Raw genomic sequence first — 288358 nt, forward strand, 5'->3', positions numbered from 1 at the left:
GGAACGTGACATCGGTTAATTCCTGCTGGTGACAAAGAGATGAAAAAGTAGATCACTGTTTATCTGGATGATATCAATAGAATCAATAGAGCTTTTAACGTAAACCTGAAAGCTGCACTGTAAACACTACATTGCATTTTAATGTGGAAAACCAGTGCCCCTTCAAAATAAACATCAAATCCCCACTTTGTTAAATATGAATACTTTTATGTCAAAATAGAAAGAAAGATACAGAAACTCCCGGAGAAGATCCTGATATAAATATACACACATGATATTTCCAACGTACCTCACCATGCAAATCACTGTAACATCAGTCATGAAAACACTCAGATTATGTTGTCATGGACGCAGGCCCCTGGTCCCTCTGAAGAACTGTTCAACACTCACAATACAAAAACATTTACATCGATGAGAAAGAGACAGTCTGATGCTTCACACACACACGCACACACACACACACACACACACACACACACACACACACACACACAGTTCTTACAATGACTACAGCTCTGTCTTTGCGCTCTTGTTCAGTCCATCTGAAGAAGCTTTCGACTTCAAGTCTTCCTTCAGCCATTTGTTAAAAACAGCAATGGGGTCAATGTTCCAGTGTTTATGAAAGGAGATGGGCACCTGGTGAGCCAGGAAGTCTCTGGCGTAGTCCTCTGGGCGTGCCTGAAAGGGAAGATTAAGGACAGTAATTTATATTTCAAAGCGGTCACAAGAGACTGAGCACAATATGCTGCAGAGAGCGAGCGAGTGTGTGAGAGCACCAGAGTGGAAGGTGGTGCAGGGATACGAGTGGTTATGGATGATTCTCAACCAATGGCTGTGTAAGGACTTTATAGAAGTGAAAGTTTGTCTGTTTAACTGGATGATGTTAGACGATAGATGTGCATACTGGTAAATAAATAAAGATTTAAATGAATTCAGGATTTCTACAAAGTCTGATATTTCACTCACACAAGACTTCAAGGGAACATTTTACACATTACATCATTTATCCTTCCTTTATTAAGTGAGAGTATTTATGTGTCAAACAAGCTGATTCTGCATCTGAAAAGGAAAAGATCTGAACTGCCTTGAAACTTTATTTATTATGTTTATGGTTTGGACAGGGCCTTAAAGGGACAATGATGTGTTCTCTCAGTGTGCACAGTAGTGATGCACCAAGAGAGAGTAACTAATAAATTACATACATATACAAACACAATCAAATAATAATAATAAAGTCATAAAGTAAAGTGTCAGTCGTATCAGAAAATTGAATCAAGGACATCGGAAGCCGATTACTTTTGCCAAGTTCAGCTGTGTGTGTGTGTGTGTGTGTGTGTGTGTGTGTGTGTGTGTGTGTGTGTGTTTGTATTTACTGGACCAATACGGACACCACCCACTAGTGCACTAACAGAGCAGAGAGACAGGAGGATGTGGAGTGGAAGAGTGCGATTCCAACCTGGTGGAAGAGAGGACTGTGTGTGACAGGAAGTCCGAGAGCGTTGAGGCACATCCCCAGCACCATGTCATCTGGGGCATCATTACTATAGCACTTACAGCCGCTATTCAGAAGCCGGAGCACAGCCTCCCTGCTGAACACCATCCTGCACCCACACACACACACACACAGACACACACATACACACACATATCACTCATTTTGGAAATACAACATAGAGGGCAGTGTAATTTTTCATTTTAGGAGCAGAAAGAGAGAACGGTCAGATAAACAGAAACATCTCTATATCCTCCATCTCCCCTCATTTCTATGCCGCGTCATGTTTTATTTATAACTACAGCGAAGCGGATGGCAAAGCAAAACTGGAGAATCAAGCTGAGGCGAATGCAGTGTGTGTGTGTGTGTGTGTGTGGTCTCTTTGGATCGGCTTTGGAGGCTCAGCACAACAATGATCTGACATGTTTCCAAAAAAGATGCAATTACACTGCACAGAAACAAATCTTAGTGTGCCAGTAAACGTCTCGCCTCTCAGAACCGCACTCAGAAGATACAGTAGCACTCCAGAGGTAGACTGGTAGAGGCGCTGCTGGAAGATGCCAGAGGAACTGAAATGTCCCTAAATAGTTTCTCCTTTTGAGTTTCAAAGCTTTTATTCTTATTTTATTACATGTAAAAAACATTTCTGCAATAACACGCAGGCTTTTTAGACTTCTTTACACGAAGCGACTATAAAGGGATCATCGTGCTGAGGGATGAGTCACATGACATCCAATCAAGATCACGCAAATATCATTTTATAGAATATTTTGCTCAATGAAGACATTTGTAGATAAATTGTAATTTTATTTGAGAAATGGCCGAGGGGTTGTAAAGCAGGAAATTGGCAGTTTGGGCATAAATGTCCTATATCATGTCAAAGATGACTTCAGACTTCAGGGGGTTAAGCAAAATATGGATAAGGAACAAATTTGTCCCCTTATGAACTTATAATCACTCTCTGTTGTTCCATTTGCTGCAGTTGCTGGTGTGTGTGTGTGTGGTGTCTTTGGGGCACTCAGCACGTTAGAATGTGAATCCTGATTCCTTGTCTGCTGTCACCTGCTGATGATCGGTGCTTTATATATGGCGGTGATTTATTTGGTGATTTTAATAGCATCTGTGCACATTTTCCCTGAAGGGGCAAAGCGGACTGAAACGTCTTATCTGTAAATTACAGAATACAGGTTTTTCATTACACATTTTATGGTCCCTGGGCAGCATCTGTATCTTTCATCATTATTCCCCCAGCATCTGAGCCATGAAACTCACCCTCCACCTCCAGTGATGTAGCTGTAGCCGCCTTGGCTCAGGCCGTAGCCGTATCGCTCCCCCAGACACACCGGTTCAAACGGGTCATAACAGCTCAGCAAGACCTTCAGTCTGGGGAGGCTGCGGGGGGAAGCACAGATCAAACTCATCACACACACATCATCTGACACCGCTGTCACAGGTGTGCGCGCTGACTCAAACATAAGACACTTCAGAAGCTCAATGAACTGATCTCCATACGGTGAGATCCAATCAACGCAAGCCATTAATGTGCTCAGAGACCAAATCCTGATGATGACATAAATACCTGATGAGAGTGTCATCATCCACAACAAGGAGCCACTTGGTTTGTGGGACGGCGTCGCTTAGAAATCTCTTCAGGATTGCAAAGGTTTTCCCGCAGTGGCCTGCAAACAGAGATGCGTTATCAGAACACCGGCCTGCACGACTTAATCACACACTGACCACGTGATGCAGAGTGTTTTGTAAAGATAAATGACCCCATTAGTGGACGAGGAATGCACTTGACATGAGAAGGTACTTACTTTACATGCAGACACACACACATACACACACACAAACACACCAATGCAGCTTCAAAGCAAAACTGCATTCATCATCATTCTAATGAAGCCGGTCGGCTTTAAAGAGGACATACTACGCTTATTATTATGTTCCCTCATTTGTGTAGTCCAATATAGTGTAGGAAGTTTATAATGTTCAGCACTAATGGACTTTTATAAACACAGGCAGTGATATAAACCCATAGGTGGCTGATCTGCCCCGGAAGCTTCATTTGTCATCAGTCCTCTGTGTTTTGGGAGGGAGGGCTCACAGAGAAAGTGCCGTCTTTATTCAGTGTGCACAGAGACGCGGGAGAGTTGAAGTGGATCGATGTGGGGTTCTACGTCAAGATAAGAACACGGAAACCGGTACAACACGTCTGCTCTCATAAAACAGGATGACAACAGTAAGCAGTGAAGGAAAAGTCACATTAGTATGAGAGACGTAGGGTTTCCTCCTTATAAGTAGGACTAACTCAAACATTGTCTCAACTACACTAATTGGTTGAATGTGCGTCTGTGGAATGGGAACATTCCCTCAGCAGAGATGGCACTGGTGGGATTTGAACCCAGGCGTTATTAATGACAAAGTGATGTTAATGTTTTGTTTGAATAACACAGAAACCAAATCTGCAGAGCATTTAACCACACAGAAGATAAGTGGGCAGCTTCTGTTCTGCATTTGCATCCCGCATTCATATTTCATGCGACTCTAACATGCGATTACGAGTCACAGCGAGCGAGCGAGCGAGCGAGCCGGCGGTCGCTTTTGCATTCTGCTCAAGGACGCTTCAAAAAGCAGGCGGACGGATGTCGGTGGACGCGTCGGCTTCTGCAGGGACCCGGCGGTTATCCAACTGTCTCTCAAAGTGACACCTTCTCAGACTGGCTACAGTAAAGCATTAAAAGTGAAACCTCTCCTGCGCCTTCGCCGGACTGTGGAAGATCGTGAGCTCAAAGTAAAAGTCAGACCCTGACACCTCAAAGAGATAATAAGTGGAGTTCGGCCCGATGCGACAGAAAGATCAAACTCCCACTCGGCTATGTTTGGCCTGGCCACCCCCGACTCAAAGTGCTCTGCCATCTCTTAAAAACAAACGTAGCAGGGTGGAAAAACAACACACTCTCATCGGAATCCAAATGTCTGCACGCCACCAGGACTCCGAGCTGAGACACGGAAATCCCTGGTGGCAAAGCATCGCAAAGAATGTTGAGGCCCTACTGTTTTATTTATAAGGCACCCAAGGTGTTTTTTTTTTTTCTTCCGCTCTCCAAGTATCTGACTATAGAATAAGAAAGGACACCTTGAACTGCTGACGGGAATATAAAAATTCAGAAATGCGCTTTTACAGGCAGATCTCCAGATGAAAGGCGGTGATCTCATTTCTAACTTGGAGAGGTTAGCGGGTGACATTCAAGGACGGAGACATCCATCATGAAGGATGATGGGGGGGTGGTTTGGCCTGACACACACTCCAGAACCTGACAGATTTAAGGTCATTATGTATAATTATCCATTGTTTTCCTCAATACGTGCATCGTTTGTTGATGTTAATTCACAATAACACTTATAATGATTCAATTTCATGTCATTTGCTGTTATTGTGCACATTTTCTCTGCCTCTCCCCCCCCCCTTCTCTCTCATGTCGTAGAGGCCAAATCCGACAGGCTTGATTTATCTGAAAGTTAAAAAAGGGGAAAAACAGGCTTCTGCATCCATCACAAGTTGATTAATTCAGTTTAGTTTGCTCATGTATAGTAAAGAAATGCTAATATCCATGCATATGTGTGAGCGCCTCTGGCTGACTGGTGAACCCAGGTCGCCGTGTTGTTGTGTTAATGTGTAACCGTTGGCTCCCGCTACTCGTCTTCCTTTAAATAATAAACTTAACCATTTGTTTAGTACGAGTGTAAAATCCTCTTAATAGCCGGTGCAGAAACAAAGAGGAGATCTCTCTGCTGCCTTCGCCCGCCTACACACTGAGGCCAAATCAGTCTGGAGGATGCGCAACCACACTGGAGGTTTCACCCTCGCGCCCGTTACCGTCTCCTTCAGATAATAGTGTTTGTATCTACAGCTGCACAACAATCCTTAATGACCTATTAAATAACCACACGGGCCTTTATAGTCACGGCGTGGAGATGTGTCGCCGCTGAGAGAAACGCTCCAATACAATCTCACAGAAATATATGATCATCGCTTCTCCAAAGTGACTTCTGCGTTTTTTACATTTAAGACTCTGCAGGTGCTGTAAGTACAAAACTCTGAGCATGAATACTTGATTCGCTGAATAAAATTTGAAGTCATGCACGTAGCAGAGAAGCTCTTAAAATGTAACCTTTGATGGTTGAATTTTTATTTATTTTACATTTTCAAAATAATACGTTTGCGTGTGTTCAATGGAGCGAGTGCTTCTTTGTGAGCGGCGCAGAGATGGGGGTCAACGCTTCGCTCCGAAAAGCTAACGGGCCACCTGGGTGTTTAAGGTGGATTCATGTTTATAATATAAGGCGTATGGATCCATTTCTTCAATTAATTGTACCTTTAATAGAGTCTGTATCGACCCATCTACCTTTTCTATCTACCATCTGTATCTCCCCGTCTATCTTATGTATATTTTATCGCCTCGCCGCCGTATCTATAATTGATTTGATAAGCTACAATCGTATGTACTTCACAGATACATAAATAATATGGTTCGGCTGTAAAAAGCAAAGGCAGGTGGAGGGAAAAAAAGGAAGATTAATAGCGGAGAGCAAAGATTCCTGACATATTGATGACTGTTCACTGTTGATGAAGTCCGCGGCTGCACTCAGCGGTCATTAGCATGAAACCCCCAGGCCTCAGAAACCCAGCAGAAACAAGTCAACAAAACACACCTAGCCGCATAAATTATTTATTATGTCCTGGCTTTAAATCCAATTTGCGTACTGTAACTGACTCGGGATATTGTTGCAATTTGGCACCGTTTGACAACCAAATTGCCTCGACCGTCCATCATTTTAGGAGACGTTTGTCAGCGGAGGAGCAGCAGCAGCAGCAGCAGAAGATCTACATCCTGTGAAGTCTCCTGGCTGTGTTCTTCAGGCTAAACGTTCAGGGCTGCAGTGATTAGAGCTCTTTCAGGTTTGGGGCCCCCATGGTGAACTTTGGCATTCTGTCTGCTCTGCCTCTGATCCCTCCATGGTCCCAAAGTCTTTGATTGTGAGTCTGTGTCACCCCCCCGCCGCCTGTGCTAACTGTTGACTCGTTACAGGAGACAGAATCAAACTGACACCTTCACTGCTATGATTGATTGACAGCTGTGACAGTTGGTATCTGATGGCTTCAACCTCTGGAGTCTGAAGACATTTTTGTTAATTAGACTTCTGAAAATCGAGCAATTTCTAGAATCAAAGAACATGAAGAACTTTCAGCAACCAATAAGTTATTATTTTTAAATAGTTTTTTCGTGCTCTAGGCAAGATTTTTTTATTTTTTTTAATTAGGTCTTGTTGATAATTTTTCGATGCAGAAAATTGGCAGAAATTGTCTTCGGTCCCCAGAGGAATAAAACGTGGGAGTTGGACGGTGAATGAGTTCAGAAATCATCCAAAATCGTTTTGTTGCCAATATTAATTAAACCCTACTTTTGTGTGGGTGGCAGACTTGGACAGAAGGACTCAGTGGAACACTTTAACCTTCAGAAGGTCTACTGGAAGGGCGTCAGCTGCTGTTGCCAAAAGGCACTCGGGTTTATTTGTTGAAAGGAGCAATGCGGTGTCTTTTTATAGCTTTAAAAGATAAAAGGCAGGAGGTAAGTAACACCAACGCTCGCTGCTGCTGTGGGTTCGACAGATACACAAACGAGCGGATGTAAGAAGCCAGACAACCTGCACTCCAATCCTTAACAATATCAGAGGCGGGCGAGTGCTGCAGTACAGTATGCAAACTGTGTAGGAGGACACATCAAGAGCTCAGCGTGACGTTTGTTTCTTCTACAGAGAGATTTTCATGAAAAACTTTGTGTGATCTGGAATATCAAGCCAGGCACAGCAGTAACAGTAAATAAATAGACTGGATTAATTAATACGAGCACTTTTCAACTGGGATAAGACCCTCAGAGGCCCTCACACTCATATGGAAGGAGGTGGAGTTGCTAGGCATGTGCTTATTGACACACACACACACACACACACACACATGCACAAACATATATTTCAGGAAGGAAATATAGTTTGTCCTTTGATCTGATGCTGCTCGACATAACTGAGTGGTGCTAACTCAGCATGCTGATCAGCCAAACATCATAAACTGACCGACTCTGGCTCATCAACCAGACGAGGTCATCGGAGCAGGATAATCAAATTAGATGGACCATCAGAAAGAGAAACACAGGCGGCGGACTCGCGCTATAAAACTATAGCACTTCCTACTTAAAGTCTGTTATTGCGTGAAAATGCAACCCTAATCAGTTAAATGGTAACGCTTTAAAATGCCATCCATTCCAGGGCCATTAGTTGGCTTGGTTACAACGGGATGAGCGCCACACGATCAATAAATCAATATGAGGCTCACATAGGCAAACAGAAAAGCAATCGCGGTATTTAAATAAAAAGGCTTTCCAACTGCAATTAATCCTCGTTTGCAAGTATCGTCCGAACAAGGTTTTTTGGAATCAATAGGTTTTCATAAATAGGCCTATTTAAGGATCTTATAGTGGAGCTGCTTCAAGTCAAACGCGGCCAAACTCCGGATAATGACATTAAGCTGATCCTTTCAGTCTGAGCATTAGCCTGAATGCCGTTCTACTTCCACTCGCCGCACGCTGGACCGCCAATTAAACCCTTTCCTTCCGCCTCGCCGGCTTCTCAGGTGAGGTCAAGCATGCCTGGAGCTGCGGATGGTAATGATTTTAACCGCGTATGCGCATGAACTGCTGATGCATTTTTTCCAGGACAATATGAAGGTGAAGGGCGTCGTATTCTTCCACTCGCTCCTCGTGTGAAAGGATTCCTGCGTGCGTCGGTGCTTTGTGCCGCAGCTGTGCACAGGTAACAAGGCCGCCACTCAAGATGCTGCAAACTGGACCAGGCTGCCAGTCTGAGTGCTGCAGAGAGATGTGTGTGTGTGTGTGTGTGTATGTGTGTATACAGAAAGGGAAATAATTGCACTCGAGCAACTGCAAAATAAACAAAACTGGTCCTAGCTTCTTAAATGTTAAACTTTGCTCTGATTCTGTTCTGCCTCATTGTAATCTGAATACTTTTGCAGGCTAGAGAGGAGCACTTTTTTTTACATTAATCATCAGCAACCAGCAGCGGATCAACGTGCACTGATAACACGGAATGGCTTCATGAGTATCGGCTGCTTCTTGTTCTTCACAAAGCTCGCAGCCGTCTTTGTACTGCCTGTCATGTTTGAGGCCAGCGGTTCCCAAGCTGTGTTACGTGCCGCCTCTGAAGCGACTCCCGCTGGTCTGCACACGGTTGGAAATTCCTGCAGTTCCATAAAGAAACCGTGACCGTAGCGCTCTAAGGTTTCGTCTTCCCTCAGACCTGCTTTGAGTTATGAGGCTTTAAAGTTTTGCCACTCCATCTGGCCGAACTTTTTACAACACATTACTTATTTCTGTAATTTGGTGGCTTGTTGGCGAGGTGACACCGTGTTTTGTTTGCTCACGGCTTCCAGTCTTCATGTTTGATCGAGCGTGCAGCAGTTGTGTTTCGCAGTTTGCAAGAGGGAGATGTATGAGTTACACACGCTGGTCTTGTTAAGGAGTATGCATGGATAGCCTGGAGACAGAAAGTGAAGGGAGACTGGGGACTAAACCAAACTTCCCTCCGACAACAACAACTCACACACTCGCACTCCATCTCCAATGAGCCGACGCTGCTAAGAAGCAGCTCCAGACAATGTATCATCCTATTAAAGTGGAATATAAGCGATATTAGGTGATCTTTGGTGCCGACAGCCATCAGAGTGTAAAATAAATGCCGCCCTGATGGCCCTGCTGCAGGCGGCCAGGAGGGCGCCCAAGCAGAGATCTTGTTCTCTCTTTACAAACTACCCTGGATTGCTTTTTAGCATTTATATGCTGTGGAATATTCCGTGCAACTCTTTATTGTACTCTTACATCATCCTTGTTGTGTTATTTGTGCTCTAAATATATTCAAAGTGTTTGTCAGGTTATCCGGTTTTCGGCAGATCCTTGTATAAATGATGGCCACGACTGAATCCTGAAATATGTGGAATGAATTTACAAGAAGTCTAAATGGAATGTCCTAAATATGGGAGAGCAGCGTGATGTTCAGAGCTTTCACCACCGAGGCCACAGCAGCAGAGTCTCAATGCCTCTGCCTTCCATATATAAACGCGTTCATAAAGGATTCAACTCTTGCCAGAGGCTTCCTGCACCAGGGGCCAGATGCAACTTCTATGAAGGGACTATGAGCGACAAACAGGTGACTATGCCACACCGTGTCGTATTTCACCTCTGGGCACCGTTAATCAGTAATGATGGGAGCCAAAATATCCATATCCTCCCTTCCATCTGTTCCTTATCTGGAAGGAGGCAGCCAGGCATCCTTTAACCCAACAACACCCTCCAGCTTCTGGCACTGCTGAGACAGAGGCCCTCCAGAGAGCTTCCGCTCCAGTCATCCATGCCTGGCTTTCTGCTTTCCCTACATAATCATTGCTGGAATTATCCTCCTGTAGCCATTGGCAGAGGAGCAGGAATATAGATTATATTGATCAGTGCATCCAATTTCTGTTAAATGAAAGGCTGATGCAGTGCTGAGCGTTCTGCCTTCATAAAGCGAATCCATACATTAGTGTGCATCATCGAAGAAAACGCTTTCCTCCACATCTGGGAGAAAAATGGTCTGTTATTTCCAGAAACCAATTTTGTTTTTGGGATTTGATTATCTTCTTACCTTGGGAAAACAGTAAAAAGATAATAATTCATGTCCTCTTTCAGCTTCCACACGCTCTTGCGCTCGGGGGCAACGATATAAATTTGTGATCCAATCAAAACGTGATTTGCATCAGGCAGCATTTCATACAAAACCACACGTCGGGTTTGGAAGTTTGTGGATGTCAGGCGAAAAACCTTCCATTTCCCAAAGTGAGGAGTGTAGCAGGGATGTAATTCAGTGTGTGTGTGTGTGTGTGTGTGTGTGTGGTGGGTGGTGTAAGTGAAGGCTCAAACAGTACGAGAGGCATTTCTCCACCCACTGCTTCACAAATGTCAGACGGTTTTGAAGCAGGTTACACATGGGATCGCTGCCAAAAGGAAAATGAGAGGAGACTGTGATGCCAGACTTATTAAATCACACCAACTCTCCAGCAATGGAGTGAAAACGCTGAACAATCGATTCAGATCTCACCCAAGGTCAGGGAACGTCAAATACGCCGCTTTACATCACCGACGCTAAACAGGCTTTAATTATGCAGAACTTAACGCATCGCCTCGACTGATTTGGACACTTTTAAAAGATTTTGTGCTCGACTTGAATCCAAAATTAAATTCTGTGGGCTTAATCGATGTTTGGCTGGATGAGTTTGTATTGACAAACCCGCAGGGAGGTTTGGCCGTTCAAGAGGTTAAAGCCTACAAAGATTGAAAATACACTACCAGCACCACAACTGCTATTGATGGAATGAACTCCTGTCTTTTTCTTTAGCACTTCTCTCACAAACAAATACCCTGAACAAACATCTCCGTTATTAAAAGCAACAGCCGCTCACTCTCTGGGAAATCACCAGAGGAGTCTGGCCACGTTTGAGTTTGAGTTTGTGGTAGATGTGCCATTTATGGATTTAAGTCAGAGAAAATGTGAAAATGGTAAGATGGTTTAATATGATTAACAAAAGTCCACAGAACACCAACAGGTTGAATTTAAAGTGTTTTTGGCATCAGCATCAGCATCAGTTTTGTAATTTTGACTCTCATTTAATTCGTCTTTCATTTGGGAATTATTTTTCCATTTTTTCTCGATGAAAACCATTTTGACATGCTTAAACAATTTTATTTGAATGTTTTTACACTTAATGACTTGTTTGAATATTTCAGAATTTTTAAATTAATTAATTTATTATTTGCTTACTAAAATTTCGTACCTCACACATTTTTTTTGGGGATTTTTGTTTTCCACAAAAAATCTTTTTCAGGACACCAGTTGGTCAAGCTCAAATTTATAATCCTGACTAAAAAATAACTTTTTTTTTTACTGGCTAGACTTTTGGATGACAAATCAAAACAAAATTCAGTGAAAGAACATCCAGCTCCAATTATCCTCAACAAGACATCAGAAATGTTGGGTGAAGCCAAAAGCCACACACACCGTCGCCCCCCAGCTGTCATTGCTGCTGACCCTGTGTGTGCAGACACAACGTGAGGCCGAGGGGTCACTTACCTCTCTCAGTGTTTGGTATTCCCAGATCGACGGTGGGTATGGAAGGGTCAGCGTGGTCACTGTAGTATTCTATAAACAAGGCGTCTTTCTCCCACGTCTTCTTTATCACTGGAACTGAGGCAGAGGGCAGAAAAAAACAATAAAACACACACTTCCTCCTCCATGTCTATTCCTGAAAATCACACTTATAAACTAAGTTATTAGAGCATTCCTAATGATCTTTCTTACAAAACATTGATTGCCACATTCCGACATCTTGTTTGTTTCTCTTTCTCTCTCCTTGTGGCTTTATTTGCCTGACCTGCTGCTAAATTTCACAATTGTCAGGCCATCCAAGTCAGAGCCAGGTCACTGACATCGGGTTTCAGTGTGTTGTTGCATTCTGGGGAAGTTTGCCGTTCACTTAGCAGGTCTGTATGCCTTTAAATGGACCGTTATTGATCCGTGACAGCACAATGACAGTAGCTGTGCGTGCAACATTGGAAACTAAACGTGAACTGAACTGATACATTATTATAATGGAAACAGTTTGTAAACATCTATTTTCTGCCCTGCATTTTTATCTCTGCAACATTCTCTCTGCTACTTCACGTTATGGAGCAACATCACAAGCTGCAAACTGAGGAGGAGGCACCCGGGAGTCACTATAGGACGGTGATCCAAGTAAAAATACAGACGCCTCGGGGTTAAACGTCTGTCAACGCAAACATATTCACATATAAATAAAGTCATGACTTCACCGAGAGCTTTCAGAGGCTTTTCCATGCCTTCAATGGATCCATACAGGCCCATTCAAAGGCTTATAGACCTCATGGGCCAACATCACACACTGAATCCCCACAATGCTGCAACTTACAATGGGAATCTCATGAGTGACTTAGACAGATATATCACCAAGATGATAAAACTGTGAATAAAGGGTTAATATGATGATAAAGAACATATCCCAGGGTCAAGTATCTTGTAAGTACATTTTGTTGTATATGAGTGCAGAGTTCTTAGGAGACAGAGCTGCAATATCCGGCATTACAAACTGAAAACTTTGCTTATTTCAGCTTTAATATTTAATTTTGTTGCTCCAGTTTGAACACAATGTGGTTTCTGAGAGTTCCTCACTTGCATTGTAATGCAAATCCTTTTCAGCGTTCAGTTTACAGCGTCTTTCACATCTTTGCTCTCTGTCACTTTGTGCTCTCTGCCCTGTAACTGACTACAGGGGAAGGAAGCGCATTATTCGGCAGGAGACAACACCCTGCCACAATTACTCAAAGCTGAAATTACAAAGAACACTTTGAACGTATGAGTAATAACACTTTCCTTAGAAGGTGCCAACTGAACATTCATCTTCAAAAGTTTAATAAGCTTTTTAAAAATATATCAAAAGGTTTCATGCTGCGTTAGAGCAGCGTGTCGCCGTGAAATAAAAAAAGAACTCCCTGAGCTGCCACAAAATGGTGCAGAAGAGAAAACCTTGCAGCCAGATGTGATTGTCCACCTTTCTTGTATTGTAACTTTAATCTCTCAGTAGTTGAAAAGAGAATTTAGCTCCATCTCTCTCTTTACTGCACACAGAAATCTAAAAGATCGAATTTGATGTCCTTGCATGTCTATCCTGACTGATCCAAGTTAACCTCTGATAGATAAATCTTAAATCCGTCGCCTTCATCGCTGGTAGATAAGAGCTTTGCAGAGGATATGGCAGTTAGGGTAATTAGTGCAATCAATATTGATCGGAAATCCTTGAATGGAGTGTGAAATCTGTCTGATCCATCAAAAATTAATCTGCAGTTTAATCTGCGGAATTTGTTACATTTCTCTGCAGTTTAAAAGAGAAGCTGATGTTAACTGGATAACATAACGTCAGGCGCAGCTTGCCAATAAATGATTGAACGTCAATAAATTACTACTTCAGATGAATTTTGGATGATCCTGCTGTATTTCCAATTTAAAAGCAAAGGGAAATTAGAACATGATGGGTTTTTCTTTTGCCACCAAATTAAATCCTTTCAAGGCGTGAAGTGATTTAGTGAATGCCGTTGTCTTGACAATGAGGAGGAAAAGCTCTTAAAATAGCCAAATGTCAAAGGTTAAACCATCTTTTAAATGAAAACAATGTCAATTAACAGGAAAAGTGTGTGACTCACCTCGTTCACTGTGGAACTTCCTACACGTTTTCACGGCGACAAATATGTCTTCTGTATTTACCGGCTCCCCCTTTAGAGAAGAGACGAGAGGATCGATGAAATGTCCACAACACACACACAGGACACATGAAGGAAAATTACAACAAAACATTCCACGGTTATGAAGCCATCTGGATGAAAACGGAGCTCAGAGAATTTCCAGAGATGTTTTTTTTTGCCTTCATCCATTTTAGTCTTTTTTTTTTTAAATTGGACCACATGATGATGCGACATGCGTTTGCGTCATTTACCGGAAAACAATCATGTGTGCGAGGATTTGTTCCTCAGAGACGTCCATGCTGTAAACAACTGATTTCCAAAATGGCTTTAATGTGCGCAAGAAGGATTACAGCACTTGTCACACTTTACACTCACATACATGGAATAATAAATTGTAAGAACGTTCCCTTTGTGATTGCAATTCGGCCTCAAATGCATCCTAGAATATCCGATGTCACACTGTAAACCCAGAGGCAACAGATAGACAACTTAAAAACAAACATTTAGGCTGAGTAAACTCCAAACTCCACACTTTCTCCCACTGTTGACATGTTCATGAGACAGATCTGATATGTGCCGCCTGCGTGCGAGCGAGCGAGCGAGCAGAATATCAGAATTGGGTCACTTGCAGCTGGCGGTGTGAACGTGGCACAAAAGGATGCGGAGCCTGGCGTGCTGATAACACTACAGCCTGCATCTGTAATTTCGCGGCACAAAAAAAACCTCCCAGAAAAATACAAAGACGGCGAACCCATGAGACTGCAGATGATGGTGCAAATAATGGAGAGAATCAGGATGGAATTAGAGCGGCGGTGCCTTTTGTTAGCGTACGCACAGCCTAGAATGAAGTCCATTAACGAGACCAACCCAGATGCGCGGGCGGTATTAACATGCACGCTGCATTAGAACCGTCATCTGCTTTTGCACAGACAAGCCATAAATTATCCCCGATCATTCATCAATACACAGGATGTGATGGAACAATCCTCGCCGCCTCGATCAAGACGGAGCAGTCGCACGAGAAGCCCAATTTGGACGTCAGGAAGAATGATGTATGAACCCGCAAATGGCGAAGCGTGTCTGGCCGCGCTGGCATTAATCAACAGGGCCGCCTGACAGACAGACAGACAGACAGACAGACAGACAGACAGACAGACAGACAGGCGGCATATTTAGTAACCACCACATCTTAATATCACGTGTGTGTGTCAGGGGCGTGTGTGTGAAGTCCAGGAGGCTGAAGTACAAGGCTGCTTTGGCACGACGGAGCCTCACGCTTCATTTGATCTCGTCCCTTTGCTTCTGTTTTTACTACCAACTAAAGAAGAGCTTGAGCTTGTTGGTCGCCTTGATTGTGCCTCAGGAGGAACGTGCTGGTTCTGTTGGCGCCTCGGCTCCGCTCGGCAACGGTTGCTTTGCGCGGACGGAGGTTTCTCCCTGCATGCTTATTAAACTCCTAACCTTGATGGTTCTCCACCGGCTGATCAAAACATTGTCCCGTATCATCCTGGTTAATTGGATGCAGATTTGTGATTCTCATGCGGTTAAAAACAAAACAAAACAGTTTTTAAAACAACCCCAAACAATTACAAATAGAGCTGCATCAGTGCGTCAGCTTCAGGTTGTTATTCAGGTTCATTCTTGTAAATTTAAAAATACACTCAAAGGATCATTACAAGAAACAAAAACACTTTTGGGTTCAGAAATATTTGATTGCTTATTTGTTTTCAGAAAAAGTTTCTTTGAGGGAGGAAATTCTGATTCAACCAAATGTTTGCCGGGGAAAAAAATCGGAAAATGTAAATAAATCTCTCCGAGTGATTCCAGGTTCTGAAATGAATGAAAGATTTATGGAAAGAAATTCTAGAATGTTGATTTTGTTTTGCTGGGCTGTTTAGAGCAGTTTAACCCCTTATTCTACCCAATTCAATTTGAATATTAAAATACATTTTAATAAACATTTAATCACTGACTCTGTGGAGTAGACATCGATCTTCATTTACTGTGGCTGTCATCGTTAATAATTTACTTTGTGCTGTCACGCATATACCTCAGTACTGCACTTCCTCCAAGTCTTTAATAAGCACGTCTGAGGGATCTTGGCCAAAAATCGTTTTTCTGTCAAAAGTGATAGATGGTTTTGCGTTTGTCACCCTGTCAAGTTCTGACAGAAAGGGACAGATTACAAAAAAAAGAGAGAAAAGTCAGAGTTTGAAAGCTTTGAATTGCTGCTGTTCTGGCACCTTCCTCATCTTCATCCCGCCTTCGGAAATATATGAATATAACGCAGCAGCCGGAGCCACGCCCACCCGGTGACACGCCCACTCATCTGGCCACGCCCACTCACCCTTATGCTTAAGTTTTACTTGCTAAAAAATGTGTTTCTATTGCACTTTCCCTCCTGAAATAAACAAATAAACTACCGGACACTGCAGCTGTCAATCCAGAATGATGGCTGCCATGATGTTTGACAGGAAGTTTCCACCGCTTCACCGGGACAGTTCGGGAATTGAATTGTCAAACACTGGAAGCCGTCACGACACAAAACAATGACTTCTGTCTTGGCGCTGGACCAAATGAAATTTATCAAAACAGGCAAGTAAACTTCTGTCTGCTCCCATTAAGGAAGAGACGTTGGATTAAATGCTTTATAAATGACTAATGGCTTTACAACGCTGGCACTGATGTCAGGACCAATATGTGTGTGTGTGTGTGTGATGAGAGAGGACACACTGAGGAGAGACACTCACACACAGCGGAGGCTCTGTGCTGACGGTGGTGACGCAGTGCTGCGCTCGGGCAGAATCCTCCGGCTCGGTGCAGAGCTCGGGGACGGCGGTGAGATGTGGACCTTTCCCGTTCTCCCAGATATACAGCGCCACCTGTGCTGACAAACAACGACGCTGCGTCAACTTTACACACAGACACACACCTTCCACTCTTCACTTTTATTACAACTGAGAAATTCCTGTGTGTGGAATGTTTCGTGCTTCATGTGCAAACAAACTCTGTGAGGGATTCTTTATGTCAGAGAGGGAGAGGAAGAGAGAGAGAGAAGATGAGAGAGAGTAAGAAAGGGAGAGATTGCGTGACGGAGTGTGTGTGATCACTGCTGTGAATATTGATCGTGTTAAACAACCCCAAAGTGCAGAAAGAGAACACTCTGATATTTAGCATATTTACCGCCTGGAGCTGTATTGACTCAGAAGATGTTGATCTGAGTTTTCCTCTTCAGGTTGTATTTCATTTTTTGCATGTAAAGAATAGAACGTGCAGTATTAAGCGGGATCTCAAGGTTCTGTTTGAACCTGAACTACACTTGATCCACCGTTTCCAGGCCGAGCTTTCTATATATGTATGTGTGTGTGTGTGTGTTTACTCAACAAAAACCCCTCGACGCGTCCCCGACTGAATTTTCAGGAGTTGGGAATAAGAACCTGAATGCCTCACCAAAACAATTATGGAAAGAAATGAGATTTCGTGTGAAGGTGAGATGGATTTCAAGGCTCCCTCTAGATGTGCACATAAATTATAATAGGCTGGTGTGAGAGAGTGTGAGAATAGAGAAAGGGATTGAAAGAGAGAGGGTGCAGGAGCAGGAAACCTCATCACGACTTCCTATACAAACCGGACAAACCGCACGTTATCTTACCTCGTGTTTCAGGTCGATGGTAAAGTCGGATTTGAGTGGCTCGTTCCTCACTTTGTTCGCCAGCCTGCGAGGAACAAATCAGAAGCTTTTCAGTGGGGAAGCCGGAGCAGGCGGTAAACCGTAATGTGGTCATCAACCCCCGGCAGGTGCTGCATGAACTCACCGGGCCACCAGGGGAGTGCTCAGGGCCCAAGCTGCAGCAAAGTCCGGGTACTTAAAGATGGAGGGATTCTCGGCAAAGGCGTAGTGGTGGATGATGGTGGACTCCTCGTCTTGGAGGGGTTTACCCAGGAACCACTCCTGAGAAGGGAACACATGTTAAGATGTTACAGCGCAGAGTTTCTATGGAGCTTTTCTGTGAGTTCCATTCTGACACATTTGTTTTCCAAACTGTATGTGCCAGAAAAATAGCTAAATTTCTTTTTGGTTAGTTGGATTTTACTTTAAAAAGCAACCGGATGGGGAAATAATGAGATTTGCGAAGAAAGTGTCAGTCGAAGGTTGTCAGAGATGCCACGGAATCTGTTTTCAGCCAAAGACAAAACATTTCTATTATGTTGAGGAGTTGTGTCTGCCAGTAAAACCCATCAGCTCATCTATCAAAGCCTGCATGTCTAATGTGCTGTCATGCACCCAGAGTGGGATTGTTTTCTTTCAGGGAGAAGAAGCTTCTCGCCATTAAAACATTGCAACGGAGGACAGAAATGTGATTTTCTTCATGGCGGCGTCGGGGATGGAAACACTCGAGCTGTGACGCAGATGAGACCAGAACTTTCTTGGCTTCAGGCTCTATGAATCAAAGAGGAAGACGTATGGTGTCCACCGTCCTTTCCTCTTTACAGGACGGTCACGCAGAGCCTCCCGGTGATGAATCCCATCTTTGTCCTGATCTTAAAAACAGGCTGCAGACTCCAAACCGCCCCAACACGATCATACACTGGTTTATATTAATCCTGCTGCAGGCTCAGATCAGCTCTGGGCCGAGTTCATATTTGGATCTAAAGTGGACATTGCACCTAACAATACAAATACCACCTACACACACACACAGACACACACAAATTAGAATTTCCTCGCCAATCCATTTACCAGGGCCTGAAGCGGGACACTCCTCCACTTGTCCAGATAAATGATGCTGCTGATCTAATCGCTCTTCTCTGCTTTAAAGCACAACAGCTTCTACACACAGTGTGTCCGCTTTAAGTGCATCGGTTGCAGCTCTTTGTTTACCTCTGACTCACAATCTAAACCCTCATTTACTCAAGCAGATTATTCCGGATCTTAACTGTGTCAACACACACAGACGATCAAAATAATTGGGAGAATAGGATGGAATGGAAGACAAGGAACACAGAAAACATTTGAGTTGGAGTTTTTCAGCACAACCGCCATTGTTTAATTATACCCAATTTTCAGATGGTGCCTACTTATCAAGACACACACACACACACACACACACACACACACACATGCACATCATCATTTCATGAGAGGGAAGAGAGTTTAAATTAGTTCTCCAGCAGCGACTGCAGTGAGCCGCCTGACATGTTTCACTGCGAGCTCAGCACAGCTCAGCAGCTCCGCTGAGCTCTCCAGCACAACCTGATATCTCTCTAATTGAACCAATGATCAACTGAGCTGCAGTCATACACACACACACACACACACACACACACACACACACACACACACTCACACACTCACAGAAAGCTTTGGTCTCCTCTGAGCATTGGGTTGTGTACTCACTTTATGCCGATCAAACCGCGCAAGGACCCGGAGAAGTTTAGTCATTTCTACATTCGTCTCCTCCTCCAGAAACACGATCCAGGAGGAATTTTTGCCAAAGGAGGAAGATAAACTGTGGAGACATGGAGACAAGGAGTTAATAAATTCCCCAAACGGCTGCATCCTGCTCAAAGTCACAATAGTAGGGAAATAACAAGTAGAGGGGAACTCGTGCAGAGACAGAAATCTACATTTCCAACCTCAATAACCACATAACTGCAGCTCCTGACCCACTCTGATGAAGGACGCCCCATGGGGGACTCCCCAGATACAGGCTCACACACACACACACACACACACACACACACATACACACTCCTTCCAGGGAACATGACTCCATAATGATATGGGGGCTGTCTTTGATGTTCTGGGGCCAAATCCTTAATCAAAGAGGGAAACATACTCACCTCATTCTAACACGCAACACATTTGGTTAGTAAGAAGGCCCAATCATGCAGCTCATCTAAAGTCATTATGGGGTTTGCTTAGGCCACTGCGTGACTGCACTCAACATTAATAAGCTTTTCGTGACAGTTGACAGTGAGAGAGACACACAAGAGAGGGGATTCATCCTCATGTGAACAAGGAGGAAACACAAATGCATCAGAAACTTACACAAAAACTCTTTGGCTTAATTAACTAAGCAGAGCGCTCAGTTATACTCACTGAGGCAGCAGAGGAAGGATGCTCCAGCCTCCCTCATTATCTGATAAACTGTGAAGAAGCAGCACGACAGGTGGAGCCTACAAGAGAGCAGACAGACCAGAGAAGATTTGTTTGTTCGGGACACAATAGAGACAAAGCTGAGAACAAACAATCTGCTGTGATGTGGCGCCCGTGTTTAATGGATGTCGCGTATTGAAAGATTGTTTCTGCGACTGACGGAAATGTTTCAACAACACAGGCTGGTGAAAGATGAAGCCACCTTCCAGAAGTGTTTCATCTTATACATTTTAGAAACTTAATCATTCTTTAAAAATGCAAAGAGAGATTTTTTGCAAAGCAACACACTTCTGCTGCAGCACTGCTGTGCACCTGTAATGAAAACAGACTGCTTGTGATACTGCCTCTTCGCTCTGCTCCGATTGAACAGCTGCCTCCCGTGCTTATCTGCATGTGTGTATCTAAAGGTGTGTGACGTTGATTAACTGGATGCATTACTGCGGATGTGAATCTTCCTCCTGTGTTAAACTGTGAAAACAAAGGGGAAATGACAAAACCCATAATACTGCATGTCTCTTTAAATCAAAAAGTGTAGTCCACTATGATTCATCAAGGTCAAAGGCAAAGATCTGATCCAAGCCACAGATAATGAGCCAGTTCAGGAGCCGACCGTGTCCTCGTCCCTTTGGTGAGGTATTTAAAACCCCCCTCACATGCCAGGGAGCCCAGGCTGCATACATCTGCACTCTGAGACAACAGAGGGGGAAAAGTACAGCGTGCACAGTAACTAAGAAGAATCTGCTTCTGTACTGAGCAAGAGGAATGGAGGAAGTGTGTGTTTGTGTGTTTGTGTGTGTGTGTGTGTGTGTGTGTGTGTGTGTGTGTGTGTGCGTGTGTGTGGATCGTGGATGTTTCCCGCTGCGAGGCAAACACAGCAACAGAGCTTCAGACCCGGTGGCTCATTACTGCATGGTCCACTCATCATGCAGGAGGTGAGGCGGGGGGGCATTCACCTCCGAGCCATTCTGTTTAACAGCAGCCTGTGTGTGTGTGTGTGTGTGTGTGCCTGTGTGTGCCTGTGTGTGTGTTAGCACTCACAATATAAGCTTTATTTTGATGCCAACAATGACACCAGGCATGTTTTATTAAAGCGCTGTGTATTTGTCATTCACACCACCTCTGCTGCAAAGAATAACAAGAATTAACCCATTCAAAGGTGGGAAAAACAGAACTTTCACACCCCAAAAATCCATGGATTCTTTTATGCCGATGCAGCCTCCTAATCAAGAGATAAGAGCTCGTCCTCCCGTGAGCACGACGCCAAAGAATAGGAAGCTGATTGCCTGTGACTTGGGAGATAATGGGGTCACTGAGACCTGTTTGTGACGGTGAGGGACAGAAAGCTACTGTATGATTTTAATCAGGATGGAGGGGAAACTGCAGATAGAACAGCCACCTGTCACAGCCGTCACGTAAAACCAACCAAAAAAGCCCATTTTCTATTTTCAAAAAGCCAATAAGGCGAGCCTGTAAAGGTTAAATCTGCAACAGAGCAGCGTTTCCTATTAGAACCTTTCCTTTACGTCGGGTCGGTGTTGAATGGCTTTAGTCATGCGGAATAAATTGCAAAGATAACACAAGCAAAGTGTATGGAGCAGTACAGTTAAATAGTATAGCTTAAGCATTAAATCACAATTACAAGCATTGTTATTGTGTGGGAGAGTGTAGAATATGCCTGGAAAACAGAGGAATTAAAGCAGATTAGGAGTTGGTAGTGCTTCATTTGAATTATTAAGACAATTAGACCTTTTTCTAAACTTTCGAAAGTTTAGAGAGAGTACTTTTGTCTGCGATCTTTGCGTGTGCATGTTTTCCATCCCAGTGGGTTGGATTCCTCTTTGCTGACCTCCCTCACACTGCAGCTTATCAGAGTCTAAAATAGCACTAAATTCAAATCTGACCACATTTCAGCCGCTTTCAACTGTCTCTGCTGATTTAACTTCAAACCGAGGGGGCTTTGCGTAAAGCTCCCAGTAGCTCCACATCTACTGTCTCAGATATAATTAACAGCTACTGAATGAAGCCATCAGTTCTGGCACCACGGTTTGGGTCCGGTTCCCTGGGTTGGAGGGCGGCGGCGGTGGCGGTGGCGGTGTGTGAGTGTGATGTGGGTGTAATTTAGGAGGCGCGGGGAGCAGGCGGCAGTAAATAGCTCAGACAGCTGACAGACTTGACATTGGTAATCAAATCTGAGTTCTTGGGTTTGGTGTTTTAAAGCATTTCAACTCTGCTGGGAATCCAGAACCTACAGTCTGCAGCTGAAGGTATTTTCAGGAGTGAGTTATAAGTCGTGGGCTCTTATATATTTCTGTGAAAAGCTGTCAAGCCTCTGCTGCAGCCTCTTTGAAAAGTTTGCGATTAGAATTCATCAACGGCTCTTTAAAGACTGCATGCAGCTGATAATAAATAAGCGAAACGAGATCAGGAATGCAAAGCACAACACGGTGGGGCTACTTTAGATCTGATCAATGTCCAAGACAAAGATCTGGAATCATTCTAACCAAACGACTGGGATCTGTTTGTTGCATCAGTGTCCTCTTATACCTTTAGTGTTCCAAATCCATAAACCACACACACACACTGAACACAAACCTGAGCTCACAGCCAGTCTTTGTTTTGTTCATTTAAATTCATTGTGCAACCAAATGGAAGTTACGGCTGCATCATGCTACATTACATATGGTGCTGAGGAGACTTGATGAAATAATTTTTTTTAGCTTTTCAACAGTTATTTTAAAGCTGGAATACTTCAATTAAAAGCATTAAAATATTCATGAAAACACATTTATCCAGGCTGCTCCTGGTCATTTGATGATAACCACTTTTATTAAACGTTTATCTGGAAATAGCCTGGAGAGAAACCAATGGACGGCTGATGTGAGTGGAGAAGCACAACAAATCCCTTCACCACCAAATGTCAGAATATATTCATGGGTGACAAAAACATGGAAGTGTAAACAAATTTGCTATTGCAGGGAGCTAAGAATGTCTATTTCAGTGGTTTAATAGAAAACATGAATAACTACTCACCCGACTGCATATTTAAGTGATAGAGGTGAATGGTATTGTTACAAATGATGTCTTTGTGTCCAGGAGGAAGAGTTGCGTACATCCTCCCATATTGATTTCCAATGGAAGTAATGAAAAGGAATAGGCTATTTTTCACCAACTGGCACCTGATGTTTGGTTTGTTTTGCTGCTTTTGCTCAGAATCTGATGAAGATGCTTCCACAGCTTCACTAGAAAGCCTATATGTGTGTGTGCTTGTGTTGTGTGTGTGTGTGTGTGTGTGTGCTTGGTTTGTGTGTAAAGTAAAAGGTCACGGGAATCTTACCTCTGTGAGACTTTGTGCCTGCTTGAATAAATCGTCTCTGCGTCTCTCCGCTTGCCTCACATGGAAGGAGTTGCTCTGACTCTGGATGATGAACACTATCTCCCGCAGGTCTGGACAAACACAAAGGACAGGAGATCTGAGACTGCTCACATTCTGTGAAAAGGGATCGTGGCAATCGATGACCCTCTGCGAGCGAGACAAGATAAGAGACACGCTCTGTATAACTGAGGTGACTTCTGCAATGAAGGGCAGCACTAACAGATTTCTTCAGCTAATCTCTTTTATTGGCTTGGTGATAATAACCACCACATCAAGAGCTTAATTGGCTCGTGGGGAGTATGTAAATGTCACAGCCCAGACTGTGTTACTTAATAAAAGATTAGCAGTCAGATGAGTCTTTCTGCGAGGTGTTCTACCGCCCAAAAGGTTGACACGGCCCAGCTGTCCACTCTTGGCTCAGACACAGAGCTGCATTGTCAATATTACTGAGCATCCTTACTGCTAAGACCAAGGTTAAGGATGCGGCGAGCTCCATAAGGTTCATTTAACTGCTGAATCCATGTTGGCCAAAAGTTTAAGAGCCGTCTTTGAGGTGCTGCTAGCTGCAAGAATCTAGCTTCATGTGAAATCCATTTACAGGGCAGTAATAGTGACAGAGCTCAGTGAAGAATGACATTGGCTGCACAAACAAGCCCACAAAAACCCTGTGGCTCTCACAGGCAATACAATCAAAACTACACCAAAGGAGCAGAGGGGAGTAAATAAAAATATCCTTCTTTTTGTCTCTTGCTCTGCACAATTACATTCGACAAGTCTTAAATCCTGCACGCCGACCTTCATGTCAGAATGAGTGACTGTGACAACAAAAAGCTTTTTCAAGCCTGGGATTTAGAGCCCAGACGCGGCACCCAATATCCAGGTGTGAGGCGAGGGGGAAATTGGATGAGATGTCAGTCTTGCTGCTATGACAGGCGAGTGAGAGGCTCCACAGGACGGAGACGTTCGGGCTTTTTAACGCAGCCTCTCCAATTAATCTGGCCTCAAACAAACATAAGGGGCTCGGCGCCAAACAATCCTCACTTTATCAAGACGTTTTAATTACCTACTTAAGGACCGGTACAGGGGGGGGAAAGGCCATAAAAGGATATACTGTGCCTTGTAAATTACGATTGCCACATAGAGTTTCCCAACGGCGCCTGGCAAAATTTGCTGACTCAGAGGATTTTGGGGTGTTTCCAAACATAGATAAGTAACAACCGCTGCTGACAGGTCCATAATCTTCCCTTTAGAGTAGTTGTGCAAAAGCAATACAAGGGGGAAAGAGGAAGGGGGGAGTGCTGACAATGGCAGGATTAGATGGATCGCCTCCTCTTCCATTACTCTTCTTGTACAGGTTCTGATATTAACACCCGGGTCGGGGTTAGACACCATGTCAGGGTACATTACAGTGTCAGCTCTTTAATTAAGTGTTGGTAGGTGTGTCTCGCCCCTTTGCTCCACTCATAACAAAGATCCCATTGATCGTCAAAACCCTGAGAAGGAGGAGGAAGAGGAGGAGGGAGGGGGGGCAGGGGGGGCGGAATTACTTACTAAAGCCCGGCATGTTCATCTCTCAACAGATCTAACCTCATCGTAGAGCCGAGCTTAGACAGAATAGCCCCACTCCACCTCTAAATGTCCTTCTGCTGAGTTTGCTAAATGAACGACGGTGTGCGACTGTGTGCGTGTGTGTGTGTGTGTGTGTGTGTGCCTGTGTGTGTACTTCTCCTCACATAAAGCGGAGCATTTTGAAGCCCCAGGTGTAGCTGCACCCTGTTGATGTTGCAAAGTAGAGCAATAACACCAGCTGCATGAGACGAGCGGGCGAAGAATCAGATAAGCAGTTTGCCAATCCCTCATTGTGCAGATAATGCGAGCCCTGTGTCAGACCAAAGGAGAGTGTGAGGGTAAAAAAAGAAACTAATTAAGAGTGAATTCACTAGCCTCCGTTCCGCACTAATGGGTTTCGATTAATCATCAAACGGCGGGAACCGCAGAGAAAGGCAAAAATCCTGTTACATTCGCCCTCTTTCATCTCTGTCATTTCATTGTCCTTCTCTCAGGTGACACACACACACACCTTTACGGACTCTCCTCTCCGGTCGTCACACAGACCTTCCCAGGCCGCATGCGCGCGATCGATACGTCTATTTAATTATTGGACAAAGCTTTGAAACGTCACCTCAGGGGTTCAAAGATGCAGCAAAGTTATTTTTGGGAGTTAAATCAGATTAACCAGACATGGGCCTCCACTCAGAAGAATGATGCCCTCAATGGAAAATTGTCCTTTCGTTGCTAGTCTAGGTGGTTGCTAAGGTATTGGAAGTGGAAGCCAATGCACTGGGAGGTGGTTGTTATGAAGAGCTAGATGATTCAGTCTCTTTACTTGTTTATCTGTTGGCAGGATCTTGATGGATTTCAATGAAACTTGTAGGAACATTACATTACGTTCATTTGGCAGATGCTTTTATCCAAAGCGACTTAAATTACGCAGAGGGGGGAGCAATTGAGGGTTCGGCACCTTGCTCAGGGGCACCTCGGCAGGGACTTGAACCGGCCACCCTCCAGTTCCCAAGTGGAAGCTCTACCCACTGAGCTACTGAGGAACAATTGAAATGATCCAGGGAAGAAATAACCCTCAGATAATTTCACCTAAAGAATGTCTGGACCTACCGGACCCAAGTTTTATCGTCATATTGCGCCACATTTTGATGTAATTGGCTGTTAAAGTTGAGTGGGCGTGACTCAATCTACAAAGGAACTCATGAATGAATTTGTCAACTGTAACCAGGCAGAACTGTAGTGGCTACTAGGGAGTTACAAGGTTACTGAGGTGTTATGTGTAGTTGCTGGGGTGTTGCTAGGTCGTTGCTAAGATGTCTGTGGCTGGTTGGTAGTGTGCACAGTGTGTGTGCAGTAGTGCTATCACAACTAATAGTAGGTGCTCAGCAGTAATTTGGGGTGAACGTGTGCGATCAATTATCTAATTACAGGGCAGAGAGCTGGAACAACCTTTGGTTCCAGAGATGCTGCAGAGCACAGCTCCCAGTCATTCAGGGAGATTGTATTTTCTGACAATATGATCATTTGAATGAAAAAAAAAAAAGTCTCGAGCTCGGCTGCCGGTCACCTTGGAATGGATGATTTATTTTGCCAGGCCACCGAAACTAGAATGTATGGGCCTAGTGTCCGTTTATCGCCCCTCACTTGTTCAGTATTCCGCAGAGGCCACTCTATAGATAAAACGAATGGATCAGCCTTGAAATATATTGGATGAAATGTGACTCGGGAGGTTTCTGTCTTTTGCTCTGATCTGATTCGTTTCTCAAAGAATGGAGTCGGCCTCAGTCTGTGTGCGTCTACGTCTGCACACAAACCAGTCGTATTTTTAGGTGCGTGCCCAGGAATGTTGTTTGGACATGAATGTAGTTTGGGGGTTCTTGTATGGCCGGGCCCTGCAGCGTTATCCCCTCATTGACACAAATCAATAGTGACACTTCCTTAGAGCAGGACAGTGGGCGATGCCAAGTGGCAGAGGAGCTGAGATCACACTGACCTCTAGGCTTTCCTGCAGCTGTGTCATCTCCATCAGTATCAGGGAGCAGGTGTGTGTGTGTGTGTGAAGTCACCAGGACCGTCACAGGAATGTTTCATTTTCGCCCGGAGTGTCCCCATCCCCACAGCTAAGCAAACACATTCCATGCCTGTGTAACCAACGGTGCCTACACAAACAATGAATGTGTTACAAACTCTAGGAGAGCAGCATTCTAAATCAATTGGAGAATTGTAAGTGGCACAGTATGAAAGGTTGATCAATAGCGCAATTTCAATGACAAAACTCCGAAAGTCTGAAGGGATGCGACTGTGTGAGCGGGCCATTAGGCTGTTGTGGTAACAATGAAACTGTCAGGACTGATCCAGAGCTCCTTATTGCCAGCACACACTCAGCGATGACACAGAATGTCAATAGCTCATTTCCATAGGCAGCCGGCCCGACTCCCCATCCAGCAACTGATTGTGCTGGTGTAAAACCTGCTACACTCCAATGACTCACATCATTGGACTGCCTGGGACAAGATGGCCTAGAATCATCTTCCTCCTGAAGGAAAAAATAAAAATCCTCTCCTCTACCTCCTCCTTCCTTGCACCTAAACTATGCATTCCAGAGACGGAGAGCTCCACCGAGAATTGGCCTGCAGTTTCCAGACCAAACTAACCATGACCGTCGCACTAGAAAGCATCAGAATTTAATAGCCAATCCACGGATATGCAGCTATATTCAATATGGAAGCCCAGAATTCAATATAACCAAAATGTGGTCTGCGGAGGGTTTGACTTAGCAATATATAAATCATTTTGTTTTACGGACAATCATCCAGCCTGGCACCCGGCTTTTTGCATCACGCAGCAAGTGAAAGGAGAGGATCAATAGAGAGCACGACGTATTTGACTTTAAGAATAGTGCTGAAAATACAAATATCACAAATACAGCTCAGTAAAAGAGCAGAGCAATATAGTAGACAGGAGGAGCAGGAGAGAGAGAGGGAAGCAAAATGAGTTTGCAAACCTCGAGCGATGGAGAGACACACGGAGAGAGTGAGAGAGGGAGGGAGAGGAAGAGGACAAATGCACGAGGGAGCGCCGCCACTGAGAAAAGCCAGTCTCTTGGTAAAAATTAGCTCATTGCAATTCTCTCCGAGCAGTAAAGCAAAAGCACACACATACAAATCAAATGTACACAGGAGATGGAACATCTAAAGCAGGAAAAACGGGTCTGCAAGCGGTGATGATCGCACTCAATAAAGGTTCTCTGGAGTTCACGACTCGACAGACAACTCTGCTCAAGACCAATGAGCGCTGAACTCGGCCTTAAACCTCACTTACAATCAATAATTCAGCACCTTCTGGCAATTAAATGTTAACTCGTTCCAAGTTTGGCTTACGGCTACGCGATTCAATTCCAGACTTTGTATTTGAAAGATGGGTGACACGATCAATCAAAAACAAATTTGCTTTTCATGATTACGGAGAAGCAGAATGTTTTCAGTCGGGGCAATTTACTGTTTCAATTCATTTCTGGCGCGTGGGGGTTGTTTTCATTTAGAAAAATAAAGTCATCTCATGCATGCGGCGGTAAACGATGAGACCGCGCACTTTTGGAATCGGCAGGCGGCCAAGCACTCTCGGCACACGTGTGAGAGGGAAGGAGACGGAAAACAGAAGAATAAAGGGGTTCAACACACAGGGAATGGTGGTCGTTAAGTGGGAAGAGTTCAGTCAACATCTTGTGAACATAGTACTTTCCTGGAGATTCGGCGCCTGAAGTATTTGGCTGCGAGCCACGACATGAATAAAGTATTGCAGCAGAGGGGATAGCAGCCCTGCTTTTCCTGAGCCTAATTATTATTATGGTGATAATCTGATTTAAATTCCAGAATGTTCTGAGGAGATAGCGTTTGCTTTTTGGGGTTCAGCTTTGCTCTACAACTTCAAACTACGCAAGGTGTATGTTTAAAAGGAACAATCACATCCACACCACTGTTTAAAATTGCTATTAGTTTAGTCTATCCTTCATCATGGCGCCAATTCTTTTGTTTGATCGAATGTTCCTTTCCTTTCTTTGTCGGATACATTGATGAACCTTGTTTGGGCTTCATTCCTTCAAAAAAGATCAAAGTGCTTCTTTTCTATTGTGCAGTTTCTATTTTTGCTCTAAGACACGCTGGCAGTGGTCACAAGCAAACTAGGAGAAACCACAGGGAGAGAGGGGGGGGCAGAGGGGGGACGAGAGAGAGAGAGACAGAGAGAGAGAGAGAGAGAGGGAAAAGAAAGAGAGGGGGAGTGCACATTCACAGATTGCAGACCCTCATCCCCACTGTTCTTCTTTTATTCAGTGAGACTCTTGCCCTTCTCATTCATCTGTCTCCCCTGCGTTCGGTGCTAATAAAATTAATGGAATTCACCACGTGACCTTAGCGCACCTGTATCGGGCACATTTACCAGAGCTGAGAAGTGCAGGTGCAGGTAGAAAACCAAGTCCTGATTGTGCAGACAGCAGTGAACAAACAGCCTCACTACAAGCGTGTTTATAAGAATTGCAACCGTGTCCAGATCTGAATCATCTCTGAGCCACAGATCATCTCTGGTTTATGGTTTAATGATCTGATTTCCCCCCCAAAAAATAATTACTACTACTACATTTAATTCATGTTCTGAAAATCAGTAGCGGGTCAATACATACAACAAGAGTCTGCACAATTCCAGGAGTGGAATATTGTGACTTCTAATGCAGTTAATACAGTACAGATATGTGATTTCATTTCCAGGTCTCACTTGGTCTCAGTGTAAAACCCTTGGGGCAGCAGTTCTAATATGAAATCTTGATAGAATTTGTCTCAGAGTTAATCCAGAGGCAGCCAACTGTAATATCTTACTGAGGCGGTACAATAAGAAATAAACCTGTATCAAATCTCTATACCTCTGAAACAACTGCTCTCCAGAAATGGGAAATAAGTGATAAAATGATTTAGATTTGTATCACTAGATACTGATTACATGCACAGCTAAGTGGAATTTACACTAAATGATTAATTATTATTATTTATGATCATTATTATCAAGAATTATGTAAATAGTGTGCTTGAAATATCTCCACCATCTGCTCAGTTATTATCATTTCAACGGGTATCAATAATTTTGTCCAAGCTATGTTCGTCGTTTATTATTTAAGATAATAAGTTAAACTGAAATCCAAAAGTAAAGTGTCAGTTCTATTAAATATGGAATAAAGAATGTTGGCCGCTTTCTTTAGGGGTGCCAACATTTTTAGCCACATCTGTTTGTGCTTTAAGTGCCACTGCACCGCATAGTGTCCATCTTTTCCTGCTCCACTCACAGCTGATCGGCCAAGTCGAGTGTGTTCACTTGATCAATCATTCGCGCCTCCCACCTATTGAACGGCTTGAACACACACTGATTGATCAGGTGGTGGGAAGAGATAGAAAGATTGAGAAGAAATGAGAATTGGTGTTGGTGGAATAGATTTGGTGGGAGTCCAGACCAAACAGGAAGATCAGTTATCTTGATCTACTCCTGCCAGATATTCAATATATTCAAGCAGGCACCATGGTTCTACTGATAAGGTTATACCACACAATAATGGCTCAGGTATAGAATTATGATGTTGCAGATTTTCCACAGTTCATAAACTTTTGCGTCCTTAATCTTGGCCTTCTTGTCCAACAACTAGACCGGTGAGTTAGAACTCTGAACATGGTTGGAAATGCTTTATCATCCAGACTTAAAAGGTTAGAGTAATTGATGTAGCACTTTACATTCATTATTATTCCTTACTGACTTACTGACTCATCTATGCTGACACCTTGCATATAAATCAACATTTTATCTAAACCCCAAGGGTGAGACAGCCAACAGCTTTGGATGATTTGTATTCCTGCGCTGCCCCCTGTGATGCAGCAGAAGTGTTGCTGTAATATAGAGTTTTATCTGAAGTGATTAATGAAATTAATTTGAGAACGGATCAAAAGAGGCTGCAGCATTCAACATATGCAAACTGAAATGTATTTTGTTATTGACTTTTGTTGCGATTGATTGATTGAATTGATGTTTGCGTCTAATAAGATGATGTTACATGCCTGCTGTGCACATTTATCATGCTATATTTCTATGAACCTTTCAGTTTCCATGTAGATTTTTGCCCTGGTTAGACGTGTCACCTATCCTCTTCAAAAGAAACATTGTTTAAGCTGCAGACAATGTGATTATCTCCACTGCTCCTCAAAGGTCACCACTTCCTTCAGCATAAACAACCCCGGTTTTTATTTCATTTCATTTCATGTTCCCTGTACTGTTAAAACAATGGAAGGACCTGTGCCGGTGTGCCGCTTTCATTTATTCATCTTTGAATTTCTGCCCACTAACAATTCTCACAGCGGGCTATCGGAGCTTTTCTGCTGTGACAAAGAGAATTCCAATGGCAGTGCCAGACAGCTCGCTCCATTTTTCAGATATCCGTCCGTTTGTATTTCCCCTCTGTGAATAGGTGCCAAATGAGATCATTATGAAGTTGCTTTTGTGCGCTTTTGCCTCTCTGATGACCCAGTTGAATGAACAGGCAGAGGTCCAGAATGTCTGTCTCCAAACTCCTCGCTCGCAGATGGAACACCCTGTGATTGTATGAGCCACCTGAAGCATGAAAAGCTGGCATATTTGCTCTGCTTATGAAATCAAATCAATGAAAACAAGGGACTGTGTCTGTGGAAACATCTAAAGAGCTCTGAAGATGAATATTAAAACAGGCATAAAAGAAAATGCCCTTTCACTCTTTCCCTATTCTCATTGCTTTTTTAATTTCACACTGTTTCATACTGGTCATCATCTTTCGCTTCGAGATTTCGTATTGATGACCACATTAAACGGTAATGCCTTCCATTCATCGGAGTGTTACAACAGAAAATACTTCGTGGCAGCTTGAACTTTTGAATGTCATCCAAGATTCCAGTCAGTAACTCTGATGCAAGATGATCCAAGTGTCGAGTAACAGACTCCAAAATATGACCCAAATACAGTATGAACAAATGGCACGGACAGAGATTGCAGGAATATTCATACAAATAAACATTTTAAGCAAGTTATTTGCTTGTTTTTATGGCCTTTTTGTGGAAAATAAGACTTACCAAGCTGATTGTTGTGGATGACTTGCATACCATCTTGGTTCTGTAAAGACAAAGAGACTTTTTTAGTATTTACAGCAACAGAAACTTTGCTCAGACATTTCTTTAAAAAAAATGACCTCAATACATATTTTGCTTTGTTTTGCTTAAACATTGACTTATGTAGAAATGGATAATTAAGATTATCTACAATATTTCCTCTTCCTAATCACACATTAAGATGTAATGATGCTAAATGTGGAAGGCCCGTAGGGTTGTTTGGAGAAATAATGGGTAATACTGCACGTCATTAGCCCTCGCTAATTGCGTGGGTTTTGTGCCTGCAGCATTTAAGCTCGGAGCATTCGGCTCAATTAAGGCACTCTGCACCGCTCTACCTCCAGAGCTGTCAGTGCACATAGCAGACCACGGAGGGAAGAAATCAATCACAACCCAAGCAAACTTTGAAGACTTGTCTTTTACCTCCGTCTTCCAGAGGAAATGTTTCGGTCTTGGGAGAGAACGCGCAGGTTCTGGATGTTTCCTGAGCTCTAGAGTACAAGCGGCAGAGTATTAATAGATAATGACAAAGCGAGGCCTGTTTTGATTTATGGCTTCCCCAAGACTAACAATCATTTCCCTGGCAAGCTGTTGTAGCCTTCACAGAGTGCAGCTGAACTAAGTCATAAATTTGCTCTCAGGCGGGTGCGGCACCGTTGGTTACAGGGGAGTTTGGTGGCAGGTTTAGGGGCTACCAATTTATATAATAAGGAAAAATCTCTTTGTTTACCCAATCGTTCTCCTGGACGGCTACCTAGCAACCGTCATGCCTACACATCATCTATTCTTTCTGGGGCGACGACCTGTCATCCCTCAGATATTTATCAAACCCTCAGTACAGCAATCTTGACAAGAGTCTAGTGATCAGGATGTAGGTCAAAACACTCCAAAGTTCTCAGGAGTAGAAGAAGGAGCAGTGATTATGAGCACTTGTCAAACTCTCTGCCTTTCCCTTTTTTAAGGTTATCAGAGGAAAGTCTACACACAGACAGACAAGGTTGCATTGGTGTGTTTTAATTCCGCGAGTAGGAGACGCCCGCTTAATTGCACTTGGTATCACTCTCCATGCCCACAAGGTTTCTGTCTCATCTTATCACACACAAACTACTCCTTTGAAGTCGCTTTGTCAGCTGCAGAGAGACGACACCTTAAGGAAAACAGCGTCTCACAAGTCCGGAGAAGAATACGACTGGTTATCAGATAATTACTCTTATGAAATATTTCCCATCTGAATAAATGGCTCTTCAATGTCACTGTAAAGCGGAAGAAGGGAGGGAGGAAATAGGTAGGAAAAAAAAGGATTCTTGAGATGAAGACGGGAGTTATGAATGACAGCGAACTGACAGCTGCAGCACTTATCAGCCGAGCTCAAGCAACAACACCAGCGTCTCCATTGTGTCTCAACTCCACTCGGAGGCAGAAGGGAAATGAATCACTGCACCCAAACTGCCACTCAGAGAGACTTCAGAGTCCAGCGTGATGAATGAAGTGCTTAGTGAAATGCTGCTAATTACATTGATTTTGGGTTTGTGCACATATTTCAATGCATGCTTTGATGTAACCCTACATTAACCCTACTGTGTTACAGTGGACCGTGACAGCCGGGCTCGGAATGAGAGACTTTCTGTTCTACTGTATGTTCAGGAGTGCTATAATTTAGGTACATGTAATGATTTCCTGTGATAGCCAGAATGACTGACAACTCTCTTAAAATTACATCATTGGTCCTAATTTTCATCACCTCTGTTTTCTAAAGCATATAGGAGAACTACTGTACAGATTTGCATGATGCGATTTCCATTTACGCGTCTACTCTGAAACATCTGCAATGATATAATGTGCCAAGAACACACAGTTGCAGCACTACTATGCACACCGAGTTAAAAAAACCCACCATGTTGGGTACTATGGCTTTAAACACTCCAGCATCGTTAAGTGGCAGATGAATTCACACGTTACTGTATTACAGAAGTCAAGGATTCAACAAAGAAGAAGCTTCCTGTTCCAGTTCTAAATCTTTGGCTTCATTTTACTGGGTGGATTTCTGTCAGTGTGAACCTCAAGTTCGACAACTCTGACAATGTTCGCCTCACACTTTCTACTTTAGCACTTTAAAAATGAAGTAAATGACTAAAAGCATAATATGTCCCCATGAAACTATATATATATATAATAGGACAGACTTTCTACCTCTCTCCATCTCTGGGGCGCCATTTAAAAAACTCCCACAGCTGGCCTACCAGTCCTTCTCTTTCAACTGATCTGATCGTGAGTGACAGGGCAGGTCTAACACCATTTTCTCCATCGCTGAGAGATGAGTGAGTTCTCATCAGAGCTCACTCTTTCTGACCCTACATTCACTAGATGTGCTCTCAGGAGATGCTCTGCTTAATCCCATTTGACAGCAGGCTGGCAGCTGTTTGGGTTCACACACACACACACGGGCACACACACACAGGTGTCCATATGAAAGGGTCACTCTCGCCATCACCCCGCACTTTGATCTCAGCACCAGTGATACCGATACGGACAGACAGACGGACAGATTGCATCCGTCAATACATTTGATCGTGTTCGCGGTGGAACGTCACAACAAACACCTGCTCGTACGGGATGTGATGTGAGCGAGTGTAAAAGCTTCCACTGTGGCGCCGCAGAGGCTTAATGCGTTTGGCGCATACTGAAGGACAGCGATGGAGACCAATCCTTTGATTCCCCGCCTTTGTTTTGGCAGCTCTTCACATGTACATATGAAAAAGCTGGCGCCCTGCCGCCCGTTACATCTCCCGCTCCCCGAGGATACAGATGCACCGCTGAAGTGACCGACCCATCATGTCACATTAGCTTTCTGTTCACTGATGGAAGGAATTATTCAAGGTTGCAGCCGGGCTTTTCTTTATTGTGACATGTGAGGGAAGCGTGTGACGCATACAGAGAGCGTATATGAGCTTTGAAGGCCCGGAGCAGCTAAGGAGCAGTAATGTAAGATTGTTTTACGCTGTAACGTTTACATTATGTAGGGAACAAAATGTTTTCAGGAAAGAGTAGTTCAACTGAAATCTGTCAGTTTCATTTCAAGGAATCTTGGGGATGTGGAGGGTGAGCAGTTGAAAATTAAAATCTTTTTTGGGCTGCTCCTCTATTTCAAGGAGCAAAAACGTATTGGAAAGATTAAAGTTTCCCCTCACAGGTCACTTTTCATACGCAAAGCTAAAGCTTCTGGTGTCAGCGTGATTTGAAAAGTCTCCTGCCTTTGAGAATCACAAAGATATTCTCTTCAGATTCTCTTCAAAGCCGCTTTGCATTTCTTCTGACTGCACTTGGAAATGAGGAAGAGGAAAGAAATGACATAGAAGCGAAGAGAACCTGACGTCTCAGATTGTTCACCTGTTCTCCGTGTTTTCAGCCATTTTCTCTGTGATGTGCAGAGCCAAACGTTTTCGAAGTGACAGGCAAGCCGGCAATCAGGTATCAGCTCCGGGTTCACCAACATCTAACACTTAGAAGCAATTAAACCATGGAAACCTCATTTATAGGATTATTGGATCAGGAGTCACTCTGTATGCTGCACAGGTTCCAATCCTTCAAATTATTACTCATGACACATCTGCAATACTTTCTTGTATAGATCGATCATACAGCAGAGAGATTATATAGATCCGTTTTGTAGACCTCTGCCTTTTATTCAGATTTCACTACAAGCATTAACATTCCTAAGTACACCCGAGAGTGTTACAGCATCTTATGGTGTTATGTTCTAATTCCACTCCCCAGTTGTCATATCAGAGCTCTTAGTGATCTGCAGAAGCACGGCGAGGCTGACAAATATACCGTAATTGAGAACCTGTTGAACAGCGTTTAACATTACAGAGTACCTGTTATTCTGCGCTCATGCACAAGCACAAGGTCCAATTTCTATTCCAGTTTCAGGTGCCGCTTTTCAAGTGTGTACAAAGTGAGCAGCTGCAGCTCCTGGTGGCGTAACTGCTCACTCTGGTCCATCAGCCCTGAGGATCTGAACGCTGCTGCTCAGGCTGTTCGGCGTTAGATCGACACGGTTTGTACATCGATGCTCTTCGTTGTTCACAAATGAAGCGTTTCTTTGCCTCCCGCACTTTAGTAAGGCTCAGGCTTCTCTTTGGTTCATGTTCAGCAGCGTCAGCAGCACCGACTCGTTACCATTTCTTTTCACAGTCAAGCATCGTTTCCCTGATTTGCCTGGATGATCAGGCTGAAAAAGCTCCTTTTATTGCACAGGAAAAAACGGGTCGACAAGAGAACCAACTAGACCGCATTAAAGCCTTGACAGTGGTCCAAATCTGGTTGCTTGGGGCAACAGGCAGCCATTACTGTCAGCCGGTGATGTGATATCAGGTCACAATATGCTCCCTGCTCCAGACATGAGATGATCAGAACAATATAAGGCTTAGAGGAAATGGATTTGTGTCCCGGTGTGGAGAAGCGGATCCTCACTTCCGCACGTCGTTTCTCTTAAAGCCGTTCTGAGCAATAACACACACGTGCAGTCCTGGTACTTTTCAGTTTTTCCATTTGGGAGACTATCAGAGGAAATACTGAATATATAGTGTATATTTTGCTTCCCTGCATTGATCTGACACAAGTAGCATTCGTATTGTACACTGATTGTTTGCAGTTAATCACTAAAATGTTTAAAATCAGGCACAATACTGACTTAAGCTGCAGAGTTTTTGTAGCCTGTGGTACACATTAATACATTCTCTGAAAAGGACGAAGAGTAATTTGACATTTGATACCCGAGCACATTTTACTGCCCAGACTTGTTTATATTTGCTAAAGTAAAAGCATGAATGCGAGAATGTAGTACTTTCCAAAGCACTACAGACATCAGCCTGTGATCTGCTCTAGACTTTGATTGGTCCTGACCAGTCTGAGAACAACAACAAGCTCTCCAAGGAAATGAGCTGCAGTGATTTAGGTTTGACAGCTTTTCACCGCAACAAACAAATCTTTGCAAAATGACGTTAAGCAGAAAACGAATACCACAAATAACAGCCCGCTTTATTGTTCATCCAAACACGATGAGTTGAATTTGTCAAGACGGGACGACTGAATCTGAATGAGGAAATGAGATTCAGTTAAAATCTGAACAGCTTAAAATAAATCTGTGGCGCTCCCGCTGCTGGGAGAAAAGCCTGAAGGTGAACCGACGGAAGGCTTTGGAATATCTACATACACTTAACCTGAAGGGTGAGAGTGTCTCTGTGAACTTTGGGAAGAGGATGGAGGCAGATTAACAAGAAAATGGTTGACTCTGCAGCGCCCCCTACAGGAGGACTTTAGACATGTTCCCATGGCGTGTTCGTGCTTCGCTCTCATTCCATTTCCATTTACACAGCGTTTACCTTTGGAAAAAGCAGGCGCACTCAAGCTGTCGGCTGCTTATGGAGCCCTGAAGCGGCGGATAATCACTGCACCTGTGCGAACTTTTCTAAGTCGTTCTCGGTTTAAAATAATCACAGTCATTAGAGGATTGCGGCGTCTTCAAACGAGAGGCAGAAAGTGAGAAATTACAAGCGATAAAAGAGAGAAAATTACAAAATGATGTCTCCATTTGCTACGATATCGAGTTCCAGGCATAATCTGTTCCAGTTTATCCACAAGTGGAAACAATTAAAATAATGATTTCAAATCTGAAACGTTCATGATGAATGTGTTAACTTTTGATAGCTTCTTTACACACACACAGACACACACAGACACACATCCAAGCTTCAGAACAAGCCTGCAGCGTGGCTGTGTGCTTCAGTGCGTGTGTGTGCATGTGTGAGTAAGGATCTCAGCTTGTGCTCGTCCATATTTTGAGGTTTTACTGACTACACTAGACGTAGAAGGAAGCACGCAGACGGACCGACATGACTGCGAGTGTGTAACTTTTAAAGCAAGACGTGACGCATTTTTGAAAGCCTTAAACTATATACTGTAATTGGACCTGGCTGGAGGGCGAGAAGCTGCAGCAGAAGCTTCAGCCGTGAGTTGTGCTGTGTAAAACATTGCCTCCTCCAGTGTGTGAACGTGAAGGAAATTCCGAGGGCTTTCATAAATCACATAGTTTTACCGCAGCCGCCCTTCCAATTATACGCGTATCTGAACTGTGGGAATTGTTTTGTCCCATCTCCCATCATCCCCACTCTCGTGTCCCCTTCTGCTGCACACTAACACTCTTTCACACTGATAGAATCTACTTGTGTTCATTAATACGTGCAGTTTTGTCATCAGCGAGAAGCTCTTTGGTCGTTGCTTGAGTCGTATAATCACTTACGCGCTGCCGCTGCATATTCAGCCTTATTTATCAGAATGAGATGGTCCTCAGAAGATTGCTGCAATGCTCCGTTATTCTCCCCCAAAAAGTCTCCAGTGATGTTAATGACTCAAAGAATCATAATGGTGGATCTAGTCTATTTATTGCAAATTACATAAACATAGGCCTTGAAACAACTGGCAGCTATTTTCAAAGGCAACCGCAGTAACTGATGTCTTATTCCTCCAAATACTGGATGAAAATCAACTTGCAGGGACTTTTGAATAAAACTTGAAGACGAGGCGGCGAGTTTAAAAAACAAACAACCATATCTGAATAAAACATGACCGATCTTTTCGCGACAAAGGCTCAATATTAATCCAGTGGAATTAATTGCCGTGTTCAGAGGGCACCCTGCCTTTGAGGTAATGCATCACGCCTGTGTTACTCTGACCGCCCGCACGCAATGTTCCACCACTTTCGATACAAAATGGAGCGCTTCCATGACCTCAAAATTAGTATTCCTTATTAATTTGTTCATGCTGTTTTCCAGGAGGGGATCTAAAAAGGAATTTTACACAATAGCTGCATTTGGTGTGAAGGAATTGCTGACTGTGACTAACGCCTGCTTGCAGGTGTCAAACCTTCGTCTCTATCTGCCTCCACTCTAAATATCCAGGGCTGTTCTAGAACGGTCCGTGTGCAGTGAGAACCCCTTGACTGCTGAGGCATTAAAGCCATGTGGCGTGAGGGAAAGGTGGAAGCAGACGAGCGACCACCATGGTCCCGTGGTAACTAGGCAACACCCCCCTGGGCGAGTGCTCGGCAGTGGCAGAGGCACGTCAGGGTCAAGAATAGAATAGAAGAGGAGAAGCAGAAATTTACTTGGAATTCAAATTCAAAATGCCCCTTATAGTCGAAATTCACATTCAAACCGCTATTTGCATGGAGCTAGTTTCACCTGGGGACCTTGTGGGATTCAGGAGTTCGACCCAATGTCCCAGTGTTTTAGTCACACTGGGTAAACAAAAGCCCTTTTACACATTAAGGTCAGTATCACCTGAGATCTAACGTGATTTGTCATAATTGTGGCCGTTTGTTTTGTCATTTTCCCCACCATGTACTGACCATGTGGGCATGAATCAGCTTCTTCTAAATCGGGGTCAAACTTGTCTCTGTTTCATTAATATGCACCTTTCTTTCTCTGCCCCTTCATCACACAAACACACACACACCTGCAGGTTTTCAGCTCGCCTCCAGCCAGAGTCTTCATCATTCTTTGCACGACCCTGAGACAGACGGATCGTGTTGAACACCGAGTTGACAACTGTTTACAATTTCTTTTCATTTTGTCTGTATTGAATCATGATCACGTCTCATATGCATCTTGCTCCCACTCCTTACACTGCTGACAACAAGACAAAGATGAATAATCTCAACAGTGTTTTCAGCTTTTATGATGATGTTCTTTCAGGAAATGTCCCCTTAATTACTGGTTTTCAGACATTCCCTCTAAATACTGCACATTCTGAATCGATATTTTCACTTTTTCCTCATTCTTCTTCTCCTAGATAGAATCAATTAAATCATTTTGGCAGACAGCTGTCCTTAATCCTTCATCCTTCTTTCACAAGAAAACAAAACAACTATTACGAGATGCTGCTTTGCCTGAGCATGTGTGCGTTCTTAAGACGGAACTAATGATCTTACTAATGGGCTTTTTAGAAGAAAACAGAAGTAAATACAGTTTCAAATCTTCTTCTGCAGTTCAAATTAACAGCCTTTCTTCATGAGTGTGTGCTCCTAAAAGTAGTTTCCCCTCTAAATCCTGACTGGAGGTTTGTTGATACCACATTATTTTCCAACGAGATATAATAAATGACAAAGTCACGAGGTGAACATGCCATTGGGGGGATGGAAACGGCTGACACTGGTGAAAAGCAGGACAGTAATTTGCTATTTCTGTGATGCTAAGCACCTCTGCCAGGAGGCTTACTGTCAAAATGATCTCACCAATGAGAAGCAGAATAACTGAATGTGTTAATTATTTACCGAGCAGCGACTTAGAAATAGAACAGCAAGAACATTATCTGGCACCGGGAAGAAAGTCGAGAGGGAGGGGGGGATTTGTTCTGCAGAGCAAATTAAATTGATCCGTTGATTATTCCATTAAAAAAGAATGGGGCGCTCATTTCAGTGGGCCAGGTAATGGATGGTTGGATAAAGGTAAGGAAGGTAATGATAAACAACAATTAAGCAGGGACGAGCGAGAGGGTTGGACTCAATTTATAGCCGCCACAACGAGGTGCGACGTCCTGTGCAATCTGTGCGGCTTGGAGACAGTTTGTGAGTTAAATTCCGCCCACATGTTGAAAAGGTTGGCAACGCTGCCTCATCTCGCCGCCTCATTTTATTTTAGACTGGGAGTTGTGATTGTGTCCATAAATGGGTACCTGCACCTGGAGCGAGAACAGAGAGCCATTAGGTATTTTTAAAGCTGCTTCATGGAGCAAAAGAGGGAGGGAAACAACTTACTAACACAGATGTAATCACAATGCAGGCAGAGCTCGGATCACGGGGACTATTTTTTAATGCAATTGGCTCTGTGTGACTGTTTTGTCCCTGAAAACAAAATGAGCTGAAACACCCGGTAATTACTGTTCATCATTACTTTATTAGAGCCCAGTGCAGAGTTCAAATACGTGCATGTTTGTCAAATGTAGCAGAAAACGGTCGTTCTGGCGACCGTAGAGGTGTGGACGGGATGTGGCTGATTTTAATCACCCCAGTGTGAATCGCCTGATATGGAGTTACGAGCCGACGCGTCGCCACTCATCTTATGCGTGACTTTCCCCGCGGCTCTTCTCACTTAAATGACCCCCACTTAAGTCAGTAACCATGAATGGGGCTCTGAGTTTCCTCACCCTGTCAGGCTTTTCAACACTTCCGGACACAGAAATCACATTTTAATGCCAGGTGTGAATGGGAGCATAATGTCCGAGTCGGTTCTTACCTGTGAGCCTTTTCCCGAGCTGCCGGTGGCAAAGTAGACGTGAACTGTAAGAAGAAAAGGAGAAAAGTCACCAAACAAGAAGATGAAACAAACGCATCTCTAAGCAGAGACCGTCTCCTTCAGACATCCATCTAACTAAAAGCTGCCACACAAAGGCCAGCATAAAAGAACTTCATGTTTTAATTTAGGAGGGAAAACATGGGAGGGGATAAGAGGACACCAAAGAGCCTAATTCCTTCATGCTGAGTCTGTGCTCCATTCCACCTTTCATCCATCCACATTAATAATTAGAGCCCAGAGAGCTTCTATCCAATTACATTGCCATTGATTCTGAGACGGGAAAGTCTTCGCAGAGAGATGACCGGGATTTTAAATCAATACATCAAAACAATAGTATCAATGGAAAAGAAATTATATGGCCGCCTCTATTAAATCAGGCAGCTTCAGTCAAACATCATTTGGCGTTAAATCTGACTTTGATTAGGTGACAGAGCTGTAGAGTTAAATTCCTTCCCTGCCTCTCCGCAGAAGCCATTAGAGAGCAACTGAGTGTGCTGATTAAAAACTAAAAGCAATAATAGACACATTTTATAATAATGAACCAACAGACTGCCAGATGACATCCACTATCTCATACATTAAGTATAAGGCAAAAGTCCGATATAAATGCAGATATTTCAGAGTGCCAAGACAACATTTCCATAACTATACTTTTATGACCCAATCTGCTGTAAACTGGTGAGAAATGAATGCAGGAATTAGGCGGAAACTCTCTTCTTAAATTATTTAAAGAGGGCTGTTAACTTCAAAACACTTGGGTGGGTGAAGCCTGGAGTAAAAGTGCCACTTCAAAACAAACAAATCATATAATGAGCCTTATTATATTAGCCATTAAGCATGCGGACTAAAGAATGCATGCCCCTTTTCGTACACAAAACTGAATTAAAAAACAAACTACTAAGTGTGACACACATTTCCCTTCGTCGACACATCTTAACTGCACCAGAAAATACTAAAATACGGAGTAAGCAGTTATGTTGGCCCCAACTATTCAAGTATACAAAAAGTAATTAGTTACGTTGAACTGTTTTCTTTTTCTCTTCAATTATGTAGACGTTACAAACGGTGCATTGTAGCCTCCATTAATGCACATGTTTCTGTCTGACGTCCACATAATGTACAATTAGTGCAGAGCTCACAGTCGACAACATGTTCAACAAATGAGAGGTGTGGCAGCACTTTGATTGGACGATTGTTTGAGGCTTGTATTTTTGAGACGACCGTTATTTGACGTATGTGTGTATTCTCATTAACTGAAACACCGTTCTGTAGAATCAGTTTGTGTCCCAAAAACAATTCAGAGACACCGATGATATTGTATTACAAGCCTGTAATCACACACACAGCATGTAGTTCATTTGTTCCATAGAGGCCAATGTTACTCTGCTGCTTGCTGGACATTCTACAGTATGAGTTGAGACATCGGTCAGACTCAGAAGCTGATCCACACAACGTTAAGACACTTGCAGACTCGAAAATGTGCTCTATCTCACAGAACAAGTGATTTACATTGACACTGTCTCACTTTTTAATTAACAATGAGAAGATACCAGGATTACACTGTGATGTATTGTGAGGGATTCCAGTTTCTACAAGTATGAAAAATGCAGCATCTGACATCAAACCAAGCATCCTATAGGAATACGTTTAATTTTACGACACATTCAGCTGCATCTGCTCAAACATCACATCCACTTCCCGTCTCCATGTGGCCCTGGAGAGGACAATACAAAGACACGGCGCAGGGAGCCAGGGACTTCACCCTCCATAATGTCACCAGTTCTGATGGGAGCGACTCCATCCTCAACTCGCATAATCAAGTTTGTTGTTTCCCACCATGTTTTCATTTGGGTCGCACTGAGGGAAATGTGCCCCCTTTGATTCGCCTAACTTTACATGATGAAAGCTCGGAAATCTACGCTGAATGCTTTTCAACAAGCTGCTCAATTTACAATGTCAATGTGCTGAAAGCACCAGTCCAATGCAGTTAGGGGAGAAATGCTGCTCTGAGAACAATGGAGGGGGAACAGGCTGCATAACAAGAGGGTGTAAAGAAGCCGTCATCATAAAAAATATGGATATGTGACAGTGAAATGGAATAAAGGAATGAGCTTCGAGCCTTTTCTGCAAAGTAGAACCACATCTATAATGTTACAAAAAGCTGACAAAAATACAAAAAGAAGTCTGTAGATATATATGAAGAGGTAACTGTCAGACGCATTGATACAATAAGGAGCCGTGACATGAGTATTTAAAGGACAGACACTGTCATCACATCACTCATCCTAATGACTCGACGGGTCGTTAAAATTTAACGATCACGTTAAAAAAAAAAAGATCATAAAATCAGTCTTGCTTCACACACAGAATGTCTGCAGAGATTTTATCTTATATCCCTGCATAGATTAACAAAGAGATGGGGTGGAGCTATCGACTACATTGATTGGTGGCAACGATGGCAACTTTACAGTTAACATGTTTGGGCAGGGAGTTAGGGAACATTGGGCCTCGATCAACCACGTGTGAATGAATTTGTTCTTATTCGTGGATCTTATAAGCGCTTTCATTGAGTCTTGCTCTCGGCTCAATGGTTTCCTTTGTGAATGAGAGACCAAATTGGGAGACAAGAGGATATTGTCGAAAGAATGATGAGACAGTGTGGGTGAGACACGGTCTGATCTTACTATAGACGAACAACTTCTGGTTCTGCTTCTCTCTTAAATTATGAATGTGGTTTCAATAAGTGAGTTGTGAGTTGAGGAATACTTATATTTATACATTTCTGTAATGGTTAGTTCTCCATTTGCAAAATGAATGGGGTAATGTTGAGTAGTAGTAATAGTATCTCCAGCCCGTATTTGAAATCCAAAAGCAGCAGCACACTTTCTTTGGTGCTCCGTTCCTTTTCAGACATGCATAAGATTTCCATAAACAGCCCAGCATCAGCTGAGCTCAAGACATCCGGGGATGCAAAACTTTGCAGTCCTGGTGTTAAGTTGTGCTGCATTGAGTAAATAACCCCCTTAGTGAGAACACAGATGGGCTTTGCTCCATCCTTGTAAAAATAGCTGCATGAAAGACTGGCACAGATCACAGATGGGGTGATGCTTGCACTGCACATACAGGTGTAATAATAGAATCGGATTTGTATTTTTGAAAACTCTTCTCCCAAACGTTCTCATGTGGAAGGCGCCGGCTTCATCCGGTGTTCTGATTCTAGCACCGCTAGCAGCCATTCAGACCCCATACTGGCAGCTCCTAACCCAGTTAACTGAGCGCTGGAGCTCTCCAGACGCCATATCCTCCTTTTTAAATACATTAAACATGAAATACATATCTCTTAAATCTATTCTCCTTTCTTTCACGCCTGCTGCTGAAGTGTACACTCTCATCAGGAGCTATAATATCACTATGACAACTATTACTACGAATCTCAATGCGCTTTGAGAATCGCACAATAAACTCTCGTCAAACATGAATATGCGTCACCTTCATAAAGACACCGATCGACCTACTCTGCTATTATGGCTGGAAACTCCATTAGCTGCTGTGTGATTATCCAGGAAACGGTCACAGGCAGCTGGGTGAGTAGAACAGTTTTCCCCTCAAAAGCTTGTTTCAGCTCAAGCACCCCCAGACCGTCAGGGAGATAAAAATCCCCCCAGCTTAGCCTGAGTCTGGCAGCAAACCCCTGGGGGAAATCTTAAAAGGGTACCAGGACCACTTCAACCTGAAGCCACAGCAGCTCCTGGACCCCGAGGTCATCTTAGAATCACAGACCTGATCTCGTCTACCACACGGAACAACCACTCTGCACCCGGGGGACAAAAGTAAACGTGGCTACTTCTTCCTCTTCCCCAAATTTGTAACCATAGGTGACGGTCAGAGAGTGAGAGAATGCCCGGTTAATCCTCAGCTTTGCTTTGAGGCTCAGCTCCCTCTTCACTATAATCACCCGCATCAATCTCACGACCCCGTTCACGGTCACAGCGGAGTTACAGCTGCTGCCCGTAACTTCTCACATGCAGGCAAAGATGACAAACTGTCTCGTTACGCCGTTGTTGGTATACTGTGAAAAGGTCACTGACCGACGAGGAAATATGAACAAGAATATGTCAGCTTATTTAATGAGGCCATAAATTTAGGAGGCGTTGGCAAGCAGACAGACGCCACTAAAGTCATACTCCAGCAATTTTACATCCAAACTACTTTGCTGACAGTTTACTTTGTAAACTGTGGCATAGTAGAGATGTTTGGTGTTCACTTACAAGGTCTTTAAGCCTTTGAGTGAAACCTTATGGATTGATCCTTGTGCTAAACACACAGAAAAGCCTCATTCTATGTGAAATAATAAGTTTAGTGTAATACAAATATGTTCATTACTGCCTCATAAAGTGTTTACCTATGACATTTCACCCTGAAATGTGTATGTCAAGCATGAAGAAGAGACTGAGAGAATGCTGCAGAGTAACACGTTCAGGGTATTGTATGGAAAATAACATCCAGAGAAAATTGATTTTACAAGGTGTTCTGGTCATTTTAGTTCTATTACTGTTCACACAGCTCTATTTGGAGACAGAAAGCGAATGCATTCAGCTTTTATTGAGGTGTGCATGGCCTCTATCCTTCAACTGTAGAAGTGGTAGTACAGGGATTCACTCAAAGACATAGAGATCTGGTGAATGAATGCCAAATAACTCAAGGATGCGTCAACAAAATAAACAATATCACTGATCTAGGACGGATCATGACATTTTGCTGGAGTATCATTCTGATATCTGAACAGTTTTTAGTGTTTCGCTGCGCTCAAAACATGTAAATGGCTATAGAAATTATGTATCGAGTTCAGAGTTCAGAATTTGGAATGTACAGAACACATCCCCCTCCAAATATCATATTGTGGTGAAGTTGGATTGGTTTTGAATGAAGAGCAGGCATCAGTGTGTGGGCAGCGGCTGAAATCGGGACCCTGACAGAAATGGTGCCTCAAACTAAGAGTGCACTGCGACACACTCCAGCGCACAGCAGAAATTAATGTCCGATTAAGCCACATGAAGGTTGCCCTAATGTCAACATACTGGACACCCTCCAGACCTCTGCTGCACAGCCATATTAGGCCATAAATATTACATACAGCCGAGTGGACAAAGTGCATCCCTGTCAGAATCTGAAGCTCACCGAAATGCACTCGACTTAAAGCCAAAAAGGACAAAGAGCTTTCGCTGTTGTCCAGGTAACGGATGGCTGACGGCTGTGACCGTCAGCTCAGCCCAAACTCCTGACTGAATGTGCTTTTTGAATTTTGAATGTGCTGCACTTCAACACATAATCAATACGTCCCTCATCAACCGTCGCTCCAGTGCATTAAAGGAATGCTTCTTTAAACGCGGCTCGACATATTGGCATCCTTGAATGTCGGCGCTGAGGCAAACATTTTATGTTCAGCGCACGTCATCAGTGTAATTTAGGTTATCTGAATTTCACCTACACTTAAGCAGACTATTCAACATGGGTTTGACAGTGACAAGGCTACAGAACACACATTTGTGAGTAGTATGTGAGAAACGTATTCCAACAATCCCACACATAACAAGTGAAGAGCGTTAGATAAATATAAAGAGGCAGGCAGAAGGGAATTTTACCCGGCTGCATTTTATTATTTTCCCACTCTTCTTAAGCAGGCTGAACACTGCCCATTTTTCATTAGAGCTTTTGCAAATCCCTGTGTACTTAGAATCCTTTACGTTCTGACAGTCTCCAGTCAGAGGGGAACACTCTCCTGCACTCTGCATTTACGTGACTCATCTCTTTTCTATTCAGGTGTGGACGTGTAGTGAGCCGTTGTAATTTTGGTCACTCGCTGCAATTTCCTCCATCCGCTGCCATCACGGCGCGCCACTGTGACACCAACCAATTCTGAGTACACTCACTGCATCCCGCGCATTACATATGCATGGTTATACACCGTTACCAATTTGTTTGGGGACACCTGCATAATCCAATCCAGCACGAGTCTCCTTCAATGGGATCACCCTTTGTGAAGGATGGAGCTTTTGTTGTGGTTTGTAATGCATTGTATTTTGTTGTGGTGTTGTACAGGACTGCATCATTTCATCATAGGGGCAGAGTGTTACAAATACCTTTAACTATGATGAAATCTGATACAAGGCTACAAAACATGATTACAAAAAGGCTATAAAGGTGCATCAACACAAAAAAACACAAAAACTGAGCATTAGAAGCTTCACAACAAAGATGTGATTGTATGCAGGGCTGTTGTATTGAGTTACACTGGGTTGTACAAGTATATCTACTTAACTAGTACATTGATATATGATAGATGTCATTACGTATGCATAGTCATACACTGAGCCACCAGATTAATTAGGTACACCAATGGGACGGGCATTGATTCAATTCTTTGTTCACGTTGGACACAGTGATGGTGTGCGGCGTACAGAGCATCTTCATATGATGCCACATGAAAAGCTGGACGAACAACACGCGGTCCCACCAACGCATTGTCAAAAATGTTTTGATCACAACAGTGTGAAACTGTTATTTTATGTGCAGCTGTGGGGTGTTCCCGAAAACAAGCGATTCCTCAGTTTGACGACTGTAAAAGGAAAGAAGAAGAACAAACGCGATTTCGTTCAGACAGATGGCAGACAGCTCGGCGGGCAGCCAAGTCCGGAACAGATATAAGCTGGATGATTCTGTTCTGGGTTGCTATAGCAGACTGACAGCTCTGGATGGAGTTGTTTGTTAATGTCTAATGAGCTGGATGGACAGCAGGATAGAGGAGACACTGAGAGGACACCTATTCCTCAGCTAACAGACGCAGGCACCTAGGAGGCCCAACGAGGGCCAACTGGGAACAGAGCTCCGACAGACGCTGCCGGAGACCCTCCTTGATTACAGAGACACTGTGAGTTTGGGAACACAGACACACAACTCAGGCTGTTGTTGGGGTCTCACTTCAAATTCTCTACTGGTTGAAAACATAGATCAATTGGTGACTAAGTAGAGGACTGTCCTCATTAACGGATCAAGAAAACAGCTGAGGACAAGCAACACTTTCATGTCGGTGTAGCAGAGAAACTAGCACACAGACTGCCAACACCACCTTCGTCATTTCCGCCACCTTCATCACTCTGTCTGGCTCGTGTTGAACTCTCAGCGTGCAGGTCCATTAATATGACGTCCTCTATTCAGAAAGCCAGAGGCTATAATGTATTGTGTGCATGTTGTTTCGGGATGCAATAGATAGTTGAAGTGTCCCCATTAAAATGGTAGCTGAGTTGACTGAAACACACACACACACACACACACACACACACACAGTACACTGACTCACTCCATTTCTCCCAGCGTGACACCCTGACATGACACATTTGCTGCACCGTGTGTATGTATATATACTGAATATAATGTTTTTCCCAGAGAGCAGTTCTATCTTTGGCAACTCCGAGTGGTGTTGTGCTTTTAATGCGCTGCTGTTCCTGAGGAAACAACTTGGATTCGCCATTGAAGCAATTAAATGCGCGTCGAAACATTACGCGTTTAAATACACTTATCTGTGTCGAACCATAACTTGTCATGGTGCTGCGAAAAACACTGTTGAGTATTATTTACAGGCGTTTCCTTGACTAGGAGCAAAAACAGGAGTGAACCTCTGTAAAATCCTATATTTTATCTGAAACTGTTCACATTTCGACACAAAATAACTGAAAAATAGCACTTTCTAACGCTTACAGTATCTGTTTGAGCCGTCGCTATGTCACCGGGAAGCGACTTGGAGCAGCTCGCGGACACAACACACATTCATTCCGCATAAAGTGTTTCTCTTTCTCAACGCTTCGCGTGTTTCGTTCGAACGCAAACTTCCCCAGTCGCTGGTCTCGGTGAACACACACACACAGACACACAGCAACCGGTATGTGCGGATCTCTTCTCTCTCTCAACTCCTCAGGAAGTTCAGGGCGAACCATGGCTGCACACACGCACGTACACACACACGCACTCACGCAGACTTCTGAAACAGTTATGGACACGCAGAGGGGGAGAGCTCGTTCCTTCTGTCGGCTGGAAACGGCGTCTCCAGCGCTCACACCGAGCTCACCTCTCAGTTAAAAACACTTTGCCCTCCCCCGTGAGTGTGTGTGTGTGTCGTTACGTCCCACCCAGCTGCCTCTGACACAAGGATTACAAAGTAAAGTAAGTACTTACAGAAGGAGAGAAGAATCAAACAGCCTGCTACTTTGTGCCCGAGTGGAGGCTTGTTGGAGATCATCCTGCGGAGGTGTGGGAGCAGGAGGCTCGCCGTGCATGAGCTCTCTGGCGGGGGTTTAAAGACAGACAACACTGGGCTTCCCCTTCACGCAGGCACAGGGAAAACGGGGAGTGGGTCTCTGGCTGCTGGTGGCATCCCCGCTTTCTGTGCGAGGCGCATGGACGCCCTCTACCGGCCACAGCGCCTCACTGAATCCGGTCAGCGGGAGAGCTCGAGGCGAAAAGTCACTCATCTTCTAAAATCAAATAAGATGAGATTGAATAAATAAATAATGTAAAGATTTAATTGGAATAGGTAATAACAATAAATCGGTGCAGGCATTTCATAGTGGATGTTATGGCTTGTCATAGCAACATAAGCAAAGCTGTAATCATACATGTAGAAATATGTTTAAAGGCTGTATATGTACAATCAACATTTTATTGTAACATATACTTGTACTTGTTTACTTTCTGCCCCTGTATCAAAGATCAAGTGCGATGGCTTCTTTCCAGGTGCCAATAAGCACCGTTTACTTACTGGAACACTGTCAGAAACATTCTCTCTTAAGTACAGTATGTAACTAAACAGGATTTATCTAGAATTTGCTGAACATCCTGATAGGAATCTATAAATTGCTCTGTTCCATGTAAGTGTGTGATTACGCCATGTCAGGAAGCGTGTACACATATAAATGGAATGCGGCCATTATTACCTGTCAAATGTCTGCACTGAAAGCCCTCTACAGCTGTGGAGACCAGAGGGGGATGGGCTCAGATAAGCTGCACTTCCTGCTTTCAAGCCAAGAACACATGCACTCAAACACACACACACACACACACACACACACACACACACACACACACACACACACACACATACACACACACACACACACACACACACACACCTCTTTCTATATAAGTAGGAGTTAGTGGTAGAGCATTTGTAAGGTAAATAAGCCTAAATATTTGGTTTTAGATTTGGACCCTTTGTCTGTTTTCTCTTACAGGTGAACTCATCTTTCTTGCTTGTCTGTTTGCCTCATTTCAAACAATACATGAAGGCAGCGTTTCTTCAGATCTGCCTCGACAGTTCAGTTCAGATTTGTGAGAATGAACAAATCTCTGCCAGAGCGAGAAACGAAAACCAAGGCAGCGCCGCGTCGGATTTTCCTCAGAGTGACAGTAAATGAAAGATCTCATTTGTGGATACGGTGACAGTTTGTTTGCTTTGTTACAAAGACAAAGTTTGCTTTTCTGGTTCATGCTTGTGGACAAACAACAAAGTCTGTCTCAAGTTCAGTGCCACGGCAGCAGCTTCTGTCTGATTCAAGCTTCAGCCTTGCAGGTTGTGATTTAATCATGCTCATTACTTCTGATGAACTATTTGAGAACAACACCTATATCACAATTACGACACATCTGGCCTTATTTGGTGGCACGTTGTTGCCCCCTTCTTGTGATGTCATCAAAACGTCTATACATTACTTAACCATACATTTAAGAACAATATGATTGATTTGATCCTCTAGTTCATCTCTGGCTCTTCCGTCCTTCGCTGAATTTTCACTTAAATACCACGTTTCTCCTCCACACTGGGTGGAACTCAAACGTGTGGCTTTGTGGATCGCTGTGACCTATAATTAAGATGTTTCCCATCCAGAAGCCACTCAGCCTTCCGTGTGTAAATTACCCTCCTATTTATCCATCTAAAGGTTGGTTTCCTTCGCTGAACTTAACTGAATAATTCATGCTTCCAACTGCTTTGAATGCATGTGGATATTTAGGTAATAGGGTATAAGGCCAACTGCTGTTAGTCAATGCAATTAAATATGAATGCATTGTTTACGCCCTTGCCTGAATTACTCCTCTAATTATTGTTTGGTAACATTTCATTATATGCCATCATGCCTGCCCAGTAACACTAAGGCCGCTGAAGAACGGATGATAATTGGCGAGTTTCGTATGAGTTCTATGAGGCCACATAGTGATCCACCAAAATGTAAACGTCATGTTGACAATGTAGTCGACGAGCTGCGCAAAATGCATTTGTATGCACGCGCAACACTCATCATTTATTCCCTCTGTCTGTCTGTCCTCTCTGGACGTTATACTTGAAATGCACAGCCGAGCCGCCTGTGTTCACAGCTGTCAAACGCAATAAACTGTTACTCCTCTGGTTATTTATATTAGTGGAAGGTGATCCGATCACGCACCGTGGCGGCGTCTGTCTTCCTTATGTTACCCTGGCCAGGCAGCATTTAAAGGCACAAACCCGCAGCGTCAGATGGACTTTAATTTGGTCACATCTTCAGAGCTGTAAAGCGGGGAGAGAGAAGAGTGGAGAAGTGGAGGAAGCTTAATATGATTCATCTGACAAACAATAGAGTTCAATATACTGGGAGAATTCTATTGGTGGTGTAGAATGTAAGAGAACACTTATATCCTATATTCAGGGATGCCACGGTGATGTTGTGGGTTTGTAGGTTAGGTTTTGTGAGTATCTGTGAAAGTAATGACCTCATAAATACCTCAGCTCTCAATTAAAGTGTAATGGTGTACAAACATCTTCCTTTTGCTTTACACCTTAGTCCAGTGTTTTTGTTAGAGCGTAGGTCTCAGGAACACTATGGAAAGCGAGCACCACCCCACTGTCTCGAGTCATAAATGTTAAAGTGATCACTGCAGCTCAGGTCCGCAGCCCCGTTTCCATCTCTCCTCCCTCCTCCATCTGTGAGACCCGAACAGTTTTGTGTGGCAAAAATGCAAATGGCAGCAGCCTGAAGTTTGTGTAACTGCACTCAGGGAAGCATTTAGTTCAGGTTGTTTGGCTCCTTCTCGTTTGAGGAGCTGTGCCTCCCGCAAACCTGCAAAACCCTCCAGGGGAACGCTTGTAATGGTTTATGTGAATTCATGGGGACATTGTGCTCATTGTCACATTTTCTGTTTCTATAGTACCTCCATCTGGAGCCTTTAATATGGTGGACAGCCAGCGATGTAAAATCTGCACCCACAGCTGCCAAATCATAGAGAAAGAGTTTTGTTGTAAAAATGTTCACATATCAAGACAAACTGGTTTTCTGCAGACGCGTTCATTTTAACACAGTACTTTTGCACATTTATAGTACAATAAATGTTAACTGGCAGCTGTTTAGTCTTGAGGATGTTCCGAGCTTGTTCCCACTCACATGAACCTTAGGTGACCCCAGGTGTGAACGACTCTCAGAGGAGTGATGAACAGCAAACAGCTCCAGTCCAGTTTCCATCAAGCGCTGCAAGATATCCAACAACCTTCATAAACACGACAGCTGTGAATTATATCTGTCAGGTCCGTTATGGAGCCGGACGGGGAGCACTGGACCGTTCTTATGTGTTCAATTTGCAAAGTGAATCCAGTTAAAATCATCACCTTATCGATTTCCATTTATATTCGAAAAAGAGGAGCTGCAGAAGGGATTTCAAAGCTCTCAGATAAATGAGATGAATGGGTCAAAGAGGCTGCACATAATTGCGTTGCTTCAGCAGTTGCAGTATATATTGCTCATAATGGGATGTTGTTTTTTCAGATTGTTCCTTTGGTGTAGCTCTTCAGTGGAGCTCTTATTGTCTTTTCTGCCAACTCCGTTTTCTCAGCGCTTCATACGAAAGGATCGATACCAGCAGGGGGTCCAGGTCATGAAGGGTGCATTGGTGGATCCCCATTATCAACGCTCTTCAGGCTGCAATGGTTCAATAGCTCGTTAGTCTGCTGGAAACTTTCACGACAGAATCTGAAACACAGAAGAAGGTATTCGTACTCTGTATATTCAATTCCTCACAGAGATAAATGTGCATCTTTATTTTTGCAAAGGTTCTAACTCACCCTTTCTTTCGTTCCTCACATTTCATTTTCCTCAACGTCTGTGTCCCTGATAGACGGCAGAGGAAGTCTTTGCTCGCCACGCGTCTCCTCTGACTGCAATTATGCCACAAAATGAACAGGGAAAGGTCAGTTTGGGTTCAACGTCTGGAGTGGGGAGCGAGAGAAGAACCCTGCTGAGCTCAGATAATCATTTATGGAGTAAAGCAAACATTCATTATTAACACCTAGTACTTACCTTAGCTCCACGCCTGTCAATCTCAGCCCCGTCAGGATCAGTGGAATCAGTAAGGCGTGATTTTGCATTCAGAAATTTGTGAACCGGCATACTGAGGGGATCAATCAAAACCTCATAGGGGACAGCGGGATGCATCCAGGAAGAGGAGATGTGAACATTCCATCTCTCAGATTGACCAAATGTTCCTGTGGAGAACAAACGTGCCACATTTATGTTTACCCAAATTGCACTGCAGGACACGGCCACTTCTTACAGACGTCTGGATTCATTTTGTGTCATTTCTCTCAGGTGTTCTGTCCTACTGTGCAAAACATCCCCTGCAGCCTGGAGAACAACTGAGACTGTTTTCAAAAGGTAAATCATTTTGAAACTTGAAACACAACCAAGACAAAACCTTCTGAGACAAAAAAACAACAACAACAAAAAGCTGCAATGACGCAAATGAGACGATGAAAGACAATGAAATATTTAAATATGGTATTGATATAACTGAATTGCTTTTTAAGGTTGCAGTGAACAAAAGATCAGAGCCTTTGTTGTTTCTGAAGAGGGCTGGAATTTATGAGATGTGTGTGGAATGTTAAGGAAATTCCAATCTGTGTGTTTAGATGACAAACATTCCATAAATTCAAAGACTTGAGAACATCCAAGTCCATGTGCTTTTGTATTACTGTGTTCATGTTAGCTACGTATATCCAGTATGTTCCAGATGTAAGGAAAATTCGTACCTGGAAGTGTAAATGTTAAGCACGAGAGAAAAGGCCTCAAACAAGAGCAAACAGCAGAGACAGACGTGAAACATAAAGGTCACAATTTTCACATACAGCAGTGCGGAAATCAGATCAATCATAGATTCTTTCCCTGGCACATGTAATGTGTGTTCTGTTCTGTTCTGGCAGACGGCTCGGTATGAGGTCAGACTCTCTTGTTATTCCTGAGAGTTCCACCTTCCAAACGCCGTAACGTGGTTGAGATTAATGTTGTTTGCTTGAACATTAATAATTTCAAAAACAAGAGAAGTGACAAATACTAAATGACACCCACCGACAAACTCTCCACAGGCACTCCAGAGGCGCACAGTGCCGTCTGTGGATGAGGTAAGAACCACTTGATCACTGTCAACAATCTGCAAGCTGGAGCCAGAGTAAAGAGACGTGAGACAAAATGGAAGAAGGCGTTTCTGACAGAACTCTCTACATCATCCGCTGTATTGTTGCGTTGGCTGGCAGACGCACCACAGGCGGCAGCTCACCTATTAATGATTTGGTTGTCTATTTAAGATAACACGCACACGGCTCACATGCGGTCTCTGCTAGGCTCTCTACTCTCTGAACTAATACCGCCCGAGCCTGAGAATGATCCATTCCACTGCATATACTGTATGTCCTTGGGTGGTTTAGAGTTTTCAATAAAAGTGACAACCACAACATATAGTCCTATTTTCCTACAGCTACTGGATAGTTCGATATCCCAGGAAGAGTTAGTTACAGAAATAACAAAAACCCCTGGTGTGGATGAATGCTGTGTATTTCACATACCCTGTTACTTTGTTGGTGTGGGCCCGCCACATGTATTCAGCTGTAAACAACAAAGGAAAGTACTCAATTTACATGTTTGATAGACTTAAGATTACAGTATAACATAGGTATGGTATCGTACCTCTTGGTTGTTTGGGCTGAGGCTTGAGAGTAAATTTCTCCGTGTTGTAAACGTGGATGTAACCGATGTGGTCGGCTGCATACAACAACGTGTCCCCACCTCCTTTAGCCATTTTTATTATCTTTTGTTGGAATCTGGACTGGTAATGTGAAATACATGGCAAACATTAGACCAAGCCCAAAAAAACACACATTTGTTATTTTTCCATAATAATAATAATAAAAAGGACAGAATCACAATTGCGGCGCAGTTACCTTCCTGCAGTGAGACATAATGGCTGGTATGTAATGCCCAGAATAAAGTAATCACATGATGTGTCCTCTGTATGTGGCTGTAGATGCGTTGCTAGGCTACAAGAGATTTTTCCATTTTCTTTATGTGTACTGCGTTTTATAGGTGGATGTTTCATTTCTGCTTGGAGGAGGACGCAACGCTGCTCCCGTCGACCCCAATTTCCCCCCATCGCCCGGTATTAAAGGGCCGTGCTTTGCCTGTGGCTGGGAGGAAGGTAACTGATCACCATCCAGAGCCCAGACACAGGCGCAGCATGAATTCTTTTACCGTTGAACAAGCTATTTGCTGGTGAGAGACGGAAAGTTAAAACGAGTTTCCTATCGCTCCATAAGTGAAAAGTTTTGTCTTGTTAAATATCTTACGGCTTTGAAGCTGCTCACAAACTTTCCTCCGGCGTGCACATTCCAGAGATTTACACAACCTTGGGAGAGAGAAAACAATCTGTTAGTACCGTTTTGTTAAACACTGTGCAGTCTTGCGTTCTCATTAATGCTGTTCATGACACTGACCCTTGACTCCAGATGACAGGAGAATTGTAGCTGATGGAAATTGCTGTAATTTGGGCTTCTTCAGGAAAACGATGCTTGGAATGCTTGTATCCAACCCTGGTTTACAGACAAATACAAGACAAATAAAGTAAGAGAAGCAACTCCTTTAGCAGCTGATTGCAGGATTTACTTCGAGTGTGTGAAGCCACCTTGGTGTTCAGGCAGAAGGGAGCTACCAAAGCGGCACTGTGTATGTCCAGAAACTGCATTCCACACGATAATCTCTCCATCATAGCTGCTGGTGGCCAGGAGTGTCGGGGGACACTGTGCTATGCAAAGTATGTCATCTTTGTGTCCATTTACCTGAGGACGGAAAACGTGCACGACTTAACAAGCACAGAATGCAAACTCGAGCTGAAACTCATTTGCAAATCAACAGCGATTTATTCCCATTTTTGTGATTTTGTGGGATATCCGAAATGGGTATTATTCATCGATCCATGACTGTTGTGTGTGTGTGTGTAGATATTGTGCAATGACTTGAGTGTTATTACTGTCTATCTACTAGCAGCAAGAGAACACACACAAGGTTCTCGTCTATGTCTTATTTAAAGCTAGATCACTTTGGAGAGGATAAAGCAGCTCTCACAGATGAAGTGGAATTGAAATTGAAGTTTTGAAAAAAAATCTTCATGGCTAGTTCCCCTTCAAGAGCCGTGAGCGACTCGGGCTGATAACTGCATCGACGCAGCCCATGCGTTGCGCAGAAATATCAATTTGTTTTCCCCCCCGAGAGCTGATTTTGTTCACAGAACTCACAGCAAAGTGTGTCGTACATTTTCGGATCAGCTCGATTTGACGTGGAGGCCCAGAGCGAGCTAGACTTTGCCAAACATTCGCGCTGCTGTATCGCTCACTGACACACTAAGTGATTTATCAAGTGCCTCTGTGCTTCTCCCTTGCTGAGCCCAACAGGAGTATCAGCTGGGCGAGACGCTGCCAACAAGACGCTGCACAGAAAGATGAAGCAAATCAGTCACAGCAGAAGGCTATTTTTTTTTTTACTTGGATGGCGATAAGAAAGCTTATATTGTGTTCAAAGCCAAATTTAAGTTAAAAATTTAATGAGACACCAATACCCGACTTCTGCACATCTGCAGTGTTAGAGAAATTCACGGATTACCATAAAGGCTTGTTGGCTACAAGACGTGGACCAATATATGTAAAACAAGCCATTGATCTTCCCTCTGCAGGCCATTAATGAAAAACAATTCCAGGCGAGGTCACTAACTATCTTCACTGGCCACTGAAATGCAATCTCTCTGCTCGGCTAATGGGCCTCTTTGGGTTGAGCGTAACCGTCGGTCTGTAATGAAAAGCATGGCGAAGGGCCGCACGCCGCCTCCCGCGATGGATCACACAGCGTTTGTGAGGATTGATTCTCCTTCCTGCGGCTAATGTGGAGAGAACTGTGTCTGGCTGTCACAGGGCAAATTCAAAGGGTTAAATCAGAGAAAAGGACGGCTGTGTGTGTAACTTGTGAGATGATTATGAAGACGATGATTTTAAGAGGTAAAAGATAAGAGAGTTTTCCTAAAGTGCCAATTTCTATAAAACAGAAATAGATGAGCTATTGTTTCTATGGGGACAGAAGTTTGCTTCAAAGCTCCAATTTGCTGTAACTTCAGGAATTTGGCAAACAAGGCTCCCCGGCTAAATATGAATAACAACTCTATTATATTGTATAAACGTTTAGATTGATAGCTTTGTATAGATATGGAAGATAGAGACAGGCTGGCACATTGTAAGTATCTATAGTATAACAGACAGTCACTGTAGTGCAAGTAGAAGCAGAATGGTGGAGACGTTTCGGTTCATTACAAAAAGAAGATGAGTTTTGTGGTACAGATATGTTACTCTGCTAAATTATTGGACAAATGGAAATGAATCTGTTTGATTTTGTCACCACAGATGCCTGATGAGTATTTCAGCCGGCGTGCAATCAGAATGGGCCATCCTGACAGTTCTTGAATGAAACTAAAAGTATTCATTACATTCTGTAGGGGTCAACAACCATAAGAAGAAAACAGAACTCAATCTTTTATATGGCCTGGAGCTTCAAAAGGGGGAACGAGATCCAAAGCATCTACAAAAAGGTAATAGAAATCTGAAAATAGAAAGAAAAGGAGCAGGAGGTGATGGAGAAAAAGGAGAGAAGGGTAGAGGGGCGGATGAATGTTCCTGCAGGCGGCAGGTCAGAGATCAGGGAGGCTTTTTTCCTCATCTCCATCGGAGCTTTACAGCCAGTCAGCAAAAACAAATCTTAGGACCAAAGCATATTTTGTCCTCCATCTGTCTGTGAAACACGAATGCACAGGCAGACGGGCTTGTGGGAGCAGCGACGTGAAGCCACAGACACAACGGGCCAACGATGTGTCAGTTTCCACACAGCCTGAGGTTATACATCCAAATGGAAAACGCGTCTGAAAGTTGTCTTCATCTAAACTAAAAACACTGAAGTCAATCAATAATCACCTACAGATATTTCATTAGAGGAGAATTAGCTGCCTCCGTTTTACCGTGTTGTCATTACGTTGAATGATTGGATGACATTACGCACAAATGGGTTTTGAATTGCACATTCGGTTCACGACAACAACAAAAAGAATCCATTTGTTATTTGGAAGCTTCACTTTTTGAAATGGAGCCATAATGATGGAATAATAATTGAATCCGACCACGTGGTGGATTCTGCTTCAAAGAAACGTCACAGTGGGGAATACAAACACTCAGTCAGAGCCTGTTTAAATGCTAATTGCTTTAGCCTGCGGAAACATCAACCAAAACGTATTGTCAAAACAGTTTGGTACTCATTAATCACCAGATCATCCTGCCATGAAGGTTGCGGCCTCTGGACATGGCGGTGGTCGGCGGGTGCGTCCTGACAAGAAGCCAAGTAGTAAACAAACATGAGCCATCACACATATCAAAACATGTGTCGTTGTCTGGGTTATGGTAGACTTAATGTGTTTGGGGATTTGGTATATAAAGACTATTAAAACACGATAAAGTGTGAAGTGCCGATAGATTTGAAGGGAATTCAAGGAATAGTGACAATTCAAAATGGAGCCAATAGATTGAAACATAAAACTGATATATGACACACGCAGACAACAGCCGTGTCTTTACTCACCAGGTAAACATCAATCTTCCGCTCCCAGCCGACACACATCACATATCTTCAGAAATGAATGACATCAAATTCAACAGGTATTGCAGATGATACGAAGCACAGACGTACACGTCGTCAAAACGAATACTCACGAATTCCTGTGAACTTCCACGTAGGCGCAGTCACAAACTTCCTGGCATTCACCGTCTACAGGGCAACATGTAAAAGGTTTTAACATATTTACTGGAGAACTCTGTCAAAAGTTTCCTTAATGAAGTGATGTCATTTTGATTTAGAGTACGTACCCCTCTTAAGCGTCTTCAGGCACTGACCATTGTTGAAGTTCCAGATCTTTAAACAACCATCTTGTCCCCCTGTGATGAGTCTGTGAACACAAGCACACAGTGTGACCAAGTACTTTGTGAAGGTAACATTTTAAAACTGTGCCTCATGTACATTACCTCCGACCTTTGGGGTCAAAAGTCATGCAGGTGATGGCAGACGAGCCGTGCGCCACCCCAAACTCAAAAACCGGAGAGCCGGTGTCAAAATCCCAGACTTTCACCACCTAATAACAGCAAAGTACACGCAGCCAGCATGACCGATTAAATTTGATGGTGCGAGACTGGAATCGTTTTAGAGAGTGGAGCTGGTCATCTGTGTCCGTAGCGTTGCACCCATGCTAATCTACTCACAGATCCCTCACTGCAGCTGACAACTTGACGAAACTCCTTACTGAAGCCGCAGCACATTACAGGCTCATTATGTGAAACAGTCAGGCGCCTGTGAAGCTGTTGTCTCCTAACAGAAAAAATGGAATGAAATGAACAACAAGTAGATGAATATTAAGGCGCTGCAGCCATCCATGAATCCAAAAAAGACTTTACAATGCTTATAGAATTCTTTCTTCTTGAATCAAGCCCGACCTTAAGCCCTTGACCTTAAGGGAGAGCACAGCCATTGAGTCTGCTGCGATGTAAAGGTTCTTTACGTCAGGAGAATACAGGCATGCAGATAAGTCCCCATGAATCCCACTTGCTTTGGGAGGGGCCGTGTACAGGCAGCACTCATCTTGAATATCCCAGATCTGGAAATAAAAAGCAATGAAAACGCTTCATGTACGTACAAAAGATTCTATTCCTTCTACGTTCCTTAAGCACAATTAGCACGGTATTAACAGCATGAATAAGCGTACCCTGTCCTCCAAATATACAACATATTGTATAGACGTCCATCCATTGAGCAAAGGCATAGAGAGGTGGCGTTCGTTGATTGTAATGCCAGAGTGATTCTATTCACAAATGCCTGGTCTAGGACTGAAGGTCAGTGGAAGCATACTCCAATTTATGCAGGTTTCAATATAATGAAGACATTTTTAGATAACCAGTCTATCTCCTTATCGAGTGTAGTGCAAGTCTTAATGTGCATGTAAACGTACTGAGTGACACATGATAAGATGAGACGTGACCTACTTTGACAGTGTTGTCCGTTGAGACAGAGAAGATCTGATTGTCATCTGAGGAGATGCAAAGGTAGAAGATGGGAGCAGCGTGGCCTTTCAAAATCCCTGTTGGTTTCCTAGCAAATTAAAATAGAACAAAGCGGATAGATGGTAAATTACCTCATCTAATAAGAGAACCCAGTACAAAAAACAGAAAACGTAGTTCCCTACCCTGGAAAATAAGGGTTCCACATGCGTATAAGTCTGTCCAAGCCACCGGTGACGAGCAGGCTGTGCTTTTCAGAAAGGTCAAAGGTCTTCACACCTTTATAGTTGCTGAAGACCGTCTGGTCACGGGATGCTCGGTGCTGTGGAGTCCAGCTCAGTTGGATCTTCTTCGTCTTGCCTTCGTAGCAGGCCTCCTTAATCTCCCTCAGCTGCTGATCAACGTTTGTCAGAGGCAGCAAACAGCCTTAAGATGCAGAGAGCATTTTAACTCAATGCCACCTGTACTCACATCCATCAAAACATGCTTTTGATTTATGGGCAAGTCATTATGAGAAGATACTGGACGCACAAAATATAGTGTTAGCAATTGCACATGCCCACACACACAGAGACACACAGAGACACACAGACACACACACACGGACACACACACGGACACAGGGGCTTTGATTGGTGAATCTGTGATAGATGAGTCATGATGAGTCATCGCTCACATCTCTCCCATCAGGCTGCCTCGTGTTCAGATGAGACTTTGCTGGACATTAGCGTAAAAGATCGTCAATCAATTTAATCACATTTCTGTCTCCATCTCCATGTAGTATTTCGTATTCTGGTTTTAAAATTAGACACGGCGAGGAAGATGTATGTATGTGGACTCATATTGTGTTTTTGTTATGATAATAAAGATATCAGCGCATCTATTTCTGTGCTCGTTCTTTACGGAACATTGCACACATTTATGGGGCACCAGGAGCAACACTGAGGACTTTGTGTGCAAAATGAGTTCTGTGCCTCAAAATGAATATTTTCATGACAAAACCAAGTAACACCTCCACACATTTTGTCCATGAAAAGACTTCATGGGTGTTATTTTTCATTTCGTCCACAACACAAAAGCGTTTGTATTTGGTCTTTGAGTTGAGGATGAAATTAGCTGTGCTGTTGTGTCGCTGCAGGAAATAAATGATCCCTTTTTCGTTTTTGTGCATGTGAACTCATTTTACGTATAGACAAAATCCTCTATGTTCCACCTGGCGCCGCATACACACAAGAAAAACATGCAAAAATTACCCATGACAAGTGAGGACGCGTCTTCATTAGAGGAGGAGACAACAGCTCGGAAACTGGGGAAATATTTGACCTAAAATTCAGAAAGAAGTATTAGTGGGGTGGTGAATCTGACAGTGACACATAGAAAAGAGATATCGGATGTGTATTGTCTCACCTGTGTCACCCAGTCTTGATGGATTTTCCATTGGACAAAAACAACATTTGGACAGACTACCGCACTGTCAATCGTTATGGTTGGCGTGTTTTCAATCTTTGGTGATTTATTCCACAATCTATGAAAAGAAGAGTGGTGATTAACAGTCACTCCTGTAATTGGTCAAAATTATTCAACCTCACATTCACTTCACACCATACAATTTCTCAGATTTGGCAGCAAAGTTTTTGGAAGCGAAAGGTGTAATTTTCCATTTTATCTTGAGAGTGGTCGTGTTAATGTGACTCTGCTCCCCTGCTGTATTTTCTTCATGCACTTTGTGCCGATAAGTTAATGATCTTAACTGTCATGCAGATTTTACCAATCAAACCCACTGAATACACTGAAATGTGTTCCATTTAACCAGTTTATCCATTAACAATATAATACCTTCCATTCTTACACATCACTACCCTAGAACAGCACTCACACAGTACTACATTCATCACACAGTGGTTGAGGAGGAAACCTTGGACATGTAAAACCTTCAAAAGGCTCTAAATAGATTCCAGTCAGAGCTTTCAGTCATTCTGATGCGGAATCAGATTGTGCAGAATCATCATTAGTCCAATTTATGAGGATCTCAAGTTTTTTCATTGTGACATATTACTAGAAGTGTTCTTTGGTTCAGAAATGAACTCAAGTCATTCAGAAACTTTCAGTATAATGTAACTAATTAATAGGAAATCATATTTTTCTCCTTGCACACTTATTCTTTTTTAATTAGGTGTGAAAATGAAAAAGAAAGCAGGATAATCTGCTTGCTGGTCAAGGTCAGGGTCTCTTTGGTACTCAGTTCAGTTTCCTTTGTCTGCTCGTTTATGTGGACAGACAAGAGTTCAATCAGTGACCCTGAATGGCCAGCACAATAAAGATTTGCTAAAAAAAGCTCTAAAGTCGCCTTTTTAAAGACGAAACTCATGTTCATATTATACTGAATCACAGCATGTATACCATTAAATCAAGAGGAATAAAAGAGCTTGTGTCAAGTTGGTCTTTAGAAAGATGAAAATTACCTCAGGGTCTCTCCAGCAGAGGAGATTAATATGATACACACACATCCCTGAATCACAAACACAAAAATTAACCTTTGGCAGTATTCATCAAGCTGGGCGTGATGGATTTTTCCTGATACTTGAATCTGTAGTCAGAGAAGAGAAACTACCTGAGCGTCTCCATACATAATCGAACATTCATCACGGCCCGTGTAGCTACGGGAAGCAAAACATACAATTCCATTCGTTAAGGATTTATTTGGAGCATTTGGAAGATTTTTACATTCAGTTATATTACTCACCAATAGTCTAATGTCAGAGGTACTGTCTCCAAGGCACTAATCTGGCAAAAAGGCTCCAGGGTGGAAAGCTCATACAGTTGAATCTCCCTGTCCCTGCAAGACCACAGCAACACAAATAAACAAACCTGCATTACACAAAAATAACAAATTCAATACAAATAATCCAGTCTGATGACACAGTTTCTCATGTTACCCTGTTGCGATCACCAGTTTGTTGTACTCTGTCATGACCTTAAAATCACTTGCCCACTTAGACTTCCTGTTTCCAGGCCCTTCATCCTGTCAGGAATGAGCGATGAAAGAAAAGAAATGAGTTTAATTAACATATCTCATATTTTAAAACAAAAACTGGGCATCATAAGTGCTACAAGTCTTAATTTACAACATATGGTTCATCTTATTGTGTCACAAACCCTAATGTTTATGGATTCAGGCAAATGTGAAGAAGTGGAAACATACAAACAAGCTCTTGGTCTTTTGTGGCTTCAGTTCCGGGCTCCAATAACAAACTGTCCCGTCTACCTGCACTGTTACAATGGTGTCCCCAAGGGAGGACTGGATGTTTTGGATGGGAACCCCGTGACATGAAGGCTTGATGGTGGCTGGCAGAGTGAAGGCCACCTGCTTACTGCGTCTAAGGCAATCCTCCTTCTCTCTGTGCTCCAGCAGAATGTACGTGCAGAACTCCTCCTGTGGTAAATAAGTTACAGTTGCATTCCCTGATTATAGAACGATTCTATTAAATTGTGATGTAGCACAGCGGTTCACAAATGTAATGACCTCCTCACCAACAACCCATTAAGTGTGTGATGCAGCAAAATTAATTATTTTACAATATGTGTGTGAAAAGGTACTGACACCTACATGAAATGGAAGTGCTGCATATGAGAGGAGTTGGCCTATTTTTCACTCAAAACTATCAAGCATATCTGAAACCCATTTTAATGAATATATCTGCTTGAGTGCACTTTAAGTACACTTAAAACAAAGGCACAAGTACAGGTACAGCACTGTGTGCACCTAAATGTCCATGGCAGGCTTTTATTTTGGAAAGCATGACCATATCGAGTCAGCACAAAACAAACATCCCATTACTACTGCTTAGTGTTCTGTCGAGTCGGTGCTAAAAAGGCTGATTTAACTTAAATTATTGTGTTTCAGTTACAGTTACACTAACCGGATTACTGCTGCAATGAAACAAGCCTGTCAATTTCATGGTGGCCTAACTTTGGTCTATTTTAGATTCCTGATGTTCGCATGTGTGGAAAAACACTTTGGCTGAGGCAGTTAAAGCCCAGTATGCTTCATAAGAAACAAATATGAATATCATCTCACCCATGAAATCCTTCCCCGGCCTGCGTAATCAATCTTCCGAAATAACGCTTGGATTTGTGCATTTCTCTGTGAAATTCAAATAACAATATTATACAGCACGAGTGTGAGACGATTATTTACTAAAGTCACAATTAATAGTGTCATTGAAAAGGTCTTGTGCCGAGTAATGAAGATGTCAGACACGAGAAAGCAGAGTGACAGAGTGTCTTACTGTGTTGGGTGTATTCAGACATTTCTTCACTATACGTCCAAAATTCCTCTCATCAACGGAGCTCAAGCCATCCTCTTCATATTCCTATATAGATAAACAAAATGCTGTTTAAATAGAGAAATTATCAATGCATGTGTGTTGCTGAAAGGTTTAAGCTTATACAATACTGTACCTCAAATGCTAGTTTGAGTTTCTGCAGGTCATCCACAGACACCTTCTCATCAATCTTAACACAGCCAGAGACAGATCAGTGTGATTATATGCATGAAACACACCATAACATGCCTAATTACTTGCATGCAGGTTGATTATAAATACTGAAGAAAGAAATTGAGTCTTCAACGTGAGTGTACAGCTTGAGCGACACAATTAAACCAGCAATTAAGAAGGAAACCAAAACGCTTCTTCTGCTTTTTCAGTCCACACAAGACAACTCACCAGGCAGTTCGTAATGTCTGAGGGCTAGAAATACAATAAATGGTTAGAGTAGATAATGTCCACCACATCATCATGGACATATGTGATTAAGGTTACACTGGAGAGTATTAATAATATTCTGTATGGCCACCAGAAGCATCCATCCTTCTGTGATGTGTGTGTGTGTGTCTGAGATGAGGGTAGATGACAGGCCACCCTCTCCTCCTTAATGGCCTCTCTTCAATTTGCCAAGGTTTCCTAGCAACGGCCCCTTCATCCATGACATTCTTTGATCTATCATTAATAAATAACAGGGATAAACAGACTAATTCCTCAAGGATGTAACTATAGTCAAGGTTTCCCAATGCTGTCTCCTGAATTGTGGAGATAATTGCTTAATCAATCAGTGTCAGAGCACTCAATGTCTTCAACAGCCTCGCAAATCCTTTCATTTGAACTGCATAACTTTGGACTATTGAGTCTGTTCCACCTAATCTGTTATTGCAAATTTCTCATTACATTAAGCAGGCGAGTGTGACTGATATCTGGGAGTGAACCCCACAATCTTCAGCTAATTCATTTGCACCTCCCTCCTGCGTCATTCCATCATTGCTGTCAATGTGAAAGCTTGGATTTGAATCCAGTGGGGGCCCTCAAAGTACATGGCTCAGCAAATGTGTTTGTTTTATTTTGGCTTGGCACATGCCATCCTGGGCACTGGGAGGGATTGTCAAGTTTGATGTGCAGTCAGGGCAGTGAGTAAAATTGACCATCAGCTTGATTTAAAATAGCATTTGAGGCATTACATCATATTCATTCTCCTTGTCAAGAGTACAAGTCTTTTGGAAAGACCCTGGATGCAGTACTCTAGTGACACCTTGAGGTTAAAAGCTAGAGCTTCATGAAATTTAGCTCACGGGGAGAGTAGCTTTTAAAACAGAGAAACTAGTTGGATGACATCTAAATGGGTCAAGTTTACATATCCGATTTTACACCTGATATATGTTCCTTAAGAACTGTACCTTGAGGCTGGGATTTGAGCCGGCACTGTGGTAGACTTTTGTTGCGAGTTCGGCCTCATCTCCAAATGTGACAGAATGTCTCAGTCTGTTCTGTTTCAGCAGCTCCTTCAACATCCAGTCGGGCTGCTCCTTACTATCTTGAGAGTCACCCAAGGACTCCTCTGCCAGTGGCTCACCCTGAAAACCTGCCCCGCTCCTCAGTTCAGAGAGGATGCTGGGGAGTTGGGTTTTATCAGTTATCTTCACTGAATACATGATTTGCTACTTCATTTGCATTCACTGTAAATGATTAGGGTTAAACATCAGCATGACAGGGTTTAGCTCCTCAATAGATTAAAAATCTCCATCTTATCACAACGTTTTGAGTGCTAAACGTCTTATTTTTCTAAATAGGAGCTTGTCAAGATGAGAACAAGGCTTACATGACCCGATGAGTCAGACTTTGCTTAACAAAACTTAAAACATAATTACGCATAAATCTTATTTATCTTGGAAGTATAATTATGAGTTCCAATGTATCAAGACTTCCAGTATTGCATGGTATCAACTCAGTGCTGCCACAGCTGGCAACTCAGGCACTATGACAACAGTAAACACTCCCTAAACAAGATCTCCCCCTGCAGAGAAGAATACGCGCTTCAATCTACAGTAACAGCTCAATGTGCGCTCTCTGCAAAGTAGAATTAACAGAGTGAAAAATGTGTAATTTGATTGGTGTTGTTATCAAATGGAATGACAACTGTAAATTATTTACAACAGCAGTGAGAGCAACAAAGCAGCAGATTACCTGGTGACTTGGGTGATTTCTAATCCTGCTGAAGTCGAGTATGAGCGAGTCTTTCTTCCCATTGGAATCTTTTTCATTTTACGTTGCTGTATCTGAAAGCTTGACGATGTATAAAGCAAAAAGTAATGCTGCAAATTTCCTCTGTCAGCCCTCCACACACACGTTATGCAGCCAGATCACTCTTTAGTCTACCTGACACTCACTCTAACATTACACCTGGGCATATGAGTCTGCTCTGGTAACCAAGAGACCCGGTGTGACAACTGAACCTATGAGACGACGAAAATCCAAGACCCTGAGAGAAAAACAACCAGGTTACCTTTCATGTTCATGCTCATTTACAATAGTGTCTAGTTCCAAAAATAACAAAACGGAAAAGTCAGACACTACAAAGACTAGATATGGTTTATAAATGTAGATGTTTAATAGAACTTATAATCAGATCTGACAATAAATCGATACTTATCACAGTTCAAACATGCTGTATATTGCAGGTAGCAGAATATATCAGTGATGCCCTGAACGATTGAAGTTTGAAGTGCTGAAAAATGTCGGAATGAGTTCTATACATGAAAGAAAGTGAGAAGTCGTTTGAGTGTTTAGAAAACAACAGGTGCTGCCAATTAAGCAGAGACACAGCGCCTAACAAGATGCAATACACACACACACACACACACAAAAGGAAGGCTGAAAAATGCTGGGAAGCAACTTTTCATCAGTCAGAGATGTAATTAGAACACATGTAAAGTACAATAACATGCTGTAAATCGATCTCCACACAAAAAGATTCCCAAGAGCAAAAAAAGGTGAACTTCACACAGGTCCTGGCCAGACTGATATCCTTTCAGGTGAAGAGGGAGTGAAAACAACACGTGGAAGTTTATTTACTTTCTCCCTGTTGGTTGGATGAGCGTTTCTACTCAGAACTGCAAAGTCAGAACACACATGCACAAATAATATCAATCACCTTAAAGGTTTCACGTGGAATGATTGAGTTTGATGAAAATCGAGAATGTTAAGAAGTACAGATGCTCCTCACCCTCTTCAGGTAGGACTTTATATAACTGCTGCAGCTCATGAGGCCGTAGATTCTTTATCACAGGTGTGGTACTCGTGACTCTCTTTCCACAGAATCGGTCGTACGTTGTCAAATCTGACCTTTTCTGTTGGGTGTGGATGTGCCTCTGAACAACAGTTGGAACTGCAACATACAGAGGACAACCGGCAATGGGCTTGTTGAAGTGGCTTCACAGGTTAATTAGGTTTACAGGCATTGTCAGTGTTTTTTGCACCTACCTATACCATGGCAAGCTACATGCCGACGAGCATTGCAGCTGTGGTACAAATGACTGTCCTGAAGGTCAGGTTTTTGCTTTGGCTGGCAGTAGTTGTCTCTCATTTCTGTTTCAACAGAGACAGTTGCCATTCGCCTGCTGTCTGGGGGTGCAATTCTTCCATCTGCATTATTAATGCATACACATCCTGCACTCGAATTCCATGTCAAAAAAGGAAATAAGCAGTACAGAGTTACTGTATATGAGTATATTTTGAAATGTTTGATTTGGTCAAGCAGGTGATTGAATGTCATTAGCTGAGCCATTCTGACAGGCTCTCAACAGGGTCCACTTACCTTGAGGTAGACCCATAAAGTCACGTCTGTAGATGGAGCGGTACTGTGCTGTCAAGGCCGCACACATATCCTCTTCAGATGGGAGACAATTACCAGGGAATCCCACATAGTCTGGGATTTGAATAGCACCCCTGGGCAGCCTACACATCATGAATGACTTGGAGAATAGAGCATCATTAAATATTTGCATGTACTGTGAGGAGTCATGCGTGGAAAGCAAATTTAGATAAGGGTAATACAGCTCATGCAAATACACACTTGACTTGGGTGTGGGTTGTTTCTCCTCTGTCTGGTTGCTGTTCCTGTGCGAATGCATTCAGGTTTAGAGGTTGGCTTCCAGCTAAATTCCTTTTTGTACACAGTTGGACCAAAAGGACAAGAATGTGAATGTGTGCCTGTAAATGAAGTTGATGCTGGGTACCTATATATGCATGGAGACATAGACAGACACATGATTACAAACACAGAAATATACAAAGGCAGCTAAAACAGTAAAAGTCCATTACTACAAGCCTAGAAGCCCAAGGGCAGCACTTACAGTAGGATTTCTCCAGCTGAATTTGGTCGATAAATGAATTCTCTTCTCTGGGTTGTTTCATATGGATCCCAGCACAGTTTCCTTTCTACAGAATTTTTGTTTTTAAAGGTTATCTTAAAATTACAAGTTAAAAAACTGTGTTAACAAATGAAATAATACAAAAAAAATAGGTGTCCATCCTACTCAGAACAAGAATGAGAGGATTGAATAACAATAATCATCATCATCATCTGAATTATCCAAAAATAAACTTTGAACAAGACTAATGGGTTATTTATCTATGTTGTTTTATATTATGTATTATGCTATAATCTTACCTTTAGTTGCCATGATGTAACTGTTACTCTTTGCCTTCCATTTCTCTGTGACGGTTCACTTCATTGATGACGGTCTTCCTGTAAATGCGAAATGTACCACGTGGATCCTTGTCTAAAATGCAAGAATACAAATATAACGTTTTTGCTATTGTTCTGTTTTGTCTCTATCAACCACTGATATGGAGGTAATCCCAGCTAGATGTTGCTAGGCGCTGTGGTTATGGAGACGCAACCTACAACAGTCTGACCTGCTCAGCAGGGGGGCTGTTGGATTAAACATTTAGCATTCACATATTACAATGCTTCATTTAGTAACACGCTCATAGTGCAATGTTTGAATAGTGGAAGGCACTGAATGAAATCTACAATGTCATATTTAAGGTTAAACTGATACATACATACATACATACATACATACATACATACATACAATATCATGAGATATTGTGTTAATTAATGCTCTTTGGCAAGTGGATCTGGCCAACATTAGCACGAGAATGGACTATGTAATGCCATGGCAACAACAAGCTAAACAAGCAAAGAGGCTTCTGTTTGACATCTTGCTCATTACTGATAATGTCCATCCATCCATCCATTTTCTACCACTTATCCAGGGTCGGGTCGCCGTAGCTGAATGAATAAGGAAGTGAGAAGGGCCTGAAGGGAATATGAATGTATTTTAATGGTGAATGGTTTTCAAATGGGAAGCATTTCAAAAACCATGAAATATGTGAAAATGCTGAAATAACCTGGACGAAGTGAATTGGTTCTGTACTTGAAAGGAAATCAGCAGACAGCTAAAGCTCAAATCCTTTGAAGCTGCACTTTGTTTGAAAACAACAGGTGCAGCCAATTAAGCAGAGAAGCAACTTGGTTCAACTCTAACAAGATAATACACACAGGGAAGGCTGAAAGTTTCAAGTATTTTAAACTTGGGATCTGAAAACGCTAAATGGGTGGCTGAAAGTGTGAAAGTATTAAGAAGTTAGCAGGGACTGAGGAAAATTTTAAAAGCTTTGAATGGGTTTTAGTGTTTTTTTAATGGGATTTGTCAGCTGAAAATGCTGAATATTTAGGAAAATATGAAAGATATGATTACCCAAACTAATAACAATAGTGTCCTGAATATTCTGTACACTTTGACGTTTGAATAATGTATGTAGGTTGATGTATGCATGGGAGGCAGTGGCTCAGTGGGTAGAGTGGGCAGAGCTTCCACTTGGGAACCGGAGGGTCGCCGGTTCGAGCCCCTGAGCAAAGCACCGAACCCTCAATTGCTCCCCCCTCTGCGCAAGGTGGCAATATAATGTAAGCGTCTAATAAAAGCGTCTGCCAAATGATCGTACTATGCTGAACTAGTTCGGAAGAAAACAGAAGAACAATACTGTGCAATTACAGCAACATGCAAACTGCGACGTTAGGAAACTATTCTTACTGTTAAGTCAGTTGACAAAACATTAACTTTGCGTCACTCTTCCTTTTTATCTTTCCTTTTAAGGATTAAAATCGCCCAACACAATCTTCGTCATTCAATTTGAGCGCCATCGCCTCGTCATCTTTGGAACAACCAAGCGCGCGGCCCGCAGGAGTGAGGTACCAAGCGTCCAATGGGAGCCTCCGCGGAGTTGGCGGCAGCCAATGTCCGTTAACCGGGACCATAGTCCGGGATAAACACGGCGTGCTGCTCCCTATAGTCCGCGCTGGTTCTCGTTCCCTATTGTCTGAGCCGCAGCATCTCACCGTTAGCCTCACATAGCTTCTCGGGTAAGTAACTGCACACTGATGAACCGGGTGGGTGGTCAGTGGGAGCGTGAATGGAGAAAACATGTCTGTGTAGTAATGTTTCCTCTGTACTCGCTGATGGCGCACATGTTTTAACGGAATGACTGAGGGCTCGGGAGTGCTAACGGAGTCACGCTCGCATCGTGACCAATGTTCATGCGCCGGTTGTTCAGTATAGTTTGTAACGGTAAAGAGATGAGCCGGAGTGAAGCGAGATACGCCGTGAGTGAGAAGGAACCTAATGACCAGAATAAAGTATCTTATCTTATCTCAAAAGCGGAGCTCACGGCCGTTTCTGTTTGCAGCGCAGCGCAGCACTCGAGCGACATGGCCGAGTCCTCCTTATCATGCTAGCTTGCAGCCCGAAGGTGAGCGTAGCTTCGCAAACAAAGCTGCCCGGTGCTGGGGGGCAATTTGGGTGCGGTGATGCAGGGGGATCAGCTTTCCACTTTCATTCAAACTTTCAAGCCAAACATCTGTCAACCCGGCGGTCAAGTTGAGCAGATATTGGGCCGTCGTGTTAAAAAAAAAAAAAAAATGCAAAATTTGCCATTGTTATCTAATCAGCCATTTTAATAACCAGCTCCGTGCAGCCGAGCCACGTCGCGAGCGTTAGCCACCTTAGCCGAATGGCTCGCTAACCACCACGGCCAATGCTAGGGACCAAGCTTAGCGGCGGGCTAATGCTAATATATGCACGCAGATGCTAAGCCGGTGTTCCGTCATTTTAACGGTATGCAGCTAAACAATGGCGCAGATTGCACCGTTATCCACCGACTCGAGATTGGAGCCGCTCTAATGGCTCCTGCGTCAGAAGTATCTGAGAAGTAAATGTAGTTGGGGTTTAGTGTTTTTAAGACGCATCATGTTGGCCTCCATATACAATGGATCATCAGTCACCCCCGCCCCCACTCCAGACACCCTCCATCTCCTCTCTCCCTCCCTCCCTCCCTCTAGCCGCTCTAAACAATGGATGGAACTAACAAAGGCAGACAGTTGAGCAGGGGAATATTTATACACTGGCACCGCAGCTTGGTGGTAGACTTGGATGTATTTCACCCAGAACCTGTTTTCCCCTCTACTTTAGTAACCCAGGATGGGGAAGGATCCAAGGAAGCCGAGGGGCAAAATGTCCTCTTATGCCTATTTTGTGCAAACGTGCCGGGAGGAGCACAAGAAGAAACATCCTGAGGCCTCTGTCAACTTTTCAGAGTTCTCCAAGAAATGCTCAGAGAGATGGAAGGTAATATGTAATCTTTGTGAATATGTGATTAATTTTTTTTTTATCAGCATTCAATATAAATATAAACAAAATGGTGTTCCCTTCCCCCAAAGATGATGTCAGCAAAGGAGAAGGGCAAGTTTGAAGATATGGCGAAACTAGACAAGGTGCGCTACGAGAGGGAAATGAAAAATTACGATCCACCCAAAGGGCAGAAGAAGAAGCGATTCAAGGACCCCAATGCCCCCAAGAGACCACCGTATGTACCTTACCCACTTTTTTATAATGATGTGAATGGGTTATGACAACTTAGACACACCTTTCTAAATCTGTATTCATTTTTTTTTTCTCCATAGGTCTGCATTCTTCTTGTTCTGCGCAGACTTTCGCCCCAAAGTCAAGATTGAGACTCCTGGTCTGTCCATTGGAGACACAGCAAAGAGATTGGGAGAGATGTGGAACAGCTCCTCTTCAGAGAACAAGCAGCCATATGAGAAGAAGGCTGCCAAGTTGAAGGAGAAATATGACAAGGTGAGCAGCAGCCATGACACCGGGATACATTGAGTTTCTGGCCATTCAAACTTGACATGTGTTTGGCTTCTGTGTGCAAACAAATTTAACAACAACAAACAACAAAATGTGCATTGCGCAGGATATCATCGCTTACCGCACAAAGGGCAAAGTGGATACAGCAGCGGCCGCTGCAGCGGACGATGATGACGAGGATGAGGAAGAAGGAGATGAGGAGGAGGAAGATGATGACGATGATGACGATGAGTAGTTTAAATGGGATGGAAGGATGGGACCTCAATTTTTGTGTTACGCCATATAACCTATTATACTCAATTCATCTTGAAACATAAGTCTGACTGAACAAGAACATGTGTATATTTAATGTTTTTAAGATGTACAGTGTTATTTTCCTTGTTTGTAAAGTTAACACTACATATCTTAAGTTTGAGGGTTTTCTAGTGGTAGTTCTTTATCCCTGCCATAATATGTAACGATTTAGGAGCACTAAAAATCAGTAAATTAGTCTTAATGTGTACAACTCAAAAATGAGATTTCTGAGTTGGTAGTGAATTTTTTTTTCTCTTTTTGTTTATTGAGAAATATTTTTTTAAGTGCCGTCCCAATGTCTTTTTTATTGTTCTTTGAATACCACTCTAATATCAAATGCAGCTGCCGATATTCAAGAATGTCTGAAATAAAAGTCTTTTTTTTAAATGCTTGTGTTTGTTCCTCCAACAATGTGTAGAGCAAAGAATCTTTCCACTAAAATGGTTAACTGCACCATGCATATGTTTGTGGTAACAAACAAGAGCGTAAGGAAATCTGCAAGACAAGTTATTTGATTGGTGTTTGCTCCTACAGTTTCTTTTGCATTGTAAAGGTCTACATGGCTATAAACTGCAGTTTCTATACTTAAGGAAAAAGGTGTCAACAGAATAATAATACTTTGGCAATAATACTTAAATAGTTCTTACAAATATTTTCAAAACATTCTTGTCACGATTCATATAGCGAAACCATCATGTATGTAGAAATACTGAATTATGTGATTACACAGTTCTTATACAGTTCAGCTTCTTGTTCCCAATTTAGTCCAGCGATTGAACCTGCCTACTTGGTTGTTGTGCTGTCAACACATTTGCCACAAGGTGGCACCAGGATGAAACAAAACCTCAAGCATTGAATTCAAAAGACCAATTCCACATCATAATTCCAAGAATCATGATGCAAATAAGACAACTGTCCATACAAAGGGGTTCACAATCACAGTTTTTGTTATATCCCATTTTCTCAAATGACCCAAATTGTGTTGTGCATCGGAGATGGTGTTCAGAGGAAGGTGCTTCCTGTGTCTTGTTTGCGTCCTCTCCCAGTGAGCCCACTTTAGGGACCTTTGTGAGATTCTACGCCGAGATTAAGTTGCCTCTGCCTGTAACGTGAGACAGTCCCACAGTCACGGTGGCCTCACAGGCACTTAAAGGGGGTTCACATGTCCATTTATCAGACTTTTCTCAGCAGCTTTGCCCTTTCCTGTACAAAGAACTGTCGTCCTTTCTGAAGTGTTTGCAAATATGAATGAATCCACAGTGGACACCTTTCAGAGGCACAGGTGGAGGTGGGCTCCACCACAGAATCTTCCTGCGTGTATTTAACGTGAAGGTTAGAATCAAGTTTTTATTTCTAAGTATTGTAGATGTGATTGTTTTGTACTGCAGCAGGTAATGCTGTATATATTGTAGTTGGTCACTAAATATTTCTAAAATATTGAGACTGGGATTCATTAGAATACTTAACACCTTAAATAGATTCTAATCAGATGTTTCAGTTTGCTTGAAGAAGTCGTGTTATTCATGTTAGGACACTAAAGCTGATTCAATTCGAATCATCTAACATGCAGAGCTACTATGTTGTTCCTCTCTGCTCCCTTTTGAAACGTCTGCTTTAGTCCAGCAAGGTTTTTTCTTTCCTCTCCTTTCAGCCACTGGATGAATGAATCTCTTGCAGCCGCTGAAAGAAGCCCCAATCTGACATGCAGCAAGAAAGGAACACTCTAGGCTACCTTTCAGGAAGCAACCATTGAAACAGTATGTTTCATTTCATTTCTAAAACTTTCTGCCGCTGAAGCCAAATGCATGGAGGGAATATAAAACAGACTAAAGGAAATGTAGTCTTCTATATTGCTGCTGTTTTCACACCCCAGAGCTCGGTTTCATTTTCTAAGTAAAGGAAGAATATTGGAACTAAATGGATTTCAAGAATATTTGGCTTTTCCTCATGGACGCTTCAGCACTGCAGAATGATGACAAACCTTTGAACTTTCAGTGTGCTGCAATGTGGAACCTCCAAGGAACTTCAACACAACAGTGATGTCAGTGGGGCGTGCCAGTCAGCATTACAAGTGGTGAAGATTGAGAAGATTGAGATTGAGTAATCACTATGGATACTGCGTTTATAGGTTTGTACTGGTTAGTCTTGTGTGGAGGTCATGCTATTCCGTTTTCCAGGACTTCAGTTTGATGCTTGGCTGTATTTATCATGCTCTCATTCTCATACTTGAGTGTGCAATTATGACTAAAGTAAAGTTTCTCATGGACTCAATCGGACAATGGAGAAAGTATACAATTTTACTGTTTCATTTCATGGTAAGTTGGCCCTGTTGGAAATCCATTTTTCATTGTACTTACAGATGTAACAGATCTATGTGTAAATCTATCAAGTGTTGCTTCCAATCAGAATCAAAAAACAAACAAAATGTTTAGTGTTTTTACTTTAATGTCTCAATTTTCAACAAATCGGTTGTGTTCAATGCATTTTTTTTATTATTCCTCAGATGTTTAATACCATATCCTCTCATGAATCTTCATCTGGTAATGTGGTAAATGTGAGCAGTAAGAAGCCGTTTGCTGATATTGTGCGACAGCAGCATATGTTGCCACCCTCGTATTATGTATCTGCTGATAGTTTGCCTCAGTATGGCACAGTCAGCTTACACTCTCATAACAGATGGCGAACACAGATGGCTTTCTCCAAATCTGTGTATTCATTTGAAGTGAAAGAAGACACATTACCAGGTTAGTCATCTGTGCTCTAAGGCCCTCCGCATTTATGTTAGACACTAATGGTTCGATTATCTAATATAAATTTGGGAAATAAAAAAATTATTTGTGATTGGTACTCTCCTGATTCCTGTTATTGAACATAGATAAGCCTGCTCTATTTTTGTTAAATGAGCAGTTAATGTGCATCATCCACTTTGTTGACAGGAACAGTCGTGGGTAAGGTGGAGACGATGCATGAGAGTCTCACGCCTATCACATACTCTGTGCTGGAGGATGATGGAGAAAACCTGTTTCTCCTCAGCCCACACTCAGGGGAGTTCCTATTATCCCGCAGCCTGGATTTTGAAACACAAAGATTCTACATTCTCACAGTGGTGCTGCAGCAGGGGGATTCACGTGGGTCCAGTGTCAGGGTGTACTTTAATGTGCTGAATGTTAATGACAACCCCCCTGTGTTCAGTCAGCAAGCCTTTTCTGCATCACTGCTGGAAGACACACGCGTTGGCACCTGCTTCCTTTCTTTGAATGTGTCAGATAAAGATGATGGTAAGAGCACAAACCACACTGGGAATGTTACGATATATTACAATACATACAGTCATTTGGTCATTATATAAAACCACTCCGCCAGTGGTGTATGGGAAAGGAAAATTACTGCATTACAGTATTTAAGTGTGTTTTGGGAGAATTTCTTGTATTTCAATTCTTGCAAAAAACTTTCATTTCAATACTTATCCAAAATTATTATAAATCCTTTCATTTATACAGTGGGTTTTTTTCAGGCAACCCGGAAGTCCCCTTAATCATCCAGGTTTTTTTTGTTGTTGTTTATTTTCTCCATTTTTTGTTTGTTTATGGTGATCATTTAAATTTTAGACCAATCAAAAAATACAAGAATATTTTGTCTCCTTTAATATTGTCATTCTCCATATACATATTACATTTTGTTTGTTTCTGTCAGGTCTAAATGGAGACTTGAACCTGAGAGTGTTCAGTGGAGATGAAGAACATATATTCGTCCTTAACCCCAATGGTGTTTTATGCCTGCACTCAAAGTTAGACAGAGAGAGAGCGTCTTCCTACGATCTGACGGTGACTGCCAATGACTGTGCCCAGCCTCCGGATTTACAGTTCACCAGCACAGCACGTGTTTTCATTATAGTTGATGATGTCAACGACAATGCTCCCTCGTTTGTGTCAGGCAGAAGTGTCGGCGTGCCAGAGGATGCAGTACTTCATTCAATTGTCATGCAAATAAAAGCTGAGGATGGAGACTTTGGACCCAATGGAGAGGTTTTATATTATTTAAATGACACTGCTGGCGGCATATTCAGCATTGATATTTACAATGGATTTGTGTACCTGGAGGAGACATTAGATAGGGAAGAGACAGATACAATGAGTATTACTGTAACAGCTATTGATAATGGCTCACCCCAGATGACAACCACAATGAATCTCACTGTGCTTATTGAGGATGTAAATGACCATGACCCTGAGTTCTCACAAAGCGCCTACAGTGTGACGGTGAGAGAAGACATCCCCAGAGGAACCAGCCTGATTCAGGTTCAGGCCCATGATCAAGACATCGGACCGAACGGACACGTGCTGTATGTGTTGCCCCAGACGAGCCCATTCGTGCTGGACATGGTTCGAGGTGTTGTCATCGTCATGGATCAACTGGACAGAGAGAGGGAGTCCAACTACAGCTTGATCATAACGGCCATGGATGAGGGAAACACACCAAGATCTGCCACTGTGGCTATCAGCATTACAGTCCTAGATATCAACGACTTTACACCTGTGTTTTCTCCTGAAAAGCTGACCATACACGTCATGGAGAATGATGAGGACCTCACTCAACTATCACAGCAGGTACTAACCAGCTCACTGGATGCATGTGCAGTAAGAGATGGAAAAAAGAACAATTGTGCTACAATCGAAATTCTTCTTTCTGTCCTTTTCACCAGATTTCAGCCTTGGATGAAGATTTAGATGTCAACAGTCAGCTAACCTATTTCATACAGAATGGAAATGGAGATGGTATGTTCTCTGTCACTCGCAATGGAACATTTCAAATTTTACAAAGCCTTGACAGAGAGAAGGAATCCATGTACACCATATCAATCGCTGCTGTTGATTCAGGTAATTCATGCTCTCTCTCTCTTTTAATCCTATAAAATCTGCATTGCCTCTGTGTGATAATCAATGTTACTTTGTCACTTTCAGGTATCCCACCTCTGACAGGTACTCTAACCATATGTGTCATAGTGGATGATGTCAATGACAACCATCCAGAATTTACTGAGGACATCTACACCACCATAGTATCTGAGGACAGCCCTAAAGGCACTGTGTTTGCTATGATAATGGCATCTGACATTGATGAGGGTGTCAACGGAGAACTAAGGTAAAGATGCCATCAAGATTAGTTAATTAATTCACATCTGAGAAATTATTGCTTGTGCTGTATTTAGGCTTTGATGATGTCAAAGTCTACCAATTAGGGTGGGTTGACATGAGCATGAAAGATTGCAAAATGCAAAGATTAGAATAAGCATTTTGACACACAGGATCTGTTTGCTGTACAACAATAAGGGATCACCTTACCTCACCTGTTACCTCATATTAGGATTTATTTGTTTTCCTGTAATTTATTCTACCACAATGTTGTGCCTTTCCGTTTATTTAGGTATTTCATGGAGACCCCTGATGTACCATTTTCCATTGAAGAAACATCTGGTGAGCTGTTTACAGCTGATATTCTGGACAGAGAGACAGTAGCTATTTACAGGTTGCAGGTAGTTGGCAGTGATAAACATCCTACACATCCTCTGTCAAGCTCAGTGCTCGTTACTGTACTCATTGGTGATATCAACGACCACTGGCCCCAGTTTCTGAATAGCCCTTATGTGGCCTATGTACCCACTGAGATGGCTCCAGGTGAGGGAACTTGCTGCTACTTGATGATCTCAAAAACCAGGATTGTGTTACGAGTGATGTTTTATGCTGTCTTTGGTTTATGTTTCTGTTCTCCCCCAGGTTCAGTTGTTTGTGCAGTTACAGCAACAGATGGAGACACAGAGATGAATGCAGAACTTCAGTATTCATTATATGGACAAACCTCAGATCTGTTTTCCATCAAACCATACAGCGGCACCATGTTTACTTCAAGTGGTCTCAGCAGAACTGAAGACATCATTGTCAATGTACATGTGGAAGATGCTGGAGAAAATCCGAAATTTGACACCACTACTATAAGTATCAGGTTTCACAATGTCTCAGACTTTCCAGTGATACACGTGGATGTTCAGAATTATTCCCTGTTCGAGGATGAGCCAGTGGGAACGTTAGTGGCTGTGGTCTCGGCAATAAGTCCAAGAGCTGATCCCGTCTCTTTTTATCTGGCCTCTGGAAACTTTGATGAGATATTTCATGTGCACCAAGTGAACGGAGAATTAACAGTTGAGAATCTTCTGGATTATGAAAACCAAAAGGAATTTACATTGTTGATTGAAGCCAGAGACTCAGGCTCTCCTCCTTTCTCATCATTTGCAGAAATTCACATTGACATTGGTGATGTAAATGATAACTACCCACAATTCACTCAAGTAGAGTACAGGTGCGAGGTTTTTGAGAACTCCCCACCAACTTGGGTTTGCGACGTTCTTGCCATTGACGCAGACTCTGGAATTTACGGCACCGTGCAGTACAACATTACAGAAGGAAACATTGATAATATTTTTATAATTGACTCTGAAAGTGGTATGCTGAGCACCACCTTAAGCTTAGATAGAGAGTATATTCCAGAATACAATTTAACAGTTGAATCAATGGAATTAGACAATCCCCTTCACAAAGACAAAGCAACAGTGATCATTGTGGTTTTAGACAGAAATGACCATGCGCCTCGTTTTCTGCAGATTTTTATCATAGAGTTACCTGAAGATACCCCAGTTGGACACACTATTATGCAAGTAATCTCAGCAGATGATGATATTGAAGCCGACGCAGTGATTAGTTATTTCATAATTGACGAAAGTGATGACATGCCATTCAGTATTGACGTCAGCACTGGCTACATGACTGTTGGAAGACAGCTGGACAGGGAGATGCAGGATCATTATGTTGTGAAAGTCAACGCAAATGATTCTGAATGGAGCATTAGCACAGATGTCGCTATAATTATTGTAGATGTCAACGACAATACACCAGTATTTTCTGATGATTTCTATATCACTGTCATCCCTGAAACTAAAGATAAAGAGATGTTTGTTACCCAGGTTTATGCTACAGATGAAGACATGGGAAAAAACAGTGAAATCTTATATGTTATTGAACCACCAAATGAGGCGTTTTGGGTGAATGCATCATCTGGAGACATCTATACAAAGCAGCCGATGACTTTACATAATTCTGCTTCCAAAATCTACCATTTAACAGTTGTGGCATTTGATTGTGGCAGCCCTCCCTTGTATAATAACACCACGGTCATAGTGAGATTAGAACCCTATAACCGCTACCCACCAATGTTTTTGCCTTTTGAGCCTATAGTTGCTGTCCCATATGACATAGCTGCAGGAAGTGAAGTGGCTCAGCTTTCAGCGCTAGATCAAGATTTCAGTAATAGTAGGAATGACACTGAGTATGTTTTGAGTGGAGGGAATGCATCTGATTTCTTTTGGATACAGCCAGACAATGGAAAAATAATGTTGATTCAAAGCTTGACAGAGAGCATAAATGTATTTTTCACATTGCTTGTTATAGCAAGAGATCAAGGCTATCCTCCTTTATCGTCGCAGACTGAAATTACTTTTGAAATTACTGAGAGGAATCAATTCTCCCCGACCTTTCAAGAGCTAGAAATCTCTTTCTCTGTCCCTGAGGACTTGCCAAGAGGTTCAGTAATTGGAAGAATCCAAGCAGAAGATAGGGATTTTGGTGCCAATGGTGTCATCACATACCGTATAAGTCTAGGAAATCAATATTTGCCGTTCTCTGTTGGCGAAAGCTCTGGGCTGCTAACATTGATTGGAGACCTTGATTTCGAAAGAGAGGACGTTTATCATCTCCAAATTCAAGCTGTTGACAGAGGTTGGTCCTCTGAAACAGGCACATTAAATGTGACAGTGATGGTTATGGATGTAAATGACAATCGTCCAGTCTTTTCAGCCTTAGAATATATCACTTCAGTGCCTGAAAACTCTGACATTGGAACAACTGTCCTCCATGTTAATGCCACTGATGGCGATTCAGGAGCAAACGCCCAAATAACCTATTCTCTCATTGCGGGATATGTGGATATGTTTGTAATTGACCCCAGAAATGGCACAATCACCACCTTGGAGGTCTTTGATTATGAGCAAGAGCAGCTCTTTGATATAACAATCAAAGCGTCCAATGTCGGTGTTCATCCAATATTTAGCTTGGCACACGTTATCATCCATATCTCAAATCTCAATGAGTTCATTCCTACATTCTGGAGAAAAGAATTTAACTTTTCGGTCTACAGAAATGTGCCAACTGGAACCAGGGTTGGAAAAGTAACAGCCACAGATGACGACCAAGGTTCAGAGGGCCAAGTGTTTTACTTGCTGTTTGGCCAAAACAAACACGTGGGCTTTGAAATTGACAGACAGTCTGGGGAATTATACACAACTGGCAGTTTGAGAAAGCAAGGCAACAGCCATGTAACATTAAAAGTTCTGGCAAAGAACTCTGGTGTTATTACTGGCATGGATGTAGATGAGGCCTTGATCCAGATCAGTGTGATAGACTTGAATAATGCACCCGTATTCACCCCTGCTCTTTATTTGGCAAATGTCACAGAGGACAGCGCAGTTGGGACTACTGTCATGACAGTGATTGCTGTGGACCAGGACTCTGCGTTGGACTGGAATCGTTTCTTTTTCAGCATTGAAAATGGAAACATGAACTCATCTTTTGCCATCAATCCATCGAGTGGTATTATCTCAATATACTCACCCCTTGACAGAGAAGTGTGGCCTCTTTATAATTTGGTTGTTACGGCAACTGATAATGGTTCTCCACCAGCCACTGGGACCACAAACGTAATTGTGACTATTGTTGACATAAATGACAACCCCCCAAAACTGACATTTGCTGAAGCCCAGGTTAAGGAGAATCAGCCTCAAGGCATCACTGTGGCCAGGTTAAATGCATCTGATTCTGATTTGCCACCAAACCAAGGACCTTTTACCTACTGGTTTGTGAATCCTTCAATGACAAGTCCCTTTTCATTGACGCCAGATGGAGTTTTATTTACCTCAAGGCCAGCAGATCGTGAGCAAACGTCTGAATACCATCTCCTGGTTGCTGTTAGGGATGCTGGGATCCCACCACTGTCATCAACAACAATGTTTCACATCAACATTTTGGACGAAAATGACAATCCTCCATTGCCTAGAATCGTCTTCATTGAGGTGAAATATTTTGGCAGCTCTTTCCAAGGCGGGATGATTGGAAATGTTCATCCTGAGGACCACGATGAGTCTGACACGTTTAACTGCTCGATCAAAAGCGGCCAACTCAGTATGTTCTCTATACCTAATGGTACATGTGAGTTATGGTCATCTCCTTTTCAAGGCGAGGCTACATACAACATAACCATTGAAGCAACAGACCAGGTTCACTTTCCTGTCAATATCAGTGTCTACGTAAACTACAAAGGCTTCACAAATGCTACAATGGACAGCTGTGTACTGTTCTATGTTGCATCATCCTCAATGGAAGACTTCCTGACTCGGAACTATTTAAAATTTGTGAAAGCTCTGGATAGTCTTTTTAACCTGCAGGCTTCTAAGACTCATGTATTCGGAATCAAACAAATAGGATCTGAAATCCTCCTGTTGGCTGCAGTCAAAAACTACAATGGTCAGTATCTAAGCAGAGAGGTAGCTAGTGGTATCTCTGTAGGCCATAAGAAACTGTTGGAGATTCAGGCCAATGTGACAATATCTCAAATCACCAGTGATCCATGTCTCACCCGCCCCTGTCAAAATGGAGCAACGTGCAGCAAAAACATTTACATCAGTCAGGATGTTGCAGTCCTAGAAAGTACAGCGGTCATCTTTGTGTCACCACACAAAGAGATTTTTAATTGTACCTGTTCAGCTGGCTTCACTGGAACACTCTGTGAGGCAGACATTGATGAATGCGAGTTCAATCCCTGTCAAAACCAAGGGACGTGTTTGAATACGCTAGGTGGTTTCTACTGTCACTGCACCAGTAGTTTCTCTGGCCTGGTGTGTTCTGCTGATGTCGATGAATGCCTGAAGGTGAAGTGCCAAAATGGAGGATCCTGTGCGTACACTTACGATGGATTTCACTGCCAATGTGTTATTGGATTTGAAGGTATACTTTGGTATATTTTAAGGGGCCATACCCATGTTTCTGAAATCTTAGATCCTTAACTACAACTGATGTAGAGCTTCAGATGCTTCCAGCCTTCCAGGCAGCCATTGGTTTCCATTACTGTCAGACCATTGTTGGTACCTGGTAAAGGTCCTAGTTTATTCTCAGGCCACACAGAAATTATTTGAAACTGGTGGCTGCCTCTGAAGGTGAAATACACAAAGAAAAGTGTAAAACCATCATTGTGACTCTTTTAATTACATTTTCAATTTGAATTTGATTTATGCTGTATTATAGACTAGAATCCTTTTGACTTCCAAAGTTGTGTGTGCTTTTCCAGGAGAACTCTGCGAGCATGTTACAGACCACTGTAAATCATCCCCATGTGTCCACGGCAGCTGCATCAGCTCACCTGCAGGATTCTCTTGTCATTGCCCCTTTGGTAAGACTACAGTGGCTACTGAATATAAGTGTTGTTTGAATTGAAATTATACTTAACTCTGTAATGTAACATATAAGTTAACCCATTGTGTTCATTAACTTTTTAGTAATATGTTTCTCTGCCTAGTTACTTTGGTTATATGTGCTTCTAAAACGTGAATTCTACTAATACTATTGCCAATGTATCTTTTTAGGAGTCAGTGGAGTCCACTGTCAGGAGCATAGTTATGGCTTTGAGGAGCTCTCCTTTATGGAGTTTCCCCCGTTAGATCGCATGGCTAATCTGATTGCTCTGGAACTTGCAACAGTGCAGAGAAACTCCCTGCTGCTGTACAACCCAGGTGGATCCAACAGGGAGTTCTTTGCTCTAGAAATTTTGGATGGAGCTGTCAAGCTTTCCTATGACCTTGGATCAGGGCCTGTGAGGCTGCGGACAAACAAACAAGTGGCAGATGGACATTTTCACAATATCTCCATCGGGAGGATTGGGAATGTGAGTTAATATGGCAGTTAATCAGACAACAATTATCAATGCAAGAGAAATTAAGTTAAAAAGATCTTTCTTTGCTTTTACCAGATGGGCTCTCTGCAAGTGGACAATTGCACGGATATTGAGAGTGATGGGTTTTGTTTTTCACAGAATGATGGCAGTAGCTCAGAAAGGTAGCAATGAACCATTGATGACAGCTGTCACATTATTCACATTATTCACATTTTCCATGTCTGTCATCACACATTGTATCTCTTGATTACCTCTCTCTGGGTCAGGACATTAGACGTTGGCAGCAGTAATATGACATTTGGAGGCCTGAGGACTATTGATTCTATTTTACTGCACCCGAATCACATACAAACCCATGATTTTGTTGGATGTATTAGAAACATTTATGTCAACGGCATCCTGTTGAGGCCCTCAATGTCGCTTGCATCATATAACATCCTGGATGGGTAAGCTTTTTCAATTATCAATATTATATAGAAAATAGATCAAATGCAGATGTTATGTGTAGGCCAACAGAAAAGATCCACATTTTAAGATCTAGTAGAATAAACTCATCAATAGGATCTTTTTGTTACTTTTTGGTAAGTACGTTTTTTCTGTCTATTATTTTAGATGTCCTCGAGCAACATCTTCACCATGTCACAGCAACCCATGCAAGAATGGCGGCGTTTGCCGTGACCTCTGGTCTCGTTATCTTTGTGAATGCAAAAGCCCGTTTACTGGAAACAACTGTGCCATGGGTAAAGTAGCTCTTAATAAAGGTTTTTGTGAGCACCATGACTTGGCTCTGTAACTTAAATGTGGCACTTTTTTAAACAGAAATATCAGAAGAGCTCGTATTGAGACTTAATGGGAGTGACTACATTGAGTTTGTCATTAAGGAGCGATATAAAAGAGATTACCTGCTGAGAGACCTGCCTGATGATGGAATTGATAAAGAAGGAAATGCCAAAGACTTTACAGTGATTCACGTCAAATTCAAGACCCAAAGTGATGGAGTGTTGATACAAATTGTTGGACAGAAAGGATATTCCACTTTGGAGGTGTGATTAAATACATTTTGACACTTTCATTTATTGAAAATGTACGAAAGTAACTATTTTGTATCCACAATCCAGATTGAGGACAAAAAGCCTGTGTATGTGTCCAAAGACTCAAAGACATCAGGACAGCAGTCTGAGTTTACCGTTGACACAGCTGTGGCTGATGGGGTCTGGCATGACCTCTCATTGTTCAACAATGGGCAGAACACTTTCCTTCTTCTGGATGGTAAATTGGCCATGAACACTACAGACAAACATCTTGATCTCAGTCCAGTTGGCATGGACAAGATTATTTTAGGAGCTGCTCCTGGAGATTCAAATCTCCAACAGTCAGGTGGGTCACAGATTTGATAGTGATTTAGTGATTTAGTGATCCTTTGACAAAGACTTTCCATACTTCTTTATTGCTTTCTGATCTACAGGGTTCACTGGGTGTGTGCAGTACTTCAATGTGAGCAGTTACACTCTGCCTCTCAGCGGACACAGTGAGATGGTGGAGGTTTGGCCCAGCTCGACTCTAGTCCAGCCCAGCTGCGGTTCTCCAGCTTCCTGCCTTCCCTCACCCTGCTCTGAGGAGGACACGTCCAGGGCGAATTGGAGGTGCAGACCTGTCATGCAGAGGGGATCCTGCGTCTGCCTACATAATGTCTCTCACCAGTTGTGCGATATCTGTGTCTCCAGGCCGGAGAAGTACGATCAGTGCTCTGAGGCACAGGCCAACACGTCTCTGTGGTTCATCGCTGTGATTCTTCCTGTTTTCTTTATCCTGATTATTGCAGCTTTGCTTTTTGTCATCATCAGAAAGAGACGACAGACTGCAAGGTGTCAAAGTGAACAGGCACCACAGAAAACACAGCAAGGATCTGACAATGTTATGTTTTGCTTTGATGATGGCAAAAGGCCCGCAGTTCTTGTTTCCCCTGTGGACCTAGGCCAAATAAGTAATGTGATGAGACCTGACCAGCAAAGGTCAAAGGTGGAATTTTACTCAGGTGCCAGTCTACCCAGTGTTCAGCCAGTACCAAAAAGTGACATGGAGTACTATGAGGTAGGAAGTAACTGTAGTGCCTTCCATTCAAACACAGCCTCTCTGAGGCTCAGCTGGCAGACACATCAGAACAGCACCAGGTGTATGAGAACTGATCCTAAAAGGTGGGCCGATTTACAGACGTTAGTGGGCCTAAAGACACAACGCTGCGGTGAAGATCAGACAAACTCTCCTACAAAGCCCCAGAATGTTACTTCCCTTCACGAGCAGTTGTTGATTGCGTTGACTGATTCTAAGCAGAGACAGAATAAGGAGACCAAGCAAACACACCCTTGTTACACTAAAATGTCCCTGAAACCAGAGCTCCTAGAACCTGTGCAGGGTCTCACTTTTGAAGAAATTAGGAAGCTGAATATTTCAGTAGAGCCACAAGTGTGCTCTCTGTCAAACAGAGCATCCCCAAGACTTGGAAAACTCAAGTCCACGGTGATGACCGATGTCTCATCTGAAAATGAAACAGACAGCACATTTACCTGCTCAGACTCTGAGTGCAGACAGAACTCGGTCACCGTCCTCAGGAAATTCATACCTGACCAATCTGTGTGTGGCTTCAGACAGCGAGGTGTCTGTCCGGTCCACTCAGGACTCACATGTTGTCCTGCTGACAGCCACGCTCTCTGTGCTACATTTGAGCTGTGGGAAAATGCTCTGAATATGCACCCAGATTTTTGCACCTTTGCTGGTGTGTTTGAGGATATTGCACGTCTGCCCATTGAAATGATTGTTAACCGTGATATGCAAAGTGAGATAGAAGAAATAATTTGACTGTCACTTTTGTATTGTAGTTAATAAATTGGGTCAAATGTGTCTGATTTCTGTCACAGCAAAACCTTTCACAGTTCTAATCTGATTTGAATCAAATTGGCTTGATAGAGGGCAGGGTCACAACCTTCTGTATTCTTTCTTCATTTAGCCTAATGGTTATTGCTCACTTTTCGAATCAGAGTCTAGATCATAGCACAATAGAGATGTTGTGGCCTGACCTGAAGGCTCATTCAACAATCCAGGTCCAGGAGATGTTGATGAATTTTATGTTGCTGAGCATAACAATGAGCACACCTGATTAGCAGCTATACAGGAAATATTTGCTGAAGGTTATTGTGCCTAAACGAGGTGTTTCCAGCATGTGGGCTGTGAATGATTAAACAATATGTTCAATAAAGAGATGAAAAGTACAGTTGTTGCTGTGTGAGAATGATTTACATGAGAATCTTACCCCATTTGGTGTAATGATAATGTCTTTATTCAAATCTTTATTTTCTGGCCTCTTTGTACCATAATGCATCTCTACGTTCAGGAAGATCTACTGCTTCCCACGGTTTAATTAGTTTTCAGATAGGATTTGCGTTTTTTGCATGAGAGCCAGTTGTTCCACATGTGGTATTCAGGCATCTTCTGGCTTCAGGCAACTCAGCTCTGTGTCTCTGCTTAATTGGCTGCACCTGTTGTTTATAAACATTTGGTGCCACTCAAACTGCTTTTAACTTCTTCATTCATTCAGGTACAGAAACCATTTGGATATTTTTCAGGTCTTCAGGCTTCCTTCAGGCTGTTTATTCCTTCGGGACCTTCAACCGCCATCATACTTTCAGGGAGGGAAACCATTCAAACACTTTTCCGGCCGTCATACTTCAATCTTTCAGGTACTACCTTTCTACCTTTCAGTATTTCCAATTACAGCACATTTTCTTTAGGAAATGCATATGTAGTTATTCTTTCTTTCTTTCCTTCTTTCTTACTCTCTTTTTTCTCTTCCACTTGAACCCACCTTACACTTTTCAAAGTACTTTACAGAAAGTAAAGAGAGAAATTAAGAAGAAATGCAAAAGAGTATATTGGCAGATTTGTGTATTCTTGTAATCTATAATATTATCATCATCAGTAATTGTCTTATTGGTAGTATTTCACATTCTGATCTCATTAGTGCCTCAGACTGTTGTTTGTAGCAAAATACTAGTGAATTATTTTACCCATTCATAACACCTGCTTGATAATTATGTCACCTTTTTGTCCAGAAATCAGGCCTTTCATGTTTATACAGTTGAAAGGTGAAACACATTTTTTTAAAAGATCTTGTGAGATCTTTGTCAGATAAAAGTACATTTAAATGTTTTGATCAGTATACAATTTTGACATATAAAGTAAATAAGTCATATTTTGCAGAGTCAAATTTCTTGCATGAGCTTTATCTCTATTGCAATTTTTGCGTTTTTCAGCCTCTTCATCAAAGTCTGTTTGATATCCTGAGTCTTGAAACAATATATGATTGGGTTGACCGTTGCAGGCAAAAGACTGTATGACAGTATCAATGCAATGAGAAAATCTAAACTATAAGAAAATCCCACAGTACTTGCCACATAAACAAAACATCTGGGCAGGTAAAAAATGCACGTGATCAATATTTGTGGGGTACAAGTCGATAAGGTTTTGCTCCGTCCAGCAGCATTTGATATTTTCAAAATAACTGTAATGATGGAAACATATGAAAACAGGATGAATGATAGAGGAACCAGGAGACAAAACATGGCTATACACAGAGTCGTGACTTCAGCTCTTTTTACGTCATCACCACATGCCTGTCTCCCTATTGAAATGTGGTCACAGTAGCACTGAACAATTACATTAGATTTACAGAAAGGTAAAGTGAGGGTCTGAAGTACAATACCTAACATCAAAGGCAACGGGATAAACCAAGCAGATCCACAGAGCACAGATATGATGTTGTTTGTAATAAGTGCAGGGTAACGCAATGGAATGCATATAGCAACAAATCGATCAAGAGCCATTATCAACAAGATAAAAGAATGCACTGCCCCTATATAATGAACAAAGAACATCTGTGCAAAGCAGCCATAAAATGAAATAAAGCTATCATCAAACCAGTATTTTGATATGACCTTCGGTAGAGTCACAGTGCCAAAGGTCAGGTCATTCAGAGCCAGGTGACAAAAGACAAGATATGTTGGCTTTTGAAGAGGCTTCTCATACATAACAATCACTAAAATTAAAACATTTCCTACAGCGATCATGAGATAGATAAAGAAGAGCAGGGCTGACACAGGTCCGTAATGCTGAGGTGACAGTCCGGGGAATCCAAGGATAAAGAAGCTTTTCATCTTTGTTGCATTGCTGTAGATCATTATCACAGCTTTCACAGTCAGAACCAACAATCCCTGAGTCATAAGTCATTACATGTGGACTGTTGACAGTATTTCTCTTAATATAATTACATACAAAATGTCATCAATTAATCACAAAATTTAAATTAATTCTCAGAAGTAAAATAGCACATATTCTTTAGTTATGACTTCTCTAAGATTGCTTTTGAGGAGTTTGGCTTTGGGTGAGAGAAACAATATCACCAATCAATTTAACACACAAATCAATGAAAGAAACCATGTAAATAGAAATAATTAAGGAAATGAAAGGAAAAGTTTTACTACCGACATAAGAGTTTATCCAACAGCACTGTCAAAAAACTCCTAGATGACAAATATGCAACATACAAAACTGGGCAAAGACAACTGTAGTGTATGTTTTCCATTCATAACCCAAGTACAGTTCTTACCGTAACCAGCATCTAGAAGCTGGTCCAAGTGTGTGGGAGCCAGTTAATATCTGCTGCTCACAGTGTCTGGCCAGGCATTACGTCACAGGAACATATTCTCAAAGGAATTTGAAAAGAGCCAAAATACAATTATGGCTCCAGTGTTACATTTTCATGTCATTGTACATTTGCATAAACAAATGTACATGAATACAGCGGTCAATCTGGTTGCTTAATCTTAAAGAAAAAAGATGTGTTCAGTCTATGTCTTTGAAGTTGTGATCATCATTTCACAAGATAATATTGTAGGAAAGGATGGATTTAAAGAATAGAGATTTTTTGATTGTTTGCTTCTTACCACGTGGGGTCAAGATATGTAAAGCTTAGCAGGGTGTGAGAGGAAAGGCCATGTTGTTACTATAAAATCTTTATTTATTCGGCTTGTCAGGCTCAGCTCTAGTGGGGATTCGTAGGGTAAATGATAAAGTGGACAAGTGTTTCAATGAATGATATTACACTGATCTCAGACAGCTAATCTTCTCTCGTTAAGAATCACAGATCAGACCTTTTTGCTGCTAATTTTGCTCCCATACAGACATAGCCTCATTCAGGTGATAGCTTCAAATAGCCTTGATAATTATTGTTGATTTTTATTTATTAATTTATAGCACATTTCAAAACAAAGTTCCAAAGCGATTTTATGAAAAAAAATAAAAATAAAAAACTGGACAAAGGGAATAATAAACAGGCAAAGGAATATAAAAAATAATAAGAAAAACAATTACAAACAGTTAGGAATAAGCCATGTGTATAAGTGAGAGATTTAAGAGGACACTGAGTTTGCCTGCCTGAGATCCTCAGCTGCCGAGGTGCCGCTCAGCAACAATTACAATTGTTTGTCAAAAGTGTGTGAGAAGGGTGATAAAATATTATATAAATTAATAATCCACATTGTTCTCTTAGCTCGCTAAAGAAGAAATAACTAACTAACTTTTTTTGTTATCTCATTTACAAGTAAAACTGAACCAACAGTTGTTATGAAGCATTTGCAGTGAGTCAGTTTATTCAGCTCACCTGTAAAGTGTCACATATCACTGAACAATATATACATTTATTTTGAGAATTCTGTAGAATGTTTTAGCTTTAATAGCTTCCAGCAGAAATACATTTGCTTTAGTAGCAGTAAACATACCGTATAACCAGTAGGATATTGAACATATAGCAGACGTTTTTAGATGTAAAGTAATCTATTGGCCCAGTTATTCAATGTCTCTAAACTGTTTAGTTGCATCACTTTGAGGCTGCTGTAATCCCAACCTGAACTCTTTTCAGTTTCCCTCTCAAAAAATCTTTGATATCCTTCATTTTGAAGCAGTATATAATTGGATTAACTATAGCAGGGAAAAGACTGTAAAACAAGATTATTATAATGCGTATGTTCAAACTAAAAGTATATCCTGCATTACCAGCAATATAAATAAAACATCTTGGTAGGTAATACAAACAAGTAATGAATATCTGTGGCGTACAGGTTGATAAGGCTTTAGAGCGCCCGTCTATGTTTCTCATTCTTAAGACAACCAAAAAGATTGAAATGTAGGAAAAAAGTATAAATATAACTGGAAGCAAGAGACTAAACATTGCAAAGCCCAAAGCCACATCTTTAACAAATTTCACACCATCACCACATCCCAACTTTGTAATTGAACTGTGATCACAATAGCATTGTACTATGATATTAGAATCACAATAAGGCAATGTAAGAGCATGAAACACAACTATCATCATCCTGAGAAATGTCCCAATCCACGACAACCCACAAGCAATGGAAATGCGTTTGTTTGTAATGAAAACAGGATATCTTAAAGGCAGACAGATTGCAGTAAAACGATCCAGAGCCATAATAAGTAGAATAAGAGAGTGAATCGCCCCTAAGGAATGAACAAAGTACATCTGAACAAAACAGGCACTGAACGATACAATCTTATTGTCCCACCAATATCTGGATATTATTCGCGGTAAAGTCACAGTGCCAAATAATAAGTCAGTCATTGCCAGATTCCAGTGGATCAGATATGTTGGCTTTTGAAAACGCCTCTCAAATCCAACAATAGTTATGACAAAAAGATTTCCAACGAGAATAAAGAGGTATGTGAAGAAAAGGAGAGCAGACACTGGTCCATAATATTTTCGCTCAAGTCCCGGGAATCCAATCATTACAAAGTTTGTAATAGTTGTTATGTTTGTGTCCCTCATTATAATTTATGTGTCAAGATGTTAAATGAACTGCTCACTGAAAAGAAACCTGGCAAAATAGCAACATTTGAAAGAAATAATCTACAGGCTTTAAATTCAGGCATTGTAACTGTTAAATCTCTGTGATCTGACTCATTGCATTGATGTCGCATGTTATATTCTATAAATGAAAGGTTTTAACCAAAAAAGATCCATTAACCTCCATCTAAAGAACAACCTAGACCATCTTGTAAATCGTCCTCTGTGCCTCCTTTTGGGTGTTACTTTATAAATGCTTGTCAGTGTGTAGCATCCATGAAGGGGAGGAGGAAACTTGAGAGGTGTGATAGGTTCTTTGTCTGACCTCATCTATGCAAGATGAGTCTCCGCCTCAATTTATTTTGTGTTTTGTCGGTGAAACTTTTCATTTGTCAACATGGTTGTATGTCCTCGTCAAGGGGTCGGTGAAGCTATTAGCCATCAGGACACAAGCAGGGGTCTGGTCGGCCCCAGCTCGGTTAAACACCAGTGAAGATGAGTCCTGAAACATCTCTAGATGTGTTTACACTGCCTGTGAATCAGTAAAGGAGACAGCTGACAGATTTACTTGATTACTAAGTGTGGCTGACCCTTCTGGCTTGTATCCCATTTTTTTATTCACTGGTTGATATATGAAGAATTTATCCTGATACACTTTGCTGGACTCAATCATTTATTGTTCGATCTTGTGAATGTGTTTTGAGTTATTCACATAATGAGGTTCTGGTAGTGACGATCAGGTTTCTGCTGAGCTGATTTTGTATTTGTGTTTTATAGGGTGAGTTTATTTAATAGTGGTATATTGACATGCAGCCGTCTTCTGATGAATATGTTGCGTTGTAAAATGGGAACATTTAATCCGTAGATTAGAAGTAAATAAAGGGGCTGATTCCAGGGGGCTGATGTTACATGGGGTCAGGCACAATCCATTTATTTCATGGATATCCACTGAAAGAGATCAATCACTGAGTAATTGTTGGAAGACTTTTTTATTATTAAAATGTAAAACAATCTAAACACTTGCAAAAACCTGAGGAAAAACATTTGATCACAAATAATTATATAAACAAAGAAATAATGTATTGTTGTTATTTATTATCATTATGCATCAGTTATTGTGAAAGTGATAATTCATCTCAGCCCACACTTCCAGGAAGCCTGTTTCAGCTTCACACTGCCAGGTGAAGTTAAACTGAATTGGGCACAAGAAGAATTCTGCAAAACGGATATATATATATATATACAGTATATTACATGTATTTTTAATTGAGAAACAGGACTGCACATTTGAAATATCATTAGACTTTCCTTACTATCCGTCTAATCTAATTTATCTATCTATCTAATTTCCGATATTCATTCGCGCTCTTCAAAATTCAACAGCGAACAAATTGCAGGCCCATGTTCTTGGTGCCCCAATAGAAGTCACATAGAATTGTATGTCTCCATTAAAGAGTCTCATGAGTGATGAATTCATGAACATTTTGTTTTGTTAATTTTCATGGACCAGATAGAGAAAAAAAAAATCTATATTTTTATTTTAAAAAGCTATATGTTTTCATAGAGTGAAGGCAAGTCATAAAGTAAGTGGCACAGTGACATATCATTTACAAATAGCAGATATCTTTGCTTTTCGTGGAAGAGTGGCCATCTTAAATCGCTTGACCAAGCTTTCTTTCATGTCTTTAGCTCTTAAACAGTATATAAGTGGATTAACCATAGGAGGGACAAGGCTATAAAGCATGATAGTTACTATTCGCATGTCAGCACTGAAAGTGATGCCAACATTGCTGGATAAATACACAAAACACCTGGGTAAATAATAAAGGGCTATGATTACAAGTTGAGCACTACAGGTGGACAGAGTTTTCAGACGACCTTCTACATCTGCAATCTTAAATACTGCTCTAACTATAGAGCAATAGGATACAATTATAAATGCCAGAGGTCCAAGTAGCACAAACATTGCTAAAATAAAAGCGGGGAAGCCATAAGGAGCCCTGTTAGTGCATGCAAGCATTGTTATACTAATATGATCACAGTAGCAGTGCTTGATTATGTTTGAGCCACAGTAAAGAAGGGGATAAGCCCTAATAACCATCATTAAAGATCCGGCGTTGGACAGAATCCAAGCAGTGATATTGTAAATAAGAATAGAGGAGTTTGTAATGACATGAGGATATCTGAAAGGGTGACAGATAGCCATATACCTATCCAAAGCCATTAAGAAGAGGATGCAGGAATTCATTGTGCCGAAATAGTGAACAAAGTACATTTGGATGAAGCAAGCAGTGAATGAAATAGTCTCTGATTGAAACCAATACTTACTTATGATCTTTGGTAAAGCGGTTGTGCTGAAGAGAAGATCACACGCACACAGATTTAGAATGATGTAATACATGGGTTTGTGAAGGCTTTGGTCGGTTGCAAATAACCAAAATATTAAACCATTTCCTGTCAAAGTCAAGACATAAACCAAGAATAATACAGCTGCGGCGAGGCTGTGGTACTCTCCGTGCAGGCCAGGAAATCCCAGAAGGATGAATTCGCTCACGGAGCTCTGGTTTCCCTTCACCATAATGGAGCAGATTGTTCCTACATCCAACACAAAGAAAACAGCAAATTCTGGGAAAAAACACACAAGCAATTCTTATAATTATGATCCTAAATCAGTGCTAGAGCATCTTATCTCTGGTGTTTCCTTAATGTGCCGTTATCCTGTGAGTGTGTAGGACATCTGTGCTTACCCTTCAGTTCAGGTGAGGTCCCTACAGTACCATAGAATGCTCTGCTTTGCCTCCTTTGATGACTTCTTATATATGATGACCCGGCCTTTTCTCATCCCCAGTGGATCTCTACATGTCCTAGTGGAAGACCCACTCTGGCTAGTGTCTTGAGGTGTTGCTTCAGTATTTTCAGATGTACTGTCATCTTCCTTCCTCATGATGTCATTTGTTTTCTGAACCCCACAACATGATGTTACTATCCACATGCTTCACAGTTGGGGTGGTGTTATTGGCATTTATCACCAAACCGTTCATTTTTTGTTTCTTCCTACCAGACAACACACCTCCATCCTCCTGGTGATCAACTGCAAACTTCAACTCTGGCCTTTTTATGCCGCTGTTGCATCATAGGCTTCTTTCTTTCAGGCAATGGCCTTGCAGGACTCTCTTAATGGTGGATGTTGTAGATACTTTGGGTGAGTGGCAGCATTTCACTACTAAATGGGACAACTGGCCAATCCAAAGCATCTAAAATTACTGTTGACTAGCATTAGCATGTCTCTGCACTATCATTTTGAAATATTCTCTCATGGAACTAAAGAAGATATCCTAATTAATCTAACACACGAAATGCATGGTGACATGAAATCTATGGAGTTTAAATATCTTTAGTCTCAACTATATATGAAAGAGATATTGAAACCTTTTACTTGTAGTATTGCTCAATTGCTAGTAGTATTGCTTTCAATTTATAATGAACACAAAATAAATTGCCCAGTAGGGAGCACTGATCTGAATGTAACCCCGTGATCGCTAACAGGAAGTCCCATTAATTTAATAAGGCTAATGGGTTATAAGTCTCACAGGGATAAACAAGTCTTGTGTTGAAATCCCCAAAGCGTACATGCATTAATAAAAAAGAAGGCATGTTAATATCCCCAGTGTTAAATAATGTTCTCTCAGGACCTACAGCAGCATGGCTACAGTATAATCACCGTGGGTTTCATTAGAATTGTAGGAAAATAATGAACCATATAGGCAAAGGCAAAGGAAAACAGCAAGAGGAAGAGACTACATAGTGGCTTCACAAGACTAAGACTAAGCCCAAACTCAACCTTGGCCGGCTCATCACTGCCCTACACTACAGAGACTGTTACAGTGGAGGTATAGTGATTTTTAAACAGGAATATGCCTCTTTGACGGTTGCAGTTGGAGGGGTGAGTAAAATTAAAAACATAGAGTTAGGAGCAAGGTAACACTTTGGATGGGGCTGATTCACTTACAAGACCGTCCGCTGTAAGATTTTGGAATTGTCCAGTAGGAACACTTCTAAAATTGTTTGGATTTTGTTCAGCTCATTTCTCGATAAGTTAATGAAAATGTTGGTAATTTATTGTTGTTTTAAATCACAATTGCTGATTATAGCATCTTTCACAGCAAGAAATAAAGCAATATTAAGAACTTTGAACATCAAAGCTGGTTTGTTTTCCCCTTTAAAGTCAGAGATAGTGGGTCAAAGGTCAACATCATAGGTGAACAACACAAACAAGGTTGCATAAGATTGTTTTGAGAGGAATGATTTGCTCAGGTGTAAACATCACACAGGCAAACACACACTTAACTCACACACCAGGGACCGTGTTTGATGAGACATTAATTAGCTTCCTCTTGGAGCTCATTTACCGTGTTGTTGTGTCTGAGTGTCGTAGCTTCAAAACAAATATGTAATTCAAACTTAAAGATAACTTTTGGAAGGTGGATTGTCATTGCAGTATGAATGCATTACTCATATATTGGTGAACATTGAATTTGCAAAAATTCCCTTCATAATCCTTTATTAGATCAACCTGGTGTGTAGCAGTATCTTGAAGACGGGTGTTTTCACTCATTATGGCTGGTTAGAGCTCTTAGTCTCATTCTTTCGTTGCTTTCACTGGCATGTTCCTAATTACAGTTGATCCCTACTAATATGAAAATGTTGGCAAAGTCCTAGTAGTCGGTCTGGTAAAGTAAACGTTGGAATATTCTGCCACTTTCACTCTACAGCTATTTCAATTCATGCAATTGTTTTACATTGAGTACATGGAGGAAAGATTTTGTTGCTTTCACCAACATGAATTTTTAACTGGAAACTCAACACATGCAATCAAAATGAAAAAGGAGAAATCAGCAGTTACCCTGAAGCTCACAAGAGACCTCTGTTGGACAGTCAGGGTAATTGACTTCTTAACTTCATAAACCCTTGTTTGGCAGATCTACATTGGGATCCTACATTGGGCTTATACTTTATGGTTAGAATTGATAAAAATATAATTTCAAACTACAGCTTTATTTAACGTCAACAATATTCTGCTTTTAAATTGCCATTCTCCTGATGAAGTCAAGTTTTTGTCCTAGTCAGAATATGTGACTGATCACTACCCCTCATCTATTTGGAGAGGGGTGTACTTATTGAACATACTGCTGAATATTGTATGTTCATATATTTTAGTTAATTATATATATTTTATTTTATTTCTTGATGTATATATGATTTTATCTATCTGTCTCTGTATTGTTGTGGAAAAGGAAAAAAGCACAAAACGAGACATTGGAAACCAAAGTCAAATTCCATGTATGTGTGGCCAATAAACTTGATTCTGATCCTGATTGTGATTTTCCACAATTGTTTCCCAACACTAGGGGGTGCCAGAGAGACCTTTATTTTATCAAAAAAGCATTCAGTTTATACAGATTCAGTTTATATTCCTGCCAGGATTGTGTGTGTGTGTGTTTGTGTGTGTGTGTGTGTGTGTGTGTGTGTGTGTGTGTGTGTGTGTGTGTGTGTGTGTGTGTGTGTGTGTATGTAACCTGCAAAACAAAAAAACATGTGATTGGACAATAGGTTTGTCCAATCAGACATGACTCTTCTGAGAAGCCTAAAGGTTGTGATGAAAGCCCTCTGAGGTCACGTTGGACTCACAGCTCTGACTGAATGTGACTGCAGCTGCTTGTGTCACGCAGACTGGAGGATCTATTGAATCAGTGACGACTTTTAGACTTTACTTTCCTCTTGTATGTGACTTCTTTCCCCTTCATTAATTATGCCGTTACAGAATGTTTCGATCCAAGTTACAGAATTTATTCTTGGTGATTTTAACACAAAAAGGCCTGTGGTAATTGGGGTAGTCATATTGATCATCTATGTTGTAATCATATTCGCCAACACGGTAAATATCCTGTTAATTGTTTATGATAAGCGATTGCACAAACCGATGTATCTCCTGATTTGCCACCTTGCTGTTGTTGACATCATGTACACCTCCAGTGTCAGTCCCACATTAATTGGGGCTTTATTGGCTGGGATTAAAACCATACCTTATCTCAGCTGCTTGATCCAAATGTATATTTTCACCATGGCAAACATACTGGTGATGTTTGCTTTGTCTATTATGGCGTTTGATCGGTTAGTTGCTATCAGTTATCCTTTGCGGTATCACTCCTTTTTGTCTAACACACGCCTGCTTGTGCTCACTTGTGTCCTCTGGGTCGTGGCCTTTGCTTTTGTGTTTGTCTTGCCTGCGACTGTGGTCCCCCTCCCTCACTGCCACTCCAAGCTGATCTACAGCTTCTGTGACTACGCTGCCATAATACGAACGACCTGCGTTGACCCCTCTTACTATTTCAATGTAGTTACCTTAATTACATTCTTTCTTATATTTTCTACATTAACATTTATTTCCCTATCATACTTGTTGATAGTACGTTTTGCTAAATTAGCATCCAGTAACGACAGAAAGAAAATGGGTCTGACTTGTGTGAGTCACTTAATTGTTGTCGTTTGTTTTTTTACTCCCATTTTTGTTCGCATTGTCTTGAGCCGTATCGGTGTGAATTTGACTGTAGAAGAACGTCAGGGTTTGATCGTCGGTGCTATTCTCGGTCCCTCTCTTGTCAATCCTTTTATTTACTGTCTCGGAACTAAAGAAATCAAAAATAAGATCGTCTGGATGTTTCGGAAACCTAAGATATGGGCATGAACCTTCTTGTGTGATGATAAGGAAGTGTTATGGTAAAGTCATGTGTATTTTGATCATATACATATATATTACAAAGTGCCTTTATCCAAAGCGCTTTACATTGACCACCCACTCATACACTGGCCCTTCATAAGCCTTTATTATAACGGACGCTTTACTTACCAACATACTGCATGTTTGATGATGTGTGAGTGAGAAGCAAACACACACACACACACACACACACACACACACACACACACACACACACACACACACACACACACACACACACACATACTTTTATGACAGTGAGCATGATCAAAAAGGGATGAATAACCATCTTTCTGCCTCAATATACTGTACAATATATTTTCTGGATTGGTGATTTTTATATTTTATATGACCATGAAAATCCTGACAAACCACATTGGCCTGAGCGAGACTGTGTGTTCATCACACCAGAGGGCAGGGGCTTTTCTCTCAAAGATAAAGCTGAGTTTCTTATATCGAAGGTTAGATTGTGATCTAGGTGTGATCTCATCCACACTTCATGCACCAGCCTCCACCTGATGACCTTTCATGTGACCTCTCTGCAAGCATCACTGGTTCAGCTTCTTGTTCAGTTATAAAGGCTTTAATCAGGAGAAACCATTTTATTTTCCGTAATAAAAAGTGGAAACTGATTGACAAGCAGACGTTCTACAGGCTTCAGCATCCAGATTGCTTTGCTGTAAAATATAACCAATATCAAATCTCACTGTTGACAGAATAAATTCCTTCTTTGATTTTGGAAAATTTAATTATCAATAATAATTATTCAATATTTTCCTTATCTTGGATGGAAGGTTTTAGCTGTTATGTCTCAAAAGACAAAGTGTTTAATTGTGGTTTGAAGTCCATAAGGATGTTGTATTTGGCTGTATGTTTCCCATCGCTGTACCATAAATAAATGAAAAACAAACAAACACAAACAAAGTCCAAACAAACAGACATTGCTAATTTTAATAAATTAATGATAAAAGAAATCATAACAGTTGAGAGCTGCTGTTTCATTTGCAAAGCCGTATTTAACCTAAACTCTACTTTAGTTAATTTAAGCAGATATTGTAGGAAAACAACATTGAAAAATAAAAATATTATTAATGATAATTACTTTATGAGTATGATATGTTAACTCTATATGTGGTGTTAGTAATGACTTTGTAGATATGTTTGATTGGAACCTTTGATAAATAAGGACGTCTACCTGAGTCAGATATTCTAACTCCTGATAAACAGTTCTATGTTTTGAAGTTTCTCTCAGTTTAAAGTGCAGTAGCTTTCATAAGGTCGCTGAAGTAACGCACAACAGCGTCTGTTTTTCTGCTTCACCTGTCACCAAACCCTCAGAGGTTCATTACCAGAGTCAAGTGCAGAGCAGGAGTCACTCCGGAGGGCTGCTGCTGACGTGTTTCCCATCAACACGCCGTAAACAAAGAAGTCATTAACCTAATGAGCTAAGTTACAGAACGCACAGTAAACAAGCGGTGGCAACATTGTACAAAGTTTATGACACTTGATACTCCTGATGTCCTCTGAAAATAGATAATGATGATATGAAAGAAAGCCAGAAAGCCAATCAGATAAAGGTAAACAGGAGTTGATGATGGTTTATGTTGCATCAGCCCACAGTCCAACACCACACAAAGTACTGATGTCAAATACAAACAAGATGTATAATTTAAACCTCGCTGTCCTTAATATATGAAAATACCTTTTTGTCACCTTGCAAAGTCGATAGATTGCTTGCTGTTATTGTTTTCAGCTTTTGAAAGGAAGCTTAATGTAGATAAATCTGTTTTTGAAATGTTTGAGGTCTTTCTTTGATGAATTTGAAAGCACAATTTATTTTCTTTTGAAACACATACATACATAGATGGATAGATACTTTATTTGTCGTCGCATAATAAAATGAACAATGAAACCATGAAGCAATCCACTCCAGTTAGCAGCATAAAAATAGACTAAATGGTATAAATAAATAATATCAGTATAATAAAGGTCATAAATAGTCTATCGGCAGTAAATCACATGACAAAAGACAAGGAAACCAGCAGTTATATTGGCTTAGACATGGAGTTCACGTCACCAAGTCATTGTATAAAGTGTATTTATTTTTTATCTCACATTTGGTCACAATTAATGAATGTGGAGAGCTCATGACCATGAATAAGCTCTGGTAAAATAAACATTTCAAATTTTCATTACCGCATTATCCCAATATGATCAGAGATGTTTTACCAATATAAGTAAAATGATTCAAATGTCCTTTCTCCCCAAAGTAGCACATAAAAATCACTGACCAGCTTCCCATGACTTAAATTTTAAAACTTTTTTAGAAAATGTGCATGAACAAGATGTGATCAAGGTCAACTGTATTATTGGACTGTTGGACTATATTTTTTTTTATTGTCCTCCTTTGTGTGATTCACTGTTTAAACACACAGAATGATGCAAAAATTAGTTTAGTTCAATTTGCGGCCAATGTGTTACATTGTGTTTTATATGTTATAAAGTAAGACACTGAACTTCTAATTTCCGTTTAAATTTGGCTTAATTCAGCTTATTGCCCCAAACAACAACCTTTTCCATTTTAATTTAGAGGTTTTTTTTTATTTGCTTGCGTATTGCAGTAAATATTTTCATTCATATGTATAATTATGTTACACACAGCAGCTGCATGTCTGAATGAATGAAGACACTGTAATGTAAAAAACATTCAACATAATTAAGCTTAAAAGCAATTTAATACTCAATCTATTACACATTAAAACGATAATGTACAGTATGTTGCATATACACAGGAGAACACATGAGAACTCTTATATATAGATGATAGAACCTGAGCTCTCACAACATGGCCACAAAGGGGAATGTGCAATACCAACTTTTAAAACTATGCGGTGACAAAGTCAGCAGGAAAATGATCAGCACTTGATTAAACAGTCAAAAAAAAAATCTCATTTGTTCTTAAATCTGTACAGTAGTTTAAAATAAAGGCCATATGTATAAAAGAGGGCTTTGCAGCTGTCTCTTCTCCTTCCAGTGATGGATCCTGTCCTCTCTTCCTTTGTCCCTGCAACTAAAACTCAAAACGTGGATGCAGCCAAAAGTTACAACATCAAATTTCTTACAAGGGTGTATTTGTAATTGGCTGCACTTTAACATGAATATAGATACCAGTAATATAGATACAAACACCTGATTATAGTTATGGTTATTGATAACAAAATGTCACTGCATGGGTCAAAAGATTCACATTTATGTTCTGCTTGTTTTTGATAAACATGTAATCGATCTAATCTTTAATTGTATGTATCAGCCTCAAAGTGTTGACTACAGTATGAGACCTTTACATTTACAATTCACAAAATAAAACACAAGAGGGCAGCAAAACACAAAACCACATCCCAGAATCTACATGAAGTGTTCATACCAGTGTCATGTGCCTCATACTGTAGTCAGGTGCTGCTCTCTGCTGCTCTCTGCTGCTCTCTGCCGCTCTCTGCTGCTCTCTTGCTGCTCTCTGCTGCCCTCTGCTGCTCTCTGCTGCTCTCTGCTGCATTGGTAACATCATTACTTAATGTCAACTGATTGTCATACATGCTGCAGCTCTCACTGTAGACCTCAGCTTGTTGTCACACTCTCACTCTGCCAATCTAAGGACATGGTTTATGACTTAGTCCACAATTGCTTCTTACTTAGACAAGTACAGCAATATGTGGTCATACAGTATACGATCAAAGAAGATAATGAGTCAAATTCAGGCTGGTTTGGCAGTAATGTCGCTGTTGTTTGTAGAGAAACAGACCTGAATGGATGAATGGAATGGAATGAATTAGTAAAAAATGATCTATTCATGAATAGCTCAAAAACATTGTCTGTCAATTATGCACTCAAAATAGAACAGAGGGAGTAAATACTTTGAAAAGGAGGAGAAACTCTGATTACACACTAGAATGGAAGGATTTTATGTCTGAAAAACTGAATCACTTTGTCTCTGATTTCTTTTGTTTTTAGACCATAGATGATTGGATTCAATGTTGGGGGGAAAATCAAGACAGTTAGCCCCATAAATCTCCTTAGTTGGGGTGTAATTTGCTTTATTCTGTACGATATGATGGTGAAAAGGCCGATACACTCCAGCAGCAGAAAAACAGCCAGATGTGTGCCACAGGTCTGCATGGCTTTGGCTCTCGTATCTGATCCCTTGGATCTGAAACACGCAAGGAGGATCTGGAGGTACGTGTACATAATCGTTCCATTGGCTATCAGCTGCGTGACGGTGACTAAAAGCAAACCGTAAATGTTGTTGATGCTCGTGTCGGCACAGACCAGCGTGAGCAAAGACGGATTATCACAGTAGGTGTTTGTCATTACAGATCTACAGCGAGGTAAACGCAAAAGCAGGTAAAACAGCAACGCTATCAAAAATAAAATGGACAGCCAGAGCAATGTGATGATTTTCATAATGTGGGCGTTAGTCATAATGGCGCAGTATTTAAAAGGGTGACATATGGCGATGTATCTGTCGTAGGCCATAGCAGTGAGGATGAACACGGTGCCTGCTGCGTAGATGTGGATGAAAAACGCCTGAGCCACACAGGCGGAGTAATGCACGGTCTGTGTGTTCATGAGGATCTCTTTGATGAGCTGCGGGAAAAAGGCTGTGGTGCCTATGAGGTCGTTGATGGGGAGGTTGAGCAGGATGAGATACATGGGCTGGTGCAGACATTTGTTCAGCACGATGGTGAGGATCAGGGTGAGGTTGCAGAAGAGTATCACCATGTAGTTCAGCGAGGCAAACAGAAAGGCAGGAAAGACATATTCGGAGGACAGATTGAAGCCTTGAATGATCAAGAAGGATGATGTGTTATAAGGGTTGTCCATGTTTACGCTATTCCTCCTAAAACCTAAAAAAAAAAAGGATTAGAAACACATTTTAGCAGAATTGTACTCATATTCTATAAATGATCAAAGTGCAGGATCCTTACCAAATCAAAGTCTGCATACAGTCTGCTTGCTCCACTTCTTTGTCCAGCGTCTCCACATGTGCACACATCACAGGTAAATACTGACATGACTCATTTCCAGAGTTAAGAGTTTTACACTGAAACTCTGGTTTGATGACAGATAGAACACAACAAATACAATGTGTCAATTCCAAACTCTAACCCCCGCTGACAATGAGCGAGTGGTTCAGATGGGTCAGCACATATATAGGAAGGAGAGAAGAAGAAGAGTCCCATGGGTGCACGGTGGTGTCATGTAGCTCATCTTTAGATCCTTCTCACAGTGACTTTCACACTGACTCACAAGGGGCCAGGCTTTGGAAAAATAGGAACTCACCAGAGATAGATAGATAGATAGATAGATAGATAGATAGATAGATAGATAGATAGATAGATAGATAGATAGATAGATAGATAGATATGTGTTGTATATTTTTATTGAAGCAAGCATTTGACATGACAGTGCGCATGCAGTTATGGGACATGTTGGAGATCAGTTTTTATACAGAAGAGAAAGACAAAGAGAAAAGGAAAGAAGGTTGTATAGTTATTATTGTTGTTGTACAACTTTTTTCAAAGAGAGGCAGAGAGCCAGTGGGAGAGAGAGAAGGGAGAACCTTAGGCCGTGAGGTAAAATAGACATAAGTACATAGAAACAGCAGGAAGCCACGGCCGCCACAGGTTGCGAGAACATGGCACAGTGGTGTGGACGCAGAGTCCAGGATGGCATCAGTGATGTGAGGCAACTACAGATGGCATCATAGGCTGTGGTGAAGAAAAGAAGAGGAAAGAAAACAAAGAGAAGATATAATAATAAAATAATGTAATATATTTTTCATTGTGTATAATATAATAATAGTGTACTTAATTTTAAGAGAAAGATGAAGGATTTCCAATGCAGAAGCAAACGATAAAGACATGGACGGATTGAGTGAGTGTGTGAGTGAGTGATAGAAAAAGAAGAGAGGGAGGGAGAGAGGGAGATTACTTTATGTGTACCTGGCTTCCTTAATGATCTACATTTGCATTTCTTTAAAATGATTTTATTACATTCAGAGGAGAACCACACGTATAGACCACATTTAAAATGATATATTTTATTTTGACATTTCCATAGACAATTTCGTCAGTACACATTTCCTCAAATCATCAGTTATTTAGTTTTTCCTTTAGATTCAAAATGATAAGAATTATAATTGAAAAGTTACATACATAGAATATATAGAGGAGAAGCAGCCTCGACTGTTTCAGCCTTCGCATACACATACAAGTAATGAATACACTTACAAACATCAGATACAGAAATGTACAATTTATTGACAGAACAAATAGGGGGCGTTTAAGACGGGAGAAGACCTTCATCTACTTTAGTTAATCACGTCTTAAAAGGTTTATATCTGTGCTGAGTTTGGACGCACTCAGTGTCGGGCTGAGGTCGTCTATAAAACATGGAAGGGACCTTGAAAATCCCAAGTTTGTGTGGAACTGGAGGGGCAAAACTATGGCGATGTGATCAAAATACTTAATCAAAGTGAGAAATTGAATTAAAAAGCGTTTGAAAGCAGTCAATTGCTGAACATAAACGGTGCACATTAGCTGCAGAATAAAAAAAGAAAGAGTGAAGTAGCATTTTATATTTGTTTGGCACTTACTTGGCATACTTTTCTATCTTTCCTAGGAATACAGCTCAGTGTAGTACAGGGGGACAAACGAGAAAAGAGAGAGAGTGATCCAGCTGATTCAAGTACATCTTTCAACACAAACCTTTGCTGAGACATTTCCATTGTGTTCCATATGGAAATGAATTGGATCAGAGCAGAGAGTAGCTAATCAATTTATTAGGCCAGATAGATTGTGACACAATACAAAATCATCTCTGAATGAATCAAAGCCTTCTCTACTGAAGGATGAAGGCAGCCGTGCTGTTTGAGGTAGGTGTGGAGGACAGTGATGATGATGATGATGAAGAAGAAAATGCAGCATTGTCAAGTAACATTTCTTTTAAAAAGCTTCACTATATTTTCCCACAGTTCTTTGGTTTTCAGGCCATATATAATGGGATCCAAAAGTGGGGGGAACACTAAAATAGATACGCCCAGAGCCCTTCTCATGTACGGAGAGGTTCCCCGAAACCGGTGAGCAAACAGAGTGGTGGCAGTGTTGATCTGTAAAATTAAAAAAACCACTAAATGTGTGCCACATGTTTGAATGGCTTTACGTCGAGCTTCAGCGTTACGATTCATGACGCAGGTACGCAGGATCTGGACGTATGTGTATCCTACCACTACCAAAGGCCCTCCTTGAACCAAGATAGTAATAACTATTCCATAATAGTTGTTTGCACTTACGTCTTCACACACCAGTTTCACTATAGATGGATTGTTACAGTACATATCCACGATATTTGTCCTGCAAAACTGAAACCTTGCAGCCATGGCGATCAGGACCATTGGCAATGTGACAGCCACACACCACACTGCAGCAATAATTATCACTAAATTGTGTGCACTCATGATAGTGTGGTACCTCAGGGAACAACATATAGCAATGTATCTGTCGTACGCCATTGCAGTCAGGATGAGCAGGTTTCCTGTGCCGTACAGGTGAACGAGGAAAGCCTGGATGAAACATGCAGGAGGAGAGATGAGTCTGCTCTGTGTGGCAATGCTGAGCAGGAGCTGAGGGTAGAACGCCATGGCACCCACCATGTCACTGATGGGCAGGTTGAACAGCAGGATGAACATGGGTTTATGCAGCTTTTTGCTCAGAGCAATAGTTATCAACACCAACACATTGCAAAAGACAATGAATATATATACTAAGGTTCCAAATATAAATGCTGGGTAAGCACTCTCAGGAGATAAACCTAAAGGTTCCATTTCCAATACAATCTCAGAAGAGGTATTTGTAATCATAGTGCAGCCTTGCTTGTAACTTGTTGTTGCTTCTCCTGTTCAAAGAAATCACCAAAAGCCTTCACAACTGCTCACAGAACAATCCTGACCTGAAAAAAAAATATATAAGCGCTCTTATTGAACAACCAGTATGAGCTGAGAGGTGGTGGCTTCATCCGGCTGCATGTTCCTGTGTTGTCTTACCTTTCTGCACTGTGATGTTTGCCTCACCTGCAGTGGAAGCCATAGATTACACAGGGAGTGACTCTTTCATTTGCCCTTTATCCGAACGACAACCCATTAGATTGCCCAAGAGGCCGGCCCCCATTGTACAACGTTGTTATGAGATCTTACACACGACCTGACACATTTTTTTATGTGAGATACAACAGACACAGACGTTCAAAAGGCCTTAAATAATGCTATAAATATGGACTAATAGGCCAAGTCCAGTGCAAAAAAAGAAAAAAAGATTAAATAATGATGATAATAATAGGCCTTTAAACATATTTTGACGTTAAAGAATTAAGTATATTTAAATAGTCAGTCTCTGCCCTTGTTTTACGTTTCATGCCTAATGATTTTATTTGAAAAAAGGAAGATTTCCCGCACAAGAGGCAGTTTAAATTGACTTTTCTTTCATTTCTATACAAAGAGCAACAAAACAACAAAGCTTTGATGATATACTGGGTATGAAAGCAGCCATGAAAAGCTCTTTGCACAGATTAAGCCTCTAATCTTATCAACACAATTGACCCGTGTTGAACTATGCAGGTTTTACAGATGAAAATAAATCGCTTACACAATGTAAGAGTCTGTACTCGATGTTATTTCCATATTTATATTTTATTCCACATCTTTTGTACTTACAGGGGTCAAAGGTCAAAGAACATTACAGTAACTGGAAACAGTGATATGCAGGGGAAATGGGAGATATTGGATAAATTGTATTTATTAGTGCTTGATTCATATTGTGTTTGTGCTTTTACTGCTTGTACTTCACACTTCACAGGAAGGAAAGACAAATATATACAGATCCACTTTAGTGTCAATACTTATGGGAGACCGAGAACAGAGTTCATATACAAAACAATGCAGTCTTAAGTGTTGTAGCATGAAACTATCAAAGCTGATGAACACAGGTGCACTTGACAAAACAATAGAAACACAAAAGGTGAGATCACAAAGAAAGGTCATCAACTAACAACCTCTAATTAATTTACACCAGAAACTCAGATATCATTTTCTAAGCTGAATATGTGCCTAACCTTACACAAAGCATGATCTGCGCTGTTACACCAAGTTGTGAGCAAAACCTAGATGAGCATTTTCAATTTTAAACCTTTAACCTTTCTATGCAATATCACATGTAAACAGTTATTTTAAGCTTTTGTATGGATTATAACCGGTCATTTCAGATTTTATCTTTCCCAGTCTTTCCTTATGGAACTCCAGGCAGAGGGAGAATCATCTCTGTGGTTGTGGTTCACATAGTTTCACCAGGATCAGTGTGTTACTGAGGTAGTTCGGTCAAACAGAATGTGGTGATGATGATGATGATGATGGCGATGGCTGGAGCTCTGAAAGGCAAAATTCACTTTGAGAGCGCTTAACCAGATATCCTGTTTTTGAAGACTCTGAGGAAAGTGCATCGTATCTCACAGGTGTACAGCCCATAAACAAGAGGATTCAGAAGTGGAGGCACCAGAAATATCAGCATGCCCATTATTTTACGTAAATCAGCAGAGATATTCTTGAACCTGTGTGATAAAATGGTAAAAGTCCCCGTAATCTCAAACACAATAAATATTACTAACTGAGCCACACATGTATTAACAGCTTTCATCTTGGCTTCAGATCTCCTCGACACGACACATGCGATCAGAATCCTCACATAGGAGAAAGCCTGAATGGACACGCTGACAAGTTGCATGACAGCCGTGTTGAACAACCCTGTGATGTTATTGATGGAGGCGTTTCCACACGTGAGCTTGAGGAGAGAGGGGTTATCGCAGAATACATTCATAATAACAGATCTGCACCTGGGAAGCCTCGCCTGTAAAGAGAACAGCGACACAATCAGGACAAAGTCGAGACCCCAGACGAAAGAGATGATGAGAATGACCACTCTGGGCGTCATCACTGAGCTGTAGCGTAGAGGCATGCAGATGGCTACGTAACGGTCAAAGGACATGGCTGCCAGGATGAACAGGATCCCACCGCCATACATATGAAGCAAGAAGCCTTGTAACACACAAAGAGGGTAATACACCTTATTAGTCTCTGTCACAATGTCTGAGAGGACTTTGGGCAGCATTGCAGTGATGCCGATCAGGTCGTTAAGGGGAAGACTGAACAGGATGAAATACATGGGCTTGTGAAGATTCCTCTGCAGAATGATCAAACTCAGCAAGGTCAGGTTGCAGAAAATGCCAAAGAAATAAATAGCAACACCCAGGAAGAAGATGGGATACTTTCCTCCAGGTGGGATATAGAAAGGATCCATGCGTAACTCGAAGCTGACATCAAAAGACCTGTTTTCCATATTTAAGGACAAGAGTGGGTAAAAAAAAGTTCCTAAACACCTGAGGAGATAAACATGATATCACAGATGAATGTGTGTAAAGCAAACACAGGTTCGCTGACAGGATGCAGACTGACCTGTCATATTTAATATCACAGTCAAACGTCATTACGTCACTCTTTGTTCTCCTCGCGGATTCTGATTGGCTGAGAAAAAGCCACAACATCTGCGTACACAACGTCAGAGTACACAGGCGTATAATATTACATTACGTTATGTTCAATTGTGAGTATACTTAAATATTCTACACACAACCTTGCAGTTTATATGTGCGCATGTGTCTTACTGGATCGAATTGAAATAGAGATTATAGTCTTTCTTCTAATGACTGATTAAACCGATTAAACCCATGTATTTTTACATGAATTAGATCTATTTAAGGTATGAAATAAATAGTTAGTGATGGACTGGTTAGACTTGGTAAAACATTCACAGTAAGTGTGTGTGTGTGTGTGTGTGTGTGTGGTGTTGACAAAAATGAAATGATTTTCGACACAGGAATATTAGCTGCAGTAATTTATTTAACTTATTTGAAGTGTTAACATTGATTTTGGAAAATATTCTATATGCGCTGTTGACATGAATGTAGGGAATTGCATTTCCTTTCACATTTCCTTTTAATTTTCCTCAAATCTTCAGTTATTATGTTTATCCTTATCATTCAAAATGATGAGAATTGTAATTGAAATGTTTTCATATACATTGGGGTGGCACGGTGGTGCAGTGGTCACAGCAAGAAGGTTGTGGGTACGAGACCGGGGCCTTTCTGTGCGGGGTTTGTATGTTCTCCCTGTGTCTGCTGGGGTTCTCTCCGGTTACTCCGGCTTCCTCCCACAGTACAAAGACATGCAGGTTGACCCACTAGTGGATAAGCGGTGATAGATGATGGATGGATGGATGGATGGATGGACATATACTGTACATTGAATTCACTTCCACAATAATTAATCATGTCTTAAGATTTGTATTTCTGTGCTTAATTTTGGATGCACTCAGTGTTGGACTGAGGTTGCCTGTAAAACATTGAATGGACCCTGAAAACGATACCTTTGTGTGGAGCTGGATAGGTAGGTAGATAGATAGATAGATAGATAGATAGATAGATAGATAGATAGATAGATAGATAGATAGATAGATACATAGATAAAGGGCTATTGTGACCTTATTTGTAACTTGATTTCTTTGGGGGAATGACATCACCAATCTGCATCATTAAAGTGTAAAAACACTTTTATTAATGAGCCCCTTTGTGGTCTGACAGAATGTTGTGTTATGAACTGTGTCACTTTGTAATTAATCCCCGGAGCCTCCACACAATAATAACACTGCTTGTTATTTACTAATGGAGATTGTTGCTTAATAACACCCATGGGAGGCTTTCATGTGTGAGGTCACCACAATGCAACTTCTACTATTTCATACTTTATCTATTAACACTAAATTGCTTAAAATGTAAAACATTTTAACAATATAGTTACATGATCTTTGTGAGAATGGATTTTCTTTCTTTGGAATAAAAAAGAAAAGCAATATTTATATATTTATGCAACTTTTTCATGTATTTTGAATGAAAATGATCAAATAGCAGAATTTCCGATTGAATGGAGCAATTGTGATTAAAAATTCCATCACTTAACATTTTCATGCTTATTTCCCAGAGGAAACTCATTTAGAGGAAAAAGGCCGAAAGGCTAATTAAAACAGAGCAGTGAAGAGGTCACATCAGGCCTCAGGGAGCAGACATCTGGCCAGTTAGGACACCAGAGCACCGTCTAATCATCTCCCCCTGGAGACAAGGACATGATGGACTCACAGCCACTTCAGTAACAATTTGAGCCTTAATTATTTTGTGTGGTGGACTTGAAATGTGCAAATCAGTAAAGCAGTATTATCAACAGGACTAAACCTTTTTTTTTTACTGTTTTCATCATTTCCATCCGTTGTGCGTTCCTGTTGTCTGACTTTATTGATATTATTGTTGTCTGCATAAGTTTTATTTTGACCGTAGAACATAAAATGATCATAACTTATTCAGGTAGAGACACTGTGGCCTTTGGGCCCAGCTTAAACTATCATTTGTGTGTGTTTGTGTGTGTGTGTGCACGAGGCATCATCTTTCAAACGGAACTAAAACAACGACTGAAAGTCTAACAAAAGTATAAATTAATTTGGAGCACGAGTGATCAAATTAATCATGGTTTACCTTCAAATGAAAACACTTTCCCCTCAAAATCCTTCACATTGCTTGTGACTGAGCTCTGTGTGTATCATATATTGTTGGCCTGATGTTTGCTCCTGTACATGTGGGAAATTTAGCTCTCCGATAAAACACTGAGACTCAGGGGAGAAAGCTGCCAGCAGACAAAGGGTCACTGATGCTGAAGATAAAAAGGCCTGAGCGTAATGCTGGGCCAGGATTCGCTCCTCTGCTGCTGAGGAAAGGTACAGTGACTGCTCCATTACTCACACACAACACTGGGACTGTGTGAGAGCGGACGACTGAAGCTCCGTAGCTTTTTGGCTATAATTATATACTATTATTTAAATTATCAAAATTGACTTCTCACTTTTTTAACAGAAAATAATTATCTTAATATGATGCAATTATTTATTACAGGAGAAGGAATTTTTTTTTTTTTTTACTGTATTTCCATTTTTATGTAAATGAATATGAATAAGAATATTTTAATATTTTACAGGTTTATATCACAACCACAATGGAAGTCAACAGGACTTTTCCCGGTGACCTGCTACAGATCCAAGGCTTCACCATATCTCCAGAGTTCACTTATCCTCTGTTCTTCCTCCTCCTTTTCTTTTACTCGTCGCTCCTCGTCACTAACGTCGGCGTGCTGGCGCTGATCATTACCGAGAAGAATTTGCATCAGCCCATGTACATTCTGTTCTGTAACCTGTCCGTCAACGACCTGATAGGGAACACCGTCCTCCTGCCTCAGCTGATGGCTCACATCATTTCCACCGAGCGCTTCGTCACATACAGCCAGTGCGTCGCCCAGGCGTTTCACAGCCACACCTTCGGATCAGCTTCACACATGATACTGAGCATCATGGCCATTGACAGATACGTGGCCATATGTCACCCTCTGAGGTACAACTCCATTATGACCTCCAGGGCGGTGATCGGCCTCTCTGCGTCTGCGTGGGGCTTGTCCTTACTCCTGGTGTCTGTCCTGATTGGACTCACTTTGAGATTGTCCCGTTGCAGATCAGTCATACAAAACGCTTACTGTGACAACGCGTCACTCTTCAAGCTCTCCTGTGACGACGTGTCAATCAACAACATCTACGGGCTCTTTTTCACCCTGCTGCTGTTTTGTTGCTCTTTAGGAATAATCACCATCACCTATTTTAAAATAGCTCTGGCCTGCTGGGTAAAGAAGAACAAAGAGATGAATAACAGAGCCCTGCAAACCTGCGCAAGTCACCTTGTTCTTTATCTCATCATGCTCTGGTCGGGGTTTTTAACCATCATCCTGCATCGTTTCCCAAATTACCCAGATTTAAGGAAGATTGCGTATGTTTTATTTCACGTGGTTCCTGCTAATTTAAATCCAGTTATCTACGGGATGCAAACAAGGTCACTAAGGGCAAAGATTTTCCAAATACTGCAGAGAAAAGTAACTTCATCTTAAACTTGTAGTATAGCCTGTGTCCATCTGTAATGTAAACTTGTTAATATGCCCTGATGAAGGCAGTCTATTCATATTTTACTGCTGCATAATATCAACATTTTGTTCCCTTTGCTTCCCTTAGTGTGAGCAAAATGGTGAAGCTCTTTCTGATGATTTAAAAAAACAAAAACGGATAATCTGTGAACTTTTTTCACAAGGTCAAAGCAATCTTCACTATATAAAGCAAAGTCAATGTGGCATTTTTGTAGGAATAATTATTGAATTGTGTACAAATGAGTATACTGCTTGTACTGTATATTTCTATTTTTATTTTACGTTTTGTCATGTCTGCTTCTTTATTGTTCGCATCTTAAAATCCTGTGACATAAATTCAGAAATATCCTTCAATAATTTCTAACACAACTGAACAATGCGATTAAAAACAAATGTATTCATCAGATTTCAACAAACAACAACACTGTAGGTCCTACAATTCCATTGTATAAAATTTAAATATCAAAAATACCCAAACGTACACGCAGTTACTTTAAAAAAAATCTTTCATTGTTATTATTTTTGCCTTTTTTCAGTAAATGACAAAATTATTAGTATCACTTTATGTAACATGACTTACACTGCTGAACTTCTCTGATTTGTATTAGTTAATTTTAAAGGAGATGTGGCAAACAACATGATTCAACATGTATCTAAACATATATTTTGCTCTGCTTAGTATAGAATCATAATCCACTGTGCAACACAACGACACAAAACCTAAAGTAATGATATTGGAGGGGATTTAACAGATGAGATTTACAGCAAAATGTTTGTCCTTCACTCCATGTGAAGAGGGGAGATACTGTATAAGCACATATTTAAATGAATATGATAGAAAGCAAACAAAATATGGACAAATATCACATCTGCCCCCATCTGTAGAAACTGATTGATTAAGCAACTAGCACAGTATTGGGATATACAGTTAGGAAATTGTCAACAAAAAGCATTAACAAGAAAATGATCAAACATGCCTCCAGTGTGACCACCTGTTGATTTAAAGAATGGAGTGTTTATTGTAGCAATACACAATCATCAAATAGGATATTTAAAGCTCTATTGAAATCTTATATGTTAAATAAAAGTAAAAATGCAATCAAACTGTCTGTTAAAATAACTGGATTGACCTAAACCTGTCACAGCCTGATATCATCTAAGCCAATAAACAATGACTCCTCTCAGTCAAATAACTTTCCCCATGATGAGAAGGCTCATTAAAAACACCATGATGAAAAATATCCACATGAAGAAGCGATCTAACACCTTGGCTACCTTTTTCCACTCCCCAGTCCTTTTCTGCGTGGCTCTCTGATCCCTGTAACAGTTGGCTATGTACTCAGTGTTGCGCAGCAGCTGCACGTGGTGACACTGACTGTTGCAGCAATCCTCTCTCTCTTTTCCCTCTCCGTCACTCATGCCTCTCATCCTGAGCCTCTTCAGATCCCGCGGTGAGTCGTCACAGTCCATGCTCAGGAACACGCCGTTCTTCCAGGAGCTGTACTGGCTGGTAGGATTCATCCCAATAGAGCCTACTGACCTCATCACCTGCTCCGCGTCCTCCCTCTCCTCCGCCGCCTTCGGCCCCACGGCCTCTCTGCCTGGCCCGGCTTGTCCGTTCATGGTGCAGTTGGTGTTCTTGGCAAAGGGAGTCTCCTGATTGTCCGGCTGTGGTGACATGCAATTCTCGCCGACTTCATAAACGAAGCACATTCTGGCCAGATACTGCAGGATTACCTTCTTAGCCCACTTAGGGACCGGTTTGGCATCTGGGCCACAGTGGTGTATATTCATGATGAAGATGGTGAGAGCAGTGGAGGCTGTGACCATGGTCATTGTTGCAATATAGTACTTTCCTGTGGAGGGAAACAGAAGAGGGGAATTAAGGATTATTTAATGGATGCAAGTTTAATGTATCTCTAACATCACAGATTATTCTCAATGTATGGTTATGGAATGAAGTAAACTGAGCTGAATTGATCACCCTTACCAATTAGTGGTACATTTTCCGAGGGCGGCATGATCTCTGCAACCAGCAGCTGAAACACAGTGAGGGCCAGCATCACGGTGACCCCCAAAGACACCTTCTCACCAGAGTCAGCCGGGAGATAGAAGCCCAGTGGAGCCAGAAATGAGATCATCACACACGGTATCAGCAAGTTGAAGACATAGAAGGAAGCCCGTCTCTTTAGTTTCAACGTGTAGGTCACATCAGGGTAAGGATCGGCACAGCAGCCATACAGAATGATGTTCTTCTTCGTCGGCATACCCAGCACCTCCCACTCTACGTTTTCCACCAGGTCAGCCAGGTCGGCACTATCCATGGCATTCAGGATGTCCAGCTGGTTACCATTGTAGGTCCAGGAGCCGTAGGTGAACCTGCATTGCTGGGCGTCGAAGGGGAAAAACGACACATCCACTTTGCAGGAGCTCTTGGTAATAGCTGGGGAATCCCACATTATCTGGCCATCATCGCGGATCACCACATTGGTGTCCATGGAGCCAGTAAAGTGATCATCAGCACTGGAAACAGAGAAGACATTTCTAGTACAGGGATTAGGGCAGCAATCAGCGAGAGAAGAGAAGCCAGCAAAGGGGTTCAGGTTCTCAATAAATGAAACTCTTGATCAGAGAGAAAAGCACAAGTACACCAACTGAGGGAAGAGTCAACATGTTCTTAATAGTTGCACTCATGCCTCAGTGTTATTTCTGCATTTTATATATTTCCAGTGATGCTGAAATATGTTCAAACTTGTCAGTGTGCAATCAGCCTACATGCTTTATGTTATCGGTCGTCATGTGGATTGCATTTCATGGACATTTTCAACCCTTATAAGGTCTTCCGGCCACCCAGGAGGCAACTTGGGCTTAAAGTGGCCCCCTCTTCCTCTTCCTCTTCCTCTTCCAAGCTATACCTCGTAAAAGGTGGAGGTATTGCTTTAATTCAACCTTAATCATTTCTGGAATTCATCACTGGTGTATAAAAAGCAGATAGAGGCCAGAACATTCCCATGAATAACAGCTTCAAAGAATGCCCAGCTTGTGCCTTCACACTGACCAAGTGGAAACCACAGTAGGACAATAATGCAACGATTAACCCAATACCAGTCCGACCTACTTGTTATATAGGACTAAATCAGGTTTCCATACATAACTACTAGGTATGCGGATGGTATCAAGTCCATCATAATCGTCTTTACTCCATGTGAGATGTGCATCGACCCACACCTGCCGTATCCATAAGTATGCAGTCAAGATTTGGTTGCGCTCATCCTGTAAAACATTAAAAATGATACATTACATGGGCATATAAATGTAAATATCAATACCAGTACTCATTTTGACAGCAGTTGAATATTAAAATACTAAATACTGAGGTAGTATCCCTGACAAGTATACTTCACATAGGAGTGTGTTTTACCATGTCGATGATTTGTGACAAAGTAACCTGCAGGGTCACATTCAGTATGTTGTTGGTGTCCTCCACAGGCCTCAGGGCACTGGTATAGTTGGTAAATAAATCATTCAGGAGCTTCTGAGCATATTTCCCATCAGCACACCAACAAGCTACAGTAGGGACACACGTGACAAACATTTCAATTTCACTGTCAAACATTCACAAATGTCCTGAATTGTCTAACTGACCAGTGTAACATTGCATTTTTTGGCCAATAGATAGTTTTAATGATAGATTTAAATAGATTTAATGCTGAGGAGGGGAAATAAATGACAGATGGTGCAAGCAGAGCAAAGGGGATGACAGAGATCAGACTTCCATTATGTAGGCTACAAGGAATGACTTTCAGGGTTATGTGCCCGAGTGGACATGTGTTGATTTAACTCCTAATCCATGAGACACACAACATCACTATCAACACACACATGTTAGAAATGATGTTAGAATACGTGGAGGCAAAAGCCAACCTCATATCTTATCCCGGGAGTTTGACAGCAGACCTAATCAGGCCTGCTGTTTCTGCATTCACACGAGGGAAACTTTGAGAGGGGATATGAATGTTTTAAGATGGAAACAGAGGATTCAGCGTGCCAGATGTTAAGACCGACTCACAATTTCACTAATGCCTTTGAGCTGGATACACAGAAGTTCCACAGGATTATAATGACAGCAAAATCCCCAAACAACTGGATGATGAAGTGGATTCTGACTATAATGCATGTAAAAGGGATGGAAATGTGAAAGGAAATTGTGGACGTTATAGAGTAATTTATGGAATATCAAAGCAATAAAGACACTGTATATGGCACAAATAAAACCATGTATTTTATATTTGTCCCACAAGGTTTCTTAAAATCTATACTTACATGTCTAATTGATTTTTGTCCACATAATACAAAATTAACATGAAAGTCAGTCAGAAAAATCAACTATTTAGACCTTTATAAATAAAATTAAAACACATAACAAAAAACTTACTTGTAAACAAACTGAGACACAGAAGTAACCGGACTAAACTTTGGATTCTCCATTGTTTCATCTTGCTGAAACAGGTTTTCTCCACCCGAAGAGCATTTGAGCTGAACGTGTTTAAACGGGGCGGCAGTGAATGCAGCAGTGTTGCGTTTGCGTACTGGCGTCCCACACCAGGCCGATAGGCAGACAGAGGCGGGGCAGCGGATTGACGCTAAACCTTTAAATACAAATCCACCACCTGTTAACAAAGTAAAACTCCACGTTACATACGGGCAATTGTTTAGAAAATAAAGAAAGGAAGAAAAATAAAGGTTGTTCTATAATGTTCTATAATCTCATATTTTATCTATACTATTATGAGTGTGTGTGTGTGTGTCATTTGCAATTTATTTTTATTTATTTTTTATTGCACCAAACGACAGCTAGTCAGTCATTCAGTTTGTTAGTTAGTTAGTTAGTTCCGGCGCAGAGCTTTAATTTTGAAAATATCAGGAAGTAACAGGAGATGACGTAGTTGTCAGTTAGCTTTCTGTTGTTCAGCTGTGTAGGTCTTTGCCATTGTCGGTTTGTTGTGCTGTTGTTTGGTGTATAATGGAGCTGTGTTTGCTCTCTGCGCTGTCCTGCCTTCTGGTGCTTTGCGGGCTCATCCAGCTGCTGCGGTTCATCTTCGCAGACGCGGATCTCACTCTGCAGTGGGCGTGTTGGCTCGGAAGTAGACCAGGTGAGTAGAGATAGTTCAACCCAGACCTGTCCTGACCTGACTGGATCTGGTGTTATGCGTACATTTATTCAACTTTAAATCTAAATAGGACTAAATGCATCACAGTGTAGAATAATGAGGTTATAACAGTAATCAGCAGTTATCAAAGGTCCCTGAAGTGGAGTAGAGTGGAGCCCTGTGCAGACTGCTGCTTCCTGTCCCCCACAGAGTCCAAGCTGAGGGGCCAGGTGGTTTGGGTCACCGGAGCGTCCAGTGGCATTGGAGAGGAGCTGGCACACCAGCTGGCCGGCTGCGGATGTCGCCTCATCTTGTCTTCCAGGCGCCTGGATGAATTGAACAGGGTGAAACGTCAATGTTTGGGTAAGTGGAGAAGAGCCAGTCACTCATCAACCAAAGGTCAACTGGTGGATTAACAGCCAATCATCAACACACTGCTGCAGAACTGAGTGACCTGAGTGATCACTATTAACTTGAATGTGTTTTGACCTGCATCCTTTCCAATCTGCCCCATCCACTCGTACAGACACTGAACTGTCTTTGTTTAACCCTCCAGAGCGCTCAAGCCTGTCAGATGAGGATATTTTTGTTCTTCCACTGGATTTAATGGAAAGAAATTCCCATGAAGCAAAAACAAAAGCTGCAATTGAGCACTTTGGGAATGTAAGGGTCCTGCACATGTTCAATCATACTGCAAGGTCCTGGTTTTCTCTCTCTAAAGCAAAGAACGATTCAATTTTACAACTCCATTTCCACTTTTGCATGCCTTTGCATGCCTTTCAGATCGATATCCTCATTAATAACGGTGGCCGCTCTCAGCGCTCCCTGTGCTTGAATACCAGCGTGGATGTGGACCAGGCGATCATGGAGCTGAACTATCTGGGCACAGTCTCCCTCACCAAAGAGGTTCTGCCTCACATGACCCAGCGAGGCACCGGGAGCGTGGTGACTGTGGGCAGCTTGGCCGGCCTCGTCGGGGTGCCACTGGCATCGGGATACTCCGCCAGCAAACATGCTCTGCAGGTGACGGAACCCAAATCCCATTTTGCCATCCCGTCTGTTTAATCTGTTAATACGTCGTTGACAAGTTTGTGTTTTTCAGCTTCAAGTTTCCTGTTCTTGGCTTTCATGAACATGTGCATCCTGTTACTAATGCTGCGGTTTTATCACAGGGCTTCTTCAATTCTGTTCGTAGTGAGCTGCATAAATATCCCAACATACTCATCAGCATGGTGTGTCCAGGGCCTGTGCAGTCTATGATCATCCATAACGCCTTCACAGAGGAACTGAACAAGGTAAACAAGGCATTGATTTGTAATATTTTGTAGATATTTTCCATTTTTTTAATCACTGTATTTAGTATTGATTTGACAGCAGCTATTTTAATACTTCTCTTCCACTACCGCAGCCCTTGGGCACGGCTGTTAACCAGGATTTCAAGATGCCGACCAGCCGCTGTGTGCGTTTAATGCTGGTGGGAATGGCCAATGGCGTGAAGGAAATGTGGATCGGACAGCAGCCCTTCCTCCTGCTGTTCTACGCCTGGCAGTACGCTCCCACACTGGGCATGTTCATCATCAATACACTGGGCAAAGACAAAGGGATGTCTCGCAGAGAGGGGCTGGTACGTGTAGAACTCTGTGTGGATCTGTGATCGGCGTTGCAGTGTCACCAGAGGAGGGATGAGAAACATTAAGAAAATCAAATGTAACTGCTGGTATTAACAGCCAACATCTTCTTTTTCAGAATGTAGACTCAAACATCAAGAAAAAGTCTTCCTGAACGTGACGACGTGAAGAGGATCACAGTCTGATGGATTCAACCTGCACAGCTTTCGTCATGCAAAAGACAAATCAGCATTTTAAAGACTCAAATCTATCAGATAAAGAAACTGATGATTATATTTAATGTGAATATAATGATGCCTTCCTCTGAAATGTAACAAAGCCCTATATTTTTACACTATCATTGGCTTTGTAAAATGTTTGTGTACAGTATGCGGAAGCCTACAAGTCTATATTTGTGTAAATTTGTTCATATATATTGCTAAGTCAGTGATGTCTTCTTAAGCAGCAGGGTCACAGTGATGTCGTCGGTTTCTCATTGTTCCGCTGTTTTCAATAAAGATGTGCTGCACATAAAGGGATTCAGTACTGAGCAGGTTGGTAAGTAACAAACCGAACCACAAATATACAAGATAAAAAGATCCAATAAAAACAAATGTGGCCTATAATTCCTAAATCTAAAATACAGTAGTATATAATATATACAATAATAATAGAATAATATGCAATTTGCGTAGGTTATAATATCATACAATTATGAAGTCTAGTACAAAGATAATGTTTAATGAGGTAACATATAAACAATGAAATATTCTCTTGCTCTCTCTCCCTCTACTCTATCTCCCCTACCTCCCTCTCCTCACTCTCTCCCTCTCTCTCAGTCTCTCCTCCCTCTCTTTCCCCTCCCTCTCTTTCTCCTTCCCTCCCTCTCTGCCTTTGTCCTTTCTTCCTCTCTCTCACAGTCTCTCCCTCTCTTTCCCCTCCCTCTCTTTCTCCTTCCCTCCCTCTCTTTCCCCTCCCTCTCTTTCTCCTTCCCTCCCTCTCTCCCTCCGTCCTTTCTCTCTTCCTCACTCTCACAGTCTCTCCTCCCTCTCTTCCCCCTCCCTCTCTCTTCCCCTCCCTCTCTCTACCTTTCTCTCTCTTTCTCCCTCCCTCTCTTAGTCTCTCCGTTCTCCTTTTCCTCTCTCACAGTCTCCTCCCTCCCTCTCTCTCTCTCTCTCTCTCTCTCTCTCTCTCTCTCTCTCCTCCCTCCCTCGCCCTCTCTCCCTCCCTTCCCCCCTCATAAATATCAGGGAATAACAGAAGATGACGTAGTTGTCAGTTAGCTTTCTGTTGTTCAGCTGTGTAGGTCTTTGCCGTTGTCGGTTTGTTGTGCTGTTGTTTGGTGTAAAATGGAGCTGTGTTTGCTCTCTGCGCTGTCCTGCCTTCTGGTGCTTTGCGGGCTCATCCAGCTGCTGCGGTTCATCTTCGCAGACGCGGATCTCACTCTGCAGTGGGCGTGTTGGCTCGGAAGTAGACCAGGTGAGTAGAGATAGTTCAACCCAGACCTGTCCTGACCTGACTGGATCTGGTGTTATACGTACATTTATTCAACTTTAAATCTAAATAGGACTAAATGCATCACAGTGTAGAATAATGAGGTTATAACATTAATCAGCAGTTATCAAAGGTCCCTGAAGTGGAGTAGAGTGGAGCCCTGTGCAGACTGCTGCTTCCTGTCCCCCACAGAGTCCAAGCTGAGGGGCCAGGTGGTTTGGGTCACCGGAGCGTCCAGTGGCATTGGAGAGGAGCTGGCACACCAGCTGGCCGGCTGCGGGTGTCGCCTCATCTTGTCTTCCAGGCGCCTGGATGAATTGAACAGGGTGAAACGTCAATGTTTGGGTAAGTGGAGAAGAGCCAGTCACTCATCAACCAAAGGTCAACTGGTGGATTAACAGCCAATCATCAACACACTGCTGCAGAACTGAGTGACCTGAGTGATCACTATTAACTTGAATGTGTTTTGACCTGCATCCTTTCCAATCTGCCCCATCCACTCGTACAGACACTGAACTGTCTTTGTTTAACCCTCTAGAGCGCTCAAGCCTGTCAGATGAGGATATTTTTGTTCTTCCACTGGATTTAATGGAAAGAAATTCCCATGAAGCAAAAACAAAAGCTGCAATTGAGCACTTTGGGAATGTAAGGGTCCTGCACATGTTCAATCATACTGCAAGGTCCTGGTTTTCTCTCTCTAAAGCAAAGAACGATTCAATTTTACAACTCCATTTCCACTTTTGCATGCCTTTCAGATCGATATCCTCATTAATAACGGTGGCCGCTCTCAGCGCTCCCTGTGCTTGAATACCAGCGTGGATGTGGACCAGGCGATCATGGAGCTGAACTATCTGGGCACAGTCTCCCTCACCAAAGAGGTTCTGCCTCACATGACCCAGCGAGGCACCGGGAGCGTGGTGACTGTGGGCAGCTTGGCCGGCCTCGTCGGGGTGCCACTGGCATCGGGATACTCCGCCAGCAAACATGCTCTGCAGGTGACGGAACCCAAATCCCATTTTGCCATCCCGTCTGTTTAATCTGTTAATACGTCGTTGACAAGTTTGTGTTTTTCAGCTTCAAGTTTCCTGTTCTTGGCTTTCATGAACATGTGCATCCTGTTACTAATGCTGCGGTTTTATCACAGGGCTTCTTCAATTCTGTTCGTAGTGAGCTGCATAAATATCCCAACATACTCATCAGCATGGTGTGTCCAGGGCCTGTGCAGTCTATGATCATCCATAACGCCTTCACAGAGGAACTGAACAAGGTAAACAAGGCATTGATTTGTAATATTTTGTAGATATTTTCCCTTTTTTTAATCACTGTATTTAGTATTGATTTGACAGCAGCTATTTTAATACTTCTCTTCCACTACCGCAGCCCTTGGGCACGGCTGTTAACCAGGATTTCAAGATGCCGACCAGCCGCTGTGTGCGTTTAATGCTGGTGGGAATGGCCAATGGCGTGAAGGAAATGTGGATCGGACAGCAGCCCTTCCTCCTGCTGTTCTACGCCTGGCAGTACGCTCCCACACTGGGCATGTTCATCATCAATACACTGGGCAAAGACAAAGGGATCTTTCGCAGAGAGGGGCTGGTACGTGTAGAACTCTGTGTGGATCTGTGATCGGTGTTGCAGTGTCACCAGAGGAGGGATGAGAAACATTAAGAAAATCAAATGTAACTGCTGGTATTAACAGCCAACATCTTCTTTTTCAGAATGTAGACTCAAACATCAAGAAAAAGTCTTCCTGAACGTGACGACGTGAAGAGGATCACAGTCTGATGGATTCAACCTGCACAGCTTTCGTCATGCAAAAGACAAATCAGCATTTTAAAGACTCAAATCTATCAGATAAAGAAACTGATGATTATATTTTATGTGAATATAATGATGCCTTCCTCTGAAATGTAACAAAGCCCTATATTTTTACACTATCATTGGCTTTGTAAAATGTTTGTGTACAGTATGCGGAAGCCTACAAGTCTATATTTGTGTAAATTTGTTCATATATATTGCTAAGTCAGTGATGTCTTCTTAAGCAGCAGGGTCACAGTGATGTCGTCGGTTTCTCATTGTTCCGCTGTTTTCAATAAAGATGTGCTGCACATAAAGGGATTCAGTACTGAGCAGGTTGGTAAGTAACAAACCGAACCACAAATGTACAAGATAAAAAGATCCAATAAAAACAAATGTGGCCTATAATTCCTAAATCTAAAATAATATATAATATATACAATAATAATAGAATAATATGCAATTTGCGTAGGTTATAATATCATACAATTATGAAGTCTAGTACAAAGATAATGTTTAATGAGGTAACATATAAACAATGAAATATTCTCTTGCTCTCTCCCCCTCTACTCTATCTCCCCTCCCTCCCTCTCCTCACTCTCTCCCTCTCTCTCACAGTCTCTCCTCCCTCTCCCTCTCTTTCTCCTTCCCTCCCTCTCTCCCTCTGTCCTTTCTTCCTCTCTCTCACAGTCTCTCCCTCTCTTTTCCCCTCCCTCTCTATCTCCTTCCCAGCCCTCTCTCCCTCTGTCCTTTCTCTCTGACTCTCTCTCACAGTCTCTCCTCCCTCTCTTCCCCCCTTCCTCTCTCTTCCCCTCCCTCTCTCTACCTTTCTCTCTCTTTCTCCCTCCCTCTCTCACTCTCTCCTTTCTCCTTTTCCTCTCTCACAGTCTCCTCCCTATCTTCCCCTCTATCTCTCTCTCTCTCTCTCTCTCCTCCCTCCCTCGCCCTCTCCCTCTCCCTCTCCCTCTCCCTCCCTCTCTCTCCCCCCCTCTCTCTCTTTCTCTTCCGGGTCCCTGTATGTCGCTGTCAGCTGTCTCGTAGCATCCCGGATCAGCCCGGATCATCCGATCATCGCTCCCTCTGCTAAACGCTGAAGCGACCATGAGCGTGTGTCTGCGTGCGGCCGCATGATGCTCGGATCCCTTTCATGTATTCGAGTTCATCCAAGGTTGATGCTTTGTTCTGTCTTTCATCATGAGTATGACCTAAATCCATTGTAATATCTTATTTATTGCTCGTAAGCAGGTGTTCACAGTGTCCAGAGCGGAGGTAGGTTCACTCCATATGTTCTGTTAGAATATATGGAATAATATAACAATGATAATAATAATAATGTAACGAGGGACATTGATAGATGATTTAAACATTTTCGGATACAGGAATTTTAAAACGGGTTTGATTGTGTATGTTTTGGGTAAATCAGAGCTAAATTAACAAGAACTGGTCTTGAAAAGTCTACATTTCCATTATTCCATTATTCTAAGCATTAAGGTATCACATTAGAATCATAGGTTTGTTTTATATCCACTTATCGAAATATTATCTAGTAGGCTCATGGCACTTACTCTTGTTCAAGATTATTTGTTTGTGTTATTCAAATTTCATGTACGCCACTTTGCAAAAAAACAAAATGCTTTACATTTACAAACTAAATGTAAATGTAAAATGTAAATGTATTAGCTGTGGGTGAAGGCAAATCCCTGCCCTGCCTCACAGTGAAGTCCAGCCCAGCAGACAGTATTGTGCTCAATTAACTGGATACACTCTGTAAAAGAAAGTGCTCAAAGATTTGGTAGCATGATCTGTTCATGAATACATAACAATCCCTCTTGTCTTTATTCTCAGATTGTCTATGTCGTGTTCTGACTCCTACTTTAAATTCAACTTTCTCCCTGTTGGCAGATTGAATAGAAGATGCTAGGGAGCTATGAGAGGCCCCTCGTCCTCCGCTGGTCCTTTTCCTCCTGTGTGTTGGCCACCGTCTGCATGCCGCTGCTTGGACTGATAACTTGTGTCTTCATATCATCTGTTTTCCATTTTGAAGACTCCACTGGTACTCACTGCCAGGTAACCCCCCTCTGCTCTGAAACATAATTCAATCCAGAAGTATTACTCAACTCATTCTTTGTCTCTGCAGTATCTGATGTGTCTGCCAAGATTAGATGAGTTACTTCACTGTGTGTTCCATTTTTCTCATTAGTAGTTTACATTTCTGTCTATGCCACATTAATCATTTGTTTTGACCTTTATTTCTATATTCTAGGTTCCTAATTACCTGCCATCCATCAGTGCCTCGATAAGCCTGAGCCCTGAATGCCACATCTGGCGGTTCTGCATCGGGCTGCACTCAGCACCGAGGTTCCTGGTGGCGTTTACATACTTCAACTTTTACAAAACACGCTTTGCCTCAAAGTTCCCTGAGAATTTGCTCAGTCGCTTGAGTTTGGCCTTTTCTGTGCTTGAAAATCTGGGCCTCCTGCTCCTCACATATGTGTCTTCCAGTGAGACTTACTGTAAGTAATATGAGTGTGTTAATAGAACATTTGTATATTTCAGTTCTGATTTGAAGGATAGAAATCATTTTGCAGCAATTCTGAGCTTTTATTATAACTGCACTTTATAAGATAACAAGTATAATTCTCCCTCTCTCTGTTTTTGTCTTAGTTGTACATAAAGAAGGCTTTGTCCTCTTCATCTTCAGCTCCCTCATCTACATGATAATAACCTGCCGCTTATGGAAGGTCATCAAAACATATTCATTAAATCCTGAGGTAAAAATACACACACACTGAAATCACACTTGTAATTTATGATTTATCTTCTTTGCATATGTAAGCATATAGCTCTGTGAATATTCTACTACTTACATACTTACTGTTTTTCCCCTTAGGATGCAAAATCTCACCACTGGAAAGTTCGTCTCTTACTTTTCTTTGTGTGCTTCTGTGCTTTTGCTGCATTCTTTTTCTGGAAACACAATATGTACTGCGAGGGAGGGAGTAAGTATACCATCGTTTTGATTAAATGTTTCACCATTGGCTTTGCTTAAAAGGGAATACTGAGAGAAAACGTGCATGTAGCTCACGTGAAGAGTCAATACTTGAAAATACTACGTGCAGATGGATGAAAGTAACTCACAAATACTAATGTATTAAAGGCCCGGACTTAACGTCATTAATCTGCTTTATTTTCTTTTTTATCTTTTTGTTATTATAGTCATTGTTTTCTGTAAGAGTAAGCAATGAAGACAGCTGTTATTAGAAAGATCAATCATTTAAGAATTGTAGTACACTTTGCTTGAATGTGAGAACCAAAGCATGAGTAATACAGGCTGTATGCAAACAAAGAACGTTTACTAAAGCACACACTACTCCTGTTCTTTCTTTCCACAGGCTACACCTTCTTCGCCCTGTTCGAGTATCTGGTAGTCTTTTCCAACATGGCCTTCCACCTCACGGCAGTATGGGACTTTAAGAGCCAAGAGGTCATGGTCATTTCATCCTCTGAAGAAAAATACTTCTGATTGATAATTCAAGGAGGAAAGCCCTTTGTGTATGATCGCTTCAACAAAACCTACTGAGCCTACTGGAGAGGAAGACTTGAATGAAGGCCGTTTCCATATTTTTCCATGGTGACCGTATTCATTGCCTGATATTTGGGCAAATGTTATACAAATTGGAAACTATTGCTAAATTCTGCTACGTCAGTGCGTTTTCTTGCCTCATTTAGTCGTCTGTGAGCATCCATCTACTTACAGAAGGTAGTGATGTGTAATCTGTTCCATATGTATCAGATTTGGGATCCTGTGTGCCTAAGTAAAGATGTGGTTCTTACAAGTACTGTATGTTTGCGTTTGATTTTGAAATACAGAAGGGGAAAACAGTCTGCAACAACAATGGAAGCCATTTTTATGTAGTATTCTAGCATGGTTATCCATCATACCGCCAAAGTCATATGGTATCTCTTGCTAAATATTACTAGGGGCCTAGACTAGCCTATATTTTTGCATACATAATTGCTACATGCCTATACATCAATTCCGGGATGGTGCAAGTACAGCATGTATGAGACTAGCTGCAAAATCAAGGGCTCATTTCAACCACAATCATTTTGTTCACTAGTTGGAAGTGTAGGATTTTGAGGACACGAAAACAAATGTTACACCTTAAAAATACAACACTGAATTTCTATGTGGCACTTTCTGCATCATGCATCATCAGAGATTTAGTTTGAAGTGTTTCACCAAAAGGAAAGAGACACAGCACAGGTTTAAAAGGTTTAAAGCACATTTCTGTATTTTCTGCTGAATTTCAGGCAGCTCTTTGTTGTCAGAGCAGCACGATCATAAGTGACAGTCCTTTACCACGTCTACAAGCTGGACAATCATGGCAGTATCTCAAACTGTCCGGCAGGTGACACACTGCAGCTATGTGTACAACTCGCAGGGAACGTTCTAAACACCAGATGGCAGCACCGGTTAACACTGAGCAGACCCTTGCTGTTAGAAGAAGACAAGCCCACAATCGGAGCGCTATTCTGCGGCTTTTCCTGCTCGCTAGATCGGTAGCGCTGTCCGAGGAGGAGACGGCGATCATCCAGGAGGTGGAGTCTGATGCGCGGCACTGTGGCTCCGGGGGACCAGACATCTGCTGCAATGTCCACGCTGAGCTGAAACTACGCATCTGTCGTCTCGGACTTAACAGACAGGTAGCGTATTTGTCAAACCTACGCGTGTTGTAAACGTTACCGCCCCGGGGGTTTAAGTGTCGTAAACCCGCCGACACTTCACGCTTTCTGGGTGCCACTTCGCGTTAGCTTGCGTCGGCTAATGTCGCCTTACGGGGAAGGCAGTGACAGTCGACGTGCGCGCAGAAGACACGGAAACGCCACCGCGGCTGTTTTGGTGCCCGAACGCGTCCTTACATGTCGTAATATGCCGCTTTTTGTTCCAAATATTTCCTCGCCGACTCTCCCAGTTTGGTAGCCGCGACAGTAGCCTGCTAGCCGGGCTCGCTGTCACAACTCCGGGCGCGAGACGAGTCGAGCCTTGACCACGCAGCTGTCACTTTGAATAATATAGTTATTTAAATACTAAAAGGAACGTCTTACGCTTTCAAAAAATGAAATAAGAATTAAAAATACGTGTGAAAAAAGAACATTTTAACGTTTAAATCGGCTACTAGCGAGCTAACGACGGAGGTGCGTGGACGGCAGCGTTGAGTCAGGAAGAAGAGGCGCGTTTGAAGGTGTCAAGAGATTTGAGAGATACCAACCGTGTTTTGCTCTGTTTTTGCACCAAAAAATTAATCAACCAGCTAATACGTTTGAGACAAATACACAATTTGGAGTCTCGTTGTTGTCTGGTGATCACAAACTCTTTAATTAACTGAGTCAAATCGTCATTTTCCTCCCCAGGGATCTCCAGTCATGGACGTCAACAAAGCGGTGACCGTGTGGATTGTGTGCTTCTGTCTCTTTGGGGAAAGTTGGACCGAGAAGCCAAGTTCGCCCTCAGCGGACGGGCCGGCTGCTGGTAACGGCGTGTCAGGTGAGTGGAGTCCGCAGAGGATGAACCAATATGACTGCAGGGGCTAAATGTGAAGCGTGTGCAGCCCCACTATATGTAGCCGTGCTGAGAATAGTCAGGCAGGCATTCTCCGTTAAGCCTTGTCCTCCAGCCCCAGTAGGAGCCAGGCCCAGTCAAACAGGAGGTAATTGATGTTAATGGTTAGTGAGAGGAATGCACAGGTATGTTCTCATCCACCATGTTTAGCTCCTTATATAGCAAATGCAAAAGTATTTCCCTGTTATCTCCTGCAACACAAATGATTTCCCTTGATTGTACGAGTGTAAATCTGAACAGAAGACTAGATTATACACAAGCCTGTGCTCTTCACTAGGCCGTGTACGTGAAAGAGGCGATAGTGTAAAATAAGTTCATGTTTGTTTTGTATTTGTCTTATATGTGTAGTTCACACAGAGCTCACTAAACAAAGAAATGCTTGAGAGGAGAGACCTGGTCAGCTCAGCAATAGGAACGCAAAACAATGACAACAATAAGATAATAATGATAATAATAAATAAATCATAATAATAGGTTAAAAGATAATGACACAGAATAAGAAGCAGTGAGCTTTGTAACTTAAAGTAAGATCTTCTACTGTTAAGATATTTGAAATGGCGTGAGATCTGTTGATTATGAAACTCTTATTATGAGCTTTGGCTTTCAAACAGCCCAGAACCAGTATGATACACAGCTGAAGTTTGGGGCAAAACGTGTTGAGACATTGTCCAAGTTGCACACGTTTAACTGAATGTTGTCACGTCAGAGGCCAGCCGCAGTCTGTTAAACGATCGATTCTTCACAGTGCTTTAGTCAGATAGTTTGGGGGCTGCTGTGTGTATGAAGTGAGAAAGTCTCCATCTGCATGCTGAATTAGTTGCGCAACGTGAGGCTGACTGGCTGGTATGTAAATACCTTATCTCGTTTCTTTGGAAGTTTGCAAGCCAAATGAGGAAGGAGGACAGGTTGTATGTGTGAGGTTTTCCCCTACCTAACTGTCATTCATTGTGCAGCGAGTTGTAAGTGGCTGGCAGCCTGATGAGGCCTTCCTTTTTAGGTATGTTGCTGTGCAAGTTCCAAAGCTGATATGCTTACACAAAGAAGCGCAAAAGTGAACTTTCCACCACACGGAAGTTGAACAGCCTCCGCCCTCCACTGCTCTCGTGTGGCTTTTCACACCAGAACGCCCTTGTTAATATCCTGTGCCAGATTTGGCTTCATGCTGGATTTACATTGCAGAGATGTTCAGTTTCAGCAGCTTGTTTGGGTTTCTGTGCTTTGTCAAACCAGCCAGCCAGCCAGCCATCCAGCTGAAGCATGTGGTTCTGTTCAGGGTTATGAGACTGGATCAGTGGGACACAGCAGCACACTCTACATGCTGACTCGCCCTTATTGCTTGAAACTGATAACATCCTGATTTTTCACGTGTCGCATAGCCACACCGTATTGTTGGCAGTATGATCCAGATTTCACAAGACTGATTGTCTTCATGGATCTTTGGCAGCATTACAATGCCTCTCAGTCAAACCTGATTGTACTATTGTCACGAGGAAAAGGATGTCCTGGTTTATACTTGAGTGCACAGCTGCAGTTGTGTCTTTGCGTTGTAAAATGTTCTTATCTATTGTGATGATCTGGTAAATATTGTAGGGGAACAGCTAAGAGCATTTACCAACCAAACCTCACTCACCTGGGAAGTAGGAGCGGAGAGAGGAAGGCCAACTTCTACCTCAGCCTCTCCTTCCCCCTCTGTGGTTATCTATATCCATCCTAAAGCGCCCGTAATCTTTATCAGTAAACATCTGGGTCAGCGATCTTGTGACATTACTAAAGAGATCTGACTCAGGTGAAAATGTAGGCCGTCACAGGTAACTCGCCGTGCCCTTTCACACAATTCCCAAGTGTCTTCAGCACGCACCAAGCTCAGCTAGGAGTGGCAACACTATCTGTGATCTGATGTTTGCTAATCCCCAAGGAGTACGTGGGGTTGCGGGGGGCAGGACACAGCAGGGACACAGAGGACAGGCTGAATCTCTCGGCAGCTTGTTTCATAACTTCATAAAGCCCAGAGCCATTGACTATCACTGACATGTGACGGGTCCGTGAGAGTCGTCAAAATCGACTTCCTTTCACGTTGTTTGCTGTTTTCAGTTTCAGCAATTGGATCAGACAGTCAGTCAGCATGGCTCAATTTTACACACTAATTAGTGCTGGTTAAGATTTTTGCCTACATCCCTATAGCTGGGATGTGGTATTAAACAAGTAACTCTAATAAAGGATATCTAATTTATGGAGCCCCATGTGACAGGTTCCTGACGTTAAACTGAGTGTGAAATCCAAATCCGTCATGGCTGAAATTTGAAACTGCGTATAATTGACTCCGTTCTGCTTTTGGACAAGCCCGGCTGCTTTTGAGCAACACAGACGGTCTGGACGGTCACAGTGTCTAGATTCTTGGTAACATCCCCACATTGAGCGAACGCAGCTAATATAAACAAGACTTTACGCGCCGCCAAGGAATCTAGCAGTTCAGTTTCCTCGGTAAGAATGAAGGCAGTAAGTCATGTAATCCATGGGTTCCTTCATTTCTGTTTGTCTATCTGCAAATGAGCAGATGTCTTAAAAAGGGTTTCCCCTTTCCTTTTTATTATGAACATAAACTCCAGCTTCCAATAGGTTCTTCTCTTATCACATGAAAGCAGCAGGAAGCTTGTCTGCTGCTCCCTGAAACATCTGATAAGTCTTACTAAATCTAGCTGCGGGTACGGGCCTCTGCAAAGTGCAACAACTTCCTGTGAAGATACTTGTTTGTTTACCATTCTGGTTGTTTTGGCGTCTTGGGATGAAATGAATGAGTGTGTCAAGGGTCGTGAAGGGTTTCCTTCTTAAAGGGAGAAGAGTCGGTTTAAGTTGACTGAATGAAGATGAATAGATCTGAATTATCCTCTGGGTTAATAAAAAAAAAAAAAGAATGAAGTATTTTTAGCGTTTTCCATTTCTGTAGTGTTGTAAATGTTTGGATTTTTTCCAAGCTAAGGCCAATGTGAAACCTTCACACACTGGCCAACAACCTGGATCACTGCTAACAATGCTGTGTCCATCACTGACTTTCAAAGGTGGCTCTCAACAAAATATTGACCCCAGTCCTTCTCCTCCAGATTTTTGTCGCATCGACGAGCCGCTATGCAAGGACGACAACAGCATGCTCAGCTTCGAGGCCATACGCAGCATCCACAAGCAGATGGATGACGACGAAAACGGCAGCGTGGACGTGGTGGAGACCGACGGGGTAAGAGCCGGCACAGAGCGTCGCCGTGGCGCTCTGTAGAAGGGCACGCTCTGGGTTACATGTTCAAGCTCTCTGAGGGGTTTACAGGTGTCACGGCTGTAATCCTGTGTAGGCTGATGGATTTGCCGCCAAGATGGTTAAAGTAAATGGGATAAGTAGCCATAGCTCTGTAATGCCCTTTACCTCCAACTTCAGCGTTTGTGGAGATTTGTGTTCTGCGCTCTTCTCCCGAGGCTCCTTTCACCTTGATGCATGAATACGGTTCAGCATCCGCTCGCATTTATTTTGCAGCAAACTGCCAGTGGGGAGCGTTCACACAACAGGCAAGGTGTTGAAACATAGAAGATCAGTTACTCTTTTGAGACGCAGCAAACGCCAGTGTATTTGTAAAATTCCAAACCAGCTGCACTTTTAGAGCAGTGGATCATGTTTGTGACAATGAGAGCTCGCTGTAGGAATCTGAATCGTTCACAACACTGTGGGCTGTGTGTGTCATGCTTGAGAGAAGTCAGGTCTGTAGCTCCTCAGACCACCTGCCAATTTCCTCACAAATCTTCCAGACCTCCTAAAGCTTCATGTCCATTCTGTGGTTTGTACTTCAAGCCAGACCAAAGCAGCTCCATCACTACAGCACATGACGATTCTGCTCGGCCTAAGAATCAAGTGCAGCACAGTGAGTGTTCATATCAGCTGTGGCTTTAATCCAAGAACAAGAAAGCTCAAAACAGTTAGCGGCGCTTGAAGACAACGGCTCTGCGTGTTTTTAAAGATCAAATATAAAGGTAGTTGATCACTGCATGATGGAGATGGAGATTTTCAGGAGCACGATATTTCACCTGCACTGCAGATCATCTTTCCGCCTCGTAGGGAAATCGACCCACGCAGATCTATCAGGACCAAAGCATCAGCATCATCACTCATTGCTGCCTTCCACCCATGCTGCTGGTGTTGGTTGGTTGTTGTGTGTGTAAGGTGAGATGTAGTGGAGGTTTTCCTCCTGTTAGGATGAGTAACCTTGTGACTGAGCCTGCCTACAACGTGGCACTGAGGCTTCCATCGGCCTGCAGTGCACCACAAAATACTGTGGTGTACAGTGTGTGCCTCTGTGGCTGGACAGGAGAAAACACTGCATTGGTGCTGAGTGTAGAATCCAGAGGAGTGTATAATTTGATACAATGTGCCATTTATCTTGAGTATAAAATGCTGGGTTAGAGCAGCGCACTTTCTTGTGGGAAAGGGCATCAAACTGTCGGTCGTACAAAAGGTCAAACAAGGCAGCTTTGATACATAAAGGTAGTGAAGTCTTGTGTTAGCGTTTTATTGCCTTGAGTTGTATCTCCATGTTGCCTCATGACGATGCAAATAACACCATGTGAGTCTGGGAACAGCAACACTGCCAACAGGAAACAAATATTGCATCATAATCCCTCCTAATATAGTCCTTTTTAGTGATTTTAAGGTATTGGTTCATTGAATTCATTCTCATTCATTCTCCTTCACTGGGTGCTGGAGGCCTGCTGCTTGGGTCTCCAGCCTATCAACACAAGACACACAAGACAGTTCAGTCACAATTGACACCTCAGGGCAGTTTAGAGTTGAGGATTCACCTGAGCTGCATGTCTTTTGTGTTTGGGAGGAAACCAGAGCACCCGGAGGAAACTCTCACAAACACCTGAATAGGTAGAATATGAGAATATGCAAACTCCCCACAGGGAAGACCTGGCATGGAATCCAACCCACAAATTTCTTGCTTTGAGGCAGGAGTTAATTTAGTGTATTGTGTTCATTAATAATAGTTACCAGAACACAACAAAACATCTCTATTTGTTGTTCTTTAAGCCATAATAGCTTTAAATGTTGTCCCCGGTCTTCTCCTCTCCTGTGTTGAAACGTGGAGTCACTGTTTAATGGAGGGGGAAAGGGGGGGCGGGGGGAATCTGTGCTGTTGCATCAATCCACACCATTAAATCCAGAGTGTACAATAGTGAGGTAGTCAAACATACAGATTTATTCCTGTGTGTGTGTGTGTGTGTGGATGAGATATTTATAGAGTTTAATGGTCCATTCAGAGTGAGTGAAGGAAACGCACCCGAGCCCCCAGAGCTGCTCTCTTATTTGGCTTTGTCTTAAAAGGCAAAAGAGGTTTAACTGGTCACATGGCACAAAAACATGAAAACCAGTTAAGCAACGTTCCAACATCCGTGTTAAATGCAGTTTTTGTACTTCTTGGATTTCACTCATGCTAACCTGTTACTCCACCAAACATAACTTGAGTCTGTATTGTTTAGTTTGTAACCTCTCAAACATCCTTGTTTTCTTGCAGTTCTTAAGAGAAGATCTTAACTACCACGATCCCAAGGCCAAGCACAACAGCTTCCACGGGGACGACCAGCTCATCAGCGTGGAAGACCTGTGGAACGCATGGAAGGGCTCTGAAGGTACGTTCCCCCCTGAAGGCATCTGCACAAAGCGGCCCTGTCAAGCTGCATTGTTCTGTATTTCTGAGTCGACTGCATTTGTCACGTGCAGAATATGAATCTCTTTCTGTACAGTATGTTCTGCCTCGACATGACTGTGTACCGATTATAATGAAGGACGGCGCTCTTAATGAGAGACTACACGGTGTTTGAACAAAATGTCAAGTATGGTTCACAGATTACCGCCTCCTCACCCACACAAGGAGCAAGGCAGTAAACCACAATGCATGACACAGCAAACTGCAGCGCACAAATCTGCTTCAGCTGCGTAGCACAAGCGACATCATTGAATCTGTCAACAGCAAATTTGCAAACATGCGTGACACGTCCTCACATCCTGCTACCTATCAGTGAGGTTAGGCTATCATGACTCTGTGGAGAGGACCTGTCATGACTCTGCTGTATCTGGCACTCACGTCCTCTCACACCCTTTCCTCTGGCCGCTCGTCTCTCCCTCTTTTTTTTGACGCGGCCTGCATTGCAGCCCCTTGACGGGGCTCAGGAGGTTCTGAGCAGGACTCTGGGTGTTTGTTCGGGCCAGCAGCATATTAACACAAACAACCCACACTGTTGACTTAGCCAGATGCTGTGAGGCGGTGTTCCTTTCTCCCTTTGTTGTCGTGGGCAAGCTGTTTAAGGTCATGGTGTGAGTTACCACACAACAGGTTAGGGAAATGCCTGCTACATAGTTAATGCATGGTCATGAATTAAGTAACGCATCGCGATCACCATATCAAGTTTCAAGTTGTACTGGTTACTCTGCATGTAGAGAAACTGTGCAGAGGTGTGCGCATTACGGAAGGAACATAAGGAACATGCAGTGCTACATTCGATGAACCAGTCCGTAAACTCATAGATGCATTCCCTCAGTGTCTTTGTAGCTCCAGACTGACCTCACTCTCGTTCCTCACCGTATAAATATTAAATGTGGCAGTTGTCAGAGGAGTAATAAGTGAAATTCTTATCTTATTCTTCCCCCCTCAGTGTATAACTGGACAGTGGATGAGGTTGTGGAATGGCTGATCACCTACGTGGAGCTACCACAGTATGTGGAAGCATTTCGCAAGCTGCATTTTAACGGAAGTGTCATGCCAAGGTAAGTTAGACGTGCCTTCTCTTTGACTCTGCAATGACAATGCAAACTGGCTGGAGTGTAAGTGGCTGGAGTGTAAGTTTGGAACATAACCGCATATTTATACCGTTAATGACTCCACTGGGCCGCGTCAGACGAAGACATAGTTCCATTACACACCAGTTTATATTACTGATGCTCTGAAAATGGATTAAACCTTTTTGTCCTTCCTTCCTTGTTCTTGTTAAATGATCTCTGTTCTCTCTCAGGCTTGCAATAAAGAATGTCACTCTGGCAGTCTCCATTCTGAAGATTCTGGATCGCAGCCATGTGCAAAAGTTGCAGCTCAAAGCTTTGGACACTGTCCTCTTTGGAGCACCACTGAGTAAGTGCCATTTCAGTTCACGTCACACCAATGGAGAGTTTCAGAACTTTGGATAATTGTACTCTGTAATAGCCACAAGAAGTTGTGTTCGTATTAAGTTTGTATTCTGAAGCCTTCTGACCGCTGTGGTCTGCTGCTCTTATTCCCCAGCTTAACTTTGTGATATTTATTAATTATACATACACACACACAGACTTTGGCTCCCTGTGTTATTTGAATAGGCAGGAAAACGCTCCGTCACGCTTTATTTTTTAAAGACGGAGGATTCAAGCTGAGGTGCGGCCGAGACCCGGACTGCTCTGTATTCCACACACACCTCTCTGCGCACAGAGACAAACACATTTACCAATCTTCCTCTCTCTCGTTCTCTCTGTACACCACTATCACTCAGTATTATTAAATACACTCAGTACTCCCAAGTAGCTATCCTTACTGTGATCAAAGGCGTTTACATGAGCAGAATCAATAGGATCCCGCTGTACTCGGTAACCATGACGAATTGCGCAATTGCAGTAGGATTTAAGTCTACCCATTCCGGAGAACGATCCCATACTACACTTACTACTTAATAAACTTCTTGTGAGTAAGCATACTTTGGTCTGTGCTGATTTCAGTTGTTTTAATGTGTGTAAATGTCCTGAGGAATGTTTTCACTGGGACCCAATCTGCTGTCTTGTGTTGTTTTAATGAGATCATAGCATGACAGTGAAATAGGTGTACTTCAACTGTCCCTGTTTGCAGTACTTTGTGTTTCTTGTTCTCAGGCAATGTTGACATGGGAACTTTCAATCTTCCCATGATGAGAGTCAAAGTACATTTTTTTGACAAACAATAAGGTCGACCTTTTTGTGTAGAAGTTAAAACACGGTGAACCGCTATACTTGCGTTTTACATTAATTTCCTTATGAAGTGAGCTAGAGGTAATGCAAAGCCTTAATCGTGCCTCAACCCTCCTCTGGGTTTGTAGTCTGATCCTCTCTTTACTGGAGTGAAACTAAGCCAGGTCAGAGGGGGAAGGTCCATATTTGGAGGCACTGTTGACAAAAGCGGACGTATAAACAGCAGTGAAGCGAGTAGAGGGAAATGAATGAACCCTCGCGCAGAGCAGGTCGTTACAAAAGGAAGGAACGGGCACAGCAGAAGTGTTTGGCGGCCTGTGTCTGGCATGTGTCATTGAGCTCGTGTTTCATTCGAGTCACAAAGGAAGACGTTAGCGAGTGCTGCCTGGCTTTGACAGCCTCTCAAAGCCAGGGGTTCCCATTAATAGTCCTACTGACTGTTTACAGCAGCAGCATTTTAAGACATCTCACAATGGGTTGATCCTAATCTACCTCGGGGTTGTGTCAGTAATAGAACAACCTCCTTGGGATGTCGTAATGCTCTGTGCAGGGCATGATTAGATGTCACTACGTGCTGTCTCTGTGTTTCTCCTGAGAGGCATTGATGCATCGTCTCTGAATTACAAATTTACATAGGTTGTACTTGGGGGGATGACAGAAGGTAAACTCTCTAATCTGCTGTTTTGGGCAGATGGTGTTGGAAAAGGCAGTAATAATGCAGCATTGGGAAAATATTATCTGTCTTGTCCAACATAATGTATTGCCCTGCATTGTCTCTAAGTTACATTGCAGATATCTCGGTTCTCTTTGGCTCCGACTGACCCTTGTTTGTCCTGGATTTTATAAGCAAGTCCAGAGGAATAAATGGAGCTCAGCAAGGAGGGACACTAGTGATGTTCTTCTTATCCTAATGTTCTCTCAAGATGTAAACGTGTAGTCGAAGTGACGGCTATACAGGAATTTGTTTGTAAGGAATTTTTTCTTACCGACACGCTTTCTTGAGCTCATCCTCATACCTGCACTTTTTCGCTCATTCTACTTCCTGTTGGTGTCACTCCAGAAAGTGACAAGTAACTCGATTCCCCTCGCGCCCTTTTGCGGGTTTGAAAGATAAACATTCAACAGGACATTCTGGTTGTGGTCATGACCTTCATTATGATGGCATACAAGCGTACAGTCTATTTCTGAGGTAATGTAGAGCCGTGTTCATTCCCTTGAAGCAGCATCAAATCCTGAAGTGGAAGTGAAGAAAGCTGATTCTGCTTAAATTCAGGGTTTGTGGAAGTTGACACATGTTGGTGCTTTATTAACAAATCAAGTGGCTAAAGGACAAAAAGCATATTACATCCCATCTGAAACTACTTAAACAGATATGTAATGGTTGAAAATAGCTGAAATAACTGTAAATTCCCTGAGTTATCATTATTTGGTGCTATGTTTTGAGTAGTTTATCTTCATTTATTTAGACGATTGAAACGGGTTGCATTTTTCTGTGATATTCGGTCTTCCTCACCTCAGCTTGAACTTGTGAGGCGCTCACTTATTTGTTTGTGTTTCTGTAATAGAGCTAAGATATGTTCGCTTATTTTCTTTTAATGTAATGTTTATCATACCTCTGCTAAGTGTGTGTCATTCTCCGTCTCTCCCAGTGAACAGACATAACCATTTGAAGGACTTCATGCTGGTTGTGTCAATCGTCATCGGCATGGGCGGCTGCTGGTTTGCCTACATCCAGAACCGCTACTCCAAGGACCACATGAAGAAGATGATGAAAGACCTGGAGGGCCTGCAGAGAGCCGAGCAGAGTCTGCATGACCTACAGCAGAAGTGAGGCTTTTCTCCCCCCACCCACACAACCAATCGCTTCCAAGCTGTGATTCGTGTTTTATTATGCACACAAACCGTGTCTTTGGCCGGCCTACAGACTAAATTAGTCAACTGTGGTTGTGAATTGGCCTTTTTCCATTTGTTTTTAGTCTCGTCTTTCCTATGTTGTCATACTACGACTACGTCCACGATGGAAACGAGAGCGGAACAAATAGGTGTCCGTTTCGTAAAGTAGGGACAACAGATTTGCACTTCCGTGTGATGCAGTAAGGCAGTGGAAAGAATTTCTGTGGGCTTTGCCCGCTGAATGCTGCCCGATAGGACTATTCACTGTTCCAAGGGGACAAACCTCCGCACGCCAAACTTTGTCCCTTTTGAAAAACTGCCAGGTCACTCTTTGTTGCCACAGTGATTTTGGGCTTTGATCACTTGTGAACACGCAACTGGCAGCTGCAAAGTTGAAGCGGCATTGAATTCCTCTTTCTTTCTATGGAATCGTCGTGCTTCACTCTCCTTTGCGGATGTTAACCACCCGGCTTTGTGTTTTCTAAAGGAGATTTGAACTAGGTTATATGAGTGTTACACAATGAGTTGCTAGTTGATTAGTTACACCCCACTGGAAAACAGATGACGAAGCAAATAGTCACATGATCACATGGTTGGACTGTGAGCGTTCTGTTGTGCTTTGGAATCGGCAGAACAACGGGATAATACTTTGTACTTTATCTAATATGTCTTGATCCAAGCTGTCTGGTTTCCAATTGTTGTCAAATCAGCTGCTTGGCTCTCTTTATGCATCTTGTGACTTTCTTGGCAATCACCAGGTCTTTCTGCCCCTGGAGATCAAACGCATTTGTTTTCTCCCTGCTTTCCTCCATGTTCACAATCTTTTCTAATGGTTGCAAAATCCTGCACCGTGCATCCAAAATCTTGTCGATGATTTAAGATGTTCTGAGGGCCAAAGGAGATTCCTTGTGGTTAACCTAGTGGCATGTTGTAGCTGGTTTTAAATCTCTTTTCTGATCGGTGAGAGTTCAAAGAAAGGACCAAATACTCAAATGCCTTGAAATTTTTTCCTTATATGGCATTTTTCCTGAAGTAAGATAATATGCGCCATGTTTATTGATTAGTAAGTCTCTAGTAAGTATTTAGTAATTTAACTCAGATATAAATGAAGCAGCCTTGTAGACTGACTGTGATTCTCATGGTATTTCAGAGTTGGATTTAAACATTCAAGCTGTTGTAAATCGTGTGTGTGTGTGTGTGTGTGTGTGTGTGTGTGTGTGTGTGTGTGTGTGTGTGTGTGTGTGTGTGTGTGTGTGTGTGTGTGTGTGTGTGTGTGTGTGTGTGTGTGTGTGTGTGTGTGTGTGTGTGTGTGTGTGTGTGGCGTAGCCTGGACGGTGAAGGATTGCCGCTGTAGTGATATTGTAAACGTAGCATATATTGTCGGCGATCATGGAGCCCATAAGTGAGACTTGGGTTTCCCACAGATCTCAGTCTTAACACGTACTGCAGGACCTCCAACATGTGATTTGGCCGCGTGGGGAGGGACGGAGGTATGTCCTCTGTCTGTAGCGCTGCCTTTCTTCCTGATCCCTCCTGCCAGCTGCTCTCTTTCCAGACCTTCGAGCATATCCTCTGGTGGTATCAAGTAGCCTGGCCCAGTCATGGCTCTCCCCTGTTGGGAGACGGTGGGAGGAGTTCTTTTGCCGTAGCTGAATTTTCCTGGGTGCCTTTTACAACATTGTTCGACCTCGTCACTGCTTCACTGCTGGGAGATGGTGTTAAGGGTAGCCGCTCAGCATCTCAGCTCCGGTGCTAATTCACCTATAATTGGACCAGGGTGTGTTGTGCAGACAGACACTGTATCCTGGCAGAGGACTGGCAACAAGGACAATAACATTGCGTGTTGGATGGGCAGTAACGACAAGTTCTACAAGTTTGGCGAATATAGCTGGTTTTGGAATTAAATCATTTTGGTTAGTCAATGGTTACCTCATGCTGCAGAGACACTGTGTCTGAGTGCTGTGAGCTCTGCAATGCAGGCCAGCTGAGAGAGAGAGAGATGAGAGAGGGAGAGAATGTGGGGTCTTCACTCAGGCCACTGTGTTGCTCTGCCAGTGATTTTGAATCTTTGTTAGAGAACATTAGAGGTCAGGGTCGAAAGCATTAGCACGACGGCCCACCACTCACATTTTCCATAGAGACCTGCCTGGATCACCTTTCACTGGGCCTCTGCACGCCTCTGCTCCCTCTGACAGGAGAACAGTGCTGCCCCCTACTGTCACAAAGGCAGTATTACTCGGTGTTTTATCTTTGTCCTGCCCTCAGGTTAAAGTCGTGTGTGGCTCTGACCATTTTGCTTTTCACAAACAAACGCATCAGTCAGTTTGCTACAATGACACTTTTGTTCACGAAGGTTGTAAATGTGTGTTTAGAAACCGAGGCGAGTCCCTTTTGTTGTCACAGTATAGTTTCTCTTGGGAGTTCCATTATTATATTTGCGTAGCTGTGTGTGTGAGACGGTTAAGATGAAAGCCTTTAAATGCCAGCGTGAGATGAGACGCCACATCTCAGATAAGGGTTACACTTCAAAGTTAGTTTCAAGCTCTTGGCACCAAGATGCGTATTATGTTTCTACATATCTATTCATAGTCACAGTTGTTCTGGTGTTGATTATGTCTTGGGACAGACGAGTTAAATGTTCAGCGTCGGAGCACAAATAATTATGTCACGGCTCCCATTTCTTTCTACTATAAGTGAAGCTTTTTTTGTCCCGGCCTGGGCTAATAATATCCCATGCAGCACATACGTGTCCCGGACACTACAGGAGCTTTGCATGCTGCACTGTACGCCTCTTAAAGTGCTTGCTGACAGCTGTTCTCATTCCTGGCTCTGCTCCCTCTCATGTCAGTTTACTGTGAGCTCCCCAGCAGCTGCATGCGATGCCCTTTGCTTTCTACGCCTTACCCATTGTTTCCGGTGATGCGTGGCTGATGCAAGTCTGTACATTTCGCACATACTGTACGTGCAACTTGCATGCTTACACGTCACGCCTGTCTTCAGTAAAAGACTCTGGCACCTATTGTGTTACTTTTGCATTTTTGCCACCATTGATGCCTTCCCGACTTAGTTTCTTTTCTTCTTGGTTAAAAATAAAGATTAAATATTTCACTCATGTCTTTTTCTGTCGTCCGTGTCCGCAGACTGCAGATCGCCCAGGAGGAGCACCGTACTGTGGAGGTGGAAAAGGTCAACCTAGAGCAGAAGCTGACGGACGAAATCAACACGGCCAAACAGGAAGCTCACCGACTCAGGGAGCTGCGTGAAGGCACAGAGAACGAGCTGAGTCGGCAAAAGTATGCAGAAGAAGAGCTGGACCAGGTACGGCTCTGCAGAGTGATGAATGGGATGAACACATGGGCTTTGCAGTGGAACAAAAAGTTCACCGCAAAGGAGCAAGAGACGCATTCACTATAGGACAAATCTGATGGGGGATGTAGCACTGGAGCACAGAGACTAGTATGTCTGTTACACTCACGCTGACTAAAGCATAAATACAACTGTGAAAGTCTCTGGCCAATCTGGCAGGAGCAGCAGTGCACAGCCCACACAAATACACACACACACACACACGCCATGAAGATGAAGCACTGCTGCAGTGATTTGTGTCAGTTTGTTTTTTCATTTGGCGATGAATACAAAAACATGAAACATCCTAATGTAATACGGTGTTTTGTTCATTGGCCTGTTCCAAAGCTCTCCCCCGTCTTTATTTTAAATATGACTAGATAAATATTAAACAAATAGTGATTTAGCCTGCGGCACGGGACCGTGGAGGTTTGACCACAGGATGACACGTGTACGTCTGGCTTGTAGGTGCGCATGGCTTTGAGGAAGGCGGAGAAGGAGTTGGAGTCACGCTTTAGCTGGTCACCACCAGATTCACTGCAGAAGTGGCTGCAGCTCACCCATGAGGTGGAGGTGCTGTACTACAACATCAAGAAGCAAAATGCTGAACGGCAGCTACTGGTGGCCAAAGAGGGGGTAAGCAGGCTGTAGAGTTAAGGAGCTGGTCGAGATCGCTGGGTGCTCCTTTAACATAGTGTGTGTGAACTAATGGACTTTTCTTTTTCTTCTCTTTTCACAGGCGGAGAAGATAAAGAAAAAGAGGAACACCCTCTTCGGGACTTTCCACGTGGCTCACAGCTCCTCCCTGGATGATGTGGACCACAAAATCCTGGCAGCAAAGTAAATTATTGATTGTATCATTGTCAGACTTTTCAGTTTAGTGGGGAGACTTCTTACAGCTGCATTCACTTTAAACGGGTTTAACCATTACACACTTCCACCAGGAAAGTGACCATCTAGCCTGTTCTAACAAAAACTCCATCAGTCTTTGAGTCCATTTGAATATTGTGTCTTTGTGTTGTAAGTCGGTCTGAGTTGTTGTTGTTGCTGTTGTTGTGTGGTGCAGGCAGGCGCTGGGCGAGGTGACGGCCGCTCTGAGGGAGAGGCTTCACCGCTGGCAGCAGATCGAGATCCTCACCGGCTTCACCATCGTCAACAATCCGGGCCTGCCTTCGCTGGCCTCTTCCCTGAACCTCGATCCGTCCTTCACGGGCGGCAGAGCCACACCGCAGCACTTCATCATGTCCGACGACATGGACGACTTGGATGAGGACATCCTGCCGTCCGGAACTCTACAATGTAAGGGTTCGTCTGAGTCTATCGGCCATTCTGTGGGGATTAGCAAACGAACCACTAAACACAGCAGGGGCCTGCTGGGGAAATCAAAAAATCAGCCCTCATGAGAATTTGGACCTTGTGAGCTACAATTACCTGCTTTTTGTCATCATGGCCTCTCAGTTGATGGAGGGAGAGAGGATCATGTGTCTACAGTGGAATGAGTGTTGTTTTACATTTGTATTGTGTATAATATGTAAATTCACATCATTGTTCTACACACATCTCCTGTTGAATTTGTTAAGTCTTACTTTTGATTAAAGTGTTTGTTTGACCTAGTCAATGGTGGAGATTGAAGTATCATGTGACTTTCCTCTGGAAATTGAACTGTCAAGAAAAATATACTTCTTAAAGAGACTTATTTCTGTGCTGATGTATTTTTAGTGGTTGTGTCCCAACACACATGTGCTAAAAGACCGTTTAAGTTATTATTAGGAACAGAAACATTAACCTGGAATCCCCCTCTATTTTTGCAAAGCTGCAAATCCATTTAAGAACTGATTCTCTGCAAAAACTACTTCTGATTTGCAATAAGGGATTTTTAGGCCAATAACACATCTCTCATGGTCATCAACACGAGTATGAACCTGATGCTTTGTAGCTGTGATGTTCCCGGCTGTTTGTGTGACTCATTAGGTCAGAGCTTTAAAATGTAGAGGCTTTGAGTTTGACTAACTGCAGGGGAAAGTTGTCCTGCAGAGTCCCTTTGTGACTGCAATAGTGAGTAAGTCATTCAATCAACATTAACTACGCTCCCTATCTCGCTCGTCTCCCTCTCTCATCATCTCTCTGGTGTTTGCCTGCCACTGCTGTGTCACTGGCCCAACTTCAGACTCCGCCTGGCTGGAACACCGAGCCAGTGACCTGGGGTCCATCGGCTCAGGCGGTCGACGCGCGTGGAAATGTCCTGGTTGTCCATTTGTTCATGTCCCATCTCTGTACTCAGTCTGACATCTCGTCTCTTCCCCTCGAGTCCAATCCACACTAGAGCTACAACGTTGCTTTCAAATCAAACAGTACTCTGTGGATGGACACAGCTGGACAAAGTACCTTTGCTGCCTTTAACACCCCTGCTTGCTTGCCACGGTTCCCCTCCTCTGTCCTACGTATGTCGCCCTTCAGTGCACTCTTGCTTTTTCCCCATCGTCACTTAATTTCCTTTTTAAATTTATGGGCACTTCCTATCCTAAAGGCGATAATTGTTTTTTTTTTTATTTGTTCAAAACAAGATATCTTCTCTGTTGAACACATTTGTTTGACCTGATGAGGCCGTCTCTCTTCTGGTTTTAACATTTTCCCCTGAAATGTTGGAAAGATAATACAGACGTGTTGGGATTTAAAAAATAATAATGGTATACAGTACTTTAGTATGATGTCATTGACTTAATCCTTGACATGCAACATTGTTTGAATCAAGCCCAATCTTGTGCTTTAATCCCAGCACCTGAGTATCTTTCCATCCATCTCCCTTGGTTTCCCCTCATGTCCATGTCCCTCAGCGTCCGTATTGTGACTGGTTGTTGATTAACGTTGTTGTTTTGTGCCCACAGCTCCCAGTATGATGTCCCTCCGCCAACGACACATTGACCCGCAGCTGGCCATGGGCTCCCAGAGGTTGGTAGAGAGTTGCCCGTTGGCGGGGCAACAGGGCGAGGGCCCTCAGTACCCAACCAGATCTCGGGCTGCCCTGAGACCATCACGCAGCCATTCCTTTGGGCAGCTGGAGAGTCTCCCTCTGCCTCCTGTTTCCTCCGCTGTCTCTCACCCCTCTATCATCTGTTCTTCCAACCCGAGTCCTCATTCTGTGGCCTCCCTGTCTTCCTCCTCCTGCTTACCCAGCGCTGTGGGTGGCACCGTACTTCCTCATTCCTCCCATATGTTTCACGCTTCTTTCCAGCCCATGGACCCTATTCCCGATTTCACCTTCTCCGATGTCTCCCAATCGCACTCCTCGTGTAGCGACGGCATCGGGTACCTGTCTGTCTGTCTGTCCGCACACACCGCATGTGCGTGGCGTTTTCCGCACCCACTGTACATTCCATCCCATCCATTTTTAACACACACTTGGATAGTATCAAGCGTTTACATCATCATTTTCTCTTATTTTTTACTGTACATTTTTAAGCATTTAACTCTCTTTGATTTGTTCATTTTGCTTAAATGCCAATTCCATTGTCCATTTTGACTCTTGTCCTACCTCTCCCAGTTTTCCTGCACAACTAACAAGTGTGGATCCCCAGTATCCAGGCCGTGTGCAGAGAGTCCATGTTGTAGCTAAACCCCAGCATGCACTGCTTCAACTTAAACGCTGCTTGGTTTTGTTTATTTTCTCATTTCCTCTTATCTTGTTTTCTCCCACAGGGACCTAAATCGCTCCGACTCCGACTCCTCCTTGTCCTTGTCCCAAGTTGGCGATCGTCTGTCTGCCTACAGCTCCAAAGGCCTCCTGATCAAGCCCACCGCTCTCATGTACAGCCCGCCCGCCCGCGCCGATGACACCATCTCACTTCACGGCCACACCCCCAACGGAGGGAACCGCCTTCCCGAGGCGGGGGGTCCGGCCGAGCTGGTCCCCGAAAGCCCCATACTAATGAAGAAGATGTACGGCGTGGAAAACTCGCCCAGCTTCGGAGACGTCAACAGCCTGTCGGAGTCGTCCCGCTCCCTCAGCCCCAACTCCACCGAGCCCGACACGCCGTCACCGTCCGGCGGGGTGCCGGGGGCCGTGGGGGCGAAGGGCTCCACCCGCATCCCGCAGCTCTCCTCCAAGAAGAGCCCTCTGGATGAGGACAGTTGCTCTACAGGCGAAGACACAGATTCTACTGCCAGCCGCAAGAAACACACTTTCAAGATCTTCAAGAAACAGAAAAAATAAGGGCTATGAACTTTGAGCTAACGCAGCTGTATGACTGTGTTGCTGTTTGTTCCGTTTTTGAGAAAGTCTATGTTCTGGATGGGGTGGGGGGGAGGGAGGGTGGGGGTCTTTAAAGATCAAACCATGGCACAATTGGTTGCCGTTACGACGCGTTATAGGTACAACAACCTTTGAGAAACGGGGAGCAACCTCTATCTGCTAATTTGGTCAATGTCCAGTTTGTGGGGGTGGGGAAGGGATCGGTTTGTATATTGGAATGTAAAGTATTATTTATTCTGCAGGAAACGGTGCCAGTCTCTAAGGGAAACGTGTCTCCCAGTTGGGTTTCTTTCTTGTTCTTCAATCTATATCATTTTGCATGTCTTCACTTTTGTTTGACTGATAACGCTGAATGCTCTTGGTGTTTGCTTGATTCTTGTCCTGAACTCGGTGTTTCTTTTATCGCTTAGCTGAATAACCTGGGCTACAAATCCAAAGTGAATCCACACTCACTTATTAAGTTTCTTCAGACTTGACCTCCTTTTGTTGTGTTCTGTCGTCCTAAACAGATGTAATCGCTCGGTGTAGAATCTGACAGAAGTGCACACGGAGATCCTGATGACTTCTGACATTGTGCTGGCATGAAGCACAGCAACGGTCCAGTGTTGAGACAAACACATGTTTGTACTTTATACAATAGAGTTTCATCAAAGTTACATAAGCACCACCAAAACACAGCGAAGACCATTGGGTAAATATTTAATGTTGAGTTGAGTGCGTTTGTGTGAGTTAAGAGGGCTTTGAAGCGATGCCAAAAAGTGGAACCATTGAGGAAATTGTAGGATCTGGACGTTCCTTTCATCCTGGATCAACCAGGAGGCGAGCCAGCGTATCTGTTACAGTCTCCGTTAGGGAGTTGAAGTGCTTGGCTGAAATGTCCGCTTAGGAAGCAGAGCCAAATATGTTTCTGATCTTTTTTGTTAATGTACACATCCTTTTAAGTTCACACAGAAAGTAAGTGGCTAAACAAAGCCCCTATCAGACTGCAGGGTGATTTATATAAACATGTAGTGTAGACGGTTTCACCTTCTTCATTCGTACCGCGTCTGCTCCTTTGACCTCCTTCACACAAAGCAAAAAAAAAGGCTCTCGTCCCTTCTCTTTGAAAGGAGTAGGACTGGCGTACTGAATGTTTTAAGGGGATTTGCTTGTTCAGAAAGTATTCATCCACACCGTGTTTACAGATGTTACAGAATCAGGAATGCAAGCACACATGACCACGGTCCAACGAAGCCCCGATCCTCAATTACCACAACCAGTTTGATCTTTTACGGTTTCGTACAAGCACAGAACTATGCATCAGTAGCTGAAGGAAACGTCATTAGGGTCGCCCCGTACGCTCGGCATGCTTCTTATTAACATCCAACAACCAAAAAGTGCTGCAAACGACACAGTCGGCCTCCCGCAGCCTCACGATGTAACAGGTGGTGTGGATGTACAAAACACGTTTAACTCTTTTCTTTTACAAGCCAGCTGAAAAATGTCTCTGGTTTCTTACGGTACTTTTTTAACTGTGTCATTTGTACCTTTTTGCACGACAGAGCTGTACCATGAGTTATGCCGCCGGAACGCGTGCGGTTTGTCTGCTCCAAATACAACGCACTGTAACGTTGATGCATGTCAACTTGTAACTAAAAACCTATATTGGGTTTGGAGGAGTGGATCAGCTTAAGCATTTTGACTCACCGCCCTACTTTTATCCTCATTTTTAGCTTCTATTTATGAACAACATATATTTGTACAGAGAACAATAATTTTGCATCTTCTGTGATAGTCCAGACTTTTATGGCACTCCTGCATGATGGCAATAAACTATTTTGAATGAAACGTGCGCCGATTTGTCATAGGAAGTAAAATCATGTGTGTTTGCCCTGCGTTTCGGCCTTCAGTCTGTACAAATGTCAACCTTTCAATTCATTACTCAGAAGCACCAGCAGAGGTAATAACAAATTAAACTGATGCATACACTTTCCTTGTATATTTATATTAGATCTAGCTGAAAACGATTTATATATTATATGAAGATACCTGTAACTGGTTTGAAAGTTGTATGTTGAACACTTCTATGTAACCTAACTCTGAGATCCTCCCCGTGTGTGTGTGTGTGTGTGTGTGTGTGTGTGTGTGTTAATGGGCTTGGTAATATGCAGTTAAATATTTGCCTAGGCACAGCTCACCTGAGGTGGAGCAGGATGAGGGCCGGATCTTCAGTCTTTCTTTTGCTCAAGTCTCTTATTATGGCTCAGATCAGCTCCCCGCACACAGACACCATCTTTGTCTTGTCTTTTGAATATCTTACAATTTAATGGAGAGATTCATGAAAGCACCGCATGGACCATGGATTACCACAGGCTGTACACACACATCTGTCTGTTCTACCTCACTTTACAGGTAGGCACGTGTTTCCATTCGTGTTGTGTGATTCAGTGTAACTTTTCCCATCAGCATCTATCTGCATGTCTTCTCGTACACAGATTGTCAGAGGTTTAGACGAGGTGACTTTCCTGAATCCACCACAAGAGCCTGTATCAAGCTATTGGTTGGAAATATTTTACTCTTGCGACTACCCTGCTGCTGTCCAGCTGGACTTTGTCGTAGCTTTTGACGCTGGCAAAACCTCCACAACCACACTGAGACACTGGAGTTGTGTTCCCGGCACGCCGAAAATCAGGACTCTGGAGTTGATCCTGCCTGACTGGCTGGTCTATCAGCCGGATGGGATCGTTCCAGAGTCCCGCTGGGTGCTGAGCTGTATCCTTAAAGTGTCAATCAGATACAATAGATTTAGCGGTGAGACGTACATCATAGACCAGCATGTGGCTGTCTTGTACCCAATCCCACCTCTTAGTCGTCCTGTCAAACAGCATAAACTCTGCAGTGCCTGGGGTGCACAAATGCTCCAAGTGACTCGTCAGTATTCGAAGAAACGATGCCTACGGGAGGAAGGTAAGTGCAGAGAGGTTCCTGGATTTGTTGATGCCTGCCTCCGACGTGTACATGTACTTACTCAGCAAGACGCCTGATCCCCAAATAGTTGCAGTAGAACTTTGCGACATCCTAATAGTTTTTGTTGCATGATATCCTTATAAACAACTTCAAGCCAATTTTAGTTTTCTCCATTGACTCATGGTAATGGTGGAGGGAACTCTTTGGTAATAATGTTGTAAACTTCATCTAATAGAACACTTTGTATCATTTAGAGACAGTGCCTTTGCTTTCGTCAATATATGCTTCAACCGGAGAGAACTTTGGTATCACAAAAACCCTGCAGCCTTACAGCAATGATGTGCTGGAGAGTTTGCGTGTTGATGCCATTTCTTTTCCATGGTAAGATTAACCCGGCAGATACAGTACAAAGAGTAGGCCTATGTTTGTTTTTGCCACTGCTGTACACATTCATTTCACAGAGTGTGGTTTCATTTTTCCAGGTGTTTGTTTTCCATCTGGATTTATGTGACCAGACACTGCCAGGAGAGCTTGTGTGGAGTGTTCCACCACATAAGCTCAAGTAACGCTTATGTCACACCAGCATTGTTCCTCGCCACTTCTGGTATAAAAAAGATCTGTTTTACTTTTCTGCACAAATTCTGGAGTATTGTTTGGGCTGAATTATATTTGCCACGTGCTTACAGGTAGGTTACATATCCAGGTGAATGGAGAGTTGGGGGAATCCTCTGCATTACTCTCTCCATTCAAGGTCCCTTTAAGAGAATGGTGCCATCTCACTCTGACGCTCCATGGTAAATGGGTGAGTAATCTCTCACCAGAGGCCATCATATACTGTTAACAATGTTAGTAAGGAATAATAAGAAATGGCCATCTTCCCTGAACCTCAGGTGACTGTCTCCATGGTGAGCATGGACGATAAGAGATTAGTTCAATCTGTAGAACATGAGTAAGTACAGTCTTTGACATGAGAAAAGCACTTGATTTGTTCCTCTTATTTTCTGTCAACATGTTTCTCTCCTGTTCCCTACAGGTACAAACATCCTGTAATGTTGGATGACACAAAGGGATATTTTGTGATTGGAGGGGGGAAATACACAAGAGGTGTGGAAGGTTATTTTGGCCCGTTGGTTTACTACCGTAACAGAATACCTCATTACGACATGGTACACACATGGGAGCTGCCCACAGTCATTTCCTATATTCTGCTATAAAGTACAGCTGAGACTGAAACATTCCTCTTTTTTCTGCAGTCTGAAGTCGTTATCCCAGATGTTATTAAGGAAGTAAACCTGCCTGGATGGCTAAAGGCCTGTCAACACTTCCAACTCGAGATGGACATTAAAATCAGTGGCTATACACAGCAGGCCAAGCAGCAGAGGGACTCTGGTGGTAAACTTATACTGTCCACTAGATGGTGATAATGGAACCTGAGATAGCTTTGGTCCCCACAGAGCTGCTCTGTGTAAAACATGTGTTTTTGTTGCCCTACAGAGAGTTGTAGTGACACCTTTCATAGGTGGGTGGTAAATGACAGACAGCCATTAAAGCTGCAGTGTGAGCCATGGGAGGCCAGTTTACCTAAGAGACGACATGCTGCAAAACTGGCCAAGTTACTGGCTTTCAAACGTGGTAAGAGATATCCTGTATATAGTATCCAGAGGTGGCTGCTAGTTAACTGTGTTTAGATTGTAACCGTATTTGAGTTTACGTTGGAGGTGCTGGTACTTGAATATATCCATTTTGCATCACTTTTTTTTCATTAAATTTACATTTTCTACCAAACTGGAGTTAGAAGATGATCATTTTACATTTAATCCTGAAATGAGCTCGTAAAATATGATGCATTACTAAAGTTAAACCAACAGTGTGTAAAATAGCTAGAATACATTTGGCAACATCATCGTCTGACTCATTAAGGAATAGATTTTATGTTAGCACTTTGAAAATTGAACACTTTGTTTGATGAGCCTATATTTTCATCTTAAATTAGTCGAATTTCTCTTGTGCAGGGGGAAGAGGCGTTAGCCCGGCAGCAGTGGGCAGAGCTCTGTACTCCTTATCACTCCATAAGCTGGACAGAGGGAACAGCTCTGATGTGGTCAGCAGAATATTACCTTTACTGCTCCAAGCTGCCTGTTTAGCTGATAACCAGTCTCTGCACCTGTCATCTGTGCTCTACAGCAGTGTCCTGGGACTCCAGAAACAGCCCAATAAGGTGTGTGTGCTGCAGTGAGCCTCGGCCAAATTTTGCCTATAAAGTGAATGTGTCTAGTTTCTGAAATATGGGAGGTACGTGACATGATCATGCTCGTGTGTTGCAGGCTTGGCTCCTGGCCCTACTGGCAGCCCAGAAAGATGATAGATTGTCACTCCTTCATCTTGGGCGGATGCACCTCCATGGAGACCATGGCATCCCACCAGATCCAGACCTGGCCTATGCTTATTATGCCAACATTGCTAAACAGACAGTTTTCGACCGCCTCAACCCCTCAGCCCGGCAGGTAATGCAAACATTTGTAAATGGATAGTTGGCTGTTCTGATGGGATTGATTCATATAATTGATTGTGATTGCTTCCGGCAATTACTGTGACTGCTTCCGTACGTTCAGGAAGTTTTCAGGTAGGACTTACGTGTTTTGTGTGAGAGACAGTTGTTCCACATGTTTCAGGCATCTTCTGCCTTTGGACCGACTCAGCTGTGTGTCTCTGCTTAATTGGCTGCACCTGCTGTTTAATAAACAAACCGCTTCAAAGGATTTGAGCTTTAGCTGTCACTCAACTGCTTGTAACTTTTTCATTCTTTCAGGTAAAGAATTCAGACATTTTTCAAGCCTTCAGGCTTCATTCTCTCAGGGCTTTTTTTCCCCAACATTTTCACATATTTCATGGATTTGTGATAGCGCCAGTTTAAAATGCTTCCCATTTGAAGGTTTTCAGCCATTCCCTATTAAATAAGTTTAGATTTCCTTCAGGCCCTTCTAAGTTCTTTATACCTTCGGGTACAGAAACCTTTCAAGCACACACATACAAACATATCAGTTGATTGATACCAATCAGATTTCAGTCTGAAATAATTCACTTTATTTCTCTGCTTTGAAGGAATTCTACATGATACATCTGGTAGTGTATTGAGCAGTGCCTTTTATTCTGAAGAACAAAAAATGCACTTGTAAATTCTTGAGCTGTTTTATGAAGACATTTCACCTTTTCTAATTGCCATCACTTTCATTTCCCAGACATTTGTTGAGGCTGTTTACTTGAACAATGATGAGGCGTTACAGCTCCAAACCAATGAAGACCATCATATCTTCCACTGGCTGAAACTGCAGGCTTACAAGGGAGTTGCTGATGCAGAGGCATTGTATAAATAATATATCATAATACTTGTTAGGGTTCATATTTGGACACAGTAAGATAAAGAAGGTGAAGATGCTGTATGATCTGATCTTGGTAATAATTCAGCAACTATCTTTTAGCAAACGGTTGGCCGCTTGCTGTTCTGGGGTCAGCAGGGAGTAGCTCCCGACCTGGAGAGGGCTGCCAGACACTACCAGAGGGGAGCCGTCCATTTGGAGAACCCTGTGTCCATGTATGACTATGGCATAGTCCTACTACAGGTCAGATTTACATGACAGGTCATACAGTATTTGGGAGTAATACATCCTGTGGTCAAGCTAATATTGACTCTTAATACTTTGGTTTGTAGGGCTATGGGGTTAAAAAGGACATCCAAAAAGCGGTCGTTTTCCTGAAGAAAGCAATGGAGAAGGTTTTGTATATACTTTATATATGTATACGTATTTACTAGATGTTGGTGTGTTGATGTAGAAGCCCATTCACTATTTCCGCAGTCCTTTTAGCTTCTTCCTTTGTGTCTAAAGGGCTATACACCAGCAATCAATGCCCTTGGCTGGTACTATGAGCAGTATGAGAGGAACTATGTGCGTGCAGTAGAGTTTTGGGAACAGGCTGATCGCCTCGGCAACGCAGATGCTGCCCTGAATCTTGGTGTTCTGCACTCACAGGGCTTGTATCCAGGGAGAGCTGCAGACGAGGTCGGTCAGCTGTAATTGTACTCTGTGATCATCCAAATGTACACATACACACCAGCACTCAGTCTAAACTCTCCCCACAGGTCATGGCCTTCAAGTATTACATGAAGGCTGCAGAGAGAGAGCACATCACTGGAGCAGTTCACGTCGCTAACTTTTGGACCACCGGCATTAGCGGCCATGTCAACAGGCGTGTATCAGATGCCATATTGTGAGCCACTTTTTAAATCTATTCACTTCATGTGTTGGAGATGCACGTTTTTTCACATGACAGTACAACACTCAAACAGAAATGTCTTTGATGGCCTGCAGGTTTGCCAAATGGGCAGCTGAGCACAATGGATACCTGGGCAGCGTCTTGCGAAAAGCCTTGGATTTCTATCTTAAAGGAGACATGTAATCATTTTATATATTTATTCACTTTTGCCATGATCCTCATCAGGCCACCTTAACGCAGTTGACACAAATTAACATTCTGGTCTGATTTTCAACAGGTTGAAGTCATTGTTACATTACATGATGGCTGCTGAGTCGGGGTATGAGCCAGCCCAGTTCAATGTGGCTTATCTGTGTGACCAAAATCCGGTGAGCCACAGAAACGTTCTTCTAATTTGTATCTACATCAGCTGTTTTTGTCAAGTTCCTACTTGATTCATCCATTCCTCTGTGATTTTATGAGTTAATGTTTCTCTGTATGTCAATAGGGGCAGTTTCTGGATGCTGCTTTTGCTTCAGATTGTATGAGGAGATACTACAACCTTACGATACAAAATCAAAATCCTGAGACTTATGGTGAATATCAATCATTTGGAGTTTTTTGTACAGGAGTAACAAATCTAACCAGTGAAAGGTTTAACTATCGATTGTGTTTCCTTTCCTAGCTTTTATTAGACTGGGCGATCTCTTGTATGAGGGTCAGGGTGAGAGGCAGAAAGTCTTATTTTCTGCAGCACAGATGTACAAGCAGGCAGCACTACATAAAAACCCACAGGTATGCTCCTTCTTGTAACTGTAATGGTGCACATGCCTACACATGTATGTAAGCCATTCTTCCTCTTCCTCAGGGATGGTTTAACCTTGGCCTTCTTGCGGAAGAGGGTTACAGGCTGCCGCTGTCAGTATTGATTGAGCTCGGCCTTTCAGAGCTATACCTGGCAGACAACGTTATGCTTCTAGAGGCTTTGTTCGAAAGGTGTGCACTGGTGGTAGGTACTTGAGCAATATTTGTGTATTTACAGTACATTGTTTTCAACATAAACCTTTTCTCCCAAAAGATGCAGAGACTCAGACGATGCAGATTCCTATTTGCCTTGCAGCCTCGCTCTCTATAATGTATATGTGCAGTCAATTCAAAAGGACTTTCCAGGCGCTATTAAGGTTTGTATTAATGTCTTAAGGGTGCATATGTAACAACTGTAGACATCTCTCACCAGCAGGCATACAGCAAATGTTGGGACTCCTTGCATCGGCTCCATCAGTACAGATTGTCTTTTGCTCGTTTGCTTTCCTACAGTTCTCCACTGCTGCTGCCGTGGTTGCAGCTCCAGCGATATACTTTCTCATCCGTGGTGTTCTCGGGGGGCGCACCTTGTCTCGTCACTAGAACCAAGTGTCCTATCAGGACAATCAGTGCGAGGAAAAGAAGGACTCCACAGCAGTGGCCTTCTCATGGGTCAACAAAGTTCTTGATGTTCCTCAGTAATGCGATTCCTTCATCCAACTACAATATTTCTTGAAATTCATACTTGGTCTGTCATAGCTTGTGCCTGAGACTGTAGTTGATGAAATGATATCACCTAATTATGGCACTAGAGTGAAAAAAGTACCTTGCAACCTTACTTCAAAAAATTGGTTGCCTTGATTTGCATACAATACAATACAATCATATAAACAACATTCATGCAATCATCATTCTGCATATTGTATGTGCCCTGTGTCTTGGTGGTAGTATTTTAATCATACACATTCCATGCAGTTTGTGTGGTTCTCTGTTTATTCTAATAATTCAGAGGTTCAGTGGCCATTCAGTGGTCACTTGGACACATTTCTTCTCATCTTTCTGTAAAATCTAAATTTTTGTACTTACTATAAATGTCGGTCACACACATCTGCTGAACAAATATGAATAAAGATATGGAATTTGCAACTGATAGTCCAGCAACGAAACTGAAGTATGCAGACCCTTTCCATGAGATAACATTCATGAAGTATTCAACATCTCATTAGTATCTGAGATGAACTCCAGCAGATATGGTTCAGAATACTTGTTGAGGGCTGAAATGTTGGCATGAATGTTTAAGTAATTTGAAGGAATTAATGAGTAAAAACATTTTTAATATTTATATATATTTCTTGTCAATAGTTTGTCCGGTTTGATATTTCCTGAAATGCACAATGATTAACATGATTTTAAATTAACTTTTTGTTTTTTATGTAAGCTCCTTGTGGCAGGAAAAAGACGCTTCATTCGTCTCCTCACATAAAAACAGCTCGTTTGTCCCTGGTTTCATTCCTTTGTTTGGTTCTGGCCTTGGCAGCTGACTTAAGCAAATGTTTTTCAGAATTTGAGAGCTTGTCTCTGACGGCCTCGTCCCGGGTGAGGGGATCACCGAGGCTGAATATATCTCTCAATATGGTGTTGAACTGTAGATGCTGTGTCACTCCTGATTCCAGGATCTGTTTGAAGGCATTGTAGATTCTCCGCTTCATCCAACTGTTGATGTAAATACTCTCCACACTGAAGTGGATCTCCTCTTCTGTAAAGTCCGCATTCTCAATGTAGTGTAGCACCTCTCTGAAGACGGAGCGCTGCATCCTGCTGTCATTCTTAGATCTGCATTTGTTGCTGTCTGTGGCTAAACTCTGCAAACACTGACACAAAATGTCACTTTCCTCCACCTGAAAGTCCCTGTCTATATCTCGTCTTAGCTCCACCAGCAGGGCGATGGTCTCCCCCACTGCGATTCTGTAGTATGTGTCATTGCTCTCCAAACAGGCCTGCAGCTGGGGGAGGTGAAGGTTGAGCAGCTCAATCTGTCTGGAAGCAGGACAGAGGGTGACAAGCAGCGCCCAGGCCTGCAGTGCAGCTCTGTAGATGCCTGGACTACAAGGCTTGGATGTAGGCAGCATTCCATCTCTGTTTGGATAGGAAGGCATGAAGACGCTCTCCAGAACTGCCATCGATGTGACCAAATCCTCTTCACAAGCAGAGACATAACAGCAAATCCCCAGGGCTGTGGCACAGCTCTTGCGGGCTGATACGCTGGCTCTGCTATCGGTCAGTATGGTGGTGAAAAGGGGACTGAGCATCTTGAAGCCTTCTTCTGCTGGGCCTCCACTCCCCAGCTGGACACTCAGCAGGGTGAAGACGGTGGCTGCTGTCTCCTGCTCCTCCCCGTTGCCTTTCTTGAGGCTCCTCTCCAGGCTGTAGCTGATAGTGAGGCACCGCTCTATCAAAAAGTCCTGCAACACTCTGGAGGAAAAGGCCTGTTGTAACGTCTTGAGTGCTGCTAGACGAGCCTCAGCACACTTCTCCGTCAGGGAGTCTATACATCGCTTCAGTTTGTCTTCCATTTCCTCCTGGGCAGTTTGTTCATCCAACATCTCACCCCTTGCTTCCCTGTGACCTGTAAGTGCTAAATTGAGCAGAGGTTTGCCTCTGTGTGGCTTCCTCTTCTGTCTGGCTTTTCCAGAGGTGCACCCTGAGGTAGACATGGATGACTCCTCCTCATGTGACCCTTTGCCGAACAAAGATGACACATGTGCCTCCTTGTCTTCCTGTTCTTCCTCCTTTCTTTTGTTCTTTGACAATTTTTTTCTGTGTCTTCTCTTAGCATTGATGTTACTTGGCTTGGCTTTCCTGTGTTCTTCCTCCTCCTTAACACAACCTGATTCTGAACTGTGAACTATCTGCAGCATCTGGAGAGCTGAGGTGGCTTCCTCATCTTGTAACTCTATGTTTTTCTCCATGAGCTGCTGTGAATCAAGGTTGTCAGATGTTCTTGATTGGTGTGTAAGATAATGATTGAGGTCTGAAGTAGATGTGTCCTGAAAATAAGTCTATGTGTGATGTCATAACGCTGCACTATGACATCTCCATGGTATCCGTAGCTCAATTTTTCTGTTTGTCAGCAATCTTGTCCTGTGGAATACCTCTGAGGATTATCGACCGTCACTGGGCAACACTTCCAAGGTTCACATTCCCTTTGTCCAAGTAGCTGGCAACCTGGCTGCGTACACTTGAAAAATAAATATATAGCTGAAAAAATTCTCAGGGGTTGAAGACATCTCCTTTCAGTGTCTCCCTGGCAATTGTGTTTGTGTGTCGCGTGTGTGTTAGAAGCGATTGAGCACACTGGCCCCTCCCACCCAGTAGTCCCCCTATCCGTATGGTAAAGTAAAAGGTACCCTCACATTCCGCATTGTAATGTTATTGCTAATAAACATTCATAAGAACATTGTTTAAAGAATCAACATAGCCAAAACACTATTGAGCTAGTACTTGTGTAATGTTGCCATTAATGCCATAGAAAGTTAATGTTTCCTGATGTTCCACAGCTGTTCTGAACGTTGTATTGTAAATTCACTGTTACTGGACAATTCCTCTTTTGAATAAACTTTCTCATTTAGGCTATATTGTTTTGATGTGATGTCAAAACGCTCTGTTATGACATCATGCCTGTTTCATATGATGCAGTGTGGTTGCTAGGGTGACTCGCCTTGGGAATTGCTCTACAGCGCCCTCCTCCAGATCTTCTTGGTATTGCAGAGGACCGGAGCTTATATCACGCTCGTCTAATATGCAAATGCTGAGCGCGCACCTGCGTTTCATCGCCGCGCAAACTCAGCGGATACTTCCAACGGGATGTAAATCTCACATTTTCGTTGAGCTGCCGAAGGTGTGGAACTAAAGTAAGTATACCAACTTACGTGTCTATAATACGATATGTTTGTATCATTTACAACTCTTGGAGTGATTTGTTTACAAAGTTGTACCCAAGTTTTGTCTTAAACATTTTCAATAAATCCCCTCAAAAAGAACAGAAATTATTATTATAGACCCTAAAACAATCAAACCCTCATCAGTGAGGTTAAAGCTATTTGTCACTTTGTTCTGCAGTATCAGTGTCATATTATTACGCAATATTCAATATATCCACTAAGAATATAACTGGAACCGTAATTTACTATAGAGGCAAGTACTATAGCTCAGCTGGAGGCACGGCTAATTTCCCATGCGTCTGGTATTTAATAATGGAATATGTGGCCCATGTTGCATATTTTGTAGATGTGTTGTGGACAGGTCACTACAGACCAACTCATTCACCCCGATGGGCAATTTAGAGTTTCCACTTCATCCAACCTGTGTGTTCAGACTGCAGGAGGGAACCAGAGCAGCAGACGAGGGGCGAACATGTACAGTTCACCCAAAAGACAGCAAGCAAGCAAGCAAGCAAGCAAGCATATTCTGGCATAGGCTCCAGTCCCCCTATGCCAGAGGATTTGGTTTATTATTCCTCTGTCCGCCATTCTGCCACTTTTTGTAATAGAAAAAGGCTCTCACAGCATGAAACATGAAACTGCTTCGGCCACGCTTGGCAGTAGGAATGTGTTACAGGGATGATGACCATTTTCCAGGTTTCCAACAGTGATCTGGAATTGCGGCTGAAGTGTACAATATATGTGTCATATATTGGAATCTCACATTCCCATCGTCTCAGCTGCCTTTTGCAAATTCGAGCAGAGTGGTCATGGAGAAATGTGTCTGGTGTGTATAGAGATACCGTAGTTGGGCCATAACCCTCTTATTTCTTTGTTCACTACCACCTACATTGCTAGGGGATGTGGTGATGCTTGTTGCTATGGGCACCGTTCAGTCTGTCAAGATTATATCTCCCGGTGGCATTTCTTAAGATTTGCTGTAATTGGAAAATGATGACCGGGGTGCAGTATAAAAAGAAACTGGATTTGATTCCACCTGACTGAGATCTGTACATTCTGTTCCTTACTGTGAGGTCAAGGGAGCTGAATAATTTATATTACAAATGCGTGTGGCAGGTGATTCTGCCTTCAGTGTAAGAGCAAATAATTGAAAGCAAAGATTCAATTGGGAGCAGTGAGACTGAAAATATCTATGGGTTATTTCGGCAACCTGGGTTCAAACTCTGCTCCGTGGGGTTGTGTTCTATTTCAAGGGTAGAATCTGTGAATTAAAAGGTGATGATGGCATCATGACATAGTCTGCAGGTCGTCTGTCCTTCAGCCATAGATCCGGGTTCAAATCTCTCTTGTCAGCATGTGTTCTTGTGCGCGTGTTTCTATTCTGAGGTGGTGTTCTTTGACCTTCCTGTGGTCAATGGCTGAAAAGCGTGTAAATATAATGAGAGTGCCTCATGAATAAGAGCTGGGATTCCAACCTCTCAACTGGGAACGAGAATCTTATGAGGAGAGGTAAAGGAAGCAAGGAGAAGAGTGGAGAAACATCTCAAATTCATTCAACCATTAAAAAGTGCTACAATATTTTTCTTTCCCTGCATGCTGTCGTCCTCTTGTGTTCCGTGCAATCAAAGCCTGTAGGTTCCATTGTGCAGCCTGAGTGCGATGCTGCATAGGGTGTGATTGAAGTGTGCAGCAGCCGGCCGTGAGATTTAGAGGTTGAAAGCTTGAAATGCAAACAAATGAACAGAAAAGGGAAGCAGCCTCACAGTGGGGATGTGAAGTAAAATGAGGTTAACTGATGGTTTTACTGCGAGCACATTGGCTTACATTGGAGTCTACATTATCAAAGCCATCTGTGTGTGTGTGTGTGTGTGTGAGTGAACGTAAAGTGAAGGTCCTTGAAGCTGTTTTATTGAATGGTGAAGGAATGGGAACATTGTATAAACAGAGCTTTTTGGAAATGTATTACTTAAGATATGTTTCCTGCTTGCATTGATTGAAGACTTGCAATATACTTGAGATTATATTTCTCTATGGACTATTTAGCTTTTGTATTTAATATGGTTTTTGCAGTGTAGCTTACAGTACAGTTCAATCCCCCCAAAATGCTTTTCAGCTTAGTGTTTTTGTTTTCATGAACCTCAAGTGTGAGCCGCATTGAGTTTCCAAACCTTTATAGTGACATTATAGGATTTGAGGATTTTATTCTTGTATCTATTCTACCTTTATCATTTCTTTTAGAAGGTCCTAGTGTGTCCCACAAGAAATTTGGTGAGACAGCGTTCTGTTTTTATGGCCTGATCTTAGAACAGCAAACCCCCCTTGGAAATTTAAAAAAGAAATTAAAGACATATATTTTTAAGTTGGCTTTTAGCTCGGGTTAACTTTACTGGCTATTGTATTATAGTGCAACATCAGTAGTGCAGCTTTAACTCATCCTTATGAAGATGACTGGTGTGTCTGTGCTCGGCTACATTAGTTCTTGTATTTGTTTCTGCGCTGCAATTAGAGCAAATCCAAACTGCCTTGATATGAATTGTCCTGCCATGTTTACTGTTATTTTACAGTTTATATGCTTGAATATTTTTCACGCATGAAGAAATAACACTTTATTCAACGTCAACACAATAAATTTGCTCTTGTCAGTCAGTGAAAGCTTCTTGTATTAATATTTGTTTTACATCGGGCAGAGATAAATATTCAGTGCTGCAGCAAATTAAATGTTCTGCCTGACAATATATCTTCTCTGCTTTGCTTCGAGAGAGACAGAGTTTGTTATTTTTTTCAATGGCCCTTCGCACATAGTTATACTGAGGAAGTTACATGTGGAGCTCTAGATTCTTAAGGCGTTCTACTCAAACCGTGTTGTTGACCTCTTGTTTCCAGACCATTCAACGGGGCCTCGGACATTAAGAGCCAGAGCGGTGCTGGATATAGAACGCTCCATGTTTTATACCTTTCCCTACCTCCTGTCTCCTTCTGGTAATCTGTGCTCACCATCTTGATGTCTGTGGACGAGGTAAGACTCAAACGTTCTTTACTGCATAAAGGTCTACTGGTGACATTTCTTCCTGCATGACTTCACAAACTTCCATTAAATCATTTGTTTGTGTTAAGAAGATAACTACGACAAACAACAAGGATTGAGTATACCTAGAATACTCAATCTATATAAAACAAGTGATACAGTATACAACGTGCGGAGGTATTGGGTAGTACGGTACCTTTTGGGTACCAGGTTTAATCCGTATGTCTTACCGAGACAAGGCCACTATGCCCTCTGCTGTCAAAACACTCCACTGGCTTCCATCCCTCCCTGTGGCGGCTTTTATTTATAGCGTGGTGGGAAATGCCACACTAACAAGTGACAGGGGCTGGAAATACACGCAGACACGAGTAAGGGAACACACACGGAGCACGTAACTGCCAACGTTAAGGGGCGGCAACAAGGTTAATGCAGAGGAATTGGAAGTAGCGAGCGATTTAATATTCAGCCCTTTGAAAACGAGCTCTGATTAATGGGCCTGGACTGTGGCGTGTGCTGGGAGGGCAGGCTGGGGCAGAGCAGGAGTGGATCAGAGGCATCCTTAGGCACAAACATCACAAACGTACATGACATTTCCAAACCACAAGTAGTGTTTCTAAATGGAAATATTGTAAGTCGCTTCTTTCTGTTTCTGTCCTTTTGCCACCGGTGTTAAAGTCAGATGTGTCAGTGTGTTTTAGCAGGCAAAGAGAGGTCCTAAAAAGCTTTCATTTTGAACCCGACGCTTCCATACAGAGGCGATTACTGTGTTTTATGTTGTGGTCTCGCAATGAGAGGCAGAGATTCATCGCTGCCAGGGTAGGAAGCTAGCAAGACTATAAACTTCTAAAGTATCACCTCTAAGGTTTGTCAAAGGGAATAAATCACACTCCGAGGTGCTGGAGTTAGTTTGGTCCAAAATGGTGAGGCACACATACTCCATGCACTCGAGTCTTTACTGCCAGATAGTCGCAGCTACACTATTATAAAATGAAATTACCATAAGCATCAGAGGAGAGACTTAAATAATAACCACTTAACAGTAAATACCTTGTTTTCCTGTGTGTGTATGTGCGCTTTTGTAGGGAGTTTTACTTCTCCTTCTTGGCTGCCGTCCTTTTAATTTCTGCATCTCTGCTTCACGTTTTTTTTACGCCTTCTGCTCAGGATGTGGAATTGTCGTCAAGGTGAACAATGTGCCGCAGAGACGCAGGCAGGAGTGCGAGTTTGTCCCACACACTAACAGTTTGTCATGCCAGATGTGAGTACAGACACTTTGGCAGCAGAAGTAAATGACTTTATAATTCACTTGCAATTTCTTTCAATTTCACGTTGAAGGGCAGGGCAATAACTGACAGCCTTCAGAATGCTCTATGAGGCTTTCATTTGGCATATTGCAGAAGTGTTGGTCCTCACGCTGCTGTAAATCTATTCAGGCATGCAGATACTCTGTGTGATGGATTGGTGTTTGGCAGGAGGTTCTGTTCCAGCCGTGACTCATCTTACGTAGTAGCTTTTTAAGAATCCATCATGAAGATTGCACAGATTTGAGATCAGAACCTCCCCCCTCTCTTGTTTACTGGAAATAAATTGATAGCTGATTGGAGTTAGAGTTGAACTGCTTCATAATGGCATTTTCAGATTAAACCTGAGTGAAAATGCAAGATGGACATGGAGAAGACATTAAGAGGAGTGCTTTCAAGAGATTAATGTTCCACATTTATCCCACAGGGCTTTTAGTTCCATTCACGACCACAAGTTTGTTCCTCTCTTAACTTAATAAAGACTTGAGGTTGTGATTGCGATAAAGAGGAAAGTTATTTGCTTATAGCCGGTAATGCAGTTTGTTCATCCATTAATACTGTGCCATATCAGTGATGTTAGATATTGTGATGTCCTGCGATGGTAAAAGCTCATCATTTAATCCCACTTTCAAAATCCATTGCCATCTGTTGCTATGGCGATACCATCAAGGTGCTTATTGATAACATTTAGCTGCACTGGCTGTCAACAAAAGTAACACCCTTAGCGTTTTACATTTCCCTTGGTGGTAATTACACACATCACATCATAACTGAAGTACCTTTACAAAGGTCAGTGCTGTTTTCTACCACATTGATCTGAAACTGTTGTGTGTGTTTTTTTTAACCCTCTGTCAGTCTTTGTTCATCAGATCATGCCCCTTTCTTTTAATTACACGGATTCATTTTATCACCCAATGTATTTATAATCTGGTTATCCTTATGCGTGTCATTCTGTGGATGTAGGCTTTATTGTTGTTGTCAGTACTATTGATTGTACGTGATTTAGGAATACACTCTTTGCTGCACTATTTTTCAGAGCATCAACTAAATGCCCTTAAACGGAAACTGTGCTGTACATTTCTCGGAGCATCCTGTTAAAGTCCGCTACATCTGGTTATGGTAATTCAGCCAATGTTTGTCATCTCCCATGAAATGATCAGGGTGAATGATAAGCAAGTACTTGATTTCAAACACTGGCCGGTCCTCCATACTGTACATTGCTGGTAGCACTTCCAGCTCTGTTTAATGTGCGTATCAGCAGCTATGGAAGCCTGCCAACTACCATGCAGATTGATTTTTTTATGACCAAGAATAAATGGGCATCGGATCTGTGAGTAACGGACCTGGCAATGAAGACACTAATGTGTTTAAGTCCAGGGTGGGAAAGTACAATTTGACAGCCAAACTAGATTCTATTAGGTGCAGTGTTTTACGTCGCCACAATGGAAAGTGCCAATCCAAACAGGAAGGACATGGGGAGTCTTACTACGCTGGTCATAAGTTTCCAACCTCTTCACTGTTTGACACGTTACATTCATTATAGACTATATTTGAATGTGAAGGCACAAACACTTTCCATCTCTGGGGACTCGTTGAGCCACAGAGGCTTTAAGCGACTCGTCACACTAGATGGCAGTGTTGCGTTGTTTCCCAACAAAATGTGGGATAACAGTTTAAGGTCAAAAGGACGTATGCTTTAATTGATTTATAATCACTAATGACATCGCCTACAACACTGCCTCATTGATTGAATCTCAGTCAATCGTTGCAGTCACATTAGTTCAGCCTATGATGGTTTTTATTCATAACTCTGCTGTGGGATGATTTGCGGGTTTGATATGGGTTTGGTATTCTTTACAACCAAACAAACCTATCGAGTTTGAGTATCGATAGCACAGCTCTTCACATTGCGTCTCCTTTGTTGTTCTCCGGACCTATGGGGCCCCGGTGTCTCCCTTTTTAATGAAAGTGTGCAGTCAAAGTCATCCAAGATTCATTAGGGCAAACACGGTTGTTGTAGTCAATTGAATAAAGCCCACAACACAGCAGGGTGCAACTCCATTACAACGCAAATTACAACAGAAAGCCATCTTAGGAAAACCACCATTTAGGGAGTTCATTAAGGACGCGTGGCTGCACTTGCTTATTTAGATGACCGTAATATCGCTGAGACAAGACATCATGCTGAATCTTTCTCCTGACCACGGCTGCTTTGCTTGTTCATCTGCTCTGCTCTGATTGGTCTATGGGGTCATTTAATATTAGAGAAAGTCATAAAATCCATGGCACATCTACAGCCAAGTACAAAATAAGGGAAGTGAGGTTCCAGTGGACTATGACACAGTCGCTGGCTCTGATTCCCTACACACAGCAAGGCCCATTAAGTTTAACTATGTGGCTTTAGGCCTCCCTCTTCCACCACCTCTTTTCAGACTAAAATTGCCTTGATAATAATGTTAATGCCATGATTTAAATGTGACACATCCTACGCTGGTAGTATGAGGTTGTCCTCTATAGTATGTCCCTGGAGAACTATGAAGAATAACGACACAAATATGCATTCCAGTGTCCTTTTACATAGGAAAACTCATTCCAACACCATCTACTTAACAAGCAAACGGTACAAAAGAGTGTGTGGGGGTGTGAAGACCTAATATGTTTGTGTTTATGCTGCTGCATTTTAAACGTTTGTGAAGATATGGGTAATGACCCAAACGCCACCGCTTCCCAAATGAAGGTCAGCTACCCCACCCCACCAAGGAAAACAAGAGATTTCATTTTCTTTGGAAAAATAACACTTACAGCCATAATGGAACATGCCACTGTGGTTTGACCTGCCCTGAGGGAGGAGTTAAAGTTACACAGGAAAAGCTCCAGTGTGCTTGTCGTCTACAGCGTGACCCCTGCTTTGTGTGCTCCTGTGTAATGCCCCCGTCTCCCCTGAGAGGAGCCCGGATCACGTTCTCCCATTGTGATCCTGTTGGTATAATAGCTGTGGACTCAGGATTTAGGCACATGGTGGCCTGCCCTTGGAGAGATGATCTTTAAAGAGCTCTGTAATGAGAGCCAATCCCTGTAATTGCGCCGTATGATGAAGTATACATGTTTGAGGTTTTCGGGCTCTCTGTTGTGATTACCTTCACCAACATGGTTTTTAATTGGGTCGCTTTTGTTTGTTTGTTAGTAGGATATCTGAGGTTCTTGATGGATTTCATTGAATCTTGGTGGGCCAGTTGGCATTAATCCAAGGAAGAAACCATTACATTAATAATACTGGCTGCCCTGATGGTGCTGCTGTAATAACCACTTGTACATTTTGGACTATAACTTTTGAACTATAGGAAGTCATAGGATCAATTTCCTTGCGTCTATCCACATCCAGTATGACACCTCCAGATGTCCCCATTGCGTTGGAGCGTTTGTCCTCTGAGTGCCGTGGAGCTGCGGTACAGGGTGTGGCTGCCTGACTCGGCTACTTCTCCTGCTGTGGCATTGACGCCGTTTCTCAGGATGACATCTGAGGGAGGAACCTTTCACCAGATACATCACAGCCTCATCAAGCACTCCAGTCTACCTAGATTAATGGGTCTGAAGGCTGATTATGCAGGGCTGTACATCATGTCTGACTAGTTGCCTGCTGCTCCCTGTGCCTGTCACTGTTACATCCGCTCATATTCCAGCCTACCATTAAAGAAAACTGGCAGAAACTGGCACCGTCTGCCAAGACTGCCAAGCTGAAAGTCCACACTGCAGTATGTCACAGTTTATCATTTTTGTCTGGATAAAGTACAGGTGCAAAGTGCGTCCTAACTATCCTGAATACGACACATACTGTACATTTTGTGTCATACATAGGGCAGCTTTATGCACAAACACTCATACGTATACCATAATATTATTAATAACCTTTGTAGAGACAGAAATTCATTATGTATGGTAAATGTCACAACCCTGTAGTTTACATTTCTAGCTGTCAGAAAGGAGACTTTAAAGTGTAATTAAATGGATTACAGGTATTTACCAACTCCAAAGGCCTGAGCTGCCGAGTTGGGGTACCTGCAAGTGTAAATTACCTCTGTCGCCGTACGTACCCTGTGAGCCCAACCCAGTGTGGGGGACGGATTAATCTTCCCGGCACATTATTGAATGTGTTCTGTTGCTTGGGAGCAGCCAATAAATTGTGGTTGTCACAATGGCCCTGCACCTGCTCTCCATAGCCTTGGAATTTCTAACAAAGCGTCACATATCTGCACACAGCACTCGGGGGCGGAAAAAATAGAGTCACAACACGGGCAGGAAGTGCTGGAGGGAGGGCTGGAGTTGATAGCGGCAGAGACAGAAAGGATAAAGAGACAGATCTGAGATGTTGCTTTACATTGTACTGTACACAGTGCGGTGTCCGCCCTAACTCCCTCCTCATAAACAGAATAGTCTGTTGTTCTGAAATAAGTGAAGTTATTCTGATACAACTCACCTTGAAACAAAAACAAATATTTTTGGATGAAAAAAACAAACAAATCTAATCCCACGTTGCTTCTGCCAAAGATCAAATAAATTGGGGTAAATAAATATTTCAGGTCTTGAAAAGACTTTTGTAAGGGCAGCAAAGAGACACATTGATGTTCTACTAGAGACGTTAAAATGTCTCCATTTTCGGATCAGCAGACACAGAATAAGTGTTTTGAAAAAAGAGCAAAGAGTTCCATCACCAAGCACAAACAAATGCCCTTGAACATAAATTACACATCTGAAAAGCTGTGACCTGAAAACTGACCTGCGTTTGCTTTTGTGTTTCGTCTAAAAAGCCTTTGTGTTTTCCAATCATGAACTGCATTGTTCCCTCATAAACAGTAGCCTCCCTTGAATGAAACATGTGCCATAAATTGTGCATTGAGAGGTTTTGTACCAAAAAAGATTACACGCACGAGTAAAACATTGTTAGCAGCTAACGTTAATAAACCAGCATCTTGCCCAGTATTCATTTTGGGCATTCAGAATTAGCTCTGGCTGTCTGTGTAGAAGAAAGCCAGTGTAACGTGATTATGAAACACAAGCACCAACCATAAAAATTGAATCAGTAACTTTGAGATTAGATGTCTGCCTCCGAGCTTCACGTAATGAGCTTATTTCACATTAGGTATTTAAAAGGACTTTTGTATCCATAGTGGCTTACAATAAATTAGAAACAGCTTTTAGTCCGTTGCTCAAGGACACTTCAATAGACAAATATGCATATTGGATGTTGATGGAACGGAATCTTACAATTGATAGACTGGACCCTGGAGTCCTCGTGCCTGTAATGGCTTTGTAGGTATTGTAGATTTCACAGCCGGCTATGAACAGTCCATTGAGCAGAATTAACCCATTTGCTCAATCTGATATGCTTAAGTAAACATCCACTATGAATATTTCACATTTGGAAACAAACACAGCAAAATCAATGGGTTCTCTTTAAAGGCTTTGTGCTGCTTGTGAAAATTTAAACAGCTCCCACTCCCACATTTTGCACCTCGTCTCCCAGCACCCATAGCATGCCATTATTTTTCATCATCCAAATCAATATTCTGTTCACTCCATTGAACTCACTAAAGACTACTTATACAATTGTTGTGTTTTATTGCTTTTTGTTTCAGATAGTGGTTATATTCTTAACCTTCCGCACCTACGTCATGTTGTTGTTTCACTGAATGGATCTCTGAGTTTAAGATTCTATTTCTGCTTTGTAATAATGGGGGCGTGGATATGCTGTAATGAACGTGCTTCTTCCATTTCACCAGCAGGGGGCGCTTGCACACTTTGCCATTGCAGGAGTTCTTCACATGCTCCTTCCAGTCTCCATTGTGCATCTTTATTTTTTCCCCTTTTTATAGCCTTTGTTTAACTCCCCACAGCAAAGGGTCATATGTGGTATACTTTTGTCCCGTTTGTTGTAAAATGATGTGTGAGGCTCACATGATGATTGTTATGGGTGCGTTTGATTTTAGAGTCACTGAACAAGACCACTGACACCAGCCAAATGAATTTCCCATCTCTTGCTTCGTCTTCACCCTCCTCATTCCTGCCTCTTTGTTTTCACTCACTCACTCCTCACTCTGTGCTCACCCGTGTTCCCATCCCACACACTCCCCACCCTGGCTGCACCCATGCCGTTTCATCCCCAGAGGTGAAGAGCAGACTCCTATAATGACCCAAGTGTGTGTGAAATGAATCATTGGGCGGCTGATTGAGCTGCGTGATGGGAAACATCCATCCTGAGTAGTAAGAGTGTTCTCACCCCTCCACCCTTATTCTCTGCTGATGCCCAGAACTAGCTTGTGTGTGCCTCAGTGGCAACATTGAGAGAAGACAGGGCGTGGCCCTCAGCCAACGACACACTACACCAGCAACATGAGCTGAGAGAAATGCAGTAATCATGAACACTGTTACATAAAGGACATTTAATATAAGCCTTTAGCCTGTTTCAATTTTAATTTGATGTGTTTTGGGAATTTGGGGTTTTAATATTTTTTACCTCTTCATCAACAATATTAGTAGGTTTGAGCCACTGTCATAGATGTAACACTCATTGCATGTTGTCTTAGCTGACTGCTGTTCTAATGGTCAACTTTGTTGTCAGTAGGTCAGTATTGGTACCATATGGAAACCAATCAAATTTCAACAATGTCCATTTCTATACCTCAAGACAATCTGAAGTACAATTGATCCTTGCACCTTATTTATGTAGGACCCCTCCAGATGTCCGTTGTCTCATGTTGCTGTATTACAAGATAATAATTCTAGATCAGCGTCATATTGACTTGCTAAATGCTAAATGGGTAACATTAGCCAGGAAGCTACTACCAGTACATGAATATAAACAAGCGGATACTTAAGTCTGCCTTTCATGTGTAGGCTACAGAGTTGATACTGTGGAAAATCGATCTTGGTACCATTTAAAACTTGTTTGTTTTGTTTGTCAGCCTTGGGTGTCTGCATGCTCTTTGTATCTGTGATCAACACTGCAGAGCAAACAAACCAATTGGTTCCATCAGTTCTTGAATCTGTGGTTTCAGAACAACTTGAGAGGGTTCAGAAACACAACGGGCACACTTATCTTTCATGTGTGTTATCTGTGAGCAGAGGTTTTACAACATCCTGTCTTCTTAATGTCATCTGCCATTAGTACAATGTTGAATTAAGTGCCACCACCTGATGGTTCAGGTTGCTGAGGAACTTCATTTTAGAAAGTCTCATAGAAAACGTTCAACAAAGGAGCTCAATATACATTTTGTATATGTATAATTTTGAAGACATCCTTCAATGCATTCCAATTTCATGCCACCTGCTTTCACTCTGGAATATCCGTGATTAACTTTTTGGAACTCTACAACATTGGAATTAATCCTATAATTCAGTTAATGGCTTGTAATCCCATTGTTAGCATTTCTGTTCTTTGCAAATGCTCTTGCTTGCATACATACTCAGAGAAAGAATCTCTCCTAAATTCTTATCCCTTCTTTCATTTTAACTCCTATGTTTTCATGTTTATGTCTGAGCTTGGGGTTGGGTTCAAAACTATTTAAATATTGTATGTGATATTGGGCTGTAGAAATAAACACGACCTGATTGGCCTGTGGCAGGTCTTCTCTGCTCTTGCTCCGTGTACCAAGTGCTGTTTCAAATAGATAATTCCTTCATTTAATACATTTCAGAGATGCAAGTTTGCAGTACAACTTCAGTCACATTTCTGCTCAGCAGTTTATCTGACCCTCACCACTCAGAGCTTTGGTTTGCTCTCTCAGAGCTCAGTGCGCCTGCTGCTTTTGATGCTGACTGCGCTCACAGAGACGAGGAGAGATAGGCGGACAAACAGTGTGTGACAACAGCCCTTCTCCCTGGCTGACATTAGACATGGGACTTTATACTGGGGAGAGGATGAGTGCTGTGACAAAGTCAATAGGACAGAGGGGGAATGGGACTTCATAAGCTTGATTGTTTAATTAGCCTTTACTTCATGGCATGCCAAGCAAAATGGAGGAGGAGGAAAAAAAAGGAGTGAAACGCATTGGAAAAAGGCACGGCAATGTTGGCCGGAGCTCATGGTCACAGATTGTGATGGGCTCATGAGATTCTGTTGAGTTGCTGATAGTGTTGTTGTTGTAGAGTTTATTTCCCAAGCCATGACTTTGGATGCAAATAGTAGCAAGTTTAAAATAAATAAAAAAATCTGCTAGTAGCTTCAATCATGCTTCTTTGTAGCATTGAACTGCCTCATAATGTGCCTCATTGGTATCATATCAAAGATCTTAGATTTCACAGCTTGACTGATGTCATCTTGGTGTAACATACTGTAACTTAGCCTCCCCTCAGATGGTAGGCATGCGGGTGATAGAGACCCTAATCTGTATTATCTCTGGTTACTAAGGCCCCAGGCTTCACTGAAAGCTTTGATTTAACTCATCGTTTTACCTCAGCACCCGGCAGGTTGTGACATCCGTTTGTACCAGCTGGGAACTCTGGGTAATCCGCTGCGTTTGTATTGCGCAGCATTCAACTGCAGTGGCTCCCCAGCTCTTGAGGGGGATTATGACTGTCCATCCTACATACCTGACCTCTTTCAGATTAGGCACCTCCACCCACACACACTTCAACAAACTTTTTCCATCTTCTGCAGGTTGAAGAATGTCCAAATATTTCACTCTGCCTGTTATCCTCCTAGCTTCTTCCTTCATTTTTAATTCATTCATATTTTGAGCTACTATATTTGTCTTGGAGAAATCTTGTATAATACATTTTTCATGTGGATTCTGCTCCGAACAAAACAAAAGATATTGCTTTCTGCTTTTTTATGTTTAATGCATTACTTTTTGAATAGAAGCGCTTATGAGGTCTGATAAGGTCTGTGATCTGTGACAGTGTAATATCACTGCTGTAGCCACTGCTTGTCTAGGCAGGGTGTGAGATTGGGACAAAATGCCTTCAAGGATAAGCTTCACGAGGCAGGTTGAGTGCGAAAGTACAACATAATTGGTAGATTTATTGAATTTTCAATAGGAAGAAAGAGGGAAAACACTGGAGCTAATAAAATGCCAAGGGCTATTTTCCTATAGAGCAATATTTATGACTTTTTGCCTCTTGCCCCCAATAAGTCGTGAGCGGCATAGGTTTGTGCATTTGTCTGTAGGCTATGTTGTAATTATCAACACCCAACCCCCCGCTATGGAGGGGCTGAGAGAGAGAGAGAGAGAGAGAGGAAGAGAGAGAGAGAGTCAGTCACGCTGTATCCAAAATTACTTTGGTGCTGCTTTTATTCTCTTGTCATGCTGACACAGTTATATTCAAAGTCTGTCTTTTCAGTTGCTCCCCTTTATTGCACATTTTCATTTGCTGGAATTTGGAAGGAAAATCCTGAAGTGAAACAAAGGAATGAAATGCCTACAATGTGTGTTGTTTTAGTGCAGAATGAGCATATGTGCCTTTTTATTTTGTGTTTATTTTAATTAGATTTTATTTCAGACATTATGTTATGGGGCGATAATATTTCAGGGCACAATACTGGAGCTTATAGATAAATATATTTACACAGTCTGCCTGCACAGGATTTCTTAATGTTCCTTTGAATGTTTCCTTCTTCATTACTGGGTTCCAATTCAGTTAGTGTCACACATTAACAAATGGAAGAACAGAAGCACCATTAGCCTGATCTAGATGTTTGAAAACAAGAAATTTCAACTGCATCGCAAGTCCCCTCCATCTTCTGCCTTTCCCCTTTTCAACAATGACAACTGTAATATTCAGAAATTGATGTTTTAAATGCCAAGTCTGGAGCTTCATTAAAGTGGTGTCAGAGGCAATAATAAATATCCTTAAAGGAGGAACAAATGTATTAAGTAATGGCTTTAATCTAATTCATATCATCGCGTTCTCTTCTGGAAGCTATTAAATTCCTGTGATTGGCATATACCTCTTTATCTGGAGGGTAAAATGAGAAACGACCCATATTTTTGTTAAGCATGATATGAAAGCATTAATTTGCAGCAGGAAACCTGACAGAACAGGGCTCCTAGGGGCAAGTTAATACAAAATGATCACATTTTCACTCATAATCAATATTGGACAGTGACAGTGGTCGGCTATTTGTCATCCCGCCAGTCATCTGGAGAGAGTGATATGTGGCTCTCTCTCTCTCCTGGTAAGGGGGCCTCTCAGCGACCTGGAGATGGAAATGGCATTTTTAACAAGTGGCCAGGGAGGCTATTGATTATAGTGCCATTTGTGGGGCTGCCGCTCGTGTGCCCTGAAAGTCTCTCCAGCAGCTACGCCTGTTGGTTCCTAACACACTGAGAGCAGGAATAATGGAATTGGAGCCGGCCGTTATATGTAGTCCAGTTTGGAACATTTATGTGGGTTATGATGCTACTTTCTTGCTTTGTCTCGCTCTCGTACAGCGACAAGCCAAATGGAACTACTTGGTTGTAGCGATATCACAGGTCGTAAAAAAACTGTAACTGCAGTGTGTGTATGTGTGTCTGTCATTAACTGAAACCTGTTAAATTAACTCCTTATTTTAACGATTTGATGTATACATAACGTTATTACAGTGAGGTAAACATTGGCTTTATGTGTGTAGTACTTAAGCAGTTATGTTGGGGAGGTTCCTCTGTAAAATGGGTTATACCAGCTTGTTCTACTATCAAACTAAGACATTTTGGACATAAATTGTGTTAAATTGAGTGTCAGATTTTCGTCAGGGGCTGTTTTTTTTGTTCAATTTGGCGTGGGTGAATATAAATGTTATCTGTTGATCCGGGACCATCACCTTTTCATTTGATCACAATCCACACTTGGTTATTACTTTGTATGAGCCTTAAGCCTTCTGGGGGGAAAATATGAAGTTGTAGCCTAAAATGAAAAGCAATGTGATACAAGTGTGTATGTGTGTGCTGCTCTTACATCTGTTTACATATTTTTAAGATTCCACAAATACTGGCTTTCCATCTGTTTCAATCTCAGTCTGTGATGGTGGAAATATGACAGGCTTTGACTTAGTTGTTTCACACAGCTGGTGTTCCATTTCAAGCCTTTATCTGCAGAAAGACAGTCTGGTCGCCAAACACTTTGGGAAAGATGAATAAAAAGGTACATAAAAGAATATTGTGTATGACACATTTCAAGCAGTGTTTGAGCTTCCTCTTCTCTTACTGCAATTCAGTTTTGCTTCTTACCTTCTGTCCGAGATAAAAGTGTATAGATGATTAAATAAAAGATGATGTGCAAATCAGGATGTAATAGGATTCCACTCTGTCTCGGACAAAGCAAAATACATCTGCCTGTTCACTACTTTACAATCACCCCTTTACTAGATGTTTATGTAGTTATATAGTGGAAATGGAATACGAGCAACATGTATTTGGAGATAGAGAAACAAACTGGTGATTGCATTTGTGCCTTTCCATGTTGGGTGAGCTACTGTAGTGGATTATGATCAGTTAGAAAGATACATTCTCTACCTGCTATTGTGATTCTAGTCCAAACAAAACATTGGAGGGGTATTGTATTGAAAATATTTTGCTCTTCATCTCTATGGCTTCATTTCTGATGTCATGCAGGATTTCCCCCACCTATTTCCCTGGGGGGTGCCAAACCCCCCCCAGTGAATGAAAACCTAATTGGGGACAATTACCCTGTAGAATGAGTACATATTTGGAGCCACCTGTTCAGAAGGCGCCGCAGGTGATGTTGCTTGTGAATATGAAGTGTGTTCACCAGGTGGTTATCTCGGCCTCCTGTGCCGAGCTGATGAATGTGTTATAGGACTGCTGAGGCGCCTTTTACTGTAAGCAGGGAACAAGTGGTGTCTTTGTTCTCACCATGTTAGGAGAGATTCTCCACTTTGACCTACTGCATATGGTCTCTTTTAAATCTTGTACAATCCATCCATCCTCTCTGGGTTGAGGATATAAACAGTCTGGTCCTCAAAAAGATCTGTCCCAGCCCCTCACATTGAATATTTAGTTGAGGACTGATGTGTGATGTGTTCCACCACATCCAACAACGACAACAACAACAAACTCTATAAAGCCAAAATTAGCATCTTGTGACAAGGCTTAGACAGCAACGGTGCTTTGATGCTGACAGAAACCTGATTGAATCGTTGGAATTCACATATTGGGTAATTAAATCAAGAACAAGAGCAACAACTGGCCTCTGGTGTGGAGGAGTTTGGTCTAGAAAAAATAATTTGTCATGAACTGACTGGCGTTGTTTCGCTTTTGCCGTCTTTTTTTCTCCACCTGCTTGACACTTGCTGTTGTTCTTCACTCCTACAATCCTGGACTGAAAATACTGAAATATTTTAGTTCTTTATCTGTATTTAATGAGGTCGTTTCTGGAAATGTTATCTCGTTGGCGGTGGCAACGCTCTGGCTTTATGTCATTTATTACATGAAAGAAAGGGAGTGTGGAATTAATCAACAGTTGATCAATATTGGCTTAACTGCAGCAAACGGAGAACAATGGCGCTTCTGCTCCGACGACGCCGTTTGAGTGGAAAAGAGATACATAATACATAAGCCAATTTTACGCCGTGGCACTGGAAACGCAGGCGTGTGGAGCCACACTTTACATCGCTGTAGGTGCTCAGTCCAAAATGACACAATGCCAAGTCATTCTGCTGATCAGCAAACACACCCAGACCACAGAGGAAGAACAAATCAGCAAAATCAGCTGGTGAGGGCTCTAAATCTGTCGCTGCTCAACGCTTCACGGCACACAGTTTGAGACTCAATTCTAATACATCTGGTACGTGTAACAATGTGGTAAAGAGACACAAATGGTGTTTGTGCTGTTAAGATGCACAAACTGAGTTATTTCATGGTTGAGGAGAGCAGTTTTACAGATTATTTTCACAGCGTGTTAGAGTGTATTTTGTTGTGATCTCTAATGTTGTTTTGAGAAGAAAAAGCATTCTTGCTAACGCTGAGGCATCTGTGTTTGTTTTCTCGCATGGCCTTGGCCCTGCAAATGACAGCTTGTGTGTTTTTGTTCTTTTATAAACTGCAAAATCGCATTTGTTCTCCCACTGTGGCGTCAGTATTGCATAGAAGTTCCTGTCGCTATGATATTGCTGCGCTTGTGATACAGCAAAGCTCTTTGTGCTTCTGATACAATGAAATGATACACTTACACATCCTTCATGCAATTGGTGCTTAAATCCAAGGCAGAAGTTAACAAGTTATCACAAACTACCTGCTGGCACACAGGCATTTGCCAGATGGCGGTTTGACCTGAGTAAACAGATTTGCTGAGGATGATTGTGTTATCCTGATGTGAGGGCCCACTGAGACGCAGCTGGCAGGAAAGAACATAGTGAATTTGATCTGTGACAGGGGCGTTAACCTGCTGCACAAGAGGAGCAGGGATTTGGCATCGTATTCAAAACTGTATAAACATATAATGTGTGTGTGTCTGTGGAATGTGGTATTTAATTTGTGTTGGTAATAGATGAAGTGTCTGTAATATGGATAGAGTTTGGATATGACTCAACCAAATTAAGGGATGCTGAACGTTGTCATCAAACGCATGCCGTCAGACAAGGGGTCAGGCTTAGTCAGACTAAGGGTCAGGTTTATTCAGACTGGGGAACAAGACCTGGTCTGTGTGTGTGTGCAAAGGGAAATAATATACTATAAGCCTGCAAATTACTTTATACAAAACTTGCAGGTCGCTCACTTTACCAAACTATTTAGCATCATGCTGTTTTACATTACTCTAGGCTTAACACTTATTCCAAGTTAACCCCTTAATCTTGTATATGGAAATCATCTTATTACCTCTGATGTATGGAGCTAGAACAGATAGAGAGTCTGGAGAGCTGCTCAAGGCCAGTGTGCTTAGTGCAGGCACACACACGCCTTTATTGCACAGTGAACAATTCTCTCCTTCCAATAAAAAAAGTTTGATTTCTCTCACCAAAGTCCTCAGCAGAATTCTCTGTGACCTTAGGGCGCCTTAACGTTACATAAATGCTTACAGAAGCATCCATTTTCATTGCTCATTAATTTACTAATTGCTTCTCCAACTGTCTCTCTTTCAAGGGAAAGTTTACTGACCAAGAGGGCAAATATCCCAGCTGGTGTCTGAAAACAACCTATTAATCCTTTGTCTCAGCAAAGTGATGAACCTGCTGACATTCGCCTTCCATCCCACACATATCACAACTTGTCCAAGATCCAATTTATATGCAGTTTGATTTTATAGAGTCAGGAACCGGCCAACATTTAAATCGCGCAAATATTAACGGCTTATGGCAACATCTAGGCTCAATTTTAAGAAGATTACTTCATCAATCTTCTAAACACTTTTACTGTTGAATCATTGTTAATCAGTGAATTGAAACAGTGGAAATAATTAATTTAATCCACAATTATCTTCAATGAAAGCTGTATTTCTGGACACATGGACTATTTGGAATGTCATCTTTGTGTAGCAGCATAGATTCATTAGTCAGCACAACACAAATTTGGAGCACAACCAGAAGATGATTTGTTTTTCGATAGTTAAATACCTTCATTTGGTCTTGTTGAAGAACTTGAGAACTTGAATTCTGCAACTTTGCAGCTGTCACCCTCAGCAGCCGCACTGTGATTGAAGTGCCTCACCATCCTGCCAGCTGCAACAATGGCCCACTGCAAGCAGGCTGCAAATCAATCTTTTGTTGTCACAAGTGTGTGCAAAGCACGGAACAGGAGACATGTCAGCTCAGATGAGACTGTTGGCTGACACCACAGTTTTGCCTTTTTGTGGACAGCATCACTCGGCCAGCTCGTCAGCACAGCCTGGTTCAACTTTTCGACCGTGTTCGCCACCTGTACGCTCAGCTATAATGTTCTCTGTTTGCAGGACCACTGACTTTTTAGCTGCATCAGCAAAAATACAGTGGCATACAACCGTAATGTGACTTTCAGCATTTAGCAGGTTGTGATAGTCACCATTTCAGATTAATGTAGTGCCTTTAGCTCTTCTTCTGTCAGCTGTGTGTAGTTACTGTAACCTTTGAAGAGATGCTGTATGATTTCCTGCTTCAGTGCCGTTTATCTAGCTTATGAATCTCATTTGTGTGATGGCTTCTGCATGCAACAACTTCCCTTCCAAAGCATTAGGAGAACGACGATCCTCTCTCCGTCTGCACTGTAACATTCAAGATGCCAGCTTTTCCGATGTTCAAACTCTCAAAATTGCATTTCTATTGCCATCTTCACCCAGCTCCTCTTTTACATTTTCCTTCCTTCTTTATGTCTGGTAAATTCTTTGTAGCAATTAATTGATTAATAACCCCCAAGCTGCTAATTTGCTGTATTTTTTGGTTTTTACTTTGGTTTATTTCTGTGTTCAGAAACTGCACATTGTATCTACACCAAAAAGTTGTGTTAGTCTTGTCTAGGTCAAACGTCTGGAAACATTTTTCACTCAGTTTGTCTCTGCCTCACCTTTGATTTGTGATTGACAGGGTCATTAATTACTTTGTTTGACAGGAGAGAATGCTGACTTGTGACCTTGGAGATCACAGGAGAAACAAATCCTTTTGGCTGGATGTTTTTTTGCAGAACTTGCTGTGTCAATGTTTAGCACAAAGTAACCAAACCTTTGGTTACACGTTGACCTAATGCTGTCCCATGTTCCAGTCAATAATCTGAGGGACAGAGTCATAACTGGAGGACCGGTCGGGCTTGGCCAAGCTGTGCACTCTGAGTGCCTTTTAGGTTTATGAACGGATCACTGCATGTCCTCACACCGACCTGCTTGTATTGGAAGGCACTCAGCCTAAAACATTAATTTGCAGACAACAACTTTTACAAGCTGTTATTTACATCATACTGTATTTCTTGGCTCCAGATTATGCTTTTAAACATCTATATCATTTGAAGTCATTAAGTAATGTTGAACACTGAATCAAAATGGTGTTCATACTTGCTTGGGTGCATATTGAAGCTAATTGAAGAGTCAGCAAGGCCCGAGTGCAAACTCAGCCAGATACTTTCAAGTGTGAGGCTAATTTGCTTCATTAACAAAATTGGGTTGAACCATGATTTTTCGGTGTTTGCACAACTAAAGAACTCAAATGCTTGACAGACCTGTTGAGCGTTACGTCCTTGCTGACATAGAGGATATATGGAGCGATGCTCGAACAAATGTTAGAGCTCATTGAAGTGCATCCAAGGACCCAGGTTGTTTAAAACTGAAAACCTTTTTATTCATTCTCAACCCATTTATTACTGCTGCTGTTCTATCCCTCTTGCAATCCATCCAACTTAAATTGAAATATCTTCTGATCGCAAACCTTTCAAATGTCTGCATGCAGACGGATAAACAAACACCAACGTCTTTGTTTCCCAGGAACTGAATGCGGATTTCAAGCAATTCTCCCAACAAGGCTTTTCTGTGCAGGCGTAGCAGCCACTTGAACATCAGCATGTGTGAGATGATAATCACTACTGCGTCCTTGTGTCCTCTGTTGTTGTTACATGTTGCTCATTAAAGCCGCTTAGCGAGGGGCCGGGCCACAGCTGTACATGTGCAGCCATATGCGGGGCTCCTCCTGTCCTCTCCTGTTTGACACATAGGCTCTGCTGGTGCCAGATGAGCTCTCACTGACAGCTGGATGCAGGCTGGTCAATCCTCATGGGCTCACCTGTCAGCCTGTGTTTCTCTTTGCCTTCTAAAGCAGTGCTGACACTTCCTCCATCCCGCTCCCGTGTTCCTCTGCTGTCACTCTTTCTCCTCCCCTTCACCTTCTCTATCTCCCGGTTTCTCCTCTCGGCAGCGCGGGGTTAATTGTGTCGCTGTACGGCCGGGGAAGTTGTCTGCACCAGCCCCGCCGTCTCCTTCAGCACCATTGCTCCGGCTCTTTTGTTCTCTCCTCCAGCCACTCCCCTCTTCTCACTTCTGCCCTGTAAACCTTCACATTTCTCACATAATATAAAACATTAATTGATTATAACTTAGCAATTCTGGTCATTTTATCAATTAAAAAGCCTTGTTCTTTTGATGAATTGTTTGATTAAATTTGTTTGGGTTTGACTGTAATCGAAAATTACAAACTGCTCCTTTGGCGCATTTGCATATCTGTACAATATTTATGTGTAGGCTGGATCAAGAATAAGCTCTGTTTGATTTTTTCCGTGTTTGATCTGCTGCCGTGTCTCCATGATGAACAAGATGTCTATCAGTGTGAGCAATTCCGCTCCTTGATTTTGTTTGTTTTAATCAAGTTTAATTACCCAATCTTGACAAGTGAGCTGTGCGACCTGCCAAAAAATCATGGCTTTATTCTCCCTACTGACAAAAACTTGGAGCACTGCACCACTTACTTAAAGCTGACATTATTGATATGCTCCGATTATGCTTATCAGATATGAAATGTCAAGCAAAATTCATGCTTAACTGTTATTTATGTTCCTGTCATTTTTCCAGTCAGACTCCAGGATTGCTATGTAGATACTCTAGACTCCAATCACTCACACACAGTCACACTCTTGTTTCTCACACTTTGATAAGTTCCACAAAAATATAAAAGTTAATTGAAGAAAGTCTGTTTTAAGGTTGTTCAGACAGCAGTTCTCAGTCAGTCGTCGCATTTGTTATGTTTTACCCAGTCAGGCTTATGTGTGTGGATCCAACTTCTTGGCAGCGCCGCTGACAGAAGTCGCTCTCATCACAATATCGAACAATTGAATAGAACGCGACCTCCGTCCTGTTTTTTATCTTTAATTAAACCATTCACTGCTTCCTTGTAACGTGAAACTCCGGAGCATCAAGAATTTAGTCTGTTGTGAAAAGAAAATCCATCAGGTATTTTCAATTGTGTTGCTTTAGTGACGAATGTGACAAATATTTCTCTCGCCAAACATTCCTTATGATCTGACAGCAACAAATACACAATACATACATACATACTATCAATACATTGTGCATTTCAATCGAGGCGAGACGGTGTAGAGTGCTTGAAGAAAAAAACTTCAATGGAAAAACAATTCTGTAGTCCTTCTCATCTCAATAAGGAAGGTGAGTGGGTACAAGCACAATTTTGACTGATGCACTCTGAAGGTCAAATAAAAGGAACATACCTCCTTACTGACAAACTGTACGCTCCAGCATGCCAGAAACTTGTCCTCACTGTCCACAACTTCTTTTTGCATGTAATATTTTATTTCTGCAGGCATGCTGCTGTGACCGTGACCAATAAACTAACTCTGAAAAGGACAGCGTCCAATGTTTCAGCTCTCTTATTTGGCTGTGGCTCAGCTTCTTCCTCCTCATTATTCCCCTCTCCAATCTGGCATGTGCAGGTGGTCTTGTGGGCTTCCTTTGCCAGAATGCCCCAGTCTCATCCTTGAGCTTGATATTCTATATGGTCAAGGTGGGCAGGATTTATGTCGTAACCCTTACAGCACGAGTCAAGGCACTTGGCTGTGTGTATCAAGCATAGGGTCATTGTCATATTTGAAGTCAGCAGCTGCAGTATTCTGTTTCTCTCTCTGCCATCTTCGCATCAGCTGCGTCCGCCTTCAGGATGTTTTTTTACGTGGTGCAGCACAGGCAGTACTGATGAGATCCTTCGGTAAATTCCAAGACGGGCGTACGTACACCCCTGACAGCCTTCAGGTCTGAGATGTCCTGCCAGGTTAAGGTGGGGAGGTAGGCGCCTTGTCAGAAGACCCTCTGTGAGAGAAGGTATCACCAAGCGGCACATGTTGGGGCCTGGAGTCAGTTTTCGCCTTCCTTTTTCCCCGGAATGACTTATGGATCGTCACATTCAAGCCAAGCTGGGTGTCTGTGCTAGCGTGAGGCATATTTCTCTCCTCTATTCCCCTGTTGTACATTTTCATTTTCAAAACCGCAATGAATGCATCAGCACTCTCCTCATGCCCTCCTGTGGGAAGATGGAAAGAACGATAAGGCTCGTGCTAATGCCATGCTGATTGTCTGCGGTTGCTGCAACAAAGTCATTAGCAGCAGTTTCCCTCGTCTTGTTGCAGACATCTGAATTTGTGGTGTTGATATTGGGATTGGCACACAGTCCAGTCTCTACCACATGTAAAATGACACCTTCTCGTTTGCAGACAATCTTACTACAGCTGTTGTGCACCGTATCTTTTGTGTAAGCTTGATATTGGAGGGCTGTTGCAGGTTGTTGCTAACGGCAGCAGGAGAGCTCGCTTGGGTATTTTTTCGCAGCTTTGGAAGGGGGATGAACTTGTAAATATCAAAATAAATGTCTTGTTTTCCTCACTCGGTGTTAATGTTTATCACTGCAGTAACCTGTCACATTTTGTTGTGTTGCTGCTTTAGCAAGCTGTGGTTGCCCAATTCCTAATTGCTGAACATATCCAGGTATAAGGATGTATTTGATTATTGCACTTGGTTGATTGCTGTTAAATTGTGACTCGGTTGACGGAATGCCACATACTGACTACAAACATGATCTTTGTCAGGTTCAGCATTACAATTACAATACCATGTCTGCCACGTGAGTTTGTTTCATTTCATTTTCCTACCTAACCTTTGTCACGATAATTAATCAGCCATTCTTTTTCGGCTTAATTTGATTAATTACTCTTCTGCTTACGTGGCGGTGAATAAACAACATACAGTCGTTTCATTTATCAACAAAACTCACTGCGGGTAGTTCAAATAACAGCATGTTAATAATTGATGATGTTGGCTTAATGTAATTAATCAGTCACAAAATTTCAACAGAAAACCAAGAAATAACTATAACTGCTGGTTTGCTCACTTTTGCTACAATGTAAACATGAGAACAAAGAACACACATCCGCACTCATTAACACACATCCGTGAGCCAAGACCTGGTTAATGTAGTGCATCTTTCCTTTTGATGTGAACAACAAGTACTTCTCTAAACATTACATTAGAAGTGATTTATGTAAGTTCATGATTTATGAGTTGAGCTGTGATGTAACCTGTCACGCCCCTGTGTTTAGTTCTAACACATACCTTTTGTATATGAATAAGAAAAGGTCATCAAGCAGCTAATCTTTCATGAATGGTATCACAGAACGTAGTGTTTTGTGGCATATCCCTTGGTGTAATATATTCATATAGATGTCCTCTGCTGTTTTGCATTAATCGTTATGGAACGGCTGTGTGACCGAGATCTGTAGGTAATGTAAAGCATTATTAGTGTTTGGACAGAACGTCATTACAGTCTAACAAATGATATTGGATATAGAAAATGTTTGAAGACTGATGAAATGGTAATTACCGCTGCTTGTTAGAGGTGTAACAGCAAACGTGTATCAATACATTGATTCTGAAAGCTTCATTGTGATTGTACTGATCAAGTTCACCTGGTCCACATGGTCCATTTGGGATGTCAGAAGAACCGCTGCATAATTTGTCACATGAGCAGTCAACTGTAGAAGGAATTAAATCTTAACACGGAAACTACTCTACTCGCGCGTCTTCATCATCATGTTCATAACCAAGTTTATTTGTCTTTTTCTATCATTGCATTTTCTTGAGCTTTCAGTTACTTTGATGATGTATTCTGTATGTTTGTGGGATTCAAGATTTGTTTCAGTACGACGCACACAGAATGTGGACTGCACATAATAATACACTGTAGCCATGAGTCGTCCATGTTGAGTGATGGAAAAAAGTATGTGTGACCTTGGCCAGATGGAGAGGAAAGCAGACATAAGCAGAGCATTTGAAACCCTGTTGTGTGGGCCGCTGCTGCCTGTATGCTGCTTTTGTTTGTCTTTAGTCCAGCATACAGTTTATGTAGTTAGTTATTGCAAGCATGCCTAGAAAAATATTCCATTAAGATGTTTTTAAATTGCCATTGAGTGAACCAGGAGGTAAAATCGATAAACAGACCAACTGCATCACTTTTATTTAAGTGATTACTGTATAACTTGAATTATACAATATCCAAATGAACCCAGGGCCGATTCTCAAAAGCTAGTAAAGGGCTGCTCCTTCCCATGACATTGTACAAAGATGGTAAATTGAATTCAAATCTTGTGGAGCTAGCCCAGGCACGTTCTAGCTGTGGTCTGTGACCTTGGGTGAGACGTGGCTGCATCACTTCCACAAATCAAAGCACTTGTGTGAGCTGCTCCACTAGAAATAATAATAACTGGGATGACACTGCAATTAAGGCAATAAATAGCTTTTTTCTTCAAACATCATGTATACACCGTAATGACATTAAGCATGCTTACTCAGAGTAACCGACCTAGATTATGTGACTAAATATGAATTGATTGTCCTTTATTGATCCTGCTATTATTCTTCTGCATGTTTATATTTTTTTTAGCAGCTAACTAGTCTACTACATCCCTACGTTCAGAAAGTTCTCCTTTTTCTCACAATTCAATATGTTTAGAGATAGGATTCAGGGTTTTTGAGTGAAGCTAGTTGTTTTTCAGACTGACTTAGCTCTGCTTAATTGGCTGCACCTGTTGTTTATAAACAACCCACAGCTTCAAAGGATTTGAGCATTAGCTGTCACTGAAACTGCTTGCAATTTCTTCATTCTTTCAGGTACAGAAACCAATCATTTTCAGGCCTTCATACTCTTAATTTTTCAGGCACCTACTCTCTTTAATGTCTGACTTTGAACAGATGTTATAATAAAAGCCCAAGGTGTGAACCAAATGAAGTGGTTAAATGTTAAGCCTAACTTTTTTTTTGTACATAAACACTGTTTTATAAATAAAGTAATTCCATTGCTTCCAAGGTGCAGTGGTCAAATGCAGAGCGTTTCTCCTGTCCTATTGCTGTATCTCAAGCTCACCCTCCATCTCTCGCCTTGTACTCTGGTGTTAATGCTAATGGAGTGCTGAATCAGTGAGGACAGGAAAGGTGATGGCTAGCCTGAGTGGACTTCTGTCCCGTATAAAGTCCCATTTCCAGATGGGCCGAGGATGATTTAGTGATGAGCGTAGGGGTCTTTTAAATGAGTGAGTGCTCGAAATGCAGAGACACATCTCCACACCCAGCCATTTGGACTGGAATGGCAGAGGGGTGAGCGCAGAGGTCCTGTCCATTTGGAAGACTGACAGCACAATCAGAGATGTCTTAATCACGTCTGGTTGTCTCATCGATCAAAGAAAGCACCATAACTAAATGTTATACCTCTGTCCATCAATGCACCGGTACAGCTCTGTTAATAATTTGGCTAACCTTCAAAGAAAGTTCTTCCAGAGAGCAAGACGGCAAAAACCCTAAAAAAAACCAACCTTTAATTTGTTAAGGTTTCTCTTGAAATTCTTTCTCTGCTATGTTTGATGTTAACACCTCCATTTCAAAAGCTCATGACACTCATGAACTCATAACGCGACTGTTGTTCCCTTTAGCCTTCATAAGAAGAATTGAAAGGAAGCTTTTAAGCGGATCACAGAAAGCACAAAATTAATTTATTATACGCATTTACAACCAGAATTAAATGCCATATACTGTATTGTAGGAATATATTTTGTTGATGATCCAATCAGGGTTGGACAGCATTCTCCAGACAGGCTTTCTCCAGGCTACTAGACGTTGATAGTAAAGTGGTTTAAATATATACACACCTAACACCAGATGGTTGTTTGGGCAGGTAGGTCATTGGTTGTACGTTAATGGTGGTGATGAGATACTGCAGGTGAGAATGCTTATAAAACTGCAATATAAGGCAATATAAAGCCCCCTCCCTTCTACTATCCTCGGTGAGTCACAACATTTTGTTACTCTGTTAAATCCTAATTAATTATGAGAAATGTCAAGACATAAAAACACTTTGACATTCTAAACTGTGCTGCCCATGGCCCAGCTTAAGACCACAGCTTTGTTATATTTTAAAATATATGCACAGGGGAGCTTCTTCTGTGCCATAAAGCACCAGGCTACTGTCTCAGCACTGATCAGTAATAGTGATTGCCGGCATGGTTGGACTCTTCCTTCTATTTCATCTTAATGATCTTTCCACTCAGTTAGTCATTTCCACCACATACTGTATCATTAATCTTTACAACCACGGTGACCCTTCAACCCCGGACAACACTTCTGTACACCTGTACTTTTCCGTGCAAGTACTACTAATACTATTATTATTTTTACTAAGTATTGTAGCTTTGAATGCCTTCCCTTCTCAGGTGACGACTGTCCAGAGGATGTTTCTGTGTTGGTTGCTACTCCAGTCTTAACGATCTTAATGAACAATTGACCCCCAAAAATCAATCAAGTCCAATCAGTACTGTGAGATTTAGCTTTGGTCATTGGGTTTAGACACGTATTTTATCTCAGGACATTAATGATTGATTATTGTTGCGTTGCCGTAACAATGTCATTGATTGAGCGTATAGACCTGGGTGAGCTACTTTCTGCTTAAGGTAGGCATGATGCATAATGTGCATTTGCTTAAAGTCAGCAGGTAGACCTGAGCATTAGCATTTGGTTTGTGCTTTTTGCATTTTCTGTGCTAAAACTTCAGTGATTAATCGATTATTGACCAAGCAGTTCATCAATCAGTTTAGGTATTTGGCATTTAGCATTTCCAACATCTCTCTCTTTCTGTGTGATATTTCCTCTTTGTGTTGTAGAATAAATCCTGTCCTCTCCAAATTAACGTTATTCTCTTTGTTTGGACACACTTCTTACAAAAAAATAAAATCAAACAAAAGAACAAAATCAATGACAAAACACAAAGCCTGTGTGCTTCAACCAACTTTCTGCAGCCTTCAAGCTGGACTCATAAAAGCTGCCTGGCTGTCACCTCTGTCAGCACAGTGGTAAAAGGTGGATGAGACGTGTCATCCCAACAAAATTTAAAATGTGTTTTGAGGTCCCAAGCTGAGAGGCTGCCATTCTCCTTTCATCCCCAGGCAGATTTAATGCCCGACACAACTCCTAAGAGTAACCGGCCCACCACAGCACATCAAGAGGTGTATTTCTATCTCGCTCCATCTCTCTGTCGACACAGAAGTACCCAGGTGGGGGGTTGTGCAACAGGACCTTGAATTCCCTTTAGATTGTTTGTAGAGGTCAATGATCTGACCTCTTTGCTTCCTGTTGTAGTTGTCTGAATAGGAATGATGTTTCAGGAATTTATATGCCAGGCTACTGTTCAAGAAAAACACACTGTCATGTGTGTCTGTATTGTGGTAACAGTGTACATTTTAAAATCTTGATTCATAGCTATTTATTGCATATTCTAAATGTGAGATTTTTTACATTTATTAAAGTATATTAACCCCCTCTTCTGTAACACTAAGTTCAGTGTTTTTAAGCTGAATTCTGCAACTGTAAGTGTGTTGTTGTACTCTCCTGCAGCAAGAAGTTATGGCAGTACATCATACATGGTTAAGTTAAGAAAAGTAAAAGGTTTTGTTGTGTTGATGCCAGCTGTGTTTTTGAGCCAACCAATGCAACACCTGGGAATGTTGATACCTCTGGTCTTATAGTGTTGGATTTACAGTAGATGTCTACAAATGGCAACATGTTGTGAGACGTTTCATAGCCCTTGTTCTGCTTCTGACATTTTGAAGGTAAGGCATCAATCAAAACATTCAAACTAGAGGAAAGCATGCTGACGTTAATGGGTGAATCTTAAATTAAGGAATCGTGAGCAATCATTGTGGTGGCGCTATATGACCCAGAATAGAATCCTTGTTTCTTTCCCAGTGGCAGAGGTGAGAATATTACACTTATGAGCTTGATGGCTTATATTTTCACTCCATGTTGTTTATTGTTGTCACATTTCTCCTTTGGACCGCTGTGTCGACGACAAATGTGTCAGTATGTCCCCTGAACATGTGAATCTGAGAAAGGGGCAGACAACATTTCATCCCCTATTAGTGATCCTGTTTTCTAGTATGGAACAGATCAGCACAGAGGGAAAAAACATCATCACAGAAACACCTGACTTGAGTCTGAGTGCTCCTTTCCCCTGCTGTTATTTCAATGTAGCTACATTTTGAACTGGATATAGGGGATAAATTTCACACTGACTCCACTCATTATTACTCATTGAATTTGCAGTGATCATAAGTGTTTCTGAAATGGAAGCACGGGCAGCAGGCTGGGGTGGCTGTGTGGTTGCTGGCCAGGCAGCTCCAATAAGCCTGAGGGGGCTCGAGTCTACCTGGAAGTGTCTGGGAGATGATGTGATTGTTGGTGATGATACGGGGTAATGGATGTGAATAGCTTTCTCTCTATTGGCAGTCTCCTTTTCTCCCCTCACTCCAGCCCCAGTGATTTCATTTTGTAAACACTTCCAAAGTTAGAGGACAGAATATCACTCTCTGACGAACGCAGGATGCTTTGGGTTTGTGTTTGTGTTTGAAAATGAGTTTCTGTCGCTGATCCTCCACCACCTTTTGGCATTTATGCAACATTTATGTTGTGTTTGATAATGAATAACGCCGCCGGAGTTGTTTTATATTCTTAGATCAAGCAAGCCCCAGGAAAGTATACAGCTGATGATCGATTGGCGAACAGTCTAGTAGTTTGCAAATGTACAGTATTCAAATGAATGAGCAACAGCCTGAAGCTAAAGTGAGGTAATGATTTATGTCTGGTGGTACATCGACTTCAGATAACCACAATCCATTTCTCACCTTTCCATAACATTACCTATTGTTGTTTTTGACTTGTTGATGCACCGGCATATGAACTATCTATGAAATAGTGAACTACCTTGCATACTTAAGCACATGCAGGTGTTTAGATATGTCTTGTCTATGTCTCAAGTGCAGGATCTCCTATGCCTCACCTTTGTATTTTTTGGTGGTTGGGCTCGAATGACCAAGTAGTTTCTTTGTGTTGCCCCTGTACTGTGATGTGGCCATCAATTTCTTGCTGCATGAAATTGAAATGCTGTTCACTGCTCTGTCCCCAGTAGGGCCGAAGAAAAGTGAGGAATTCAAAATCCTGTCGTATCGCTGCATTCCACTTGCTGTGTCAAAGCGCAAATGTTTTGTCCTCTAAAGTTTAAACCACAGCCTGGACCTGCAATTGAGCTGTTTTAGTGTTTTGAGACACTGAGACAGGGGTGTGACTGAAAACCTGTTATTTACGTGTGTGTGTGAGTGTGTGTGTACAGTGCTGTTTGACCTCTACTAGTTGATGGCAGTGAGCTGGTGCACCTCTGCTGCCAACACAGGGAGTTCTTGCATGTTCTGTTACCTCCTCCTCCTCCTCTCTAATAGAGACGTGAGTAGCAATCAATCGTCTTGCTGCAGCTTCATAATGTTTTTCAATTATAGCATAGTCTGTGACTTGTGACCGTAAACAAACATTGTTGCTGCTGCAATCCCATATATAGTGTAACTGTGTGCGCGTGTGTGTGTAATGCAAGTCATTTCAGTTCATATCTGGAGTGGTATGGTTGTTCAGCTCACCACATTTCCTCTATATTGCGCTATACTGTATGTCATGTCTTCCCGGGCGTGTGTTTGACTGTGTGTGTGATTACATGTGCATATTCTCTAGTTTATGTTCAGCTGTATTTCCTTGTTCCGTATTTCAAAGCATTTCAAAGCTCCACTGCAAAATGACAGCCTTTGCTACATGCTGCAATCTATTATAAATGTATTAGTTTAGCCCCTGAAATACCACAGTAGTACACCAGCATGATACTGTGTTCAATTATTTTTTTCTCCTTTTTATAGGTTTTGTATCTGCAAATGTTATATTTGATTAAAGACATTTTGGGTTTCATTGCATGAGCTATTGATGCATTACATTACATTACATTATGATCATTTAGCAGACGCTTTTATCCAAAGCGACTTACATTTCATTACCACCCTTCGCAGAGGGGGGAGCAATTGAGGGTTCAGTGCCTTGCTCAGGGGCACGAACCGGTGACCCTCCGGTTCCCAAGTGGAAGCTCTACCCACTGAGCTACTGCCTCCCTACTGATGCGAAGATGAAAAGCACACAAATCCTGCATTTTATCAGTATTTTAAATCATGTTTCAGCTTTATTTGACTTAGTTATTAATCTGATTGTTATGATAGTTTAAGGAAGTTTCAAGTCAAGTTAAGTCAAGTTATTGTTAGACAATATCGATGGAAATAGCTAACGTGAGAGTGGTTTTTTGTGGCCTGTCCGCCGCTCCGGTTCAAGCTTTGTACGTAACGATGTGAAACCGCCGCCAGAGGGGATTCATTAACCATGCCACTCTGCTGTCAAATCGCTGTAACCGGTGTCATGACATGAGACGGTGATTGTTTGTGGCTGATGATGCTATGATTAGTACGTCTCTACAGGAATTTCAGCACATATTGATTTCCTTATTTTGCAGGGATAATAATAACTGATCACGAAAACTTTCTATCCATATCATGACTCTTAACTTAGAGAAAGAACATTTGGAAAATTGGTTATTTATTGGTATTTGTTTGTCACATTTTTGTCCATCAATCAATACTGTGACAGAGTTACTAAGGTGTGTGATTGAGGGCGGAGGCATGGGTAATTGAAGTACGTGGTAGCCGTTTTGGTTACATCATAGAGACGGAGGATAGCTTTGGCTGGAGCCACGCGGCCGCCACAACGCCACATCACCACATCACCATATCACCATGACACTGTGGCTTTTATTTTACTACCTGCTTTCCAGTTTGCAATGCTCTATTAGACAAAATGTCCATCTGCCAATATATTCAGAATGCTGTGTGGAGGTTATTAACATGCCCTTGGCAAAAAGGGTTTAGCTCTGTGGGGCAAGCATCTCCATAAATTGCAGCAGAGACATTTTTATTACAGGTTGTAAATAGAAGTCCCTGCCATATTTTATGACAGCCATCACTAACTCATTCTGATTCTTATTACCTTTCTGTTCTCCGACTCGCGGGACCATTCACAGACATATTCTGTGCACAAGTTTATGTGGTATAAAGGATTGATTAAAAAGGAGTTTATTCCCGATGTAATTGTTCCTTCAGCCTGAGCCACATTTTTGACTTCAGTTGTTGTTTCTGCGTTCATTATGGCGCTCGGCCTGCTTGTGAAAGGTTACGTAGAACATTTACATGGAAATGCCAGGACTGCCAATTTGAAGAGCTAATGTTATGAAAGCATGGACCACAATACATTTCTAATTAGTTTAGGAATTCAAAGTATTATTCTTGACAGAAGCACATACAGTTAATTTACTCTTTTTGAAATAATCTTTGACTGGTAATTTAAAATTGATAGTTTGTTGTATCAGGGAAGATGTCATTTATGTTAATTAAAACGGCGTATGATAGTATTTTGTTTTTTTAATTGACAGTTCCTCACAAGCCGTCATGATTTCCAGTTAGAACAGCTCAGCCTCACACATGCATTAAATAATATGCAATCATTTTTACTCATTATTTTCAAATACGATAACCTTTTGCAGTCTGGCTTGTTTGCTTATTTGAATTGGCTGGCAGGACTGTAATCAGCTTATGATCTCAAACATTTGCTCGCTGTGCGCCACATTGGGATTAACATCGTGTTCATGGATGTTGGTATGTTGACCATTGTCCATAAATTATGGTGGAAATTTATATATATATTTATATTAAACCCCGAAAGGCTTTGAATACCTTTGCTTCGATATTATGCTAATATTTCTGAACATGGAACACGAGAAACAAATGCTGATAAAAAGGTTCCATCACTCGTAATTTTGTTGAGCTCTGATTCTGTTGAATTGTAATTGGAGCGTTAATCATTATCCAGATGGTAACAATGCAGGAAAAATGATCATTTTGCTGCAGCACAACAGTCATGTCAAGAGAGACAAACAACCAAATCTGTTCATTATAGACTTCCAAACTACACCCGGGTCCTGTGCTGGGACACAAATGGGTGGTGTGAATTGGGATGGATGGTTGGATTAGGAATGCTGGGAGCAAGTAGATTATCCAGTATCTAGGCAGGCAGATGCGCGGAGGAGAAAACGACTACACAAAGAGCCAGATCTCCATCAGGGGAACGATTCATGGTGCTCGCTCTGTCACGTCCTGTGAAAAAGCAAATTTCATGGTGTATTTCAAGAGGCCAGTTTTGGGGAAAAAACACAGCAAGGAGACACAGTTTTTCTCCCTGTCTGCTTTCCTCTCAGCCCTCACTTTCTTTTGTTGGAGATGCCGTCCGAAGCGCACCGTTGCACACTCGCACATTAAACCTGGACGCGCCCGCTGTGACATACATCTGCTGAGTATGGCTGATGCCTATGTGCAAATGTTTTAAGAGGGTTTAGCTGGCGACAGCTGGAATGAGCGTCGCTGTTGGCAGAGTTTCTCAGCCCGCGGCCCGTTGCCACGCTCCCCAATTTCGTCCAGCAGAGCTTCATTCTTATCACTGTCCCGCACCCCTTCAGTGCTGAAGCTGGGCCCTCTTCTGCTCGGCCACGTTTATCCAGCAGGCTCTTGTCTGGGGGCGATAAGCCGACAGACTCCCCGCTATAGATGTAGGGGCTCCCACATCCCCGGCGCTGCTCGCCACTTCACTCCACTCTCCTCCTCTCCCGGGTCGGCGAGAGGAGCCCTCCAAACAATACGTCTCTGCCTTTCCTCTGTAGGTCTGACTTGGCTATTACACACCGCACAGCCAGGCCATAAGCTGCTGCTGTCTGTCTCTTTCTTCCCATTCCCTTCCTCCCATGTGCATGTGCTACTACTTTACTACGGAGGCAAAATGTGCGTTGTAGCAAACACATCTCTGAATTGTTTGTGTAATGGACTCAAGAGGGTCCTAGACAAAAGGCAGCGTAGATGCTAATTCCAGCTACGCTTCGCCAGATTTATGTCTGTGTGAACTAATTTTACACACAAGGCGGCAGCCATCAAAGTCGGTCCCTTTATCCACTGTGACACATACATACACTTTGCTTTTGGAACATCTGTGCTGCTCTTATTTTTCAGAACTTCATAGTCACTACTTTCCCACAAAACTGTCCCCGTCATCGTCAGATTAGTCTATTATTATCCCGAATGCTCCATGCTTAGGTTGTCCTCTACTGAATAAGTTAGTGATACCAGGATCACTTGAACTGGGGAGGCAGTGGCTCAGTGGGTAGAGCTTCCGCTTGGGAATCGGAGGGTCGCCGGTTCGAGTCCCTGCTTCGGTGCCCCTGAGCAAGGCACCGAACCCTCAATCGCTCCCCCCTCTGCGAAGGTGGTAGTGTAATGCAATGTAAGTCGCTTTGGATAAAAGCGTCTGCCAAAATGCTCGTAACTTGGAGCACAACATTCTAAGCCCTTTTGGTCCAGGTCATTGGATTTTATACTCGGAAACTAAAATCAGAAATGAAAAAGTGGCCCGTTTCATCAAATGTTGCCCCCGAACTTTAAATCGTAGGCCTACGCTTAGATGATGTAATGCATCAGCATATTTACGTTACAGGGCAATCATGTCGTCCTCTTGTTTCCCCTGAACAGGATAAAGTTATCCACAACTAACCACCTGCAAACTATTAAACGTTTGCTTGAGAAGTTCCGGCCATATTTCTACAAACCACTCGATGCGTCAGAAAATGCCTTATATTCAATTTTTGTGAGTGGCCATTAAATGTCGGGAAATTAGTTTTCCAATTTTTGCTTCAGAATCGGAGATCAAATGAATGGAAAGTGCACCGAGCCTTTTGTTATGCAGATATAATAATCTGAGAATAATCACTGTTTAACAAACAAGCTCAACGCTGCTGCTGATGCCAAACCCTTAGTCAGAGGCATCGACGTGCACTGAGATATATATTTGCCTCAGGGTCATATTTTACCTTGTCTGGTGCACATTTATTTGTAATTTTATAACTCAATTAACAGGGGCCTGTCACACATTAGAATTATGTACTTAAACTGTTGTTTAATAGCCCAGAGAGAAGCAAACATTGTGCTTGTTTATCTGTCTTTGGAAATGTGTATTGCCAACAGATGCTGCTGGTGTCTCACGGAGAGAACACACTACTTTATTTTCTCTCACATCTGCAGAAAGCTTAATTATAGGTCCTGGTGTTTTTGCAGGTTGTTATGAAGGAAGTGCTGCATGATGAGGAAGGGAAGGAGATGGCGGGCAGGTAGCAAATGACTGAAGATTATGTGTGGATTCAGGATATTAATTTGCAGTGTGTATAAAAAATGATGGACTTAATCATGGTTTTCCTCAGAAGCTGTAATTAGGACATTAAAGCCACAGTGTGTGTACGACGCAGCCTGTTTCTGCTCCCCACTCCTGAAGTACCTGTTTTATGAAGTTGGGAGCATAACAACCTTGGAAGTTTGTCAGTAAGCCGCAGCCTTCAATAATATGGATTTACTATTCATTTATAAAGAAGCCTATAGAAAACGTAAAAGTTGTTTTCCTGATATCTTTGTTGGTTCAGGCCTTGATATATTTTCAATACAAATCAGATCCGAAGAGGCATCGCCATCATCACAGTGATTAATTAAGGGTCATTGGGTCGTGTTTATATTTTGTGCAATATATATTCATTCATTCACTCACTTTTAATATTTTGAACCTTGAATGTTATAAGACAGTAACAGTCGATTGTCTCAGTGTTATAAAGAAGTTTAAACATTAGATTCTGCATCTCATTTGCATAATTTTTGCATGAATCTGTTTACATTATCCCCTAATACAGCTGAACAAGTCTTTGCCATTGGATTGTTCCAACACTTTTGAGCTAATGTGACGTAAATCAGCTTCTGCCAAACCAATCTAAGCTACATGGTACATAAATGGTTGTAAGAGTGTATCAGAACCTCTCCTGTTGTTTTGGTGCAGCGATCACAGAACGCCTCGTGCAGCTCACTGACTCAGCTGTTTTTCGTAAATATTAGACGGCTTGCATATGCTTGTGTCATTATAGAGCTGCTAATTTGCAGATTCCACGGGCTTCTGTTCATGTTTAAAACAAACAAATACATCTGCTGTGGCTTTGCTGGAGATTGTTTGCAGTAGAAACGATTTGCCACCATTATTTGACCAACAGCACAATGCCAACGTCATGACAACCCTTCATCCTTCAACATCTGTCCCTCCTTTTCCCCTCTGGTTTTTCAGAAGTCTTCTCCTTATTTTGGCAAGGATAATGCAATTTCCAAGCAAATATACAAACAATAAGCATCTCCACAGAGGTGTTGGTTCAGTGAATGAGGTGAAGAGCATCGCTGTCACCAAGAGCACCCTGCCTCTTCTTGCCTCTTCTTGCCTCTCTTTGCCCCTCGCGCTTGCTTGCTTGCGTGTTTGTTCACACTACCAGACAACCTTAGTTCCACAAACTCCTCTCTAGAGTGCAAATGGTAGATTGAGCTCCCGCTTCTCCTCTTCCTCTACGACGTTAAGCCCTGAGCAAAAGACCGAGCGCGGAGAAATGAATTCCCTCTGAAACCCAGAGTGAGGAGGGCAGGAAATAATTCAGCAGCAGCTCAAGCAGCAGCAGCAGCAGCAGCATCGGCATCAACAGCGGTGGCAGCAGTGAGCGTGAGAGAAGGAGAGAGGGAGAGAGTGAGAGAGAGAGAGTGTGTGTGTGTGTGTGTGAGAGAGTGAGAGTGTGTGAGAGCGAGTTCCAATGCACTGTGCTGAGCTTAGCTGAGCCGTGCCGTCGCGTGGCAAGCTGTGTGTTCCGTTTGGTTTCTGTGCGCTCTGGTGAGGCAGAGCTTACGGGAGGCAGAGATGTGGCTTCACTTGGAGCCTCAGCATCAGTGAAGGCAGCAGCCAGCCTGGGCATCACACAGCAGCATGGTAGGACTACAGACCCACTGCTGACACCAGCGTGACTGATGATGACAGCCCACGCGTGGGTTACCATGCGCCACAGCCGCGCCGCTTTAGGAGGAAACACAGCCATGTGAAAGTGACTCGGCTGCCAGTAACTCTTGGACATGTTTTCCAGGGCAAAGTCTGGATTTCTTTCTGTGTTCGAACTTGTTTTTTTGCTCTTGGTGCTGTCTGGCTGCCCTGAACTCACCTATCAGGCAAGGACTAAAGGCAGATGGAACAAGGCGGGTAAGTGATGAAGGGCAGCAGTTATTTGTCATTTTCATTGTTAAGACTGTAACACTGTCAGATCTGTGTTTGACAACTTGAGTTGACGGCGTCCTCTCTGTTTCTTAAACTGGATGAAGATTTGATGGACATCTGGTGGTCGTCTTGGGTGGGACAGTGATGGAAATATTGATGTCTCCCTCTTATCAGACGCTGACCTTGCCTTGAAACTGGACATTTACTACACACAAGTCTGGACTTGCATGAAATATAAGCTGATAAGCTGATATGAGCTTGATATGCGTTTGCTACACTTTGCTAAGATGCCTCACTGTGGCAGCTGATGTATGTGGTTCATAAGGAAGTTCAACTACGAGGCAGAAATGATGAGGTAAACAAAAAATGCCTACGCCAACTGAAAATTCATGTAACTTTTTTGCTAGTTGCAAATCCCATTGGCTGACCTTCAGTGAAGACTCAGCCTCTGTCACGGTGTATGGGTTTTCATCACCATGGTGCCATTATTAAACAAATAGAGGGGCTTGTTCGGAAGCTTACCACCTCTTACCCACACACTAACACACCGCGCTCTGCCATCTCAGTATCGGGGAGCACGTGGTGAGAGCTTAGGTCGGTCTGTTTGTCCGTTTCGGCAGGACATACCAGCGGTGTTCCAGAACCGTGGTTTTGGTTGAAGACCCCAGATCACTGTTCTCAGAGAGAAGTGTTAATAATTCAACTCAGCCCCTCTATGGGAGCGGTCCTCTCGCTTCTCTTGTAGGATTTAATCCCCTTTGTCGGATTAAAGGACCCTCTAATCTTAGTGCTGCTGCTCAGTGAGAAGCTGAGAGATGCTCCCTGCAGCCCATCAGCATTGTTAGCACTTTGGGGCTGACGCTCAGTGGGATACGTGCGTCTTCAAAGAGCCGGTGTCACCACTGTGGTCTGTTTAATGATTCCTTGCCACTTTCCTCCTGCTCTTTTTCTGCCTCACCCGTTTCTCACTCTACATCTCGTCTTCTCATGCGTCTCCGCTACACGCGTCTCGTTCCATCTGCACGCAGATACACGGTGACTGCTCAGCCATCAGAGTGACTTTACATCCAACATGTTGAAAAATTTAAGAATGATGGAAATCGTACTTTACTTCCTCTTACTGGATCTATGGTATATGACTTTAAATCATTTCCTAGATCCTACCTGATCAGGGTGACTGTTTTCTTTCCGGTTCTCCGCTCAAGGTAGACATTTAATATGTAAATAGTTTCACTCTGATACTCTTGTTTGCATGCAATTTGATTTTGAATTGCCCGAAATGATGGGCAAAATGTGTCCAAGGTTGAAATTTGATGCGTCCGGTAGAAATATAATATAATCGACAATCAGGAACCCAAGAGTAAAAGCAGACGGCGTTTATAGAATTCCTACTATCATTGGCCTCTGGTGAAATGGAGGGCAGTGACCTTCCACGCTGTAAACGATCATTGTGAGGAAAAAAACAAGTTTTCCGTCACGAGGACATAATCGGTATGGAACTGGTTTCTGGGTGTCCTGGCATTGGTTATGTTGGGTGTTGAGCAGCAGGTAGACTTGTGTCATTTGATTCGTTCACTCTTCTCGCGTAGGTTTTGGGCACATTGTTGTCTACTGGGCACCATAGTGACACATTTTCACTGATTTGCCTACTGTTGCTGTTTATGTAACGGGGGATATTCTGTTGTATATCTTGGACCAGTGTGTTTCTCAATGACCAACCAGCAACACCACCTAAAACAAACGGTTTGTTCTACAACAAACAGTGTCCGATTTTGTTATAGAATTTTAGAGACTAATGTTTGCCTCCCAACTCCATCCAACATCCAACTTAATTTGACCGTTAAACATGGCAGCTTTCCTTCCCAAAGCTTTTTATCATGATCACAGTTTGCACTTGCAGGTGTAATAACTTGATTTTTAGATTTAGAAAGAATACACACACCCACATACAGTGTCCTGGTCTGCAGGCTGCTTGATGTTCGAGCGTGTCCGTCAGCGAATCATCATTTTGTCTGTCAGCCATGTGGTGCCGGGCAGGTAGCGTATAGTATGCTTGTCATCACTTCAAAAAAAAATTGAAACAGCTGCTTTGTACTGCTGAAAATTGAGCTGACGAGAGCGACTCAACTGTGCAGTAAATGTGCATCTGTAAAAGCACACCAATGAGCAAAAGAGGCAGCAAGAGATAGAAAGTTCTGGGATGTGATTTTGGGCGTTAGTGACTGACTTCGTTTCAGTATTAAAACCCATAATACATACTGATGAAAGCATGTTTTAGTTGCCTACCATGATCTTTCAGTAAGTATCTCAGCCTTATTCAAGAATGAGAACTGAGAAGTGCAAATTCAGGGGGAAAGTACTGCAGATGTTGTTTTGGGGGGGGAACATGGTTTTTAATCCATCCTCCCTTCCTGCTGCACCACCCACCCTGCAGAGAGCTCCCATAACTAACACCACACAGAGAGAACAGAGCATACCTGGCAGTCTTAATGTTTTCAACAAACTAGAATGAATGGTGATTAGAAAACGGAACCACGCGGAGAGAAGCGCATCCGTGTCAGGACGGATCTCCAAAGGCAAACCAAACGAGGGCTCGTGCAGGTTTAGTAACGTGATCGTTTTTCCCCTTTTCTCCTACTAAAAAGAGGTTTACAGGCGAGCTGTGCCCGTCGGTGATAGAAGCGTGACCTACACCTGTTACAGAAATGCCACTCTGTCTCCTTGAATCTGCCACAAATGATTCTCTGACTGTCTCCTGTGGGACCGAGAGGCTATCAGATTTACAGACCAGGAGAGGAGAGGGGCAATTAATATCACCACTTCCTACCCACATCGGAACCGTGTTGTTTCCTACATATGGGAGCAGGATGCTTCCTCCATCGGTGTGTTGCTTGTGTGTGTGTTTCTCAGAACCGCACAATTAGTGTGGATTCTGCACAGGCACCAGCACGGCCATCAACAGTGAATTATTCCTTGGCGAATGTTGGCTTCACATTCTTTCTGTTGCGCTTAATTAATTCTGATTCTGAATGATGGTTTTTACATGCGAGGGGCCGTAGCAGTGCGACGTGGCCATGTAGTGTGTCAATCAATTCATACACATACACACACACACAGGGTTTATCAGCTTTGCCATAGCTGTGATGAGCTTGGAGATTACATTTTTGTTAGATAAGAGCAACGACAGCAAAATAAGCAGCTTCTCCCTGCCGAGGCCATAAGTCAGTGTTTGTTTGAATTAGAAATTGATTGATTGATTGATTTTGGCCTCTATTTTTATCAACGCTCTTTGACTTTATGCTCTTCAGCCTTGTCTTTTATTATGGATTGTTTTTTGTTGCTGTAGGATAGGTTTAGTCACTGGTTATACTTTATATAATGGTTGTATAAACCAGCCTGGATATTATGAATGAAGTATTGTCCCCCGTTTCTCGTTGGATTCCCTGGTTCCCTGGTTTAAGATGGAAAATGGCTGCAGGGATAGTAATACCACACCAAGCAACAGGAGAAAAATCCTCAACAAGACGGCAGAAGAATGAAATCACTGTCATTACATTCAATTAAAATGTTTTGCCTCGTGTCTTGGGGCTCTGAACGTTGTAAGGTCTGTCGCACAATAGGAGAAAGCACTATCAGAGACGTTTCCCTTCACTTTTAACTCCAGATTGTACAAATATTTCCCTCCTTCCGACCCCCGTGGTTGGGAACTGCTCCAATCCCGAATGTACTTCAATAAAAAATAAGTAGGGCATGTTTCTTTTAGTTCTGCCAGAGACTTGATTATATAAACAAAATGTTTACACGAGAGTCTGCACGTACATCTGTAATCAAGAAGACTTTTCTCCTTCATAATTACATGATCGTGATTAAGAAATCAAAAAAAGCTAGAATGGTAGAAAATAAGCCTGATGTTCTTGGTTCAATCCCATTAAATCATTAAGCTTCGTGGCACAGCAACTTAAGGAGAATCAGGTTAAGACACGTCCCGAAATGTATTTGCTTTAATTTTCCACGCCTACATCTTGTTGGATTTTAAATGGAATTTGCAGAAACGGAAAAAGTGTGGGCGAGATTACAGATACAGTGGTAACGGGATTCAATCAACATTTGGTTAATTTTGATGCTATCCAATTTAAAATGGTGGAGGGCTGATATGGAATCAATCCATAAGCACAGAAAATAATTATTTCACAATGCGGCGCTCTATCCTATTATAAGGTTTGGTAGAAATGGGCCGTGCAAACAAACATTTACTGTACAAATGTTGGCACCTCTAACATTTTACAACAGCTTGTGAGAACATTACTGTTTACAAGCTCAGTGTAACAGAAATATTTGTTTCTAGTCTAAGATACAGAATTATTTCACCTTTAGTGGACAGCAGTTACGCCTTGAGCAGGAGAGTTTAATTAGAGAATACAAGGTTCCTGCTTTTTGGGAAGCATCTGCCCTGCTGAGGTGATATAAATCCCCACAAGCTCTAAACCCGTGACTGCAAAAGGGAAAGAACCTCATTTAAGACTCACAATGTTATTATTTGGGTTTTTTTTAAGCTTTTTACACTGTTTCAAATAAACAGTGGAGGGAGCCCCTGTTCATATCTCAGGTTCTCAGCGGGAGCGTTTGGCTTTGAGCTGCATTATTGCTCACAAAACAATGCAGAATAAAAGCTTAAGCAGCCTGTGAAAGTGTGCAGACCTGGCATTGACTTGGAATGACTTGTAAAGCAAACTACAAATGAAATTGGAACGAGAGCCATGAGAAAGCATTAGAAATGAGTGTAACCCCGACTTCACGTCTGCGTGCTAGACACAGACACGCATCAACCAAACCCCGACAGATTGATGTCATCTTTCCACTTTGATGCTTCCAGGAACCTTGAGAAGATATTTGCAAGTATGTTGTTTTTTGTTTCTGTATTGCATTTTATTACTAAGTTCTTTTAGTTTCTCCACTCCCATAGGTTCTCCAATTTCCAGGTTGGTCTAGAGACTCATTGGGTTTGAGAGCTTAGGCATGGTGGAGGTTTTCTTAGAGTACATGGAGGCTTTGCCATGCTTTCAAAGGCACTACAATGTTGATGGCAGAGTAAACAGTTGCATTACAGGTGTGTAACTTGTGCTTGTTGTTGGAAAATTGCACATGTCCACTCCATAACCGGTTTAAGCCGGAGTGGGGACTGAGATTGCCGTGAAGAGTCCTCTGCCATGCCAAGACAAAACTGCAGCCTAATGGTGACTAAAGGAGGTCAGTGTCATCGTGATCACTGGTGGGCAAAATATGGCACATAAGTCACATGACTCAGTGGGTGTGGGTGTGTCCAGTCTCTGTTTAACCTTCAGTTCCTTCCCAAGCTTTCTATTTGAAACACGGCCGTATTTATTTGTTAATAACGACACGGCCGTTCACAGAGATTCATTTCTGCTAATGTGCCTGTGGTAGTTAGCAGTCAGATCGTACATAATGATTTTAATTTCCACACTATTCTCAGGTTAAAGAACAATCATCACATCACACAGCGCAACAAATGAATGATCTCCCATCGCCCTGCTCACCCAATCTTTTAAATGTGGGATTTCTCATAAGGGGAAAACAATAAAACTGTTGCATATTTGATTAATCTGAAGAAAGACAAGTTTTGTGGGTGATTATAGACTGGGAGAAGGAAATGACTGATGGGCTAAATGGGTAAAACGCCATCAGTGTGTATTGCACTTCTTCTTCCTCCTCCTCCTGTTGGCCGTCCCTCCCCCCAGTGCACTCGCCGTACACCGCAGCTTAATTGCCACATTCCAGTCACACGGTCTCTAATGAAGCGGACTTCTAATTGCGGTGGAAATTACACTTTACAATAACAGTGTTTTATGGGTGAATTTCAGACTGTAAATATGACACGTTAGCTTGATGGATGGAGGCGGCTGGGTTTTTATGGCCCGGGACCCATTCACCCTGTCATCTCCTGACTTGGCCGTGGACGAGTCGGCGTATTCATCTGATCCCATGCCCTGACAGCCCACGTGCTGTCATACTGCATGCATGGGTGCTGCTCTAGTCTACTGCACTCATCTTGCTCTTATTTCTCTCCTCTCTTATTCTCTCACTTGATGATGGAATACAAGGTTTTGCCTCCACAGAATATCTCCTGAAGCAGTGTTTACATTACATGCTGCACAGGGGACTGTGAAAAGTTTCTCTTCTTTTTTTTAAACGTACAGTACAAGGCTGCTGCTGTCATGAAATCTGAAGTATATCCTTGAAAAATGTCAGCAGCAAAGGATATGGGAACATCACACAGGCTCTGTCCAATGAAAGTTTTCTCCTGTTGCCAGGACGATGATGCTGTCATAGTCAGAAACAGCACACAGTATGTCAGGAGCAGTTTTTGCCTTATGTGTGACTTTTACCCTCCGTCGCTCTAACTCACTTTGCCTCAGAATACCTTGGTACCTCTCTTAGCTCTCTGCAATAAAACTTTAAAGAGATAAGAAGCTTTTTTCTATTTCAGGGTCACCATTAGTCTGAATAATGCATTGACAAGAGAGGAGCAGTTTGAGTTCTATGGAGGATAGAAGCACTGCTTCAATTAAATTATACATCATTATCACAGCTGGCAAGCTTGATGCGACAGTGGCCTCCCTCTCTTGCTCTAAATGTTCCATGTTTCTGTCTTGTCCAATATTGTGTGTGGAGCAACGGCCTCTTCCTGTGCCAGCTGAGGGTTGGGATGCAGATGTGGCTGAGCTGTGAGGGGACGGCACATAGAAATGGGAATTCAAAAGCAGGGAAGTGACGTCGTAGCTGAAATGACCACACTGCTATAATTGTTATTATTATCTGCAATGATTGTTCATGTCCTTACGTCATTCTGTCAGCAAGGGTTCATAATGTATGGATCAGTTGATGGCAGCTTAGAGCTCAAGCAGGCTCTATTAACACACAAGTGGCTGCCAGACATGTTAAAAAGAAACACTTCACTTCAAGGGTGTTCATTTGTAAATGCAGGTTATTGCTTCATTGCTGTGTACTTCAGCTGAATTTCAGCATTCATATCAAATTTTTTCTTCCTTTACGTAAAGAATCCACAGCTGCGTCCCACTTTATTATACTTTCTTTATAAATCAAACAAAAGGAATCAATGGCCTTTGCCTAGCACGTGTCTCAGAATGTCGTTCCAGAATGGCGTTTTACAATATAAATGATCAGTGGCATTTATACTTAATTACTGTAGTATTTAACATCACAATTGTATCAATATGGCAGTATTCTATATAGTGATACTTCCCACGTTAACATCAATACACTTACAATGCAATGCTGATTGCAGAATTCACGTCAAGTAAGTATGCTTTCTTAATCCCAGATATGTAAAGACATGTGTACACACTACAGTGTGTGTATAAAAAGACTGTGCTCCTCTGATATATATATATATAGATAAAGGTCTATAAATCTGAAAGCACTTCATAATACCGTCTATAAATGGAGTCGTCTATCTGCTCAATCTCAGGCATGTTTTTTTTATACAGTTATATTGTGAATAAAGTGGTTGCATACGCTGCAGTGCACCTGTGTGTTAATGACAGGAACAATCTGCTGAAACTGTAAGAAGGAACATTCTCACAAGCATAGTAGGCAGCCTTGTTAGGTCAGATGTGAGTCCACAGAGAGGAAAGGGCCACTTCTGCCTGCTGCATGCGCTCAACAAAATATGTCCAAACAGATGCTGAATGTCACCGTGGACCCCAGGAGATGCAGTGATGTGGCATTGTGAGAGATGTGTCAGCGCTGTGTTTATATGGAGCCAGGGACTTTCACACTGCGAGATTGAGATGTCTACAAAGGCCTTACAGCGTATCCAGACTTCCGTCTCATACCTTAAGATGTCACCAAAATGCCAGTTGTCGCTAACAGTTACTTTCTGTGGCACCTTCCGTCTGTGGGTTTGGCAGGACCTCGGAGCTGTTCATTAACTTGATGTTGTAACTCTGTGTCTTTGTGCTTCTTTACCCGAGAAAAATGATGTATTTCCACTCCAAAGCTGCCCAAAACAAACAATCTGCTCCTCTCCGCTCAGCCCCTTCAGTATAAGGTTTAAGATTTGAGATGACTCGTTTCCTCTGCACTTCTGAATAAAGGAGCAGTAAATGAAAAAGGCTGATGAGTAATCATCTTGTCATTCTTGCGCTCATTACAATCAAAGTCAAAGCGCATTTTCTTTTTGTCATTCTCGTATACGTTCTGCTTCGGGGATGGACGGCGGGGATTTAATGGTTTGGCCTGTTGGGGTCGGGCTCCAGCCTTTTGGTTATTCAACTTAAACGTGACATTCAGAGGGAGGCGGCTGTATTTTGTAGCATTTCACGAAAGATTACCCGACATTGCATCACCTTACGCGCCATTACACTGCTTATTTCTGTGAGAGGGATCTAGCTTCTGCTGCCGAATAACACGTCAAATTGGAGCCTGTAACCTTCGGATGTGTCTATTGCACATCAGCATACAAATAAACAGCGTTGTCACAATTTACATAGTAATGCAGAGAACCTGGAATAGTGTTAATGTGATCTTCTATACAGTATTACTAGGAATGGAACTAAGCTCAGGACTTAGAAGGACACTGTCAAGTGTGTTATTACCTGCTCCATATTAGTGCTGCATTATTAACATTGTCCTTAGCCCACTAGTTAATTAACCCCGGAGACCTTAATTTACCTACGAACAATGCATAATAATGGATTAACTTCCTGCTCAAAGATTGATTGATTAAAATTGCAGCTGTCTTATCGGTCATGTTTAAATATGACCGTATTATCAGTAAGTTTTCATTATTGAGTTACTCACGGCAGTGACGTGCAGCGTTATGATTGAGTTTTGAAACTGGAAAGAAACATAACCAAGCTGCAAATCAGTGTTAAAAGGGGCAGATGAGGCAAACGCGAGTGTGTCGGTTATATTGGGGGCATTTCTTTGCCCCCTTATTTGAGTTTTTACGGGCACAAATGGAGAATATAGGAGATATTGCCCTTTGCCCCTTGTTATTTCTGACAAAGTCCAAAGGTAAACAAAAGTCTCTCCCCACCAACAGAAATCGAAACACGCGGTGGAAAACTGCTCCTTCTGAAATCGATCAGCAGCTCTTTTAATATACGGACTAACCCCAGAGAGCTTATAGCTGTTTTCACACATAACCCATATTCCTAAGCCCAGACCCTGGTTTGTTTGGCGGTGGCGGTGGCGGGGATGGTGGAAGAGGTCATTAGTGTTGGTGTGTCTCCATGCATGATAATCCCTCTGAATGACAGAATGATCACACGGCATGCATCCACATCTGAAGTGCTCTGCCTGTTCTGTTAAACATGTAAACACGGCCATTCTGTCTTATTTGAATGCTGTTACTCTGTTCACAGCACACAATTGTTTTTCTCCACGTTAAGAATAATGCTGGTTACGGTTGGGCTCACCTTTTGGACTTGACACCATGTAAAATTCAATTATTGATACAAGCGACTGCATAATAAACACCTGAGTGTGAGCGTGATTATCTGAGCGCTGGCTGTCCTCCTGTGAATGACACTTTGTTTATGCCGGCTTCCATTGTAAAATCATATTTAGCACAGCGTCGGGCCTCTGTTCATGTTTGTGATGTTGGATTAGAGTGTTTATTGTCCAATTTATCACGCTCAGTTTGCCTGCCATGAAAAATATCTGGCTATCTCTGAATATGTAATAGCTTTGGAAGTACGATGCAACGGATATTAACAAGTGATTTCTGCAATCTAACGGCTGATGCCCTCCGGAAGATTCTAGTGCCTGATTTCCTGCAAGGATCAAAATAACTTTAGAGTCTCAAAACTAACCTTTGAGTGGCGACGGCTCATTTTGTTTTCTGAAATGACAACGTGTTGAATCGCAATGATGTCTTCTGTCAGAGATTCCACTCCAGGTTCCTCACCTTTGCTTTCTATCCTGTGATGCAACGCCAGCCTGAAGTGATATAAGGCGGCGGTTGCTTTGAAAGATGACACGGACGTCGGCGCACTGAGGCTGGATTAAGAGTTTAATGACTGGTAAAATTGTGGCGTTTGGTCCAAGGTGACCCCCGTGGAGGTGATCATGCCAAAGCTGGATGAAAAGTGGAGGTAATCCTTTTCTCCCTCATTCCCACATAGCTGTCACCGGCTCGGGCGTCGTCACCAAGGCCCAAGGCATGTAATTACACTTTTATTGGCTTTAGAGAGACTGCATCATTCATTTAAAGAATAATCACACTTTGTGCGTGCGAGCCACAGTATAGATAGATCATAGCTGCATGAAAGCCTCTTGTTCTGACCCGCTGCTGTTTAATGGACTTTTATGAATCTAGGTTTGATGCATTGATAATAGTGTGTAGGGTGTTAATACCTGAATCCTACACAGGAAGACTCGGTGTCCCTGGATCCTCTTCAGTTGGACATTTTGTGAGTTGGAGGAGCGAGGCCATGTGAGTGTGACAGCAGCAGCAGCAGCGTGCGAGTGTCTGGGTCTACTGCCAACCAGCCTTGACACCATTAGCTCCGGTGACACATTAAGGTTCCGTTTGCCTTGTAATTTGTTTTGTCTGTCAATTTGATGGATGTCTTGTTTGCCGGCACTTCCTCACACATTGGAAAATGGTGGCTCGGGGACATTGTTAAACGAACTTCAGAAAGAGAAGCAGAAGGCATTTGTTTTCTCCAAACAGGTTTTTTTTGTGTTAATGAGTGTGTGCAACATTGTCTCGACTTTGTGCCCCGGCCGACACTGGATAATTAAAGGTGAAAAAGCTAATTTGAGGAGAAAGGTTGGGGAGGTCCAGAGGCCTGAGTGAGGAAGAAATCCCATCCCAAGGCACATGGGGGAGTACATTTCTTTGCTTGACTTTTTGTATTGAAATGCGAGGGCTGTAAAATCACAGTGATGTACATTTCATCATGACTTTATTCCTGGAAATGCATGTAACAACAAAGTAACCCTCATTAATTTAATCGTTTTTCTGTTCACACTATTGGCTTCTAATCCAACGACGTAGCAACACTGCAGCTTAGCACACTGGAGGAGGCGCAGAGGTTTAACACCAAACGGCTTCACCCGTTTCTGCTCAGATGGCGACTCAGGCGAGCAGCAGCAGTACAGGAGCGTTAAAGATTCTGTCGCCTGTCCTCACTCCTCCAGCTGTGCAGCGTGGGAACCCATCAGACCTCACTACCTGGACCACTAGGCTGAGGAAACATTACTGCTACACTATCAAGTCAGCTTAATGAACCACCCCACCATTACCTACATGTAATGCCATGCTGGGAATGAGAATGAATGGAAATAGGCACCGCCGCTTACTTAATGTTCCTGCTTTGTGTTGCCAGGCGAAGAAAGGGAAATGCACACACTTAGATGTTTAAGAGACAATTCTTGATTTTTTCTTCCTCAAAAAAGAAACCTTGTTGTTTAGAAATAGGCATCAAGTTACATAAAGAAAGTCACCGTCACTGCAAAATCTGAAAACTGAACCTGATATTATGAATTACCTTTTGAACTGGTAACTTTATATATATTCTTTTATATTTAGAATTGCTTGGTTCAAAGCTCGATAGCTACAGCAAAGAATGATCACGTTGCGAGAATAAAAACGCCAAAACAAAGGATTATCACTTTAATCTGCTTTGTTCCAATGAACACATAGGACAGTATGGAATGTTCAGGGAGTTGTCTCCAATCCATATTATTATTATTATTGTTAGAAGAAGTGGGAGAACAGTGTGTGATGGGATCAGATGCTGGCGTCGGATTTTATTCCGTGAGCTGCAGGTGACAGTGTGAGGAAGAGGACCACAGGAGCAAAACCCACTCATCCTCAAAACCTAACAGAAGTAAGTAAGTACGTGAGCCGCTTGTGTCACTTGCTCCTGCGGTGCCTTCGTTTGTTACAGCAGACCTTGAAATGTGAGCGACTGTGTGAGGAGGAGCAGCGTAAGACTGGAACAGAAAAAGTCACGGCTTTCCCTCCATCTTTCTTTTTTTCTGCCCATGTGGGGAAGATAACGTGTTACAGCTGAAATCTTTCCACCGCTCTAATCCATAGAGCCGGGGACCAAATCTTATTTAGGGATCAGTGCCAGCGCGTCACTGCCATGATAGCAACATGCAACTCGGCAAGCTCTTTTTAAGAGTATTAGAGCCTAGAAATGGAAGTGTCAGCGTTGGCTCAAAATCACAGCCCAAGTTGAAACACCCCCAACACTTCATTCCTCTCTTACCAAAATTGCCGTCCTAATCCGTCCATTCATTCATAAGATCGTCTATTAAGCTTTGAAATATTTCTATACGTCTCGCAGTGCCGTCGCAAAAAAATATTGAGACCGGCAAAGCTCGGATTATTCAAATACAGACCCTCTGCGAATGAGCTTTTCTATTGTGTGTGTTTGTTTCTTTTTCTGTCCTTTAGAACGTAGAGCCAGGCTTGTCTCTGGAGGATATGCAAATGTAGGAGAAGAATAGCTGTCTGGCTCCCGGAGAAGCTCTCATCTTTCACTGTAGCTCCAGCATTGAACAGAGTTAGACATTTTAACGCGCTATAAGGTGATGTTTGGACAAACTCTTACAGTTATACAATGGGATAAATATTTGCTTGCTGTCTGAAGAAAACACTGGACCCTTTGGAAGAGGAGAGTGTTTGCAAAGCCTGTTTTTTCCCATTGTCAGCGCTGTGAAAAAGCTTCTTGTCTATAAATAGTCCTCTGTTACCGAGTAGCTGTTAACATTATTATTTCCAAATCTCATTTTAGGTCGCGACAAGCCGGTCTAGCTGGAATTACACCTGCTGGTATGAAAGGAAGAGGGCACCTGACTTTCATATTGTGCAAAATCTTTGGAGGCTGAACCTGCTGCTGTGCTACACTTGCATAGCAAATCAGGGTCTCCAAGGAGCCATGAAAAGCTGCTGGAAAGTGTCACAGCTTATAAAGGCGAGCTCGGGAGAGGTGTTACGCTGCCGAGCGCCCAGGAGTAAAAGTGCAGAGCTGCAATTTGACAACAGATTCAATCTCGGCGTTACTCAAATAGCTGCTGACTGTGATTGTTCAACACATATTGTTCACCGCAAAACACTAATGGCCTCCCTCTCGTTGCTAATAATGCAGAGTTTTTATAAGGCACCAAGGTTTACAGCGCTTAGTTCAATACAAACTTACACGGCTCGCTTATACTGACAGAATCTTTCGAGGTGGGGTTTGGGGGGGCTTTTGCAGTCGACATGCGTTTGTAATTAAGAAAATGTCATTAGCATATTGGAGCAGTGTTCATTTACTGGAGATAATCTCATCTACGATCACACATGGCCCAAATCTGTGCTCGGTGGCAGCCCTACAATATCAGCTGAGGAGAGACCTTGACTCAGACAGATGAACGAGCAGATGCGAGCAGACAGTTTATAACCACAGGTGAATACAATGATGGAGAGTTTCAGGACAAACAGCATTCTTATACATTACAAACCTCAGCATGTTCCAGTTCGTCAAAATAATGTTGTATTCCTGTAGGTTTTTGAGATTTTTGCTTACGTTTTGTTATATTTTTGGTATCAACACAAAGGAAACAATGTTATAATAAAATAACTCAAACATAAGCTGCCTGTATGGGTCTTATAGTTGTCCTCCCTCTGTGTGGGTTGGATACAGTTAGGCTGCTTGGCACGGTAACACATAGGCTTAATAAGAATATGTTATCAATTAAAACCTTTATTATGGTGCACTGTTATTTAAATTCATTCTTATTAACATGTGCCTGTATCTTAAATATTTAAAGAGCAGAAGCATGGCACACTACACATTCTTTAGAGAAGCTGAAGCTGAGATGATTCGTGGCTCAAGCCGACTGATTTCCATGCAGATGGAACAGAGCGTGTTGTGTTGGATGAGCCCAAATGTTCTCTGTTCTCCAAGCTGAACAGTGGCAGACATGAGGACGGTATAGTGCTAAATAGGTCATTATGATCACGTATGAATATTTTATTATATGTGCTGTTATGGATTACTCTGCCAGCCTCACGGGATGAGCATCTCATACTGGACATCCTGGCACACATCAAGCATGGATACTCTGTTGGTTTCCCCCGTTGCTAGTAATGCTTTGTTATTCTCTGTCACAGTTATGTCGATAGCAGGATTTGTGTGTAAGACTTTTTTCCTTTTTTTGTTTGTTTGCTTACATAAAGTGGAAACACATTTTTAAAATATGCCTTATTTTATTTTTGTGATTCAATGTATCCTTGACATAACATAAGAATTTGAAGACTCGATACTCTTACACCAATCTAGAGGAGTAATGCGAGGGCCGGAACATCGATAGCAGGTCGGCCTCATAAACTACTTAAGGTTTTCTCAATCGTCTGCACAAACACGGTGACAATCAACAAGGATTTTGCACAAACTTCTCTGGCAGGTAGATTTGTCCCTGTGAAGTGGTGCTGACGCTCCATGTACACGGATACAAATTGTTTCTGACGTGCTTGATTTCTGCTTGTCGCTGTCGCCGTGCAGCTGACATCACTTGATACAGGGTGATACCACTGTCTGTCTGAACAACTTTTTGTATTGACTATTTCGTCGTCTCTTTGAAAGACTTTTTGGAGAAGAGAACACAGATCACGTGGCCGGTTTACTTCGCTGTCACAACCCTTATGTTGGCTTGAGCCTCCTACTCAGCTCAACAATGACCAAGAGAAGAGGCAGAGAGGGTGGTTCTGTCCTCTGCCTCGTCCCTTTGGTGCGATGTGGTGTCTTTGTGCTATCTTGCAACCAACATCAAACTCCTGATTTCAATCAAAGCCTTTTTTTTTGTTTTATCTGTCCGTGCTCGGAGAGCAAGCCACCTCCCTCACGCCGCCCTAGCACTGCTCCTCAGATTAGAGAACTCACAGCTCTCTGCTTTATCTGCCACTGTTCCCAACCAAACAAAATTGGCTCCAGAGGGGAATAAGAGAGAGAGGGAGAATCACTGGGAGACGAGGCAGACTGGCTTTATCTTAATCAGAAAGAGACGTTACAAAGTTATATAGAATTGGTTTTTCTTGCTCATCGCTGACAAAGGGTCACTTGGGTGAACGCCATCAAGAGCAGGTGGGATTTGGGAGAGATTTGTCACAATGTGTTCAAACTTGAGTAAAAGACTTGAAGGGTAGTTGTGACTTGAATACAGCAGGTGGAACAAGGGGATAAGTGAAAAGAATCAATAGGATGCTTAAGAGCAGCTGTTGTTTTAGTTCTAGTGTCAAGTGTCTCCTGTGGAAAGCTTGTTATCAGTGTACCAATGTATGTTTCATAACCTAGAAAATCTGCTTTAGCCGTACAAACACTGTTGTCTGCGTCAGTGAATGCGGCTCGTTCCTTTGTGTCACTGGTTGGTCTTATGTTGAATTCAAGGTTTTACCCAATGAATGCATTTCACTGCTTATATAAATCCCTTACCAAGGTCAAAACAGAGGAACCATAGAGCAAATACACAAGGTGCTCTGGGTTTGTTTGGAAGCTCATTAGTGAATTTTGTTCGAAGTCCAACTGACCTTTAAGTGAATAAATCATTGTCTTCTTGCAAAATACATATGTTGTTGTTTTGCATTCATGTTATCTAGCCAGTCACTCATACAAACATACAAACAGTGTACTCTGGGGGTTGATGTTTGTGAGATTACATGATGACTTTGATAATATTTCCCTTGTTTGATTTTCAGTTATGACTCAGAAGTCTCATCTCTTCTGTAACAGTTTGTTGTCAAAGTACACACCCATTGCACAGGATTCAAATCTAATCAAAATGTCAATACCCTCAGTTGATGCTGTGGTGAAATCTTGTGAAGTTGAGCTCCAAAGTACAGTTTAAATATCAGCGCGGCCCATATCTGAAAGGATGCGCTTCAAACATGACAGTGAAGGGCAGGGGTTATGGATATGACCAGGTCCCTCATCAGAATTCTGATTGAAAGCATAAGATAGTGACAGATTCAGTCTGACCTTGACCAAAACTGACATGTCAAGACTAAAACAGTCCAGACTGAGCCCCTAGGAACGGCACAGGGTATTGCTGTGATTTTGGTGTAGTTGATGCTGTCAAAATATAAACGTCCTCTGATGCCCCGGCAGCCACAAAGACAGAGATTATGGGAAGGAAGAATCTGTAAAACTACAAGGCAGTCAGAGAGCGGATACTTCCACCAAGGCCGAATGGTCCCCGAATGGTTCAGTCAATGATGTAATTTAACAGGTTATTGACAATTACGTTTGATTGTGTCATGTCCGGTTCTACATGATAACAGTTGTTGTCACATTGGCACCATCAGGTCGACTTGTGTTCTGTTTGGACTCCTCCTCTGTTGTTTGCTACATTCATGGTCCAGCCACCTCACATACAGTAAGCAGCCCTGTAGCTTCCTGCCATGTTTCCCCTTCACTTCTTTGTAATTAGCTGAGACGAAGCCTAATTGCGTGTCCTCTGCTCATCCTTGGTAACTCAGTTCGCTGTAACCCTTCACATCAAACCTCTCGCTCGGCCTAATTTTCCCATGAGCCTCATGTCTTAATCAAGCCCAAGGCCTGATTGACAGGAGTTATCGCTCCGATAGATCAGTTCAGCGCTTCCTATCTCGGCCTTCCTGTCTGACTGGGAGACTATCGGAGCTGGCGCTATCTCTCGTGCCTGCAGCCAGCGCCTACCAAGAGGACGGGCTGCTGCATCCGTGGCTCACTGTTATCTCTTCCATTTTTAAACATCCCACAATCAAAGAGCCTGTAGCATTTCCTGGCTAATTGCCGGAGGATAATAAATTGCTAGAATCCCCCAGCACCCCCATCTCTTCCCTTCACCACCGTCTCGAGTGGTTACAGTAACTCACAGGCTGTAGGTAGCTAATAATCCTCCTCGCTGCTGCGTCTCCCGATTGTCTGACTGTAGGCACATCCAGTGCTCAGTTACATGTTGGGTGACCCACTTAAACAGAGAATGTTCTTAAATCTCAAACACACATCAGGCAAATGAGAAATTATCACAGCGTCTTTAGGCCACAGTGCCAGTCTGTCTGCCAAAGGAGCAATGTGGAGCGCTGAGGATGTAAGATGGGGTTGTGTTAATGTTTTCTTTTAACGATGCCGGTCTCTCTCATTGCCCCAATTTACAGGATCGCTATCTTTTACGCTAAAGCAGATTTAGTGTATTTAAACATATGATGGTGTTGATTTTGCGTGACAGGATTAGTCTCATGTCGATATTTGTGTGTATTTTAAAAAGCAGCAGAATATTAAAATACAAGCCACATCAGCCGAGATGCTTTCATGCACTCTTGCTGAGTCTGATTCTGAGGCTTGATAATTACTCGGGATACACCCTTGGTCCTAATAATGAAAGGCTTAATTATTCTTTGAAAAGGGAAATGTTGCCTTCGGGCGACTGATGATTTTCAGCTTCAGCATAGAATTGAAACCTTATCTGTGTTCCTATAGTATTTAATGACTCCGATAGAGCATTTGTGATCTTTCTCATATGAAACAACATTGGCCCATTGAGACGTATCTGTGTCGGGATGTTCTCTCTGATTATCACTTCAACAGGAGCAATCTGGCTTTTAATGCCAGTGTGACAGTTTATTATTAACTGCAATAAGTCATTTTGGAGACACACACACACACACACACACACACACACACACAGACACAGACACACAAACACACACACACACACACACACACACACACACACACACACACACACACACACACACACACAGGTTTCTAACATAAACATCATCATCACATTGCTCATGTGTTAAGTGTGTGTTACAGCCAGACATCTCATTTTCTATTGCAATATTATCTGGGAAGGCAAAGTTTCCAATGTGTTTACCTAGGAAACAACATTGATATTGATATAAAAAGATGTTTTCCTCAGACTTCTCCGTGTCCACAACAGTTTTGTTTGCCCTGAGCTTCTTTGCTGCTTGAGTGACCTTCAGAGCCGCTGTGAAGCACCTGCTACGTTTTTACATTTAAATGCAGCTCATTGGAATCAGAAAGCCTCTTGATGGAACATGTTTGATATTTGATATACTACAGTCCACAGTGAAGCAATCAGGTTGATCCGTACTCTGCCCGACCCCCTTTTTTATACTCAAACCATAATGGGGCATTCAAGGACCCGGTTCTCGCCTCCCATCGTATCTGTCCTTGCTCCTTCTCTTCGTCCTGTCTCCTTTCTACCCTCACCTTTCTCACCTTTTGCTCTCTTTGTGGAGTTATATGGTGTGAAAGGTTTATTGTAATGGTTTACCAACACTGTCCAAGATGGTGTCGAGTGTGTTGAATGGACGGATGGATTGATGGCTTCGATTACGTATTACCACATAACCAGTGTTAAAAAATAAACAGCGGTAGAAATCTAGTGTACCAAGATTTTGGAAAAAAACCTGACTGCTACATTGTTAGAACAAGTCAGGGGAAATGTGAGGTGTATTGTTTATTTTGGTTCAGTCTGGGTTTTGGAGTATGAATAACTTTTTAGAAGCAAGAAACTAGGGAATTGTTGTACGGTTCTTTTTTTAAATAATACTGAAGATTGATTGATGACGCCACATCGCTCTCACACACTTCTGTCGTCTTTGTGATGATAAAAAGCAGAAACATCCACAAATACCAGCAGGATAATCAGGGAGCAGAGACTACTAACATATTTCCATGCCACAGCTTGGTGTGTTGTATGTCCTCCGGAGTATATGCACCTGTCAGGGGGGGATCCTGGTTGTAAAACCCCCAGTCACCCCCCCTCATCATGCCTTTGTCCCGGCTCCCCCTCGCTTTCTCCTCTGGGTGCTAATTAATGTGTGGAGGAATCTGAGAAGTAAACCAGCGGGTGCATGATGGCGCCCCGCCTGTGCCTCCATGCTTCCTCCCAAGGTATAACAACTACTACTATTACTACCACCCACCTACTCTGACATCTCAACAACACACACCCACTCACTCACTGATTTCATACCCATTGTCTCATGCAGTGACGTTCTTATTCTCTTTTTTTCTTGTTACAGTGCCAAAGGTCAAATATCCCTCTGATACGATAAAACAGAATTCTGAAAACATGCACATGTTTTTAAGAAATTGGTCATAAAGTTTTTTATCATGGAAGCGAGTGTGACGGTACCCTGGGGCTTTTCCATCAGTGAATTGGTTTGGGTTGAGATGCAGGCTGGAGCACCTGTGTGGGTCAGCCAGCTGAGCCATTCATACTGGGGGGAACACAGAGAAAGAAGGTATTGTGTTACCTACTGTGTGGAACTCAACCAGCAAACACACTCTATCATTGTTTCAATCCAACCCGCGCCTGAAAAATCATGGGATATTTTCATTGCATAGTTAGCCCTTGTATTTGTGTGTGTGTGTGTGTGTGTGTGTGTGTGTGTGTGTCTGGGTGTGTGTGTGTGTGTGTTTGTGTGTGTGTGATCAGTACTTTGAAGAACTGAAATGTTACACGGTGAGTAATGGACTGAAAGAAAACGTCCATAATGGAAAAACCCCTCGATTTGTTGACTGAGCTGCAATGTGACCAAACCAAAGAATGTACATTTTAAATGCAAATACGCCTCCATTAAAGCTCATGTAAACATGCTTTTATACACTAACCCTGAATCCTGTTATTGATAGTCCCATTAGTTATGCATTAAATCATTTATACTGTATAGCCAGTTTAATCTGCTGTAGTGGAACGCCAGTAACGTTGGAATGTGTGTGCATGCATAAGTGTGTTTGTGCCAGTGAACCGACGGTATATATGCTACATTTATTACCTCTTAATAAGAATAAAGTGTAATTTGTTTACACTGTTGTGGCTACAGCCCAGAGTGTACAGTATGGAACATAACGAATGTAGCCACTTATTAAGGAAGTTGTTTGCTAATGTTTGGGGTAAAGCAAATGTTGGATGTATTATTGAAGTTGTGCCGCACAGTGCAATAAATCCTCTTGACTTGTATTCATTGCATAATGGCTTCCATTCATCATTGAAAACAAGAGGTAAATTAGCTGCTGTTTGGCTCCAAGGCTTCTCTGAAAGAATCTTTCAGTCTTTGTTTCCCCATTTGTTTTGATAGAAAAGACAAATGTAAGTTATGTCACACGGTCTTTTGTTGACTGTAGTTATGCGTTAACAATGCAATATGTCCATAGGATGACATTCTGTGCTGTTGAATGGGATAGAATAGTTGTATGCACAAACACATGCATCACCAAAAATGTCATACTTTTTCAGTGCTACATTTTCCTCATCACATTACTTTGATGAACTGTGTCTGTCTCCTTACATTATCATCATCCCTTCCCCCAAAATTATAATTCAATGCATCAGAAAGTCTAGAATTAAGGTGCTTCATTATGCATACTTCACACATACATTTTTCATGATTTGGGAATCAACATTCTTAATTATTCACAACTGCAAAATGTATGAAAGTTGGAATGTGGGGAAAGGCAGAGAAGATGAATACAGGAATAAGCAAAACAGAATAAACATGGAGGGGGTGAAATAAAGGTCTGTTACCACATACAGCAGTGAACACGGAGTCCTCTCCTCCTCTCCGCTTCCTCTCTTCCTCTCCTCTCCTCTGCTTTCCTCTCCTCTCATTTCTCCTCTCATTTCTCCTCATCATTACCAGTCAAAAACATGCATCGAGGATGTTGACTTGTTTTAATTACCTGATAAAAAGTTAATGCAGGGCAGAGGAACAGAACGGCATAAATGGTGCAGAAGCACTCCGATCTGGAACAGCAGTTCTTCCACTATGTCAGACCAGTGGGGATAGAGAGGCGGACTAATTTGGGGATTGGAATGGAACAATGTGGAAAAATCCAAGCTGGAGTAACAGTCTGAAGTCCTTGTTATGTTTGGATATCCGTGGTGTTTTGCTATTGTGATGCCACCGGTTCCACTGAACCACATGTAGCCTCTGCGTTAAGCCAAGTTTTAGAATTGGTTTTGGTCTGATGTGATGTATTTCAGCCAGCATTGAGTGGAAACTTTGAACCAAAGACAACATATTAATCCATCCATATTTCAACAAAGCCAACAACCCTTTCATGTTTGTTATCTCCTCATGCCAGTGCTGTGTATAGTCTTTCTGTCTCTTTGTATACACAGTATATATCTACATAATGTTTGTTTTGATGAACACCAGTTTGAAACAAACTCACTTAATCACCTTGACAGTGGCTGTATTTCCACTCCACTCTCCAAGTTTCAAGCTGCAGGTATTCCTTAGTGTAAAGTTGGACAAAACTGTGACCTGTGTCTCTGAAATTGCCTCAGAAGTAACTGACAATGACAACATAAACTGCTACCCCAGGAAAGAGTTGTTACTGTGGCTGGAGGTCACCCAGGCACGTCTGTGAAGATGGCACAAGGGCTCCCAGCGTGTCTTCTGGCCACTGCTGCCCGCACTTCCGGCCACCATGGCAGAGACGATGACCCGAGCCAGCTCCTGGGCCATCTCTCTGGCCCTGGAAGACAATCACAAACGCTATTGTGCCTGTGAATGTGTAAACACGCACGCACACACACACACTGTGCGTGAGAGTTACCCAAGGTTCCCCATGAGGGTCTTGGCCTGTCATCTGACAAAGCCTAACAATAGCAGCGAGCAGATGCCCAGGTTCCAGGGCCAAACAGATGGAAGGGCCAAGTGGCTTTGGATAAGAATCACCCTCCTCACCCATAAAGGCAGCTTGGGGTTCTGGCTGTCAGGGTGCTATGTTTTTAGATAAATTAGCACAGCAAGAGAAAAAACAGTGGCCTTTGCAGAACTCCAGGAACAGCTTGCAGGGAAACGGCCATGAAAGAGAGGAGAGAGGCTCGGCTAGAGCCCAGAGTCGCACTGAAAGTCTAATCCTTCACCCACGGTTTGGGAAGCCAGGAGAGGGGGGGCAGTATTTCACCATGTGGGACTAAAATATTAAAAGCGGCAATAAACCACCAGGCAGGTCTGTACTGCAGATGACGGGAAAACTTGGAATGGCCACTGGATTTATAGTATCATGGGGTGTGTGACAATAAAAATACACATCACAGAACATTGTGTCAGGACCTGATTTAACGCAACAGTATTGACCTGTACCCCCTACGCGTCTGACTTACATCACTTTGTAACTTTTGGCTGCTCTTGCAAGCTGCTGCTTTTTCCTTTTTCACGTGTGCCATTGTCACAATCGCTTTTGGATGCTTTCATTGTTGTACCACGCTGTCCAGGCTCCAAGGCTCTGCCACCATGGAGGCCTGGGATCTGAGAGGAACAGTGAAGGAGGTCAACTTCCTTCAAAGGCATCCAACTTACTGCTGATCCCACACTGTCAGGCCCGTGATGATGCCTGTGTTTGCAGGAAAAGCTAATTTGAGGAAGTAGAAGAGGTGCTGGCGATGTGACCCCATCCTATGACAGCCAACCCTTACACCTCCGACACTCTGGCAGGCGAACAAGGAGGAGTAGGCGCCATAATGGGACCTAGCGTAGAGGGGGTGGTGCTTAGGCAGGGTAATTTAAGAGCAGGACATACGGATCGGATTAGGGGCAGAGAAGAGACTCTGCAGGGCAACAGTAATTAGACAGAAGGGCTCTCCTGATGGCTGCGATGGAACTTGGGCATCATGACAGAAGAGGGGGAATAAGAGTGAAACACACCTAGTGACATCATCCAAACAGAGGAAAAAATGGCAAGGATGCTGATGAGGAGAATTGACTCCATAATCGAAGGGCTTGTGTGAAGTCCTTGTGACACAGCTGATGGTTGTGTTTGTTGAAAAGCAAGTAGGACACCAGGCTGCTATGCTCAGTAAAATTGTCCCTGTGGTCAGCGATGTACACAAAGGGTTTTCCAATGGGATCAGAGTACAGGAAGGTAAACACTTTTAAGCTGAGTCCTGTAATGCTTCACTGCAGCATCCGTCCATGTGCACATCGTCAGAAGACTTGAGGAATAACACAAATCCTCATGCAGTAGAGCTGTGGAGTAGTTAAGTAAACACCCGGAGGTTCAAGAGGTCACTGTTGATAAGGTGAATGCATGCAAACTTGCTACAGGCGATTTGACGGCAGGACATTACAGACCCATCAAACCAAGCGATGAATACCCAGCGCCTGTACTCACTGAGCCCCCTGGCTCTTATTTATCTGAAGGTAAAACATAAATGGAAAGCAGTAAATGGAATTCAGCACCTGCATGCTGCCCATGTCTGTTTGGACATTAAGGGTAATGAAAGCCACACGTCTCCTGTCTGGACGGGTTGGAAATGATGCAGCTCAAATGAACCTGCCTCTCAGTTAAATGTTTTCACACTTCACACTCCATTATGGCGGTGCTGATGTGAGCGTCTCCAGGTGAGCAGCGGGGAAGAAGTCTGTCAGTGGAGGAGGGAGGCTGTGCTCCTTGAAGGAGGTGTGGGAGAAAGGAACGGGAATGAAGCCACAGCTCATTGGGAACATCGGCCTGCTATGGGGAGGACAGGGAACATGACTCATTAGGTATGGGCCTCTGCACTTTCTATACCGAGCTGCATGCTAATGTCGGGAACACACACCTGGAGTGGGACTGCTGATTGACATGATCACTCGCTTTGGAACTGAATGTGAAGGTTGTGGCTTCTTTGTGTAGCATATCCTGGATGTCACATCACGTAAACCTTCTACCACACTCTTTTTTGATCCTGAAGCTTAATTTGTTGTCTTAATTAAACAACACATCATCAAAAGACTGTATAATCTCAGTAGTTTGTCTGAGATTAAGATGCAGCATGCATAGGAAAGGCTGTATAACCGATTGAACAGTTAATGAGATCTTGGACCAGCATGTTAGCTCTGATGGAGATGGAAGGAGAGTGAAAACCTTTATCATACTAATGAGGGATATTAGCAATACTTTCCAGGCTTCAACAGTGCTGACAATTTTACACTTGACATTAATTGCCTTTCTGAAGTAGTGAAAACCTTTTTTCTAATCTCAAGTGTCATTGTGAGAGGCTGAGCTAAATATTGAGGGGGTTGGTAATGAGTCCCATGTCATGAGCCAGAAGTTCTCCATTGGGAAGGTTGAGATGTCAAGAGAAAGATTTTTGCTGTGGCATTTACTACTCCTACATTGTGAAATGGTTTCAGTCATTTAAAGTACACTGTCAATGATTATACCGCATTAAAATGGTGGTGATGAACTGTGGGTAAACACCGGCAAACAAAACAGGCTTGTTTGCTGGTGGATGTTCGTTCTTCTCGTAGCAGCGACTAATTAGATGCTTGAGGATACATCTGATGCCACTCTGACAATTAAACGTCATGTGCAATTAGGACGAGCGGAATGACTCATCCTCATATCACGGAGCCCATTTGTTTACGTCTCTGTCGTCCTCCCATCTCTCTCCCTCTCTCTCTATCGCCGCTTTCACCTTGGCGTTGTGTAAAGCAGATTGCAGACGTTGATTACCGCTGTGGCGATGCCCTTTAAAACCTTTGGACGGAATTCACAACATCCAATCTGATGTTTTTGTCTCAGAAATAGCACAGATACCTACTTTTCGACTTTGTATAAGTAAGTAAGCGGAGTAAGAGTTGAGCGCTGAATGCTAAGTCGTTACATTTTTTTTGGGGTGAGGTAATTGTGCTTAAGATAGCATATGTGCTGCTGATAGTCCTATATTCTTAACAGTGGTGTCCCAGTTTCATACAGGTTTATATGTGATTTACCGTCCCCAGCTGAGGAAGAAAATGTTCCCTCTGGGTAAAACTCCCACTCACACCAAAAAGAGCAGCGACAACAACCGAAACTCAGGTCCCTTTGCAAGTTGCCTGGAGCCTCGCAAGCTTTTTTTCCCCCGCCTCTCCTACAGTGTTGTTGTGTGTTGCTGGCTGTTCCCCCGCAGTGATTTATCTGTGTGTGCATTGAGTCTTGCCATCATGTTTTAGCTTTATTTTTAGGGCACCTCACCTTTACCGCGTTCTTCTTTTAAGAAAGTGGAATGAATATACAGCAAAGGTAAGGAGTTTGTCTGCTAGATGAATGTTTGGGAACTCGGTGTGTCCCCTTGCCTGATGCATTATGGGGGATTTCAGGTTGTATCATACCGAGCAGTTAATTTGACTCACACACTCGCCCATTCCCTTTATCGCTGAAGTCTAGCCTGCAACACATCATCTCCAGAGGGCTCTTTTATCCCCCCTCCCTTTGCTGGATCGCTGTGATCAGTCACCTGTTCTCCGTTTTAACACAAAGCTAGCGTGGGCCGTGTAGTGTTCATCCCCGGTGCTGCCGTATCACGTGGAGAGAGGGTGGTTTTTCCCCGGAGTAATCCTGATTTACTCCTCCATTGAGCCTGCTCGCTGCTGCCTCCGTGGATATGGAGCCGCACCGCACAGCCAGATCCACCTTCCTCTTCCTCTCCATCTCCATCTCTCTGCCTCTTGCGTTCACCCCACCCAACTTTTAACACGCTCCTCAGCTGTTTCCAGAGGTGAAATTCTGAGTCGGGTGGGAGTGTGTCCAATGGAGTTAACCCACAGTGGGGCTTGAATCAGGGATTAAAGTAGAGGAGGGACTGTGCAGAGTGGCACTGGGTGGGAGGTGATACCGCTGTGAGAAGGGGCTCCGGGCGCACAGGAAGGGTGGACAGCTCTCATCGGGGCTGGTGGGAATGGAGGAATAATGCGGAGATGTGGAGCTTTAAAACTAAAAAGGGATCGGCTTAAGGCTTCTGTTATTGAGATAGAGCTTCCAGGGTAATGAATGATTCCCCTGAAGGAAGAGTGAGAGCTTGGCAGCCTCCACAGTGTGTAGAATCCCCCGCTGATGCCGGAGCAGACCAATTTATCATCTGTGCTCCTTCATAAAGCTGCCACATTCATGGAAGAGGGAAGTTTGCCTCCGTCTTCCTGTGGTGTACTCGGAAGTCTTTCTAAAGGTGGTATCCTTCCTAAAGTGATCATTACTTATGCGTCAGTGTTTTGAGGTTTATTCTGTTTTGTGTCGTGTTTGTTAGCAGGATATTTGCAAAGGTTATTGACGGATTGAAGTGAAAGTTGGTGGGCTGGTTGGACACTAACAGAGGTGAAGTCCATGAAATTTTGGAGTCGGACGTCCAAATAGGGGCACTGTGATTACCACCTTCACATTTTGGCCTCTAACCATTAGGCAGTACGTCATAGAACTAAAATCTGGATGTTCGTCCTTCACAAAGTGCCGTATCTCAAGAATGAATTAGTCTCTTTTACCCAAACATACTGGACGTGGATTCACTACTCAAGCATAAGAAAGGAAACATCAATAGGCCTGATAATTACTCGTAGAGCCTTCTACTTGAAACCTCTTCCTCCTCTGCTCTTCTCTGCTCTGCCCTCCTTCACATGTTATTTACTCCATCCTGACCTTTTCCTCTGCAGCAGATTTTCAGTAAGATTATTAACGATAATTGCGGCGCTGTTGGAGCTCGTCTGCCGGCTTGTTGAGGTGGATCAATTTGAAGTGATATTATTACCGTGATGAGTTGTCAGATATTACACAGGGCTACTTTGGTGCCATTAACACACACGGATACGAGGGTTCGGTCTTTATTCCCATCACATAGAACAATATAGAAGAGCAGAGTGATGAAGAGTTACGACTTCAGTTGGAGTCGGCGAAGCAAAATGCTGCAGGAATGTGTGGGATTTTGACACAGAACATAAACTATAATGCTTCTCTTTGAAGGCCCCTCGTAGATAGAAATTAACGATCATTTTATAGTATATTGTTATATTCTGTCACAGATCCATGGGTACATTTATTGGCAAAAATCACTTTGCACTTTGATATCCTCCACTTTTTTACAGCATTAGTGTCAGTTACTAGGAAACCACATTATCTTGCCAACGTTATTTACATTTAAGCGGACCATCAAAATGTTAACTGTATCAATCTTGTTCTCACTCACGCTCTCCCTCTCTCTCGTTCTCTCTTTCGCTCCCTTGCTCTCTCTCTGTGTGTGTGTGGGGGTGAAGGAGTCCATCAATCTCCCTCCTGCTCATTAATAAGAGTCAGGTTCATAAATAACAGTTCAGGGAGGGGTTGGTGTTTGCATGCCAATGAAACCCTCACGTTCCCGGCACATTAAGGTAAATGCACTGTGTGTGTTTATAGATGTCTGCCAGTTACTGCGCTGCATACTTAGAATCATTTGGAGACGATCTGTCAACAAGAGGAGCACTTACGCTCCTTAAGATCGGTGGGAGGAAGACAATTGGAAAAAACTTTTTATTTGTTTCCTGACAGGTGAGGGAATCAGTGCCAAGTAATTGAAAAATGTGGCGCAACGATCATTTGTGTGATGTTCGTGGATGGGGTTTGTAATTGCGTCTCTGTATTTGAATAGATGCTACGGGGGAGATTGCTTTGGAGGGAAACAGGGAAATAGCTGCATAGTAAATGTGAACTACTTCCTCCTCCTCCTCCTCCTCCTCATGTCTTGATGACATGATTGGCAGTTAACCCGACCACGCAGAGACCACCTCACACCACCTGGCACCAGTGTCTCCTTCGCAAACCCTAACCTGCCTGGAGTGGCGGCGGAATTAGGACAGCTAGCCGGAACCAGCCAGTTATTTACACAGCGCTCAGCCAAGTAATCATTATTATGCAAATTCATTCAAATGCAGAAGTGGGGGGAGAGTGGTCTTATGAAGATGAGGAATTGGAGATAATTAGCAGGAAGGCGTTCTTGTTTGAACCCAGCCATTTCGACTTGGGATGTGCTTACGAAGGTTGCGTGATAAACAAGAAACGGAAAAACACAAGGGGGAAGAGGAAAAAAAGACAGCCAGCTCTTTCATCTAAACCCACACAGAGAAGTGTATAATCAACTGTTGTGCTGCTAAATGTAGCGGGAAGACAGCTGTGGAATTGGCCGTCTCCCATCTGATTGTCCTCGACACTTAAGATCCCTAATGCAAATAAGTAATGCCGTGGAATTTAACCCTCAACCCGGTCGTCTGAACGGCTGGGGCGGCACATGAGAGGAGGCAGACGAGCCTCGACGTGAAATTCAGCTCCTTCACCCTGTCTGTCTGTCTGTCTGCCTGCCTGCTTGTTGTTCACTATAGGTATCATTGTTTCCATTCCATTTCACAGCAATCGGCCTTGCTGAGGGAAAAGTGCTTTTCTATCCTTGAGCTGTGCCTTTGTCATATGAAGGCCTTTAGTTTGAGCTGCAGATTTGTGAGGCTAAGAATGCATTCTTGTGTGTAAGAGTGTGTGTGTGTGGGTGTGTTTCTGTCTTTGTGCTTGTTTCTCCTGCTGTACAACTTCATGGTTTGTGCTTTTTTGTGAGTTTGTGAGCGATGAATGTTGGGAATGCTGATGAATCTATTTCAGTCTCTGTCAGGAGGAGACGCTTTAGTACGACAAGAGACGTTTGAAGGCTCGTTGAAAGCTCATTCACCAGAATACAGACAAAATATATTTAGTGCGGCTATTTGAACGCCCTGTGTTCTTGTTGTTGTACGATTCAGCACAATAGAAGAAGAAATGATTATGGAAATGTGCTTCAGACAATTGTTAGTGTTTGATTCCTTTTGGGTTTTAATTGCGTCCGGATAATCTGGGAAGAAATAAAATGGAGTGTAATTAATCACGCAGCCCATTTGTGAATCCATTCAGAACACACATAGACTGACACACACACACAGACACACACACACGGTGCTGTGGCGAGGTGATCAATCAGCCCGTGTCAGTGTTCTAAACACACCATCGTTGCCATCATGGTTGCTTATATCAACACTCCAATTTGTCTCCTTCTGTACCTGAAACATTATGAGTCCTGGCTCGTTTAGCCCCACACCTTTCCCTTTTATCTCCCTACTCACCACTTATTACAGCAATTAGAGAGGTTATAGATCCACATTAACTCTTGTCAGCCTGCTAGCTGCCACATACGCTCTTCTCCTGCAGCGTAAGCTTTAGCGTGCAGCAGTCAAAGCGGACCCGCGCCCCTCTTTTCTTCACTCACCACTCCCGTCCGTCTTCCTGCTTCCCATTCCCTCGCTCTCCTATCTTAGCTGGCCGGGTTGATAAAGCCATCAACATTACAGTGGCATCGTGTAGGTAAACATGTTACGCTTGCTGCTGCGCTCTCCACCTCCTCTCCTCTCTGCTCTTCACAGTTACCCGGGGTTTTGTTCCGGGTTCGCTCTCCGCCTCTCTCAGCACATCTCCTCTCTCTCTCTCTCTCTCTCTCTCTCTCTCTCTCTCTCTCTCTCTTTCTCTCGCTTACTTTTCGACTTTCATGTTCCCCCTCTCATCCTGCAATCTTTCATGTTGGATGCAGAACTGGCGGGGCCCGCAGATGAAAAGTGGAATGGAGTCGGTTGAAGAGAGCCAATTTCCTGGTCTCTTGTGAAGATTAGCTGAGGCTCATTGGAACGTATGCTTTGTGTTAAAGAGCTTGCCAAATGACAGAACACGGTTGGGGGATCCATAATTATCTTTTTATTACTCTGCATGTATAATGACTGCCCCCATTATAAAACTCAAGATGATGTACACAATTACATTACCCCAGACGGCACTGAAACAGGTGCATCTATTGTGCATTACACTTGATTTCCTTTTGATAAAGAGCCATTTTCTCTTTCATTCAACCGTCGATTACAGTCCAACGTGTCATATTGTGCCAAATAGGACGCATACAGTCGGATGCCGTTTGTTTATTAACTCAATAAGCCTTATACATACTGTGTACAAGAAAATGTTCATGCTTTACTGCAGCGTTGAGGACAGAATCAATACGTTTCCCTTTATGTTGGGAGCATGTTTGCAGTGTTTGCCATATTATCAGCATTATGTGTAATTTTGTGAACAAGTGAGGCCTCTTGGGGAATAAAACAGGAGGGTTGGTAGAGGGTAGAGCCTCTATTGTGGCAGGAAGTAGCCTGTAGGCATTAAGATTACCATGAGTACTGTATAGCAAGTGTTGTCTTTATTCATGACTTACCTGCTATTACAAAATGATTTAAAACAGAATAAGGAATACATGCATATTTTACATCGCTGGAGAATGGAAATGTGTTCCCAGGAGGAAACATTTACATTACAAAAACCAGGGCACAGGCCAGAAATGTTTTAGAAATATGAGTGTGTTTGTCTTATTTGCGGAAATGAGCGCAAACGATGCAAACAAAGCCACTATGGCGGCGTACGCGGGTCTCACACACACGTGGTCCTGGAGCCGAGCAGCACAGACGCGAGGGAGAGCAGGTTTATGGGTTTTTGAATGAGGATGGGACGGAGCAAATGGGTGGTTTGGCTGTAGTATTTCTGTCATCCCGCCACAAACAGAAAAACAACAGGACTGCAGGCGTGTGAATAGACTCAGTTATTAACCCCATAAATCACCGCTCTGCTGATGGATGCCATATATGAGACAATTCATCAGATTTTTCCTCCCTCTCTTTCTCATTTGTACACACACAAGCACAGGCGCATGCACATGTACAAACACGTAAGCTTGAAAAATGGAAAAACTCAGCGACTCTCCTGTATAATAGCTCGACATCGCGCCTGTTTTAGGGATTATTCACACCGTAGAATCCGTCATATTCTTAGCCGGTTTCTATGTTATTGCGTTCGGCACTCGGGAGAAAAGATCGGCGTTCCAGGAATAAGCCCTGCTGAGTCTCACAATGCCTCTGCAAAAAATAGAGGTTAGATAAGATTATAGGTAATGAAGAGGAATGGATCAAGTCGAGGCACATGAGAAGGAGGGGGGTGGGGTGTGTGTGGGGAGGGGGGGGTCTTAACTCCATGGCCAGCAGCCTTGTGATAGTGATTTAAGAGGTCAGAGAAGGAAGATAAAGGCCTGTGCATTATTAATACTGAATGGATTTAACTAGATCGGAGTGGAAGTTTCTTTCTGGTGCTCCTGCTGAGGAAAAACTCCAATTCATCAAAGGAAAGTGTGTGTGTGTGTGTGTTCACAAATCGCTACCTCATCAAATGTCTTGACGTTTAAATCTTTTTCATAGTTTTAAAAATAACTCCCCTCTCTTTCTTTCTTTTTTTTGTGAAGGTAGCTGCTGCTGCCGTTCCCCGACATGAAAGCGCTCACGGGAAAACTAAATGCATCCAAATGAACTCTTTAAACCATATTGTTGCGACTGTAAAGGCTTATGTGTTGTTCCTCTGCTGCAGTGCTTTCAAAGGAGCGTTTTCTCTCTGTGTGATCCTGCAACCGGGGGAACGTTTGCCTGCGAGTCAGGGAAGTTTGTGCTCAGGGCAGCAGGGAAAATGGCAGAGTGTCAGTGGAACGGAGTGGAGTCCAAACGGCATCTGGATCGGTGACTGTGTGTGTGTTTGTGTAAATATATTTGTATATGTGTGTGTGAGAGTGTGTGTGTAAGCTGGTGGTTTGCTGTCGCCTCCAGTACAGATTGATGGCTTACAGACAGGTAATTTATGACCTCTCGGCGGCAGGCAGGCAGGGAGAAGGGTGTCGCACGATTCTCCCTGCAGATAAATAAACATTGCTCCAGGGTCCACATCACCTCAACCTGTATGTTTGAGAAAGAACACATTTAGCTTTTTTTCATTCCGTTATGTATTTTCTCAGGCAGCTCTCGCTCTTCTGTTGCTCTGCTCATCTTTCTTTAGTTCTTTCTTGGGCTGTTGTCATATTGGATTGCGGTATTTACACATATATACCTTAGTATTAGTGGCATACGAGGCCATCAGTAGGGTGATTTACCTACATATTTTTATTATTTACATGGTTAGTATGATTTACATTTAGTACAGCTCATGTTCAGAGTGTGGTGAAAATGGTATGTGTCGTTTCTGGAAAGGAAAGGTTGATTTATTGTTTGAAAAGTGTGATTTTTTAGCAGTATGCAGTGTCTAACTCCGACCAGCAGAGGGCTTGTTCGCTACACTGGGTGTTCAGGTAAATCTCGCGGGATTACGTCCAGGGAAGTCACGCGGGAATACGTTCAGAAAACGGGAACACAGAAGAAGTTACCTGTGTGAGTGTGCAGGTAAGAAGGGAGAGTTGGAATTGTGTAATTGGGGAATGGTATGTGTTATGAGTGGGTTTGTAATCCCGTTCGGACTTTATGTGTTAATGTTTATAAACGTTACTTGTTCAACCATTGTAATGCATAGTAAACGGCTAGCCAGTATTTAGCTGGTTGCTGGTTATTTAGCTACCTCGAGCACGTGTGAGGCTGGAGAGGAGAGCTACGAGCTGGTCTAAAGAGCCCGGACTGCTCGTGTGTAGTTTATAGATAAATAAATGAATATGTTAATTTATAAGTTATAAGTTAATATGGTAATAAATAAGTTAAGATATATACATGATTGATTTAATTAATGTGACAATGGCTGGCAGACATGATTGGTTGACTGTATTTTAGAAAACAGGTTGATGTTGAATGTACATGATAAACTGAATAGCAATGCAACAGCCATGATTATTGTTGGAATGTTAGAGTAGATGTTCATGATTTTTCTGTTATAAAAGGAATACGTTCAGAAAACGAGAACACAGAAGAAGTTACTTGTGAGTGTGGCGAACTGTGTTGTAAAATACATATTTGGCTCTTTGCAGAACAAAATAAAAGACTTTCAAATTAAATGTGTAGTGGAGGACAACTTCACTGTGTACCACGCTACATATTCAATCAGATAAAGTGTTGACGGGGCCAAATAAAGCTCATCAATAGATCGATAATAGTGATTGAGGCACAGACGAGACGGTGCTTCACATGATGTTTAACTCTAACACGACTAGTCTGTAGAACAGATGCGACATAAAGGTCAGAATGTATCAAATTCTCTGAACACGACTTTGTATGAACATGTTGCTGGTTGGCGTGTCTTTATATGAGCTGCGTTCTGCTGCCCAGCTGGGTCTTCATCACCTCTGCTTTGCATAATGTGAAGTGATTTGGTGTAATCCAGATGTTGTCTTGAAGTACGTTTAAATTATGCATTCTGCTGAAACAGTTAACTTTGGTTCATGATCTGAATACCAACTACTATTGGGAACTTTTTCCAATTCTGTTATTATTAACGACTCCAGCAGGCAGAATCTTCTTCCTGATTGGATTTTGTCGAGACTACCAAGCTCTTTCTGTCCACTAAGAAGCTCTCAGATGGCTTTTGCTGTTATATTCAACTTTTTTTGCACTGAAACTGAACCATGTGACCAAAGTAGGGACTCGTTCATTGATTTGGACCCGAGCAAATGCACTCTGGGTTTCAAACAAGCATCCCCAGTGGTCTTTGGTGTGCCCGTGCTTTCAGCGGGGACTAGGGGACTCGGACATGCCAGCAATCATTCACAGGGATACAGTGTGAAATCGACCTCATGGAGAATCCTGCCCCCGTGGTAAATTTGGCAGCGAGGGATTGTAGATTAATTTCAAAGTCTTTTTGGTGAAAAACACTGCCTGTCTGAAACAGATAGGATGTATGAAGGTGTGATATCATATTGTAATTCATCATGTGGCTATGGGCTCTGCTGCCTCAATGTCTGTGCTCCAGGTTTATTGAAGGGACAAGACAGTTTCATTTGAGCTGAAATAAACATCAAATGGCGGCCGAGCTCAATCAATCCCTTTGTCCGTCCGAGTAATTCTTCCCTAGAGAGGAAAGCTGTAGTGTTCCAGCCAGGAGCTGGAAGTGGAGCAGGCGAGAGGGAGAGAAATGTGCGAACAGAGGTTGACTGATGGATGAGGAAGTTATTACACTGCTGGGAGGATGTCATTTATTGCCAGTTGCTCGTTTCTGGTTGCTTCTTGTTTCCTTTATGGCAGTGATTACAGAGGGGGATGCATGGACAAACACTTCCCCACAACATATGCACGCATGTTTCCCTCCACACCAACCTGAGGCTCCGCAGGGCCAGGTGGGAGAAGTTCCATAAGTCAAGTCCAGGACCTTGTGGCTCCCCCCCATGTAACAGCTGAAGCCACAGTCCTGTAGACCTTGGGCCGCTTCACTTTAGCTTCCCTCTACCTGGCAAATCATTAAGAAGAAAGATGGAGGCAGACAGGAGAGCAGAGTCCAACCCTAATTTTCCCGACCAAGGACAGTGGCAATTTAGCAGCGGCCATACGCACCTGACACCGAGCCAAGCCGCTCCTCTTTGTTGCCCTATTTTTCATAATACCACTTTCTTCCAGGGCTGAACAATAACACAGGGGAGGGACTTTAATAAGCCTCCATCTTGGCCCCGTGCAGCTCAGGGGCTCGCGGTAACAGTAACTACGTGTATTTATTATTGATGGCCGGCACCTTGGCCGTGTTTGCGCTGGAGGAACGGAACAGGAGAGAAACCAGGTCAGCTGCCACACAATGGAGGAAGAGCCAGAGGCCCAGCTGACTCACCCAACCAACATTATGAGGTTATTATTGCGTTTCTTTCATTACTGCTATCGCTGCCTTCTCACTACCTCTGGCTGGGAGTCACCGGTCCCGTGGAGCTCACCTTACCTTATGGCCGCTCCTACTGCATCACACACACTCTGCTCTCTCTCTCTCCTCCCATCTGTGCCTTACGTCCTCCTCTCACTCCTCTCCCCCCTCCTCTTCCCCCTCCTCCCCTCTTCTTCTTCTCTGGAGTTATTTTCCCTGTCTTTGAAGAACGAGCGATAACGCTTTTACGCCCTAAGAAGACGCAACTTCTATTAAGTTGCTTGAAGGTATAATTTGCTGAATCAAAATAGGATGTTTTCCTACAAATGTTTACTCAGTGTTTTACTCCGGGGTAATATCCTAGTCTGCTAGATAATTATTTTCTGTTTAACAGCTCGGCGGTACTCACGGCTTTGTGCCTCGGGTGCAATTACAACGGACAATACGTGTTGCTGAAAGTGATGTTTTCAGGTCAAATGCTTTGTAAACACCTCCGATACATCACGCTGACCCCCTGTGTGTTGTGGTTCGGGGCTTAGAAGGATACATCAACTCGTACCGGCTTGTGTTATTGTACATGAAACACCCACACGTTTAAGACGGAGTAATTATAGTTTGTGGGTTGAGGAGAATGGTTATGGAGTTTGTAAACACCGAGGCAGTGGCGTCGCTATCGCTGTCTCAGAGAGAGAGAGCGAGCGAGCGTGAGTGGGTGTTTGATCTCATTAACGTGGAGATTAAGTGTTCATTGTGTCATATTTCTGGAAAAGATTTCACTTTTTTATGTGCCTGGGAATAGTTAACGTAATGGGATAAAATGATACTGTCTCATCCCGCCCGAGCTATAATTGTTTCAGGGTAATTGCGTGTTTGTGTGTGAGCAGTAGGTCACCCTGTGTTATTATTATTACTACACACAATGGTCCTGGAGATTAATATTATGTTAATATTGTGTTTTCATATGCAAACGTGTCCAAAAAATGTAGTTACAGTTAGTTGTTTGTGTCATCAAACCAAATGATCTGATCAGCTTGATGTTGTCATGGCTGCAGACCCTCATGTACCCGTGTGTGTGTGTGTGTCAGTGTGTATCTGTGTCTGTGTGTGTCTTTCTCTGTTGGTCCCCCAGTCCACCCACACCTCTGTTATCTGCTCTCTGTGTCTAAAGGGTTCTCAATCTATGTCCACAGGGCTGCTATACTCCATTTTAGCAGTGGTAGTAATTTACCCGCTGCTCGTCATACTCTGGCTGTAACTACCGTCTATTTCTTTTATGCTCTATGTCTTTGTTCTGTCTCATAAACGGTTCCATCTTGGCTTTGTTTAATAGAAGAGCAAAGTGCCCCCGCAGGCCACAGAGGGCCAGAGGTGAGCGGCAGGCCCACATACCCTTGGTCAGTCATAATTAGCCTTCAGCCTGCAGCCCGGGGGCCTCATAAAAGCCCCATAGGTCATCTCAATCTCTGCTCGCCTTGGCCAAGCTTTCCCCAACACAAGTTTTAAATGTGCTCAGTGACCCCCAACAAAGTGCTTCCATAAAATTTTATGCAATATTCCCAGGCAGTCAGGAGTCAGTCATGTTTTTTTCTAAATTAACGTTTCCAGAAGCGGTTGACGCGTGAAGCGGCGTGAAGGTGTCAAGCGGGATATGGCGTCCTCACTTCCCCTTGAAACGTTGGAGACTTTCTGCGAACAGGAACACAGTCATGTTCCCCTCATTACACACGTAGAACACAGTTCATCATCACTACAAAGCTCTTACCTAACTAATAATAATTGATCGCGTCAAAGCCGTGTTCTCTCAGAGGAGTTTGTAATGAGGTGGATGAAATACGAGCGTTTGAATCTGACACTTTTTATGGATCATGGGTTTAACTTTGTGCCATTAACTGCAGGGGAGAGGTCTAGATTTGCGTTTAGAAGGTTAGAATCTATAGATGGAGGAAAGGCTATAGTCTAAGATTACATCAACTCCCATTATAGGATGGATAGGATGGAGGGTTGTGTTTTACATACAGTATCACAAAATGTTCCTGTGTGGTTGTCCTTTAAATTTGGATAAACACCTTCACAAAACATTATGATTGATTAGATCTGACTCTAGCTTTATGACATTCATAGTTGATCTTTTTCTCTTTTGTCTACCACACACGGTTTGTTTTCACGTTGTTTGCATCCCCATTTATCTTCAGACTCCTCTGCTATTCAGACAGTGATGTCTTTTATGGCTATTATTAAAAATGGTGTCTGCCTTTAGAAGCTGGCACAGAAGTGTGAGTGGTCCCCTGGGCACAGTTTGAAATCAAGGTTAACTTGTAGTGATTAGGATAAGGAGACAAGTGGTTGCCATGGGGATGAAGGAAACGACAGTGGAGTGGTTGATCCGCCTGGCGTGACACCACTCTGATATTTCTGTGCGACTGTACACACCAAAGCTAATGATGACGGTATTTAGTTGTGCTCGGCTCCTTGCAGGCTGTTTAATGATGTGATGACATAAACAAATAGATCCGTCCTACATAGTTATTATAGTGCTAATTGGCCACTATCATTAAGTAAAACTAGAGTCCAGAGCAGAACTTACAGCAACAGGGAGAGTAATTTTAGATGCTCGTAATTTAGCCAACATCAGAGCATCGCACAACTCTAAGGCACCAGGAGAAATATGCAAGGTGATAACTTAGGCTCCTCTGACATTCATTAACACATCGGTGTAACCTCAGTGATGTGCTGCTGTAAGTGGTGTGCCAGGGGAGAGCCAATGGAAAAGAGTCACGTTCACGAGCTGCTGCATGTGAAAGAGCCACACTTTTCCCTGCTCTCACTGCCACCAAAGCAGAACCTGGTGACGAACTGTGAGCCGCCGACACTGCTGCTGCTGTGTTTCACCAGTCACATCGTATAGAATCAATATACGTACTCAGAACTTCAGCTAGTTTGTTGGGGGGATTTAATAGCTGCCTGACAAGTTGATCAAAACATTTCAAAGCTGGTTTAATGTCCACTCACTGATGGCCTGTAATTATCCAAGTATCTACGGTCCATTGCTAAAGGCTTTTGTCATCTGTTACTGAAAAGTGTGTTGTCATCAGTCAGGCGATCTGGGCCAAATTTAATGACATTTAATTTTCGACTAGATTAAGCAAATGTAACAGCCCTTAGAATGCTTAGTGAAGCACTATAGTGGTGAAGATGAAAGGCTCTGACTGAATTGCCATTCTCTGATACATTTTATTGAAGGGTCTGCATCGTAAAATCCCACTTCAATAATCCAAAAATTATGGAAAAACCTTTATCTCTCTTTCCATCGGGTCTGGTCTTTGTCATTTGCAGGTCTCAGTCAATAGAACAGACCAAAATCCTCTGTGTTTTGTTCCTCTCCGGTGCCTTGAACACTGCATGGCTAATCCTGGAGGAAGAGGGCTAATGCCCCCCCGATCATTCCCCAGGAGAGCCCCTATCCCAGCAATCCCTCCGTTTAGAGCGCTCCCTTCCCCGGTGCCATCCCCAGCAACATCATAACTAATGAGCTCCAGCGGCCCCCCCCCCCCCCCCCCCCCCCGCCTCCACCCGGCACATTGCTCAATGATAATTTGACTTACGTAGGTGCTAATTTCATATAAGTTAAAAGGCAATTAGGAAAATGTGTCTCCATGATGGGGAGAGGGATTAAGGCTAAGCTGTGATGCCAGCAGCCTCCAGTGGGTGCAGGCTTATGCCGGGCGAGATTGGCCCCTCGCTTGGCAAAGGCCCATTATCGGTCATCACATTAATAACCCCATATTTCACATCTCCATTTGATGTGCTACTTTTAATTAAAGTGCGAGGTTGTGTGACAAATTCATGCCTAATTGGAAAGCACCTTTTCAACGTTCCCTTTGCCCTCCACCACATCTGCTTAGTTATGGGGTTAGAGAAGTTGTCTTACTTCCTCTCTTCCCCATTTGGTTTAAGGAATTTAGCCAACAGAATTGGAGTGTGGGGAAATATGTTCTTATTGGTAATTAGTCATTACTTTCTGGCATCTACTGGAAAAAGGTATTTCATCTGTTTCTTATTCAACAAATGCTATAAAAAGACCAAAAGCCTGATATCTCTTCTAATATCTGTGCCAAAAACACACGGCACAGCCACATAATTGGTGTGGATGAAATATTTCTCTGTTTTTTTTAAGGAGAGGCTCAAAGGTTATTGGTGCCTAAAAATAGAAATAGTTTCAAACATGCATTCAAATTTCCTCCCATTTGAAGAGTGTTTGGTTAAATTCATCCTTGCCTGTATTTCATGACATCACTTTGAGTCTTTCAGAAATAAAACAATATCAACAGACAGGTGGACAAAAAAGTGGACAAAAATATCACTATATTGACTACAAGACAAAGAGAATAAGCCTTTTCTTTTCTTTTAAGCCTAAGCAGAAATGAAAGAAGCTCCTGTTCAACATGTTATTGTCTGGGGGAAGTTACACCGGCTACATTCCAAGTTTAATATACGAAACATTCTTCTACAATCATGCTGTAATCCAGAAAAATGTGCCAATTGAAAGCAAAGGACATATGTGTTTGGGTCCATGACAATACCCAGCTGAGAAACCTTGTAATATAGTAGAAGATCAGGCAGAGACCATCTTACCTGTGCTAAGCAAACATCAGCCTGTGTCTGTGTTGATACCACATGTTATTAGAACTGTGGGCAGAGATCCTATCGACTTTTGGTTTGGTTTGAAATACGAATCTTCCCGTTCTTTATGTTGAGTGGAAGCGTGTGAAGCTTTGCCATACAGGCGAAGGATGAGAGCGTGAGCAGGAAATGGTATGAAAAACCACAGACCAAGCTCATTTCTCATCTTTTTGTTTTCCTGTGAAGGCTCACATCTGAACACCGGCATTATTCTGACATTTCATATGTCTCAGACATTTTCATATATCTCAGACAAACAGATTTTGGGAGATGTTTAAAGTTAGAGGCGTTATCTTCTGATCTTCTCCTTTGTCCCTCTACAGCTGCCGTATGATGATTGTTTAAGATCCATGGAGAAAATGTTTTAACCACTTTATATTACTCTACTGTAAGATATTAAAAGGCTAAAGGGCGATACGGAACAATGCAGAGTATTGAAGCATAACGATTATTTAGCGGCGTTGCTAGATTGGACGTATTGTACGGTACTTCATTATACATTATCTCTATTTATAAATAAGAAGTGCCCTATTGATTCGGCTCCTAATCATGTCAGTGCCGGCCTCTCCAGCCCAGACTTGTTTGTCTGTACGTGTTCTGCTTTGAAAGACCCAACAAATTAAATTTGCTTAAGAGCACCAAGCAAAGTAAGTCCCATTACCAACAACTTAACCCCATTTACTCTCTCGCCTTGTGGCAAATTAAAGCCTTGATTCAGCGTTGCACGGAGCATTTTGCTCCTTTCGATTTCGCCCTCGCACACCAGCCACGCTCCTCCTATGTGGCTTCTATCGCCCCCCCCCCCCCCCCCCCCCCCCCCCCCCCCTAAGCCCCCTGCCCCGGCCTGCATCATGCTCTCACGTCGGTATATTTTCATTGTTGGTACCTCACGCTGTGCAATAATGATTCGCTGGGATTTGATTAATGCGAGTATTGATTTCATTGTTAAATCTGAGATTAGATGGATGCAGTATAGCGCTATTCATCAAACGCACTGGCATATAATTAACTTGTCCGTGTATATTTTATGACTGTGCACATTTATTAAACATTGGACTCATGCTGGTATTATCTCACTCACCAAGCAGGACAATATAGTGTGTGTACACAGAGAGCAAAGTTTGAATCTCCATCCTCACCTACATTAGCAGAGGTTATGCTGGAAACGCATTAATGCCTCCATGGTCTCATTTCAGATGGCAGGAGCCTGAGCCCTTCACTGCATATTAGAAATGAATTGATTTTACAAAGCAGAAATTGCGGCTGTATTAGAACTCTCATTCAGATGCACAATGTGTCCAATTTTCCACCGTTTCATGGAACAAACAAACTCTGCAAGGCTTTACATGCAGGTAAGAGGCAGCATTGGTGATCGATGGTGATCTACTTGTGCTCTTAATTTGCAATCGACCTCGGATATAAAAGTGAAACCAGACGAGCAAACAATAATTCATGATTGGTTCATATTGGCACAGTTTAAATGAAATGTGATGTGAAGAAGCTCAGGAGAGACTCAGGAGCTTTATCAGTCACTGTATGCAAAGGACATCTGACAGTTTGGTTTTAGTGTGTGTTTAATGAGAATGTTAAGAACATAATCTTTAAAGCATTATAGAAAAAGTTGAATTATAATAGGGAATAACCTTTTGCTGGGCTCTCATTTGTGAGTGCGTTTAGCTTTTATCTCAAAGTGAGTCACTTGCCTTACTTACTCACTCCTGACAACATCCTCTGCTGACTACTTTCGCCCTTGTCCATCATTCCTGGTATTGCTATAAAACTACCCACTCACTCGCTCACTCACTCATACTCACACACACACACACACACAGCCTTTCTGGGAACTGGGATTATGGGCTGCGTCCCAGTACATCCATATTTCAGATATATCGTATCTCCAGTGTCACTCTACATCATGTCTGTGGAAGCAACACAGAGGATCCGGCTCGTCTTTAAGCGTGTTTATGTTGCTGACCTAGTTACTGGCTGCTTGGTGTGAGATATGTGGACAGGGCGCGGCGGTGCAGGCATCATTTATTTCAATTTAGCTCTGCGCTTGAAAGTATGCATCTTCACATACAAGCGGCCACACACACGCTGACAATGTCACGCACCTCTGCATGCATGTACATGTGACATGTTCTTTAAAGCCTTGAGCTCTCCCTGTCACTCTAACATTAGATGAAATGAAATGTGTGTGTACCTGAAGCTCTGCACTGGATATGCACACCTACAGCACGAGCCTATGTAGAAGCTATAGAATAGCAGCGGGGATCTAAGATAAGTGACCTCATAACTGATGGATAATTGAAGACCTGAACCGTGCGAGGAAGTGGTTAGATAACCAGGGGTATGAGGGGGAAAATAGAACCAGGAGGGATGCTTTAGAGTTTCATTTAAAATCCATGCTCTTCAATAATGTAGCGAGCCCTTTGAAAGCTCAGTGGCGTGTGTTCAAGCTCAGAGGTTGTCAACAATGTTGGGGAAAGTCAAAGGCACGACGTGCGCTGCGCGGCAGGCTCACGAGGCCATGCGGCGCATGTTTGTGTCTGCGGGAGAAAGGTACAAACAGAGATGACGACGTGTGTGTGTGTGTGTGTGTTTGTGTGGGAGAGAGAGTGACTGTATGTATGTTATAGGATGACAACAGCCAACGGATCTTTACAGTGCGTTAGCGGAAGTCTACACATATCAAACTACTACTACCATATTTAAATAACGCAGCCTTGATTGAGCGATTGCCTCTCTTGAGTTAACGATCCATACGTTCCCAGGGGGATGTATAGGAAAATCATATTTAATTTGTTCGGCAGTTAAACCCACAGAGGACGAGTGAAGTTTGTCCTCTGATGAAACCACTTGCTTCATTTATTGAAGTATCTGTATCCTATTTTTTTATTTACCTTGATTTAAGACCTGTGCAGTGGCTAAAGGAGCAATTTCCTTGAGTGATTTTAAATTATAAGAGGGGGATAATGACTTCCTTGAATACTATTACAGAGTGGTACATGTGCTGCATTGGTTAGTGGCTATAGGAACTCATGCAACGCTCACCTGCTGCTGTCAATGCGGTGGCCAGTTTAGTTTGTACCTGTGAATCTCCTCCGGTCTGACAGCCGTTTCCTTTGTGCCAAATGCAGAAATGAAAGCTTGCGCTCACAACTGCCGCCAGAAAAGTTTCCGAAAGGAATTTAAGGCCAAGTTCCCCTTGAAAAGTCAGAGATGTCGATTTGTGCGGTAGTAAATTCAGAACTGAGTGAATTGGAGAACAGTAGGTAAGAAAATCTCATTATTGTGTCATGTCATGAGTGTGAAATCTGATATTTATGTACATCAAACTCGTATGAATCGTGGTTTGTACTCAGTGTAAGTGTGTCATCAGTGCTCATCACTCTTCCAGTTGCACACACAGTAGCCTTCAGTATTGCAGCGTACTTTGTGTTTACCCTTGGTTTCAATGGCAACCGAGCTGAATGTTCTCTGTACGTCTTCGTGCAGTGAACGCGTGGTGACGCAGCTCGTCCTTGTTGCCAAGCTTGTTGCACAGACCGGATTGGGAGATTGATGCGTCCACAAACCTCTGCTGAAGTCTCACTGTGTCCGTTCCTCCTCTGCACTGACCTCAGCCTGTAGGAGTTATGAACCTTTACTGTCATCATTAGGTTGTTTACACCGGCGCTGTGATGTGTTTCCTGTAGGTCTCTGACGTAATTGTCGTGATGTTCTCACCCTGAAACGAAGCCAGACAGCTGACATCATTGACCGCCTTCATTTTCTCTCTTCTGTCGGGTCAACGCCGCCCTTCCTTCTCTCTGCTTCCTGCTCAGGAAGGATGGAAGAGAGCGAGCTCGTCTTGGCAGCGTTGGCTTTGGAAGTAATTAGAAAGCACACGTCTTAGGTCCTCACATAGATATGCTAATCCTCTCCATTAATCTTGTCCCCTTGCATGTAAACATTGGAGCCAGATGCTGCACCAGTTGCTCCTCACACTCTAAACTCTGTTAATGCTTTGCCGTTTGGCAGCGAGGGAGCAATCAGCTGGAAAATAATCAGGGCCACTCGACTAGGACATCACTATGGTAACTTGGTATGACCCCCCGCTGAGCGAGATGCAGACCTATCTGTAGATTAATTGGGCTGCCTGCGATGAATCCCCCCTACTCCCACGCTCTGCCAGTGGGCTCCACTCCATTGACTGGATCAATTCTCCCCTCGCGCTCTCCTGTAGTGCTCCGCTTATTCAGAGCTCAGCTGTTCAATTCAATAATACAATAAGGTGAGTGTTGTTGAATCAAGTTGAATGCGTTTGCCAACAGAACAGGGTTTGACTGACTGGATGGCTGGACGGTGCGGCACATGGTCATATGTGAGCGTGAGGTGTGATGCTGGTGTCGACGTGCAACTTTAGGCATGAAAATGCTAAACTCTAGCCTTTGACGACCCTCTGTTGAACAATAGGTTGACCCTCAGGCTTCACAGTAAAAGCTCTTTGTCCCCGCTAATGGCACAACCCTTTGGATTCTTGTTTGCAGGTCATAGCTATGTTCAAAAACATTGCAAATGTGATATATTTGCATTCAAAATAAGACGTCACTCAAAGCCGAAAATGATCTGAGAAATATTCATTTAAGATCATTTTGGGGAATAAATCTTAATATTCTGTCGAGTATTTCCTCACATAAAAGCTATGGTAGAAGTGTTAGATGGCTGCTTAGTGACTTTCATTTGCTTTTCCACTTGTCATTTAATTGAAACTCTCAGTCTTTTAAAGGGAAATGTGCTGCTCATGCCTGCTCTTTGTTTTCATCTGTACAGTTGGTTCCAGGCTCAGTTCTATTCAGGCTCAGTTCTATTCAGACTCTTCTGTCTATACAGCCTTCTCTGTCTTTACTTACGTCCCTTAAACATGCGCTTACCAACCCAGACATACAGGAACGTTAACACCTGTAAGCGATGGTTTGTTCAGCTGTTTACTGATTCTTCACTTGTTTGCTTTACACATCGTAGCTATATGTTTACATTCAATGGCTGAGACCCACTGAATCTTAAAGGTTTACAAAATCATTTGTAGACATTGGAATTCCAATGCCCAATGTCCAAATCGCTGTTTATTTCATGAATGCAGCAGGCAGTTGATTCTGTATGTTTAGTCAGTTTGCGTGTGACTGTTCTCTTGATGTCCTTCAGCGACTCTGATTCCCTGTCCACGGCCCTGTGGACACTCTGGACCACTGGCCATCACCGGTCAAGCCACTTTATCAGCTCTATCAGGCGGCGCGGTGCTTTTGGTTGCATCGGGGTGGAGCAGGGGAGAGGGGGGGTGGCGGCGTTGTTTTTCTTTTCTCACTTCATGCTTTGCTGGCCACGGCTTTGTTGGCTCGGGCCCGGCTGTGTGCTTTGGGCTCGACACGAGGACGGCGCAGGATCAGTGGACGAATCAGCGGAACAGAACTTGACACGAGAACATGAAGGTTCCCTCTGGAGGACGTTAGACAGGGAAAGAGTCTCTGCCGTCTCTGTTGGGCTTGAACCAGCATTCAGTGTTTGTTTGATGGAATGTTTCTCCTTGTTTTACCTCAGATGATGCATGAACCCAGATGCCCTGTGTGTGTGTGTGTGTGTGTGTGTGTGTGTGTGTGTGTGTGTGTGTGTGTGTGTGTGTGTGTGTGTGTGTGTGTGTGTGTGTGTGTGTGTGTGTGTGTGTGTGTTTGTGTGTGTGTGAATTATTTTGAAATTGACGGGACGGATCGCTTTACAATGTAAACAAACCGCATCCATGACGGTTTCGTGTGCAAATACAGACACACACTCACACATTCAAGCTGTGTAGGTGGAGACACACTCTGTGAAAAAGGCCTGTTTGGGGACTGTAACTAAAGTGAGAAACACTGACTAAATGCATGCAATTACCCCAACAGAAAGCTAGGGAGCCTTAAACATTACCTAGTGCTGCTTTAAAACCATGGAAACAGAAATTGGATTTGGGTAAGTTATGAATTGAATGGTTGAGCTGATATTTGTCACTGATCGCTTTTAAGAAATGATGGCAAACACTGCAAATGAACAAGAAGCCCTTACATCATCCTTACACAGGTCCAAAAGCTAACATGGATATTTTTCATTTATTTCCCGTAACACCACATCTACCTCCCAGCAGTGAAGGTGTGTGTGTTGTTATCTGATATTGTAACGGTGTGCAGATGCAGATATCTAAACGTGGCTTTATTAGTTCCTGTCTTATGTGATTTATTGCCGAGCGTAAGGCTGCACCCTTAAAGAGGCCGCCACAAATTACTGCAATGCAAATGTAGAAAACATATCGTATTTATTTTGCCACTTTTCCATTTTCTCAACTCGTAGTTTGTGTATTTTGCCATCACTTCCTTGAAGGCGTCACCTGTAAGACGCTCATTGGCAAACTGTGGGACTTTGCTGACGTGCGGCGGTTGTGAAAACACCGTGAGCGCTGACACATAAGCGCAATCCACTCTGCAAACCCAGATTTGTCACTCTGGCGGCGGGATCCTCCGAGCGGCTGGCAGCGTCGCCGTGCGAGATGGCGGCTGGCGTGATGGGGAGTTGATTATGGCTCATCTTCCTGCCAGCGCCCTCAATCAGGAGCCACGACTAACGGGATGAGGAAGGAGTGTGTTTATTGGGGCCTGGATTCTGTAAATGCCAGAGTGGAGGCATAAGCCCCGTGCCTTATTTCTAAGCTTAACTTCCCCTCTCTCACCCCCCAACCCTTCTCCCCTCCCTCCCTCCTCTTTTTCACACTCCTTATTTTCTTCTGTCAGCCTCCTCCTCCTCCTCCTCCTCCACTGCTCCTTCCCTCTCAGTCCCTCCACTACAATCAGGGAGAGATTTCTTACGAGGCGAGCGATTGTGACCCGAGCCACCCTGCTCTCCACACGTCTCCCGTCACCTGATGTATTTTTCCTCCCGACCTCCTGTCTCCGTGCCAGAGTCAAATTTGCTAACCCTTAACATCTCTTACAGCCCCGCCAGACAACCTCCTCCCCGTCCCTCTAGCCCGGCTCAACCCGGCCTGCCAGTCTGCTCTGCCTCTCTGCGCTCGGCTCTACACGCTCCGCCACGCTGTCGGCTGGTGACAGGCTATTTGGGATTTACCCGCTGCTGCTATGCCTGTCTCTTCATCTGCAGCCTTTCATGGCAGCAAAAAAGCAGCCTCTCCTCCCCCCCTTATCCCTTCCTTCCTTCCTTTCCCCCCTCTTCTCCCCGCCCTCCTTCACCCTTCATCCCTACTCATTCCTCCATCCTCCGCCATCCTCCGTCTGCCCCCCCTCACCCTCCTTCCCCCCTCCCCTTTCGCCATCTCTGCTCCTAATCCCATCCTGCTAAAGACTGTAATTGAGCAGCGCTGCATGCTGGGATTAGGACTGTTATTGAGGGTATTATCGTCGTATGAGAAATTTGGGCGAAGGTGTAGGACTGGCAATCCACAGACGGCTGAGATGTCCGTAGATGTCCCGGGAACACGGGGGTGAAGAGAAGAAGGGAGGGGCGGCGAGTGTTCAGACATGAGGTCGGCTCGGGGAAACTGCTGTCACTGGACCCTGTTCTGACAAGGTTGGTATCCAGGTCAGCGCTGACATCCAACACACTGACAGGAAATCCATAAAACCATAACGCTTAAACAATAAAACATCAGCTCCTACAGCCCAATATGACATCAGATCACTGAACAATGATGGACATATTCTCCATATAGTATCTAACATTTGGAATTCCAATTTCCCCAGAACTATGAAGGCCATTGTGGTGATTGATAGCTTTAATAGCAATTAGTATGGATTCATTGCGTGCCGGATGATCTAGTGTGTGCAGGGAGAACTTATAGCCTGGCACCGTGCGGGGGGAGATTTACTGGTTGGTGAGTTACAGTGCTGCGTGTTTAGATGTGTTTGCCAATTCCTATTGATCAGGGCTTTGGCTCTTGATCCTCTATTGAGGAGCCACTCGCCTTTTTCATCCTCTTATCAGGAGATAAGATAAAAGAGACTGAACTGAAAGATTGATATGGAGCTGATTATTCCCTCTGGCTCCTAAACTTAAATGAGGGACTTTTCATGGCCCAGGTGAGTATTGATTTCCTAATGGAATAGAGGATGGGAAAGAGAGTTTTGATGTATCTAATGATGGCCAACCTGGGGAGAGTCCTGCTTTATATAGGCCCAGAGATGTGCATTCATACTGGTGTGCATGTTTGGATGAGGTGGGATGTGCATTTAAACTCTTTAGGATTTAGAAAGTCTTGCAAACTGCTGGGGAATCATCAAGTTTATTTCTCTGTACTTTGTAAGCTGCTTAAGTCCCGTGCCAGCTTAGCATTGCCATATTAACATCATCCAGTGAGACAGCTCTGACAAGCTCCTTTTCCTCCGCACTCGCCTCGCGCTCCTACTGCCTGACTGGCACAGTGGGGGGAAGAAAGAGTCTTACCAACCGACACACACAAGCCACATAAATACACATGAGCACATGCCATTTGCCACAAACACACACACATTTAAATACTCTTAAAGTGAACCTTCCAGGACTTATTAAACTTTGCTTTTTTAAGGCCTAAATGATCCAAATGTAGTTGATGCATGTAGATGAGATGATTGACAAGGTTGAATGTGATTGAACACCTTCGTCTTCCCTCCTCACTGGCTCTTCATCACTACCTGCTGTGCCAATATAAATGTAGGGGTTTGGAATTATGGATTATGATGTCACTAATAAGCAAACAGCTGAACTAAAACACACCAGAGTTTAATGCTTCAAGTGATTAATTAAGGAAGTGGGCAGCATTACATCGTATTACGCAATAAAACCAACTGCCCTCTGACTCTGGTGAGTGCAGTGCTCGTGTTGTGTTAGCTGCGGGAGAGTCGCTATATTTATAACATTAGCAGCCACATTTGGGCTCATGCAGACTCAGCGTGGAAATAGATATGATGTAAAAATAGTCTTCACTCAGACATCAGCTCGTAAGGCAGACGGAGCGGTTAGGCAAACAAGCCCAATGAGGGAAACGTGAGGCAGAGGGAGAAGCTGGGTACAGGCAGGAAGGAAGGAAGGCAGCAGCACCCAGCAATGTGACAGACGTGGCAGGTTAGCAGCAGTAACCGCCATCTATAAATACTGCAGAAAGGCCATTGTCAGAAACAGGTGAGTAGGCAGGTGCAGGTGGAGAGATCAGGTGACTGGCAGAATGCAGAAACACTGTGAGGGCAGGAAGTGGGCAGGTAAAGGGGCGGCAGAGTCTGAAATAACAGCAGAAAGTAGAGACTAATGAGGTGCAGGTGAGCTGGAAATAGCTGGGGAAGAACGGAGAACTGAGAGGAGGAAGCTGCTGTGTTGTCACGCTGCAGACGTGAGGGAGAATTAGCCCTGGAAGTTAAAAGTACGTGAACAGTCCCGACGTGTTGTTGTAGCAAAAGTGCTGTGAGAAGAGAATCGGAGACACTCACCTTGTGGTCCTCTGCCGTGACTCTCAGCCTCCCTAAGCTGAGCTGAGACTTCAGTTTTCCGGCCCCCTGCTGGGTCACAAGAAGCCACAAAATGCTTATACTGCTTTAGAGCGTAACTTTGGTCTGTTCCACACGTAAAAGGTGTCCTTTGGGTGGCATCAAGCGTCGTTACGAGGTGTTGGAGCTAAAAAAACTAGTAATTGAGGCCGTGTTTCACTGATTACAATTACAGCTGGTGTCAGGCCGGTGTCGGCTGGACAGTGGGGATGGCTGATTTTACAAAATCGTTCTGTCAAAACCTGTTTTTCAAACTAAGTAGAACTTAGCTCGGTGTCACTTTGCCCAACTGTGTAACATCATCACGGTGTCTTCTTTTGATGGCGCTTCAGGGGCCAATAATGCTCTATTGCTTCCATTTCCCGCTTTCATATGAAGTCACCATAAAGGCCAACACTCCCAGTCCCTGGATGGAGACAGAACTTCCTCCCTCCTGAGACGCGTTGTGAACACAGGACGGGTTTCAGCGTACCACAGCCTTTTTTTAGCTTTTTGTCTCCCCTATCCTGTCAGCGCCACTTTTATTTGTCTGGTACTCACATAAGCCTCTTATCAAAACACACACAAACAAGATGGACTTATACTGCCTCATACAAAAACAAAGGTGTCGTCGTTATTACTCTAACCCGGCAAAATGATGTTTGCCTGTCAAAGTGATTTCTGAGGCAGCGGAGTGCGATGTAATATTATTCATGACATTGTATATTTCCTCAATAATGTAACATTTACGCTATGTGCCAGGCCGCGTTTCCTCGTGAGGCTTTGCGCCGTGAAAGCCTTCTGTTTCCATCATAAAGACCTCATAATGGCATAAAGACAACTCCGCGCTGTTGTATTGCCTTCTGCCAACAATTTACCCCTTTTCAACGTATACCTACAGTCAAATACACAAACCAAATATTTACTACAGGCCCCCATCATTTCTCAGTGAAATAGCTTTTGAGAGGGCAACACACACAGGGCTCGTGTGTAATTTATAACATGCAATCTATGATTTGTCCGGGTAATGAGAACAGAGCTCTTTTCTAAGCTGTTCCACCCACCGTAGGCCCTGATTGATTAGTCCCAGGCATAACAAACTCATTGGATTCATGCCTCCCTAATGCAGCGAACCCCAAGGTGGAATATTAGCCTAGATGTATTGCAATGAAATATTCACTCGCTCGTGCCTTATAAATCATGAAGTGGGCAAAGACTACGGTGAGTGTGTTACTGATGTCATCAGGGTCAGAGCCATTTTCTCTGCCGGATCTCCTTTCTGCTCGGTTTCCCCCCCCTCCTTCTGTCTGACGCCCCTCTCTCTGCCTGGATGTGCCGAGCCGGTCGGATCATGCCTGAGACACACCACAGGGTGGGGCACGAGGACGCTTAACCAGCCATATGTCTTCACTCTGCACCACAGCAGCCATGGGGGAACGGCCTGAGACATCCTTCAGGTTTTGTACTCGTGTCGACCTTTGTTCCTGGTATTTGTGCAGATTTACATGAGAATTTATGTGTAGGGATGCTTAATGGACAAAAGTTAACTATTATAGTGCTTAGATTGCTGCTTGTAGGACAGCTAGGAGATAAATAAACGTTGAGCAAGGTGTGTGTGAGACGTGCTGGTGTTTAATCGGTTTTCATAACCACACAGATTCCTCTTGTTTATCAGTATTTCCCAACGCGTGGGCACTATATTGTACCCTAAGGCTGTGTAGTAGGTGAGGAATGGAGGAACAAATGTAAACACTGCGTCTAGGCAGCAGTTCAATCAAAGCCTCATGCTGAGACCTTTAAAATTCAACTGGAGTTTATAGTGACATCAGCTTTCATAAAGCAGAGAGCAATATTAACACAGCCATTCCCCAGAGTCAACAAAAAAGGCTGAACAATGTCCAACACACACACACATGTGCACACACACACACACAAATGCGTGCATGGAAAGAGACAGGAAGACAAACAGCTTACCCGATCAGCATGCCACATTAATGCAATTTAGAGATGAGTAACAGCGAGAAACAGACAGCATATTATCAACTAATGGCTTTGGTTCTGCAATCCATCTAACTGAAAATGTGCATACTGATATAAAGAACATTACTAACTGTGCCCGGGAAAAAACATCCGGATCAGAGGAATGATGGTGAGGTTTCAGTCCCGACGTTGGGTTCATTTGAAAACCAAGGCGTCGCATCAGGTCCAGAAGTTCAGTTTGAATTAGAGACGGAGACAAAAGGGAGAGAAATGAAAGACAGACAAACCTGTTCTCCTTAAAGGCGCTGACAGGTGTGTGACATGACACAGACAGCTGACATCCAAACAATGGCAGCATAACAAGGTCTGTGTGTGTGTGCGCCTGTGTGTGTGGGCGTGTGTGTGTGTGTCCCTCCTCTGCCTGTGTATGCATCTTGACAGCAGTCAAATTTATCAGTCACCAGTATTAATCCCTTGAGTTGCACTCGGTGACACATTTGATTGGTTCTGTATTGCAGCACAGGCTTTTTATTCCCAAGGATGAGCTGATACAATGTTCCACCGACGCAGGAAATGTTCAACTGATAAGAGGAGTGTTTTAAAAAAAAAAAGAAAGAAATCATCCGCTGAAGGGCACTGCTGCATTTGAATTCTCACTATTTGACAGAATGGAATGCTGTTTGTCCAAATTGCAACACAATGCAAAAGCAAAAGCAGCCGGAAGTTTGAGCAGCCAGTGATTGATTGTGAGATATTGTAAGCATCTTCCTGGAAACATTTTTTTTGGCAGCGTGATGAAATTCTGCATTATGTATGATGGTTTTTCTGCACCTTAAACATCCAGCGCTCAGCAGTATTTGCTGTGTGAGCCAGACTACCATTAAGAAGAGAACGTGAAAACTACAGAGTTGCACATTAACAAGCAGGAGAGATGTAATTTTTTCCCTGCTTTACTTTAAGGCGGAGCAGTTGAACACGGCGAGCATCTCTTTGGGTTATTATGATGTCGTTCTCCTGGATGCAGAGGGGAGCTGGGGGCTGAAACTGCTCAAAGGTACAGGGAAACTAACAGGATTAGCACCTCCACCTCCCCCCTCACCCAGTCCACTCCTCACGCGTGCATACAAGAGGCCGTTTCTATGGAAATGCTCTGTTTATATCAATCATTTACTGTTTTAGCCAGAACAGTAATGACAAATAGTGTTCTTTGTATCACAGCAGATCTGCCTTGTTCCTGTTTTTGGTTTTACAATGGACCAAAGATTGATGTCTTGCTAAAAACTGAGTCCCTGGGTGGTAAAAAGAAGAACTTGAGTGTTATCTTCCCTTAATCTTTGGAATCTGTTAAGATTGTACTGTTTTAAGATCATTTCTACAATGTATTATTATATATTTGCATGAAACAGGATGGAATCATGATTGGAAGATAAACTTGTTTGATGTTACATGTATATATGTAAAGTATTGATATAAACATTGTGGTTTTTAGACTAAATCGCTTCCCAGGTTGATACAAACTATTATGAGTCACCTTTTGACTAAGATGCAGATTCTTTGCACTCATTTTCATCCTGATTGTTATATTCCACCTGCAGTGTCTAGAGACTTGAGAGAAGATTTGTAATAAGCAGCTTAAATTCAAATTCACTCCCAGAGGTAAAGTTGCACAACTTAAACCCTACACATATTTGCAAATATGTGCTGAAGCGATAAGAAAATTGCGATTTGTCATTTCTTTGTCACATGGCAGATTGTGGTAAATATATTTGTAGTGACAGTGTTTTGATGTTATTTACATACAGAGATGTCCTCTGCTCCGCCATGTCCTCTGTTACTGTTTAGACGGCCTGCATAATGGCTCAAACAACTCCGAGGGTTTTAACCGGTTGGCATCGCTCCACATGGAATAGAATCTGGTGTGTTGGCTGCTGTCATGTCTCCTAATAAAGACATCACATCCAATGGGCACGAAGGCTCCACGTCCTTGGTTGGCATGACAAATAATACCATTAACCCTACCTCCCAAAGCAGCCATTTTGATTGATGTATGAGCAGAAGCGAATTAAGCATGTGTGTGTGTGTATGCATGTGTGTGTGTGTGTGTATAGCCACAGAGGTCTTTATTGCTGTGACCTTCCAAATCTGTATGCAGCTGGTCAGCATACCAATTAAAAGTGGCAATGTTGCATGTGATGAAAACAGGTTTTGGCCTGGTGTCCCTTGAGGAAATTGGTGTTAAAGCTTGGATCGGATCTTTGCGTGACGCCTCCACAGCTTGCAGATCATGGGTGTTGCTGCATGTGCATGGGCTGCCTGTGATATATCACCAGGTGGCAGCATTTATGTACAGAATAAGCAGCGGCTGCAGTGGATTTGAATTCCTGCACTCCACACTATAGACTCCTGCAGCAGTGGCATGTTACACCATTTTGTACTTTTCAATGTCAGCTCAAAGATATGAAGCGTGTTTTTGGTTTATTTATCAGATTTCCCCCCACATCCTTAATCTATTTTTAATCACAGTTATAAATCAGGATCCTCAGCATATCCGGGCAAAAGAGATGATTTCCTGTCTCGGTTTTAACAAATTCTTGTGTAAATCAAAGTGGAGAAAAGGCTCAAATGCCCCATATGGAGTGTTAGAGATTAAAATCAAATATCTGGTGATGAGGTATCCCAAAGTCTCATAATTAAGAAATGGAAGACGTTTAATGTGGATAAAAATTTAATGGCGCATTAATAATTTACTGCAACAGATGGACTATTTCTCAACAGCCAAAGTCATTGTGGCACATGGGACCGGATGCACGTGAGATGCTGTCATGGTGCTCGTGATGTTATGTGCTCTGTGTGATTGTAAAGTCAATGGGTCACTTTGATTTGTTTACACTGAAGAGATATACGGTCCCTGTAAAATCTACACTAGCACACTGTACACCAACAAACAAACATGATTACTAATGCTGCAATTTGCTATTCCAGGCAGTCAGTCGTCACTTAAATCCTGATGTGAACACACACACACAGACACACGCACGCTCTGATGTTGATGGTCACACAGCCTGACGACTATCTAAGGATATTGTTTCCTGTTTGTCAAGCGGCAAGTAGTCAAACTTTCCTCAATGTCATTCAGTGGATCTCATTCCAGGAGTGACATTTATTTACTCACTTAATTGTCAAAGAGTCACACTTGCCAATTGCATTAATGATTTAAAATGTTGGAGCGAGCCGGCTGCCAGATATTTCCAGCGTAAATCTCCACAGCCGGAGTCGAGCGAAGGTGTAGAAGACGGGCTAGTTCTCTCCTGACGGATGCATTCACACTTTCATTGTCCTTTCTGCCAGTAGAGCAACGTGTTTAATGCACTTGTGGCCTTCCAGAGCGGTATTTACCTCGCTATTAAAACTGTGTCATTAAACAGATTGCCAATTATGCATCTATTGCATTTCACCCCACCAGCTCCACCAGCCCCCGCCCCCTTCTCATTGCCCTTCAGTTGCAGATACCCAGACTCAGTGAACAGGTCCAAATGTGCATCTGACTGTTTTAATAAGAAAGAAAATTGCAGTCAGACGTCTCTCGACCCAAATCAGATTTGAGCGATGATGATTTGACTTACAGCAAGACACGCTGAGAGTGTTTCTGTCCTTAGCTGCATGCGTGCGCGCACACACGTGTGATTTATGGCCCCTGATTGCATTAGGTGCTACAAGTCAGTCCCCGTGGAGGAGCCACATGCCCATTGTACCCCAGCTGTAGCTGAGATCTAATATTCTTCCACCGGCACCATTATGTCCTTGATGGCCTAAACCCAATCTCTGTCTTCTTTGTGTCTGCCTGGCAGGGTGGAGAACAGAGTGTATCATGTGAGGACACACGTTGTTTGTAATATCCATTTGTTAGCGAGCAGACGATCCGACAGAGAGGCAACTTTGGGCTGCTGAAGTGAGCGGCGAGAGAGGTCAAACACCAGTCTGAGGGCTGACACGTTCAAAGATCACTGAGCCAGAGTGATGCCATTAATCACAGCCAGTTATGTGCACTGATGCTTTCTAGATTAATTTTCTGTATTGACTTTCCTCTACTGAGGTAGGCAGGTAAGCTCATGGTCACTGCTTTGTTAATTTTCTCACTTCAGAGGACGTGTGTGTGTTCGTGTGTGTGTGTGTTGGCTGTTTTGCCTGAGGCTTTTTGCAGCACTTGTTTTGAAGGCACGCTGTAGTGTCCGCGTGGGCGAGACAGGACATTACAGTTATGTCCACAGTGAAAAACTCTTTATTTGTTAATATTCTCACCCATTTCTCAGTATCTTCATCTTCCCAAACGAGCAACTCTGTGTGAGCAAAAGGGGAATCATCCTCAGCCTGGATACCACTTTCATTTGGCCAATTAAGTCCTGGTTCTACTCTGCCCCTCCATGCCAGATGTTCTGTGTGCAGGCTATATTCCTCATTTAGGAGTAATTCTTCTGCAATTGTGTTTGTTTACCCTCTAATGAAAAGACTCTGTCCACTCTGAGAGACAAAGATCCCTGTTTATGTCTCTGTTATGGAGGAGAAATTGGCCCTTTTTTCGGTGTGTAATCTCACTTCATTGTCTCTGCTGATTTCCATTATCGTCATCAATTTATAATCAGTTAGGAGGGTGCCATGTTAGATTGACAGCAGCAAGTGGAGAGGCAATTAAAGCAAACAGCTGATTAGTGAGGGAGACATTGACTGTGTGGACCAGTGTGTTCCTATGCAAATGCTTCATTACGTTACGGGACAATTCATTCAAGATGCTACTGCAATCCATTAGTATTGTTACATAGTTGCTTTATGCAGCAGTTGTATACTACAAAATAAAAGACATTGTGTCCTTCTTTCGACTCATGAAAGGAAACAGGAACTATATTGGCAAATCCATAGAAACTACAACCTTTTGTCTATTGATCCTTAATCGTTTGCCAGTGAATCACCTTTGACAAACATGCATATACAGTGTAATATTTTAAACGGTTGCAGTATTTGTTTTATTATTGGCATTTGGTTACTGAATTGGATTTTTGTTCAATTATTTTACAAGCAGTATTTTTGGCAGTTGTGTGTATGGCAGACATGGCGGTGTTTGGTGTTAAAGCAGGCTGTGATTTAGAGGGGATTTGAATGATTCGGGAGCTGAACTGAACTGTTCCCCGGAAATATTAACCCGGTTGCCATAGTAACACTTCTTTCTGGCACTACAGCAAAGGCTATCTGAGATAAATTGGCCATTTGCCACATGTTCATGCTTTTGCCATATGTGCTCATTTCTGACAGCACATTTCTGTGGCGGTGAGAGAAGCAGTTTAGATTGTGTTCCTTCATCCAGAGGTGCAGATTCATTTCACTGATGACCTGCCTGTTTACCAGCATCTGCTTAATTAACCTCCTGCCTTTGCTTCAGAGATGCTAACAGGCTACTGAACACCATTCCCAGTGCAGGAACAGCTGCCAACTGGCCTGCAGGTGAACACATAAACCACTGGACCCAACACAAGATTGATCATTCTGAAAGGATTCAAATCTGCAAGGTGACGGCTGTAGCGATTGGATGTTTTTCTAATAACCAGTGGACTGTGTGTTGGGAGAGCGCCTCCCGCTGGGTCATTCAGAGTCCACTGGGTCACAGCGTGGCAGCTCTGTGGCCAGATGTTTGATAACCAATTCGCTTCCACTGCCAAGTTTCCCAGTAATGATAGAGTTACAGATGTGGTTTCATTAGCAGATTGAGGAGTAGTGGCGCCGGGTTCTGTGCTGCTGCTTTGTGATTGAGATTGAAGTTGGACCACACACACCACAAGCACAATATTGGAAGAAATTCACACGGCAATATTGTTTTGTTTTTCTTTCCAAAAGTCCTCCACTCATCCTTCTCCACAGCCCAGGATCTCCGACTCTTCTAAAGGAATCCTGAAGTGTGCCGGTGCTGTGTTACCCCCTGGTGTATTTCTGCTCTGCTTTTCCCAGTTGGACGGTTCTTGAGTAACACAAGGAGGCGTCCTCTTTATTTGAACGAGCTGCGGTTCTACTCTGAACTCCCTGTGGATATCAGCGCTCCCCATTCCAGCTGCTTATACGTTCAAACAAATTCTTTCGGTCAGTACCCAGAGCTCCTGACCAAAGGTGAGGGCTGCAAAGCAAATGGAGTGGTTAATTGAAAGTCTTGCCTTCGGGCTGAGGTTGAGGGAAACAAGGCACAGGAGTGTTGGGGAGCTGAAGTCTTTTTTTTTATTTACTGAGGGGAGGAATCCATCAAGGATTTGCTTATTAGATCAACTCTCTGCATTCAGTCCTTGTCAATTTGAGTAAGAAATCTTAGGGATTGGGGCTCTTTTCACAATTCTTTGGAGTTTCTTTTTCTCTTGGTGTGTGATACTGTTGAGGCAGACAGTTATTGAGAAGGTAGCCATGTATCCCAGCACGGCCCCATAGACAGAAAGAATGCCCTCCTCCGAGACCTGAGAACCTTCTTAATTGCCTCTAAAACAATAGGCCGCTCTTTGTGAGCGCTGCGGATAATAAACAAGGTGTTGTCCTCCCACTTCAGGGAGGAGACGGCGTTGTTCACAAAGGTAAAACAAAACAAACAACAACCCTGGACGCTGTTCTACCTCCTCAACACTCAAATCTGTCATAATACATTCTGTTATCCTGGAGACTCTAACTTAAAGATGGCTCATTTACCAATTTCCTCCTCCCATCCTATTCACATATACAGCCCCATCCCACTAACCTCACCAGTCTCCTTGGCAACGTACGAGCTCTGAAACCCCTTAATAGAGTCTTTAGTGTTCTCATAACCGCCTTAACCATTGCCATGTACATCATCCCCCTAAATTGGAACTGTAAAAAAGAACAGCCAACATGACTCAGCTGAGAAATCTTCTTAATTGACCAGATATTCCGGGAAGGAGATGTTCACAATTTGACTCCAGTTGGTCTCCAGTCAAACTAACCGCCTGACCCCCAGTGACCACAACACTGTACCAGTCATTACTCTCCAAATTACACACACGCATAACACACTCACTTATCTGCATAAGCCTCTGACGGCCCATTGCTCAGCCTGCAGTAATTAACCTACACACACACACACACTTTACAAAGCTCTCTTATTGTTATGGTTTAGCTGCTGTAGATGTAAACAGAGCATCCTGCAGTATAGACGAGGCGATAGATAAAAGACGACATCGTATCTGTGTATAATTCCCTTCTGTTTGCGGTTCGAACGTTTACGCTGAGTCGTTATTGTTACACTGTGGCTTGTTTTCTCCAACATAACGGCCAACTGCAGTCTAAGGACTCACATTATAGGAGTGTAATGCTTGTTTGCGTACACATTTTGTCTTCGTTTCCTTGGGGCTCAGGAAGGATTATGGAAACGGAAAAGGGCAAACTATACCTTATGGGACGATATAGTGGGATTTGTATTTTATCTCATGTCACTTAGTTTACAGTGGCCTTTATAATTTGTTTTTCCATTAGTGATAATAGACTGCAAAGTAAATATGGTATGCAAACACATCAGGGGTAATTACTTGCACACGTACTTGTTGCTTAATGTACATTACAAACTGAAATAACATAGAATATAGCCTACGAAATGACAAATAAAACCAAATATAAAACATATTTAGTGTTGCTTTGTTGAATCTTGATCCGACAAATCGTCCGACCACAGCGTCAGATTGGATGATTGAGAGTTAATTTTCCGGGGGAGTGAGCGTGTGGTGAAGAGCTCTGGAGGATTGTGGTCAGGATTTTGGGATTAGCTCGGTGTCTGGAAGCTTTTAAAAGGGAGGCTCGCTGTCTTTAGATCACCAGTGGGAAAATATCTTTATGTCCTTTTAGTCTTGCTGATAGAATAGAAATTTCCCAAGCCAACAGCGTCATAACGGCTTCCTGCCTCCGCCCCTCCTCTGAGTCAGACTGGTGTCATGGCTGCGGTAATGTGACCCAGAAACCACACTTCCATCCATATCATGCAACGGCTTTAGATGAAATGATAAATCACATGTGCTCCTCATCATGAAATATTCAAACCAGCAGAGTGATTATTGAGACGAGATATTATTGAGATTGAGATATTATCCCATTCTCAATATTCGGTTCATGTGCTGGAATTATAGAAACATGTTTTATTGATGCCATTTAAACACCCTCATATTTTTTGATTATGGCTTGAGGACAGAGATGAACTTGTACTCGTAGCCAAAGAAAAGGCAATGAACAAAGAAGTGGGAAATAACCTTTGAAGATGATCTTTTTTGTCACCTCTCGTAGCCGACGGCAATGTTTCCAGCCAGGCAAAAGCTAATTTCATTAAGAGATGGGGGATGGGTCATGTTCACCTCGGAGTTGCGCGTACATTATATCATTACAGACTTCATCAGTGTTTAAGAGAGTGGAAAGGGTGATCAATACGCGGTACTGCAGGCGCTGGTTGCAAGGCGGGCTAGCTTGCTGAGTGAAATCAAATGGCGTGCACATCATTCAACCACTGAAACCACAGAGGGCAGGAGCTGCACTCCAGTTCAAGGCGTTCTTGTGGGCAGTAATAGGAATGAAAGCCACTGCTTTCTTTAATCTACTTTCAGCCCCTCTCAGGCTTCTATCATTGTCCTCCCAGCACTCCACTAAGGTAAACTGCAAGGGTGAAGCGCTGAGAACATGACTTTATCTCTGCTCACCAGCTGCTCTCTGCTCACCATCTATAGAGGGAGTCCAGGAGGAGATTGAAGTGCAGTGCGACGGTGCTGTCACAGGGCTGAACCTGAAGCGGGTACCTCGTAACGAGTCATGGGGACAGCAAGTCCCACGGCAGTAGAGAGGATGTAGTGGGGGTGGGGCTCCGGCTTTGACAGCAGGCCAATTAGGGCTTGGCTTTGGTGTGTAGATGTACATACTGTAGTGTCCTACATACAGAGATGTAGATGAAAGATAGAGAGTTGGAGAAGAATTTGCAGGCGTGGTCATCTTGCGTTTGGTTTCCTAGAGTCTAATCTATGCCTGAGTGTGTGTGTATGTGTGTGTGTGTGTGTGTGAGCAGGGAGAGGGAGGCAACGGTGCCCTCTCCCATCCCCAGTCAACTCGTTAATTAAAATAATTATTAGCACTGTTCGGCGTGTCGTCAGTCGCTGGTGATTAAAGTAAAAAACGGTGCTCTTTTTGTTCAAATCTGTGAGGTTGAGCTTCTGTGGCATAATTACAACTGCTGCTTCGGTATCACCTAGATGATGAAATCCTGCTCACTTTAAACCCTCCACAGATCTATGTGTGTCGGGTGAAAAACAGACTCATTAATGTCGCTGCTACCGTCACTTTCTTTTACACAAATGTCCCTAGAAGAACTCTACTGTCAGGTAGAACATCATACTGCATTAAAGTATCCCTGTTCAATTCATCTCCTTTAATGTGGCTGCCACGTTTGGACATGGAGCCTTGAAACCTTCACTATACGTATACGTCTTAAGATCTTAACTCCAGGTCTTTGAAGTGGATCTGACCACACACACACACACACACACACACACACACACACACACACACACACACACACACACACACCATAGATGTGTGTCGCCTGGTTTAGCTGACTGGTTGTGGCCAAGCTTTATTTTTTTCATCTCCTTCTTCAGATTCCTCGCCACGTAAGGTTATGCAGACACAACCTCAGCAGAAAAGAACAATATTACTGCCTTAACATCACACTGCAGGATTTGCTGCTGGTGCTAAATGCTGGATTAGCACAAACCGAGTATTAGGAGAATGCAGACGCTTCCAGGAATACTAAGATTTAAAACCGCAGTTGACTTATATTCTGTCATTTTATATGCTGAATTTGTGTGTGTGTGTGTGTGTGTGTGTGTGTGTGTGTGTGTGTGTGTGTATGTATAGTATGCTCACTACGTTTACATGCACTTGGGAGATTTGATTATCCAGCGATTAAGGCGGTGCGTCCTTTGGATGGATTTGGTGTCGCAGCATGTGATTAACAGACCTAGATTATGAGATTGTAAATTGATTAAATCAGGTATGTAAACGTCTTAATTGGAGTACGACACCCGCATGTGCGTTCCCTCAATGGGCAGACTCCCCTTATAATGTGATTACCCAACACGTGGTGTGTATACTTGGCTAGCGGTTTGTGAGAGTCCCTGTGATCCCCATGAATAATATATACGGCTTAATCTCATTTTTGCCTTTAATCACAGTCGGGACAAATACTTGGAGTGTTGAGTGGATATAAACGTAGGCAGTGACTGCTTGGCTCACACAGACACACACACACACACCAGCAGCCTTCACACAGGATGCACTGACTCGTTCAGTTTATAGCCTTCACCTCCTGACATCACTTCATTTGAAGATCTCTAAAAGTGTTTGGTAATGTCTTCTTGCTGAATAAAGTTTTTTTTTTGGCAGCTTACAAAATCCAATGTTGACGACCATCTTTTTCCACTAGAACTGTCTCAAGTGCAGTTACTCTGTTCGGCAAATGGCTTGAAGTAATGCACCGGACAATCCAAACACTTTGCTGAGGAAGGAGTGTATCTTTGGCCTTTTACCAGTTTTGGTCGGTTCTGGTTTCATAGTGGTATTTTGGTCAATATGTATACTGTATTTTGATAACCTAGTTTCCCTGCTTCCTGTCCGTCCTCTCTGTGTATCTGCATGTGTTTGTGCTTCAGAGCATTATCACCCTCTGCCTGTTATAGTCTGGTGTGCTTTCTGAGCTGCTTCGGAGCCTGAATGGAGCCATTATTGGAGGCCATTTCCCTGTGCCTGAGTGTTTGGGCTGCAGCTTTTACAGGAGAGTAAGTGGCTCGGTATTTATCGAACTCGTGAAAGATTGAATGGGAAGAGCATTGTTGTAACAGAAGACGTATCCGTGTAACCAAAGCTGAAACAATACCCAGCAGCCATTAGACGTGATAGTAAGCTTCAATGTTCTCTCTAACAAGACTTGAGGTCTGATTAGATCAAATAATATCCACCTTATTCTCCACAGAGAGAGAGGAGCGAGAAAGGAACAGGAAACATTGCTTTGCATTGTTAATGAAGCTGGAGGGGATTTGGTGACAATAATCAGGTTTTATTGGCGGTGTTGGTGTCTCCTGAGCTGGGCTGCTGGAGGTTATTCAAATAAGAGCTGCTGGTGGAGCAAACACAAGGCTCTGATGCTGTTATTTAGTGCCACAGGCCCACAGGGAGACGGGTGTTCCACAGGGTGAATATTCATTTGGGACGGACACCTGAGACTCACTCGCTTCTCGGTGAGGACATCCTCAGTCTTCATTAGAGATGGGATCCATGCACAAATATTGACTGCATTGTTTCAGTGAAAGATCCATTTAGTCGACATATTCATGCTCCATGAAGCTACACACTAGCTGACTGTTCTTCTATTTGCTTCCGTCTTTACTTTTTAGAAGAGACAAAGTTATGATTACAATTATTATTCTTTATTCTTTATTCATGGCCTGTTGGTACAAGATGTTCAGCTTGATAATTATCCTTTTTAACACTGAAAAACTGAAAGATGAATAGCACATCTGGTTTATTGTTACAACAGGGTGTTTTGTTTTAACATTAGTGTAAGAAGAAGCGCAGATTGCAAAGCTTTTGAGATACCCAAGACTCTCCATTGTGTGGAATATAATGAAAGCATCGAGCGCGTCATGAAATCCATTTCCCTCTAGATCAATCTGGCCTAATGTCATCTGTCTCATTCAGATCTAACTGCCTAGGACTGTATTAATAATTGCATTGGCTGTATTGATCCCTATTGAGCGTCAGAGTGGCCTGTGTGAAACACTGTAGCCATCAAGCAGGCTGACCCTAAATCAAGTGACATCTCATTAGAGCAGACAGCGGCTCTTAAACGGATCTTTTCCGGCTATAAAAATGGAAATGGGAAACGGCTGAGAACATAAAGGAGGATTGTTTCTTCATTCTTTGCTGATATGTCATTGCCTGAATAATTCAATAGGTCCTTTCTAAGGTTGTCAAAAGGTGTCTTGTTCACTTGTTAGACGTATCAATTTACTTGACTGGAATGTTTTTGAAGTACCGACTAACTTACCGGCACAAATCTGTATTCCTGAGCCGGTATCTGATTTTCCGTAATTCTAACCTAGTCTTTGAGGTTTTGACTCTTTCAAAATGGTTCTTACTGTCCATGCAGATCATGCAGCACATCTTATTTCATCCATAAGATTCTATGGGGTTGAGATCTGGAGGCTGAGAATACTGATACTCATATGGATCATTGTCTTACTCCATTTGATAAAGGAGTTATTGTACATTGTACCAACACAACCCAGCCTGTCTGTGTTCCTGAGTCAGTCTGTTCCGGTGAAAGACTGCCTTGTAAACAAAAAGTACCTTCATGAAAGTGCCGGAGGGGGGAAAGTGCTTCAACAGAGGAATCTTGTCTGTTGTTTACTTTTATTTCTCGCTGTGTCAGCCTAGGCCAGGTGAAATATTCTTGTTAGCTCCTACCTGCAGTCTGTTGCTTTGTTTCAAAGTGGGAATCTTATAAAAACCCCAACAAAATTCCCACAATTCGATGTTTGTTTTGTGTATCGCGATATCTGAGCCTCGGGTTTCAATGTTTTTGTGATTTCTGTTCAGTTCCTCTGAATAGTTCATGTCCTTTAAGGCCCTGTCATGCCTCACCTGCCCGTTATCTGGTTTCCCCCAGTATAGTGAGCAGATTGCCTTTATTATCAGGTTGTTTAGCTGTGGTTTACCTCTTGTTGCTGATGCTTTGCCCTCCATTTTGTCTGCCCGTGCTGACATTATATGAGCGGTTGTAAGTCTGCCCGTCCTTATTGTAAAGCTTATTTTAACGAGGAGCAGATCCCCGGCTCTCTCCTTACCTGTTACATTCCATTTGCATATTTGTGGCCTTTCTGTTAGCTCCGGTCCGCGCGTCCTTCTGATATCTCACATTCACACGTTGTTAAGTTTCCCCCACAAAGCTGCCAGCCAGTCTATATTTCTTATTTATTGCGCCATTTTCTCTGAACTCCAGACAAGTAAAGCCTGGTGGGGTGGCTGTTTCAGAGATGCTGGAAGCACTAAGCCCGGCAACAAAATATGATAGTAAATTCAATGTCACATACTGTAAATCATCTGGGTCTTGCTGGGCGTAATATCAAACAGTAACCGAATGTTTTCTCTCCGTTTGCTTGTTCTACATTGAATTGGAGCTTGTGAATCCTCTGAATCGGTATGGATCAATTCCTACACCCTATGTATTCTGTGTAATCTTCTGCTGTGTGTCAGGACAAATAAAACGCAACAGCAAAATCTAACGTCCTCGCATGTGTCACGGCCAGGTTGCCTACTGTGTGAAACCATATTTTGTTGATTGGAAAGACGGCATGTGAAATCATTAATGTTCTTTCTTCTCTTTTTCTCCCCTTTGTTCTTGCCTCCGGGTCCCATCCTTGGTTTTACCTCACGGCGACTAGGTAAGTCCACAGATATCACGTTGTATTCCTTTGTGAGAGCAACCGTGTTATTAAACAAAGGAAGCATAGAAAGCAGGCTGTCGATTGAGCAAATATCAGAGTAGAAAGAGAGGGCATGACCTGTGGTTGGGTGGACTGATCTCTTCCTCAATCTAATGAGTTGCCGCTGACTTACTGCATTTCAGGTTAATCTCCAGCGTTGGTCTTCTTTTCGTTTACACTGTAAAAAAAAAAAGTAATTTCCGACATTTGAAGCTTTCATATTCGGAAAGGCTCTTAACATGTTCAGAGGACTAAACCAATCCTTTATGAAGCTGAATAGATTTGGGGATTCAGATTGGATTCAGACTGGGATTTAATACATTTCAATGAAAAATATTGTAATTGAAATTAATAAAATAACAAACCATATTTTGGTTACATAACTCTGTGACAGTAAGAGCAACAGCAGGAAGTGTTACACTTTATTTTATCCTGTATTTTGAAGAATCATAGCTTTATGAAATGCCATCAAATGCACAAATATACACAGCACAAAATGATATGGAAATTATGCAGTTTACATTAAAATGATGATTTTGACCTATATTAATAAATGGAATGCTGTGCTCCATTTATTTGTGAAAAAAGGTATTGTTAGGGTTTATGCGTATCGCAGTAAAATCTTAATTTGACGGGATGTCGTCTGAATGAACAATTGAAGCAGTAAGTCATTTTTTACAGTGCAGCCCGGGCCAATATAGGGGATAATGTGTGGCTGGATGTGGTGCTAAATGAGTGCTTTATGATTCAGTGCTGCTTCCTCGTGGCTGAGCTCAAGCCAGTAATGAGGTAGTAATGAAATTTGGCTTTGGTGGGTGTTGGGTAATGCGGCTAAGCAATGCGCGGGGGTCCGTGGTGTGTGCTCGCTTGTTTGTTAGGCCCTGGGCTCTGATCAAACCCCCACAGGCTTTCATATTGGACCACAGACCAGCAACAGGGAATTGGACTAACGCTATAACCCGGACTTATTGCTCTATGATTAAAGCATATTGACAGAAGATAGCCATTTCCCACATCTCACCTATGTTGCACATAAGAAGCAGCCACCAATTATTAATGAAGCGTATAACTTTCTAATAACTCTACTGCCATATAAATCTCAGTAAATTCACAATATGTCCATTAGGCCACCCAGCTCCTTTTTCCATAACTGTCCCTTTAAGTTTCAATCCCTCCATCAGGCGGCGGTGCTGAAAGCAGCAAAATGGCCATGCTTGTTTTGTTTAATAGTAATTAGATTTGTGACAGTGTGACAGCTTCATAAATCCAAAACCGCACTTTTATTCCGTTAGTATGCTTGGCCTTATAAATTCCTTTGCGACTGTGTAAAATTTAAAGCATCAATTTCAGTGCGTACTGACGACCTGCAGTAAATCTGGGTGGTAATCCTGGTGTGTGTTGAGCGGGTGAATGTTGACGTTCCCTTCTTTCCGGTACTAAACCGGTGGCTCGTATGAAAGGAAACGCCGGCTTGTTGTTTATATGTAAATGCATTTAATTTCAACTCACTGTTCCCGTGACTGATTGGCTATAAAATGGAAACGCTTACACCGCCTCCGTACATCATCACCTCGATTTAAAGGCACCTTTACATAACCTGTGTCAAAGCTGGCATTATGGCGTGTGTGTGTGTGCCCCCCTTGCATTTGTCTTCATACTTAGCAGCGTTTCTATAAATAATCTCATAGCTTTGTAATATCATAAGGAATGAATGCGGTGGTGCCTGGTCGCATTGTTGGATTTATTCCTTACATTTCTGCACTGAGGGATAGGAGGCGGTTTGTGTCTGGAATGGTGAAATCTGGCAATATAACCACCATTGACTCCACACCCATTCACTTGGATGTAAGCCACTTTCCTCCATCATACACTAGCAGGCCTGAGTCAAGCCCTTCTAATCCACTGTGTGCTCACCTGCCTTCCTGGATTGCAACAGAAGCGGCTCTGACACTGGACCTCCATACAGCACAGGGCCACATAACGGCTACTGATGAATTGTCTGAGAAGGAGGTCAGAGCCTGCGAGGAACAGGAACCCCTGTAATGACTTGCCGAGAGAGCCGGATGAAAAGAGCACAGTGGAGAACAGAGCGTGGCGCCGGGCACGGCTGACCCGAGGATCACGCTCCGTTCTGGCCCCTTGGGGTTTAGATCACAACCAATTCCAGCAGGCCTGCTACCTCTGCCTCTGCCTCACACACACACACAATGCTCTGAGCAAGGCTGTTCTCAAGGCTGTTACAACTCTACCAGCACCTCTCCATATGACACGGGGCTGAAAGTCTGCAGAGATTTACTGTTAAGGAAGAACAAGATGTTCATTCTCTGTAGCTTTCATTGGCAATGTTGGTATTAAAAACCTGCCGTGTGTAGCTGTCACGCCATTACTGATTACCATGTTTTCACTGTTCCGTTATCTCTCAAAGGGTGAAGAATGTCTCTGCCTGTTAATATGCACTACACTGTCGAAGCACAAGCAACTCTGGCCCCCACCAGTGTTGTGTGAACCTCATTTACATGGAAATGATACAATTATAACCCCTGTGAAGCTCTACCACTGTGATGAGGGAAGATGAGACTCTTTTTTTCTGTTGAACATGCATTTTTTGGTAATGCAATTACTGGTGCTAAATTTCTTCTGCTTTCTGTGAGGAGTGAAGACTGCTTAAGGTGTGTTTTGTCTCCAAATGCACCGTAGGAAAAAAGATAATGGCAGCTATCAAGCTATCAAGCATTTTCACAGGTAGTCCATGAGGCAGAGTTGCAATAGTAATCGCCTTTCCTGCATGACTCCCACCTTTAGCTGGGCGAGGCGAGGCCTGCTGGCACAATAGCCTCAGCACTTATCATAACCACCTGCCATTTACCCACAAACACAGTCCTACTCTCTGACTAGGTAATTGCTGTGTTTGCTTCCACATTGTTGTGTCTCCACCATGCTGATAGCCATGTCCGAAGATGACAGCTACCGCTGGTTCTCCAGAGGCTCTACAACTATGTGCCATATGCACCTCTCAGATATTATCTTTCTGTCCAATCCAGAGCACCCTGGAGGGACAAACATGCTGCAGCGGAACACGTTGTTTTTATTCTTGTGAGCATCCCGGGCAGCTCATTCTCTACAGCGGCCAATTTCGCCTTATTTATCTTCCTTGAAACATTGCGACGATAACACGGTAGCTTGTGTTGGGGGTTGTGGGTCTTTGATGAAATAACATCAGCACCAGCATATTTCCAGTTTAGTCATGAAATCGCTGTTAAGTGATTGAAAAGATCCCTGCAAATGCAAACTGAGGGGAGACGCTGAAGAGAAGGAGGGAGCCTCTCTGCTCCTCCTCATACTCAGAAGCAGAATGTGGTTTGTGGTTTATTGCCTCAATGTCTCGATCACCACAGGGTCAAAGAGAGAAGAGTACTCTCCATTGAGATGTCCCTCAGCCTTCACAGACTTATCAGGAACACGCATTAAAGTCTGAGGTTGTGGACGTTGGACATCCTGTCTTTTCCCAGCATGGCTACATCTGCAAGATGTTTACTTCAGGCCCTTTCCATAAATACAAGGCTCCTCTAACTGGCCAGGATTAGCACTGTAGGGAAGGGAGGTTCTATAGAGGGGATGGGAGAGGAATGTGGTTTTGGGGGGGTTGAAAAAGCAGCTGTTTGAAGGCCGTAAAGGCTCCCATGATGTAGGTTCAGCGTACTTGATAATGATGACCCTGGATCCCATTACTCCAGGATCAGGGAGTCGACATCCATGCCCTACAATTTGGAGGCAGGATTCCAGGCTGTAATGACAGGCCCCTGCTCTGGCCGGCATGGGAGAACCACGTGGTACAGGAAGTTACCCCAGCTCCAGGTCACACGGCAAACACAATGACCTCAACTCTGTGACCTGAATATGAGCGCTTCATACCAACCAAGGAACGGTTAAAGCCACATAAGGACCACGCAAGTACAGATGAACGTGAGGGTGAACTGAACGTGCCAGAGGTCATTTTTGAGCCTTATTATTATTAGGACCACACATTTAAACACACACATTTAAACACACACACACACACACACATAGGGAACATAGCTGAGTTACCCTGGTGTGTTTGATCAATCGTCCATGTCTTGCCAAACTTTCTATTTGCGTTTTTAGATGCATGAGGCTTGAAGAGGAACAGGAAGTTAATTCGAACAAATTACATGGTTTAATTATTGTTTGTTTTGTTGATAGAAAACAATCCCAAAATAACTGCAGCAGAATAAACCCACTGATTATATTATCCAGACAGTCGCTTCGCTGTAATACATTTAATTTTCAAAGTTACCTTCCCAAAAGTGACTCCCAGACTTTGTCGCTAGGAGGACAGCCTGTGATTCTCGTCTCACGGGGGACTGATCTGATAAATTTCAGGAAGGACAATTGGTCTCAGCTGAATTTTATAACTCATTTAGGATCTTTTGCCAGTTTTTGACAGATGGGAAAGCGGCAATTCTGTTGAGCTCCCCAAAGACCAAACAAATGAAATGCTCCCGGGGTCAGCGAGCCGCTCGTGTGACTGAATTAACACCACCCATTTCATTATTGCTTAAGAAAATGTACCTCAGCTTTACCCCCAATACAAACAAACACACACACACACACACACCTGGCATTTTACCGGCAGACAGATTGAGCCAGACCCTGTAATTCACATCAGGATTAGATATCTGCTCTCTCTTCTTCCTTCTTTTCCCAGTTTTCTATATATATATGAAATTCCATCTAGGTGCAGCCAGTTGATAATACAGTTTATTAAACTCTGCCATGGTGGGTTTTGTTGGAATGGGGGTCACATAGGGGACTCTAACCTGTGTCATCTATAATTCATTGTCAGAATATGCTCTTCTTAGTGGGATTAAAGTTTAATAACTGGACAGGCTCTGTAAATACCCCTTTGTGCAGACCCAGTGTCTTGCCTTGTGTAGGGTCCGTCGCAGAGGGAGAGATCCTGTGCTGAGTAGGGTGGGGGGTAGCTGGGAGAGGTTGTGGTATCTGCTGAGGAAGAGGAGCAGGAGGAGGAGGAGTAAAACCCAGGTTAAGCCCTAGGAGCCCACCGTCAGCAAGCCCAGTCGCCTCCATGAGGACCGGCCTGGGCAGAAATGTGTTTCCCTGCAGATAAGGTCCAGTCCAGTATGGGGGCAGGGATGAGACGTGGCCTCTATCTGTTATGGTTCTTATTGTCTGGCTGAGCGATTAGGTTTGGGGAAATGTAATACCTTCCGTGAAAGAGTTTTACCTGCCGTCCTAACTCGTGTGCCGAGGTTGGACGCGTGGAGAACACGCGCGTCTCTCTGCTCTCACTGTGATGTGCGGTCTAAACGACATACGTTTCCAGGGTGAACGTCGTTGTACTCGCCGCGTTTCTTTGTAACAACACAGTTTTGTTTAAATGTCGACGTTTTGGATGTTACAGTGGCGCGGGAGTTGTCTTGGCAGTGAGATTTGCCGGCTTGGCCCTGTCATCATTAGGTCTGCGTGGATGTTTATGGCTCCATTTAGACAGCGGGCTAGGCGGGGTCACAGAAGGGAAACGACCTCTATTTGCCCATCACTCACTGCCTGTTGAAATTACTGCTTTGCCTTAACAACTGAGCGACTGTGTTGCTACAATACAGTGCTGCTTCTCTATCAGCCGCACACTCCGACCGTCTGATGTTGGGCTGGACAAACTTACCAATTCCTTTGTAGTGATCTTCCCTTTATGTCCTTTTGCAGTGAAGCCGTGCACGTTTTTTGAACGGACTTGTGAGAGATTGCCGGCGTCTGAATGCTAAGCTGGCTGTGCTTTGACATTCGCAGTAATCAGCTGAAGTGTGTGTTACAGTCCAGGCTTAGATTCAGATGTCTTTGGATCTCTTTGGCTCCAGACCAACCAATTAACCTCCCTAAATGGCAGCATGGATTGTTTGAAATCCTGTTTGTCACATTTAGACCCCCTGCGGATTCTATCAGGGAACAACGGCTGAGGGATGACGTGTGTCTGTGTGTGTGTGTCTGTGTTTGCTACATCTTTGCATTGCTGTACGGAGTGAATATCTAAGGCAACGTCTCGGCATTATGACCTACTACATTATAATTTGATTTCCTCTTTAATAAAGCTTTAAAACTCTTTTCATGTGTACGGGCATGTAAGTGTGTTTCTGTCGTTTTCCCCCTCGGTGACCCCTCTCGTTCTGGTTTATGGGGCACATTATGGGGTAATTGCTTTCATTTGGGTGCTGCTTGTAAAACCAAACCTGCGGTGCGACTCCTCAGTCCGTCTCCTCCGTCCCTCCCAACCCGCCACTCCTCTCAGAGCTAAAGGGGAGAAGGGAGAGAGGGGAGGCAGAAGCAGCTGGAGACCCTTTTCCAATGTCCAATTTGGGGGTGTCGATGCACGACAAACATTTGCAACGCTCCTATTCCGCCGCTCCACCAGGCACGCCCGCTTCACGCAGCGATTGGCTAGGTGTGGAAATTTTGGAAAGCCTACGTTTCGCTTACAAGCGGTTTGTTTTCTTTCCAACACTCCATTGGAGCTTTGTGGAGAGGAATGAAAGTGAAACTCTGCGCTGCTCTACACGTTTATATCCCGACATAATTGTGTGAAGAGAACAAAAACACGGAGTTACTGTTGACAACCTCCACTCTCCTAAAGTGAAAGTTTGTACCTGCTCCGCCTTTTATGTGTTTCATCGTGTTGGGATTTCAGACAAAGACCCACACAAACACACACACACACACACACACTTCCCCCTCCCCCTCTATGATGGCTCCAGCCCCGTGTGGGCATTCAGGAAATGGGTCTACAACCGAGGAGGACGGCCTGTGTCAGAGGAAGCGCACTGCAGCCTTAAGTGAGCAGGGAGAAGTGATTCCCTTCAGACTCGTCTCCACTGATACAAGCACGAGACTGCAATTATTCATGACGGACACGTCCAAAACGCCCTCACTAAACTCAATCCACCTGTGTACTATTGTGTCTTTCATGCAAGAAAGGAGGAAGTTACGTGCTCTCCTGAGTAGGTGTGAGTGTGTGTGTGTGTTGTGTTGCCTTTGTGATGAAACGACTTGTATCCCACGTCCCTCAGGGCCTGATCCTTTGACATGGAATGGATTAAACACTGGGGGAGATGAGGGGGGCAGAGGCTTTGTGTGCCGGCCCAGGCAAGTGGGCAAATAGTAGAAGAGCAGCATGCTCTGCATCCACTCCTCTGTATCTCTGCATGTAAGAGCCTAGAGCTACTGTATACTGCAGCTGTGAATCAGCGTTTACTGCTGCATTTTAATTAGCTCCAATTGTTGTATCCTCGCTGTATGCTGTCATGTAGCGCCGGGTGAAAGCCGGAGTGTTTCCGTACCAATAAGCCCACCGGAGTGAGCGCTCGGAGCGGAAGAAGTGATGTAACTGTAATGAGAAATGCAGTGTGACTCTGTGTTTGTGTTGCCGTTATTGTCCATGAAACATCTAACACAAACAGTAAAAAGCTTCACAGTCTGCGGTCCTGCGTGTTTACTTTCACCTGCGGGATGTCTCATTGTTTTGTGTAATCCATTAGAAGCAGCCCACAGAGACGCCACTGTCATAATACATCACATTGGACACGGGCTTCGTTTGTTTTTCTCCCAACGTGACATTATCTTCCAGCTCACCATCAGATTCAATGGGAGCTGTTCTGGGCAGCGTTACAGGCTGTGCGTCATTATTTCTGGTGGCAGAGAAAAATCAAACAATTTGAAGCAAAATGAAGCAAAATGACAGGATAATATGTGCAGCAGTGTTTTCATCAACCGTTCTGGCATAAAGGAACAGCGTAAGTGTGTGTTATAAGTACAGCTGCAGTGATTACGGCTGCAGTCATTTGTGGACGCACACAATGCTCTTCATCATAACGCAGCACTTTAGTGGAGGAGCAACAATATGTCCGCTCGCTGGCGTGCTGGTTTGAATGCATCCTAGAAAACAGGAGCGGCTGAGATTAAAAAAACAACTGCAAAATTGTGGCATATGAACATTGAATTATGATGTACGATCATAGGACGCTTTTATTTTGAAGGGATGTTTGACCCTGATAGTGTTACAGATTTGCTGAAAAACACTTTTCACTCGTGTGTGATTCAGGTCATCTGGGATTGTTTTGTCAGAAATGATGGCCGGCCATTTGTCTTCATTCACAGAACAACTGTAGCCACCCAGAGGTCCCTGTGTTCGTTTCCCAGCTGGATTCATTTCTGCAGCTTTGGTCGCATTTCATGTATACAAAATCAAGCCGTCTCCACCATGAAGTACTACACTTATCATCCAGATGCAGAGAATGAGACGGAGGCGATTCTCCAACATCTGCAGAGGTAAAATGGAGTGTACAAACAGTACCGTCAGAATCCAGTAGAGGGCACATTTCACTAGCTGCTTCTTCTCCCTCTGCTCATCTCTCTCTCCTCTGGAACTGAGACGCATTGAAAGGATATGTATTGAACTCAGACAGCAGATATGCTCAAGGTGTTGTTACACATTTGAACCTTCCCCGTTCTTTTCTCTCTAGGCCTTTCTCATATTTGTGATTTGAGCTGCAGGAATGAGACCTTTGCTATGTGTGTGAGGAGAGAGAAAGAAGAAAGGAAACCAAGGGGCCCGGGCTAAGCGGGTGAATTACGCCGTGTTCTTAAAGTCGGAGGTTTCCCTTCCGTGTCATTTTTACGGTCACGTTATAAATCATCCGAGCTATACCTGCACGTAAGCGAGAATATGAGAAGCATAGCAACAGCCCGGGCCAGCACGCCGTTAAACACGCGCCCGCTTTATGACCGCCATCATGGCACCCTCGGGAGACAAACTCAACAATGCGTTTACACAGCAAAGGGGAAACGTATAGCAATCCCACTCACAGGAGTATGAAAGTGCCGGGAGAAGGTGCTCCGTGCTCCAAACTCACTGATTTCCGCCGCTAAGCTTTGAGCGGTGAACTTTTAAATTGTTATTGTGGATGTGTTTTAAGCCTCTCCGCTGAGCTCCGTGTCTGGTTTCCTTTTATTACTGTTCGTAGAAGAGGAATGTCACTCAGAGTTCATGGTACCCAGAGTTCACGGCGTCCATTAGATGAAATGTGCCGGGTCTTTGAAAGAGTCGTTTGTGTGGGTTGTACTTCGTCTAGCAGGACTCAAAAGAAATAAAGAAGTCGCTGTGTTACACCATTGGGCTCGGATCTTGGTGGATATGAATTTTCCTTATCGAGCTAACAAGGAAAATCATTTTGCCAATTTTAATTTGTTTTTGCGTCTCCTTCTGCCATTGTGAGCTAATTGTCCTCAGAAATTCTACATGTAGGACGTGTGGATGAAGCCGGACCAAGGTGTCTTCTTATCGTGTTGTTATGATTCCTTTGCCAAATTTCAATGGGCGTGGCTGATTGCTGAGTGCTGTGCCACATAAAGAGACGCAGAAATGCAGATCCCCTCTGCTGATCCAAATGAATTCCTTCCTTCCAGCCATCCCCTTTATTTATTCATTTTCTCCTCTATTCTCTGATAAAACCCAATTTCAAACCCATGCAACAACATGGCTGCTTTTTAATTTGCAAAGCCATTAGAAAATGTGCTTTTCAACCAGTGATGCTTTTCATTTCAAGAACATTCATTTAATTTGCTTTCTAACAACGCAGGCGGCGCTTCTCCTTCCAGACGTTCATTTCCAGACCAGAGCTCTGTGAAGTGTCTCACAGGGTTCTCTGGCCCTTCATCACCTCCTCCAAAAAGCATGTACTGTATCGCATCATACCATTACGCCTCCCTTGCTCACATTAGAGCGGCAATAATGCCACTTTTTGGTGTTTGATTATATCCTTAGGACAGATCAGACAGTGACCACCTTCCTGCCGCAAACTAATCAGCTCCAAAAAATTACTTATTGATCTCAGGCCAGGGGGGGGGGGGGGTCAGTGGGAAGGCCATTGGTTGTCGGCCAGCATTTCTGTATCATGAAAACACACACACACACACACGGATACACACGGATACACACGGATACACACGGATACCCACAAATACATGCATTCATCCGTATACAGAGTTCCAGGGCCTTTTCATTTTTTACCCAATATGAATCAATTACAACCAAAACACAGCCTTCTGATAAGGTTTCCTTCGACATCATGGTATTGGACGTGGTGGTAATGACCTGCTTTCAGTGCGGAATCCTCCCCCTGCTCATCTCGTCATACAGAGAGTAGAGATGGATTTTTCATATACGCTGTGCACAACATTTAGCATGTCAGAGTAATATGATGTTACTGGAACTGAAAGTTGAAGTGCCCAGTATACTGTATGATCATATGGAGCTTTAGAAGGGGTTGCTGTGGGAGTTCAAACATGTAGTGTAATGCTGTAAGAGCTGATAGCATAGAACACAACAGGAAGCCAGTATACATGTTGAGATATAGCTAATAATGACATATACTGAATGAATTACACTCAACATGATACGTCTGAATGTTATACTGTATATTTATTTGAAATAAGACAAGATAAGACTTTATTGATCCCCATAAGATAAAGTCAGGTGTTACAGCAGCCAAGTAGACAGAGCAAAAGGTTCAGTATGCAGTAGGTTGGAGACATACCAAATAATAACATATAACAAAGATGAAATTAAGATACACAAATACAAATATAACAAAGACACAAGCTGCAGTATATCCTGTATGATACATGGAAGTATTCATGAATGTGCATAGAGCATAGCGGTTCCATCAGTGCAGTGTCCAAATGCAGTTACAGTTACTACAGCATCATCGTTGGACCAATCATAAGGAATAAAGGGACAAAGTAAAATTATATATTATATAAATAATATAATCCCGTAAAAGTTAAATATAGTGTAATCTGTTATGTAGTAAAATATGAGGCATTAATCCAGTATAATCTAATTATATAGTCCAATAGTAATAATAATAATATACAATGTTGTAAAAGACTTCATATTATATAGTTAATATTGACAGAATGATAGTATTGATACTCCATAACTCAGTTCCAGTGGTTATATGAGCATTTATACTGTGTACTTGTGTGAAAGCCTAACATGCAGCTAAACACTCTACCCACTGATCTTTGTCCTTGGTGTTGGTCTGTGTTTTGTGTTTGCCGTCGGAGCGTGGGCTGCATTTTGTCCACACTTTGGCGTTTTCCTTTCCTATTCCCATGGCACAGCCGCCCTCATTCCAGCCATCATTGATCGGATCTTTTAGAGATGAATGGATTAATTACAGGCAGTGAGAGGAGACGAAATACAGTCTGGCGTGGGGGACGAATGGAAGTGAGGGCTGGGATTGAGAAAGCCATTAAGGCAAATTGAGGGCATTAATGACTGTAACACTGCCAGGGGGGCCCCCAGTGGCCCACCCCCTTCCCTGGCACTGTGGCTGTGTAATGGCCTCCTCAGCTGTTCTTTTGGAGACTGGTTGGTGGTTCTGCGATGTGGTGGCTGACGTGATGTCCTCTTCCACACCTCTGAGACTTGAGAGGGTCTCAAAGTGGCCACTGTCAGAATCCACAAGAACCACCTGCACCACGTCATAGAGCTGATGGACCAAAGCCACAGGGGGACGTCGCATAATAGATGTGACCAGAGATCTTGATGGTGAAGAGAAGCCTTAACAGGCTATATTCTACCCTATATGTTATCTAAAGAGTCTAATATGAGAGGGAGAAATGTCATGTCGGGATGTAGGATTAAAGAAATGTCTCCACGCATGATTACGTCCTTGTGGTTGCAATTTGCTGACATAAATGAACCAAGAGCTCAATAAATAATGAACACTGAAACGAGACGCGAGCCGTGTGTTTACCTAATTAAACAACATCAAATATGAATGACAATCAATTATGGTTTCAACACCAGCATTGTGACAAGGACATACATTTTGTCACGTCTGTCAGTATTATTTCACATTATTATTTTAATGTTTTTGCATAAATTGCCTTTGTTCTCCTTTTGCATTCCCCTCTAGTAAGTTGGTTTCGCCCCCGCCCCCTCCTTCTTGAAGTCCACGCTGTTTAAATCTAATCTAGCCGAACACATTACCGCGCTCGCACAGCCCCCTAGCTGAATGTTGCAACTCATAAAAGCCCAATATTTCAACCATATTGATTCCTCTGGTAAAATTGGTTGGAGCTGTGAATGTGCAGCGGCTCTGTATGCTGAAATGTGTTGCAGCCGTGGGGAAAAACAACCAGGGTGACCTTGGATGTTTTCAGCTTTTTCCCTCTCTGCCTTTGAGCTCTTTCACGCTTTTTACGACGTCCTCGCGTTCGCTCTAACTTGCGTGACCTGTTGTGCGGCGCTCACACTCCGTTCACCTTCTCCAAAGCGGAAAATGTTTGGATTCGCTCCCCAACTTTGATTGAGGAAATGACAGGAAGCACTTCTTGTCTGATCTCGAGTTCAGATTTTTTTCCGTTTTTCTTTTCATCTCCTTTCATCTCTCAGCTCTTTCAGCGGAGTTCACTCAGATGGAAACTATGCTTCGTAAAAACCTTTACCAGAATGACATCAGTGTGCTGCTCTGTCTGTCTTGGGAGTAGATCAACCATTCAGTGGCCATAAGTAGCTGAATGTGAGCGTTGATGAGTTTGACTTAAGTATTACATTCTATATCAGAACAATATGTGTGAGGACAATTAAACTAAGGCCCCTCAAACCTTCTCCACTAGTTTCTGCACTTATATCTCTCCTAACTCTGCGATAATGTCAGAGAGTTCATGGTTACGTTGTTTATACCATCCGCTGCACTTTATCCCCCTCTTAACATGATTAGTATCGGCAAATGAAAAGATTACTTCTCGTGTGGGTAATGTGATTGTTTTCACAGGGATCTGGGCACATTTTAATAGCCACAGCTGCAGTTTACAGCTATTAGTCTTGATATCTGTCTCCTGCGAGTGCTGTGTCTCTGTGTGTGTGTGTGTGTGTGTGTGTGTGTGTGTGTGTGTGCCTGCACTGTGAGCAGGCTTGCGTGTAACTCTCACGCTTTTTCATCATGTCCATGTCAAGTTGTTACTGCCGTGCTGATGCTTGTGCTCTCTGCATTGTTGTCAAGTCAGCAAGTCGGTGTATTTCAGTTGCAATGGGATAATTCGTTTGACGCGCCGATAAACAATTTTCCTCCAACTTTTTCACCAGCCGCAGAGTGGGATGGTGCTTCTACGGGTAAAACAGAATTGAAAAAGGGGGGTGTGTACGCTACACACTGTGCTGCTGTTGGGTCAAAGTTACAAGTACGGTACTGAACTGTAATAGAGCAAAGGGGCGAGACTGAAACTCCGCGGAGGCTGATGGAGGGAAATGGGAAATTGTACGTCCGGATCTCGGGGAGGAGGTCCGTCGAGGTAGAATTCTGCTGCTCCGGAGAAAAGTTCCATCTGATGGAAATAAATTGGCTGGGGGAGTGGGTTGAGCCGGAGTCTCTGAAGGCAGAGCCGGCTTCTAAATGGCTCAATTTAGCTTTTGTGGGAGCCGGGAACCAGAACAGGTCACTGGCTCACAGCCCGCCACAGTGAAAATCAATAGGTAGTTTCAGAACAAGGGGCCTTATTAAAACACTTCCTTTTTTCTTGAGGTGTTTGTATGACACTGTCTTCACAGAAACCATTAAGTGCAGCCCAAACTGCTCCCACGTTCAAATTGTTGCAATCCCTTTTGACCCACACATCCTGTTTTGTTTTCTCTTATATCCTCTTTTTGATCTTGAAGATAGCAGGGTGCCATTACGCCGTAGGAAAGCAGAGATTGTATAGGCATCAATTTTCAAGTTTATTACTCGGAGGCAATAAGGAACACATAACAAATGCTATAAGCTTTTCTTCAAATAGAGTCAACAACACTGAAACGTAAAAGATTTCCAAGAAGAAGAAGACGAGCCGGACTGATTGAGTTGATCAGGGGCGGAGGCGGTATTGCAATAAATGTTCAGTTTGATGTACAGGACGTAAGAAGACACATTGCACATCCTCACACACACACGTAAGGTGAGCATATATAGATGTTCTCCACCGCCTTTGCTTCTATCTTCGTACGGGCTTCTGGTTTAGAGGTAACAACCTTGTGCTTTTAGAGCTGAGATGACCTTTTGGATGTTATCTGTTACACCTTAATGGCACACAGTAAAGTCTCAAGGCCAGCCGCCCTGCACAGCTCGGCCATTGTTGTAAAAATCAAATAATGTTGTTGACTCAAGGCCGCGTGCCCACACACTCATTGTGTTTACCTCCCAGAAGGCTGTAACACCGACGCAGCTACAGCGGCTACACCTCCAGAATCGTGAGTGTGTCTTCAAACGGCTCCTTTTTTAATCTATTGGAAAGTAGGTTACAACGCCTCAGCCTCTTTGTGCACCGCGGCTCTGTTTGCCTGGCTTTGTTTCCAGAGTTTTACTTCCATTTTGAATTGATTAATTTACTCCTGAAGGGAATCCATTCATAATTTATAGTTGTGTGTAGAGTGTTGTCTGCTTTTGTGTTATTTTTGTGTTAATTGTATATAGGAACAAAGGAACAAGTGCAGCTTAGAGCCAAGATACTGCTTTGTATTAACGCTAAGCTAAACTGTAACACAACCACCAATATATACACATGCTGTGTATACACACACTGCGCCTTGATAAAGCATAAACACACAGGCACTGGCAGTTCTGTGCAAATACAAAACTCATTTCCAAAAGGAACATGCAAGTACATTTTCCATCCAATAGTCCTCTGCCAATGTTCTTGATGGGGATATTGGCTTTTGTGTTGCATACAAAAATGAGTGTGTGTCCTTGCATACTTGCCTGCCGCCCGTTTTATCCTATGATAGAGTAAAAGATGATTTCAGCATGTTTTTTAAGGTAATGTTCATCAATGTAATGGATCTGAACATCATACAGCAGCCTATCCTTACTTACCTTAACCTTCAAACTGAAACAAACTATAGTGAATCCTAGAATTTCTTTAAAGGGGAAAACAAGGTGAAGGAGGCCCAAAGCCATCGCTTAACCACCAACCATGAGTGTAAAGTCATAGTTACATGTCAGTTTGTCTCTTTATGATTGTTTTTTGGTCCCCAAAATCCTCGATGAGATCAGGAGCTGAGAGAAGGAGGGATCCTCACAGCTGGGCGTTGGGTGGGGGGGTGTTAGAGGGGATACAGAGGGATGGAGCGTGAATCCAGCAGGTGCTGAGTCAGTGTGATGCTGTAACATCAACATACGTGTTCCACAGGAATCAGCAGATCATTATAATTAGCCCAGATGTGACCATCCTATAGTTCTGCCCTCACAACAGCTGTCTGTCTTCAGCATTCAGCTCATTTCAGACATATTTCTTTCACACAAAGTAGGTTTGTGTTGATCCATTTAGTTTAACTCATGAGCTTTAAATTGATTATCATTACATAAGCATGTGTATTCAGAGAATGAACAACATTCATTTTAATGCTTTTACAGGTGCAACTGCTCTCTTCCAAGACAGCAAATCAGCATCTCTCTCTCTCTCTCTCTCTCTCTCTCTCTCTCTCTCTCTCTCTCTCTCTCTCTCTCTCTCTCTCTCTCTCTCTCCATAAACAGATAATCGCCTTCCAAGCGTTTTACACTTTATTCACACTTTATTCACTCACTGTAATCACAATCAACACTTGCAACTCATGTTACACACAATCAACACAAAGAGATGCACACAATCTACTAACACATTTGGTAGAGACGTGTTTGACCTCATGTTATAAATCAACAGTTTCTGAGTTAAAAGTTGTTGTTGGACGGTGATATGCTGTAAATGTAGGCAGGGAGGATTAGAGAGGAGGAACATCCAGCGCCTGCATGCATGGAGCAGAGATGATAAGAAGAGAGAGAGAGAAGCTGCTCTGGAGGAGGAGACCTATTCAGTGAGGGTTGAAGGTAAGACAGGTTAGACAACAAAGGCAAGAGGAAACAATCGTTTTGAGTTAAAGCAAGGAGTTTACAAACAATCCGCTCTTTGATGATTGCTTACAGCTTTGATCTCTACTAGTTGCAGTTTATGTTTGAAGTATCGACGGCTGAAAATAAAAGGATCTTAGATGAATGTCATAGATTTTAGTAGAAATCTTGTCTCCTTTGGCTTCCAGGTGTTTGGCCTCATTCTATCACCACTAACTGCTCCACCACAGAAAGTAAATGAGGGGAAATGCAGCATTGCTTTGTCTGGGTGTCTTCTCAGTATGTAAATGAGCGCTTTGACTAATACACTTTGTTTCCATTTCCAATTGAGCATCTTACCTGTACAGATGAAATCCACAAACTTCTGCCGCATCTCTCAGCATTGCATGGTTGCAAGTGCACACAGTATTTAAAACACAATAAAAGGCCCAGAATAAAGTCCCATTACGTGTCATGTACCGTAAAGCATTCTAAGTATCTTTGCAGCTTTTCTGTATCGATATCATTATGGATTTATAGTCTGCTGTTTGAACAGCCTTTGTGTATTCATAGCTTTCAGCTCTACTTGGCTTAATGTCCCACTGTTGCCAGCAATATTTGTTGCACGGTGCAAAGCCTGGCTTCTTCACTGCTCTGCCTGGGCCTGTAATGGCTCTGCTGGGACGATGTGAAAGTGCTTCTTCAGCGCTCATTAATGGAGCAAATTGAACAGGTCTCCTGGCCTAGCTCTATAATGAGGGGCTCCCTCTTTTCTGCCCCCCACCTCCACCATCATCCTGCAGTCTATTGTTCTCCTACAGTGAGGGTCAGACCTACCCAGCAGTAATTGCATCACTCTGACCCTCTTTTGGTTTTTATTTTGTCACAGAGACCTGCTCTTTATTGGGTGCAGGTCATCCCTCAGGTTTTAAAAGCCACAGCACCCCTCCTCCCATATCTAGGGACAAGGGTGCTCCCTTCCAGCGATCAATATGCCACTGTCGTTAACTGGATTTGTTGCTGAGGTGCTTGCTTATGAGGCAGCAATTAGAGTGTGAAGTGGCAAGGCCAGGTTACGAAGCTGTGGCCACGCAGGGCCTGGCCCTGGGGGATGGAAATGTCAGGGACGCCAGCCCGGTTTCATTAGGGCCTGAAGGCACCATGACGATCCATACTGTCGAGGGGGGAGGAGTTATTTGTGAGGGACGGTTAGCAAACACACAGAGAGGTCACAGGTTGGGAGTGAGTGTGGACACTTGCTTGCTGTGGAATCTACTTTACACCCTGTGGGATCCACTTATATGCCAGCATTGTTTTATCACCAGATCAGTGGTATGAGTGGAGCTTAACCTGAATGATACAACTCAGCTGCAGCTGCGTCTGACCTCTGCTGTCAGTGATGAAGTCAATCAGTTTGTCCCTTGTATGGTGTGTATGCCAAAGATACATGCTGTGTAGTTCAAAATCTAGGTTTTTGCTTCTTCTTCTTCAAATGTGTTCATACCATTTACAAGCATGTATTGTTTGTGTGTGTTTGCGTCAGCCAGCTTTGTCTGATCCAGCTTCATCCATCAGGTCGTCCACTGGCTGGAGGACACGAGGCATTTATGGCAGCTTGGGAGCCTGGGGGTCCCCTGGCTGGATATTTTTCTTCCCCAAAAGGGTCAGTGTGTCCCTGGTGTAGCATGAAGGAGGGGTCCCCTAATGTGTCATTTGGGATCGACTCTGACCCTCTGCTCTAAATCACTTTCCATTTTGGGGCACAATTAAGTTTGATCCTCAGTTGTGCACCGCCTTCAATTGATCCTGTCGATAGCACTCAGCGAGCAGGAGCGTGTCTGTCTGCTTTAGTGGAATGCCCCCCACTTTTAAAATCAATATGTTTCATTCAATCCAGTGATGTAGGGCAACAACTTTTTTTTCCTGCTCCACAGATTTATATTCTCATATTCTGATTTGTAAATTGATGTCAGCGTGTATGTGTGTGTGTGCCTCCCCCCCCCCCGCCCCCAGCTGCTGTGGTACCATTATACTGACGACACTGTTGCAGTTGCTCTCTGGATGGATCCTGGATGGACCACAAAAGCTCCACGTTGACATCACAGGCGAAAGCATGTGACAAATGTGTGTTTGTGGCTACAGGAGACCACAGATGTTCACAATGCAGCAAAGTGCCCCAGACCACCGCCACACCAAATCTGAATATGAAGATTAATATGTTTTCTACAGCACCTGACTGAATTTAATGCACTTAAGGGGAATGTATTGTTTTCCTACTTATGATTAGGCCGAGTGCGGTCGGGGACTTAGAGGAAAAATGGGAGTTTGAGTTAGGACGAGTGAAACAGTGAGTGGAGCAGTTTTATTTCTGGGCTATGTTCCAAGAGCCAGTACAGAGTTAAGAGGGTAATGGGGCACATATTGAGCACAAATGTGTACAAAACGAAAGAGTGTTATGCCATGAATATGCTAAATGCCGTTTGAAACCTAGTTTATCCACGGACATACCTAAAAAAAATTGCTTTGTGTGTTGTTTGTGTGTGTGTTGCATTATAACGCTGCTCAGCCAGTTGTGTTGATACTTGGTTGTTAAAAGTAGTGACGCTTAACATTTTTCATCAGATTGCACAATGGAAGGCTGTTTGCAGCTGTGTACATGTGCTGACTAGCAGGATTGCCAGTGATACTGTTATTTTCACCGTCTCAGCACACAGAAAATTGGCCCAAATGTGTCACTATAATGACTACAATCTGTTTTCATTATATTATAGAAGGCAATTATTACCAGATCTGTACTTTATTCGATTTCTACATGAAATATTGCATGAAATGTACCCAGGGAAGAACAAATCTTATGATGCAAAGACATTCCTGTTGCTCGCTGAGGGCACAAGTGTTCTGGTTGGTGCTTTCAAGTCCAGAGGTTCTAAAATAGCTGCTGGATCATATTATACAGTATCCATCTGTCCTTCTGTCTTCTGTTAGTCAGTCCACCTTACCTCTCTGCCCCCTGCAGTGAAATGTTGCTATACACAGATCAGAGCCAGTCCAACATCAGAGCCAGGAAACATCCATACATGTATAAACCAAGAATCTATCAACAGAAGTGCAAAGAGTGAAGACAAAGATGGTGCTAAGTGTTGAGTATGGGTGTGGGAGATTGAAATAGAATAGACAAAAAGACACTAATGCAGGTAGGACTTTGAATAATGGAGTGAGGAAGAGAGAGTTAGCCAACTTTATTGCAGTTATGTGAACTTCTTCCCCCTGATGAATCACTTGAAGCTATGCAAGACCTGCGCCAGAAAGCTCCTCTTAAGGCTGCAGTCCTCCATCACGGCCCTCTGAGGCTGAATGCCGCCACAGAAACCTCGACTTTGCCATTTCTGTCCTCCATCTGGGCACAATAACACTTAACACTCAAACAATATAATGCATTCTGGTGGAAAGGCTACCATGGTGACGCTTACAGTGTGAACTTTTGCTTCCACGCTCCTTACAAGGTGTGTTTGCTGCCTTCATGACATAGAGGAGAATATTTGCTTTGTGTGTAACATTCCCCAGACCTGCTCGTGTTTATTGATTGCATGTCGCCGCTGCAGAAAGGAGGTTTAATTAAACTCTTATTTTATGCATAAAGCCGCAGCGCCTCGGCCGACACGTTTACACGTCTCAGCACACAAGAAGGAGATGGCATGTGATGATTAAGACCAAACTGCTTCACAAATTTACATTTACGGTACAATCTATGTTTTCACATAAAGAGACTCTGGAGCACTAATGGTAATTGCAGGATATCAACATATGCTGCAGCCTCTGTGCTTAGGTGCTGTAATTAGCTGATTTGCACCTTTTTTCCAAGCGTGTATCTTTATTTTCACACAGTTTGAAACATGGGACGATCAGCAGTCAGTATATTTCCTTACGTTGCTTTTGAAAAGTTTCATGCACAGTTTTTGGGATGTGTGACTTTGGATTTTGCTTGCAGGATCGTTCTCATTAAAAAGCAAAGAACCGTCTGTGAGTTATTGTTGTGAAGATTGTTCGCGTCGTTAATCGTGCGAGGGAGCAACTGTGCTTTCTGCATGAATTGTCGTCAGGGGTTATGAAATTAAACGTAACCTTCCAGAATATTCAAAACAGACTGGGTGCTTCAGTTTCCTCATGCCAAACATGAAAGTTGTCTTCGGGCGGGTGAGCAGGGCTGAGGGATTTACAGTCCAGTGGAAAAGGAGCATGCATAGAGCCCGGCTAATGATGCCTGCAGCAGTGTGTCTGAGGAGGAGGAGGACGGCAGAGGAAGGCCAACGTTCTCGCTGATAAGACAGTTGGAGAGATACTTGAGAAGCTCTTGTCCTCCCTTCCTCTCGTTCCCTCCCTCTGTCTAGTCAGAGCTCAAGTATTCACTTCTCACTCATTAGCGGCTGCTACCCATCGCTCATTGAAGCAAACTGTTTACGCTGCCCTGTCATGACAATGACTAGCACCCTGTTATCACGCTCTGCCCCAGGTGGGGGCTGACAGTTGTGAGGAGTTGCAGCAGAGGCAGATTAAGAGTTTATGCTCACCAAAAGTAGGCCAGCTAATGAGCTACAGCTCCCACAACCCTGGGAGTGGGCTGCTCTTCACCTAGACAGTGAGATTCTTTATATGTCAGAAATCTGGTAGAAGATGAAGGGCTTTAATGTTTGACAAGAGTGAGAAGAAAAGGCATAAAATAGCAAAGACAGATAGCCCTGTGAAGTTTACCTCAGACTCCCTGTATCTCAATTGAACTCATTAATTACTTCACAGAATGTAGAGACTTCACCCTGCTCGCGGTTGTTCTCTCCTTTGCCTAATTGGCTCACACACCAAATGGCAAATGCATGGAAATGTTCACGTATGAAAGATGCTGCAATGATACTTTACTATTTTGGGAAAAGGCTCCAATATACCTGTGCAAAGATGTGCAGATGTAATTTTCAGCCACCCAGCTTCTGTCATTACAGAAGCCAAAGCGATGACAAAGACCATCCTCTTCTTCTGCCCGGGTCACTGGTGTAGAACAGATCCACCAGTCAGACCACCCTGGACCTCCCATTCAGGCCACGGCTCATTGAACAGTTGCGGAATCCTAGTTTTACTTATGGAAGGCTGAGGATGCCTGCAGATGATGATCCAGACATCGGCGCTGCTTCCCACTGATACTGATGAATAACTCAGATGTGAGCAGCCTGCAGTGGAAGCCCTGCACCGTGCATACATATGGAGTTTTTGTTCTTTGAAAAGAACTTTCAAAACCTGGAATCATGTAAGAAAGAACGCCTGAGTGTGTGTGTTCCATCCCCTCACCCATCTCTTTGCATTTTTGATGTGGCTGATAGACGTGATGGTTATGAATGTGAATGGCGTGAACTTGTTTTCCCCTTAGTTTGTGTAGTGGCCAATTATCTTCCACCTCCCCCGGCATTCAACTCCACAGTAAAAACACGATCGTAAATCAAGACAGTTTTACCAGGATTTGCTTCAAATTCTTGAGGTTTGAGTTTTGGCTGCTCAGCAGAATAATGTGGGTGAGTAAGAGAGGAGAAGAGCAGGAAAACACACACTGGGCTCTCATGTTGTTTGTGAATGACTAAATATGAGATGTTGTCTGGAAGATTTTGCTTTATCTTCGTTCCCTCAAAGACATTTTCCCCCAGTAAGTACTTATGGTCTTATGATCATGATTTCATATGTTGCTGAAGCTGGATGAAAGAAGTTCCTTGTTCCATTTATCCATTCGTTCATCCATCCATTTCCCACCGCTTCTTCTCCGGGTCAGTGTCACCGAGGCAGCCATGCGGCCCAGACGTCCCTCTCCCCAGCCACCGCTTCCAGCTCTACCTGGAGGATTCTTAGACGTTCCCAGGCTAGTCTGGATAAATAATTCCTCCGGCATATTCTGGGGTCCACCCACGTGCGTCTCTTACCTCTTGGACATGTCTGGAATGCCTCCCCAGGGAGCGGTCCTGGATACATCCTGATTAAAAGCCCGAAACACCCAAACGGAGCAGAGCAAACTCTCTTTTGGCTTCTTGTGACAGTAATTTCACCCAACATTCAGGGCATACATGTGATTAGTCTCTGCATATCTTGTCTCACCGTGGCTGCGTGTTCCCGGAATTATAACAAACGCGTACATGTAGTACCAAACTTAACCTTTAAGAGTGGAAAGGACAGGAAGTGTACACAGGAAAGCCTCCACAGTAATCTCCAGCTTGCACCATCTGATACCGTCCCTCTGTCCTCACTCCTCTGTCTGTCTGTGAAAGCAGAGGAAGACGGGGCGATGCATTACATACAGAGTTCATGTCCCGCTGATAAGAAGCCTCTCTCCGCACCGAGCTCAGGTGTCGTGTCCTCCATACTTTCTCCCATCTGTCCAGCCTCCTCCCTAATCCCCTCTAGGGGAGTATCGAAGAGTACAGAAGTTAACATGAGCCGCAACTCTGAGAGCAACTTCCATTAAATCCTTTATTGCCTTCAATAAACCCAACTCTGCCGTGTTACAGTGCGGCTCCAAAATCTGAGATTCTTACAGATTTCTCCCCCGTTGTTGTGTTCAGGTTACAAGCTTAAAAAGGAAAAGTAATCGCGGTGGAGTGAACTTCTCCTCCTTCTGTATTAAGGGTCAAGTTTTGTTCATCATACCACATTTTTGGACTGTGATTTTACTCTGGCAGCTAAGTGTTCTACATTGTTGGATGATGCATCATGGTGAAAGGTTTTAGTCATGTTTTGCAAGATAATGTGATATTGGCTTGAATTTGTGGTGTGTGTGTGTGTGAGGGATTGTGTGAAAGACTTCTAAATATATCTAATAGATCTATTGGGTCTTTGTCATTCTATGATTGAATCGGTAAAACTTGCTAAATAAGAAAGTAATATTTCAGTGCAATGCGGCGATGTGTTTTGACTTATGAGCGCATTGCGGTTTGTGTGCGTTTGTGTCTGTCACGGTATTGTGCAGGAATGATGGTGTCAGTGTGGGTGCCTATGTGGGTGTTATTGCCGAGGAGAGTGCAGAGCAGAGCACAGCTTAATATCTATGTTTGACATAGAGGCCCATTAATAAGGGGCTGATCCGAGGCCGGTGACAGGACTGCTGACAGAGGAGGATCATGGGGAAGAATCATGCCCTGCTGAGGGAGCCTGGGCTGCAGGTAGGCCCATTCCGCCTTCCCCAGGTGTCATTACGGATGCTGGGGAAGGAGCAGAGGAGGGAGGGCCACTACTGACATCTACATTAATCACCCCTCCACATATCGTCCCCCAGCTACACACCCCCCGCCCCCCACCTCCAGCTCCTAATCATCCACACACAGAGGCCCAAACTCAGTAAGGGGATACTCGGCCATGAAAGATATCCAGCTAAGAGCTCCCCAAATACCACTCTGATCTGATCATGAGTGATGTCGCTACCTGAACCTCTGACCTGGCACACAATTAAAAACACTTTCCTCTTCCTCCCCCCTGACACGCGGGCGATGCGACTTTGGTGAAAACGTCGCGTTTCTCACTGTCTGCCTTTGATTCATGGTTTGCATTTGAATTGAACCTTAGTTACACGCAATTAAAATGCACCGACTGTCTGCCCTGGAATGTATAGTCTCCAGGTCCCCAGAGGATACAGTTGTTGCACACTCCTGATTGTGTCGTAGATATTACACACACTCCACTGTGGGGACCTCCTCTTGATCCACGGCTTCACCTCCTTCCTCCAAACAAAAACAACACTGAAGCGCATATTTCTTTACTCTATTATGAGCCGAGTCACTTGATAAAATCTCCTTCATCACACCAGGAGTGATTAGAGGATGCTGCTGTAATTAAAGCATCAGACGTGAGAGTGAGGCTAAATAATAAACTGATTCACAAGTCAACTTAATCTCTCCTTTATTGATGAATGAACTGTTTTGAAATGAAAGCTTTGTGTGTTATATTATGCCACATGGTGTCGCCGCTAATATCGGAGGACTTTGAGATTCAACTTGACCCGTTGGAGTCACGTGACTTGAGAAGTAGATGAGGATGGATGTGGGTCAAGCCAGGCAACCGTCACAATCAATGGATCCACCCAGGAACCATGCACAGCAGATGTTCTAAGAAGAATAATGGTAAATTATCTGATTGATTATTAGCTTTGATTAAATTAAATGCACATAATTTGCGCAGAAATGTGACAGTAATGGAGGAATGATTTGTTTAGGTTCAAAGAAATGCTCTGTTTCAGCATATGGCAGCAGGCTGGAGTCAGCTTTGCTAGAGACTAGAGGGAGGAAATAATTGAATAAGAATGTGCTTTGGTCTCCATCAATCTTTATGTTTTTTTAATATCTGTGCCACGTTTTCATATGAGGCGTAGAACAAAATGCAACAGTTCCAAATGTGCCTGGTGCCACACTCACTGCAATGCTCCCAAGGTTTGGAAATTAAAAACCTAGTCAGCCTTGACAACACTGTGTCTCTATAATAAGACACATTCTTCCAACAGTGGAGTGAAGGATAAGCTCATATCACAGCCTCCATGAGTTATCGGTCCAGGGCTCCGTCCCAACATCTCATTTTTTATGTAACGCGCCGCGTCCTGAGTAAACACGGCCTCCACTTTAATTAAAATAAATCCACTTTCAGCTGATATTTAGAATCCCGGGGAATATCACTCCCCTCCCCTGCAGAGATACAGTGAGTTGATTGAGAGCGGGAAATAAAAGCCCGGGCTTGAAGGAGAATTACAATCTACTTACTTTTCCATCAATGAAGCCATACACTCCATTGTTTATGTTTGAATTGGGCTTTTCTTCTTGGCAAATGACCTTTCTCCATTTCCATTTTTTCCTCCTTTCTTCACCGCCAAACCTTCAGCAACACTGATGACACAATAAATTTCTGTTTGGCTTGTGCGTGTCTGTGTGCGCGTGTGTGTCTCTGTGTGTGCGTGTGTGCTCGCTTCTGGTAAGATCTAGGACAACGTGAAAGCACTGAGAAGACACCATTTGCATGCAGCCCACAAACATATTAAAATATGAAGACAAATCACTGTGTCTGGCCGTCTGACAGCGCGAGCCTGCAATGGGAGCAAACGAGCAAACTTCCAACGTGTGTCAGATCCCAGTGAGGCCTTTATGGGGCACGTCGGAACACGCAGCCTGACAAACAAACAGCATGAAGAGTCAAAGCTGTTATTAAAGGCAATCGAGGTGGTTCCCGTAGCCAAAGCCACCCTGTCATGGTGTTGCTGTGTGTGTAGTTGTTAGTCTCTATAGTTTTATTAGGAGCATATGGCTTAGCTCAGACACCTCCAGGGCACAAACACTGGCTATGATTTTCTTCTGTGGGCTCGCTTTGATGTCAATCACAAAACGGAAAATCCAAATCCTGTTCTGTGTTCTTAAGTGTGGTGCCTGTTTGTTTGATCTACCTTCTTTTCTTTACGTCATAAATCACTTGTTTCCTGTGAGTTATTAGAATAGACTATGAAAAGTGCAATTTACTGTAGATTAACTGTTTCGTGTGTGTGTGTGTGTGTGTGTGGTTAAGTTGTTCTTTCATTTTAATATGTTTTAATTCAAATTGATGTGATTACGCACATTAGCCACATTCTTCATCCAAACTCACAACATTATTCATTTAATTCCTATTTTACACTCCTCAAGCGTGTTGTTTGTCATATCTGCTCCCTCCAGCTGCTGAAATAAACACACACAGATGCACTCAATGGCACGACAGTGTTACGGCACTGACATTGCCCCAGAAACATGTTGCTGTTGTTGCTGCTGCATAAGCTGTCTGCTCCTTTTCTATATCAGTTTGATGGGCTAACATGGAGCTCAGTGAGAATCAGGTTGTTCTAATGAGAGCCAGTAGGGGGAGCTCACAGCTCGTAGCTTGCTCTGTAATATACCGATCAGACATGAAGAAGGTTACTGGGCAGGATTAGACACCAGCCTCATCCTCCCTGCGCCTCAGCACAGCCTGTGTGCGTTCACATTTACATTTACAGGCCTGAGTTGGTGTGTTTTTGTCTCTTTGCAACATTCTGCATGTTTATGTCCGTATGGGATTTGAATGACGTGGTGCTGTATGAATATGTAGGCTTGGTGGTGTTGGTATGCAGAGGAGCAGCCTCTCCGTCCCCGTACGAGGCCTCTGGGTCAATCAACTATTGATTTCTGACTAGGATCATGTTTATAATTCTGCTTCTATATCTCTATACATTACTATGCAGCATGTCCCCTCTGTCTGCATGTGTAATAACCCACATGACCCCGGAGATCCAATCCAGCCCTTATCAATTAGTAATGACACCAGATTCTATTATTAATGTGGAAATGTGGATTTATTGCGGAATATACCGTTTTCCTGATAAGGTAAATCTAGTTTCATGAGGTCAGCTACCTGTTGGCTGTTACACCCAGGAGGCGTTTGTGGTGTTGCTGCCATAGAAACACACAGAAACACACAGAAACACACAGAAACACACAGAAACACATAGAAACATGGTGAATTCAAGTTAATGTCTCTGTAAAGTTTCAGGTTTTCTTTGTAGTTTACTGCAAATTTTTTGGCTTCCCTGAGTGTGAAATGAGTCCAGACTTCAAGATCACAGATCTTCCTCGACTTCCTGGCTCCTTAGTCAATCCTCCTCTTCCTCCACCTCTCGCCTTCTTCCTTCTTCTCTTGCTCCCATCTTCTTCCTCCTCTCACCCTCTTATTCTTTCTCCACTCTCCCTTTTCTTCCTCCTTTCGCCTTGCTCATCTTCCTCCTACGCACTTCTTCCTTCTATCCCTCTCTTCTTCCTCCTCCAGCCCTCTTCTTCCTGCTTCTCTCGCCCTCTTCTTCCTCCTCCTGTCACCCTAATTCCTCCTCTTCCTCATCTCATTCTCTTCCTCCTATTCTCACCCTCTTCTTCCTCCTTTTTTCCCCTCCACATTTCACTCTCCTCTTCCTCCTCATCTCACCCTCCTCTTCTTCTCGCTCTCCTCTTCCACCTCTCCTCACTCTCTTCTTCCTCCTCATCTCACCCTCCTCTTCCTCCTCTCCGCTGGCTGCTCTCCTCCTCGCCTGTGCTCTGTGGAAGTGTGTCAGGCTTCCTCTCCGGTGAGCTGCGGGTTGTGCCGCGGTGCGCATTGGCCGTGCGCTCCTAGTGGCAGAGAGAGAGCGAGAGAGTGTGTGACAGAGAGAGAGAGAGAGAGGGAGGGAGAGAGAGACGGGGGGATGTCGGACTGACTTGTATCTACTTGACTGTACACTTTGAGCGCTTTAGCTCGGGCTAAGCGCATGGCTACCCCCCTTTGAGCTCGGATCCCTCCGTGATTCAGACACTTAGTGGGAATACTGGAGAGTTGCGGGCTGGTTCCCAGTCTGAGGATGAGCCCGGGCAGGCGCTGAAGAGTGTGTGTGTGCGTGTGTGTATGTGTGTGCGTGTGTGTGTGTGTTCGGGGGTGCAACACCGTTGAAGATCGCGTCTCTAGGAACCGAGGAGTGAGCGCTTTCATTCCCACTGAGGACTTAAATTGTGATTTTTCACGGGCGAGTGTCGGACAGGTCACCCCGGGAAACGGAGCTTCAGATCGCGGGTGAGCTGACGAGGCGAGCCGGCAGGTCTGGAGGTCTGAAGGATCTTCCCGAACATCTCCGGGTGACCTGCTGGTACATGGATCACCTCAGCCTGCGGACAGTAACGCTGCTGGCTGCTTGTCAGTAACTCGGACCTGTTCCATCTTCCACACACACTCGGAATAGACTGCGTGTGTGTGTGTGTCATTTAGTCTCATTTGGTTGTCCGCTGATTGGGAGCATTTGGATGTTTAATATGCCAGCATGGCTCCGTTAGCGCTCATCCTCGCTGCTGGATTACTGTGGCTGCAAGTTGATGGTGAGTTCACGTCCAACACGTTCTGTGTGTCAAACTTTAGACAATTAAAAACACACTCACACCTGTTTTGTAGTGTAACGTGTAAAAGGCTGTTATTGGCACTCAGCGCTCATGATTTAAGATGTAATGCATATATTTGGAGGGTTGTAAGTGTGCAAAACAAACTGAT

General features: G+C 42.9%; 19 protein-coding genes, 1 long non-coding RNA gene and 1 pseudogene across 25 annotated transcripts in view; 9 read left to right on the forward strand and 12 right to left on the reverse strand.

Annotated features, from left to right (window-relative positions):
• Window positions 1–216: 216 nt before the first annotated feature.
• b3glcta (beta 3-glucosyltransferase a) lies at window positions 217–49951 on the reverse strand. 2 transcript variants are annotated; one of them, XM_076145904.1, is made up of 16 exons: window positions 49759–49951; window positions 41470–41513; window positions 39692–39745; window positions 32141–32180; window positions 23406–23515; window positions 20015–20091; window positions 19310–19421; window positions 17727–17863; window positions 17564–17627; window positions 16662–16793; window positions 13873–13942; window positions 11729–11842; window positions 3072–3171; window positions 2765–2884; window positions 1457–1601; window positions 217–678 (listed from the first exon to the last, which is right to left on the reverse strand). In XM_076145904.1, the coding sequence occupies exons 1-16, from the start codon at window positions 49820–49822 to the stop codon at window positions 508–510; spliced, it is 1554 nt and encodes a 517-aa protein (XP_076002019.1). In that variant the 5' UTR covers window positions 49823–49951; the 3' UTR covers window positions 217–507. The 2 variants fall into 2 exon arrangements, with proteins under 2 accessions (XP_076002019.1, XP_076002020.1); XM_076145905.1 differs by lacking the exon at window positions 39692–39745 and having other exon boundaries at window positions 49759–49950.
• A 3525-nt stretch (window positions 49952–53476) lies between these two features.
• On the reverse strand, window positions 53477–66983 carry wdr95 (WD40 repeat domain 95). Its single transcript, XM_076146217.1, has 28 exons — window positions 66729–66983; window positions 65462–65515; window positions 65290–65373; window positions 65079–65144; window positions 64203–64433; window positions 63937–64022; window positions 63744–63836; window positions 62837–62860; window positions 62408–62525; window positions 62254–62323; window positions 61186–61426; window positions 60986–61091; window positions 60429–60600; window positions 60209–60291; window positions 59975–60081; window positions 59819–59898; window positions 59666–59720; window positions 59535–59580; window positions 59223–59282; window positions 56578–56704; window positions 56363–56458; window positions 56216–56274; window positions 55560–55698; window positions 55439–55478; window positions 54945–55033; window positions 53901–54085; window positions 53685–53758; window positions 53477–53573 (listed from the first exon to the last, which is right to left on the reverse strand). The coding sequence occupies exons 1-28, from the start codon at window positions 66981–66983 to the stop codon at window positions 53477–53479; spliced, it is 2937 nt and encodes a 978-aa protein (XP_076002332.1).
• Window positions 66984–68041: 1058 nt separating this feature from the next.
• Window positions 68042–70013, reverse strand: tex26 (testis expressed 26). The gene is made up of 7 exons (XM_076146567.1): window positions 70001–70013; window positions 69684–69768; window positions 69404–69566; window positions 69146–69302; window positions 68812–68997; window positions 68537–68716; window positions 68042–68444 (listed from the first exon to the last, which is right to left on the reverse strand). Exons 1-7 carry the CDS (start codon window positions 70011–70013, stop codon window positions 68329–68331), a joined length of 900 nt encoding a protein of 299 aa, XP_076002682.1. The 3' UTR covers window positions 68042–68328.
• A 1591-nt stretch (window positions 70014–71604) lies between these two features.
• On the forward strand, window positions 71605–74222 carry hmgb1b (high mobility group box 1b). The gene is made up of 5 exons (XM_076146564.1): window positions 71605–71764; window positions 72870–73025; window positions 73118–73263; window positions 73361–73535; window positions 73657–74222. The coding sequence occupies exons 2-5, from the start codon at window positions 72879–72881 to the stop codon at window positions 73783–73785; spliced, it is 597 nt and encodes a 198-aa protein (XP_076002679.1). The 5' UTR covers window positions 71605–71764; window positions 72870–72878; the 3' UTR covers window positions 73786–74222.
• A 14927-nt stretch (window positions 74223–89149) lies between these two features.
• On the reverse strand, window positions 89150–90124 carry LOC142995233 (olfactory receptor 2AT4-like). The gene has a single exon (XM_076146219.1). The coding sequence runs from the start codon at window positions 90122–90124 to the stop codon at window positions 89150–89152; it is 975 nt and encodes a 324-aa protein (XP_076002334.1).
• Window positions 90125–91821: 1697 nt separating this feature from the next.
• Window positions 91822–92787, reverse strand: LOC142995235 (olfactory receptor 52K1-like). Its single transcript, XM_076146221.1, has one exon. The coding sequence runs from the start codon at window positions 92785–92787 to the stop codon at window positions 91822–91824; it is 966 nt and encodes a 321-aa protein (XP_076002336.1).
• Window positions 92788–94381: 1594 nt separating this feature from the next.
• LOC142995236 (olfactory receptor 52Z1P-like) lies at window positions 94382–95383 on the reverse strand. Its single transcript, XM_076146222.1, is given in 1 exon segment — window positions 94382–95383. A coding segment is annotated over 1 exon segment (1002 nt).
• A 3231-nt stretch (window positions 95384–98614) lies between these two features.
• LOC142995238 (olfactory receptor 4D1-like) lies at window positions 98615–99434 on the forward strand. The gene is made up of 2 exons (XM_076146223.1): window positions 98615–99199; window positions 99417–99434. Exons 1-2 carry the CDS (start codon window positions 98615–98617, stop codon window positions 99432–99434), a joined length of 603 nt encoding a protein of 200 aa, XP_076002338.1.
• Window positions 99435–103525: 4091 nt separating this feature from the next.
• On the reverse strand, window positions 103526–104461 carry LOC142995239 (olfactory receptor 52E4-like). Its single transcript, XM_076146224.1, has one exon. It carries the CDS (start codon window positions 104459–104461, stop codon window positions 103526–103528), a length of 936 nt encoding a protein of 311 aa, XP_076002339.1.
• Window positions 104462–106568: 2107 nt separating this feature from the next.
• On the reverse strand, window positions 106569–107498 carry LOC142995240 (olfactory receptor 52B2-like). Its single transcript, XM_076146225.1, has one exon. The coding sequence runs from the start codon at window positions 107496–107498 to the stop codon at window positions 106569–106571; it is 930 nt and encodes a 309-aa protein (XP_076002340.1).
• A 1588-nt stretch (window positions 107499–109086) lies between these two features.
• Window positions 109087–110028, reverse strand: LOC142995241 (olfactory receptor 52B2-like). The gene has a single exon (XM_076146227.1). The coding sequence runs from the start codon at window positions 110020–110022 to the stop codon at window positions 109087–109089; it is 936 nt and encodes a 311-aa protein (XP_076002342.1). The 5' UTR covers window positions 110023–110028.
• Window positions 110029–112778: 2750 nt separating this feature from the next.
• Window positions 112779–113714, forward strand: LOC142995207 (olfactory receptor 13H1-like). Its single transcript, XM_076146191.1, has one exon. It carries the CDS (start codon window positions 112779–112781, stop codon window positions 113712–113714), a length of 936 nt encoding a protein of 311 aa, XP_076002306.1.
• A 471-nt stretch (window positions 113715–114185) lies between these two features.
• chrna10a (cholinergic receptor, nicotinic, alpha 10a) lies at window positions 114186–118432 on the reverse strand. Its single transcript, XM_076146192.1, has 5 exons — window positions 118183–118432; window positions 117169–117314; window positions 116866–117020; window positions 115738–116270; window positions 114186–115603 (listed from the first exon to the last, which is right to left on the reverse strand). The coding sequence occupies exons 1-5, from the start codon at window positions 118241–118243 to the stop codon at window positions 114933–114935; spliced, it is 1566 nt and encodes a 521-aa protein (XP_076002307.1). The 5' UTR covers window positions 118244–118432; the 3' UTR covers window positions 114186–114932.
• Window positions 118433–118684: 252 nt separating this feature from the next.
• Window positions 118685–121053, forward strand: LOC142995021 (dehydrogenase/reductase SDR family member 7-like). Its single transcript, XM_076145903.1, has 7 exons — window positions 118685–118900; window positions 119108–119260; window positions 119454–119560; window positions 119681–119920; window positions 120070–120192; window positions 120306–120521; window positions 120644–121053. The coding sequence occupies exons 1-7, from the start codon at window positions 118771–118773 to the stop codon at window positions 120677–120679; spliced, it is 1005 nt and encodes a 334-aa protein (XP_076002018.1). The 5' UTR covers window positions 118685–118770; the 3' UTR covers window positions 120680–121053.
• A 761-nt stretch (window positions 121054–121814) lies between these two features.
• Window positions 121815–124130, forward strand: LOC142995186 (dehydrogenase/reductase SDR family member 7-like). Its single transcript, XM_076146155.1, has 7 exons — window positions 121815–121983; window positions 122191–122343; window positions 122537–122643; window positions 122754–122993; window positions 123143–123265; window positions 123379–123594; window positions 123717–124130. Exons 1-7 carry the CDS (start codon window positions 121854–121856, stop codon window positions 123750–123752), a joined length of 1005 nt encoding a protein of 334 aa, XP_076002270.1. The 5' UTR covers window positions 121815–121853; the 3' UTR covers window positions 123753–124130.
• A 684-nt stretch (window positions 124131–124814) lies between these two features.
• LOC142995363 (acyltransferase PGAP2-like) lies at window positions 124815–127615 on the forward strand. Its single transcript, XM_076146375.1, has 6 exons — window positions 124815–124963; window positions 125698–125862; window positions 126059–126308; window positions 126460–126566; window positions 126686–126794; window positions 127188–127615. Exons 2-6 carry the CDS (start codon window positions 125710–125712, stop codon window positions 127316–127318), a joined length of 750 nt encoding a protein of 249 aa, XP_076002490.1. The 5' UTR covers window positions 124815–124963; window positions 125698–125709; the 3' UTR covers window positions 127319–127615.
• A 716-nt stretch (window positions 127616–128331) lies between these two features.
• On the forward strand, window positions 128332–148734 carry stim1a (stromal interaction molecule 1a). 5 transcript variants are annotated; one of them, XM_076146430.1, is made up of 14 exons: window positions 128333–128502; window positions 129211–129343; window positions 132517–132647; window positions 134971–135085; window positions 136109–136220; window positions 136466–136581; window positions 139070–139247; window positions 142454–142631; window positions 143127–143294; window positions 143398–143498; window positions 143725–143957; window positions 144826–144903; window positions 145544–145607; window positions 146355–148734. In XM_076146430.1, exons 2-14 carry the CDS (start codon window positions 129223–129225, stop codon window positions 146866–146868), a joined length of 2109 nt encoding a protein of 702 aa, XP_076002545.1. In that variant the 5' UTR covers window positions 128333–128502; window positions 129211–129222; the 3' UTR covers window positions 146869–148734. The 5 variants fall into 5 exon arrangements, with proteins under 5 accessions (XP_076002542.1, XP_076002545.1, XP_076002547.1 ...); XM_076146427.1 differs by having other exon boundaries at window positions 128332–128502; window positions 145544–146448; XM_076146432.1 differs by lacking the exon at window positions 144826–144903.
• A 321-nt stretch (window positions 148735–149055) lies between these two features.
• LOC142995447 (protein sel-1 homolog 3) lies at window positions 149056–156305 on the forward strand. Its single transcript, XM_076146515.1, has 23 exons — window positions 149056–149298; window positions 149382–149853; window positions 150108–150234; window positions 150336–150457; window positions 150540–150655; window positions 150744–150802; window positions 150887–151019; window positions 151107–151245; window positions 151348–151485; window positions 151866–152071; window positions 152178–152357; window positions 153093–153212; window positions 153333–153473; window positions 153563–153625; window positions 153738–153911; window positions 153992–154119; window positions 154221–154304; window positions 154403–154493; window positions 154613–154700; window positions 154790–154899; window positions 154973–155100; window positions 155183–155285; window positions 155422–156305. Exons 1-23 carry the CDS (start codon window positions 149245–149247, stop codon window positions 155509–155511), a joined length of 3066 nt encoding a protein of 1021 aa, XP_076002630.1. The 5' UTR covers window positions 149056–149244; the 3' UTR covers window positions 155512–156305.
• Window positions 156306–156380: 75 nt separating this feature from the next.
• LOC142995449 (interferon-related developmental regulator 2 pseudogene) lies at window positions 156381–158505 on the reverse strand (annotated as a pseudogene).
• Window positions 158506–243659: 85154 nt separating this feature from the next.
• LOC142995115 (uncharacterized) lies at window positions 243660–246998 on the reverse strand. The gene is made up of 3 exons (XR_012961492.1): window positions 246933–246998; window positions 244786–244854; window positions 243660–243738 (listed from the first exon to the last, which is right to left on the reverse strand). It is a non-coding gene; the product is annotated as an uncharacterized LOC142995115 (long non-coding RNA).
• A 40517-nt stretch (window positions 246999–287515) lies between these two features.
• robo2 (roundabout, axon guidance receptor, homolog 2 (Drosophila)) overlaps window positions 287516–288358 on the forward strand; it is a 155185-nt gene continuing 154342 nt past the window's right edge. Inside the window, exon 1 of the mRNA XM_076146433.1 lies at window positions 287516–288189. Coding sequence (XP_076002548.1) covers window positions 288135–288189 — 55 coding nt within the window. The 5' untranslated portion in view covers window positions 287516–288134. The remainder of the gene's footprint in view (window positions 288190–288358) is intronic.

Source organism: Genypterus blacodes, unplaced genomic scaffold (genome assembly GCF_046128005.1).
Source record: "Genypterus blacodes isolate CSIRO-AG114 ecotype Tasmania unplaced genomic scaffold, CSIRO-AGI_Gbla_v1 ptg000032l_1, whole genome shotgun sequence".
Lineage (NCBI taxonomy): Eukaryota > Metazoa > Chordata > Actinopteri > Ophidiiformes > Ophidiidae > Genypterus > Genypterus blacodes.

Bases quoted from the DNA above. Each gene is read 5' to 3' on its own strand.
- LOC142995238 (XM_076146223.1), top strand. From the start codon at position 98,615: ATGCCGTTACAGAATGTTTCGATCCAAGTTACAGAATTTATTCTTGGT.
- b3glcta (XM_076145904.1), bottom strand. From the start codon at position 49,822: ATGATCTCCAACAAGCCTCCACTCGGGCACAAAGTAGCAGGCTGTTTG. The intron at 19,422-20,014 runs GTGAGTATAACT...ATGTCTCCACAG, and splicing joins ATCCTTCCTCTGCTGCCTCA to TTTATCTTCCTCCTTTGGCA. The intron at 17,864-19,309 runs GTGAGTACACAA...TTCCCTTCTCAG, and splicing joins CGCGGTTTGATCGGCATAAA to GAGTGGTTCCTGGGTAAACC.
- LOC142995021 (XM_076145903.1), top strand. From the start codon at position 118,771: ATGGAGCTGTGTTTGCTCTCTGCGCTGTCCTGCCTTCTGGTGCTTTGC. The intron at 119,261-119,453 runs GTAAGTGGAGAA...TTAACCCTCCAG, and splicing joins GGTGAAACGTCAATGTTTGG to AGCGCTCAAGCCTGTCAGAT. The intron at 120,522-120,643 runs GTACGTGTAGAA...CTTCTTTTTCAG, and splicing joins TGTCTCGCAGAGAGGGGCTG to AATGTAGACTCAAACATCAA.
- LOC142995363 (XM_076146375.1), top strand. From the start codon at position 125,710: ATGCTAGGGAGCTATGAGAGGCCCCTCGTCCTCCGCTGGTCCTTTTCC. The intron at 126,309-126,459 runs GTAAGTAATATG...TTTTTGTCTTAG, and splicing joins GTCTTCCAGTGAGACTTACT to TTGTACATAAAGAAGGCTTT. The intron at 126,567-126,685 runs GTAAAAATACAC...TTTTCCCCTTAG, and splicing joins CATATTCATTAAATCCTGAG to GATGCAAAATCTCACCACTG.
- LOC142995186 (XM_076146155.1), top strand. From the start codon at position 121,854: ATGGAGCTGTGTTTGCTCTCTGCGCTGTCCTGCCTTCTGGTGCTTTGC. The intron at 121,984-122,190 runs GTGAGTAGAGAT...TGTCCCCCACAG, and splicing joins TTGGCTCGGAAGTAGACCAG to AGTCCAAGCTGAGGGGCCAG. The intron at 122,644-122,753 runs GTAAGGGTCCTG...CATGCCTTTCAG, and splicing joins CAATTGAGCACTTTGGGAAT to ATCGATATCCTCATTAATAA.
- tex26 (XM_076146567.1), bottom strand. The intron at 69,303-69,403 runs GTGTGTATTTGC...CTATTCTCCAAG, and splicing joins ACAACCCACACCCAAGTCAA to TCATTCATGATGTGTAGGCT. The intron at 68,445-68,536 runs TCTTAACATTCT...GTTCTGACTTTG, and splicing joins GGGTGAGGAGCATCTGTACT to CAGTTCTGAGTAGAAACGCT.
- LOC142995239 (XM_076146224.1), bottom strand. From the start codon at position 104,461: ATGGACAACCCTTATAACACATCATCCTTCTTGATCATTCAAGGCTTC.
- LOC142995233 (XM_076146219.1), bottom strand. From the start codon at position 90,124: ATGATCTACAGCAATGCAACAAAGATGAAAAGCTTCTTTATCCTTGGA.
- stim1a (XM_076146427.1), top strand. From the start codon at position 129,223: ATGGACGTCAACAAAGCGGTGACCGTGTGGATTGTGTGCTTCTGTCTC. The intron at 129,344-132,516 runs GTGAGTGGAGTC...CTTCTCCTCCAG, and splicing joins TGCTGGTAACGGCGTGTCAG to ATTTTTGTCGCATCGACGAG. The intron at 135,086-136,108 runs GTACGTTCCCCC...TTCCCCCCTCAG, and splicing joins CGCATGGAAGGGCTCTGAAG to TGTATAACTGGACAGTGGAT.
- LOC142995241 (XM_076146227.1), bottom strand. From the start codon at position 110,022: ATGGAAAACAGGTCTTTTGATGTCAGCTTCGAGTTACGCATGGATCCT.
- chrna10a (XM_076146192.1), bottom strand. From the start codon at position 118,243: ATGAAACAATGGAGAATCCAAAGTTTAGTCCGGTTACTTCTGTGTCTC. The intron at 117,315-118,182 runs GTAAGTTTTTTG...TCCCTACTGTAG, and splicing joins GTGTCTCAGTTTGTTTACAA to CTTGTTGGTGTGCTGATGGG. The intron at 116,271-116,865 runs GTAGGTCGGACT...CTCTGTTTCCAG, and splicing joins GATTTAGTCCTATATAACAA to TGCTGATGATCACTTTACTG.
- LOC142995207 (XM_076146191.1), top strand. From the start codon at position 112,779: ATGGAAGTCAACAGGACTTTTCCCGGTGACCTGCTACAGATCCAAGGC.
- LOC142995240 (XM_076146225.1), bottom strand. From the start codon at position 107,498: ATGATTACAAATACCTCTTCTGAGATTGTATTGGAAATGGAACCTTTA.
- LOC142995235 (XM_076146221.1), bottom strand. From the start codon at position 92,787: ATGAGGGACACAAACATAACAACTATTACAAACTTTGTAATGATTGGA.
- hmgb1b (XM_076146564.1), top strand. From the start codon at position 72,879: ATGGGGAAGGATCCAAGGAAGCCGAGGGGCAAAATGTCCTCTTATGCC. The intron at 73,264-73,360 runs GTATGTACCTTA...TTTTCTCCATAG, and splicing joins AATGCCCCCAAGAGACCACC to GTCTGCATTCTTCTTGTTCT. The intron at 73,536-73,656 runs GTGAGCAGCAGC...TGCATTGCGCAG, and splicing joins TGAAGGAGAAATATGACAAG to GATATCATCGCTTACCGCAC.
- LOC142995447 (XM_076146515.1), top strand. From the start codon at position 149,245: ATGGATTACCACAGGCTGTACACACACATCTGTCTGTTCTACCTCACT. The intron at 154,900-154,972 runs GTATGCTCCTTC...CCTCTTCCTCAG, and splicing joins CACTACATAAAAACCCACAG to GGATGGTTTAACCTTGGCCT. The intron at 155,286-155,421 runs GTTTGTATTAAT...GCTTTCCTACAG, and splicing joins ACTTTCCAGGCGCTATTAAG to TTCTCCACTGCTGCTGCCGT.
- wdr95 (XM_076146217.1), bottom strand. From the start codon at position 66,983: ATGTATTCAGTGAAGATAACTGATAAAACCCAACTCCCCAGCATCCTC. The intron at 62,526-62,836 runs GTATTATATTGT...TTCTTTTCATAG, and splicing joins GTGATGTGTAAGAATGGAAG to ATTGTGGAATAAATCACCAA. The intron at 59,581-59,665 runs GTGAGTATTCGT...TCATTTCTGAAG, and splicing joins GTGGAAGTTCACAGGAATTC to ATATGTGATGTGTGTCGGCT.